Source organism: Pogonomyrmex barbatus, unplaced genomic scaffold (assembly GCF_055798465.1).
Source record: "Pogonomyrmex barbatus isolate J1 unplaced genomic scaffold, ASM5579846v1 scaffold1, whole genome shotgun sequence".
Classification (NCBI taxonomy): Eukaryota; Metazoa; Arthropoda; class Insecta; order Hymenoptera; family Formicidae; genus Pogonomyrmex; species Pogonomyrmex barbatus.
Window position 1 is genome coordinate 1004343 of NW_028297098.1, and position 288358 is coordinate 1292700.

Consider the following 288358-nt stretch of genomic DNA (forward strand, 5'->3'; position numbering starts at 1 on the left):
TAGAACGCGGCATATGATGTTACGTTCTGAAAGAACACGCGCCACGCTCGATCACGAGCCCAGTTAAAGAGCAATTGTTCTTTGGATTTGCAGAAAATCGATTGGGAGGCCGAACTAGCGATAGTGATCGGGAAGAAATGCAAAAGTCTCAGCAGTGACAACGTTGAGGATTGTATCTTCGGTTACACAGTAGCGCAAGATATAACGGCGCGCGACTGGCAGAAGCGGAATGGTGGTCAATTCCTGCTTGGCAAAGCGATGGATACGTTTTGTCCTCTCGGCCCAGCCGTGATCACTAAGGAGGCGATATGCGACATCAATAACTTGTCTGTGAGAACATGGGTGAACGGTAAATTAAAGCAGGACGGCAACACCAGCGAGCTCATCTTTAAACCACATGAAATAGTCGCTTATATTTCTCAGTTTGTATTTTTTTTTTTATATGATGATATATTGTTAATACGTATACAGACGCATATATGATATGTTAATTAAAAATTTCAGATTTATGACGTTGCTACCAGGTGATGTGATTCTCACTGGTACACCGGCTGGTGTAGGATTCACGCGTAATCCACCTGAATTTCTGCAGGTATTTTTTTTACATTTAATAAATTAATTAAATTATAGTATTTTTCATATATATGTACGACATACCATTTTGTACCTTGGCTGCATGTTTTAGCGTGGCGACGTACTTGAAACGGAAATCGAGAGTCTGGGACGTTTGAGAAACAAAGTGATCTGATTTAAAAGATAGAGCATACCTTTGGAAAGCGTTAACAGAACTTTGTGATCCTCACAAGACTGGACTTATGTTTCCCTCAGGAATCAACATCCGCGATATAACATTGAACTGTCCCAGAGTCTGTATTTTTGAGAACATATTCGGAATGAAACGTTGAATCGAATATGTTCTCAAGTTACAAGAATAAGTATTTATATTATACCAATAATTTTAGCGCAATTGCAAATGTTTATACTACAGATAGCGTCGCCCCTTTTCACTCAGGGGCACAAATAGGGGCATCAAATATACCTTTGATAACGCAGCAACGCTAATTTTTTATGTATCACATATTTTATGTATTTGTATAATTAAAACAAAGTCATTTCTATGTGTCTTTATTTGATTTCATTCTTTTCAGAATAAATGAATCCTTTCATATAACTTATTATAACTTTTATGATCTAAATTTATTGATTTACTTATAATAAATAGTATATGTTTTATATATTTATTATACAAATAACTTCTTTTACAAAATAATCTTATTGGAATATGTGGAATGGAAAACTCAATAATTTTTAAAATTTATTTCATTAACGTCTTATTTTAAAACAATTATTAATTTAATTCGTCACTTCTTCGCATAATAAATTTTCCAATAAAACACTGAATAAAGAGTTATATGTAAACAGAATATCCAAAAACCAAGTATTATCAAAGTAACATAAAACGGCACTGTTAGTAAGCCCATCATGTCAAGAATTTTGTTTGGTGAACGAAAGTGGCAATAAAGTTCCGAACACAATAGATTTTCTCGATCAAGATAAACTGCTTGCATTAATCCTTCAAATGCATATCTATAATAAAATTTTATACTTCTTAAATGCATCGACAATATAAATAAATTGAAAACATAAAAAAACATATTTTGAAAAGTACACGGAAACAAAAATCGCCGGTAGACAATCGATAATAAATTAATAAACAGTTTTCAAGAAAAACATTACCGATTAATAAAAAATAAAAACTGAAAGTCTTGAATTTTTAATTGTTATAGTATAAAATTGTCTGTACCTGTAATAGCTTAGAGTACCTAAAGGTTGCAAATATTCCGACATTTCTTCTATTTTCACAAAAAATCCGGCAAACAGTGCAAATGGTATATTAACTGATGGTATTAGAAACAAAGCTACCTGAATAAAATTATAGTTCATCTACATTAATTTTTCAAACTAAATAATAAAATTGAAATTTAAATGATACAAAGTTATCACTGACGGAAATTGTCTCATAATTGATTGATTTGTGTTTTTTATAACATTCCTTCAATATCATAAGTGTTAGAATAAAATAAAAAATAATATAAAAATTATCATTAAAATACCACAGGATGAAGAGCTGTGCCACCAAGTGATCCAATCATTTGTGCAAGAATCGTTAATAATATACTAATGCTCCATGCCTTTAGAATTCTATCATATACCATTGGTTGACCTGTCATATAATACGATATAAACAGGAAAGATGAAGAACAAATTATCTAAAAATTAAACAAAACAACAACAATTCTTAATCAATTTAAAGTATGACGACATAGTTGATTCATTTTATATTCAACGAGAATTTTATTTCTTTCGAAAATAACGAAATTGTAAAGCTATATTGAAACATACTTGCAATGGGAACTCCGTTAATATCTTTACGATGTAGTAGGATCTCAAAGAATACCAATTATTTAAATGTTCTTGTAGAAATACTGCCGCTTCCGTGGGAACTATAATCAGACGTGCTATATGCAACATAACTATATTTAAATTGCGAAATAGCTTTATTATAATTTTAAACACGATAAAGTGTCAAAAATCTTATCAAAGAATTTTGTTGATTTTTATAATTAAAAAAATTATAGTAATTATAAATATATAAACAGTAAAATCGAATTTATCAACAAAATTGTATAAATTATAATATAATATAGCATAAATATATTTATATATAATATATTTTTAGCAGTATATGAAATATGTCAAAAGAATTTATGTAACTTACACACGTGCACTGTCGACATGGCATTTGCAAAAAATATAAATATCATAATAAAGAATAAGTAAGATATATTGCTGAGCACTTTTTCCGCGTCATAGCCGAAATCATAGAAAACTAATCCTAATAAGTCCGATTATGATGTGTACAATAATTCTTAGTTTTGTCATGAGCTGAAGGAAACAAGATGATAGCATTTCTAAATACATCAAATATAAATTACAAAATATAATATTTTCTAAAGTTTATACTTACAATATCTCGTTTGATACAAATTAGACCTCTTAAAAATAAAATCTTTTGTTCCTGCCACATTGACTTTTTTTGTACTGTATTATTTATAGGTATAACTGTATCATCTATTTTGTATTTCTGCTTAAAGATAGTCGATAAATTTGATGCTATAAAAAAAATCTATTATTTATTGACAGTATGATGATTGAATAATTTGTATCTCATGCATTGTTTGCATTAGTGCTTGTATTTTTATTAATTTTGAATAATTTTTTATCACAAAAGAGGCACTCGATTCCTCTTACATTTCTGATTTTTTTTCTGTGTGTATTTACTGCAATGTAAATTTTATTTAAGTTACCATAAATACTGTAAATGATTGAGATAAAATATTCACACACTCATTATTTACTCATTGCAAAACAAAAGAGAAAATCATTGCTGTCATTAGTGTAAATTGAAATAATTGTTAATGGATTGAAAAAAAATAATAGGTGAGATAACTAAAAATAAAACATTCAGCATAAATTATACAGCATATTTACCTTCTTCATGATCTTTACATCCTGATTTAAACTTATCATATTCATCACGACAAATTTTGTATAAATTATTTAAATCACCACTTCTCTGTCCAGTTATCACCTCAAGCACTGTAATCAAATCAAGAGAAAGCAATATTACAAGTAGATTGTTCTGTTTTGCTTTTTCAATTAATAACACATATTTTTACTTGTTTATTCTAAATATTAATAAAATTATTGTGCATGTGTACAATCATAAAAAAAAAATAAAATAATGATTTCATATAAATAATGCTACATCAAGTTGGATAACAAAATTAAAAGCGAATATTTTTTTCAAATTACTATTGGAAACATAAATAGATAGATTTAGAACATTTAAAATTAATTCATGCTTCCGAATTCTTTCTTTTTTCTCATAATTCGTTAAATTATAATTTATTTATTAAATCGATAGAATTAATGTTACCGAATTCGGTTATGTTGTAAAAATTGGGACACATATATCCGGCGGTGTTGAATGTGTTTATGATTTCGCTCTTTGGACCGCAATATATACTTCTACCTTGATCAAGTATTATAATATTATCGAAGAGTGAGATCATCTGACTATTAGGCTGATGTATTATGCAAACTATCGTGCAATTCATTCTCGCTCTGCCATGCAGCATGTTAATGAGCTATTTTACAAACCATAATGTATTAATATATAATATATTAAGAATATTCTAACGACAGTTATAATAAGCCAATGTTGCTATGGAATGTTTTATGCTTTTATAATTATTGGTAAATATAAAAATCGATCTATGTCAATTAATATCAAATAATATTCTTTGTAGAACAATTGTCATTGAGACCGCATATATAACCGCAGTAATGATCTTTAATCTTTGATCTTTTGTTTCAATGCCAAATCTTTTTGTACCTGATTAGACGTCATACTATCGAGACCACTTGTCGGCTCGTCTAGTAAGAAAACGTGTGGCTTGGTGATCATCTCTTCCGCTCGCCGCCGCTTAATTTGTTTGCCATTTGTATCCAGACAATTCGACAAGTTGAGACTCTCCGCGATCTCGTTCACCTAAGAACAACAATGCAATGCGTCAATCCCATTACTTTGTTTGCCCCACACACAGCAATTTAATAAATTTATAATTATATATACATTTTATTAATAAATTTATATATACACAAGATTAATATAATTAATATGATTAATATGATTAAACAGTATCTAATAAAAGGCTACTTCTAGGCCGCTACTTTACAATTTATCAATGTTGAATAGTTACATATGTCGTAAACATAAATATACTTGAAATATTTCCGTTATATTTGCATTTGACTTACAATTAGATAGATCGCCTGTTTATTCTGATTAGCGTCGAGCTTAAATCTAGCCGCTATATAAAGAGTTTCTCTTGTTGTGAGTAATGGCAATAGTTGAAACTGTTGCGGCACATAGCACACCTGTTTGCGGAATGTCTCTCTGTTCCATTTGCCGTTATTCACAGTTACAGTGCCTTTAATATTAAATAACCGATTGCCTGTTATTATTTCTAATAAAGTAGTTTTTCCCGCACCGGAAGGGCCAATTATCACTGTGAGTTTCCCTGGTTCGAAATGGCCGGTCACATTGCGTAGGATTTTCTTAGTTCCTATGGTAAACGTTCCTTTTTATCAATATCTAGATGGTATTTCATTTAATATTAGCAATGCTCACAATCAGTTTGTTCTCCTTTAACATTCAGCGAATAACAGATAAAATGATTAAGGATGAGAATGTTAAATGAAACAGCCTAGACGATACGCAATATTTAAAGTGACGTATTTGCATGTATTAAAATCTATCGATGCACAAAGACTGTCTAGAAAAACACAAAGTGTTATATAAAATGTTACATAATTAATGCTTTTATAATGTAATAAAAATAATATGTGTAATAAAAATAAAATGCAATATATTATGTATATATATATATATATATATATATATATATATTAGTAATATTTAACGTCTTATGTTATAAACTGTAGGACTTGACTTATTTTATAAAATAAAATTAAAATTTTTAATCTTAAAATAAAACTTTTAAAATAAAATTTTTGTATATATTATATATGTCAGATATTGTGTTTTTGTGATAAACTACTTTTATTTCAAATGCTTTGTCATTATTTTTTATTTGAATTTATATAGATTAAGCTCTTTCTCGACTTATATAAAAAAAAATTTTTATAAATATTATAAAAAAATTATTAAGACTTTTCTAAGATCTAGTAGCATGCGCTAAGTTAGTCCTTTTTGGAAAATTAACATAAATTTATTATTTGTGTTATTAGAAATTCGATAATTAGTGTATGTTATTATGCTTAGTATGTTTTATATATAATATACATTTATTGGTCAAAATAATGACAGATTTGAATGCCAATATACTTAGTATTGTGATTTATTTATAATCTTCTTGAATTAAAACTTATTTAAATTAAATTAATTATGCCATTCTCTTGATTCGGACTAAAAAATAAACGATTAAGAACAGGTAAGCGATGTAAAGATGCTAAAAATTTTTAAATAAATAACTGAATTACATGTTATTTTCTTGCTGATTTGTAAATTGATAACAATTCATCTTTTCTTCAGGCTGTTGCATCGAGAGATATAATAAAATTGACGAAAGTCGCGCGCTGTTCAAGAATTCGCAATCTTGCATTTTCGGTATAGCGTAAACTCGTTGCTATGCCGAAATGCAAGATTTATTGTGGTAGCATTTAGGCTACAACAATGCATTTATTATGTTAAATTTCAATTTTAAAAATAATGAATTAATAATGTATATAGCACGTTTTAAAATATTATACGTATGATTAAAATGTTGTAATATAGATAATGTTCATGTTGAATGTTCAATGTTGTAATTTTTTTATTTTTAGATCATAAGCGTAAATTAAAAAATTTTTAACAAATCAAATAGCTAATTAATAGCTAATTTGCTAATTAAAAATGACTTCTTCGGCTAGCTTTTTCGGAATGTAAATGTTCTGAATCATTGATAAATGGATGTGTAAATCAAAATGCAAAACACAATGTATATACACAACATATATCGCGACATAGCATAGTCTATAATCGTGTCGCTGTTATTTTAATTAAGTGACGAGATATAATCTATTATATAGGCCTATTTAAGGCGATCTGAAGGTATCACGAAAATTAGAAGCAATATCACGATATCGAGAATGCTGTAATTGTAGTTTCGTGAATATGCGAATATGAATGATAATAAACTTGCCTTTGCGATTGCGAATCGAGTAACAGAGATCGTTAAATTCGATGCACATTTGTGAATTTCCAGTTTCCAGCAAATTTTCCGATTCCTGTAAATGGATTTTGCAGTCGTCATCCAGTATTCTTGCTGTCGTTGCGTTATTTTCATTATTTATTTCCAGCATTTTTCTAAACACTTCGTAGAACTGTCTATAATTAACTAAATAGACTGATGTTCACACTGCGCGTGCAAAATTGTATATAATAAAGACGTGTGATATATGCAGCGATTGTGAAATTTTATCAGTCGCAATTTTATTTATGGGAATCACATCAATTTTATTTAATCCTCTATCGTTATTGATAATAAACATGTGAGAAAGATGCTTTTTTATTTCTACGAAAGAAACAAATGTTATGCGCGCGAAGTATCACGCTCAAATTTTCCATTGCAACTACCGAACGGAGAACGGATATATGTTACGATACACTTGTTGATGAATACCTGATAATGACTCACCACCTCCTGCTACTATAAATGACTAAATCTTTTTTCTATCTTTTTTTTATTATAATTATCCCAAATAAGAAGGGAGGGTAGCGTCACGGCGGTGCCCAATCACGAATCAGTCATGAAAATTCGTAATTATTTTGCGAAAAATATCACCTCAGCCAGGAATCGAACCTGGATTTCCTGCTTACTGGGCAGGTATCTTATTCTTTCGAAAAGGCATATGATGATACTTGTACACTATGATGATATTTATCGCAATAACGTGAACAACACGTTAACAATACAATGATATATATATATATATATATATATATATATATATATATATTACAATATACATATATACATGTATATTCTTGAATCCCCACCACTGGTACTAATATAACCGGTTTTAACATTTACATAACAAACACAAACATTTACATAACAATCTTGACTGACTGATATTAAATTTCATTTCTTATTGCAAATTAAACATATGTATATACTTATATAAATATAAATATATATATATATATATATATATATATATATATATATATATAAGTATATACATATGTTTAATAAGAAATATATATATGTATATATTCATTTACTTCTAATAATTATATTATTAAATATATTGTAGAAAATATATCTTATAATAATAATACAAATATTCTTTTAAACGTTGATGAAATTATAAGTATTGGTAATTTATCAATATTTTAGTGCTGTCTCTAATGCATGGAAATGGAATTGGAAATGCTAACAATGCATTTCCAAAGTTCGACTATTTTCTCAACATCCTCTTATAATATACATTTATCACTTCACCTAGTTTGTTTTTAACAAGTTAAACTTATGTAGAAAAAAATTAAGTCATTATTTTACTATCAATGACATCATATACAAAATGATATGATATAACTGCATATGCACAGCATAGAATCATCTACATTAATGAGCATTCAGCAAAAGTAGACAAATTTAATTTCTTAATTATTTTAATTAAAAGCATCATTTATTATTTAAAGTATATTTAATATAAATAATTTGCAGAATATAGACAAAAAAAAATAGTTTTCAGTTTTGCAATTGGTAATTTTTACATTTAATCATCCAATAAAATTAAAGATGGCAAAGCAAACCCACGTATATTACACTATATAGTAAAGTATTTATGTACAGTAATATAATTACAAACATTCATTATTTATAAATAAATTTTGTTATATATAACAAAATGTATTTATTTTCTATCATGATACAATCTTTTCCTCTTAACAAATTAGTATAAATTATTTTGCATTGTATATTTAAGTCATTAACTTACATATACATTAATTTTAATTCAAAAATATAAAAAATCCTAATATATATTCATATATATTAAGATTCTAAGTAAATATTGTTATGTTAAAAATATTCGTTATATTGTTCTGGAATACCTTTAAACATTTTTATTTTGGCTCGTATTTGCTTCCAAGTTAATTGATAATAGTTCTTCTTGTCTCTCGACATTGCCTGTACAGATAGAGAATACATGGATAATGTTTCTTATGAACCATTTCTTGGATATAACAATGATTTTATCTGCTAAAAAATCTCACCTTGTAATCTTCATCATATTTTTTTATTAAATAAGTAAGAAATTCTGCTTGTGCCTTCGGTAATTTAAGAAGTCGCTCTCTAGGAGCTTTTGCCTCTGCTTCCAATTTTTTTGCTACATAATTTTTTGTTGCAATTATATTCATTTCTTTATTTTTGTGATTTGACGAATCTTCATTTCCTACTTTCTTTACTTTTTTTACGGCCTCCTCTAACATCTCGCGTTTCACGTTACGTATTTGCATTGTTTCGTTTGCATCGTACGCCAAACCCATATCTTTTAAATTGACACGAGTAGATCTTGTATTTTCCCATGCCTTCTTCACCTCATCACTAAAATTTAAATGTAATTAAATTAACAACAATCGATTAACAGTATATCAAAGCAAAACAATATATGTTAAGTGTAAATTACATGCATTTTAGATTAAAAAATTTACCATGGAATATTCGGCAGTTTCTGTAACTTATCTCGTAACCTTTTTCGATTCACATTCTGATTATATTTCTTCTTACGTTTCAATTTTCTGATTTTTTTAATTTTCATTTTACTGGAGATATTCTTTCAACGCACGTGTATACCTCGGCGATGTAAAATTCAACAATGCGTTCCCAAAGCTATCCAATGCAGCCGTACAGAACCATAGGGTCTGTTCTTTTTAACTGAACTGACTGCACTAGTTCAGAGTTTATCTTTTTTCTTCCAGTGTAAGAAAGAAAGATAAATTGTGAATTAGTACAACCAGTTTAGTCAAAAAGAACAGGCTTATAAACTTATACTTGTGAATCCTTATGCAGGATTCACAATATGGTCACGCAATCACGACAAAAATCTGAGAGGTCTTTTTCGTGAGATCGTCCAAAGCACAGTGGATGCTTTCCATTTATCTATCTTTCTTGGCTTTCAATGATTAACAAGGACAAAATGATACTTGTGTCGACTTGTGTCACTAAATGGAAAGCATTCAGTATACACTGTGACCGAATGTATTCCGTGCTTCTCGTAGTTGTTACCGCGTTCGATTTCGCACGAGAAACCGCACGAAAAAATATCTATTTTATATCTATTTTATTATTATCTATATGTTTTCTTTATTTTTGAGTTGAGGTAAAATAAAAGATGTCTACAGGCGCGGAACGTCCGGCTTCAATGCTCTTTCAGGACAGTCAGTACAATTGGACAGATGATCTTCCAGTTTGCAAGCAGTCTGGTGTGTATAACTTCATTACTTTCTTTTTTGTATTAAAGCAATAAAACATGGTATTGGTCACTTACTTATTTATATTTTGTACAATAACTTTGTTACTAATCAATATTTTAAATTGAAAACTTAACAATATCATATTCATCAAAGTGTTATTCAATATTCAATATTCTAGATTCAAAGAAATTCTTATGAAATATTTATTATATTGAATATTATCTATAAAAATGTAATGATACTGCATAATGGATCGAAGAAGAATAAGAATAAGAATATGGGTCACTACAAAAACAAATTTAAAAAATTGATTTTGTTTAGAAAAGCGTATTTTGTTATAAAATTATATATTTGTTTGTAAAATAAATTGTTTGTAAAATAAACTGTTAGAATTACAATATAACCACGAAGATCTAAAATAGATAGAGATAAATATTGATTTACTATGATTAGGAGGATAGATCACAAATTGAAAAAAATAATTTTTACAAAAGAAACTTTTAAACTTTTATATTTTTTAACCAAACTTAATTTATTATCGAAGAATTATTTGATATGAAAATCTTAAAAATAGCACTCTTTGAGAACTTTGTTAACAAAATGCTATGCTATTCTATGTTTGCATATCTTAGAATGTATAGCCATATGAAATATTAAATAACAAAAAATGCTCAAGTGTACATACATTCATGTGACACGATCAAGTTTAAAAAAAATGAGAAGGTATGTGTGTAATTGAATTCTAATATGTATCTTAGAAAAATTTAGAAATGCCCATAAAAATGCCTTATAACAAATGTCAGCTATTATGTATTAGTACTATTGCATAATCGTGAGTATTAAAGAAATTATTAAAGAAATGATTTTATAAATAATTATTAGAATTTGTCACCTATTAATAGATGTACAAATGACTATAATATCTATACAATCCATAATACCATCTTTTTTTTTAATGTTGCCAAGAAAATATATTTTTATTCTGTATAATAAATTGCAATATTTATTTACAAATAGCAAGATAAGAATAATAGTTTTTGTTAATAAATTTATGATTATAAATTTAAATTTAAATTATAAATTACAATACTTATACATATAATATTTGCCTCTAAGAGTTATTTGTAAAGTATGTTCTATGCTTTTAATTTTAATAAATAATCGATTTATTATTTTGTATTACATTAAGTATTATTTAATTAGTATAATGTATTAATAACAAATATTTTAATAGAATATGAAGATAACTTTTATGTGACATTCCAGGTGTAGGCTTTTCTACTAATCAAATCTATAGAGAAGATGGATATCGACAGGAAGAACATCCATTTGAAGATCGCAGTTTTCACTGTAGATATGACGATTCTACATTTCTTTACGCGGTATTTGATGGTCATGAAGGTACTAAAGCAGCCAATTTCGCTATGCAGAGAATGGCTGCAGAGATCCTACTTGGTCAATTGAATGGCAAATCAACCGATGAAGAAGTGAAAGAAGTTCTCCGGTAAGAATTTCATCGATAAAAAATCAAATTAAATAGAGTAAGAAACAATTTGATATAAAAATAATATGTATTTTATACTGAGTAAGCTAATGTTATAGTTGCGAATGAAGATTTTATTTCTGCAATAATAATAATAGATCTGGGAGGGGGGGGCAGTCCTCTTCTGAAGATCTGCCAATGATACTCAAATGGTCCATGTGTCTCTTCTACATGCAAAGTATTTGTTCTGCAGACAGGCATTCATAGCAGTTGAGAAAGGATACTTAGAATCAATTGGTGATCTATTAGCAGAACGAGCTAGTTTGCAGTTTGACATACCTGATGGATTGACTCCCTATGAAACCTATCAAAAGTTTCCAGATTTGGTTAGTTGTTTATTATTAAAATCGTGCTACTATTTTTATTTAGATGTGTAATTTGTATCTGCAGGTTGACAAACTAAATGCACTAAACTGTGAGTTGTCAGCTGGGACTGGTGCTGTTGTCGCCTTGGTTTACAGAGGAAGACTGTATGTCGCGAATGTCGGAGATAGCAGAGCGCTATTGTGTAAAACCGACAGCAATCAAGTTCTACGAGTTGTACAATTAAGCGTAGATCATGACTTGAGAAATGAAGACGAGCTTCTACGATTATCTCAATTGGGTTTAGATGTCGAATCGATCAGGCAAGGTAAACTCGACGTATATTTCATTTACGCGCCAAGTTGTTTTGATAAAAGAGAAATTCTGATAGATAGGAATGTACATTATAGGTTCTCATCTTGGAAATCAGGAAAACACGCGTTGTCTCGGCAACTATCTCGTCAAAGGAGGATACAAAGAATTCGAAGAGCTAGCAACTTCCTTGGCCGAACCGATCATTGCTGAACCAGAAATCCATGGTAGTATCGAATTGGATGAATCCTGTAGATTTCTTTTACTTATGTCACGCGGTCTATATAAATCATTGGAAGAAGCAACCGGAACCGATCAAGTCAACAAGGAATTGGCCTTAATAGCGGTCGAACAGGTAATTAATCTAAATAAATTTATAATCATCTCTTCAATTAAAATCTAATATATGTTTATTTTTAAATTAAATTTCTATCATATTTTAGTTTCGAGTACAGTCGACTTTAACCGGTGTCGCCCAGGCGGTAGTCGACAAGATCGTAAGAATTCACCATGACGTTAACATGAGCAATACACAAAACACCATGACTACTGGTAAGCGCGACGATATAACTCTCCTAGTACGAAACTTTAACTTCCCGCTGCCACACGCTCTGAAGAGTCCGACTAGTCAGTCTGTTAGATTCAATCCCGTGGTGCAGACCGCACCGATTAGCATAGTAGACAATGAGGATTTGTCGAGCATTAGCACCGGCATCACAGACGACAACGTCGATACGTCGACGACTGAAACGTCAACAACATCAGATTTGTATCCGCCTGGAGCTAGAATAGAAATCAGGAATCAGCGAAATGCTAGAATTAAGCCTTACGTAGATTTTTCAGAGTATTACGAGAATGTTGAGAAACGAAGGAAAGAGGGGACTCTACCGGAGGGCATAGATTTTTAACATTTTTTTTTATTTGACAAATGAAATATATTTAAATGTATATATGTATATATAATTGGTGTGCGCGCGCGCTTGTGTGCATATATATATGCAACACACACCAGTTATATATCTGTAATATATATGTGTGCATGTGCTTTGTGTGTGTGTGCGCGCGCGCTCTAAATATAATATATGCGAATGTTCCTATTATTGTATATATGTATTTTTGTCTTTTATCAGAATTGTATTTATTTATCTGAACATAAAATTGATAATGCAACATTTTTATATTTCTTGTTATCAAAATTTATTATCCGTACGAGACTTGGATTATCACATGATTTGTATTTACACATCATAAGTATTACAGATATTTTGTCGGGTTAGATTTCAAACGTTCAAATGCAGCCTTTTCGAGGCACTCCCTGTGATCGGGATGTGCAATTTGAATCAATGCATTCGCCCTTTGTCGTAAAGTTTTACCGAAAAGATTCGCTACTCCATGTTCTGTAACTATATAATGTGCGTGAGCTCTCGTAATCACCACTCCAGCTCCTACGTGAAAGAAAATGTTAATCGACGTCAAAATTATAAGTAATCAAATAATAAAATTTATCGCTGCGTTTATTCATCAAATTTGATCTTGTACCGAGTTTTAGCACTGGTTGTATTTTACTTTCCCCTCGACTAGTAACTGAGGGAAATGCTATGATGGCCTTTCCACGACCGTCCTGACTATTCGCTGCGCCTCGAGTGAAATCCAATTGACCGCCGAAACCAGAATACATCTTACAGCCCAAACTGTCTGAGCATATTTGACCAGTGAGGTCCATTTCGATACAAGAGTTGATGGCCGTCATCTTCGGCTGCATCGAGATCACTTGGCAATTATTCACATAATTAGCTGCCAGCATCTCTAACATAACAATAATTCTGATTATAAAATGATACGAGAACTTTAGCTCCTTTCTCAAAGCTATCAGAGTAAGCCAATTAGCCAATGACTATTACCAATGACTGGATTGTTATGCAGGAAATCATACAATTTTTTCGTTCCGATGGCGAAAGAGCTTACTATACGTCCTCTGTGCTTGAGCTTGCATTTGTTCGTAATATTGCCGTGCTGGACAAGATCAACTATTCCATCGGAAATAATTTCAGAATGTATGCCCAGATCTTTGTGATTAACTAGGGCGCAAAATATTGAATCAGGAATGCAGCCGATGCCGAGTTGCAGCGTCGCTCCGTCTTCGATCAGCCGCTGCGCAATGATCTTGCCGATCTCCTGCTCGAGATCGTTGGGCGGCAGACAACCCACGCAAGGCAGAGGACAATCATATCTCACTGCCCAGTCAAAGTGACTCGAATGGACCAGCGTATCTCCGAACGACCTCGGTATATGCTCGTTTACTTGCGCTAAAAAAAATATCTTCTTCATAACTTTTAAGATTATTTTAAAATATCAATATTACAATATAATAAAAAATAACAAATATTAATAGTTAACTGAGTTAGCTTTCCAGATTCACTGGTCATCACATAAATAATTTTATCTTGTTTTTACTGTTATGATTTTTATTAATATCAACATTATTGTTAATTCGGGACGAACCGATAAGGACTTTGGCAGTGCAAATTGCAGCGCGAGTGCAATCCGCGTTCACGCCGAGCGAGCAGAATCCACGTGCATCCGGCATGCTCACATGGATCAGGGCAATATCTGGAACAATTTGTTTCTCGTAGAACAATTTCGGTATTTCATGCATAAATACCGGAATGCAATCAGCTCGTCCTTCATTCACTGCTTCTCTGAGATTATACCCCACGTATAGACTGATGGATCTGAAGTGCTCTTAAACGTAACATTGTTGCAGAAAATTATTTATTTTTGCATTTATAAGGCATCATATTATCCATGAAAATTATTGAAAATACCGTACTCTCAAATTCCGGATTGGCGAACGGTGTATCACCCTCGAGGTTCAGGTGCAGCAATCTGACCCCACGCAAATTATTGCATATTCCGTGCTCAGTCATGGCACGCACAAGTTCCATCGGCGTACCTGCACCACCTTGTATGAAAACTAAATGCTCTAAAAAGGAAAAAATTTATTTACAAAAGAATTTATCTTACAGCAATATTTGTAATACGTAACAATTTATGTTCACGAAAATTTCTAGATACATGTATTTTTTAGAAAAATTCTATGTTCTGTTATTACGATTTAAAAATTAAAATAATTAAATTAACTTATAAATATGTACGCGAATTTAATGTTATTCAAGCTAAAATGTATGTAAAAAAGAATAATCATCTTTCATACACATAGTATAATAGTCTATCTAGAACGTGTAATACGGCTATAAATACCTGAATTTATGATTTTTACCGCATCTTCTACGCAAACCCATTTTGGACATCGTTTTAAAGGTTGAGAAGGTTCCCTCAAAGTTCCCAAGTATCGCTGTCTATATAAATGAAAAGGTTTCACGCGCTGAATTTTGCCAAATATCAATCCTAAATTTCGAAGCATTTTCTCATCGTTCCGAAATCGATAGAACTATAAGCTTTTGATAATACGATAATACGACAATAAATACACAATATTCTTATAAAAATTTGCACAATAATCTAAAAGATGTCACAGACCGTATACGTCATACGAAGTGAATCCATCGCAATTCTCGTAAACCGCTATTTGAACATCTGATTTGGCGGCGTTCGATTTTTTGACAGCACTCATAATCCGCGAACAAACTATCAATTCGAATCTTGAATTTCGAATACGTATTCAGAAGTATAACTTCTTTAGTTTGTTAATGCAAAAGATACGTACAGAATATAATAAAGTCAATAATTTAATGTTCTCATTTTATATATTTCTTCCTACTTTACTATTGTTTCTGTTATTACAATGGTAACATGAAAATTATACAAAGGAACGTTGACAAATTTAATATAAAAAATGTGTTTTTTCACATTTGTAATGACACCATTTTTTTGAGTCGTGTTCCAAGGCCGCAAACACGTCTCTTCTCACAATATAAAAGACATATGACTTAAATTAATATCTATGTATATGAAAATGATTTCGCATTACGGATTCTTATATATATATATATATATATATATATATATATATATATATATAATATTACAATTAGCGCATTAAATTTTCGATCTAGTGCGTGTTTTTTTTCTCTGACTTTCTCTCCCTTTTTCTTCCTTATTCTAGAAGACTGAATTGTCTTCTGACGAATTGTCTTCTGATAAGAGAGCATGTACAATATTGTACAAAAAGAAGACACTTCGCGACATTTTAATGATTGGTCGTTATGCGCGACTAAAGCACATGAGTGACCGATTGTGTAAAATGCTATTAAATATAATATGTTCTGTATCACGATTTTCGATTTATGGCGCGGGCATCACTTTTAAACGTTCAAACGCCGCCTTCTCGAGCATCTCTCTGTGATCAGGATGAGCTACCTGAATCAACTCGTACGCTCGTTGCTGAAGACTCTTGCCAAACAAGCTGGCGATTCCCTGCTCCGTCACAACGTATCGTGCAACTGCTCTGTTGGTGACTACTCCAGCACCTGTTAACATAGCGTAAAAAAAATTATTGATTATGAGATATTCACTTTATATGTTTACCAACATATTAAAATCAACATAAAAATCAATTGCTCCAAAAGTGATAAATTTATATTTTAATAAAAAAATTAAATATATTAGGAATGTGATTTAATTTGGAGGAATATGTTCTTGGGGATTCTTCTTTGTGAATCTTTCCCATGTAAATAACGTTTAATAACTGTCGTACGATCAACCTTAATGCTCTGGCAAGTTCTGAAGTAGATTGTGTTGGATTTTCATCCAATAATACAAATCTGCATTTTTCAGTTTTTTTAGTTGTCCCAAGCGATCTTTATCATTAACATTGAAATCACTACTTTTAAACCAATATTCACATTTTAATTGATGAAGTAACATCACCATAAGTTTCTATAAAAATTCTATGATCTTCAGCTGCCGTTTTCTTCTGATTAAGAAACAAAAGCAACGCATGTCGAAAATTTTTAGAAAGTTCTATTTTTAAGATAGTATTAACACGATGTTTATTGCCTATATTGTTAATAAATGACTAAACATGGACTAATATTAAAACATTAAGAAGTAATAGCTGTGATGTCTTTAACAACACTGACATTAGTGTTATCTCATGCAAAACCCCCAAAACTAAATTCTTAATATAATTCACATTTCTAATATAATCTTCTAGATATCGTATCTAAATCTCTTATAAAATTTTATATATTTTCGAAATAAAAAATATTCCATGCTTTTTAAAATAATATAAGTTTAAATAAAATCAACTTTCTTATTTCACTTCAAGATTTATAACATTTATATAAATATAAATGTAAAAATGTATAAATTTAAAAGTTTATATAAATAATATTTATATTATTATTTATATTATATTAATATTTATATAAATTTATATAAATAATTTCATTATGTACTTTATATTTTAATTTATCATTTACGAAAAAGAAAAAGATTTTTTGATAATTCCCACTTACCTGATGTTAAAACTGGTTGTATTTTGCTGTGACCTTTAGCGGTGACTGATTGAAGCGCTATGATCGGTTTTCCTTGACGATCTTCACTCATCGCGGCACCCATGATGAAATCTAGTTGTCCACCGAAACCAGAATACATTCTCGTTCCAATACTGTCCGAACAGATCTGACCGGTGATGTCCACCTCAATACACGAATTGATGGCTGTCATCTTCGGTTGTTTGGCAACTATTCTGGGATCATTGACGTAATCTACTACCAACATCTCTGTAAAAGATGAAAATTGTTGAATAAGTCATATTTCGAGACGATCATTGCCAACTAGTAATAATTTCAATCGAAAGGTAAAGACAGGCGAGCAGACCTATGAAAGGATTATTGTCCATGAAATCGTAGAGCTTCTCCGAGCCTACGCAAAACGAGCCGACAATTCGGCCCCGGTGCATCGTCTTCTGATTATTCGTAACGCAACCCTTGTTTACAAGATCCACCACGCCGTCACTAAACATCTCGCTGTGGATGCCCAGGTCCTTGTGATTACTCAGCAACGATAGTACAGCATCGGGTATACTGCCGATACCTAGCTGCAACGTGGCGCCGTCCACTACGAGATTCTCGGCGATATGCTTGCCGATCAGCTGCTCGGCCTTGGAAGGCGCCGTCACCGGATGAACCGGCAGCGGTACGTGGTGTTCCACGGCAAAGTCCAGATGGCTTTCGTGGATGATAGCGTCACCGAAGGTTCTAGGCATGTGCTTATTGACTAAGGCTGCGAGAATTTAAATTCCTTTTAGATTTTGTCCGCTGAGAGCAGAATAATCGTGCGAGATTTTTCGAGATTTACCTACGACACGTTTGGAATGACTCACAGCGGACCGAGCGCAGTCCACGCTGGTGCCGAAGGAGCAGTAACCCTTCTCATCCGGCGGGGACACGTGGATGAGCGCGATGTCAGGCTTTAGATAGCCTTCCTTGAAAAGACGAGGAATCTCGTGTAAGAAAATAGGAATGCAGTCGGCGATACCCGCGTTTACCGCGGGCCGCACATTGGAGCCGATGAACAAACTGATGGATCTAAAGTGTTCTGAAACAACAAACACATTGCATTCATAAGAATAAGTTTAGTAATCAAAAGATTCCGTTTGTTAAGTTTTCTAATTAACTTAAGTCTTCCTCGACTTAATGCTATTCTTTCTCGTAACTTCCTCACATTTAATTTAATCTTAGCGACAATGAAAAGTTAAAACAGAATATCTTTATAATTCAAAAGAAATTAAAGTTTTAGATACAGCAAACTTATATAATGAAAAATTATGCAAAACCGAGTTGAAAAGACACAAAAAGTGGCAGATGTGCAGAACCAGGTGTAAAAGAGCGCTAGGAACAAAACAATATGCTAAATAGCGAGTTGTTATTGAGATATTTAAAAGAAGATTATGTATATCCACGAATGCAACATACTTGCGTTTTCTGGCTTTGCGAATGGGGCCGCTCCCTCGAGATGCATGTGATATAAACGGACATTTCTTACATCGCAGCGCACCCCATAGTCGGTCATCGCTCTCAATAATTCAACGGGTGTCGCCGCCGCGGCCTGGACGTACACTGTCTGATCTGCAAATAAAAAAACAACAAAGAGTTGAAAAATATTTTTTCTGTGCGCAAATCGGCGTTTTAAGAAAAAATTGCAAAATTCGTTCGGAATTAAATCGTTATGGATTAAATCGAATTGTAAGACTTTGTTTTAAGTCTTTATTTTTAAAGCGTGAAATACACACTTCTCGATAATCTAAAATAACTTCTACATCATCAGTGCTTCTCCTAATTTTTCGACCTCATACTTCAACGCTATCTTAGAGCCCATAAAAATGTAATATTTACATAGATAGAACTTGCGGATCTTACGTAGCTAATTTTCATTACACGCGGTTTTAATCTTAATGCAATTTATACGAGCAACGAAAGTTTATTATGTCCGTATATATCTTTTCGCAGTAACATAAATTGTGCGAATCTTTTTTTATAAATAATCATCATATGCAGCATCGTATTGCATTATCGAACGTACAGATATATATAATTACATTCAATTACAAAGGTTAACAAAGAAAATTTTTTTATGCTATGCGTTGATAACAAACTAATACGTTCGAAGACTTTTGTACTTTGGATTTTACGTCAATATTATAGATTATAGCACATGTGGTCTAATGTTTACACAATTTAATCGTAAGAGTATCATATCTTTATCATTAGTAAATACTATCAATAAATTTTTTAAGTACATTAAATATTTGTTATTAAACCAAAGTACATCTGAAATATCGCTACCAATTTTCGTAGAGTAAACATTCATCCAGCCCGCAGAATAATTGATAATTTTACGTAATACGTAGAATTTTAATAATCCGATATATGAAATATTAGCATTATCTGCGAAAATGAGAAACTACTCTATTACCAAATTGACTTTGTTGATAATGAACAGATGTTCTTATTCATTTTATCGGAATTCTTATTAAACATAACAGTATAAATTTTTACGTTATTTCAGTTTCATTTATCTTATCTTATCAATGCGTTTGAAGAATTGTATTTTGTATATTTGATATATGTAATTTTCGTCTCAAGCTGAAAAAGTAAAAATTTAAAAAAAAAAAGTTTTAAATCCTGGAGATCCAATAACAAAGATATATTATTCTAAACGAGCAGTTTTAATTTTTCTGTGCAATAAATGGCACTTTTATCTCAAGTCTTATCAAATATACAAATCGCAATATGTTACACGATCATATATGACATTTCATCTCTCATATTTACATAATTCAATGACGGTAATTTTTTTTATCGCCAACAATTTCGAGGCTTTCAGACATTGAGGTAAATTTGAGATAAGTTCGTATCATACGCAGGTGTATTTTTTTTACATAAGCGAGCGTCACCGCACAGGAAGAGAAAAGCGGGAAGTTGTTTACACGCAAACAAGGGAGAGGATCTCTACCAAAAATAATTTAGTTTACTGTGGCACAAAACGCTTGTTAGCAAAACTTTGGCGGGCTATATTTAAGCAAGAGCTAGACTTTGATATTTACATATATACATAAACGCGTATATCTGCATATTTGCGTATGCGTGTCGAGGTCAATGTTGGAGATCCATTCCTTGGGTATCATCCACACAGCTGTCGGCGAATTTTTTTCTATTGGGCTGGGAGATGAGAAATATGTCACAAAACGAATAAACAAATAATTATTTGTAAATCTGAAGGTAAAAAATTAAAAAACTTAATTTAGTTTAAAAGAAATAAATTACATACGGAAAGAATAGTAAGAATATTTTACGACAGAATGACATCACTCAGATCGTACATTACGAGGATAAAAAAATCGGTAAACATGAGTTCAGAAGCAGCTCTACGCGACTTATATTTATATTATTCGCGTGATATTTTTATTGTTGCTCCGATACGCCTACAAATCGGATATATAAATAAATCGCAAACTACAAAAAAAAATAAAGAATACAATTTTTCAATATTTTACAATTGTAAACAATTGTGTACATTTTGAGTCGAGTTATTAGTCAACGAAAAGTTTACAGTTGCTTAACAACGTTTGCCGTCGATTTTCTTTATCAGCAGAAACAAACACGAATGCTTCGTTGCATTTCCATAATGAACATGAAGCGTCATAAATTAGATACGCGATGATCATTATGTGTCGAATCGATGTTATCGAACCATCAAATAATTTGGATTAAACACTCTATGTATTTGCAAATATTCTGCTCCAATTTTGATAAGATTCGATGCAATCTGAATATAGATATCTAACAATAAGATTTATATCATCAATTAAAAAGATATTAGAAGTATTTACATTTACGTATGATCATTAAATCTCTCTAATTAAATTTTATAATTAAATAGTTAAAAAGGATAATTTTACTTTGTTCATATAAGTTTACTCATTTTTATCATCGGTCTATATCTTTAAATGTTTATCAAACACGACTCAGGAAACTCTTCATCCACACAGTGCTTGTGCTTGGAAATAAGTTTTTTTACTGCGTTATCGAAGGCTAATTTGCAGACAAATACGAGACAAATAAACGTACATGATAAATATTAATCTTAAACCACGCTCTCCAATTTTCAAGAAATTAAAAAATTACAAAATATAAGAATATCAGATATAATGTCAAAAAAATTACACGAATTAAGTTCATATTCGGCCATGGACATGTGTATCAGTAAAGTAAATTGTCTAGGTCGTGCTGAAAATAATGCCGCGAATTCAAGGGGACTACTAAGTATATTTCGTGTCGGCAATCGATCATTTCACAAGTAGGGAAAATTGGACACGGCGCGAAATTTGGCTGAACGCAAATACGCGCGATATATCGAACGGCCAAATTTTGCGAAGATGATAAATGTATACCGAACGCACTCGCGCAAATATTGCGACGTGCCCAAGTCAGACCCGATTATTTATTCGCTCGATTATCAATTGGAAAATTTAATTAAATGCGTGCATTTTATAAAAGTTATCGTATGAAATGCAGTTACGAGTCTCATTTCTAGATCTATATAGCCATGTGAGGTATCCAATGGATGTTTTTAAAAATTATTCTAAGAAGAATCGTGATATTTGTTCTATTTGTAAGTGAATCTCTACAAACTCGATGCAAATATTTACAAAATAATTCCGTAAGCGCGGCACGTTGCTATTTCATGCATGCTTAATCCCATGCTTAATCCAATCGCGGGTGATAAGCCACTTCGTTAGGAAGGAAGTCCAATATATACGTAATGGATCGGTCATGCAAATTGACGATCGCAATAGCATTTCCGTTTAAAAGTTTTTCAACATTTCGATTGATCGTTCCAGACTGCGAGGTCTTGTATCTCGCTCCAGAGTATTCAGAAAGAACAATAGCATTGGCAAACAGTATAGAAGTTCGATATTACAGAAATAAATCCCACTGAAATGGTGGAAGAAATAGCTAATACGTATAGCTTAAATATCAAATAAATATAGACGTTTCATAGTGACCGCAGAGAATCGATTGCAGACGATTTCCAGAGATTGAAATATTTATAAGCCTGTAGGCAGATGATCAACGCAGATCTGTGAAGTCATTGGGATGTCATTGGGATCCGCGTTTAAATGTCTAGTTGCGCCGTACAATCTGTGCCGTATATGACCAATAAAGCAATTCGCTGTCTCCCTTTTTATAATGTCGCGTATGAGCTAGACAGAGAAAGAAAGTTGACATTGACATTAGCTTAAATTGTCGGTGGGGATTGACTGGTGATCTAACATCCGGCGAGGGATCATCGCGGTCATCGGCGATCTCTTTCAAGACTGATGATGAAAGAGATGATGTTCGAGGTTATCGATTACCTGAGTCGAGTTCAGCCTGTTCGATAGCTTCATCGGCGGTCTTCAACCAGCAGGGCTCCTTCCCGGGGATCGGCATCGAGGGCTCGTTCACATATGTGAAGAAAGTCTTCCTCGTGGCACGCTCGAGGCAGGGTCGCGTCGCGGATGTCATTGTCATGAGCGCCCGGGACAGGCTGGTGATTCGCTTAAGGGCCGCCATCGCTTGTCCGAGATCACGTCTTCTATATCAATTGTCACCAGTCGATATCGCTCTCGAGCACGCACTAAACTCGACTGACTGACTGACTGACTCGCTGTCTCGCAACCGCGCGTCAAAAACTCCACCCTATCTGATCACGTCCGTGGAAAACGCGACGATCCCCCACTGTTCCGCGCACTTGAATAAGCGTCAGTCGCATGAACGTATATGCGGTATATACGTAGTACCGCGTCGCGCCGCGAGTTCTCGCTAGCGACTTGCAGCCAACGTCGCGGTGGTCCTGGCTCATACACTTTTACCGCGTTAAAAGCAGGACAACTGGATACTACGACTTATTTGATCATTTCCATCAAAGTATATTAACTTTAATTCCAGTTTAATTTACTTTTTATCTTTTTTTAGAATTAGAAAAAATAAATTAAACCAAGTTATTCAACCAATTGATAAACGTTGATAGAAATAGACATTAGAAAGAGAAAAAAATGAGAGAAATAGAGTGTAGAAAGTATAATTACGACGGAGTTATCTCTCATGGTCATGATTATGAATAATAAATGCTATTAATGATTAAAAATAATATAAATGAATATGTGTGTGTGTGTGTGTGTGTGTGTGTGTGTGTGTGTGTGTGTGTGTGTGATTTAAAAAATTAAATTGAAAGTTAAAATGAATAGCGTTTTTTAGTGATCTTATAAGAATCTTTATATTTCGTGAGAGCTCTACGAATTGCTTTGCTAAAAATCGTTATGTAACATTCTGAAATAATGATCAATAAAAATACTTGAATTGTAACTACGAAAAATAATATTATATTATATAATATTATTAATATATAATACTACTGTAAACAAAAATAATTTTTTAGAAACTGATAATTTACATAAGTGATGTTTTTATTACATTGAAGAAACCGCCATCTTTCGTCACTCGTCACGATAAGGAGCCAGCTAAACCTCTTCGGCCATGAATCTCGCAAATAATTCTATCGACATTTCCCTTAATTTCTAAAATTTTTATTCGAAGGACCGAATATCGATCCTTCCTCCGAACTGTTCCGAACATTATACGAAAGGAACTTTTAACGATTCACCTAGTCCGAGCCACGTGATTGCACGTGCCTGTTTTCCGTCCTTCTCTCCCCCTCTCTTCGTTTTTCCTCTCTCTCAAAGTGAGATTTCTCATGTGTTTTTACCTTTCGCGATTTACATTGAGCAACGCGATTCATTCCAAAGTGCCGGAAATCGCCGGGAAAATTATTTCCGAGTTCTTTTCTCACGCTACACACAATTTCCGTGTGTTTTTTTTCAGTCTTTTTCTCTCTGCCGTCGCAGCAGTCCGTCTCTGTCTCTCTCCGTTTCCCTCTCTCTCTCTCTCTCTCTTCTCTCTTTCTCCATCGACGCAGCAGCGACGGAACAGTATCTTCTGCTGTTCGTCACAGCGAGCAGTGGTGGATAACGTGCGAACGTGAGACGTATTGGAGAGTTCGGCATCACCAAGATTCCAAAAACATGTATTCCAAAACCATGAGCAATCACCAGGCGAGTCAGGAGCACGTGCTTGCCGTGTCCCGGGACTTCATCGCACAACCTCGTCTCAGTAAGTAGCGCCTTTCGTCATTCCGGACGACAAGGAGACAGCCCCGAGAACACGGGGCATCCGCGATTGGGCGTAGCATCTGATCGATTTCCGACGCAGGGGGTCAGCTGATTCCACTTGAAACTCCGTGTCCGTGATCCGGTACTCGATGTGTCGAGAATCCTGAGGAAGCGAACACGATCCTCTTCTTCTGGCACGCGAATCCGCGAGACGGGAAGGGTGGACAATCCCTCCGCGGACGCTCGCAGATTCGCTGTTCTCGAGCCGCCAGCATCATGTGACTGCGGACGACTCGCGCTCGTCTCGAGCGGCCTTCGCAATCGCGCGTTTTTAACAAATTTTTGGAAGATTCGGAGGCAGCCCTTTAATCTTAGGACTTCACGAAAATAATTCTCTGAAATATAGCCTTTCTCAATTCGCGGCTATTTAAATATCTCGCGATGTTTTTACCCATGGGCGTAACCTGCCTTGCCGAAATTGTGACACAATACAATTTCGGGAAGAAATATAAATGACAAACGATACAAATGTTATGTAATTTGTACTGTTTCGAAGAAAATGAGTCAATAATGAAGTCTGGAATGTAGACAAAAATTCTTTTTAGAAAATACAAAATTTATTATAATAAAATTATATATATATATTTTTTTTTATTAATATAATTATAAATATAATATTTGTATTCGTCAATTTATATATCAATTTGATAGAAATAATCCAAAATAGAATGTAAAATTAGAAACATTTAGATGATACTTTCTTGATGGTAATTATTTAATGTAGTATATTACCTGAGATATAATTTTTCAACATTTCAATATTTTTAATTATATTTGAATTAAAAAAATATTTAAAAGAAATAATAGGAAACTTGAATAAGATTAAATTTTAGTAATTGGCTTGCTGTTATTCTGTTTCTTTCAGCTTATAAGACAGTTTCTGGAGTGAACGGCCCACTAGTGATATTAGATGAAGTAAAATTTCCAAAATTTGCCGAGATCGTACAATTGAAGCTCGCCGATGGCTCCTTACGTTCTGGCCAAGTTTTAGAAGTCTCCGGCTCCAAGGCGGTGGTTCAAGTTTTCGAGGGCACATCTGGCATTGATGCAAAAAATACTCATTGCGAATTCACTGGTGATATCCTGCGGACTCCGGTATCCGAGGACATGTTGGGCCGTGTATTTAATGGTTCGGGAAAACCAATTGACAAGGGACCACCAATTCTTGCAGAGGATTACTTGGACATACAAGGACAGCCTATCAATCCATGGTCTCGTATCTATCCAGAGGAAATGATTCAAACCGGAATATCAGCTATTGATGTTATGAATTCCATCGCCCGTGGTCAGAAGATTCCCATCTTCTCTGCTGCTGGACTGCCGCATAATGAGGTAAATTTTTTTGTTATTCTTTAAGAATTGAATTCCTTTAGATGAGTTTTACAATAAAAATATCTCTTTTAATATCATTAATTGAGATTTGATTTTTTGATTCACAGATTGCCGCGCAAATTTGTCGTCAAGCAGGTCTTGTAAAGGTGCCCGGCAAATCGGTTCTTGATTCGCACGAGGATAACTTCGCTATCGTGTTCGCAGCCATGGGTGTCAACATGGAAACGGCGCGTTTCTTCAAGCAAGACTTCGAGGAGAACGGCTCTATGGAGAACGTGTGCTTGTTTCTGAATCTGGCCAATGATCCGACGATCGAGAGAATCATCACACCTCGTCTCGCTTTGACAGCGGCCGAGTACCTAGCGTATCAGTGTGAGAAACACGTACTGGTTATTCTCACGGACATGTCTTCGTACGCTGAGGCGTTGCGTGAGGTATCAGCCGCTCGTGAAGAAGTACCGGGTAGACGTGGTTTCCCCGGTTATATGTACACCGATCTCGCCACGATCTACGAGCGTGCTGGACGTGTAGAAGGTCGCAACGGTTCCATCACACAAATCCCCATTCTTACTATGCCAAACGACGATATTACTCATCCGATTCCCGATCTTACTGGATATATTACTGAGGGTCAAATTTATGTTGACCGTCAACTGCACAACAGGCAGATTTATCCGCCCGTAAATGTGCTGCCGTCTCTGTCGCGTCTCATGAAGTCTGCCATTGGCGAGGGTATGACGCGAAAAGATCATTCCGATGTGTCCAATCAATTGGTGAGTTATCATAAATCACAAAAGAATTACAAAAAAGAATTACAAATATCTTCAACTTGTGAAATAAAATTGAAATTCTTTTACACATTTTTTCCTTTTCTGTAAATATTTCAGAAATATTTTTTGCAATTATCTTTTTATAATTACCTTCTTTTAGTATGCGTGTTATGCCATCGGAAAAGATGTTCAAGCGATGAAAGCTGTCGTGGGAGAGGAAGCTTTAACACCGGATGATCTGTTATACTTGGAATTCTTGTCGAAGTTCGAGAAGAATTTTATCTCGCAGGGCAGTTACGAAAACCGCACGGTCTTCGAATCGCTGGATATCGGCTGGCAGCTTCTGCGAATCTTTCCGAAGGAGATGCTTAAGAGAATCCCAGCTAGCACCCTCGCGGAATTCTATCCGAGAGATTCTCGTCATTAATCATCGTTTTATTCACGTATCTCGCCTTATGCGTAAGCTTACTGCAATAAAATTACGCGTACAAGTCCGATCTACCTTCTCAACAACATTAATTAAAATGACATAATGACAACACGCCTGTTATTTCCATGTACTCATAAGAAAGAATCAGAAAGACCAATGATTAAAGAGAATAGTATGAATGGCGTGATAAGAAAAAAAGGGGATGGAAAAGTAACGCGCCTTTGTTGCAGGCTTTTACAAAAAGATTATTAATGTTACAGGCTTACAGGATCATATATCGTTTTTTTGATGTTGTGCAATGAGAGTGTAAAATGAATAGCAATGATATTGATATATGTAAATTGATAATTTACGAAAGATTTATCCCAAGTGTACTTGCATATGGTAATGCAAGTTGTAGATTCGAGACTATATGTTATCATGAAAAAAATAAACATTGTGGATATATATTGTTTCAATATTTGACACATATGTCTCTCGTGCTTTAGAGTGGCGATGCACAACTTATACCAAGCGATTATTGTAAAGTGTAATATATTATTCAGTATTAATGTAGATGAAAATCATAGAAAAGGATAATCCACATCATGTATTTGGGCGGTTCTGACATTCCACTCGCGAAATTCACATATAAGATTTTCTGTGCGTTTGAGCCAATCCGAAGGAGAGATATTCGACACGATATGTACAGTTACCTCTAGAGAATATTCCGAATGAAATATCATCGTGTATTGTCTTACGAAAGACAAACTGTATATGTTAGAAATAGAGAATTAAAGAATTGTTGTCTTTAAAGCGTTTCGTTTATTTGAATAGTCGTTCGCTCCGTTCTGTTCAGATCGATTATTTTGTAATTTTGTTTATTATATTTTTACATAAATTTTAAATTTTCTTCTATCGTACTTTTGTAATTACGAGTGTCTGTGTTTCATAATAGAATTCTCTTTTTATTCATAGATTTTGTGACTGACTTTGAAAATGTTGGATTGAAAAAATTTTATTCGACAATGATTACAATTTAATACTTTTAATATGTTTCATTGATCTTTAAATATTCTAATATTGTTTCTTAAAGTCTGACAAATTTCTTTTGTTGTAATATTTTGATGCATTTTTTGGGTTGATATCGCGTGAATATTTAAATATTCCAAGAAACAAAATATAAGTTTCTTTTTATTTTATTGAAGTTTTTCTAATATGTCTCATTAATTAAAATCGAAAAAGTAGGACACTTGTTTGTTCATTGTTAATTTAGCCATTAATTGAACTTGTAGGGAGATGAAAGAGAGATGAATAGGGAGATCTTTACAGAAATGCTATCAAAAAAGAAGATTTTCAAGACTCTAGAAGTTCTCTATCGAATAGCCAATCAGAACGCCGGGAAATCTTGCCGTATAATAAATGAAATGTTAACCACTGTAATTTTATATCATAAACGGAATTTTTTTATTTCCATGTATTTTGATCGTAATTTTTTTCATGAATCACAGCGCGATCACGTATTTACATATATGAAAAGTTAAATCCTAATGTGATTTTAAATAAAATCAATTTATTAATATAATGAAAATTATATTCTTGAAAAAATGTCATAGTTATCGAAAAGTACGTCTAAATAATGAATAATTATCTTTTGATATTATTTTATTCTTAAGAAATTAATAATCTAGAAAATTTTTAACAATACCAAGTTTTTATTATCGCTTTAACAAAAAAAAGATGACATCTTTTTTAATTATTTTTTTTTTAATTATGTACTTAACATTGTTAACATTGTTTTAACTCATACAACAAAAATTTTGCAACTATATTGCAACAACATTGCTGAAGTTTATGCTGTATAGAAACTATGGAAATATATTTACATTATTAATATTATAGATATTAAAGATGACAATCTAAGATTGAAACATATTATTATACTTATGTGTAACATATTATTATAAATATTATATCAGCCCGTATACTCCAAGAGCTCATAATAAAAATTCTTGATTTATTAAATTTTATTTTAATTTTTTGAATTCTTTTCCTTATTTATTGTTATTTATATTTTAATAAACGATTATCAATGATCTAATAGCAATTGCTACTATACACACACACACACACACACACACACACACACACACACACACACATACACACATATATATATATATATATGAAAATAGATAGAAATATAATACAATTTTGTTATTTTAATTTCCTGTAATTATTTAACACATACAACACATGTAAAAAATATATTTTTCTTGTTATTATAGTAACGAGAATTATACCACTATTTCTTATTTTCTTAGATTTCTTTTTTTTGACAGCAAATTTTAAAGTACAAATATTCTTATGAAGAATTTCATATTTCGCGCGGAAACATCAATTCACATGAAACTTTTCATTTTGATCTTTTCGTTCTAAGCCTAGGGAAAAATTACATGAATGCTGTCCGTACTGAATTTGAAGGTGATTTTATTTACCGGTTTGCGCCACTTTTGTCGTTATTGGTGATCATTTGTAGAGTAGTCAAGCTGATTTTTACACATAATGAGTATTTGAACACGGAAATGGTAATAATTTATATTACTTTTACTTTTCTTTATGTTCTCGCTTTTATTGTTCCTGAAAATTCTTATTCAATACGCGAAATATAAGGTTAGGTAAATCATTTTGTATTTATTATTAATTAATAAAATCATTAATTTATACGATAAGAATCAGAGACAGAAAGAAAAAGAGATGGACAGAGTCTTCAATTAAATAGATCAAAATATATAATTGTTTTGAGTCATAAATCTATGTTTTTATAATGTTAACCCAATCACTAAGGTAATAATAGATTGTTATACTTGTATTTTAAACTTATATAATGTATTTCTTTTTTTATATTTGATACAGATTCGATCGCTCGCACCTAGTCAAAGAGGAAAACGGCCTCTGCTCTTGGATATACCAGAGGATATTATAGAATTAACACAGTCTGAAAATACACGAATTCATATACAAGATCCAAAAAGACGGGCTTCCAAGAATGTCAAAGATATACAGATACCAGAACGCAAAGCTATTCCTCTTTCTGATAATGGTGTCTACACGATGCAAAAAATAGTATCTGAACATGTAAGTTTATAAATTATTATTTTTGTTTTTTACATTTTATATTTGATATATAGTTCTGTAATATGGAATTAATTTATGATATTAATAGGAAGAAAGAGTGAGGAGACTTCTTAGTAAACCTTTTCAAATACCAGTACCTGGTTATCAATTGTCTGGAAGAATTCTTGGATTACGTTTATCAGGACCACGTAGGCCATTGCATGATCCTGATGAATCTAATGCATTAATCGTTTATTCACCACCAGAATTATCAGAACATGATAAGTTGAAAATAGATCCGTATGTGTAATCATTTACCCTTAATGCAGTTTGTGTTTAAAATGTTTTAAGTTCAAATTGCAATTATATGACTAAATATATGTATTCAATTTTTACAGATGTAAGCAGCTCGTACATGTAGTTGTAGATCCTATATTGTGCAATGTGTTAAGGCCTCATCAACGTGAAGGTGTGAAATTTATGTACGAATGTGTAACAGGCAAGCGTATAGAAGGTGCGTATGGATGCATTATGGCAGACGAAATGGGTCTTGGCAAAACATTGCAGTGTATAACTCTATTGTGGACATTGTTGAGGCAAGGTAAAATATTTAAAATTATGAAATAAAGAATTATAAAATAAGAAAAGATTATTATAATTGAAAATGATTATAAAGTGATTATAATTGAAATATTTGCACCATATGTAGGACCAGAAGCTAAACCATTAATAGACAAAGCAATTATTGTTGCACCTAGCTCTCTAGTGAAGAATTGGTATAATGAAATTAATAAATGGTTGAATAACAGGGTTAATGCTCTTGCTATTGATGGAGGAAAAAAAGCAGACATTGATATGAAACTCGTTCGTTTCATGAAGACTTACGGCGGTAGATGCGTTACCCCCGTTCTCATTATAAGTTACGAAACATTTCGTTTACATGCACATGTTCTGCATCAAGATGAAGTAGGTCTCGTATTATGTGACGAGGGCCATCGCTTAAAAAATTCCGAAAATCAAACCTATCAATCTCTTATGGGTTTGAAAGCAAAGAGAAGAGTGCTCCTTAGTGGAACACCAATACAGAATGATCTTTTAGAGTATTTTTCTCTCGTACACTTTGTTAATCAAGGATTATTGGGAACTGCACAGGTAAATATGCATACTAAAAAAAGTCGTTATTATAATTTTCTATTTACAATATATAATTTATATTGCTGAAAATATTCTTTCAGGAATTCCGAAGAAAGTACGAGACACCAATATTACGTGGCCAAGACGCAGCTGCTACTGATAAGGAACGTCAACTCGCCGAAGAACGTCTGTCTGACTTAGTGTCCATAGTTAATAAATGTCTCATCAGACGTACTAGTGCCTTACTTTCGAAATATTTACCATTAAAATATGAACTCGTAGTATGCATAAAACTAGGAGACCTGCAGACGCGTCTCTACAAGAATTTCATACAGAGTGATAGTATAAAGAAATCTGTGGAAGGTACGAAAATATTTTAAATTTTTAAACAATTTTTAAACAATCTTGAGATAAAAATTCATTTAACAATACAATGTAATAAAATATAGATGTGAAGAATAGATATAAAATATACTTTTTTATTATGTAGAGAATGATAATTCGAGAAAGGGTAGCAGTCTGTCTGCTTTAGCTGCTATAACTCTCTTAAAAAAATTATGCAATCATCCCGACTTGATATATGATAAAATCATGGAGAAGGCAGAAGGATTTGAGAAAGCTGCATCGTTGCTGCCGCCAAATTACTCGACAAGGTAAGTCTAACTTATTTCATAAAGTATCATTTAATAAACAATTTCTGAATTACTCAATTACTGAATTTTTATTTCAGAGAATTGCATCCAGAATTATCGGGTAAACTAATGGTTCTGGATTGTCTGTTAGCATCTATTAAAACCACAACAACTGATAAAATAGTATTAGTATCCAATTATACGCAAACTCTCGATTTGTTCGAGAAACTTTGTCATAAACGTTCCTATAATTATGTGAGGCTCGATGGTACGATGACGATTAAGAAAAGAGCGAAAGTAGTTGAGAATTTCAATAGCGACAGCAGTAATGATTTCATCTTCATGCTCAGCTCGAAAGCCGGTGGATGTGGCTTGAATCTCATAGGTGCGAATCGTCTCGTCATGTTCGATCCAGATTGGAATCCCGCAAATGATGACCAAGCGATGGCCAGAGTTTGGAGAGACGGTCAGAAGAAACCGTGCTTCGTTTATCGTTTTCTTTCTGTTAGTAATATAGTTAATAACAGTATTTTTTTCCAAATAAGTAATAAACATTTTTTTTAATATATACATGTATAAAAATTAAAATGTTTATTTTCGCATTTTCTAAAAAAATATTTATTATTTTATATAATTCATACGCTTTATATTTCCAGACTGGGACGATAGAAGAGAAAATATTTCAAAGACAAGCCCATAAGAAAGCGTTAAGTTCCACAGTGGTTGATCAAGAGGACGACGTAGCGAGACATTTTACTATAAATGATTTGCGCGATTTATTTAAATTGGAACAGAATACGGTTTCTGACACACATGCAAAGTAAGCATAAAATCGCGAAAACTGTTAATACATTTTAGAATTATTTTCACAGAACAAGAACATCAATATTAATATTTTTTTATTTAGATTCAAATGCACACGTTGTGTCAATGGCATCGAGGTGAAAGGTCCACCAGAGCAATCGGATTGCAATTCAGATCTATCCGATTGGCGGCATTCACATAATCCGCGGCATTTACCAGATATACCATTACGACAATGTTGGCCTAGCGGTATTTCGTTTGTTTTCCATCATCGTTCGCATGAACATGTAAAGTAACTTATCTAGAAACCTGTTAATATTTTGTTTCGAAATTTTGTATTTTTAAGAGTTACGTATTAATGACATTGATAAAAGATATATTCTAACTGCAAAAAACTAATGAAATTTTTTTTATGCAATAGTAAAATTTTTCTTGACAATTTTTGTATTAAAAAGTTGGTTTTCTTTGTATAAAAGATCATCATAAAGGATTTCGTTTAAAAATGCAGTTACAATTTTGATGTCATTACAAACGTGCCTTAAATTTGTATAAATAAATTACTTTACGTTTATATAAAAAAATTTATTTTTCATGCCATTTCCAGGTATGTAAATTTTATATATATATATATAATCCTATATACAATATTAAAAGATTAAAATAAAAATTTTTATTTAGATTTATATACAAATTAAATATATTTTAAATATATATTTATATTTTATCGTGTTAAATACAATTGCTTCTTTTCTTATCAGAATCATTTTTTTCACGTAGTCTTTTCTATCTAATCAAACAGAAGTTTATCATTGGAAAAACGCGTTTAACGATCTTTACGAAAGCAAAAAGTTCAAAGTCCACCTAAGTAAACAGCAAGCGACAATCAAGCGAACGTCAGAAAATGATTCTAATGCAATCCGCAGATTGTATGATCTTTCATTAGCATTTTCCGCGTTTGTCGACCAGTGATTGCACGCTCGGGGAAGATTCGCCGAGTCACGCACCTGTGTTCGCGCGCCATGCGATGTTTTCAGGTCGCGCAGTACACCGTGTCACGCCTTTCGCACGAATTCCGTATGCGGGGCAGCGGCGGTATTCAGGAATCCCGTTTCACGCGCGCGGAAAGATTGCGCACGGAATCGCAAGAGTATATGTAAAGGAGAGAAAAGGAGAGTGTACGAGCGCGACGGTGAAGGAGCGAAGCGGGACAGGCGGAGGATGACGGATTGGTAGATAAGGGCGGTGAGCGGACGGACGAGGGGCGGTCACGTGAGCGGTGAGCGCGGCGCGCGATTGGCCGAGCGCGCGTCGCTTTCCCTCCTGACCCGCTGCTCGCTTGTTCCGCCACCGTCATCCGTAGGTTTCCGCGACGGGCGTCTGGCTAAGAGGCTCAGAATAGTACCAGATGTGGCCATGTTTAGTTTCGATCTCCGAAGTTTTCGCTCATCGTCATATAAACCGCTACATTTTTATACTGACTGCTGAAAGAGTAAATAATACGCATCTGTCCGACCGATCTCGTACTCTTCGTCTTTGCCTGCGGCTCGTTTTATTCGCTGCATCCACATGCTGTTTTAACACGCCCTTGCTGAGAGATCCGAATCTCTGCTAACGACGCAGAGACGCGCGAGCGAACGAAAGACAAAGAGAGAGAGATAGAGACATATGTTTGTTGTCTGTCGCGTCAACGTCGCTCTGTCGATTCCGTCCTGACAGGACATCCACGGGGCCACGCGAATCCGTGACACTTCCGATCATCACTCAACTCACGGGAAATCACGAGAATTCATTCTCGATCGTTCGCTCGTTCCTCGATATTCTCTCGGCAAGAGTCGCGCGCATTGCAAAAGTCCGCTCAGTCGTTCCTCCCTATCTCCGTCGCTCTCAGAATACGGAAATACGTTCGTCGTTATTCGGAGAAAGAGAAAGAGAGATAAGAGAGCGAAGGAAAGAAAGAAAGCAAAAATCAAGTTGTCGAAAGATCGTGCCTTCGTACGGTTACAAAAATCGCAGAAGTGAAAGCATTGTTATTTTTAGCGAGGGGAAGGGCCGCGAAGGGGCAAAGGGGGTGAAAGAGAGTCGTAGAGGAAGAACAGCGTTCTTTTTCTCTTCCACCCTCCCCCCTTTCTTCTCTTTTTGTCTCATTTTCCGGCGGGTTCACGACGACGAGTACGCACGCGCGGGCGCGTTCCCATTTTCAGCGCGTCGCACTTCCGTTTCGGACACGACGAGCGAGTCGGGCGCGCACACGAGGTCGCACACGCAACGACGTCACACTCAGACACACAAACGGACGACGGCGGGGGGCAGGCGGACAGGCAGGCAGGCAAGCAAGCAAGTCAAACGGACAGGGTGGGTAGGTAAAAAGATAATCGTCACGAGAGACGCCCACGAAGCGCCGCTCGTCGTCTGGGTCAGCCGTATGCCACGTCAGCCAGAATGACGTCGTTCTCGCGACAGCGAGAAAAGGAGGATCGCGCGATCTGATCGTATTTTAATTTTCACGCGTGACCCATTGGGCCGCGAGAGATCCGCGTGAGATCGCTCGCTCGCGCGCGCGAGAGAGAGAAATCTTACGCGTTAGTGGAAAAAAAAAATTGCTCTGCCCTCGGCGAGGGAAAAAGAGAGAGAGAGAGAGGGACCGAGGATAGAAAAGCCAGCCGAGAAAAGTGTATAACCGATATATCCGCGTTTTCATTCAGTTTGTAAGAGAAAAGACTTCCGAAAAGGGCCTGTCCGTCTCCGAAACGAATCTATTGTTAGTCCGCAAAGATTCTTGTGAGAGAGAAAAATCGAATGTAACAATCGACCCCCGTAGAAAGAGAGAAAGAGGAACGCGTACGATCGTAAGTTTTCGGGACACAAAGAAAATTCGTTACTTTTCAGTAAAGAGACAGAAAGAGAAACGACGGAGAAAGGGAGAGAGAGAGAGAGAGAGAGAGAGAGAGAGAAAAAGACAAACTAAATCTTTTACAGTTACGTTCCATATGTGGAGCGCTCATTGAAGCTCTCACAAATGCTAGCATTCGGGCAGCGCGATTACTCCGCCAGAGCAAAGACCTGTCGAGTGTGGTCGGGCAAATCGATCGTATGATTCGCCGTCTCGGCCGATCGGACGGCCGCAGTGCTGATATAGAAAACTTCAATCCGGGTTACTACCGAGAGCGCATACGCACAGATCGAGACTCGATCTGCGGAACCAAAAGCGAAAATGGCAGTAGAGAGTGTTTCCGCGGCTGAAACTCTGATCCAAAGGTTTGCCTCCTAAACTAATATACTACATATTCTCTTTAATTCGACCGCCGAACGTGAGGCGATGGAAGGAAAATTTTCGCGAGTGACTAATACGTAGCATCGTGACGTACACTTTTACATTCAAACACACATTTACGTACATATACACACACACACACACACACACACACGCGCGCGCGCGCACACGTGCGCACACTTTACACGCGTCCTCTCCTCGCTTCCTCTCTGTCACTCCCCTTGATGACGCATTCTCCTCCCACCCTCCGTCTTTCTTCCCGCTTCGTTTGTTACGTTAGAATGCGACAGAAAAAAGCAATTTCGTTCGGTTTCGACATATCACACATTTTCTTTTTCATAAAGAACGCTTTGTATTATAATTTTCTGATTCCAAAAAAGGGCATCTGCCCACACAATCATTCCATTTTCTCTCAGGACATGTCGGATCGATCTCGATGTCCGAGAAAGGAAACTAAGTGGATAGGAGGTCAAGGTCATTCTTGTCGAAACGGTGCCTTGTCGATTATTCTCGAAAGTTGATCCCGCGGGTGTCCCGGTGAATTATTTTCGGAATTGGGTCGGGCTGCAGTTTTGGCAGGAAAAAGAAAAAAAAAGAGCGAGAGAGAGAGAGAGAGAGAGAGAGAAAACATGCGGGAAAAACATCGTCATAGCTCGTTTATTTATAGAATTCACCGGCGATTATGTAAAAGAATATCTCGGTTGTCTCGGATTCCGAGATCGTGAGTAATTTTATCGATTTTATCTAAAATTTTATTTTGAAAAAATTAGAAGTTTATATGCTGCGAATAAATGCTGCGTAATTAGTATGAAATCGAATCGACCTGATTTCACCGAATTCGTGAATGAATCGAGTGACGCGAGTCGAGACAGCAAACACTTCGAAATTACTGATCGATCGTTTCTGGGTCGTTTCCGGTCGATTGCCTCGGTCCTTCAGCTTTCTTCCCTCCTTACGAAAGATCGATTACACCAATGCATATAACGATGCATGTGTAAGTAGAACGGAAAATAGTCCGTTAATTCTTCCTCCTACGATTTATACATATACTAGGTGTCTCGGATGTATTGCGTTTCGCCTTCTCGCTATGAAATTCCGATAATTCGTCTAATTAAATTTCCTCAGTGAGACTATAGCATATCGATAATCTCGTTATGAATATTAAAATCGTTCGGCGATAAGGAAATTAGGTTCTGAGATGTGATGAGTCGAACACATCAGAATTTCGTTATTGACGGACGATGTTTATTTTATAGGAATTTACTATTTATAATTATTAATTGAACATTCAAAATTAATTTTTAATAGAAAGACGCTCGATCGTACAAAATTGGAAAAAAGAAAATGTCCGGTCGAAACGTGGGCGTGGTTTTGCGAGAATGGTTATTTCAGAATTCACGAATGAAAGGTTAATAGATCCAAGTCACTTTGTATACTTTCCAGAATAATAGGACGCTTTCGTCTGAAGACCTTTGGTCTTTACTCTTTTACACACGCACATACGCACGCAACAGGCGAAAAGAGCGAGAGAAAGAGCGACGGAAAGTTCTTCCTTCAATGAACGGAAATCGACACGCGAAGAGCTTTTGGGCATAATATCTCCTTTGGCATCATCGCCTTTAATATCGCCTTTAAATCGACTATGTTGCAACGACGACAATATTGAATGTGATAGTTCCTTCGACGTTATACTGCTATGATGATCATGACGATTCGTCATAATGATAATGATGATCATGATCTGATGATGACAATGATGATGATGATGATGATAATGATAATAATGATAATGATGAGTTGATGATAACCCCCGATGACAGCGGGTAAGGCAATTCCAATCTTTTATTTCTGTCTGAGAATCGCCGTCCCTCGCGACGATCAATTTATATATTAATTCGGTAATTGATCGATTTGCGGAAAGGATGATTTTACAAGTTGTTTGAGGGAACGATGTAATTCCCGATGAGTTCGATTTTTCTAGTACCGTACGGGCACCACGTGCCGGGCGACATATCCGCGAGTAAACTCAAGAGTCATTTTCAATCTATAGATATCTGCACATTCATAGAGTCCGTGGATCTACGACAGTCAATCCCAAAATTGAACGGTTCTGCCGTTGTGCCAGCTCTTTATGGCTTGTTACCTGAGACATTTCTATTCTCACGCTAATTTTGTGCAAATCGCTTCTCTTTCTCATCCATGTTGCAGGATTTGAAACCGATGAGATCTCGATATTTCGATTTTTTCTATCGATTTTTTTTTTTTTGCTATCGTGATCGAATCACGAGACTTTGTCGATCGATTATTTTCGTTATTAGCAAAAGTAGAACGATTTCGGAATATCGATACTTCAAATAGAGATCAATCATTTTTATGCCGTCGGAAATTAGACCCAGTTTCATCAATGTTATTTTGGCTTTAAGTGAAACTTAAACACGTATCTAAATAAAGACATATGTTTAAGTCTTATTTAAAGCCGAAACAACATTGGTGTAATCGGACCTTAGACTCCTATCTCGGATCGAATTAAGGATCGGCATGGAGACCTTTGTCTTAGATGAACTCCGGTTCACTCATATTACGGCTAAAATATTGAATTGCAATATTTATAATCAAGAAAATTATCTGCAGATCTCTATAAAGCGATTTGTTAAAAAAAAAAAGAAAATAACTAATTCTTTAACATGTCATTCGGTTTGCACTATTAGTGCAATAAGGTGCAGGTACTTTTATTTTTTGTAAATTTTTAAGAATTAAATTGCAAAATGCGGTTTTGTAGAAACTTTCGTAGCTTTATAATACGTAGAAAAAAGTCTCATGACAAAATACTTTTACGAGATGAAATATAGTTGAACTCAACAAATATCTGCGCTACAGATAATCATTCGTAATATTATAATTTAAGAGCTAAATTGTAAAATCTGACCTAGCTTTATAACTAATTACATAAAAAATATTAAAATGTTGCTTCTACATTGAGATGAAATATTTATGTAATAGTTGAGCTCAGATTAGTATCTGCATAAATAATTATCTATAGATAAGAAATAGATAATTTATTGGAGTTGGTTCCTGCCGGTCCTTAATATTATTATCAGTTCTTTCCGTATGTAATCGGAGTTGCGTGTATGCGCGCGTGTGCGTGTATGTTACGTGAGGACCGTGATTCTCAGCATCTTCGACAGCAGACACGCGCAACTGTACGGTTTCCCGCCGGATCTCGCTTCATCGATCGGTCGCCGGATGTGCAATTTCGTTTTCGCGCCATATAATGCCGTGCCTCCGGCCACTCTTGTCCCGCGTTGCGGATCGATGTTTCCGACACGGCTAGTAGCCTGCGGCGTCGCCACGTTACAGCCAGCTGGATTCACGCTTCCCCTCTCTCTCTCCTTCTCGAGAGAGAGAGAGAGAAGAGTTCTCCTCCGTGCGACGTATATAGTCCGCCGACCTGTTCAATGACTGCTTGCGCTATCAATTTGGCCTTGGCGACAATCGCGAGTCCGTCCTCATGAATTCACCTCGGCGTCATTTTTAGCTCGCTGCCGCGGCGCACGCACACACGCACGCATTCACGCGCGCACGCACGCACGCCGCACGCATACGCCATCGCGTACGCTTGTGATAGCCCGAGACTGGCTATTATGAGTTACGATGAGGTGATAATATAAATCGAGAGATGCATTCTTTATCTCGTAGAGATTCATGAGCAGGGTCCGTTGAGACTCGCGCGATGCGCCGCAACCGCTGAGCTGATTGATTTTCTAACGACCGGGAGAACGCGTTTCGCAAATGTGTTTCCGATATTGAGATGTATTCCTACAAGAAACGAACGTCATCAGATCTTGTTCATTCTTCGTATAGCAGTACAATGCATGAACGATATACTGACGAAATGAAAATGAGAAAGGAAAAATATCGTATCTGTTAAAGATTTTGCCAAATGTTGGTTAAATAATGCATTGGCATTAGGGAAGAGTATATATGTATATATGATACACACATATAATATATATATATATATATATATATATATATATTATATATATTTAGTATATATGTATATATACATAGCATTTCAATTATGTGATCCGTCATTTATATACATGTTTCATTATTTTATTTATAATGAGAGATAATGTTTTTTTTTTTTTTTTTTTAGAAATATTGAAAATGAAAATCTTTCTGAATATTTTTGTCATCGTTGCAGCATTAAATTAGAACGTGTCGTTAATTTAATGGGGAAATTCATAATTATATAAATTTATTACCCTTCACATACTAGATTCACATACTAGATTCACATACTAGAAAAATTGTTGCATATAAATGTTCTATTGACAAATAAATATGATATATAACATAGTAATGAGATAAAAAGTAATTCTTGAGGATAATTTACAAATATCTGTTGTTATATGCAATCTTCATAATATTTTTTTTTTTTATAAATGTGTAGCAGCAACGATAACGATTTGGAAGATGGAGAGATTCCATCAGACGAGGACGATGAGCCAGTCACCCGTGCAACGAATGATGCACCGGAGGTTGTCAAACCAACACCAAAGCCAGATTCTGCAAAGAATAAGAGTTTTGATGCAAAGTTCAACAAGAGTAAAAAGTCGCAATCTGCACAGGCAGCTAGTAAACATGATCGATTTTCGAAGTACAAAGGTCCAACTGAAGATTGGGCTGGAGATGTCGAGAAAGCTATTAAGGCTGCGATGGAAGAGGATGGAGGTAAAAATCAGGAATCGAAGACGAAGAGCAAGAACAACAGAAATAAAGCTAGAAAAAGAGCACGCGATGAACGAGAAGAGGATCGTAATAAAGATCAGAAGGTAAAAATGCAGAATTATAAATTTTATTTATATAGATAAATGTTATTTTTCTTGTATGAAGCATGCTTTTGAATCTGTAAGGTGTAAAAATTGTCTTTATCTTATAATTAAATTTTTATGGCATTATACAGAAACGAAAATTAAGCGACGAAGAAAATGCCAATGAGGACGAAGATGAAATGCTGTTCGTACGAGGGGCCTCACCTATTAGGAAGGATTCTCAAGAAAATAATTCTCCCAGACGTATAAACGAGCACGAGAATTTTGAGAACAATTCAGATTATGAGGAAAGGCCTAACATAAACCGACACAGAGAAAATGACAACAAACAACGTAACACCGGAGGACGTGGGGGTATAGAAATTTAATTTCTGTTTCTCTTAATTATATAATCATTAATTATAATATTATGTTAATTAAAATATTGTATACATTATTTTTCTCTCATGATTGATAAAATGTATTTAGATTTTATTAACTGTATTATATTATCTTTAATACTTTTGTTTATTTGTGATAGCCCGTCGTGGTGGCAAGAATGAACGTGGCAAGAACAAAAATCGACAAATTCGAAATGAACGAAATAGTCGTCGTGCGCAGAACAATGATCCAGATACAACGGATACGATTTGTGTATATTACATGCAAGGAAAATGTCATAGAGGAGATGATTGTCCATTTTCACACAACGCCTTGCCACCTAGAAAGATGGAATTATGCAAGTTTTATCTTATGGATTGTTGTGCGAAACGAGATAAATGTCTGTACATGCATCACGATTTTCCATGCAAGTTCTTCCATACCGGTTTAAAGTGCAATCAGGGTGATAATTGTAAATTTTCGCATCAACCTTTGAACGAACAGGTACATTATGATTTTACGACTTTCGTCGTTAAATAATTTACGTTAATTTTTACTTAATAATATAACTTTATAATATATTTCAAGTAAAAATTAGATGCTAATAAAAATGAAATAAGTTATATTAAATTTTTACTGAAAATATTCTTATTGGAATGATTTCTTGTGTTTCAGGTAAAAGGCATTCTTTTGAAACACTTGGAAACTGCACCAAAAGAAATTCTTGGTGATTTTCCAAGATTGAGTAGAGAAGGTGCTATGTTAATGATAAATAACACTGCACGTTCTCTAGCTCAAGGCCAAGATACGACGAATCAAAAGATTCCTAGTCTTTTCGAATTAAATTTATCAGCACCCGTAGAAAAGACTGAAGAAAAAGAAGAAAAAGGTAATTTTCTCTTTCAATAAATGGAAATTAACTAATTTTTATTAAAAATGTAATATTGCTTTGTTGTTTATTTGAATTTTTATACTAAAATTATAATTATTTCATGAAATAGAAGAAACAAATCAGCAAAAGACTAACGTGAGAGAGAGGAAACCTTCTGGAAAGAAGACGCGATGGGGTTCGGATGAGGATAGAGTTCCTTATGAGCAGATTATGCTACTGCAGTCTGCGAACGAACTCGGTCTTCAACTTCCAAATGCTGCGTTAGGTTTAGCCACCCAGCAACAAAAGCAGTTGCAAATTACACCATCTCTAGATTTTTATAGTGAAAGAAATACAGAATCAATTCATAAAGCGAATGTTGAAAAAACGAAAGAAGATTTTACAAAAGACATAGAAGAAGACACTGTAGATGAGGTATAATACAAATTTACATTGCAATAGATTAAAATTACAATAAAATTCAAATTAAAACTTGTAATATTAGCACAATTGTTATAATACTTTTATACTTATATTTGCAGTTGAGAAAGAGAAAAGATGTTGATTTGAGACAGATGCTGAATGCAAAGAAACCACCATCCGTTTACAGTATAGCTGATAAAGTAGCAAGTCTCACAAAAAATAAAGTCGATGACGAGAGCGATCAAGATGAAGAATCAGAACTTGTTATCGAAGTGCCAATTGAAGATGAAGACAAGGAAAAAGGAAAGCTTTTTGGAAGCGAACAAAGTAAGAACTATTTACTCTTTACATCGGAACTTTTTTTTCTTTATTTATATTTGATATTTATATATTATAAATTTTTTCATTAATATAATTTATCTAATAATTATTACAAGTAATAAAAAAATATATATAATATATGTGTTTAACAGATGAACAACCTCGCGACATTTCTTCCTTTATTGATGATCCTGAAGCAGTGCCAGCTCATTTACCAAAGAAGGCACAGGAGTTATTTATGCGAATACAACAGCAGCAACGTGCAGCTCAGGACAGTTTGAAAAACATGGACAATGATTCCGGTGCGCCTAATACCGATCAGATCGTCGATGATTGGTATTCGGACGATGAAGATGATGATGATGACGACGATGATGAGGGCGGTAATCTTACTATAGTGGATAGTTCGAAGGATGAAATCGAACCTATTGAAAAATCTCAGAATGTCATCATCAAGGAAGATTTTCAATCCACGTCATCCGCTTCCAACATACCTCAGCCGGCCGCTATCGTGGATAAATTAGGCGATTTGAGTAAAATTGATATCAGTGCCGAAGTGTCCAAGTTACTGTCCACTCTGAAAGCTCAAAGCTCTACGAACAACAAAACACAGCAAGCAGGAAATTCGAATCAAGATTTATCTAAGTCTAACTTAGTGCAAGATACAAGAACAGACAGTGAGATGTCGAGTCCGAGGCGATCCCCAAATTCAGTCGCTGTACCTGTATCCAGAGATCCACGAATGTCTCGAGATCCTAGGCAACGTCGAGAGATTGAGCAAAAGCCAAGTAGTCCTAGTACATCCGACGTGAAAAGAGAATTACAAAAGCCCCTCAGATTGGAAACGAGCATTTACAGTTCCGGCATCACCGCAGTGGACTCAAATATGGATACTGACCTTCGTACGAGAACTGATCAAGATCTCAGGCGACAGGATATGGATTTCCGGCAGCGTTTTCAGTCTGGCGACTTTGGCGACACAGATCTGCGCGTCAGATCTGACGTGGATCTGCGGCAAATTTTGAGCCTACCATTTAAACCGGCACCCTCACACATACCGTGCACCGAGATCGACGCAAGTATCGCATCGCATCCACCAATAGTGTACAAAGTCTATGTAGTCGACATACCCAGACCGGATTATACTGGTCTGAAGTTAACAAAGAACGACGCACAGGTTAAGTATGACCCACGGCTCCGCAAAATCTTCCGCATTACCAAACCCGAGCAACTTGCCGATTCGCCAATGTCGCCGCCACCACAGATCAAACAGGATACACCAAAATCACCGCCGCAATGTATTCGTTCGGATCCACGACGGAAAACTCTTGAAGCAGCGGCTTCTAATCAACAATCTTCGCAAAACGCAATTAATACTCCTATAATGTCTAAAGGGATGCAGCCAATGGAGGCGATGGGACCCAATATGAGCCTGAGTCCTGGCGCTATGCAAGTGAGACCTGGTATGTCAGGTGGCCCACCGCCTGGTAGCATGCCAGGTCCGCCTCAAGGAATGATGGGTCCGATGGGTCCAAACCATCCAATGAACATGAGCAGTATGGGTCCGATGAGGCCTATAATGAATGCTGGACCAATGCCACCGCAGAATATCCCGCCCATGGGTATGCCACATGGCCCCGCAATGGGTATGAACGGACCTGTTCCGATGCCACCTCAGAGTCAAATGAATTTCGATCCACGATTCAATGCACAGCGTAACAACGGAGCTGGATTGTTAGGCCCTGGGCCGAGTACCTTTGGACCAGAGAATTATGAAAGTGGACCGCCTTATCCTTGCGGCAGCAATTTTAACAATTTCACAGGACCTGGTGGCGGCGGCGGCGGCGGCGATCCGTTTGGTCCAAATGGATCGAATGGGCCGAATTTTGGCCCTCCGATGGGAAGCGACGATTGGGGCAGCAGACAGCGTGGCGGTCGTGTCCGCCGGAGAAATCGCAGCAGAACCAATATGGTGACCAACAATTAAAAGGCGTATTAGGAAAAATAGACTGTGAGCACCTGATGATAATTCTCATGATCGATAAATAAATTCGCGTGTGTATATATGCGTACATGCAACGCACTCATAACCATATTTTGAAGTCTTTCCAATTTCATTATTTATCGACATGTTAAGATACTTTCTTGTGTAGATCTACAGATTTATTCCTAGAAATCTATACAAATATTTATGTAAATATTTATATAAATATTCTTTACAAAAAGTTATCTTTATTATCTGTCTATATATATACCATATATATTTTGTTTAAAATTAATCTGTAGGATTTATTCAAGAAATGTTATAATTTGATAATATAATGTCAATTGTTCGATGATCAGTATGATCGACAGATTCGAAATTTACAAAACTAAAAATTATTGAACGACAGAGAACGATAAATTTAAGAATCATACTTTTTAAATCATTTTAATAAGTAACGAGAAGGTACATCATATATAATGCTCATATGTCGTGCAATTTCCCATTTGGAGAGTACCATGTGAAAGTCCAACATATTCCAACATTCAAAACATACCGAATATATTCATCACTTTAGTTCGTAACTCGTTGCATAATTCTCAAGAATACCAATTAGAAGTATAATTCATAACATAAGATATTTATACATAAATAATAACGAAAATGTGTATCCGCTCGTTACAATAAATAGATTCTATATGAATACTTAACACACGTAAGTCGCGCCGAAATAATCAGTTGGAAATAATATGTAAGCATGTGTAAGAAATCAAGCGGACGATGAGAAAGACGATTTAATCGACAATTTCGTTGTCTTCCACAAGAGTGACATGCGAATGTCTGCGATCTACAAAAGACAAATGTCTCTTGACGATTGGCATATTCGCGATTTGTAAATTGCCATATACAATTTTACGTTTTGCGAATGATTGTACGTAGAGATTCTGAGATAAGCTGCAATATTTTGTAAAGAGATAAATTAATGATTTTACGAAATAATGTAACAAAGTACTTTTCTACTTAAAAAAAGGAGTGCAAGTATGTGTGAATTCCAGTATCGCTTCGATTGATTTCGTCTTGGAAACATGCAAATCATAGTGCTCGAAGTAACGTGTAGTGCTCAGTGCTCACACATACCTCCGACATAAGTTACTTAGATCCTCCATTGATTTTTTTTTAGCAGGGCACACCTACGTGTCTGGATTTAAATAACAATGCTCTGTGACAAAGCAGAAATTTCTAGATGTACGTATCCTCTTTAAGATATATTTCTAGGAATAGATACGAGATATAAGATTTTCCGCTAAATTAGATATTCGATGTTAATTTACATAATTTTGTTTATTATAATATATTGCTACATTATATAGGTATAGAGTCAAATTATATTTGTAAACAGTAAAGTTTACTATATTATGTATAGCAAGATTTTTGTACAGACAAGAATTATTGATTCAAACGTAAAGTTTAGTTTGTTTCAATGATGTAAATACCGCTGTATTAACTCTGTGCACTTTTTAAAATACAATTATATGATAAACGTGTCTATATATGAGAAATGAAAGATTTTTGTACAATATACAACCTATATATTAAAAGTTGTAATTCTTTTTTGTTCTAATGCGCTCAATTGTTTTTATATGAAATTTGAACGAGAAAAAATAAGCGATGATTTAATCTACGCTTTCAAATACATCAATGTATAATAGAACTTAGAGGGTCAGCACGTATTGCTGATAGATCCAATCGCGCGTCCATCTCGTCGTCTAGCTCTCCTACTATCGCTCTGAAACGGAAAAATACATCGTGATTAAGTAATATATATTTTTTCACTAATATTTATGTTATTTATTTTCATATAAATGTTAATGCAAAGTGAAATCATTTTTCTATTATTTTTTTAGGATGAAACCGATATAATAATAAAAGGAACAATCATGATACGCTCATTAAAACTACTTTGTGTACAATTTATCTCAGGATGTTATACTGACACGTTATCTCCTCTAATAATGTGTAAACCTAAGACGACCTGCTCCACTCCTTGTGTTGTACTGTATACCCGCTCATGTGATTCATCCAGAATTATATTAATGGTCTGATCAAAACCTTTCAATGTGCCCTAAAACAAAACTCTTTTAAATCGTTCATATATAAAACAGCTTTTGCATAATTTTCAAGGATATATATATATATATATATATATATATATATATATATATAGCTTTTAATTAAAAATGCAATATGCAGATTGTCATCTGTAAATTAACTATTTAAAATATAAAACATTTATAAAACTTTATTGAAGAATTATATTTTTTAAATATGAATATTATCAGAGTTATCACAAAATTCAAATTCTTTTCTAATGTTCTACAAATAGTTCAAAAATTTAGCTACATAATCGCATTCAAATAAAATTTTAATTCAAATTTGCATTTTCAATAGGTATTCAAACAGAATACCCAAATTTTCAATAATCTTCATTTACGAAATAGTATAAAAGCAGTACAGTATTGTACTTAGCTATACTGTAAGTGAGGGAACAATTTTTTGCACATAAAACAATTGCGAGCTGTACACATATGTGAATTGATATTTTTGTAATTCTACGAATTCGTGTATGTACTTACAATAAAATTCCTACCGTCCGACGTAATAATGGAAACTGTATCTAGGCAAGGTTTAAGGTTAATACGATCATCGTGGTCGTCGCAATTCGATTAAACTGTAAATTAATGTACGAAAAGGATACGATTCACATAGCTCTCTAATCCTGACGCCATTATCTAGCTGTCTGTTGGAACGTTGGTGTAGAACTACATAAATACATCAGCGAGTCATCAGTTATCACGGTTAGAGGTTATGCAGAAATGGCGAAGCATTACAAACAAACCGGTTGACTTCCATGCCGACTATAGGCATACAAATAGAGAGCAGTGTGAAGTCAGCTGTCATACTAATATTTTCAACAATTTTAAAAACGCCATTGGATTGCTAGCGTTTGTTAATTTTTTGCATGCCTTTTTATGTTATTTGCATATTAACTTTTTTGAGCAAAAACTCGAAATTAAAATTTGGATAGATGTCCAACAGACATTTGAAACTTTCATCATGATTTTATGAACATTTTGGTGCTAAAATATCCATATATGCATATGCTATTCTAATTTTATCGACTATCCAATATTTTATTTATTAATAACTTGAAATTATCTAGTAATTTTAATACTAGTTACTTTTAGACACCTCGATGTGCATGCGCTAAAAAGACATACTAATAAATTAATAGTTAATAATAATTTATAATAATAATATATAATTTATTGCTTTTGCTTAAAATAATTAATATGCAAACAAAAAAGACGTGCAAAATTTAACAAACGATTAGCAATCCAATGGCGTTTTTAAATGTATTAAAAGAGTTAATACAGTTAACTTCATACTATTCAAATAGAATGAGTTCCTACAAGACTTTAGTAAGAAATATAAACTGAACGAAATTTAAAGATTTTCTGTTTCTCCCAGTTCTTTATCTAATTGTCTTTGTTAAAAAGAAATAACACGACCAAAAATATTTTTCCGAAAAAGATAAATCTAAAAGATCCTATTGGTAACTGTTCAATTTAATCCGCCAATCTTCAATTTTGATAAATTTAGATTCATTCGATATATTTTTGTGTAAAACTAAAGAGAAAAAGAAATGAGAGAAAAAGAAATCGTTTCTTTGTCTCGCAAAACGAGATATTAATCGTTATAGTTAACGACTATTCAAATTAAAAAACCTGTCATACCGACGAAATGTAACGATATGCGCATGCTCCGTAGTCACATGCTTTGTGGTCACATGCGCATGCAAAAAGTGCGCGAATTTGAAACATATGTATACTTATGATCATCTGATGATTTCAATGATAACTGAATATATCTATTAAATTTCCGGTAAATACATGTAATATCTCATTTCGCATTGATAAGTGTATTTATGGAGACAGTCTGTTCCATTCCCCCTCCCCTCCGGGGGAGCTCCATTACCGAAAAATTTAATCAAACGTCACACGTTTAATCTCGCATGCGTATATGGCCATCGAGCATGCTCATGTCGTTACATTTTGTCGGTACGATAGATTTGCTAACTAAATAGTGGTCAGCTTCAACGATTAATATCTGGGGGCTCGATTAATATTTCGCGAGGCAGAGCGACAATTTCTTTTTCTCAAACCTTTATTTTTACACGAAGATACGTCGATTAAGCATAATTTTATCAAAATTGAAGATGAACGGTTAAACTGCACATTTATCATTTTATCTTTCTAATACTGCGTTTTTTATTCTATTCTATGTACTTTTTATTTATGAGAAATAGAACTTCGTCGCATTTCTTTGATAATAGTGCCGCATACCACTCGTGGGTTAACGAAAAGTATGTTTTTTATGTTCTCTTAGTTATTTTTTTTATATATCTCTTAGATATCTTTGATATACTTTGATATATTGTACATACATACTCAATGAACAGAATGTCTAAAATTGATGTATAAGACAACTTTAAGATATCTTTAAAAATTCTTTAAGAAATATCTTTAAGATATCTCATAAAGAATTCTGAAAGATAAGATTGAAGTTATCTTATGCGTTAATTTTATTATATGCATTAATTCTATTCACTGGGACAGTCCACTGGAAAATTTCCAGCCGATGTGAGTCGACATGTCCAGTTGCAATGTAATCAAACGAAGGGTTTCCATGTATTTTAGGTTGATTTTACATTAATCGCGCAATCGCAAGAAATTGATTAATCACACTAGTTTCCATTATTTTCGATCGCAAGGAAAATAATTGACTGTGATCTGTGAATTTCTTGCGAGTTTGTAATTGTACAACTAATGTGGAACCAATCTTACGACTAATGTAGAATTTAGCCAGTGTGACGTTAAGGCCATTGCACGTGAACAAATTTTAGTTATAGTTGTAAAGTCGTAAGCAAATTGATCAATCAGAGTTCGCCTATTCTCCTCACGATTCAAAAATAATGGACTGAGAACAAAAATTCGAAATAAAGATTAAACGTTACGCACAATGGACACAAATAAGATGTAGTTATATCTTATAATTATATCCATTGTACATAACATTGTTTAATCTTTATTTCAAAATTTTCATTTTCAAAATTTAATATTTATTTCTGCTCCTAATATTTCCTCCACTGTACGCAGAATCTTAATTTCAGATTAACATTTTTATCATTTTTCTACGTTGATCTTGGTATAGTAGCGACGTGCAGATTTTGACTGTCCCGCAACGAGATGTCATCACCGTGAAGTTGCCGCGGTAGATGGCGGTGCATAAAGCGGTCAGCCAACGGTATTTGAAGTGTTCAAACGCGATCGACGCTTCGTCCGTCAGTTTCGTCGAATCGCCTGGGACGAGGCGGTAATTCTATTAATCCGACGGATTAAAAAACCGCATCGATCGCGCGCCCTCATCGCGATATTTATCGCGGCCGGTCGCCGGCGATCGGGGGCGGCGTTGGCATACGAACACCAATTCACGTCCGAATTCGCGGCCGCTTCGATGCGCGGAATATCGACTCGGCGCGCCGCGCCATGCGGGCTTTCATCAGCTTTCATCGCGGCCGCAGGTAAATTGTTTTCTTTTCATTTCGTATTGATGTTTTGGTGTTTGGCGAATGTGCCGGAATGCATCTCGATCGCTGCTCGCGGATCGATTGGATATAATCCAATTTCCATTCTGCGCCCCTTTTCCGCTCTCCCCCTCCCTACGCTCCGATGCGATTTGCTTTGTTGTTGCGCTAACCTTTCGAAGGATTTTTTTGTTACCGCGTAAACCTCGCGATCGGGTAAGATCGGATAAGATCCGCGTCCGCGAAAGTGGAATGAAGGAATGCAGACGCTAATAAAATACAGGGTGTAATTAAAATAAGGTAACAAATTTCGAGAACGAGCTCGCATCAAACATCAAAATAAAATATGAAAAAAATTTATATGAATATATTCGCAAGTCCATTGTCCACAGCTCAAAATGTTTATTAATGAACGGTTCGTTAGCGATCGACATCAGTGAGCAGAAGATAATCCGCACACATTACGTTTCATGTTAGACATCAGCAGCAATTCTAAATCAATGTATGGGCTGGCATTGTAGGTGATTTTCTGATCGGGCCTTGGTATTACCGCGACATCTTACGACATCTTAGGCGATGTTATAGAAATTTTATTTTATTAGTTATTACATATACTTCAAGCTTATTGGACAATGTTCCTTTGGCAACTAACATGTGGTTCACAACGGAGCTCATTTCTATCGACTTGCATGTATTTTACTTGATAATAATGGCCAGTTTATTACTCCGGCAGATGGATAGGTAAACCAATTGCATGGTTTCTACGATCCTTCAACCTTAATCATCTAAATTTTTACCTGTGGAGACATTTAAAGTCCTTAGTTTATGAAGTTTCAGTCGTCAATGAAGATATGCCGTGTCAACGCATTTGTAACGCTTGTGAAACTATTCGCAATCTCTTTAGGATCTTTGAAAAAGTGCGACAATCCATAATTCGCCGTGTTCATGCGAATATATTGAATCGCGTGGGAAATACTTTGAATATTTGTTGTAATTAAAAATAAATAATATTGAATAATAATAAACATTTGGAGCTATATCCCAGTAACAGTGAGCTTGCGTAACATATGAACTTTTTTTCATCTGTCGGTGTAGGAAACTCGTCTCTGAAGTTTATTACTTTTTATTTTAATTATACTCCGTTTAAACAGAGAAGAGTTTCATCTTGACTGATTGATATTTTATTCGTGAGAGTCAAAGGCACGCCTCTTATCGTGACGCGATCGCGCAAAAGGACGGCAAAAGGCGGACGCGAGAAAGTGCCATCCGCGAGAAATCCCGCTTTATTCCGCCGTGATTTACGATGAGATTTAAGCGCGACGCGATGATAGCCGCCGACTATATTGATTCCGCTAATGAAATCGGCGTTTCAAATGGATAACATTGACAACGTGGTAATTGGATGAATATCGTTATCGCCGAGGTATATACGACACAGCTCGACTAAATTATATCACGAAAAACACGTCTCGCCGGGCTTTATCTCGAACAATCAAGATCAATTACCATTGACAAAATGTAAATTCAGCCTGGATTCGATAAAACGGTTCGATACTGCAGTTTCTTCAATTTTATAATAATTTAATTTTTAAACGTAAAACGAACGATCGAACGATCGGCTATTAGATTAATTATTTAATAGATTATCGATACGTTATGTATAAATAGTACGTGTATTTTATTTTTAATAGACAGCCGTAATGTAAAGTCATTAAATCTTCCATTTTATTAATTTGCTAATGCTTTTTTAAATACTTATTTTTTTACACGCGTGTCATGAAAACAGGAAATAGTTTTTCCTGTCGTAAAGTATTTAACGAGTGTTTACAAACAAAAATACGTTCGTGGAATTTAGCAATATTGTAATGAGATTGTTTTAAAATATCATTTTTCGAAGAATAGAAAAAGGAAGGCACATCGGAAAATTATTCAGATTTTCAAGTAAGTATTTTTAGTATGTTGCAATTTTTAAGAGGATTATTACATACGATAATCAAAGTTACGGGTAATAATAATTAATGTATTACCAAGAAACAAATTTGTCGCTAATGGCTGGAATAAATCTGAATTTTCGAAAATGGCAATATTAATAATGCGCATAACAATTTTTGATAAAAGCGCTTCTGAATAATAGATTCGACAATTTCGCTCAATGATTTGGAAGTCTGGTGATAAATATTGGCAGTTAGCTATCCATAAATATGCAATGCATCCCGTAAATGTAAATTTTCTGCCAAATTAATGCTCCTATCCGAACTTTTTTTGTAATTCGCCAGGCACGATATTCATGTAAAAACAACGTATGAATGTGCAACGCGAAATGATCGTAAATACCCACGATACATTTTTATTTAATCAGAGTACAGGGATCTTCTTGTGTGCATTCTGAATTTACATATCTTATTTTAATCTCGATCTTAATAATTTTTTGTCTAAATTGCTGATATGCATGTTATGAGATTTTCTATTCAGGAAGTATCTTAATCTTGGCATCTATAGTATCTCTAGGCAAGCTTCGATATGTGATAAAATCTCGATAATATCCAGATTGATTTATTGGAAAAGCGGATCGGAAATTTGTGACGTAGAATGTACCATAGAAACCTAACAAGTATAAAAACATGTAAAACCGATGACCGAAACTGATACATAATGACTTTCATCATATAAAATGACTGATGTCAGTCATTTTTCACGATGGAGGTTATTATACATGAATAAATTCTTAGGATGGAAAGCATAGTGCATTAATGTATGTATTATCACTTTTCGGTCCTCAGTTTTACATGTTTTTATACTTTTGAGATTTCTGTGGAATAGAATAGAATTTGTGTTTACATTTCAACAATACAGCCAAGAAGGAGACTTGGTTTACAAAAAAAACCTATTTATTCCCGTTCAGGCTTTCGTACCTTGTTATCTAACTTTGCAAGATTCCTGGTACATTCTACGTAGCAAATTTCTGATCCGCTTTTCCAATCATGACTGATGTCATTTTACCCGAATGATACATGGTGGAGGCGCAAGAAAGTACTTGTGCATTTCATTAAAGATTTACAAGAATTCCAACATTTCAAAAATGACATTTATATCAATATTTATTATTCACTTCTAGTAAAATGTCAGCATTAACAACATGAATAAATTCTTAGGATGGAAAGCATAGTGCATTAATGTATGTATATGTTGTCCAATATATTATGTAGATTAAATTACGACGTAAAAGTCTAGAGGTGTATGAAAAATAAAATTTTGATACATATTCACAGCACACTGTGAATTAATTTTAATATGTCAAGCTGTAGCAAAATAAGCTTTCAAATTTGTAGCTTAAAAGAAATATATGCATATCTGTTTTACTAAGCAATTTTGGAAACGATCGATTCTTTTAAATATTTACATAAATTATTAACCGTTAAATTATAAATCTTTTAAATATTTACATAAATTATATTAAATTATATTAGAAAGAGAAATTAGAAATTAATTGATATTAAATTCTGAGATAATAATCGAGAGGAAGATTTTCTTCTCTTTTGATAGTGGAGGCAATCGATAAAAGCTTAGTGTTCCTAAGGTTCAATTTTCGAAAAGCCTTTTATTCGAATTGCTATTCTATCGAAATATAACAGATTGCACTTCTGCCTCGCTCCTCGACGAAGTTCGCCACGAAAACGTGGAGAAAGTTCTCAACGGGGATATTGTTGATGATAATCTGCAAAAAATTTCCCGGGGGTTCTTTATTCTCGTCGCGGGGTACGTTGATAGAGATTGAGTTCCCTCGCTCGAGACAGCTCTCTCTCTCTCTCTCTCTCTCTCTCTCTCTCTCTCTCTCTCTCTCTCTCTCTCTCTCTCTCTCTCTCTCCGTGAATCTGTGTATATCTTCTGCGGGAAGATTCGATCTCTCGTGCATGCGTGCGTGCGTGCATGTATTCGAATCGTGATTTAGACGGACGAAATAGAAGAGCGGGCGAAATTTCCTACGAGTATTTCTTCGAACGAGTTTTCCAACAAACTCGATCGCCGAGGAACAAGGAGACTGCCGTGCGGAGGTTACTGTGCGCATTATCCGCGAATGCGAACGGATTATTGCGGACACGTTCGAGAGCCCAACTTGACAAGCGCACCGCGTTTCTCTCTGTTTATCGATAGTTCTTCCATCGGAAAACATGCTCATTTCCGCCAAAGTGAAAAGATACCTTCGCGCCGACTCGACGGCTCCGTCTCGTGGACGATGCTGTTATTTAAAAATGGATGGAGTGATAATCACAAAGTGCTGCTCCAATTAATTACGACGTACTTTTTGCAGCTGGAAATTATTCAGCTGTTTTATGAAGCCAAATTATTTTTCTTCTGGCAGCGCGTGCCCATTTTGACGATTTTTAATATATATTTATTTGGAAACCTCCACAGTCTGTTTTATTATATGGCGAATGTGCTTTCTTGCGGCCATGCGATCAATTTCATATAAAAATATAAGTTGAATAAAATGAGAAAAGTGGAATTATGTATAAAGTATTGTAGTATTATTTTCAGATTTTGTCCAATTTTTTTATTAAACTTTCCATATCATTTTTGCTCGTCAATTATGAATATTTTATTATTATGCACTATAAAAGTGATAAAATTTTGATTAAGAGCGTTACGTCAATCAATAATTTTTAGATCGTGCATTGTCGATTGTGCATTTGTCGGTTAATTGTAGACAATTAATCTATTAGTTTACAATTTTCCAGCAGATAAATGATTAACAAAATTTGCAACTAATTGAAACTTCCAGCTCCATCTAATCTGCCTTTTCAAAAGTTTGTCGCGCGTCTGAATGAAGTAGATGGGATGTGGGAAGAGTGAGTGTTATGGAACAAGGACGTAGCTTTGCATAGCTCCGCCGAACATTGCTGGCGTGTAATTTTAATGAGTCGTATATTACGCTAATTCTCTAGAGACAGTCGTCATAATGCGTTTTATATTTCGGTATTCCCCATGATAGACTTTTGTTGCAACGACTTCTGAGTATTCTCACTCCAGTGCACACGATGCACGCAAAACTGCCTGAAGCGAGTTTGTGCGTTTTCTTTATCGGTTACGCAATCATCCCAATAAAATTATATTATAATTATAATTTTAGGAAGCGAGCTTCTTTATTGTTACCTGTAAATCTTCATTTTCTCTCCCAGTTTCGCATTATCTTTCGCATTCTCGTTCTATTTTATTTCTTTTTTTTTTTTCTTTTTATGCACTTGATTGTAATATATGTTGTTTACGTAGGCGTAACTTTTTTTTTTCTATTTTTCCGCGACTCGTTACCGTTTGGGCGCGCGAAAGCGACTCGCGTGGGTGTCTTGCTTTTCAAACGGACGAAGTGAAACCCGCAGCATCGAATGCAATTTATTTTCCGGGAGATAATGTCCGTATCAGACGTCTTTTTCCACGCGAGGGCAGGAGGGTGTGCGGCTGGAACAAAGTGACAAAGCAGCAGAACGAGAGAAGAGCCAAGAGATGAAGAGAAAGAATGATAGACAGAGAATTGAATTTTCTACACACGCAAGCAAAGGTTCTAAATAAACGGCATACTGAAAGCAATTTGAAACGCGAAGCCCAGGTTCTCATTTCGCTTCTTCAAAGAGATGGTTTAAAAGCACTTTTTTTCTTAACGTTTAAAGAGCAATGTGTATATATGCGATAGTCGACTTTGAAGTTCACGTCAACGAAGTATCGTAAGCCCACGACTGTTATTTTTAAATGAGATTTCCATTGAAATTCATCTGAATGGAGACGCGATCTCTGATCTCCGGTATTAATATGCTGCAAGGTGTACCTTTACTTCACCTCTTGTGTTGTTCGTAAAAAAGTGTACTTTGGGCATTTAAACATTAAATTTGTTTGGAAACTTTTTCATGGTTTTACATCGATAGTATAAAGATAAAACTCAGCGAAGAGATTTAGTTAACCAACTTCAAAATATATTCTCACTTATATAATATATAATACACTATAATTTAATGAATCTTTATGAACATTATTGAGTAATATCAGAGAATCTCTATCTCTTTTTAGAAATATATTATCTAAAATATTATTATTAATATAATAATATTTTGTTATGTTATGAATATTAATATTGTATTGTTACTATTGAATGGATACATTTCACTGCAAATCGTGCCACTTAGAGCACGAGCATTAGATTATTGATAAGAAATCTTGTTTTTTAATCCAATATATTTGACGGTTTGCACTTTTTGGTCCGAACTCTGCGAGCAGCCAGTGAAATTTATCGGTGACAGGAAAATAGATAAAGCGCCTCAAGAGAATTTTCCAATAAACCAATAGAAAAATATGAGAAAATATGATATTAACACAAAAATAGGAGTTTGACTAATTTGAACTCTCGTATCTGTTACTTACAAATTATTATAATAATAAACATCATTTTTCGATTTTCGACATGCGAATTATTTGATAAAAAATATGCAATGTCTTCCAGATATAGATATTTTTTTATATCTGGAATGTTTAGATTTTATTTTCGTAAATGGACGAATGCATAACATACTTTTGTAATCTTAATATTATTCTTGCTATATAACATTAAATTTGAAGACGAATCTTTAATGGAACGTTTAAAGAGCAATGATATTTTGGAAGCGGAAATAATAACTGTCCGCGGTTGTTCGCGTCGCAATTAGGGCGAATGTGATCTAACCGTAAAGATTAGTTGCATTATAAAGCGTCCGTGAGAGACACGCGTTATGTCCATTTAAAATTTTTGCACGGGATATGTAAATTTAAAATGAAATTGAATATAGCCGGGCTGTATCGCAGGTATTCGCTGATTAAATTTTTGACAAAGCGAATCTGGCATATTGAAGCCGTTATCTTTGTCTGTGCCACGAAATACCATGAATTATTCGTCGTTTTCTGAAAACTGTAAAATGCAGTTCGGAAGGCTATGGAAGGAGGCTATATGGGGGATGTACACGCTATATATTCATATGACGCGACGTATTCTCGTGATTTTTTGTGTATGTAATGCGAGTACACGTGTACAGGACGAGGACGAACCCGGTAGTCATGCGTGTATAACGTGGAATAATAAATGGAGAATCCCGAAGGGGATTTGTTTGACACGCCGCAAGGTACCGCACGGTCACCCCCGTAGTGCTATCCATAAATCATAATTCGCCCGACAAAGTATAAGGCTTGAGCATCGTTACCGCGGACAGTGATGGAGTTTTTATAGTGCTTTGCGCTACTTTTATTATCCGCGTAGTATCGCAAGATTATTCAATGTCTTCCGCTATCCTTCTAATTGTCGTCACGAGGAAGGAGAATAGAGTAAAAGCCATGGCGATCGAACGAAATGGCATCGTCCTATATGTTCGAGCCTCTTTTCGATCGATAGATTTGTAGAATCGTTACAGAGATAGATTAAGTGCACACCAACACACACACACACACACACACACACACACACACACACACACACACACACACGCGCGCGCTCGATTTTAGAAAAATATATAATATCGTGTAGCTATACGTGTGTAAATAAATTTTGCCGTTGCTTGATATTTTTCACGCAATAACAAAATGTCAGAAATGAAAATACACCAGACACGAAAGATAAATATATACGCGTAAATAAAATCGTGATAAAAACAAAATGTTATAAGTATACCTGACTGGATGACTGCATGACTGAAAACCATATTGTAATTTATAAGCGCGTCAGAGGAAACATCGCGCATAGAAAAAAATGTGATCAGTGGATTTATATAGCGGCTTAGCGGTAAAAATGGATATGGAACGTCATTGCACCTCAAAAATAGGACATTCGATCCGTTATCGGGTTCGCTGTTGCGTCATAGGGCCGAATATACGATAGATCGATTAACTCCGCGTGCAAACTTTCACAGAATGGAGATTACCTTCAATCACTAAAATATGTAACTTCCACGGAGAACTGAAAAGTTCCGGAGTGGACGGGAGTGATATCGAGGTGTACATCGCACCGATACCGTAATTCCTTTGAGAACAAAGTTTCGTTATCGACACGCGTCTCTCGCACGTGAAACGTGCGGGTCCGAGGAAAAGGAAAACAAACATAGAACGCGGAAACGTGGAATTCGGATTCCTCGGCCGCCATATCCGAGATGATCTCATAAGTATGCATGAGACATAACGAGTGTCGAACTGAGCCAATTACAGTCCATAATTACGGGATTGGCCATGCGGGGGCTGGCCGTGTCTCATTAGCCCGGTTCTTCCTTGCAACTAACTTGCCCGCTGGTCGTCTAATTTGGAAAGTTGTTTAACCGAAAGCGCTTACCCATGCACCCAGATTGGGGACACATCGCGCTCGCGCACGACGCTGGATACATACGCCGGAGGGCTCGGAATGGGGATATCCCTCGGGAGACCGCGTCTGATATTCAACGCTGTACGATCGGACTGCTTCGACTCGAGTTCACCGGGCAAACATTTATAATTTTGCTTACGCTCCATCTTTTCTCCCACCCTCTCTCTCTCTCTCTCTCTCTCTCTCTCTCTCTCTCTCTCTCTCTCTCTCTCTTTTTTCTTCTTCCACGACATCGCGCTGTTTCCCCGCACAGTTTGCCGTCTCATTATTCGAGAAATATTTGCTACTTAAATATTCGCCAAGTTTTTGATAAGGTATCACACTAAGAACGTTGCGCGTGTAAAACAAATGGGGGAATTTCCAGGATTCTGCAGTATTGTAATAAATGGTTGACAATATAATTTATCTCGTGCCCGTACATTATATCCACTACGTAAACTGCCTTTCAAACGCCGCATTGACCCATATCTTTGCTTCAAACGTCATATTCTTTTCCGCGATGCCACGCAATAATCGTGATGTTAAAAATCTAAAAAAGTATGACAGGCGTACGCGCGGGCTTCATATTTTCGAAATAAAGTTTGATCGCGTGACGAAAAAAAAAAAGAGAGAGCGAGAGAGGGAAAGAGAGAGAGAGAGAGAGAGAGAGAGAGAGAGAGAGAGAGAGAGAGAGAGAGAGAGAGAGAGAGAGAGAGAAGCACGAAACGTTTAACTAGTCGCGAATTTATCATAAAGGTCACATCGAGGCGAACAATGGCGCATCTATTTAACTTGCTTCTGTGCTTGCGCGGAAAATGGAAAGATAAGCGCGTAGGATTTATACGTCAGCGGCGTTTCAGCGATGACCGACGTGCACATGTGCGATCGTGATACCGCGACACGTCGTGCTGTCCGCCAAATTGACATGTTTCGATCGAACGTGTTGTTCCCCATCGTTTTCGAATTCGATCTTTTTTTTGTTTTTTTTTTGTCGTTCCATCGAAATAAGAATCTCCCTCGCGTTGCATATTGAAGCTATGGCGAACAGACGGGGGAGGAGGGCTCGCGATTAGTTACCGCGGCGTCGGCGAATTGCGCTGCGGTAAATAGTGCTTGCAGGCCATTCGATGGCACATTGCGGTCCCCATATGCAAATCAAAATAGGTCCGGAACCGCTTCCGAACGTAATTTACGGCAGCGAAACGCTCGACCGTGCCATCCGCCCGACTCCGCTGCCAGAAAATGCATTACGACTTGAATAGCACGATCGCTTGTTTTTTTGATGTCGCGCGTAATTCGTTAGTGGTTGAAGCAACATTAGGAGATTATTACAATGAAAACTGCAATTAGTCTGGAACGAACAGGGCCGCTGTGTTCTAGCGAGGGCGATAGACATTTTAATAGCGCATTTTTTATTTGTTTTTTGAATTGTTTTTTGAATTGTCTCATCGATACTTTATCGGCTTTTCGGTGTAATTATCTGTTTTCAATTTTATCAGATTTTAATTAAATCTATGTATATATATATATATATATATATATATATATATATATATATATAAAATTTATATTACATATATTATATACTTTGTGAAAAAAATATGTGTTCATAATTCGGAAGAACTTTGTTACAAATTTAGTAAATTCTGCTTCCTCCGCGATTATATGTAAAACGGCTAAAACTTTCGGCAATTCTGTCCATTATTGGACAATAAAGAATAGAAATCGATAATGGTGAGGCAGGTTATCACAATTTATTTCATGATATATCGTTGCGCCTATATCGTCTACGTTACGACGACCCACTTTACGAGAGATACGTAAATAATATCGCTTGACTTTTATTGTCATATTGTCTAGATAAATTTTCAATTAATTTCATTATACGCGCGGCGAGCACGTCGCGTGTTCAAAGAGACACGTAAATAAGTAGATTAAATTACGATACGACGCGGGCTTCGCACCCGCAAGTGCACGCGCGTAATTTTGCATATGAAATTATTCATTTATTAGAGTAAAAAAAAAAATTTCGAAGTGACGAGAAAAGTAACGAGAAATAACGGGACGCCATGGGAATTCGCTGGCTCGTGATGAATTTGTATGTATGCCGTCTAATTCATTTTTCGTCGCATAATAGACGAACCCTCGCGGGGATTATCGTCTCGCGCGACGTAAAAAGGCGCAGCCTATTACCGAGGCCGCCCTAATGGCAGCGTTTAATATTCGCGTCAATTATTCCTTTCGATCGAATGCGGTACGTCGAGCAGGTTCTCTCGGTTAGTTCGATTGTGGCAATATTGATTCTCGCGCCTGACACAAGAGTCGAGTCGCGGCGCGGCGCGGCGCGGTGTGGCGTGGCGTGGCGTGGCGTGGCGTTGCGTTGCGTTATATCGCCGTTTAAAACCACCGAGCGACGTTCCGATGAACCGACGGTAATATTTGTCGAACGCGTCAAATACCATCCATAGATTTATTTCTTCGGTAGCACCGATCTCGCGAATCACGCCAAATGAACCGAAGCCCGCCCGCCCACTCCTTTATCGTCCGCTCGTGCCATCTTGTCTCGGGATATCGATACGATATCAGCTTTAAATTGCTCCTTCGTCTACAAAATGCGCCACGTTGTGAGATGTTGCGACGATAAACGCAAATCGTTATTTATGGCACTGCCGCGCTACGGTGTTATACATCGTATGATTATTTATAGCAAATGCAGTACCGCGATCTGATAAGAGTGCGACACACGATGCAAAACCATATATATAGAGACCATGATTTTTACACCGATCGATCTTGTGTCGCTTAAAAACGTGTAACGTAAACGTTATTAGCAACGTTAATGCGTCACTATATTACGCAATATAGATGTTTGCTAAATTATGCAAATGATCGTTCTATATATGCCACAGCAATTCACGTACGTCTTCAGTAACCTCCCTTTTCATTCCTTCCTTTTAAAAATAAATCGAAGTTACGTGCCTATTACGTATATTACGTAATGAGAGTATTTTTCAAGATAAATAAAGACGTCAAGTGTACATATAACTTTTTTTGCGTTTATTAAGAACTAACGATATCAGAAAATTGCGTCAACTTCGAGCAAACTAAAAGAAAAATAATACTTGCTAATAAACTCAATTCTGTTACACATATTACTTTTTGATATTAAAAATTTTGATATAAAAAAGTAAAGTTATTAATGATGTGAAAATCATTTTAAAATTAATAATAAAAAACTTTACACACACACACACACACACACACACACACACACACACACATGCACATATATATAATATTTATAATGTAAAATTAAAATTTTATTTTTTAAATCAATTTTTTTACTCGATTATGATGTAGAAACAAATGGTGTCTCATAAAAAAATAATTGAGAAAAATATTCAATTTCAACGAAATATTATTCTGTTATATTTTATAAAAAAATATAAATGGTAATTTGCATTTTATAATATATTTTTTATTTACGGTAAAAAAATTACGGCTCGAACATTAAAAAAACATAAGCCACAATAAAAGCTAAATTTGGTTAATGAGAACGCTTTGAAAAACAAACGAATAAACTAAGCAAATATCCAAATATCCGTGCGATTATACCTCTTTACATATTTACGCGAAAGTATTGAGATATGAACTGCAATTTCACGTCAATGTTGCAATGAATATGCCTGCGGCGGCACTCATACATGTGGATGCTGTCGACCGAGCGAAATTCGTGAAATATTTCAAGTTCGATTTCCCACCAACATCGCGATTAGCAAATTGCGCTCTCTCTCTTTCTCTACTTATACGTCACAGCAATTCTATACAAATTACATATATCAAATTTTAGAGTATGTACATAAACGCGGAAATTTATTTTCTAAATTTTTATAATAACAATTTACTTTAGAATTTAAATAATGTAAGTTACGTATATCACGAGAGAACAAAATAAATTTTTCTCTGAGAAAAAGACTTTGCATCATATATTTATCAATCTTTCTTGTTTTATTCAAGTTTGTAGACGTAAAAGAACTCAAGTTTGTACACGGAAAGGATACTTTTATTGGCAAATCTAAAAATTTGGCTAGATACAGATCCAAAAATAATTTTATTGGACCTTCAAAATTATTATGTATGTTTAAATTGATCGCTAGAAGATCTAAAATTTTTGAAGTGTTATTATATTTAAATGTTTTAATAATAATATAATAATTTGGATGATCCAACAAAATTATTTTCAGATGTGTATCCGACCAAATTTTTAAATTTGCCAGCAAAACTTCTCTCAAGTATAGATTCTTAGGTATAGATTCTCAGGTATAGATTCTCTTAGATATAGATTTATCTTTCGAGCGATTTCTATGAACGGAGAATTTCGTGAAAATGAATGATGCTATGTTGCGACACATCATTAGCCTCATCCTTTGGTTTTGAGAAAATAAAATATTGTTAATAATAGCGTTCAAACATTTATGTGTCTGAAATACGAAATTCGTTCGCTTTCAGAAAGCTCTCCATTAATTATTATTTTTCATAATACAGTACATAATACAGTACATAATACATTTTTCATATCTCTTAAGGATGGATTGTTCCATTTTTCGATAAATCTCCGTTTACTTTTACATCTTTTTTTATTCACAGCTTTATTTACTAGATAAATTTATTTGAAAATGGAACAATCGAAACCCTAAGAAAGTTAAATTCTTTGTAACTTTGATTTCTTCATTGTTTTCTAATTCATTGCAGTGATAATCATAATATTATCGGAAACGCATTAAAGGAAACGTTAAACGAGGAATAAATAAAAACTAAAATTTATGCATAATCAAAATTTGAAGTCACGAAAAATATGCGGCGGATATCGATTGATTCATTTGACGGAAAATAAAATATACTTTTTAAGCGTCCGATTGTTTGTTGAATTCACGGCACATCGATGACGGGCGTTAAACGCCGTTATAACACCGATATATACATGAAATTGACAAAAAGGTTCTCTAGTACCTGACGACTGGGAGCAATTGCTGGCATGAGTGATTCGTGCAACGAATGTTAGGCTGTCGAAAATGATTGTCCGCCTGGCAGCTTTGGTAACTTTTTTTTCGTTTGATTTTTTTTTTTATCTTTCTCTGTTTTTATCGCACGGTAAACAGAGGCTTTCTGCTTACAGCCGAATATGCGGCGTTTTGCGGCGCATCTTGCGAACGATCGTTCGCGTTCACATTCGTGCGCGTGACGATGATTTAATAGACAGTTAAATGAAATTAATTATAATTCCGTGAGAATGCGGCAATTAACGGGCGCCAAAACGATATATCACGACTCGGTGCGCCGCACATTCTATTTAACGTGAAATTCAAGGCTATTACTTTTCACCCGGTGGAAGAGTTACGTTCTGCTTGTATGCGGTACGTGTAATCCGCTAATTCTCTCCTCCGAAAAAAACGCGCGTCTCCTTTATCAACGATGAAGCGTCCCGAAAGTTGTCCGTGAATCTGCGCTTTTAGTCGTTCCTTGCAATTTCAACCACGTTAAATAACGAGAAAATTTTCCGTGACATAAATAACGAGGTTCGCACAAATTACTCGGCTCCGAGAAAGAGAGTTCTGCTTTTCTGTTTTCATACCGGATATTTTTATTGTATTTAACCGATTAGAAGAAAATTACTTCTGTAGTTATGTGATTGTAGCAACAGGTAGACATTTCCTAAAAAAGAAACTCCTTGAAAAGTTTCCGGTAAGATAAGGCAGCCTTAAGCTTCTTATTCGATGAAACTTCTTTGTCACGTGACATTCAATTATGAAACGACCACTAGATTTCTATCTGCGTGATATATTATTCTCAGCATTACAACAAGTTTCTTACAGTGTTGTGTATTCTTTCGCATTCCACCGAGTATGGTGTAAACGCTATCAAGGAAAGTTATCACGTGTGTTTTCGTTTTGTGCAGCTGTTTTGTATCGTTGGCGATATAAGCGATAATCCATACTTTACCGATCGTTCTTTGGATTGTAAATACATGAAAGATGTGTCGTAACAATGAGCCGTATCGAATAAAAGCAGGTGTTCTAGAAGAATAATTAACGTGACGCATACGATCGACGAGTAGCGTATTGCATCGCGGTATACAAGTGTTGTACGATTATTAAAAGCTCCGAACGACCAACAACGAGTTTTGCTGTTATAATGATGATTAATGTCCCATGGAATTTTCAGCAATTGCCGAAATACTGTTATAAGCCAGTCGGTTTACTCGCCAGCCGATGCATTCGGGTGGGCTAAAATAAATTTGATTCGTACCGTTTGATTCAATTGGGGAATCTATTTAACACTTGTAATTTACGCAGCTTTTTTGTACGAATTTTATTTAAAGGAGAAAAGATTAACAATTATTCTTCATGAAAAGAATTATTACATATATACGTAATAAATAATCCGGCATTAATGTCTCATTGTCGTATCGTATTTGTTCTCTCTTGTTTTACCTTTTCCATTAGATAATTCATCTTATTTGCCAGCTGAGTCAAAGTAAATCTTAAGGAATTCTCTCGTGATCAACGCTTTTAATGAATTCGATTAAGGGCGCCGAGGGATCAATTAGACTACATCCAAAGAGATTCGGATGACCGTGGCTCTGAGATTCGGGACAACCGCAAGGGTCAATTGCATAATCTGACATTGTGGCAGTGCTTGATCCGCCCACGTCGCACTGCGACATAATTCTTAAAAGAGAGAGAGAGAGAGAGAGAGAGAGACGACGTCCGGGAGACGGAGAATCTAATTTCGTTACACGCCGTAAACATTTCCCGTTCGAGAAAATTATTCGCTTAAACTGGTCTTCGCCGGTTCTAATTGATCGCGAACGGATTGTTGAGAAGTTTAATTGGAGGGACACTGTACCGGGACTCCCTGCGAGGAAACGCGCGGAATTGAATTTCGCAGAGTGCCCCAGGGCCAGCTGTATTTTCTGTACCTTTAGCTCTCCGCGATCCTCCGCGATATCCCCTCCGAGTCGAGAGAGAAGCGAAAAACGAAAGAACGAGAGTGCCGGGCGAACTAATCTCTCTCTAATTCGGTAGAAAACCGCGATAATTAGGGCAATTCGTCGCGAATAAACGTGCACTGCATGCGACACCGAATGACCCTCAGGTATCATTAGTGGCAGTCCTCGTAAACGGGGGTGTGGGTGTCTTCTTAACAGAAACGTTGTGTATTATTAATGAGTGCAGTGCAGTGTTAACTTTTCCGCCCGAATCGACAATAATTTTTCGGATGGCCGGACTAGCGTAAGCGCTCCGTTAGATTAGAGTCCCCGACGTCAAAATCAATGTTAGTTTATTTATTAAATATATAAAACGATAAAATGTTTACGATTAACAGATAAAACTGGCGATAGTACAATGTCTCTTGCTCTAAGGCGCAAAGGATCAATTATCTTACTATTTACTTATCTTACTATTAATTATAATTTTTCTAAGTAAACGGCTGTAATTGAAAATCATTATTTTCGCTTACTAGGACGTATCACATTTATCTCACTGCAATAATCATCTCGATTAAACTTGCCCTCTACTCGCGCAGTCGCGTAATATTTGCACGTCTCTTGCAGTTCCATGTTTAATATATAATTTTCGTAGTAGACACACGTGTGTGTGTGTGTGTGTGTGTCTGTACGGTTGAATTTCGCAGGCTACATGACAGTTGAATCTGCAGTATATTACTTCCCATATAAGGGGTCTAACTGTAATTGAGATTCCGGGATACAAGTCTCGATACAAGTCACGAATTGACTTGCGAATAACGTTGGATAATTGTGGAGCGATCACGGAGATGCCCCTCTCTCTCTCTCTCTCTCTCTCTCTCTCTCTCTCGATCTACGATGGCGCATCGAGATACAGCGGACGAAGTAGCAGCAACAACAATACATCTCCTATACATTCATAATGGCAATCGAGCCAGGCGCGAAACAGCGTTTGGTCGATATTTAGAAGTGAAACAAAGCTGGTAGAATTATTAGAATTATAATTTCTTCCACTTTACAATGACATCAAGGATCGGCAGGACTACTTCTGTCTTAGATGAATTCCTGTTCGCCTCTATTACGGCTATAAAATATTAAGAGATTTGCGATATTTATAATCAAGAGAATTATCCTTGCAGGATGTTTTTGTGGAGTGATTTTTTTTTTTATGAATGAATATATAATTCCTTTTAATATGTCATTCGATTTGCACTAAGGTATTTAGATATTTTTATTTATTGTAAATTTTTAAGAACAAAATTGCAAACTCCAGTTCTCTGTAGTAACTTTTATAGCTTTATAACAAATACATAGAAAAAAGTTTTATAGTAAAATATTACTTCTACGATATGAAATATAATTGAGCAAACAAATATCTATCACTATAGATGAAGATAATCATTTAAAAATTATTTAAGAGCTAAATTGCAAAAATCTGGCATTGTAGCAAGCTTCCTAACTTTATAACAAACACATAAAAAAAGTTCCATGTCAAAATATTGCTTCTACGAGATGAAATATGATTAAACTTAAACATGTCTGCATAGATAATTATTCATATATAAGGAATACGTAATCTTATTGGAGTTGGTCCGTGCCACTCCTGCCATCCTTAATTTCTCCGCCAAGAAATGTAACGCGCATCTTAGGGTTGAAATGGAAGTAGTACAGAAGTTACACCGTTAAAATGAATATACGTACATTATGACGCATTTACGTAATGCTTAGCGAAATACACGACGGCTTATTACGCTGGCTGCATTTTTCCTGTTTTGTTATTAGAATAATTATGTGCGTTAACAAATTGCGAATGAGGATTTTAATTGCAAGCGATATGCGGAATACGAGATGCGTATGCTGCATTCATTTTCAATGCGTATAAAGCTAAGCTATACACATATTCATGTAATTATTGAAATGCAGTAATGTATGATCTATATTTCGTGTTTGTAGCTTGGAATATATGAAAATAAATTACTCTAGTGGCTTTTTTTTTTAAATATGAAAGTGTCATGTACGTATTTCTGTGAAACAACAAATTTTTCAAAGCCGCTGTAAATCGTACATGACGTGTGCAAAATGAAAGAATTCCAAATTACGTTGGTTATAAATTTATAAATGTAACATAAAATGCTTAACTAATAAGCAATGAGCTTATACATCGGTGTTTTCGAACAATTAAATTTTTAAAAGATTACCATGTTTATTTCAACATTTCACATTTTTTATTCGTTGCACATGTGTTTAAATACTTTTTTTATATATTCGGTATAGATCTCTTAGAAAAAAAATCTTTTTAGAAAAATTTTTACCTTTTTTATATCAATGAATTATCTTTTCAAAATCGATAATATGTATGTAGTATTAATTATAAATACTAATTTTAAAAACGTTGACTGAATATTTATTATTTTTACTTTATTCTTGCCATTTATTTTATTATTATATATTATATATTATTAAAAAAATGATTAGTAGTAACTGTAATTGTGAAACCATATTGCATTAAATTAAATTATTCACAAATCATACGAAATTATATTAAACTTATTTCACTTATTTTTATTACAATCATTGTTATTCAAAAAAAGAAAAACATGCAACACGTGCTCTTTGTTTTCTTTTCTAGATCGAAGAAGCGGGATCGGGATACGACGAGAGGATTCACATCCCTGGGCGAAGATCAACAAGTAGCATGGACTAGTGGGAGCGATCACTGTTTGTACGCCGGTGAGGAGGGGGGGGTTGGCGTCGCGGCCTGGCGCGGATAGAGTGAGGTGGGGGTACAAGGCACGATACGGTCGACGGGGAGGGGAGGGGGATTCCAGGCGGCAGCCAGCAAGCGAACGCGAGCGGGCAGGGCGAAGCGAGCGCGTCGCGTCCTCGTATCGTTCAGTCGAGTAGGCGCGTTTGCACGGTGTTGGTCTTCGGTAGATATCGCTGAAACGTCTCGACTGTGGCACCGGGAATAAAGATCATACGCGCGCGCGAGTGTGACGTGTGTGCTCGTTCTATCGTAACCGATTCTATCTCGCGCGTGGTCACGCGCGAGAGGAGAAAGGGAAAGGTCGAAGGGTTAAAACAGAGGTGAGAGACGATGAGAGGCGCGTGTGAAAATAGTGTATAGTGACCGTTGAAAAGCTGGTGACTGTTAGCGCGTGTTCCGAGGGAAGACTAGCGAGAACGGGACGCCGTTGACACAAAGAAGAGGACAGTAGGGCCACGTCGGTGGTGATTCTCGCCGTGAGGCCGCTTAGGACATGGTCGACCGTCATTGGAGCTGGTGGTGGATTCTGGGACCGTTGACAATGCCGAGAATATGCGTCGCACGGCCATCGCACTGGGCGAGGCCCCAGCGGTCTCTCGTCGCGATATCCACGTTCTTGTTCATCGGCCTGGTGGTCTGCTCTGGAACTCTCGGTGAGTGGATTGTATCTTTCTCGAGGTTACGCGCGTTCGCTACGCGATCGTGTCGAAGCATTTGAATCTGTGCGCATGCGCGAACCTGATCCCTCCCTCCCTTCACCTCGCACCGGTTGACCGGGAGTAGGAGGAGGAGGAGGGAGAGGGAAGGGGAGGGGGATGGATTCTCACAGCGGGGCCTGAGTCCGCATCCGTTGGGACTTACTTTATCCGAGCTGCCGCGCCACATCGTCGTGGCGATCCAACTCTCTTTCTCTCGTTAGAGGAAGGAAAGTCGCAACGTGTAAGAGAGACTCGGTGGTGCACCTCGTCCGTTCGTGAGGCGAGCGTAACGAACACCGTGAATGGCCCAATCGAGACGTGTACGGTCGCCAGTGACCTCGACTTTAGTTTCCGAAATAATAGAAAGAGGAAGGATACAATAGCGGGGGAAATTTGGTTTGTCCGGCACGACCGACGGCCCGACTGATGCTTTAAAATGGGATGCTCGAAAATGGGATAATGAATGGAGACGAGAGGCAAGCGAGATCCCAAAGAGAATCCCGTACGCAGGTTCATTCCTTCGGGCAGCCACCGTCAACTATTTTTATGATAACGGACTGACAAATGTTTTTTAAAACGACAAATTTATCTATTTTAAATTGAAATGTAACGAAATGCACGACTTCTCATTCCACGAACGCAAAAGTTCGTGGTTGAAGTTCGTTTCGGTTCCCGTGTCACGGAATGTCGGATAACGGAGAGTCGGATAATCGGGGCTCCGCTATATACAATATTTAGCCGGCGCATCTTTCGCAATTCTTAAATTACTGCCGGATGACAGAGATAAATTATAACTTTTTACAGGACAAAGTAATAGTACGAATGGGCGATTATTGTCTTGATTAACTCGCAGCGTCTGTCGAATAAATTAAGTTTAAAATTCAGAATCTCGGTCTATTGTCGGTCTGACAGTCGGCGTAATTAATTTTCTTCCGTTTCATCGGTCAGTTTCTTTTATAAATAACATCCAATGAATATTTTTAAGTAACATTTAAATTTTCAATATACGTCGCTCGACAAAATAAAAATACAATCTATCGTTTGTGTGTAACCAGATATTTTCCAAAAATTTAAACATTTAAAAATTCGATCGGTACAAATTTTGTGAGATTGTTAGTTGTCTCGAGAAAATTCTGTTATATCGAACATGAATTATTGCTACTTATATTTCCGAGCTACCATGGATGGTCGATCGCAAAAGCTGCAAACTTCCGCGTATGGCTAATAACTGTTTGCAATGCTTACGTAATCGCATACGCGATGTAGAGTTAACATTTAACCCAGATTTTCCAAACACGGCGCATGGATTTAAATTAGGTTTTAATAATAACGATAAATTTGTTAAGCGGGTTACCATTACAACCGCGATTCCGCGCTTCATTTTCAATATTTGTATGAATCACATTGCAGTTTTCGTAACTGAGACAGGCACGACTGGCGCTGCAAACGACATATACGGGAATAGTGGAGTTAGTAAAATTGCTAGAAAAATCAAGTCGCGCTATGACGCGAACTGGCTGGAAAGTTGAGAGAGAGAGAGAGAGAGAGAGAGAGAGAGAGAGAGAGAGAGAGAGAGAGAGAGAGAGAGAGAGGAAAAAAGAAGGATGCGAAAGAGGAACAAGACAGAAAAGTCGCCCGCCAGGCGATTTGCACTCAAAGAAGATGCACTCGAGCGAATAACGTTGTTTCGGTCGCACGTGACGTTAGAAATATAGGTTTGCGAAAAACTTTCCTGTCACGATTCCCGGGGAACGATCGATGAATGTCAGACGACAGTTACTAATTTTGGCTCCGCAATTCGGACTGCTAATCTATCTATTGTCTCGAGAACCGCCTAGTGTCGGTCCACAATAGGTGATTTAAGCTTTAAGAAGTAAGAAATTGACCAATTATAATCGAATATGAAAAGAATACTCGACTATGATTAGTCAATTTCTTACGGCTTAAAGATTAAATACTTATTGTGGACCGACACTTAAGGGGAAATCGGGCCGTTATTTCGATGAAACGTAAATAAAGCAATCGCGAATGCCCGTGAAATTGCGTGACTGCAAATCTTTTGCGATAATTACGTAATTATTGGGTGTCGGGCTTCCCAAGAAATATTTTTCATTCACTTTCAATCGCACAGCAGGCGCGTTAAACTTGTTTCAAACATAGCTGATGTAATATCAAATAAGCGGATTACATTCTATTGACGCCTTGTTTTATGAACAAAACTCTTTGGACTTGTGACATCGCGTAATATATCTCTCTTTGTAAGGAAACAAACGCAAAATTCTTTAGTGTAATTTCATTACATAATGTTTTTATTTAAAACGTTAAAAACAATTTCTATCAACTTCCCATCTACGCACATATATCGTTTTTTTGTTTGTTTATAAAATGTAACTTATTTCTTTTTTTTAATATACTGAAGAATTGTAAAAAAAGAAAAAACAAAAATTTAGGAAGCAATTTAGATATTGACGGACGGAGAATTATAGCTTCCTCCGATTATTCCTCGAAAGAGAAACCGTAAATTATTTACAAAACACTTTTTTTTTTTTGTTTAAACACGGGCAAAGGATAAATATCGTAGTTTTTCTTATACATTATAATGTCAAACGAATCCCCAATAGTAGACGTGACAAACGACCGAAACGAGTGAAAGCAATTCGGCGAGAAATTGACTCGCGGTTGGCGCTTTGTTTACCTGTAAGGAGGACGAACGAGCACAAAGGGTTTATACACAGAGGGGTTCTTCTCGATGACGTGCGCTTCTCGATGCTTCTCCTGCTCTAACAAGATGGTTTACCGCCGTATACCAGGTGACGCGATACGACTTATCGCGGCACGAATTCGTCGCAGGGCCGGCGAGGCAAAGAAGGGGGAGGCTACGGCTTGATTGTAGGCGCGTTGCGCCTTTCCTCGTTGAGATTCCCGAACGCAAAATTAGTTCAGCTGACACGATGCCTAACGTGCCCGATGTTTGCCGGGGAGGCATGGCATATTGATGCGAATCGCGATAACCCCGGTGAATTACAACGCGGCGTACAACGCGGCGTTAAGACAGTTCCCGACTTTCGTCGCTCGACGTCGAGATGACGGAGGTCGCGTTTTAAAACCGTTCCGCGCTGACTGATTAACAGCCCGAATAGTTACCTTTGCGTTTAAATCGGCCGAATATCGCGAACAAACTTGCGGAGGTCATTAATCGTTAAAATAATTCATGAAGTTTGTAAACGTAAATTATTGGGCGAGGCGAACCGGTAGATATCAATTTGGCAATCTTGCAAGTTGCTAAATTTGATCTTTCACATTGTGTTTGCGTTGCGCGATTCGGAACTTTGGACGACTTTGTCCCCGGAGAATTATTATTTGCTTATATTTATCTCCGTGATGGTTAATAATGGTTGTTATGAAAGAGACAACTGGCGGTGGCGTATCGATTAACAGCGAACAAATAATCGGAGAAGAGACTTGAGATTTAATTCGAAACGGGTGTATTTTTATTCTTGTTTTTTACGGCGACACGATCTTTCGATATCTAGACATTCCGACACCCTCGAAATGAACTCGTATTGTTTTTTTTTCGATCGCCAGGATTTCACCACGAATTTCGTATCCCTTGCAATAGAATCCGTCAATCCGTATTTCTAAAAATATATAAAAATATATTTGTAACGAAGTAATGAATAGAAAAATACCATAGCGATATATTGACATCTTATTAGCTCTCTGATGGCATTTTTGAATAGAATTTTGTGACGCATTAACGCAACATGTTAAAACCATGTTATCAATATTCCATGTTCACTCGCATCTTTTCTTTCACGTCTTTTCGCTTCCACGGAAAGACACACTGTGTTCAAATATGTTCAGTATGTAAAAAAATTCCACGTAAAGAATAGAGAGAGAATAGCCTTCCATAAATATTAAAAATTACATTTTTAAAATATTTTCGGCGAGAAACGCTCAGACCTTGGGCCATTAGATTTCACGTTTCTTTCTAATATAAGAACCTCTTCCTGGAATCTCTCGCCGGACACAAAGGGTTAAAAGGCCAAAGGCTATGAGCTACGAGAAGCGTATAATGGCAGGCGAGGAAATGAGAGTTGCGAACATTTATCGATCTCCGTAGCCGAGTTACCGCCGAGTTAGCGTCGATTCGGACCCAAGCGCCAATTTCGATCAATCACGTGCGTCGCACGTGTATCTCTCGGACGGAAATTTTGGGCGATGCGATTGGCAAAATTGATAATTGGATAAAAGTTAGGACGTGCCGGGTCGTAAAAGCCGCCAAAACGCTGCCTTTCTTTTGCCGCGACTGCCGGAAAGCATCGCATAAACGATTCGACGATTGCGGTCGAGGGGTAACGACGAAGAAGGGAGTGGAAGGGGGGGGATCTTCCTCATGCGACCTCGAGTACTGTGTCACGGTTTTATTACCCCCCGGGAGAAGGAAAGAGAGACAGAATGGGGACGAGGGAGAGCTCCGGTTGTATTCACGTTGTAATCCTTGAAAGGTATTCCGGTCGTCTTTGTCTTCATATGCGCGACTCCGATTTGTTGCGGCCATCCCACCGGAAAATATAAAGCGTATACACGACCCTTCGGATCATCCTTCATCCCTGGATTCCTTACTCAATCCCAAGTTCATTTTTCTTCATCGCAAATATCGAAGGAGATTATCATTTGTCGCTGCTCTTCATTTTTCAACGTTAAACGTTTTTGCAATTAATTTTTATACGGCAAATCTCTCGGCGGATCGATTTGAAACCGGATGAAGAATAAGCTTTTACTATCTCCGAAGCTTAAAATTTTTATTTCTTTTAACGCGAAAGAAACTGTTAATTTTTTGGTATTCTTCATAGAGATGAAAAATCGATTTTTACATCAAGGCGGATTAGTCGAGAGAAGAGGCAATTCGATAGGTCTGGAACGCTATGTACGTATCGTCTGACTATATGCGTACGTTTCGCCTATGATTTTCTGCTATAACGCGGAATGTATATATACTCCAGAAAATAGATTGTAACAACGTGTATCGCGATATCGAACTGTAATATTAATGCCGAGACCAGAGTGGCTATCAAGATAGATCAGCTAAAGTTATTCGGCCCGCAAGACGATTACCGTCAATTCGCCGGCTTCAATTGTCCTTATTTCATTTTTATCGATCGTATTAAGAGTTCAATAGCCCATTGTGCTTCGCGTTGCACGCTCGAAAAATTATCGGCTTTGTGTTTATTACACTCGACAAGCGAACTGAAAGTGATACATGCGGGATCATATTCGTTCGCACGCGCAGCCCTGCGAACGATCGCGATCCATGCCCGTCTGGGTCCGTGTTACTTTTATTGGTATTAATTGACGCGAGAGATCCGTCTGCGAGTGTCTGCATCCAGCCAATCGGGTCCGAGCTATTTTGCATCGGGATTTCGGCCCCGGGAGATCCTCGACGTGTTTTCAAGCATTGTCAGGTAATTTTCCGAGCGTCCCCTTGAAGCTCCGATTCCGCTCCGATTCCCGAGTTTTGTTCGAAAAACATGTCGCCGCATTTTTATTTATATATCTCTCTTTTTATTTATATATCTCTATTTTTTCATTGTAACGATGACGGCAATGAATTTCGTTGATTCGTATTTCGGAGCGTCGTGCGTCGAGTACAGGCAACGCCGATGTAAAATCTACGATTTCGGAAATGATGGAGAGATATTTCGTCCTTCCATCTAAAAAAGTAATAAAACTACGAATGTAAAAAAGAAGCGATTTTGCTAGCCATGTCGGCATAAAAAATAAGAAAAATACACGCATCGTGTTTTACACATAAGGACAGATTGTTACGCACAATTCATGTTACATTCCAGTTACATTATTCAAGTCATGTTACATAAAATGTAACTATCCTATGTCCTCGAATCAATACGACTGGGATAATTCTTGATGAAGACAATTCCAAATTACGAATTAAATATTTTTTCTTTAAAACAAAATCTGCACAAAATTTTTCGTTTTTTTTTTAATAAAAAAAAAAAAAATCACTCTTTTTAAGTCGTGCTATCATATTTGAAAATACGTATGTGTATTTTTATATAAAATGAAATTTATCTTTTTTTTTTTTTTTTTGGTGGAATGCAATATTGTGGAAAAAGATTCCCTTCTTTATAGATCACTGTCCTCGTTCCGCCGCGAACCGGCTGGAAATTGTAAATGTCGGTATGTGAGGGACGTAAACAAGTGTACAATCCAGCGGGGATTATGCAAACAGCGGGAAAACGCTCGGCCGATTCTAGAATTACGTTAGCCACGGTCGCCCGAGCTGACCTGCGTGTCGACTGGAAGAGGGGTGAATGAGGAGGAGGAGGAGGGGCGTGTACCTTTCGACCGATCTCACGGGGTCTCGGCCATATTTTAGGTTGCCCCCAAAGTCGCTTACTCCGTGAATCCCGGTGAACATAGAAATCGCGCGGTTGGAAGTTCGACCCGGCCACGAAAATGGTGCCGCGTAGATTCTCGCGAGGATGGATTCGCACATCCCGGGAATGGCATTCATATCCGTCAACCGTTTGTTCCGCGGGATAATTGAAACCGAAGCGCGATTTACCGCGCGAGATCAGAAATGCCGATGTAAATAGGTTTGTTACTTTCATCATATCAATGGATGTTCCACATTAGCCTAATTTGCGGGGAAGCTTTCGAAATTTTAATTATACGTCACGAATAATGGTGCATTATCGCGTCGGCTTGCCGACATGCTTCGCTCTAATTTGTTGGGATATGAAACAATTATTCATTGGAATACATCGGTGATGAAGTAATCGAGCTTAATTCCTCTCGCGAAATTACGTTGATGGCGACATTACGTTGATGATCTCGACGCGTGATGCGACGACGTCAGCCGGCAGGCGGAAAGTTTCATCTGTACGTCGCCGATTACTTTCTCGCACGCGGTTGGATATTCGCGCGTTGCGAAATCCTGCGACTGCACGCGTTTCGCTCGATGACGAGAGTAAACGCGACAACTGCCACTAAATTGCCGCTCTCGCGGTTAAATACATCCGCGGATTTGCGGCTCAAGATTCCTCGCAAGGACCTCAGCTCGGGCTTAATGCGCGGATATGTTGATTTAATTGCCCGGTCGGGGGATGAGAGGGTGAGGGCTGGTGCTGCGACGGCGGTGAGGGGAAACCGAAAGCTACGATTGTGCGCGAAATATTCTGCGAATTTAATGGGTTCCGTTTCTCGGGCATGCCTCTTGCCGATGAAACACCGCAAGATGGTTAGTCATGTCTCGCGTTGAATCATCGATATATCCCGACTTCGAAGCGGGGCTCGCCGGCGGTTGAAATAGTGTACGTAACATAAATCCGCGTCTTGTTCGCGGTTGGTATTTTAGTTTCGGGTAGTTAACTAAAATCACCGAACGCCAGTCCGAAAATTCAATTAAGCGCTTTAACCGTATCGTACGTCCGTCCTATTCGTTGGTCAACTACGAGCCGTCTGCGTTATTAACCGCCCTCGCAGTTGCTCTCGCACGCGAATTGACTTTCCAGAATATATTTCTCTTATGAAATAAGAGATAAATTTCATTTCGGTAGACCTCCATATCTATATTTTCCAATATATGAACATTGGGAATATTATTCGTGTTTCCTTTAGGCTCGTGTTTGCACTTCGCGTAATGAGATGTGTTCAGGTGTCGAGGGAACTCGATATTTCGATCATCGCACCGTTTTGTAAACTTTTAATGTTAAACGGACAAGAACAATAATATTTAATAATATCTAAAAATGTTATAATTAAATTTCTCTCCCTTTCCTTCTCCACTTACTTTCCTTCTTTTTGTCCTTATCCTTATCCTTATCCTTATCTTTATCTTTATTATTTCCACATTCATATTCTTGTCGATCATCGCGATGATATAGATTTCTAAGATATTTTATTTCGAGTTGATTGGTCTTCATTCTATTGGATATAGTCACTTTACAGCTTTTCACATTCTTTATACTTTTTTTTCTATTTATTTTTGTACATCGATTTTAAATTTTATTGCAACATTAATTTTTGTTATTATCTTTTGTTATTAAATATGTGTTTATGGCACATCTGATCCAGCCATTAAAAAACGATCAACTCTACTTGAGTTAGTATGTATGATTGTGATTCTCTTCTTATTAAATGAATTTTTAAATCTCGGACAATAAGGCGCTTTCAATTTATATCAACCAAATTTGACTGTTACAAGAACAACAGTGTTTTAATTTATTTCTAATTTTGTTTCTTATTTAATTGTTTTTCGCACTGAAGATGACTACACTGAAGATCAAAACATTTGCGTTGCGATTATGAATTTTTTAGAAACATTAACATTTGTTAAAATATTTAGCATTGTCATCTAGCTTGGTCTAACAAGTCTTTTGTTCACATTCTTGATTAAAAATGTTATCTTGAATCTCAAGTTGAATTCTCAAATCTCTTTCTATTTGTGGAAGAATCAGGGAATTTTTTAATGGAGATTTTTTTAATGGAGATTTCTCTCTTTTTTACGATTTTAATCTTCTCTTAAAAAGTAATGGAAAGACAGTTGATAATTGAAATAAATTATAATATAATTATATTAAATAGAGAAATATAACGACGATCTAAAATAGAGAATAATCGAAATGGCGTCGTTCTAATATTGAAGAATTCACGACGGAAACGATTTCGGTGTCGCTTTTTACCAAAATAGTCGATCTGAATGCGTTTTTAGCCTGGAATCTCGGCCCATTCCGTCGAACGAATCGTAGCGGCGCACGATGGTTGGAAGAAAATAGTGAGAGTGAGACGGGACAAAGGTAGGAAAGAGAGAGACGGCTGGCTCGAGTGGCGAGGGAGGGGCGAAGAGCAGTCGAGAAGACAAAGAGCGCCTGGGGTCGCCGGCCGTTTGTTGTAGGTGCAGTGTGTGCAAGACAGTGTTTCTCAACGATCTAATCGGCTGAGGACAGAGGTTCTCTTAAAATCCACGTAGAGAAGAAATGATACAAGTTCGCTCGAGCGATATATCATCTTCAGCCAGGTCGCGGAGAGAATCTCATTTTATGGAGAGAGTAAATTTAATTAGACTCCAAAAGTAGAGATGTAATTGACGTCGGTACGACGTCGATGTTGTAATATGTAACGTTCGCTATGAATGCAGTCCTGATTCACTTCGAATGTCGACCTCATACAAAGTGCAGCTTAGAAATCACGGATCCTTGCTCCGAACTTTACGTTTCGTTTGCGAGTAAAAATCGTGCCGGCCAACCGTCGTCAGCGGCTTACACGGCTACCTTCTACGCGTAGCTTTTCATTAACGAGGCGAATGTGTTTAATCTCGGGCACGAACGTACACGATGTACTCGCGCAAAAACCGGCACGATATACTCGCAAATGGAGCTGTACCCTTAGCTTTTCGCGCGTACGCCATGAGTGGCTTAAATACCCGACCTCCTCAGGAGGACCGACGCTTTACTCTTGACATCGCGGGATTGTGAAATTAATACCACGTATTACAAAACTTGTGAAATATTTCGCTTTTCCGGCGTTGCTGTACAGCTGGAGACGATCGTTATTTTTATGCAATCCTCCTTGCAGTTTTGATGAAAATTATACGAGAGTTGAAAATGTTTTTCTCACTCGCGTTCAGAAAATAATGTTTTTTCATTAAAAAAAAATTAAATTTACCAGATTAAATTCCTTCTGGTATATCATCTAATATATATACATTTTTGTCCCAATGATATCAAATATAGCTATTCTAGTTAAGCATTAACCAAGTTAATCTTTTCTCTAATTCTGATTTAATTTTATCTTTTCGAGAGCCGTTTTATCGAACGGCTGATAATTCTATTAGATTTAAAAATGAATCAGTTTGCGTTTTATCTTGATGATATTATCTTGGATCTATTAGGAATATGGATTTTGGAATATGAGACGATTCGCGTCGAGAAACACTGCTCTCAGAACGTGTAAGCTGCAGAACGATAGACTTCTCGACCGCAGGGCCGCCTCAAGTCGTCGCAAGAACCTACGGACGTATTCCGGTGTCCGTTCCCGTGGTATCGTTCTTAAAATGAGCGGTACTTATCTCTATGTTTCCGTCTGTGATTCCGTGTAATCTCTTAGATAAGCCGAAGTATCGATAGCGATATCCGCAGATAACGTGGGAGGAAGCTATGCGGGTTGTCGTCATCGTGTCAACAGTCACTCACATTTTTTTCTTCCCTTCTCCTCTTCCCGTTCTCGGATATAAAAATCGTTCCTCGCTGGGGGGATCTCGATATCGATCTCTTCGGGCCGGGAATACTCACGGTATATTAGCGCGGAGATACGTGATCGGCCACGTACTCGCGGTAAACATGCCTTTCGGCGAACGTACGAGGAAACTTCGCCGCCCATCTCGCCGCGCGGCGGGTAATGCGCGATGGAAAAAAAATGGCATCCGTCAAATTTTATACGCGGCAAAAGTTTACGGGGGGGAGGGGGGGATCTCCTCCGACCGCGGCGTAGCGAAGCCGTAATAGAATTTACCTACGGCGGAAGAATGTTACGGCGGGCGCGCGCGAATGATTTATAAGCCGGGTTCCCACTGTCTCGGGGAAACGCATATCCTCTTCGGGGTCGTTAAGATTGATTTTTTTACGAGGAAGATAGATCGCGCTATCTCTTTCAATTACAGCGAGTTTAGTTGTCCGACGTCCCGAATGACGCGACGGATGAACTCGCTCGCTCGCTCGCTCGCAGGGAAAAAACAAGTACTCGAGCGAAAAACTTGGCGGGAAAATAAAGAGGAAAAAAGAGGATTTTTTTTCTTCTTCTTTCTTGCCATCATTCCGGAACCAGGCACCTGCGCGAAGAAACTAAAAATGGACTAGAGTAGCTCGGCAAGTTTTTGCGGTGGTTCGAAGCACACGAGGCAAACATCGGGAAAAAAAGGCGAGGCATGGTTCCCGATTGTCGAGAATTTAGTTGGATGTTTCAGGTCACGGCATGAAATATTTATTCTTTTTTTCGTTTCCGTTTTCCTCCGCTTTCTACGTTTCCATCCCTTTTTCCTCTATCTCTCTCGTTTCAAGTGTCGCCAGAACGGTTTCTGAGATACCTGCGTAGGAAAAGCAAAGAAGAACGACAGAGAAGGGAGACTCGAATGACTCAGCCTGTGACGTATAACGTGTTCTCGTGACTACGTTTTGAATCAGACAGTGATGTAGTTGCGCATCTCGAGATCCCTGCTTGTAATGTAATTACCGTGGAGAAGTATTTCTAGAAAATACTTTTCCTCCCAAATGATACAAAGAGAAAAATTACTCACATCATTCATTTGTCATATTCATTTTTTATTTATAAAATGAAATAAGAGGAAGGCAAAAGAATCAAAATGAAAGCTAAGTTTTTTTAGAAAAAATTTTCTAGTCTCTACATTTTGAGTCTATATTTCATTGGGATTATGGAGAAATGATCGTCAAGGTGTTTGCTTTCCGTTATGATCACCTCGATGCCGGTCTGTTTTCAGGCTGGGTTTCGAGTTACAGTTCGTTGTCGTGAAACCTCGTATCGTCTCGTCGAATACTTGAGGGCATTACGTTTCATCATACGTTCGATGAAGCGTAACGCATATAAGCATACTCAACGAAAAAAGTCCATTAATGCCCGAATAAATCGCATTCCGAACGTGCCGGACGCGCCGCGCGGCAAATCGGCGTGGAAACCGTTCGTTTCGCGGCGCGCGAATATTCGTGACGCGATAATCAAAGCGGATATAATCAACGCGAGAAAAGCGTAACTGAAACTTCGCGTTTACGTCGAGTTAACGATTAACTACTCGGTGTACCGCACCTAGTTTATTCAGTTAACCGCGTTGATCTCCTCCCCGCCGTGAAAATTTACAGCGAGCGAGCCGGCGATCACCGGCGCGTTTTAATGTCACCGCGGATGTGTATCACGTCCTCCCCTCCTCTTGTTTTATCGATATTTCTGAAAATGCCGAGCCGTGTAATGAATGGCAGGGCGACGGCTATGTGTATCCTAATGCGCGCGAGCGATAAATCGATGGGGGTTGATTTCGGCGCGCCGAGACATTAGGAGAGGAGCGACCCTCGATCGCCGTGATGCGGCAGTAATTCATGTCGCGACCATTATCGTCGAATCCGTTCTAATTGGCTGGATTTAGCGGTCGCAGCGCGGAGTTTAGAAACCAGCGATCGTCCGTCAGAAATGACTGGGCCGAAAGCGCGGCTGATGCCCGTCCGATTGCGGCCGAAATACATTTGCAATTCGAAAATCGTCCCCGCCGCCGACTGTCAGTCGCTCTCATGATGGACGAAGCTGATGACACGCGTGGACAGAAGGGATGATTTACATGCAGATTTTCTGAATACGAGCCTGGCGCCGGTTTATAAGTACATTATCCTTAGACCCTTCGATTATCGACTCACGTCGGAGAAATATCTCCGCTGTGATTATCGATGAGATTGCAAATATCGAGCCAATATTCTCGATTGCAAAAAAATATATATATATCTGAAATCAGCGTATTAATTACGAGAGAAATAATTTCGTTGTGAATAATTTCTTTATTCTTTTTTTTTTTTTTCTACGATTTGGATGAATGTTAAAACATTAATAATAACAATTAATAATAACAATTCTTTGTGAAAATAAATCAAGAGTGAATAACCAGTGGATTATTCGAAGCGAGATATGTTTTAATAAATATTATAACGTTTACAAAACTTCATTACCGCAAACGCAAACGTTTCGACCTTCGATATGGTTATCTTTAGTGTGAAAATAATTATTAAAAAAACAAATTGAAATAAATAATAAAACAATATAAATTAAATAAAACGTTATTCCTCGTGCATATCAAATTCAATTGAAAAAAAATTCGAGACTTTTTACAATTATCCAAGACATAAAAGATAAGAAGATAGATAAGAAGAAAGATAAGAAGAAAGTCATATTTCCTTTCAAATCGAGTTGATAAAATTGTTTTTCATGAATTGGATTAGATGTGACTATACACATATCTGATAGAATAAAGATCAACAACCGAAAATAAAATATTTCAGGAACTGTTATTGTGAGATTTGACAAGGAGGTGAATGTATTGTTAAGTTATTTAAATTATTTCTACTTTGTTTTTTTAAATATAAGAAGTAAAAATAATAACTGTTTTTGTTACTAACTAAAGATAATAATTATATGGAAGGTCGAAATGTTTGCGTAGCGGTAATGAAGTTTGTAAGCATTAATCTTTATAATTAATATTTATAATTAATAACATGCGTGTTTTTTTATTCACGCTTTTTTATTTACTTTCGATCTAAATATCGATGCTTAATTAAGCATCGATATTTCATGTTAATACACAAATATACAAAAAAAAAATAAAATGGTTTTAAATCGACTATATGTTTTCATATGTAAACACGAATATTATAATCTTCGAAAAATTTTAGTCTTGATTCGATTGAATTTGTATTGATATAAATATTAGATATTTTCATATATAAGCAAGAATATTATAAATCTTCATATAGATGATTTGTAATCTTGAACTGTGTAAAAATAATACTTGCATCAATACAAAATCAGTCAAATCAAAATTAAAATTTTTAAGAAGATTATATTATTCGTTCTTATATATGAGAATATTTGTCTTAATTTAAGACTAATTAATTTTTTTCTGAGTACAATAGATGAGTATAAGGTATAAAAATGAAAAAAAAAAAAAACAATATAGGTTTAACGATTCTACTTTTGGCTCGATTAGTATTAAATAAAAAAGTGTATTCTTATATTCTGTATTCTTATATTCATTTAATCATCATTACATATTTATCATTACAATAGTTTTATGACTGCGATCCAGGTGTACATTCGTAGTATTCGATGTAAATTTGTTATCAGCGTGAAATAGAGAATCGATGCTTTAACGCCCATCGTTAGTCTTCATTAGCGTTCCTATGAGGCCGAAGACGACAGGATCGTGTTTTCTATGCAAAAACTCGAAATTGGCTCGTTCGTCGATGGACTAAGAAGCTAAACGACAAAGAGATATGTTGCAAAAAAATTGGACGTTTCGCATTAATTTCTTCTTTGAAAGTGTTTTCGCGTAATATTAATCCTTCACTCGAAACATCTTTAAAAATACTGCATTTGGAAATGCAGTTTTTGTGTATTTCTTTAGTATATTTTTTTTTTCATTTCTTTTTAAAATATACTTATTTAGAAAACAAATATTTTTATTAGTTTTAGATACTAATCGATAAATTGCTATTTTATATACGTTTTTCAGATTTATAAATTAGTTGAGTTTTTGCAAACCAATTTATTAATTTAAATATAAATATAGTCATAAATTTCGATAACTCCAATTAGCTATCAGCCAAAATATTTTAATGCGTGTCTTATACAAAGATACATTTGACACGACGTAATTGAGGGAAGCGGAAAAACGATCAACCGTAATACAATGAACGAATTGTATAAAGCAGGATCATTTATTTTGATTAGCTACGCCAAAATCATGGATGGCGTGATAAACATATATACATACGGCATAATTCATGCCGGCGAGCGAATACTGGGTCATGATAAAAAGCAATGATAGCAATAAAGTTTGATGTAAATTTTCGCATAGTCGCTCGTAAAAATTTCGCTGTTTGTCGCAAAGTGAATTTATAGAGAATGCAAAGACGATAATTATCGTCGGTAGTTCGGTCGCTATAGTTGCGGGCACGCACATGCTGCGTCGAGAATTTTATCGTTTTTCCACTCGCCGTCCCTCCCCCTCCTCTCCCCCCATTCCATTTTTATTTACACGTCGAGATAACTCAAGCGAGGGAAAAGAGAGTTTTACTTTAATTGCCGTTACGTGAGATCTTTGGTGACGATAATTGGAAAAAAATTGTAAATTGCTGCAAATGAGATAGTCACCTATGTACATTTCGACTCGCGGCTCACCGTGACGGATTTTTTTTTTTTTTTTTTTTAGCGAATTTTCTGCTCTCTTAACCGTCCGGTCGGCGCTCGCACAGAATTTATATGGTTAATCGGGATATTTGCATTTCACGAGTTAATCGATATTATCGTCGTTTTCCGAGGAAACATATCGGACGTTATGGTATCTTTCACCTCTTCGGCTTTCGGAAAATTAAAATAACGGGGACACTGACATTTCCGTCGAATTCTCATCGTCAGGGAAGGAAAGTTGGGCCGTAACGTCGTCGCGATGCACGCGCCGCGTCTGCATGCAATATGCACTCTTGCGCGTTCGCAGTTCTAATTACCTGCGACTACTGCGGGACACGGGAGAGAAGCGAAATTGCCTTTCCAGACTCTCTCGTCTGCCGGTACTTGAATTAGCAACTTATGAGGTACATCGTGCCACGTTTAATTTAAGCGTTCTTCGCCGGAATCCGGAGGCAGCGCGTAAATAGTTTTTCGATCGCGACGTTTTAATTACAAGATGCAGACGGAATATCTCCCTTGCCCTGTGAATGCAGGGCCTCGGTCGTTGTTTCTCAAAGGGAGGGGAAAAGGAAAAAAAGGAAGCAAAGGTAGAGAAGCGACGGGAGGAGGGGGAGGGGGGGGTGACTGGAGGAAGGACTTGTTGAAAGAAAGAAATTGCACAAACTTTTGTTCCATTTTGCATTTTTATAATAATAAAAGGGACTCTTCAAGAATGTACCGGAGAAATGAAAATATTCTCGAGTATTCAATGGTAAAAGATTCATCTTTACATTCATTATCTTTATTCATTGTGACATTTATTATAATATCAACGGTACACTTTGTTATTTTTGTCGTACATCACTTCTATTTTATAACTCATACAACATTTCTTACATTGCGGGATAATTATGAGACATATGATAGCTCATTACTTCTTTACTCCTATTAATATATCAACGAAATGAGTTCACTCGGGCGCGCTTATCGGTCCTTCAATTTTGCAACGATTTATCAAATCCCTAAGTTATAAATCGCACCTCGGGGTAATATTTCTCCCTCGGTGCGCCCACGCTGCGCCCCGGATTATAAACGCCACTGTGGGAAAGGCGCTTATGGTGACCTCGGTGTATCGAGACGCACACCGGAAATGCGACGATACCGCTCGTTTAATCGCGAGACGATGTCTGTCGGTCGCGTTGCGTAACACCGCACTTCCGTTCGGCTAATTCTAAAATGGAGGCCACGGCGCGATGCGGTCGAGCGGAGATAAAAGTCGTCGGTGTCGTAAAAATAAATACCCGTGTCCCGCGTAACGCGCGCGAGAGAGTCGTGCCGCTTCCCTCTTCCCTCTTCGGGTTTCTTTTTTTCCCCTTTCTCTTTTCCTCCCCCCCTTTTTTTTTTCTCTTCCTTCTTTCTGCTCTTTTCTTGCGACGCGCGGAAGTTGGCCGGCGAACAAAAGCAAATCGGTCCCGCTTCGCGCTCCACCAACGACGAAACGTGTATTTTGCTCGCGTTTACCGATCGCTTACCGCACGTTATTGCCTCGAGGGAGAAGCGATTTTCGCGTGCGTGTCCGTCCGACGCATTCCTCGCGCTTTCTTACTCCCCCCATCGTCCGCGGAATCGGGTCGGATCCGATCGATCTCGCGTTACTCTCGTGTCCGCTCGCTCGTTTCATTTCACATTCCCCGGCGACGCGGACTCGACTCTGTCGTCAGTGTTGCAAAAATGTTATCTGACGCATATCTATAATTTCTGGTCGTTTCTGGCCGTGCGGTACACGTTCGAGATCGCGGGGAGCCGTCATCGGACAGCCGCTCGTTCATTCCATTCATCTTTTTTGCCATACGTGCGTCTGAATGGGAATATCGACGGTTATATTTAGCCGCGACCAACGTCCCGCTACGACGTCGTCGTCTATCCGGAATAAACTTCGCAGGCTTATGAAGATGCCGTGCGCGCGCTGCGGACTATAACTTAATCGGAGTCTATATTTGTCTACGATAAGAAGAGAGCGAGAAGGAGAGAAAGAGGGAGAGAACAAGAGGCAAAGAACGTTACATATCGCGATCAAGGAGTAACAGTGGAGAGGAGATTTAAACGGGGTCAATTGATGGCGACCAACCGAAAATGAATTTCTCGCGGAAGGCAGCGTATGTAATCGGTCAGATAGAACAAGGAGGAAAGGAGAGATCTTTGTAACGAGCAACATCGACTTCGGCCTCTTGAAATTTCAGAACAGATCTCGAGTGGGTTCTATTTTCACCACGCTCGGCCGCCCTCTTTCAATTGGTATTAAGTTTCCAGCTCGCGAGGAGTACCTGGAGAAGAAGCTCGGAACGCGGATGGTGCTCGATGAAAAGTTTGAGGAAAATTCATTTTGCCGTATCGTTAAGCTATAAAGACGGCTCTCTAGAAATATGTTGGATCGTATCGAAGAGACCGGGGGAACCGCCGGTCGTTTCGTGTTCGAGGAACAAGCCGATCGGCGAGGAGAATTTCCGCGTGTATCACCAATTCGAGAGTTAGGTAACGATTGAATCACGGGATTATTCGCTTCGTCGGTCGGTGTCTAGCGATACATTCAGTCAGAATCCTCCGCTCCTCGTGTTAAATATCCCTGAAGGGGGGACTTAGCGCATTCGACAGTGAGACGTAAACGTGCGACATCAACATTATTAAAGCCCGGTGGAGCCTCGAGGAGCAGCTGCTACCTCGTCCATGTCGACGGCACCGAGAGCCATCTCGCTGGCGTATATCTCATCGCTAGACATGCGGAAAACGCAGGCGGATAGTCATTGTTCTGTATCTGGAGTGCGAAAAGAAAGTCGGATTTCTGTCCGGTTCATCGTGTCACGAAGTAGCCATTTTTACACTTACGAGCTTGAAAGCTTGGAGGGGGGACAGGGGGAGGGAGGGATTTACACGGAATCAAGGAAGAGACAACTAAGTAACGTCGAAGAGGAGAGGCTTTGGCCTTTTCGTCGGACATATCTAGGAATTTAAAAGTTCGCACGAAGGAAGGGAGGCACGTAGACGTTTTGTTCGTCTTCCCTTTGGAGTAGCTTTTAAACGAAAACTCCGAGCTGGCTCGGTTCTAACGAAAATCGAAAAACTCGTTACTTCACCTGTCGACCTTAAATCTCGCAGGCTCGCGGAAGTTTTATCTTCTCTGTTCCTCTGTCTCACAATAGAAAATCATCTCACGTTGCGATCGTTACGTTGTATTTACATCAATTTTTGTTACAAGTTTTATGTGAGTAATCGGGATACATCGCTACAGGAGGATAAACATAATACCATGATGTTCTGAATGGAATTTTATGATATAATGAATGACTGCATAGTGCTTCTTAAAAATTTTATATCTCTGTCGAGTAAAAGCGCTATTATGCTTGACAGTTTTGTATATGGAGAGGAAGAAACAGCTTTGCTGAAGGATTTAAAAATTTCATCAAATAGAGAATAATCTGAGAATAATTTTGTTGAGCCATCAAAATATGCAAATCGATTGATAGAATAAAAAAATTTTACAATATTGTTTAAGCGATCTACATAATTTTGATGATCCAATAAAATTATTTTCAGATTATATTTGCTCAAATCTTTAGATTATTTTAGTAAAATCATTTTTTCCATATATAGTTAATATTTAAGTTTATTATGTGAAACTTTGTTATCTCTCTTATCTCTTATTTGCATTTATCTGTATAAAAAAAATTAACATAATCATGCCTTATCTATTATATTTGACTGTACATTGATATTACAATCTAATTTTTATATATTGGAACTTAATAAAAATTTTTCAATATAATAATTAAATTTCTAATTTGCTCATGCGCGAACATATCCGATATACAAACATCTTTATATTTCAAACTGCAAACATTTATACCTTCTTAAATTTGTATTGCTTTCAGAATTTATATATATATATATATATATACACGGAATTATACAGTGTTACGAGAAATATCTAGTGTCATAAACAATATGATTTTATAGCGATGTCGAGTCGTACTCATCCCACATTTTCCGTATACCATATACATGACAGTAAAGTACGACACTTACACTTTTAGCTGTAATAACATATATATTTACATCTATTCCTAAAGCTAGATTTGTGCACATTTTAACGATGCAAACAAGCGCGTACATTAATATCCGGCGTTAAAGTTTAATTCGCGTAAATATCGGATCTTTCAATATCCGCGCGGAATTTATTATTCCCGCCGCGGAAGTAGAAATTATAAGTTATAAGTTTAAAAACTTACAGCTTTAAAGAGTCAAAATTATAATTTCAAATCGATGCGCTGTCCGTATCGTTCTTTTTCTTTCTTTCTTTCTTTCTTTTTTTTTTTTTTTATGCGTCAACGGGATAAAATCGCACTTGACGCGCTATGGCCCTTAACGATTCATTCACATCAGGAACGTTGAATCCGGTGTCGCGTTCGAGACCTGAACTTCTCGGGCGAGTTTCATTAGGCGGATTTCGCGAATTAATTTCGCAGAAAGCGACAGGTGGATAAAACCGGGTACTCGCGTACACCTCGCCTGTTCGCGTGTACCGGGAGCGACGAATGCGCTAGAGATTTCGCGCATTCGTGTACGGTGACCTCTTATAATCAAAGTTGGAAAAACTGGTCTTGAGGCGGTGTAACTGGATTACGCAGGTCGACTACCGGTCGGTCGGCTGGTTGCTCGGACATTCTATGATCGTGGCTCAGCATCAGGCAGTGCTCTCCCTCCCGGGCGACGAGACTCTCTCCTGATACAATCTCAAATATCGCTCGTCTTCGTGAATTTTCCTTACCTTCCGTTTCGCTCATCGCCGGCAGTGAGAAATTCAGGCGGCGGCGGTGGCGGCACCTTTCGTGAAAGGAAATAGGCCTCGTAATCGTGACCCCGAAGGATGAGTGGCGGCGGGGAAATATGATTAATTATGCTCGGAGATACTTAACGTCCGACAAAAGCTGCTTGGTGAATGACGAAGGAAATGGAGAGTAATTCGCATAGACGGCGCGCCGTAACGTCGCTGCGCGGTTTTGATAGATATAGGAAGGCTGCATAAAGAGAGCGGCCTGTTTTCCCTCTCTCTCTCTCTCTCTCTCTCTCTCTCTCTCTCTCTCTCTCTCTCTCTCTCTCTCTCTCTCTCTCTCTCTCTCTCTTCCGTTTTTCTTCGAGACGCGACGACGTCAATGTTATTTTCCAGAAGAAGGTGAGAAACGGCATTTCAATTCAGGGTTACACACCGCATAACAGCACTCCGGGTACGATTCAATTTCCCCTCGGAAGAGAGGAGGACACCTTGTGCCGCTTCCCTTTGTGCATTCGACGCCGCGAACTCATCTTTCGTTCACGACACTCGGCGCGCGGTACAGCCGAGTGCGTGAGCACAGCGGAGAGCGTTCTGTCCGCCGAGTAACGCCGAGTGTGTGGAAATGGAAGGTCAGCGAACAGAGATCCGCTCCGGGTAGTATGTACACGAATAACAGCCACTCCGGGGAGAATGGTTAAGTGGGAATATAGCTGACAGATACTCTCGGCGACGTTGCCCGCATCGGAGAGAGCCGGCGACCGCCTTGCACCATTGCCGGACACAACGGCGGCTACACACCTCGATGCGAGTTTACGCATATGTGTCTGTGTATGTGTACACATGGTGCTTGTCCACCACTCGCGCGTCATACTTTCCTGCCGTACACTTGGGAAAAATACAGTCGCGGCGACGAGAGAGGTGCCCTAGAATCTGTTGCTCACTCACGCCGGCTTTCAATGGCGCCGTCGAGACGCGGTTACGATTAATCGAATTACGCGTACAGTCAAAGTACATCGATAAAGAGATTTCCCGTCCGAGATTAAATAAGAGTTAGAAGGGGAGAGCGTATGTTACAAGTTAGCATAGCCACTTGACATATTAGCTAAGTAATAATATAATAAGTGTGTGTGTGTGTGTGTGTGTGTGTGTGTGTGTGTGTGTGTGTGTGTGTGTGTGTGTGTGTGTGTGTGTGTGTGTGTGTGTGTGTGGGTGTGGGTGTGGTGCGCGCGCGCGCGCGTGTGTGTATGTGTGTGTGTGAAATTGGCTTGCTGGCAATAGTTCTCTAGTTCTCTATCGAATAATCAAATAATTCTAAACGTTGAAATCCAAAAGCGCCTTCGGACAAAGGTTTACACACACACACACACACACACACACACACACACACACACAATAAATTGAAATAAATTTCAAACAACAGGATAATAGATAGCTTGGCAGACAGGATCTTAGGTGTCTTACAATTTTTCTTGATTGAATTCATATTTATAGATTTATAGATTTCGGAATAATTATTTATCGTGAATTACGTACCATTATTATTATTAACAATTTCCAATGCGTTAGTTTCAAATTCTATTTCCTAATCGATATCTTCCGAATCGATAGTCAAATCTGAAAATCGATCACGCCCCTTTTCCTCTCTACATAACATACTAATTTAAATTGCGGAAACGTACTAATTATTGTTTATTGAAAATTGTGTGCTTTGTAAAGCCTAAAATGTGTGCGACAACGTAGCGTATGCATGTTCGCGCACGTGTTACGAGTATAAATACATCGCGAATAGATTTTATTACTTCGTAAGGGTTTGGAGATGGGTATTGTGTACGCAACATATATATTGCGCGAAATGTACACCTCGCATAAAGTAGACTCGGGAGGAAGGATGAAGAAACGAAAGGAAGAGAAGCCGGTTGTGCAAGCCGGTTGCGACTCGCTTTCCAGATACGATCTTCGTGGACGTATTTACCCTCACAGGGATATTCACGGCCTTCGCCGCCAGCGTTGCGCTATATTTGCGACTTGACGCTCTTTTTCTGATTCCACCCGTTCCTCCTTTTTTTTTCCCCCCCCCCTCTCCCTTTTCTCCGTTAATTGCGGACGATTTGCGGCTTTCTGACCGGGAACGATTAGATCGCGAGCACGGAAGCTTCGCGGAGATGGAAACACCGCTCGTTTTTCACGAATACACCCGCGCGATCCTCGTAGGTGTAAACGCCCTGGGTTTCGCGAGCACGACAGTATTTCCGCGGCGTTTTTACATTCATAAATTCCGCCGCGGAATACGCCGCGGGAATACGCGCGCGTTATAAGTGATTTATCGCCGATGGAAATCTTAATATTCGATACAGATACATCCGCCATCCGCGATGCTCGCGGCATCGCGCCGTTTCACGTGTGCGGCCGCATATTCGGTATTAATTTTTCCAGCGGTAACGCCAGATCCTCCCCAACGATGTTAATTCCCAATGCAAACCCGAATGTAAACCCTCACGCACCCCGCCGATAAAAGTTTTTTTATGCGTGTGTTAAGGGCTAGGGCGATTCGACTGTAGAGCGCCCGACTTTCTCGCGAAATACAGGCAGCAATTTTATATATAATATTTTTAGTGCTCGTTGTTTATGCGTTCCCAGAAACTTTATGTATCTAGTTTATTCTGCGCAATTCTGCGTCATACATGATGTTTGCAATCAAATTTCTTATAATAAAAATAACGCTGTGTATCGTAATTTTTCAGTTTCGGAAGATGAATAATTTTGTAATTAAGTCTGCAATTGAAATTCTATTAAGAGATTCGCGAAGTATAAAATTTTTATTTGTAATACACTAAAGTTTTAATTGTCGTGCGAAAGATTTTATTTTAAATCCCCATGGTTTAATTCTTTCTTGTTAAAACAATCTTCATTTTTCAACATATTGGTATCTGATGTGATGGTATCTGTATCAATAAAATATATATGACAAGAATTTTATAGCGTGTTTTGTCATGAAAGTTTCAATTCGATTGTGCGATTCCATCTTTCTCTGTCTCTTTTTCTTGACTACTCTGTACTTCGCGTAACTCGTCATTCGTTTTTTAATCAAAGCCGCGTGTACGAAAGGACGGCGATTAGGGGGTCGAGGCTACAGAGGACAATGTACCTTTAGATCCGCCGCTTTTTATGTCGTCGTGTCAAATGAATCCCGTCTGTTCCTGGATGCAAGAGATTTCCGATTGCATCGCCATTCACAAAATGGGCGGACCCTTTATTGTCGCATATGCGCATGGCTCGATTTATAGAACAAGATATTATTACATCTGGCGATATTATTATACAGCGTGAAATTTTTAAATTTTATCACACTTCCCTTCGAGATATTTTCGATATCAAAGGGAGAGAGAGAGAGACGTATGTGTTTCCCTTTTACGATTTATACTTTCAGAATGTACATACATAATCGCGAACGAATTCCGGCAGAGATAAAACGAACAAACGTAGAATGAATTTGTGTTAAATCGACAGTTTCAATTACCACGTAGGGCAGATTATCACGCTGTGGTTGTGACGTCATCGAAAGCTACGGAACACAAATAGTAGTCGTAATCTTGAGATCACTCGTCTTATTGAAACGCTCGTATGGATGGATATCGCATGATCCGCTTAAGCGCAGGGGATGGATAAAGCTGTCAGTCAGTTCGAGAACGCGAGGGTGAGGGACGGGGCAGGGGGGGGGGCACCCTCTATGCATCGGGAATGCTCAATTAGCGATTCAAGGTAATTCTGAGTCGTGGCATGCGTATTATAGTATTTACTCCCTTGTACCCTTCATAGAGGCCGTATAAATGGATCAAGCTCGAATAAAATTCCCTTCCCCTAATAATACCTTTCTATGTACTTCTTATCTATGTACCTTCTTATTAATTATATCCTATTATTATTCGAGCTACCATCGTATCCGTCGTACCCTTCCAGAAGCTTCACGATGAGAAGTTTCGAGTTCGATAGACGGCGAAATTTAATAACGTATATTTTTTTCGCGTAATGCCCCATACCCGTGTAGCTTTAGTAGACCAAATGGTTGTGATATACTCGCCCTCGTAAGACATAAACATCGCTTTATGAGATTGGATCTGTTACACTGCCGCTGGTACACGCCATTAATCACTCTACGTCACGTCATTCTGTAGCCGGCAATAATTAGCGGAATTAGCCGAAGCTCGGGGAAACTTTTATGAAGCAGAATTTTAGTCAAGCGGTTTCGCAGAAAGCGGCCTTCGCTGCCATGCCAGTTTAGCTGCTATCGTAATCTCATTTTAAAATAACGTAATTACGCTGATATAAGTATATATAAGTGTTGCACGTGTTAATACATGATATAGAAATGTAGATTGTAAATGTAGATTGTTAAGTCTTAAAATTGTATTATCTCTAATTTCTAAAGAAAAATCAATGTGGACGAATTTGCATAATCTGAACGCGGCATGCGATACTTTAAATGAAATCATAACACAGTAACGTAAAAAAAAATCAGAATTTCATCCAGGCGGTAAATAAAACATCATACTGTGAGTTTTTTTTTTTTTTTACAGTGGGAAGTTTACGCGGAAACACCGCTGTTGCGAAACGAAATTGGTGGTCGCTCTCGCGTTCTCGCGTATATTTTTTTTCCTCCCTTGAACTTTTCGAAGATGTGAAAAATCTCATAGATTTCCGGATGAAGGAGCTTTTCTTCTTCCGTGCATCTTTACTTTAAGCCACCGTCGGTCGGTGCGCAGCTTGATAAGGTATTTACGCGCAATCAGGACTTCGCAAGAATGTTTTCTCGCGGCGGTAATCAGTGGCGCGGCCACTTTGTGCCATTAATGCAGGTGTCGTTGCAAACATCCCCCGGCGAGTCGCTTCCCAGCGGAACGCCGAGTTTACGGTGCGGCAGTACATTTTCCCGTCGTACGAGAAAAATCGTCTCTCGTCGCGCGCGATATTCTCCGTAATCTTTCGGACGCTCCAGTTTGCGCGCCAGGCATCACCTGCTTCTGCAATTTTGCAGACAGGTTTACGGTTTGTTAACGTTTTCCACGCTAGCTCTTGATTCTCGCGACTCGTCCTTTTCGCAGACCATCCGGACTGTGAAATCATCACATACGTTTCGCCCTCTTGGAAATGCAACGTATAAATGTTTATGATCTTCCCTCCCTCCCTCCCTTCTCTGGACACTTCTCTGATCCTTATTGTGCAGTTTATACAGATACACCTCTCTCGACCGATGCGCAAACGGCGAACTTTGTCGACTACGAGTTCATACCTCGGCAATAATTTACATTTCTTGTAAATTACCTTAGCGTCGCGACGACAGCGTTATAAACGGAATCCTTCTTATTTTATAAACAGGATTCTACGCCATACGCGACGCTCGGAGAATTCGTATTGTCAAAATGCTTTGACTGTGAAGCGATCCATAATGTCGGGCGGTGTCGCGAAATAAGAAGGCGACGGGAGAGAACTCGCGTCGGAAAAACGGAGCGATTTGTTTCTGCCTGCTTTTCAATTTTAGACATCGCCTGTCAAAGAGAGATATCGGAGATTTGTGAGGTTTCGAAAGTCGATCGAAGCCGAGAAACGGGGCCATATAGCCGGGCACCGCTTATATTCCGCCATTCTTCGTAGGGTTCACGTTACGCCACCCACTCCCGCCTTCTACCATTCAACATGGATACGTCATGATAGATGAGAGGATATTCAGAAGGACCGCTCTTGTCCGTGACAGTTAACTTTGTGTACGAATAGTTGCTTCCTAAAGGGATCCTTTTCCACAGACGGAAGTACTGTGTTTTGCGACGCCTTTGTGTTAATTCTCGCCTTTATCCGCGTGCCGTGGGAGGGGGGGAGGGTGGCGTGGAGGATTTACGAATAAATCCTGCACGCGCTGACAAAATTATACCGATAACGACGAGCTAAAAGCGGCTAAAAGTATCACCGATTTTAATCCCAGAATGGTTGATGGGAGTTATCGATGCAGATTTCAAATATGTGCTAATTTTTTGCGAATCAATATCGGTTCTTTGCAACGATTGTGAGCGTTATATCCGTACCAATTACTGATCATCAATATTGTTGTTTCTGTACATCGGTAGTATATAATCCTCTATGGCGCTACGTGTAAACTCATATTATTAATGTTAATAATATGATTAAATTGCTAATCATTCCGCGTCATTGCTCTCTAAACGCAATTAAATGGACGTCATTTATTCATCGTTCGGCGTAATCGCGGCGTAGAAGAGGAGCGCAGAAGTGGCCTCTCCGAGAGAATCGAGATAATTCTTTCGATTGACGTTCGAGTTAATGAACCTTCCGGCCGGTGGTGCGTTTACGTGAAAGGCAAAAACAGAAAAAGGGGGAAAGAAAAAGAAAAGACACGAGAGATCGCATCGCGCGCCATTACTTTCGAATCACGGGCGAGAGAAACATCGAGTCTTTACAAAGCCCGGTCAAAAGTGGCGGCGCTGGCCCTTCCTAAAGGAGCTCTCGACTCGGGATTTCAGCTCGCCGCCTGCCGTTTATCGTCCGCGAGAAACTGCCTTTTCGCCGTTAAGCCCGTGGCCCTCTCTTTGCCATTCACCCCTCGGTCGACTTCACCTTCGGCCTCGTCCTCGCTCTCGCCCTCGCCCTCGCTCCCGCCCCCGTCCTCGTCCTCGTCCTCGTTTCTTTTTCCCGCGGCACTTTTCCGTGCCCACCAAAGCGCAACGAATACATGAGACGGCTCTGCCTCGCCCTCTGCAATTCCAGCGGCGCAACCGGCGAGCGCTCCTAGACCTCTACGTGATGGCACGTCTCGCGTGTTTAGAACGCGAACGTGGCCCGCACACGTAATGAGCGCGAAAAGCGCGCGCGCGACAGTTAAAATATATTTTTTCATCTCGGCACACTCGGCACGGCTTCTTGTGCCGCGTGCCTTTTAATGCGGCACGTCGTTAGACCACCGTTGCCGCCGTTAAGATTCATCGTCTTCGTCGTGGTCGTTCCGTCGCTTAGTCGCACGTCGAAATGAAGAAGATATCCGCTTCGCGCCGTGACGACGACGGAATTCGTCGTCGTCAGCGCGAACGAGCGCGCTCGACGCGACATCCGTCGCACCGCCATTTGTTATTGTTATCGCTTATTATTACTTTTTTTTTGCTTATTACACGTGGCCGCCGTGGACGAGGCGTCGCGCATATTCGCCGATGACAGTTTTGCATTATGAATATTACGAGACCGGAGTGTTAATGCATGTTTCATCCAAAAAAAATCCAGTTTGTTTTACGACGTTGTGCATTCGCAACGATACTTTTATTGGGCTTTAAATCATTGATTCCGATTGCCGTGCTAATTTTTAAATCGAATCGCCGTGGAGATTTGGCGCGGAGATTTGGCGGTTAACAGCGTTTTCATAGAATTCGCATTGCGCATTAGGGCATGTAAATTGTAGTCCGTGCGATGCGCTCGTTAAAATATTATCGTATTATCACACACACACACACACACACACACACACACACACACACACACACACACACACACACACACACACACAAACCAAACACACGCACGCACATACACACACATACTCGTGCACGTGGGTCTCGGTTTTGCAAAAGTTTTAATAAATCAACGAGCGCATTGTCACGACCGCATTGTCCGAATCGCTAATTAGTGATAATGCGACTCTACATAAGTTTTTGCCCCATAAACGCATTTTCATTAGTCGGCGGCTTCATAAATTCGAATTCATTAACATGCGCCACCTAACCGGGCCGTAAATTTGGCTCAGTGTGGTAATCAGATATTTGTGATTAGTTTGTAATTATTCCGTAATGAAACTCGCGTTTTCCCGGTGTGCCGGCGGCATATATATATATATATATATATATATATATATATATATATTTGCTCATGTCGATAGAGTAATAATGAAATAACGCACAAGGAACGAGGGAGAGGGGGGGGGTGAGGGAGGGGATGGTAGGAGAGTTTACCCGGTGAATACCGGGAAAGAATAATAGAAAGTCCAATCATCGGAAGCCGCGCGGTTTTCTCGCCGGCGTAAAGGAATAAAAAGGAGAAACGGCGGAAAATGTTGCGCGATGATTATTTTTAGAACACGCGCGAAACAGTTTGTTGAAAGAAGAGCGGATACCCCGCCCCCTCCCTCCGAGCGAACTGCGGGCGGTACGCCGCGCGAAGTATAGTCCTTAGCCGCAATGCTAATCGTAAATCGATAACCACGGATATAGTTACGGCAAACAACTTTGCGCTTAAATTAGATTCGCCGGAAAATGGAGTCGATACGCGAGAGATAAGGGAAGGCGAGAGAGGAGCCGCGTTCCCTTAGAAGAGGGAAAAAAAGAGTACGTAGAATCGTAGGCAGGCTCTTGTACGTACGTAACATTTGATATCGCGATCGCGGGAAATTGCGACTTTATCGGGAGGAGCGCGCGATTGTTATAGCCACCGTGTTCAGCGACCGCGTTGCTCTCGCTCACATGAGAATATTTAATCTATTTAATTTTATCATATATTTAATCATACCGGATGTTAAATATCGCAACGTTGTGTTTGAATACGCTTCGTTTAATTTTCAATATTCGCTCGATATTCGGTAAATAATATTAATGATAATCACTCATGAAGTTATTAACTTGTAAACGAAGGGGGGAGGGGCGGAAAGTGGAAAAAAGAAGTTTCAATCTGGTGATCTGAAACGTGTCACGCTCGAACGATCGGCGCTTCAGTCGAGTCGATGCGCGACGTCAGTCAATAATTTCCTTGGCGGTCTCAAAGATCGCCCGTGGCAGTGGCGGCGGTGGCGGCGGTTCCTCCGCTTAATTATCGAGCGAAAGCTCTCTATTTGGCTCGGAATGAATCACAGGACCCACTCAGGCAAATCGGCCGTCTATCGAGGATAGCTCCGGTTCGCGCACAGTACTTATCGGGAGTGCGGCGTCCGACGTGCTATGGCCAATTCTCTCCTCTCGTTCGAGTACTCGGCGGATGTCAAGTACCCGGTGCTTGGCACGTGATAACTTCGTGCCTCTCTCACGCGCGTACGATGCCACGTACATTGTCATTCGGCGACTGTGCGTCACACGCGCAGTATTCGCTCATTGAATTTCCTTTGATGTCCCGCAAGAGCAAATGGAAAGGTGGTGAGCGGGATAGGGAAGGGGAGAAAGAGAGAGACGGAAGAGTCAATTTGGCTTTTTCATTTGAATCTTTTAACGCATCGCCGCTTCCACTCATTCCTTCTCACGTAGTGTATATTAATGGCACTTTTAAATACCGTCTCTTTCCCGATCTAGCGTTTGCGCAATGCGCGCACGTATGCCCTGCTTATGTCGGGGTTAGTTCATTTCGAAATGTACTTCTCGTCGTTTTACGCGGAGGTTTTTCGAAAGAGAATGAATCATAAAAGCGAGAGAGAGAGAGAGAGAGAGAGAGAGAGAGAGAGAGAGAGAGAGAGAGAGAGAGAGAGAGAGAGAGAGAGAGAGAGAGAGAGAGAGAGAGAGAGAGAGAGAGAGGAGGGGGGGTGGGGGTGAGTCACAAAAAATATAATAGCAAAGTGTCGATATCAAAGCGATATCTTATCTTAATGAACATATATCTCTAAGCGTCAAGATAAAGGTGTCAAAAATTAACACGTGAGGACGTGTTTTACTACAGGAGGCAGAGGAGCACGCGCACAGACCGCGCAAACCACGCGAAATGCGTGGTGTTCCACCCGTGGTCTCCTATTGTAATTAGGCGCGCCGGGTGCATGAAGCATCGGGGCTTCGCTCTTGCATACCGCGGGAGTTTTATGTTGCAAACGTGTGAAAATTGATTATCTCTCACGCTCTCGCGACTACCGCCCCGCCGTCATCCCGCGTCTCCGCATCCCGTCTCCCGTAATCGCGCGTCTACTTTAACTCACCTGCTCGCGCGCGCATTCTATACGACGGATGTGCTCGCACACCGATAAGCGTCCCCGTATACGTGTGGAATTTCCTTCGTGGAAGCGCCGAAGTTGACTCGCATCAGGTATATACCCCTCTACGGGTTGCGCGCGGTGAGTGTGCCACGGCGACTCCGATGACGTCAGCCGCATTCTTGACTCTCGTGTCACACGTTACGATCGTTAGTCAGGCTCTCTTGTACGAGTTCCTTCTCTGTCTCTTTCGCTTCTTCTCTCCTTCTCCTTCACCGACTGCGTTATGCATATGGATTCATATAGGTTAACGTCGCGGTGGGCTGTGCCCCGTTTCGCCGCGGGGATCGAATTTTCGTCACCCCTTTGACACACGTCCCGAAAGGAGTCACGATCCGGGCACGGTATCGAGCGCGCTTAATGACGAAGCCGTACCTCGAGATCCGCGACATTGATATCCATAACATGCAACATCTTTTTTGCCTCCTGTGTTTTCTTGCTGTGATTGCGAAAAGAGAAAGAAAGAGAGAACGAGAGAGATAGAGAGAAGCGAGAACGCATAACGTGATGGAACATTTATCACTCGGCGTCACGTACAGGACAGATTTGCCAAAGTAATAGTAATAAATGTTGCCTTAGAAATCGCAATTGATTTATTCGGGAACGTGATTGCTGATTAAATGCGGGCGTTTCTTCTTTGACTCGTCGCGCTCGTCATTGATAAGATACAGCGTGGGAATTAACGCGCGACTTCCTGCACGGTAGGCATAACGTCACTCCCACGAATTCTTTTATCGCTATCCCCAAGATGTGATATGACGAATCGTCTATTGTATAATGACGATTAGCTTCCAGCTACTCGTTCTTTAAACGTTACGATCGTTGCGCGTGACGAGTCGCGACGTCTTTCGCAAATTCGCAACGCGAACGTATTTTCGACGAAGGTGTCATTGATGTCTTTCTACTTGAAATTAGTTTTCTCCGAATAAATACGTCGCATTTAATTATCTGTTCTTCGTGATTGTCAGATTCGCTAATGTTATTCCAGAATTGCATGTAACGTATACACGGTGTAAAAAGAAAGTATTGCTGCTATAAATGATTACTGTTATGTATGAATGATACTAGTATTATTAATATTAAAATGTAATATCAAATTTAATATTACATATTAATATCAATATGATGTAATGCTAGAATTCTTACAAACATTTAATATTATTAGCATTATTATTAGCATGATGAAATGCTTGCTATTTTTTTTCTTATTTTGTTTAAATTTACATTTCTTTATTATTATATCATAGTTAAAAATATTTAGCAGCAGTTTATTAAATTATTTAAAATAATTGAAGTAATTTTAATTCTGAGGTATTGAATTTTATAACGTTTAGTATGAAATTATATTTTTAAAAATATATAAAAAAAAACTGAAATTTTTAAAAGTATATAATATATGTATAAAGATGCACAGAATTTATCATTTTTGAAAAACTATTTATTTACGATTGTATATTTGTTATTTATTATTTACAAAAATTGGTCTCTTCAGTCTAAATTTAAATAAAACTAAAATAAAAATAAATAATTATTGCAGAAAACAGGCCAATTTTATAATGTAATTAGTAATTCATCATAATGTTAGTAATATTAGATATTTTAAGGATTTTAGTATTACAGTTACATCAGTATTAATATGTAACATTTAATTTAACATTACATTTTAACATTAATAATACAAAATAATAATCAAATATACATTGTAGTAGTAATATAGTAAAGTATATAGTAAAGTATATAGTAAGTACTTTCTTTTTGACATTGTATACACGTTACAATATCCAACGTAACGTTTGGCGAATCCGACAATGACGCATATTTAAATGCGACGCGTCTGATCGGCGGAAGCTAATTTCAAATGAAAAGACATCGACGCCGCTTTCTGTAGTACATCATTCGAATTGAGCTGGCCGATCGAACCAAAGTGAAATTGTTTCCAAATCGTTTTTTGATATACCCGTCGATGTACCCCGCATAACAATGTACCCGTGACGCCGCGGCCACGCGAATCCGCAGGGAATTACGCTGCGGCTGTACAAACGCGCCGCCGTATTATTTATGGGGTCGCGTTCGGTTACGTGGGAACCGAATATCGCTATAAACGCTTTATACACGGTCAACCGTAGCTATACGCTACGTTGTCGCGTGACGGTTTCGAAGGCGAAAGATGACAAGGGCCGGAGACCGCGGTAACCTGCATAATGTAAGAGCCGAACGTTCTATAGAGGAGTCCTGCCACGAGACAGGCGCAACGGCGAAGTTTGTTACGGGAAACTTGTTGGAAACCAAATCTTGGGCGAGTTTCCGTAGCCGATACTAGCCCGTCGTCGTCGTCGTCGTCGTCGTCGTCGTCGTCGTCGTCGTCGTTGCTGCTGCTGCTTCTGCTGCTTCTGCTGTTGCCCGGCTCGTCTCACCGCGTTCATTTCGATAGTTGATCTCGGCAACAATACCGCCTTGGCAGGACTCTTCTCTGTATCGTGGGAGAGTACGCGAGCTATTGATTACTCGACTACTGTTTCATAATTAATGCCTCGCGCCTAAGAATTCATTAAATGATTATATTAAGAGTTCATCGAGACGATTTTTATTAGCGTACCGCAAGCGATCGCTTCAGGCGTGTCTCTTTGTGTTTTATGTCACGTACTCTGATCGTCGCAATTGTCGACTTGTCATTCGGTCGAACGTGTCGTTATTCCCGATTCGATTACACGCTCATTTGTTTTACTCTCGAAGAGTAACACATACTTGAATGCCAATCTTAATTATAGCGCGTTAATATTTTTTTCGATTTGGCGCGTTTAATATTTTCTGCCTGTAATTTATGAGCGTGTTTGCACAGTCTCAGAAAATCGTTCGGTTGCCATGGAATTTCTTGGAAAGAAATTTTACTTAAATAATTTACGAGCTTCGTGCAATTTGCCCGAATGATTAATGAAATTAAGAGAAGAAACTTCAATCATAACTATTTGTTGGTATCGCCCCCCACTTGCCGTACGGGATTTACGTGTCGTTCGTAGACGGGGCGAACAAGCCGCACCGTCTACGAACGGCGATCAAACAAAGGGGCGTTACCGTACTGTCATTTCTTAGTATGATAAATTACGACGGGCCGACGAGACGCGATCGGTCTAAGAGGGAGCCGTGCACGCGCACCTGTTACTACATCGGCTCGAATGTTATGAATGTAAAAGCCCTCCCCCTCCCCGGCGCGACGCATTAAAATTGAATGCGGTGTGGAAAAAGAGTCGCGAGCCTCGCGCACCCCTCGGTCCCACAACCGGAGGGAGGGCGCCGCGTTCCGCCCCCGTGCGGGGGCCGTCGCGCGCGCACTTCGGACGTACGATGGACGTGGGGGATTTCGCAGTTAATTGTCGTACGTCCCTCTCGCCATAACGTGAGAATGGCGAACAAAGGGCCGCTCGTGAGAATCGCATGGGATGCACTTCAGGTGCGGTCGTTGCCGGCGCTAGGGCCTCGTTACAAACGGCGAGCACACTCGGAGCATAAAATTGATCTAAGGCCGCCGTCGCAGTCATTTTAACGATCGCAATAATGTTCGCCCGAGTAGCAACGAATGGCGTTTTAAGAGAGAGAGAGAGAGAGAGAGAGAGAGAGAGAGAGAGAGAGAGAGAGAGAGAGAGAGAGAAAAGATGAGAGACTCGGCATTTTTCTTCCATAGATACTCTTTGCACGTTCTTAAATTCAACGCGAGAGCCTCGCCGACGTCTTGCACCATTATTATTATTATTAACAACGTTTACTCCTCGAAGGAGTCTATGAAGCGAAATCGCGCGGACGGAGGAAAAGACGCAATTTCGCGCGGGAATGTTTTCCCGAGTCGCATGATTGCGACAAGGCAAGGCAAGCGCAAAGGAAAGGAAAGGAAAGGAAAGGAAAAACGTCGGATTTCCGCGAAGCAAAAGATTAGATAATTTTCGGACTGTCGCGGGAGCGGAAAAGAGAGAGAGTCGGAAAGACGATACGTCGTCTTGGCGGGAGCTAATAATACGCCACAACGGGAGCAGTAATGAGCTAAAGTAATGGAGATTGGTGTACCGCGAGGTCATGCGCTGAAGTCACTCGTCCTACTACATGCAGGTTGAACACATCGCATGGTGGTGACACAAGTCCTTATATACACACAGACACCCCCTCGCATATACGCTATATACACATGCATATTCTCTCATGCATGTAACGGCATGCCGTACATACATATATGTATGCAGGTATATATATATATATATATATATATATATTTTATATACACGTTTATATGTCGCGCACACATTCACGTGTATAATGGAGCCCCATAACACCTGGCGTGACATAAGACGCGTACCGGGAGTCGCGCGCATTCGCGCGCGCGCGCGCGCGTACGACTTGCTCGTAGGTGACTAAGTTAACCACTAACTCATTAATGTAAGTAGCTGGAATAGCTTCCCCGCCGTTAGAGACAGTGTGTGACAGTGGTGGTACTAGATTGCGACGTTCTCCCGTCGGGCCCCAAGTAACCATTGTAAATTGTAAGATAACTCGATTAGCCGTTGAAGAACGCTTGCGCTCAAGAACGCGCGCGACTATGGCCGCGAAATATTTTTCTCTTTCTCTCCTTCTCCTCCCCCTCCCCCTCCCTCCCTCCTTCCTTCCTTCCTTCCTTCCTTCCTTCCTTCCTTCCTTCCTTCCTTCCTTCCTTCCTTCCTTCCTTTCTTTCCTTCTCCCTTCTCTCTTTTTCGGTCTTCTTTGTACTCACGATCTCGCGCGGAATAACTTGAAATCGCGGATACCGCGGAATCGCTCGCAAATTCGCGTCTACTTTGAAGTTATAAATCTGGTCTGAGAAGCGGAAATGCAGCCGATACGTTTCCGGAATATTCCATCGGATCGCGAGCGCAAAACGACCTACGGGATTCATCGCGCGTTAACGCGCGCCGGGGAATTTTCCTCCAGTCTTAATTGAATTTCGTCCAATCCGATTTCCAGGTGGCGCGTTCGCTCGGTACTAGTTCTTTTGTTTATTTAGTTCCGCCCAGCGAGCGCCGCGGAAGATGAAACGCACGCGCGCGACACAGTTTCATTCAGCTCGAGATTAAGTCTCTATTGGGTCGGGGGAGAGGGGCGGACAAGAGGGACGAAATAATGATTAAAATAAGCCTCGCGAGAGAGAAGCTCCCGGCGAGTGGCTGCAATAGCGATTCCCCGTAATACCCACCCTGCCCTGTCGAGAAACAATCCGCAAAATTTCGCGGCAGAGGTTGATATCTAGTTATCAACGACTTTTCTTGGAAATTTGCTAATTTCGTCTCGCGCGAATCAGTGATTTCTGAGACGATTCTTGCATTTTGGAGGCATTAAGTTAGGACGACTTTAGCGGCTGACTGGGTTACATTGATCCCTCTCCTCCACTTTCTCCCCTATTCCGCGCTTTCCCTGTGCCAGGAATTTCAAATGGGGGAAGGGGATGTAGTGGAATCGAGAACAAAGGCCGATGTCGGTGAGCTTCAAAGTGAGTGACGGAGCGCGAGAGGGACGGAGGGAGGGAGGGAGAAGGCAGCAAACGCTCTTATTTAAATATTTACTGTTAGTGATCGCTCTTGACACTTATCTCGAATAAAGGAACAGTCGTGATAGAGTTGACTGTGATGTGGCCGACATACTATTTCGCGACTCGCAGCTCCGCGTTTCAAAGCCATGTGTCGTATCCTCGACACGTCTCTCGCTTCGTGTCGATTGACGTGAGTCATGGAAATCGCACGTGGTTGACTGTACCGGCAACATCCGGATTTTATTTTTAGCCTATCGCGCATTTAAATTTGATGCACGATCAACGATATTATGTAATCGCCAAGGACGTTATCCATCTTTATTCGATTTCAAAGCTCATTCTCTAATATAAAAGATAAAATTATACGATAACATTATTTATAGGGAAAATAATATGACATATTTATATTACAATATTTATGTGGTCACGCGGTTTTTAATCATTTTTATTACTGCGAGAGAGAGAGAGAGAGAGAGAGAGAGAGAGAGAGAGAGAGAGAGAGAGAGAGAGAGAGAGAGAGAGAGAGAGAGAGAGAGACAGACGAACGTGGAGTAGGATGGAGGTTGTTATTGACATATATCAATCGGTCGTTTAATACGGCGGATTATCGGGATAGCTTGTTAAACTTATTAATCCTGTTATTATGGCCTTTCGATACCAACTAGGATGCACATCCGTCTCGTGAAAATTATTACATTACATCGAAATAGTATTCGACATCGCATGCCACGGCGATTATCCTGTGCCTGTTATATACCCGCACTATCTCGTAATACAGGTTACTAGATCATAATTATCATCGCATAAGCGCCGGCATGTTGCAGGCTTAATTAGTATGCTAATTTTCGTTCATTCCCGCGACTGCGCGATCTTTTGTAGTCGTAACCTCTATTTCGGATACATGTATATCCTTGTATTCACACCTGATTTTCACGGAAATTGGTTACATCGATCGTGGGATGCGCCATTCTATGAAAATATAATAAGATATATCATTATATATTTATTTATTTATGCATTAATTTATTGGCCAAATTAATCCTTTGATAGCAAAACGATGGTACGAAAAATAATTTTACAAGTGTCAGACACGACACACGTCTGTTAAAGATAAAAAGGTAAGAGAAAAAACATTCTGTAATTATAATGAGAGAGGAAAAAGATTAAATATTATGCAATACTAAATAAAATATTAGGTAGACATCTAGCGATTTATATTAGGAAAATTAATTTTAAATCGGGGTGAAAACGGGGTAAAACCGAACGTAACGAAACGATGAAGATTTAACAATAGATTAATTATTTGAGGAATATCTGAACAAATATTGCAGCGTTAATAAGCTTAATAATGAAGATGGCGAAGTTGTAACATATCACCGTTATAATTGAAATATTAAAGTTATGTTTAATATATTCTATTGTAGTGTCATCAAGTCTAATCTAAACTTGTGCTTTGGATTTTTATTTCTATATATAAAAAAAAGATTAAAATAAAAACTGGGTTAAGTGCCCAAATACAGAAAACTACTAGCCGGGAAAATACACGTCACGCGCAAAACATTTCATAGATGTTCTGATGTTATTGTTTCGCAGTATTTAACTGATTTTTATTTTAAATCTTTGAATTATTAAACTTTACGCGTAATTCAATCACAATTTTTCATTGTTGCGTGCGATGCATCAGGTACAGGTATTCAAAGTAAAAATCTGATTCAAAAATCCGTTTTTTTTTCCCCACACAATCGTCTCTGTATCTGTAAAATAAACAAAATTTTAGCCTACAGGATTCTACAGGAGTGTGCGTTAATATCAACTGGGTTCAAAGATCCAGTTGCAGGAATAACGTTGCGGGAAATGCGTACTGGCGCAAGGACTTCTTCTGCATTTTTTTTTGCGGCGAGATCAACTATTAGAATGATGGCGCGTGACATACAGTTAGATGTAACGGATTATCGTGAGTGTATGAAATGATACCGGTCTCTCTCTCTATCGGTCGCGCGGATTTTTATCGGGAGTGAACGAGCGATCGCGCCGGGCACGTACAATGCCGATAAAAACTTCACGCGGGTGTGAATCCTTTTCCAACGGCTCTCTGGGACAATTTCATATGCGGGAAAGAGAGAAAGAGAGCGAGCGAGCGAGCGAGAGAGAGAGAGAGAGAGAGAGAGAGAGAGAGAGAGAGAGAGAGAGAGAGAGAGCGCCTCCTCTCGCATTGGATAAATACAAGCGCGTTGGAGGAGAGTGACAACGGCGTGGTGGCCGGCGCTCATCGTTAGAGCGTCAATACCCGACCCGCCAAATTGCCTGTAAATCCCCCATTTTTTTCCCTCTCGCTTCGTAGATATTCGAGATTTATGCGGGACACCCTTTTAAGCGTTTTGAATACAAACCGGATTCGCAGATGGTGCGCACGCATACCAACGAGCCCGGTGCGTGCGAAACGCACGCGCACGCGCGCGCGCGCGCGTTGCGTCGTCCAAATCGCTCGCGCGCGGAGAGATTATTGAAAGGCGGCGCGCGTGGTGTTTGCTAAATATTGAAAGTTACCCGATTTGTGTGCGGGAACCTCGTTAAGCGCTCGTCACATCGTAAAAATACACGAGTAATACACGGGGGCCGCTCGCCGAGCTACGAAATAATTCGTCACGCACGCATTACGGAGAAGCGGCTGAATCAGCGTTAACGTGGGCTATTATATGTCTCATTAAGAGCTATTAAATCTTTTTTTTTTATCCTGTCGTCGTTGAAGCGCGCGTCTTTATTATCGCTTGGTGCGTCTTCGACGGCGCATATCCGTTTCCCATGCACGAAGGGGCGCGTGACGGCCGATCGAGTCGTTCCTTTGTTCGTGGTCGTGGTCGCGCACGATGACGAGAACGAACTTGCCTTTTGCGAAGGTACAGAAAGGAAATAGTGGTGAGGGAAGCGAGACGAGGGGCGGGATTATCAGAAACGGAAGACGTGCTTTTAAATATCTCGGAGCCATCAGGCTCTTCAGCTGCGCGATGTCTTGCATAAATAGGTCGAATATGAACGTTACATCTACATACAAACCTCACCCTACGACATTTTAAACAACAAAAAACGTTTAATATTTTTTTCAATATAAAATTATTTATATAATTGTCGATTCTTTCTATGAGAATAATCTTTTATATTGTAATGTGATTTACATATTTTATAATGTATCTAAATTATGTAAATTTTTCTTAAATAAAAATTTATTTGCTGGCGTTTATAATAAATAGATATATGTGTATACGAAAGTTAGTACTTACTAACGCATAATCAATATTTATTGTATATATTAACAATCGGATAATGAAAGAATAGTGAAAAATGTGTGGTAAATAATTATTCGAGACTACAACTACCAGTACATTCGATATAACATATTTACATAGAATAATAGCGCGTTTGTAAGAATATTTTACTCTCTCAAGAAAATCTCCGATTTCTTTTTAAAAATTATATATAGCGTCCAGTAGTCTTTTCATCGCTTTTATCATTTGAGTGATTTTCACACGTCGCATAGAAGACCGAGCGAAATATACATCCGCATGTAAAATTGTGGTATCTAACGGGCCGGTCGTGGACCAAATAAAAAAAAAATATAAAGCACAAAAAAAAAGGAGAGAAAAAAAGAAATAACAACACGAATGTGAGCAACGTTATCTACTGGAGAACATTTTTACAAAAATGTACGCGAGAACACGACAAACACGAATCCACGCCGAAATTGAATTGCGTCGGTCGGTGACGGTAGTGAAAAACCGAGCGGCGTCCGAGTCTTTTATTTTTTCGGAGATCGCTAGACCGAAAAGTTTGCGTGTGATTTTCAGCCTATCCCCGCCACCCCCTGTCCCTTTCCTTTTCCCTTTTTTCCTCACTCCCCCGTGATTCCTGAAGTCTTAATCGCTATTAGCGTAGTATCCGAGAGTATCTCTCCCCTCTCCCCTCCTCCCGGATCGTTCTCCGCATTAATATATTATCCCATACGTCTAATTATGTCCAGAAGCGGAACAGTAAACTCGGCAGGGATGACGACGTTTTTCCTGCGAGAGGGAGGTCCATCCTTCGCGACGTGGCCAAGCGCGCCAATACGGCGCAATTAACCCACCTCAAAATGAATTTGCGACGGCCGCTACTCAGGATAATTGGCTCGAAATATCCAGCGAATGCTTTTATTCCGGTTACGCGCCGGCTCTTTTCGTTTTTAGCCCACGGGGAATAATTACCGTCGCCAGCGGACAGAATTATTCGTCGGATAATCTAACGCGGGGGGGGGGGGAGAGAGAGAGAGAGAGCCCCCGCTCTTGCGAAAACTCGGGACTTCGATGCTACACCAAAGTAATTAAGTCGGCAGATAACAATAGTTGGTGGGCGGGAATATGCGCTTGTCATTTCGTTCCGTTCCGAAAGTCCATTCTGCGGCCCGATCCGATGAAGCGGCAATATGGTTTATTAAATGCACACGACGTCTCTTTTATATTACACCGAGTATTTTGCCTCCTCCATATGAGAGAGATTGCGGTAAATATTTATTACGTCTCGTTCTAATTGCATCGTCAAGTTGACGTTGTCTTCCGCGACAATTGCGCGTCCTCACTGCCATCCTCTTTTATACGGCAAATTTGTTAGCGAGTATCTGACAAGTATTGTTTGCCGATACGACGACGTACATTTATTCACGAAATTTCGAAAAAGTCTTCATCTTTATAATAAACAATATTTAGCTGGAAAGAGTGACAAGTATTGTCTTGCAGACAACGTGCAAATACGAGCTATTAATTTAGTCGTCACATAAATTGCGCAGCGGAGGACGAAACTATTGATTTTTCTGACCGTAATTCACGACGCCGGAGAGAGAGAGCGAGAGAGAGAGAGAAACGTCACGCGCTATATTATTAAAATATATTTTTTCAACGTTTTTAAAAGAGATCACGAAATTGCGGAGAGGGCGGGGAAAAGGGGGAGACGGACGGATTCGAATGGCCGAGGAGAGCGAGCAGCGCCGCACTCTTTATCGATAATCGCTAATTTAAATAACGCGACGGGTTGAAATATGCAAAAATTTCAAAAAGAAAGAAATAATTCAGACGCCATCATGATAGATAGGAATGAAAAGGGAGGAAAAACGTTTCCTAGGGATGGAGCGTACTCAAAATGCGCGGAACGCTCGGGAGGATCGATCGCGATTTGAAAAGTGGAACGAAGGGAACATCTTTTTTTCCGAATAATGGCATAAAAGTCAGAGCGCGGCGGCATTATGGATATCGCTTTCGTGCGTCGCGACACGTCGCGGCACAAAGACGAAGATGAAAACAGATTTAAAAGGCCGAAGTACAACGTCGGGCGGATTTTAACTGACGGAATGAATAATGCGCGTTCTCCAACGCAATTTATGTATACTTCGTTATAATATTCATGTCTCTGGCTTTTACAGCAATCTGATCGGCAGACACGCTATAACGCCGTGCAAACTTTGTTTACTTTAGGTAATCCAATTTTTACAGATTAGCAAACAGGGGGATCGTCATCGAGAGAATAATTTTATGACCCGCGATATGGTATATTTAACACGCTTTCATCAGTTTTGCCTCTGGCCCGGAGCGGATCTCGTGTATCTCGTAGCGTAAACGAGTCTGCAACAACGAAATTTTGCACGATATACTAGACGCATCAACATTTTAACGTTGGAATATATAAGGCAGTTCCGTGTTACAAAGTTTTATACCGACCGTGTCGGAGTTTCTCCCGGAGCATTGTTCGCGATGAATTGCTCCTTACGCGCCATGCTAACAATAAGAATCGAGTAATAAGTAACGTTGAAACCTCGCAAACAACAGTCCAATAAATATCGGCAAGCGGAGGGTGAATAGGCAGTTAAAACTATTGCAATTAAAGGCGAAAAAATAAATAATACAGCGAGTCGGTAAACGCCGAGTATCGTTTCCGCTTCGCGGAGCTACTTCAAAATTATTCGAAATTACTTCCTCTTTGGATAAATATTTAGCTAAACACGACGTTGATGAAACGTCGTGTTTTATCAGACGCGTCGTGTTGATTTTCGTCGTAAACTCGTTCGCCTACGGAGGGATCAAGATTTTCGTCGCCATGTATGGTATATCTAGGACAAGGGGACTATTTAGCGCCATGCAGCCGTGTCGTTTGCAGAAATTTTGGATTTACGTCCAACTACCTACAAACACGTGATCTTAATGGTTCTCCTACGGCAATTGGGGATGACCGTGCGACTGACGTCGGGGGGACCGTCATTCCTCTCTCGCTCTGCGAGCGAATAATCTAATGCCGCGTGTGTATCAAATATGTGAAACATATTGCATTCTCATGTCAAGAGTGATATAAGAACGAGTAATACAATACAGAAAATACGGAGAGAATAATTTTGCTGCAAAAATCTAAAAATTTGACCGGATACAAATCTGAAAATAATTTTATTGGATCGTCAAAATTATTATATAGGAGGATGCTTAAATATGATAATAGTGTTATAAACATTTTTGAGCAGTCAATAGTCTTCTACCAATCAACGTCGTATGTGTAATAATTTTAATGTTGACCTAACAAAACTATTTTCAGATCTATATCAGGCTAAAGAATGACAGCAAAATCGATGATTTTTTTAGTACTCTATTTTTTAGTGATCTATTTCTAGTGCTCTTGTATTTAACTGAATGAATTGTCAAATGATATGATGAAATATCAATCACAACATTTTCAAGTAGAGCGGCGTATTGGATTAAGAGATCAAAATAGTCAAAGTTCATTAAAGTGTCAGTCCATACATTTTGAGAGACGAATTTTTATGTCCGTCCGATAATTTAAAATTTCCGGAAGTTTTGCTGACTGCTGACAACGAATTTGAAGTCAGATTTTCAAAATTCAAAATGGCCGATTTCATATGGCGAATCATATATTTAAAAAATGTTTTAATTTCTATGAAAAATATTTAGAGGTTTCTTGAATAGCTGATTATAAATTTGAAGACCCAGAATGATAGACAAAAATTAAAAAATTTAACTTTTTTATTTTTATGAAGATTCGGTCTATTAAAATTGACTGACCAAATAATTTTATAAAATATTCTTCCACGGTTATGATACTGATGATATAATATCGCTTATAATTATATAATCAGCGAGACAACTCAGGAGACAACTAGATACTTTTCATAGAAATTAAAACATTTTTTTAAACATATAGTTTAAACCGTATAAAAATATGTAATATGAATTTCCGTGCATATCGCTTTTCTTTTACGGATCGAATCGTTTCCATCATTTGACGCCGAAGCTAAATGCAAAAAAATGCAATTTATGACTCGCGTCGAACTTTGTCGCGGTGATAGCGCAACGTTTCCCGTGCCATTGCGCGAAAGCCCGTCGATGGATATCTTTAAATCGCGTGCGATCAACGAACGAGCATTGCCGGGCATTTAGCTCGCTAAATGATTCTTTACGCGCGGGGGTCTTTCATCGCGTCCATATGGCGCAGCTGGAATTTCCCGGCGTTCCGATTGGAATAAAAGGAAACCGTCGCAGGAAATTGCGAAATCCGAATGAAACTGCGCGGAACATTCGAGCGCGTTCGTGGATGGCCGATATTGAAAGCGCGAAACCGATTGAGATAAATACGATTGCCACGCGAGCTCTCGCGACAAGCACGCTTTCGTTTTTACCGTGCCGCGCGCGTGTAGCCCAAGTTACGCGGAAATCGATTTCTCGGATTCATCCATCCCGCGGGAGGCGCTCGTGCGGGGCCTCTTCAGGGATTTCGATTCGCAGACGATTCGCCCTCGAAGGAGAGGCGGCGGATCCTTCTCGCTTCGAATTTGAATGAGTCGCTCGGGTGGTGCTTTTCGCTGAAAGGGACCCGCCCGCTGATCATATATATAGCCGCGGCGTAGTACACGTCTATAAATATCTCGTGGAAGGATTTCCCTTTTTTTTTTTTCTTTTCCCGCGTTTTAAACGCAGCTGACGTCGCGACGCGCGGCACACGAAGCGCCGGAGTGTAATTTATTTGTGCGTCCTGAGGCGTGCGCCCGCGAGCGAGAGTCTGAAACGAGTTCTTGGCACACCCGGACGCGTTACACGACCAGGGTAACTAGCCTGGGCCTTCTAATAGCATCTAAAAATAAATCCCGTGTGCAACGGGCACGAACCGAAGGCCGTCTCTTCGCGTCCCACTCGCGCCTACACGACGCGCTGCGGTGAGCAGGCTTGGTTGTGCATGTGTGCGTACGTGCGTGCGTGCGTGCGTGCGTGCGTGCGTGCGTGCGTGCGTGCGTGCGTGCGTGCGTGCGTGCGTGCGTGCGTGCGTGCGTGCGTGCGTGCGTGCGTGCGTGCGTGCGTGCGTGCATGTATGCATGCATGCGTGCTTGCCTTCTCGACGAAGTTGTCGAAGAACGTACGTTCTCACTCGCGACAACTTGGAAGTAAGAGGAAACGGTACCCCGCCATTCGCGAACGGAAGAAAGGGAACGTTACACGGCCATAGAATACCTTCTTCGTTTCTCTCGTTCTTTCAAGTCACGGAATTATATGGTTTATCTTGGATCGGGGATATTGATACTACCTGATCGAGGAACAATCACCAAGGTCTTATATCGCTGAGGTATTCTTAGAAATTTCCAAGACTCCGGTATGTGCCACATTTTTAACGAAGAAGTTTGAGTATCTTGATTAAGTTCCATTCTTCCCTTCTTTTCTTTTCTTCGTGCCTTCCACGAGGTATAAAATTCTTATCGACAGGATTGTTATTCGATCGTTTCTTTCTATTTGTCCAGCGTCGAGGAAAAAGAAAGAATAGCGTGACGCTGCAGAGGAAATTCTTGGAGTGATGCGTCATCTTGCATAGCTATTAGATACTCCCAAGGTTGTACGAGCGATTTGCTGAGACAAGAAAATTCCAAGTTGCAACGCGGTGCTGAATTTACTATGAAAATATGTTAAGAATGAGTTTATAACTTTATACACATACACCAAAATGTGGTGTGTGTGTGTGTGTGTGTGTGTGTGTGTGTGTGTGCGCGCGCGCGCGCGCGCGTGGTGTGTGTGTGGTGTGGTGTATTAGGTCATATGTCATTTTTCGAATTAAATTTTTTTTCATCTTTTAAAATTTCGGAGATTGGAAGTGTCGCATAAATATATCTACTAAGATTACTTATATTCTCTGTTTTCATTTCTTCTTTTTTTTTTTTTTTCGACGTAGGTTTTAAAATAATCGTAATTTCTCCCATGATAATTCTTATATAGTGAACAAAAGAAATGCCTTCCCCAATCTAAGTTTCTCGTTCCATCCTCGAACCGGGGGAAGTTTTATTATCCCGATAATATTGTACGACACGTTGGGAAACGTCCGCGGCAAGACTTCGCAAACTCGCGTCCATCGCGCCGGTCCGTCAATTTGAAATTCAAAAACGCAAAAACATTTGTCGCGCGAGTTTGAAACTGCGTTTGCATCAGAATAGATTTCTATCATTGCAATCTCGTGTGACTTAGCTTTTTAAAAAAGTCATAAACGCACGCTCATCTTCCGCTTTTTCCCCCCCCCCCCTACATTCCATTTACATTGCTCGACAAACTCCCGCGTGGGAGGATCGATAACGGGAGCACGAGCTTAAAGTTTGTTCTTTATGAAATATTAAATCTATCTTTCCGATTGTTGACTTAATTTGAGTCATCCAGGTAACTCTATCGAATTTTATTCCATCCGTAAATTCCGTTACGGCAGAAGGATCGATCGGATAGGCAAATCGTTACATCGTGATGTCGTTCTCTTGTTGCAGCGACGCGGCGCGGCGAGTTACATTCGAACGTTTTTCGCTCGCGTGCTTCCCAACGACGAGGAAAATTAGGCGAGCGCCCTGATACGCGGCGCGGATTCGAGACATCTGCCAGGGAAATACATGGCGCGTGGAAAATTCGTTTGTCAAGGGTGTAATCGCGGGGGTCGACTTTCCCATGGTCCCGCGCTCCCGACGAGCGCAATTCTTTCCCCTCGACGAGTAGCCGCGACGTCCGTTTCCCAGGTGTAGTACATTCTCGGTTCCTTTCCATCGACGCTCCGCTCTTTGAGCGGTAATCGATTATTTATATTGTACTTTCGTGAGACTCCGTCATCTGTGCGCGGCAGATAACGGCGAACGATGCGACAAGGCCGAAGTGACAAGGACGGAATTCTTCACGTCGCCACGCGTCATATTCCATCTCCGGTCGCGCAAACAATTCGAATTAAACAAGTTCGATTCAGCGATTCGCAGTCCTCTTTCAATTATAAGTCGCGGCATCAACGAGGAGAGGAGAGATTAACTTCATGAAAGTTCGCTCCGAGCGATTACGCCGGGCCAACTGCTCTTAATTCAATTATTATTATTCAAGACCCGGACGGACAAGGCCTTCTGTTCCCCCACCCTCCTCCCCTCCTTTCAATCCGTCATTACTCGCAATGCTGTCACGTCGAATTCAGTGCGAGAGTATTCCCGTTGTATCTTGCACGCATGCTGCAATAGACGGCCGCGGGTAGGGGAGAACAGAGGGGAAGGGCAGGGGGGAGACCAATGGAACAAAGTGGATTCTCGGTCTATGAGTCACCGTTGCGTACACTCGATACACGCGCGTGTGCACGCGTGTACGTTGCGTACCCCGGCGACTGAATGCCCCATCGACCAGCTAATGCAACAAGAAGGGACGTAGGAAGGGAGAGGTAGAGGGGAAGGGAAACGTCATTGTGAACGTATGTATGGCGGAGAGATGGATAGGAGAGCGGGTAGAAGCGAAAATAGGTAGGTTTCTCCACGAGGGAGACTCTCGTTCGGAGGGGGCGAGTCTTCTATGCGAGTTGGAAATAAGGACGACAGGAAAAGGGCCAAGTCCGTAGGGTGGCTTATCGATCTGTATTCGTTAACTGGGGCCCTTCGCGAGAGAGAAGCCTACCGCCTCTCGATCACGAAGCCGGACGGGACAAATCTACCCCTGTACAATTACGACGTTAATGATGTTTAGACGAACGGAAACGTGTGATTTTTTTTTTTATATCACCGATCACGTCTCGAGCGTGACTTTCGCGGTATAATTTCAGGGCGCGAATTAAACGGGATTCATCTTCGCGCAAAGTCCGATCGACTTTTTGCGACGATTTATTAAAAGATTCCTCGAGAATAACGTAAATTAATAAGACATGTATTCAATGAGCTACGATTAGCATAGCTGATTTGATTAAAATACGCGGATTTATAATTCTGAAAATATAACCGTGACTATTGAACCTTGCAGAAATAATTCTTTAATTAGATTTCGGCGCCGGTTAATTGGCCTGTTGTACGATCCCGGTTTAATGCTACGATCATCGAGCGGGGTTAATTCAATTTGATAAAGATGCAGGGACGTCTATCGCGACGCATTCGCGTCAATGGATGTTGCTCGCAGCGGAAACGACGGGCGATGGTTTTGTCAGGAGTGCCCGAAATCAACGTGGCATATCGCCCTTCATCGCGCTAACAGTGCATTCGCGAAGGGCTACCGGCGCAGCGGGTGGCCCTCTTCGTGGGGAGGAAGTTCCGCCGAGAAATGGAATATTTCTTGAAATCTTATTCAAATCATTTCAAACAGAAACTCCGTTCGTCCGTTCGTCCGTTCTTCTCCGCGCTAGGCGGGAGTGAAAAATTTGCGCGAAAACTTCCGCCATAAAATTTTTATGAGATCTATTCATTAAAAGTTCAAAGAGCTCGAAGAGTTTTCGATAGTCTTGCCAAGTTATCGGTATACAGTAAAATGTAAGTTTTCTTGAAAATCAGGTGTTACTCCGCCTCTATAAACGGGTATGGCCGTTTTTCTCAGTATTTTGAGATGCCTTGCCGATTGTACGAGAAAAAGGATGTTTTTGCGAATATCGGCGACACAGAAGTTAAAAATGTAAACAATATGCTTTTGCTGGTTATTTTGCAGGGAATATCGTTACTCTATTATCCACTTCTATTAAATTTAGTTCTCTTGATAAAACGCGCTACAATTGTTTTATTTATTGAAAATTTGCAGTGTTATTTAAAGTGCATGATTCTGTTTATTTTGTTACAGCGTCAAAGCTATTAACAAACAGATGGGATAGTATAAATTGCTTCGTAATTACGTGTTATTTGAAAACGTATTATTTCAAACAATTACACGCTATTTATTTATGCAGTTACCTGCGTTTTGTTATCCGCGAATTTACGCAAATCCTCCCCCCCCTTTCCCCCCCGGCTCCGGCTCGCCAGGACAAAGTTTCCCGCAAGTTTTATCCCCGACCAGTTTCTCCTCTATATTACAATAGATCCGCGTTTCTCATAAAACCAGAAACTGTCTTCCGTTCTCGCATAATTAACACTCGCTCGCGCGAGCGCAAGCTAGACGTTCGCCGCGCGAAGAAAACTAATTTTAAATATTAATTAATGCGACGCTGTGTGCCAGTGATCCGTGTCTCCGACGCGCCGTAAAAACGGAAGAAAAATTCTCCCGCGTCACCGCCGCCGCACGTCGGCCGCCGCGCAGCAGCCGCAACGCGCAGCGTTACGTCTACCGAATTTTAGGGTTGCGCCGAAAGCATCCCCAATGGCAACGTCATCAGCGTTACGACCGCGAACAAGCGGCCCGGCGTCATCATTCTTCATGACACGCACGTTCGTGGCGTGTAAACGAGCGAGTGTCAATTACGAGTTAGCCCGGGCTCCAACGGCGATTGTCAGCCCGGCGAACATCACGCCATTCGTTATCATTGGAACACGCGGTAGCTGGTAAAACTCACATGTTCGGAATAAAACATGCACGATGTTTCGTTTGCGTGTATATGTTTGTGCAGGAGCGCGCGCGTTTAATATCGGGGAAAGTCACTCGGATTGTATACCGCGTGCCGATTGGTCACGTGTGTTTTCTCTGTCCGGCATTCAAAGTAAATTCGAAATGAATTTTCGGGAACCAATCATCCACTCTCCGATATTCCCGCGATAAAATTGTTCGACTCGATCTGGAAAAGCTTAATATTTAATCGATGATACAAGAATATTTTAATATCGGTCTCCTTTTCATGACGAATATAACGCGTTCTATAGTATAAATTTTCAATGACATAAATTCTTGCGATATATACTGCTCGTTTTTTTTTTTTCCATTTTTTCTTTTCACTTTTCATTTGCAATCATCTTGTTGATGGCTTGCTTCAGCGAAATTTAAACATGTATTTCATACCTCTGTCACGACGTCGACATTTCGACGAATGCTTGGAGTATGATTATCGGGAAAGTCAATCTGATGCGTTGATGCTGCTGCAATTGCAATGGCAATGGACTCTAAAATTGCGTACGCATAATGACTCGGGTTTATGACTGTTGGTAAATTAAGTAATTTGCGTGTATGTGTGCGTGCATGCATGCGCTATCTAATTTTGAAACGGCTCGGCTGAACGCAGCTAAATTTCATTGGTGCGACAGTCGCGGATGTTGACGTAATTGATTCCCGCAGGTGGTTAATTCTGCGGAAACGGGATAAAGTAATTTTTTTAATTTTTAGTTAGAAATATTTGTCGCATATCGTGTATATTATATACGTATCAAGTATAGAACAACCCGTTAAAGAGAATTGGAACGGCTCGTCGAACAATTTCGTTGAATTTTCCCGAAAATTGTGTCGCGCGTTCGGTCAACTTTTACAACCGCAACGAGTATCTCGGTATCTTACAATTAAATTTGTATCGTAACGCGAGTGCGCCGTATTTCGTTTCGTTTAATGTAAGAATGTCGTGTAGAACGTCAGACGCCGATGGCGGGGCAAGAGGATATCGCGCGCGAGATCGCGCTGGGGAATTTTAATCCATTGCCAATTAAAATCCATCGCGTCTTGGGCGATGGTAATTTGGTGTTTTCGCGGCGAAGTCGGCAAGACACGACACGATATCCCATCGCCTTCCGCGATGCTCGAGTAGATTGTAACAACGGCCGTGTGGTGTATAAGTCGAAGCTTGAAGCTCGTGCAGGTCCCGATATCGCGTGTTCCGGCCGGCCCGGCACAGTTAGTGCCTCGAAACTCGAGCAGCTGCATGCGCACACGTACAGATATAGATGTATATATACGGATGTGTATGTGTGTACCGTATGTATACATACACATACACACGTATACATGGGAGTTCCGCACGTCCCAGCTCGATCGTAATTTTTGGCAGCGCGCGATAAAATGCTCCCGATACACTTTGCCATGGGCCTTTTTAATTTTGTTCTCCTCGCTCCCCGATCATTCATTGTTGACGTCACTGCCCTGGTTATCGTACGTGTTCAGACCTTTGCAATCACCGGCTAAATTATGAACACTCCCGACCACACAATAATCAGACCGCCTTCTTCATCTCTCGCCTCTGTTTCGTCGTCGTGCAACGTCCTGGCTTGGAGGGGAGAACGTTAGGAAAAGAGGTGTAATAACGGGATTTTTCAGTAAAAGTAATTTCAAATTACTTTTCCATTTCAACAAATCGTTAATCTGATTTCTGTGATCTCGTACGAATTTCTGTTATATACCTCTCCGTTTGATATAATTAAATTTCTACATAAGTCTCTTTGTTGAAATTAATTTACTTGAAATATTAATTAAAAGAATGAAAATTTATTTCCTAACTCTGCCCCCATTGTTAACTCATACTCATGAAGCAAACCACCCTTTTTACGGGTATAAATTAATAACGAAAGTGAAGAAAACTAAAGAGGAAAACGGGAAATGAAAGTTTGTAATTTGCGATTTCGAATAGATGTAGAATTAAATCTTGATATAGGAAAGATTGGATAAAGAACTTGAAGAGATAAAGTAAAAGTGTATTCCAGTACGCTTTTCCATTCATGTAAAGAGCACTTGGTTGGTTCGACGCGCTTATAAAAATGTTCTATTTTTAGGTAAGAGAACGTACGCGCGTAATCTTAGCAATTTCATAACTGTCGCTCGTCATCATCATTATCTCAGCCGATTGCCTGTCTCAAGTGATTTAATCGCATTTTACACTTACGTTATCGGAAGAGCCGATAATATGCAAATTAGAATACGGCGATAATCGTGATACGATAATATCGAAAAACCGCCAGGACGATCGTTTTCTTCATCTTCCGGCTCGGGGGGGGGGGAGTGAGAGAGGAGGGGGGAGGGAGGGGGCAGGTGTCGCATTTCTTCGGTGTGCGCGCATTTCTTCCGCTCTCTATCGTAATGATAATACAATTTGTCATTTAAACGTTTTCCGCGCCGGGTTATTGGATAGCGGCTCAAGCGGAAACTTCTAAGGTTAGACGATTAAGAGGGATTAAACGGTACAGGCAGTCGAACGAAGTTACCGTTGGAATTAAATTGCAGCCTGAAAGACGCGCGGAACGGGACGAAATGAAATGTCCTTCATAGTGCGAGGTGCATTTATGACCGGGAGAGTTACGAGCACCGCGGGAGACTACCGGCGCGCTTGACGAGAAAATTGTGACGATGTTTGACCGTAAAAAAAAAAAAAAGAGAGAGAGAGAGAACGGGATAAAACTATGTTTCTCGGCGTCTCGCATTCAAAGTGCGCAAAGATGAACAAATGACGATACTCGACGGTGATGTAACGGACTTTTAATTAACGGATTTTTTTTCCCCGGTACCCGTTCACGCGCGTGGTCCGATTTAATAACCCTTCCCCCCCCCCCTTTCAGCGGGTGCGCGAATAATTCTCTCATATCGTCTCTTTTTCTCACTTCATTTTCTATTCGCGTTACGTTTTACGCGCATGGCTGCAGTAATCGTTGGTTCTGCATAAGTATGCGCGGATCTCTCCTCGATTCGAGCCGAGACTCTCGGAATACAAAGCCGAAAGACGCTCGCGCGATTCCGCACGTACGTTTCACGAGTAACGAAGACGCGTGTCTGTATTTGCCCGTGCGATCCGCCGGCGGAGAAAATTTCATTCCTTCTCAATTTCAATTCTATGCGAATTCGCGATGCATACGGATACGTACGATGTTACGTTACATCGCGCTGAGACGAGACGAGACGAGACGAGACGAGACGAGACGAAACAAGACGAGACGAGACGAGACGAGACGACGGAGATACGTATATTTTCCTCCCGGCCTCTCGCGGAAGAAGAGCTTTTGGAAACGCGCGAGGTGTAACGGCGAAGAATAAACAAGCGGAACGGGATACGAGCGGCGTGATAGGGACGACAGATAGGATGTTTCTTTCGCATCGCGCGAGATAGCTGCGTGTGTGATCTCTGCTTTCCGCACGTAATACGCGCCCAATCGCACCCTGCTCGTCTCCCACGGCGAAGCCCATCCGAGAAATTGCGGCAGAATAAAACTTTATATTCCGCATGAAATACGCGAGGCGTCATCCGTCACGTCGCGCCACGCCGCGCCGCGCCGCGCCACGCCTATTCGACCGCGATCGTGACGCATCGCGTATATTTATGCTTTTCCCGCTTCTTCATCGCGGAATGTGTTCACATGCACGGACGAATCTTGATGCCGGCAGCCCGATCCCGAGGTGTGAGCCCCAACTTTCTTCCTTCAAGTCAAGTTTATAACTAAACTTCGGCCCTCCCGAGTATTCTCGACAACGAGAAAGACTCTTTCGCCCAGCCTAGCCTGGTCTAACCTCGCCTCTCCCTCCCTCCCCCCTCCCCCGCCTCCGCTTCTCCGAAGGCGAGAGGTCTTCCGGAATTTTTGGAGCGTGAAATCATCCCTCCCTCCGTCCGAAATCATCCCTGTTCGCGCGTGAGCGTGTATTGGTCCTCTCGTGGCGGCAGATGGATCGGAATGGCCGCGGTGAGATTCGACACGAGAGATGACGCGGGCCATACTCCAACGGGAAATTAGCCTGGAAAGCGGTGCTCGCAGCGGCGCTTCCGGTAATTCGTACGCTCGATAATAATTGACGTAACAAGGACGTCGGAGGCCGATCAATGGCACGATCGGTATACGGCACGGGCGTGCATATATTCCCGCGGGGCTGGATTATGGCGCAGTCCGGCCTGGAAATCGCTCGGGATCTGACGGTTGGCTTTGGGGAACGTCAAACCAGTAGAACGAATATTATGTCTATTTCTGTCTGTCGCTCTACCGCATAATGCTATAACGCGTAATCGATGTCTATGGTATGTCTATTACACGCTCGTCGATTTACCACGTAGTTTCTGTTGTAATAAAAATTGAATAAATACATGTAAATTGAATATCGAATTGTTCCGAATTTATAGATATAAATTCAGTAGAAAAAAAAAAAAAAAGAAAAATACTAGATATCCAAGATCCCGTTTGCCGAAAAATGCCACGTATTATTCCATTGTTTGAGCATTTTTTTTTATCATTAAGGTATTTATTATTGGTAATTTAACGTTGAAACATTTGCTAGGAAACGAAAGATGTATCTTTAATTCGTCAAGATCTATCTATATTTAAAAAGCCTATTGATTATACGGAAAGTTACATTGAAATTTTTCCGTATAGATATTCCGAGAATATTTTTGTCTTGAAGTTGAAGGTCTTAAAGTTGGGATTATTATTGTACGTCGCCGAAATATCTCGGTTCGGCCCGATGTATTCCCGACGGATGGATCAAGAAACGTTAGGTAGGACAGCAAGAGCATCTAGTCTTCCCTTTGCCGTCCATTGCGATTATATCGCACACCGGCTCTATCTCCATTAGTGCGAAGCAACTTCTGCAAGATATGAAGACCAAAGCGATTTTGTACGGAATGTTCTCGTAAACAATACATGTATATATATTTATAGTAATTTAAGGCTAGGTTAAATAAATTTTAATAACAGTTTAAATAAAAAAAGAATCTGTAAATGTACACAGAAAGAATATTTTTGCTGGCAAAGCTAAAGAAATTTGGTCAGATCTGAAAATAATTTTGTTGGATCAACATCAAAAATTAGAGTTACCATTTATACAGTATTATTATTATTTAACTATCCAACATAATAATTTTGATGGTTTAACAAAATTATTTTCAGATTTGGGCAAATTTCTAGATTTGCCAGCAAAAGTGTATTCTCTCCGTATATTTTATTCTATATGGCAACAAGTTCGCAGAAATTTAGTCTATAGATTCAATTCTCTCTCGATTAATCATTATTAAACAGAATTGATTGTTACAGGTGATGCTAATGAACCTGCGAAACAAAGTGCAAATATACGATAACTATTTATTTATCGAAATTAATTTAAAAATTAATTAAAAATGGAATATTCTGCATTTATTTCATAATATGTTGAACATTTCACGGCTTTAATGAAATTCAGCAAGCTTTTACCGTACGCAGCGTGTAATGAGAGTCGAAAAGTACTATATGTCGTCGCATTATATATTCAAAATAACTGTTTTAGACGTAGGCAAAAAAGGAACAAAAAAAGGGATTCGGAACAACATTTCGAACAATACAACTTCCACTACTCATGTCGCACTCAACTTCGGACTCTCTCTCTCTCTCTCTCTCTCTCTCTCTCTCTCTCTCTCTCTCTTACACACACTCACATGTGCGACACGCGTTTACATATGTGCGCGTAGATCATGGAAGGCCGGGCGCGTTATATACGTTATATCTATGGATGTGATTTATGAGACCACGCTTGACTTCTGCAACATGTTTGCCCGTGCTACAGCTAATCCGTCTCGCTTCGTCTCGACCACTTTTCCTTCGAGGAACAGTTGAACCGTTTCCGGCGATACGAGATGCAAATATTGTCCCGCCGGATGCGTCATCACTGCGATTCGTCGACATTCGTCTTTTCACGTATATTAATTTCTCCCCTCGTCTCTCATCGCTCCCTCCTTCTCGCTCGATTTTTCGTTGCAAAAGGGCTGCGTTTCGTTTCGCTGAAATGTGAATTCAACACTATCGCAGCACATCACGACTGTAAAACATTTAGAGAGTTCCGCTCGAACGTTGTACGTCGGACGTACAAAGAAGTCTACGGAGAGTTATCGTCGACGCATTTATCGTCTTCTTTTAACGATCGGGAGTGAAGAGAAAAGCGTGTAGATACATGGAGAATAAAAAGACCACGTGTGTGTCTGGTTTCTCATATCGGAAAATTTGTGTCAATTTCTGAGATGGTGACAAATGTGCATTTAAACGAATGCAGTGACAATTTATATAGCACAATTAGGCATATATCTTATTATATCTTAACGGTACACTTGATACACTTCATTCGCCACGACATTAGTAGCCATGATAAATCTTCATAATTCTATTTTTATCTTTCTTTCTTCAGGACTGTTTTATTTTTCTACGTGCTTTATATCATGTATCCGGCTCTCATTTAATCTGCGTCTATTTCCTCAGGTAGAACCATCTCGACATCTTCTTTGAGAACAATGTGGGGGGGGGGAGATAGGAGGGAGTAAGCACTCTTGTCGTGCTTACTTCCGAGAAGTTCGATGCTAGATGCTCTCGTAAACTTTATCTCGTTACCTCTATAGAGGGTGTTCCGAGCTTACCAGCAACAGAATTTTTTAACAGAATATCTCTGGTGTGTAACGGGATGGATACGCGTTAGTGTTTTTACCTTATTAATGCACAGCGAACAAAAAGGCAGGCGAGCTATTTCGCTGGTGATAAAACATTTCTTTGTCGTTTTTATCTGCGTTACAACGGAATGGCCTAGTTAGCCCGATCGCGCGCGCAATGGCTGCTGGCTGCAATATTTTATTACAATACCAATCTCTGTATATTTTAGATAAAGATCGAATCGTATAGGAATATCATGACACGCCGGTTTCGAAAGTGGAGCATATCTATACGATATGAATGCCGCTTGTAGCGGAACGTATATTGGCGTATGAAATAAATAAGAGTGAACTAAATTCGGAGTGTCAGCCTTCGTACGTTAAATGATTAGGAAGAAGCCTTCGCGGAGAGAGGAAAAAGAGTGAGAGGGGGGGGGGGAGGAAGAGTGCGAGCAGACGGTAGAAGCTTTATCGGAAAACCTTTAGACTAGTATATATAATGGTTGCAAATTATCCCTCGCCGCAGATTCCTTTAAGGATATTTCGGTTATTAATGAGGGTGCACGATATTGCCATGACCGTGCGCGAAATTAAAGTAACGAGCGACGGAAAGCCGCGGTCCTTTTGAGTTACCGCGACCTCCCGTAATTGCTCCCGTCTCACGTAATATCGGCGAAATTATTTCCATATCGGGTCGCGCGCATCCCAGGGAGTCGCATCATGTCGTCGTAGCCACGACGACATTTGCAGTTTCCGTATAACGCCCATACAATCGTCCGTAAAATCAACATTGACATAAGCTCCAGCACAAAGGCAACGGCATTAACGCGCCCCGGCGGGATGCGCGGGCGCAATTTTTCCAGCTGCCTCTCGAATGTGTGCAGAAGGGAGGAGGGGGCGAAATTGGATTACGGACGTTTACGTGTTGCCGTTCTTGCCGAGGGGAAGAGGGGGACGGAGTGTGGATGCATCCCCGGTTTTACACGACGTTGTGTAAAACCGCTATTTGCTGATAACGATACCGCCGCGAGTCGCGGAAGTGCGATGCCGCGGAAGTGCGATGCATCGCGCTCGGACGGAAAGTTTGCGGAAAAATATCTTTCTGAATGGCGAAACACTCCGTGAACTGGCCCCCATAATTGCTATCGAGAGTTTCGGATTATTCACCGTGCTTTATTAATTTGCAGAAATACAAAACTAATTAAATGAAATAAAATCGTCTAAATTATATATTCTTCGTACACGTTTAATTATATATCATTAAATATTCTATTTATATATAATGTTATAGAGATATTATATATAATGTCTATTAGGATGAAAACGTGAACGTTTATGTTAATGATGCGATTTGAAATTTCCTCCTTTTCCATATTCCGTTTATCGATCTACATGGCGGGAAATGCGATGTGCAATTTGAATAGACAAACTATCCGAAGATTTCTTTTTACGACAATCACCGCGAGTTAATTTTCTGAATCTTGATATATTCGCATCTTCATACAAATATTAATCTGTCAGGACAAATATTAATCTATCTAGGATCTAATGTGTGTACGTAGTAGCGTGCGATAGGATAATAGAGACGTAGACATTCCTTATGCGATGTGCGGCTCGACGTGCGGCCTGACGCTTTATTGATTGCGCGGTGTTTGCAGCGATTTGAGCCTTGTCCAAAAGAATTGATACTCCGCGCGCGGCTGTTGCCTCGGACAACAGTAATTTACGGAAGATTGATACGTGCGCTACAAGTAACACCGCGCGATGCCCCCGCGCGAAAATATCGGCGCCGTCAGCCACGAAACAGAGTGCATTGTTCCTCTCTTTCTCCCGCTCGGTGAGGCACGACGGAGAGATAACGAATTCCGCGCGAGAGAGCGGGAATAAAAGAAAAAAAAAAAAAGAAAAAAAGGCTAATTGATAGATATTTCATAAAACATCGACGCGGACGCGTATATTTCCGCGCGCAACACGCCGCCTCTCCTCAACGCTTCAGGCGGAATCTCCGATAATATTTGCTCATTATTTCGCGAGTAATTTCACCCCGTTAATTTAATTTCCGCGCCGCGCCGCACTCAGCCTCCGGCCTCTCTCTTTCTCTTTCGAATTTGTTCTTTCTGTGCTTTTCGATTCCTCGGTCCTCCCAACACGTTTCCTCTCCTCTCCAATGCTGGGGTGGGGGGGGGGGGTTCCTCTAATATCGCGCTAGTTACAACGTTTGAATTGTTTGCGCAGTAGATCGAACTAAATGGGACATCGGGTACAGGAGGTATGCGAGCGAGCAGGGTGGACGAGCGGATAGAGTATACCGACGACGAGGTATGGTGCGAACGAGGGGACGGCGGAAACGAGAGAAAAATAAGCCGGTAATAGGGAGATGGAAGTGGCGAGGAGAGCGTTCTGCTGAAACTTTCTACTTCGCCAGATTGAAATTGTTTTTCATCGCCTCTCCGACCGGAGCGGAATAGGCACTGGCACGATTGCGTGCCGGGGGTTGAATTCGACGTCCCTCGCCATTTTCTTCTCGCTCCGGAGCCGCCAGCCGCCGCCACTCTCCGCCCGTTACTCTCGATCGCTATTCGTCCTCTCTCGCCAACGTCTCTTCGAAATTATCAGCCGTTTTTTTAATCGCCTCGTCGACGGCCCTGTTATCCCGTCGCGGGGCGTTTCGCTTTCCCGAGACAGGCGCCCGCATCCGACCAACCCATTCGCCGGCAGCTTGGATTATAGACATGTCTATCGATCCCTCAGGAACCATATCACCTGAAAGGACATCGTTTCATTTACGTGGCCTTCCGAAATTATTACCTGCCCTTTTCTCCCGCGGGAATACCGTCCGGCGAATTAGGATGGCACTCGATGACCGTTTTAATCGTCGATACTCTCGCTTTAAAATTATTAGAGGGGGAGGGGAGGCATCGTGGCGACGGCTCCGCCAGCTGAGCGCATAATTCTGCACTGTCAAGTGGAAAATATTTTTCCCACGCGAAAACATTCGGTCGGCAATCGTACTTACTCCGTCGGAGTACTCGAATGCAAATAGTGATCAACGTCCGTAGTGTTCGATCGCCCGGTCAGAGTTCGTTAAGCTCCGTTTTATTTTCATTTCCCCATGAATTGCTCCGCATGTCCGCATGTGAGATTGTCAAGGGGACCAGCTGTAGCGACGCATGCGATTGTACCTCACGTGTTTTGCCCCGATAATCCTTTTACCGTTACCTTTACCTTTTACCTTAATGTATGTTCAGTTTTGTCCGGTAATTTCATTAATTTAATATTTAATCTAATTTAGACGTTACGAGAAAAAGTTATATTGCACATTTGAGCAAGCGTCATGGAAGCGTTTACGAATAAGTTTACTCGTCAGATAGATAATAATCGCGCTTTTAGCGCGTGCAAAATGCATCGCGCTGCGATCTGTAGCCATTTCCCGTAGCGAGAACAAACTGCGGCTGCAAGCGGAAGAGTTAAGTTCTGGAGGAACAGTGTCGAGAAATTACCCCGAATGGGGGTCGACGGGCTAAAAAGCTCCCTTACGCCGCGTGTCTTCTAGTCAGCGCGCAGCCACGGGATCCGCATAATTTTATACGGAGCAAGCAACGCTACACCATCGCGCTCGTTTCGTGCGCAACTATTTTTACATTAACGTACAAGCCGCTGAAGAAACAAACGAGGACCCGGGCGCTCATGAGAAATTTTACGATTATCATAAACACGCTGAGTGCGCTCGTAAATATAAGGGCGTATAAGTCGTAATGACGAGAAATTCCGACGCTCGCCAAACGACGATGATATGAGAAAGTACTGTGACGTCAATTATTATCGGCGAGCACCTCTCTTAGACGCTCATTGACCTCGATATGTAAATCTGAGCGTTTGATCTCCTCAAGCAAATTGTGCTTACAGGCGTATCCAGAATTTTTTTGGGAATGGAAGAGTTTATCAATTCTGTTAAGACACATACGGTAATTTTTTTGCGTTAATGAATTGCTTTTTTGAACATTTTAGAGCTTAAAGTATCTTCTCGTTTCTAATCTAGAATGAGAAAAATATTAGCTTCCGTAAATCATAATTTTTTTTTAATTTTGGAGGGTTGAACCCTCCAAGTCTCTCCGCTTGGCTGATTTAACTTAACGTAATTCCAAGCAATATTGACATGAATTCCTAATCAGATTGTTGACCATATGTTGGATTCACCAAGTAATATTGTTTATTGGTTTTTAAAGAAAACAGAATAGTCGCAGAAAAGAATTTATTATCTAAGAATATAGTGGCAATTGTTTGTAGCTTTCATTCATCAGGTGCATTTGTTTTTCTTCTGTGCGTCAGATTTTTAATGAAAATGTTTCAAATGAAAATCGATGAGTGCAGAAATATAGATGGGGTTTAACAATTGCGGATGTGAATCGTTCCTTCCGAAGAAAGTGCTCCAACGGGCGGAAGAGGCGATCCGAGGGAGAGCTACGTTAAGAAAATAAGGGAGACAGAGTGGAATCACCCGTGCCAAATCGCTAATTTTTTGTTGTGTTTGTTTCGCAACGTATAGGAAGATCGTGCTTTTTCCGTTGAGAAAAGCAGCATGTTTTCTTGATGAAAAGGAGAGTAAATCAAGTTGAACACAATAAAAGTTCCGTCGTTGAAGATCTAAGATCTCGAAACTGTAACACAGAGTTTTATACGCAAAAAAAAAAAAACGATATTTCAATGTCCCTGATGATATTACCTGTCAATCCGAGCGAACTGAATTTTGGGACACAAAAATCCTCTTTATCGATTTAAGGTACGAGTTATTGCTTTATTATGGCGATTATTGAATCAAAGGCTATTGCTTTTTAATTGTACGTTTTCAATTGGTTTTTAATTGAATTATAGATATATCCCAATGCGAAATCCCCTTTATTGCGCAAACCGTTATTACCTCTCCTTTGCATTTCTCTCTTTATTATTCCGGCTCGTTTACGTTGGAATAACGCGTATAAATTATGCCGCCATTCCGCGGTAAATTATCGATTTTACAGCATTCATGCCAACGTACATAATTACACGGATCGCAGCATTGTTATGTGGTTATTGCTGGCACGTAGTATTTGTCAATGGCGTAATCCGAGTCGGAAAAATGTTAAGGGATGAGGACTGTTATGAATCCTAAGGATACATCGACGGGTCGTGCGCGGAAACGCGAAGGGTGGGAATGAAAGCTGGACTACCAAGAGTTGGGGAGGATCATACGAACCCCACGTTCGATCGAAATGAAATTTATGTTACAATATTGACCGGTTGTTTCATCCTGCAGTCGTTCCGTTTCCTGCGTTCAAGATGCACGAACGTGCATGAGCGTCGCCACGTCTATCTGAAAAAGCTGCGGGAATAATAATAATCACGTTTTTGATAGCATTACAGGTCGGCATTTTTTATGCTCTAGCAATTAATTTATATTGCTCTGCTAATTTTTCAATATTACATGAACAATGCGTCCACGAGAATTCGCGAATTAATTTCGCAAAAATAAATTCCACGGTTGCATACAAGCTTTTATAATTTCAGTTATATTTAATACAGAGAGATCCGGGATAAACCACCGTTCCGATTACAACACGAGCGCGAATGTGTAAAATTTATATTTCGGCGGATATATATCTTTAGGTGAATATTTGAAATATATATTTCCAAAGTAATTAAGCTAAATTTCCGGGCGAGTTGATATATAATCAGAAATAAAGCTTTGATATGAGCTTTGAGAAACATAAAATGCATAATTTTACAGTTAATTTTACAATTTGATTTTATAATTAAAATATTTTAATTGAAAGCAAGAAGAGTATATTTGAGCCCCATCTTTATTTTCAGTATTAATGACAGTTGACGTTTATCGACTTGGATTATAATTTTCCAAGGTCTACGCCTATGCATCTTCGGGCACTCTGACTACAATCTATGTATGTACATGTGGTAGATACAATATGCGTTCATATCCGAGGGCGCGCATAGATGCAGGAGTAATCGGCACGTGACCAGGCCGAGAGAGAGAGAGAGAGAGAGAGAGAGAGAGAGAGAGAGAGAGAGAGAGAGAGAGAGGGGGGGGGGGAGGGAGGGAGGGAGGGAGGGGAGGATAGTTTCATTTCATGAGTTGAGCTTTGCTCGATAGTGGTGCGACCTCGAAGGGAACAACGCGCGTGACGGGGGTTCCCCTACCACTCGTGAAAACCAAAGTGAGATTCTGCGGGGTGTTACAGCCTGTTTTACGATATTAAATCACGCCGTGGCTTCCCCTCTTCCCCTATCGTCCGGTAAACTTGTTCCCGTCGACGAGGACACACACAAGCTGAAGCGCAGAGTAAGATACAATAAGTGGCTTGAGAGCGCCAGGGAGACGAGAGAAAAATAGAGTGTAAGAGAGAAGAGGAGAGAGAATGAGAGGGGTCGTGCCCCACGAAGTGACACCCTCGGCTCAGCAAATTGATTCCATTTGCATAGCGCGGGCCTATTGTGCACCTAGCGCGTCCCACGCGCATGCAGCCACCACGTGGACGTCAAAACGCACATGCATCATTCTCGAACGCGCTCGTGATAACGGTCGGCGTCGGATAACTTTAATTCCCGGAAGTCCCTGCGCGAAACAATGGAGTGACGACGGGAAGAAAGAGCGCTCTATTGTCGGTGCCTCTCTGTCACAGGATCGTATTAGCATATAAGCTAAACACAACCTGCGAGCGTCACATTGAAATAAATCTTGGAGCCCAGAGAGGGAGAGACAAAGGGGGGGGGGAGGGAGAGAGATGTCTTTAACGCTTAACTATTATTTGAACGAGGAAAGAAAGCATCCCATTCATATCTAAACTCGCCACACTGCCTTCTCCGTGTGTCTATCTCGTAATAAAATAAGCGTTCATTCAAATTCACAAAATGTCTCCTCGATGTCGCTTTCGCGACATAATAGCGCGATTCATCGTTTCCTCGCGTCTCCTCGTACGTTAAATATCGCTAAATATTGCCAGAACGCCAACAGAAAGTTCATTCTGCATTCTTTTCTTGAAGACTTTTCTTTATTTTTTTCTTCTTTGTTTCTTCTTTATTTTTTTCGCCTTTATTCCTTCTCTCTCTCCTTTTTTTTTTTTTTTTTCAACAGTAAAACAGTCGAGATCACAAGTTAACTTCCACGCCGTATCACGCAAGTTTCGAAATGTATGTTATACCACGGAGTTACGCGAGCGTGGACCATTGTGCTCCTCGTAATATTATACACGCTAAAATTATTTCAAACAATGCACTCCGAGTAAAATAATATTTTGAATAGTAAAATTAATACATCCAACAGACATATATTATCTGGAAAGTTTCATTTCACGATATAGCACACGTCTCCACTGCGACACGCGTCGCTCGATTTGAAATTGTATACGCGACAGGGCCTCGACGAACCCTTTGAGCTTTACATCGTCGCGTCGCGTCGCGATCTCACTCTCGCGTGAGAACGCGATCAAAATTGGTGTCCCATTGCGCGCTCGCGAAGGGAAGCGTCACATGCCTCCGTCCTATTAACTTCCGTCTCTAATATCCACCGCGACACGACGGCGTGTTCCGCGTGACGGAGATCAGCCGATCTCCTCCTCCGCGGCGTGTCGGAAAACGAGCGAGCGTGTGCCGCGGACTTTCCGCGTTTGCTTTTCCGCGCGGTCGGACGCACGACGCACGACACACGGCAAATTTCGCGATAATAAAACGTCGATCCATTATGCTTTTCTTTCTTTCTTTCTTTCTTTCTTTTTTTTTTTATCACACATGCGGAACTTGCGAGCGACGACGCGACGACGCGAGAAGTTACGCGGTTATCTGTCCGATCTCTGTCGAGTTACGTGCACGAAATGCACGTTTTACAACATGTCGATGTAGATACACACACACACACACACACACACACACACACACACACACATTTTGCGTTCTTTCGGCGCGATCGCTTTATGCGCGTGGGACCGACCGACCGACCGACCGACCGACCGACCGCGCGTCCGTCCGTGCCTTCGCCGCGGAAATGGAAATGGAATTTCGCTACGATTTTATGCGGCAATAACGCATGCACACCGGTGCGACATTCCCCCGGTCAGATTTAATCTGGCGCCGTAACAAACCCGATTGACATGCGGCAATTTGTTCCGCGCAGGATGAGCCGCGAAATGAAATTATTAAATTTGAGATTGCGCCGAGTGCTTTTTGCGGTGCTTATGCGATCGACGAGCGAACGCCGCGCGTTTGAATTACTGCGAAATCTGCTACGTGCGGTTATTAAATTCGGAAAATTCGCAACGTTTCCCCCGCTCGCGTCGTGCCGCGCCGCGCCGACACGCGGATTACACGATTGTGCTTTGCGATCGTGAATTAAAAAAAATTCCTTATTTGCAATTGCGATTATTTTAGCATGCTCGTTTGACAAACGAAAAGATAAAGATTACATACATTATATCCAGCGCGAGTGGAATTGGAAATCCGAATTTATTGCATAATACACTTTGTAGAGTTCTTCTAATACTGTCACTTGATGCACATTCTGCGATACATCGACATGAAAATATTAACGTCTCGTTGTTAAATCGGTTTTCCTTCTCGCTTCAAAGCCGAAGCTATAAAAATGTCCGTATGTCCATCTAGATTAGCCTCATTTATAATCCATTTTGTCGTTTCGCGCTCCACTTATATCTGCGTTCGAAATTCTCCTTGAGCATGTCGGGAGTTGAATTATGCCGAGCAATTCGGCATAATGCAGTAACCGACATCCTCCAGAAATAACGTTAACGGCATTAGCAAACGAGAGTCTAATATATGTAATTTATTTAATTTTTTTTCTGTCATGTGCACGTAATTTATTATAATCTATATATATCGTCCTCACTCTTTCATATTCTGTATTCTTTATGTATGAATTAATGAACGTTGAAACTATAAAATATTTTTATCATAAAAAACGATGATATTTTATCATGGAATATTTAGTTTAGAATTGATGCTTTTTCAAGCGGCGTGAAGAAGCGGATTAGAAATATCACTATCATTACAAAAATTAGGATTATAGCGTTGCCGCGCAATGTTTAGCCGTATTTGTAAATCATAGGAATTATTCATTGTTCAAAATATGAATTTACGCAAAAAGCTTCGTGATGTTTCTAGCGAGAGTACAAAACTTTTCCAGTAATTTTCGTACAGACGGACATACACCGAGGATGAATTGAATGCGCCGCGTTCACATTTTGGATTACGCTCGAACTTGGGATTTTCAACCTCATAGAAAATATATTTAAAAAGTATATGTGCGCATATAAAATATACGCGACATACATTACAAACATAAACATTTCCCAATTAAAGTTATATTTATTTCTATATTATTTCACGTATTTTATCAATTATTTTATTCAAGTCAATAAAGAAACAAAGTCAAAATAATATCGCAGAAATTCGATACACAATTCGCGATAAATAATAACTCATACACACATACGAGACCCATCAAATATCTCGGATAAGTTGAGCATTCAGCTTTTTGTTTTTCCCCTACACGATCAAATTTGAGATTTTTGTTTTGTTTCATTTTTTTTTTATTTTTCTAAAATGACAATAAACTCTACAGTAGAATTCAATTGTCCATTGGAAAGTGTGAATTTTTTTGAGTTCTTATATATCAATTTCATATCTCTCCTCATGCAGAATCCTCTCCTCTTAATTGGTTCCGTGACTGCTCGCATTAGCGTTTCGCGCTTAACGAGCCTCCGAATAGCTGCCTATTGAATTTTACGCGTCGCATAAAACCCCATCGTCTGCGAAGATTCACAAACTACTTTCCCCGTGAAAGTGGAAACGTTGAATGTTGCAAACAGCGTCGCGCCGATGTGGCAGGCGAGATAATTCCTCGATTTTTACGATGTGCGAAAATCCGATGGAACCGGTCGAGCCGAGCCGAGAGAGACAGAGAGAGAGAGAGAGAGAGAGAGAGAGAGAGAGAGAGAGAGAGAGAGAGAGAGAGAGAGAGAGAGAGAGAGAGAGAGAGAGACAGAGAGAGAGAGACAGAGAAAGAAAGAGAGAGGGTGTCTTTGACGATCAGTGTGCTATTTTGGAACAAAAGAGTCACTCGTGCGAAATTGCAAAGAAAAAATTCGATTCGAATCGAGCGCGCGGCATCAAGTCGAACCGATGTTGATATATAGGGTATCCAAAAACGACGGCCTCGCGAGCAGGAACCGACTACGAACAAATCCAATTCCTTTTCACTTTACGGTTTTCCACGACACAGTTTGATGCGATAAAGCAATGAAATACTCTCGGATTACGCAGGACGATGATTCCACTTTTCCGAGTTTAAAACTGATCCGCGAGACGGGCGCGAAACTGGCATTAACTTTCTCGCGAGCCGTAAGTTGCAAATCGGGGGGAGGGGGGGGGGCGTGCCTCTATCTCTCGTTCGTGATTAAATCATAATACCTCCGGGGATCCTTTTTCGCGAGTCACTTTTGATGGGATGACAAGAGGAACGCTATTGTATTGCGAGTATGACTTGAACGGCTTGTACAAGCTTCTAATTTCCAGTTTCATTATTTAAAATTTCTTTTTTTTACTTTTTCTCTCTCTCTCTCTCTCATGTTGTTTTTTTAGTTTTGTTATAGTACAGCATTATGCTGGATATGCGATGTATAATTTATATAGCTCGACGGAAATATGTACATACCGCAACGGCTTGCATTAATGATGTTTCTGTTTGCCATTAAGATCGATAAAATTTCATATATTCTTTTCTGGGAGAGAATATTGAACAAATTCTCCGAATAACATATCAATGACACTTCCTAGCCACATAACCATCCAGCAACAGCAGCGGAGAGAAATTCTCTACAAATATTGCAAACGTTAAATCTGCATTAGGCGGAATCTCAATTACGTTCCCGTCTTTGCGGTGTCATCCAATAAACATATTCACATTGACGAGATACTCCTTCAATCTTATGCCGCGCGTCGCGTAGCGAATTCGTTAATCGCGTCAGCCCCGCGTAAACCCTTTGTATTTCCTCATTCGATGTACCGAGCGGCACAATTCCATTTATCGGCACGACCTCCTCTCTCCCCCTCCACCCTCCATCCTCCACCCTCTTTTCGTTTCTCTACCGCGCGCGAATCTCTCTTTCGTCTCCCGACCCCCCCCCGTCGAAACCCTTCCCGAAATTAAATTCTACTCTTTCACGCTTCCCCTGCCTTGTTACGAGCCGCTCCACCCCGTCCCTCGCCCCTGTCTCCTCCCCTATCACGTGAATAAAAAATTGCCGGCGCTCCTTCATTCGCGAAATCTCTGATCAAATTATCTCGTTACGCGTTTATCCCTCTGTGAAATTGCCGCGAGTTAATTCTGATGACGTACATTCGCGCCCACGTATCTCACTTGCGTTGGGAAATTTTTGTATTTTTTTCATGTTCCGCATGTCTTCACCGCGGTCGGTTGGTTCGGAGAAGTACTTTGTAAATTAGAGTTTGCGTCACATTTATCTGCTCCTGTAATCATTTCTATATCGTGACCTGTGAGAGACGCGCTTTTGCTCAGATGAGTAATCGACCATCGCGAATATTTTTCTGTATATTATAGAAAAGCATTATCTTCCAATAACAAACGAAAATTTTCTTCATGACGAAAATGATGAACATTAATTCTATGTTTCTTCCATCTCCTCTAGATTAAACGTGTCGATCCGAAGAGTTTGTTTTTGCGAAAAATATTTGTATGTAACGTAACATAATTTTTAACGATGCACAAATTCTCTCCAGCTAATTATTTGTTTTATCTGTTTTTAGGTGAGTACAAACGATGGTAGCTTGGATCAATTTATTATTTACGACGAAATGGTTAATGTTGAAAACAGCTCCTGGCAAAATGGATGCGGTAATTAAAATATACGACAGTATAAGCACTGTATTTCGTAATGCAACTTTGAAACGGTACGTTTTTTTCTTTTCTCTTTATGTCTTATTCATTTTCTGTTGTTTTCTCTCGGAGCACCGCTCTCTGTGATTATATTGATCCTCCACAACAAGGCTCTTATTAATATGGAATGTAAACTTGTAACATTAATTATTTATAACGCGAGTTCGCTAAATCAACTAATCGAGATCGCGTCACGTGCGATTCATTATGAGCGCATGTTCATTACATGAATTGCGAGTCAGCCGTATTCCAGTAAGTTCGCGAGGCGAAAAGCGGCCCCGAGGGTATCATTTTATCGTCAATAAGCCGTCGCCATTGCTGCGATAATTTGCATTTTCCTGGATATCAAATTAATCGTTTGATCAACATGTGGTGAAGGCGACTAATTGTCGTCACGGCCACGAATAAACCACGACTAAATCGGTCTTATCTTATCAAGTCCGAAAGTCCGTCCAACGCTGTTTTTTTTTTTCGCCGTCGTGAAAAACAGTTGGATTTAACGAGCGTAAATTAATTCGCCCGTTTAGTCGTCGTTTCGCGCGCGTCTTATCAAAGCGAGCTTTTCTTCGCACATGTTGTACGAGCACGAGCATGCTAAACAGCCGGCGGCGATGGCGAGAACAAAGGGCGCGTAAAATGGGCGGTCGGAAATGAGGGGGTGTGTAAAAAAACCGGCGCGAATACGCTATTAAGGGGAGAGCGTAGATTTAAACAATTAACGGCAGGCCCATTAATTGAGATAATCTTTTTCCGATCCGCGGGCGCGCTAGTTAATTCTTCGCTTCGCGCGGATTTGCAATGTCGGCAAACGGAACTGAATTGTTCAGTTTTATAGAATGCCGTTCCCTAGTCCCTGGCGCTTCCTTCCTTTGTTATATGAGACAGCTGTTACAGGTGTATCCGGCGCGATCGATAAGTTGAAAAAGGAGCGTGTATAAAGGAGGATATATTCTATCGGAGCAATTTAACGACGCTCTCGCCGGCCGTCCGGCCTTTATAATAATAAGCGTCCTCTTAATAATGAGTGAACAGAGAAAATTGCCTCTCTATCGTTATCAACGAGAGCTCTCATCTCTTACGTGGACGCTCTTATTATAGTTCGATACGGGATCGTTAACGGTCAAAAATATTTTATGCAGCGTGTATGTGTGTGGTGTGGTGTGTGGTGTGTGTGTGGTGGTGCGCGCGCGCGCACACACACAAACACAAATGAAGAGATGGTTTTAATTTTTAATAAATTTTAATGAATATATCAAAGAAGAATATACTTATATCTAATGGCTCTTGGCTGTGCAAAATTATCGCATAAGTATTTAAATCGTAATATGATTGACGTATTGTTTCAATTAGCGTATTATTTCGGGGAAAATATTAAGACTTTGGACTTAACAATTTGAATTTTTAATGATTCTATAATTTTCAATGGATTAAACAGTCTATATTTATATTTGAATCTCGCTTAAAAAATATATTGGAGATCAGCGGTTAGAATTATGTCGCTGTGCAATAAAGCTTTCACGATTTGTTTCGCGATGACGCATACACGCGCACATACGTATTCTGTCTCTTGAAATTTTCAAACCTTTTCCGCGAGGCTTTATACATGATATTGCCCACGAAAATAGCCCCATATCTCGAGATGGTCTTAAATAAAGGATACGGTAACCGTGCTGACAAATCTACGGCAAGATTGTTGCTTTGTTGCTCGGTAAATTCTATAGAGCCAAGAGGGGATCAAGAGGAGCGACGATTTTCATATTGCTGGAAATTACCTAAATAGCGTGTCATTTAAGAGCACCATGCTTTGAAAATTTGTTCGCAAAGAGCCTCAAGCAGAAATGTATTTCGGTTAAAAAAAAACCGCAATGTGCATCTTTCATTTCATTATTCGCATTTTACTGATCTAGTTTACATCGAATGTTTGACATACATGTATCACCCCTCCCCATCCCTCGAATATTCATACTAAATTAGCGTAGTAAACGATAGCATAAACACCATTATACATTTGATATAGTTTTTTAATACGTATTGAACTAGTTAGCTATTGTTACACCATCGCTAAGTTAATTTAATACGAATATGTTATTTGGAACGTATATATTAAGCGAATAATGATGTAAATGAGATCAAATATCAAGCACATGCTCGTAATTATTGATCGAAAATCATAATAATGTATCGCCATTTTTTTTTCTTCTGAAAGAAAAATTTATTAGTTTTTCAAGTTTGTTATACGTTCGTTATATGTTTCGCGTTACATCTTTTTTCTTATTATCATATTCAAGCTCCGCTCGAACATAAGGTCGACCATGTTAATTCAAGTCAATCAGTTTTTCACTAGGATTTATCGTGAACTTTGGGCAGATAGAGTCTTTAACCTGGAAAGATCCGCTCTGATTTACTCGTTCGAGGGTCTTCCTTTCGCCTTCGAGGGAAATTTTCTCTACAACGACTTTGCTTCGTTTTAGATTTTCTTCATTCCTTCTTGCTTAACGATCTTCTCTTCCGTGTCGGCTTATTGCTCTCAGTCACGGCTCTTATTTCTCCTCCACAGTACGCACAATTAAATACGACTTTTCCGATTTTCTTTTCATCCACTCTCATTAATCGTATCCATTTTTCTCTTCCATTTTTTTCCCGCGCTTTAGACACATTCGCATATCGATCGAGGGATATCTCGAGGATATTACAACCGGGAAATTATATGCAAGTGTTTTAGTCGTCCTCGAAAGCGAGTAATTTTAACATCCTCGTGCTTCGCCTGACTTCATCCGAAGGTGGCAGCGGCGGCGGCGGCGGCGGTCTGCGAGCTTCACGCGAGGTGGATCCCGAAGCTATTATATCGCGTCTGATCCCGGTTTAAGCCCACGAATGTAATCGCGGGAAATGGGCAATGGCGGGGGTTTGATCTGATAATCGCGCCCGCGAATCCGTGCACGTCCAAGTCCAAGTCCGAGCGCTCGCTCGGGCTACACGTTTCGTCTACACATCCGCGCTCCTCCGTACGTGGCGGAAGTGCCGCCTCGCGAGTGCACGATAATTGCCACGTGGAAACGCCAGTTCGTTTCGGGGCGGGCGCTATTACGTGTACGGGGCGTATTTTTTCATCTCGCTCTCCGACGGCCTGGCCTGGTTTGAAGCGCGGAGCGCCGAGCGCCGAGCGGCGAGTGACTGCCCGAACGAGAAATTACAACGTGCTCGTCGCGCGCGTTGCAAACGAGATGTTCCGTGTTTGCGAAATAAAGTGTCCCGTCCCTATTGTACGATATGATGTTCCTTTGATCGCGCGGCAACTATTGCCAAAGGTACGATGAAGAGGAGGAGGAGGAGGAGGTCATTGTATCGCGCGCGCAGCGTGATTTTTCATCCATAAATAAAATTTGTCGGTATTCCGTTCGCGTCGCGCTCATGCAAATCATCTCGTGACAAAGGTAATGTCGTCCCTTTACGTTGGATCGGTCTTTTGCCGAATAAAAATCGCGTTCCACGCACGGCGCTCTCGATATGCAACTTCCGCGGAATGCAACAGTCGTCGGTGTTTTCGTGAACGCGCTGCGTCATCCTGCTTTCTCTCTTTCTCTCTTTCTCTCGCGAGAGAAATCCACTTTATTCGTCGATTCGTAATTTCCAATCGCGCCGAGTTTAATCGCGCGTTTATTATTGTTTCTGAAATTCCTCGAGCGGATTTCCGCCGCGGCACGTAAAGCCACAACGCCGCATTTGTGCGCTCCTTCCCCCCCCCCTCCTCTCCCTCTCCTGCATCATTCTTTTTCTGCACCGAGAGCAATATGGGCTTTTCGCAGCCAACCGCCGCTACAAATAACAACGTATTAATTTTGCAGCTTCGTGCCACCGCCGACACTCCCGTCGACGTCCGTAAAGAATGACGACGAATCTCGGTTTTCCCGCGATATCTCATCGTCCCACGTGGCTCGTAAGATAGAAAAAGAGTTATTGCAAAAACACTCTCTCTCTCTCTCTCTCTCTCTCTTTAAATCGCGTTTTCTACCACTTCTCGGTACCATGATTCCGCTCTTTATTTTTTACCTTTTCTTTTTTTAGAAAAGGTAAAAAAAAGCAAGACGCGGACAACAACAACAACAACAACAATACAAAAAGAGTAGCGCCCGCACGAGTACCAATGCGCGACAAAGTGCATCCCCTTTGCCTCTCTCCCCGCGTTCATTTTTCTCCGACAGGTACTTTTAGTGAACATACCCGGAATTATGTGCACGCGGGATGCAAATGTCGACTCTTGTCCAGCCGTGTGTCGCGCGATTCCGTACCCTGCCGTCACAATCCCTTCCTCCCCTCTCTCCTACATCCTCCCTCTCCTCCTTGTCGCTCGCATGAACACACACGTGCACGTGTTGCTCCGACATTCCTGGATATCACGCTTCCTTTCGTGGCGGGGAAATAAAAGTGACGCCGGCGGTTAAAACAGAAGCGATGCTGCTGCACGCGTGGCGTAAAAATAGGGGTGTCGCGCCGCGTCTGAAAGGGGCTGAAAGCTCTGACCCGTTAAGCCAGCCCAGGAGGTCACGGGGCGGTTATCTGCGTCTTAATGCTGCGCTATTTAAGTAATCCGCGAGATAACGATCTATCTCGCCAAGCTGGTTAATGTCAGACTGACGCTGGGTGTAACAGCGGTCTCAAATGGTTGCGGCAACCATCATCCTGATGCGAGAGTACACAGAGAAAAAGAGAGAAAAAACCTCGAGCACGCGAGATATTCCTTGATTTTCATTAAGTTTGCAGATTTTATATAATGCTTAAAGCGAAATGTATTTGTAGATTTGATCGATGTAAATATAACAGTCATTTTTAATTCTGCGTAAAAAAAAAAAATTTGAAAGAACATATTGATATTCATTAATGTTGCTATATCGAAATTATTGAAAAGCTACGGATTTTTTCTCGACACGCTTTTTATCGAAATAATAAATTGTATTAATATATGGGCACATGTTTGTTATTACGGAGTGAGTAAAAATAAAGAGGCCAGTATTTCTATATTTTATAAAATTATTTCATGGCGAAATTGAACGTAACTTTTTCGTGAGCCGCGCAAAAACGTGTGTGCAAATCATGCTGTACTTTAATAATGTTATCATAATGTATCGTATTCAAAGCGCTGCGAACTATAATTCTGCGAAAAGGTCCGTACGGTATATGTACGGTATATATTCACATCACATACAATACGAACAACATCGCAAATTTTGCAAAGAGATTTATTTGTGGCGTATTGCGATGTAAACTGGCTTGAACGCTTAATTTTCAGCGGATAATACGGCAATTTAGAATCGGTCTACATGGTATTTAGCTATCGATGTAAAATGGAAATGGGATCGAATACAGGACGGAGAGAGTGTCGCTGTAATAAACGATGCCGATAAGCGACACGGTTTTCAGGCGACATCGTGTCTTTTCCGTTCCACGGCCGTTACTTACGGCATCACATGTTTTAAATTTTCGAGTCTACGATCATAAAGAGAAGTCCGGTCGATGGAGGATTTATGCCAGAACTATATTTATGACTGCGCAACGTCGGTATTTGCGATTCGTTTCGAAAAAAAAAAAAAAAAAGAGTCGAGTTTTCGCGACGCGCGGAACGGCGAGGAAACGAGGAAATACCGGTCGTACCTACCGGTCGGACGGTATTTTTGTTTGACTCTCTTTTCACGTCGCGGTCGCACGAATATGCGTCGAGGGACGAAAAAACGCTTCGCGAAGTGCATACACACGCTCGCGTCGGTCGTTCGGTCTCGTCGTCGTCCCGGGGAAAAGCGTAAAATTATAATAAAGAGGGCAGGAATTAATTCGTGTTCCCGCCTGAATGTACCGTGATCCTCGGCGACGAGAGCGAGGGCGAATTGTAGAGGCGGACACCGGCACGGCGGTGGAAAGAGTTTAAAAAGAAAGAAGAGGTACGCGAGAGAGCTGCGAGGAAGCGCCGCCGCTCGCCCGAGATTCGATCGAGGGCCACGCTAAAGTTAGACGAGATGTGTGTACACACGTGTGGAACTAACGGGGAGACATTGGGAAGATTTCTTTGAGGCTATGATGAAACCCGAGATATAAGGCTATGAGGAAACCCGACCCGCATATATGCGCGCGTGTGCGCGTTATCAACCGAACGGTATCAAAAAGACGCGCGTGTTACCCCCCTCAGCGCTGACCATTCAACGTGACGTCTCTTGCAGGGGAGAAAAGAGACCGTTTCACGGGCGGTAGACGTTGTGACACGTAATTGGGTGGCGGTGGCGGCTCGATTGCACTCGACTGCGGGATTTCCATGGTGACGTTGGACCGGTTTAAATCAAGGAATATCGGAAAAAAAAGGTACAAAGGTATCTCTTCCGTTTGCGAGATTATGGAATCCCGACCGGCACGAACGAGGCATGGAAATGCCAGGGGTAACTGGGATCACAATCTTTTTCGCAATTATGCGGGAAGAGCAATGAGGCGAACGGTGTATCGACTGGTCTCTTTAGTTCTCGCAATTAACATAGAGAGAGGAAAGGGAGGGAGGAAGAGAGAGAGAGAGAGAGAGAGAGAGAGAGAGAGAGAGAGAGAGAGATGTCATGCGATGTAAAAGCGTGGTGGACAAATTACGAGAGGCGAGCGGTAAGCAGTTTGAGAGTTACGGGCGCATAGACACGCGCGGCCAGAAATGCTACGGATGATACTAAATATTAGAATAGAAAAGCGAGTGTTCCTTTGAGAGGGATGCGTCCTGATGAAACTCGACACGAAAAGCACGAATGCCCACCACAGTCAGTCCGTTCGTGTGTTTCGCTACCATTCTGGCCAAATCCCTCGTATTTGCCGCACCATGTTATAAGTCGTGTGCGCATGCATGCGCGCGCGCGCGCGTGCGTGTGTGTGTGTGTGTGTGTGTGTGTGTGTGTGTGTGTGTGTGTGTGTGTGTGTGCATGCGCGTGCGTGCATGCATGGTGCGTGCACATCGACCGCGCGTGTGCATCCACACGCGCTAAAGCGATCGCGCGTGTATCGTCGTGCAAAAGCGCGCGGCTGCTCTAGAATTTCTCTCGCAACGCGCGAGCAGCAAGCACACAGACTTGACTCGCAAAGCGCCGTTGCTTACGAATCGATTAACGTAACTTACCCCGTAACCTCGCCGGAATTCAGTTTGTTTGTCAGTTCATTTATTACACATGCAGGTTTGATACAATTGCGCCAAAAATATATATGTATTCCCTCTATTAGATTTCTGCCCGCGGTGCGCGATGAAAATTTCGGATTTCCCGGACGGATGAGTCGAGAGATCGTACCGTTGACGTGTTTTGTCAATTAACTCCCTTTCTGCCGACGTGTATGTCAAAGATAACGTCGGTGTCTCGAACGAAAGCGATCGAAAGCGACAGAGTATCGACGTTCGCCGATCCTCGATTGCCTCGCCTCGCCTCGTCTCGTTTCGCCTCGCCTCTCCTTGCCTCGCCTCGCATCGAATCTTACATATTCGATGCGTATCGTTCGCGTTTCGACGGGGAAATCTTATCGGTGGTATTTCGAGACTTATCAGCCCTGTACTATCTCCCGCGATTCTCGGTATATCTCGTATATCCGGTTCATGTACCTTTTCCCTGGGTTGGTGAAACCGCTCCCTCTTTGCGCGTAGTATCGGGAAAGTATAGGGCAACGTGCTAACGGCGGCCTGTAATTATAAGCTCACCCTCTCTCCCCCCCCTCTCTCTCTCTCTCTCTCTCTCTCTCTCTTTCTCTCTCTTTCCGCAACCTAGCTGGCAGCCCTTTCATTCGGTTAGCTTTTGTACTTTGACTACTACCTCCGGCATTACTACCCCCTACCCATACATCACCGTCGGTCATCGTTGGACGCCACCGCGCGCCGACCATTGACCATCGACCAGACCATCGGAGGCCTCTTTGCGGGCAACGTACAACCCGCGAAATAACACGATACCATACCCCGATTGTGAGAAATAGCGAGGCTAGGAGAAGCGAGGAGAGGCGAGACGAGGCGAGGCGAAGCCGGTCGGCGGGATGAAAATGCGTTACGGATGTGCTCGACCGACATGATGAAATGGCGCGCGGCACCGCTCACCGCGTTTCACATTTGAATATGAAAGAAATCCGTGACGATTACACGCCCATTAATCCGATCACGCTTTGCGGCTTTTCGGCTAAAACTCGTCGGGGCCAAAGATTTGGAAATAGTTTCCCCGCTCGGGGAAACGCGCATTTTCGTCGCGCGGACGGGTCACGTAACGCGATTCGTTTCTGGAATGTACGGTTTCGGCGCGCGAATAACATCCCTCGGGATGGACTTTTTAATCCCCGAGGTAAGAGGATCGTAAGAGTCCGCTACACAACGTTCTCGAAGTTGCGTCGCGCGAGCGTAACAGAAATCGATAATAATTACGATCCATTTGAAATTTCCTTTTGCAGTAGGATTGTAAAGAGTTAAACGCGTTTTGCTCCGTCTATAGAATAATTATCGTCGGATATCGGCGCTTAAATATGCTGTTATATGCTCTGGCAAATTGCATCGACGATTCTCTAAGCATAAGCTATATGCGCTCTTCAATTGTACAACTCGGATAAAAATTGCCGGTCCCTATAGCTTTTGCTTCTTTTTCCATTGTGCCTCCTCCTCCCCTCTCTCTTTTTCTCTCTGTCCATCACACAATCTCGTATGAATGGACAATGGCCGAGAGCGACAAAACGCAAAAGGAATCCACAATGATTGCGAGTTATTTAATCTCGTTATGAACGTTACATTTTTTACCTCTGCAGTTTTAAAGAGCAAATTGCACGTGTTGGTATTTTTCAAGAGCTCGCCCTGTTTATTTCCATTTCCCGTTAGTTGTAACATTCGCAACGTTTCGGTATGATGCGCGGCAGAGAGATGGAGAGGCGCGTCCAAGACCGCGATTGAAGTTCTGATTAACAGTGTAATCCGATCACTCTTAATGGACATTCGATACGGTAATAAATTCCTGATCGTTCAGCTTGATAATCGCTTTTGAAATTTTCATTATTTTATTCGTCGGCATGTAAATAAGCTCGTTACAGCCGTCACAAGTACAACGGGGTCGGGAACGGCGGCGCGACGCGCGCGGCAGCCATTCATAAAATATTGATGAAAATGCTACATTCAATATGTGTCCGGTCTGATCCGATCCAATGGGATCCGGGAGAATACAAAAGGAATCCGACCACGGGTGCTTTATCGAGGAGCTTTGTTACGAGCCATTACCCTTTCCTCTTTTATCGCAGCTACGTAAAATTACGTCTTACGCTCGTCCAGAAAAATTATCTGGCTTCCCGTTGCAGCAGCCCCCTCATGCACGACTTTTATTGTATAAAAGCGATTTTATCATCTGCCCTTCGCGCGCGTTACCGTGTCGCTCGAGGCACTATTTATCGAACTTTTATGTCAGTTCGTCCGGAATAATCATCATACTGGATATCTCAATGCGACGTTCTCTTTGTATCAACGTTGTAATGGACAGTCGGCCGCGGGCGAGGATTTATCAATGAAGATAACATCCGTCGCGATAAATCGAGCTGGGGGAAACGTCCGAGCGAAGGAAAAGCCGGGAAAGTGCGGCTTGAAGTTTAACGCGTTAATTTTCCACATCTCGTAATAATTGCTACGACATCGACGTTTTAATTAGAGCGAGCTTATCATAGATAGAACGGCGGGGCGTGGCGCTCGCAAGAAACCTAAGCCGCGAGCATCGTCGTTTTCCACATTCTCTCGACTTCTTGCCGTTTTCTCATGGCGACCCTTTTAATTAACCGCAATTCCGCGCGAGATCCGCGTTTAACGAGCCGAGCTGCAATTGTTGAAAACAATGCAATAGCAGCGCGACGATTTCGCGCGAGGAGGACGTCGCCTCCGACATAAAGCTGATCGAGCGAGTTAATGCGCGGCTTCAAGAGGAATGCGAGCGTGCATTCAGCTTCGTTAAGAGTCGCTCCCGCTTTTCTCGCGAAGTCTCCATCGTCTCGCGTCTCGCGTGCGTCGATCGCGCGTCGTCGATTCGTTCGAGACGAGAAGTGCACTCTCATCGGGCGTGATGGGATTCGCGTCGCGTTACTGGGAATACGTCGCGACCGCTCAAGTGGCACATCCATAACGATCATTGACACGAAGCGCCGCAGCGCTGGAGATAAGATAGGAGATAGGAGAGACGGGAATAGAATTAACGAATAGGATTTACGATTTTTGCGAACGGGCGTCGCCCGAGGTTTCGACGATCGACATCGCAAGTAATTTCTCGATGCGTTTCCCTAATTTAGATCGCCGCCTCATCGATCGTCCGCTATATATATATTTTCGCTTCGCTATTTGCGGAAGGTAAATACGATGATATTTATTTCGTCCATTATTTGTAACTTTGGTAGTTCGCGCTGTGTTTGAATTATTGCATATTCATTACGACTCGTGCTCTACCAATTTCTACGCGATAATTCGGCGAGTTATTAATTATTACGCGCGACTATTCTTCGGAGATAGCCGCGCGTTCACGCGCGCACATGAGAGGGAAAATAGAGAGAGAGAGAGAGAGAGAGAGAGAGGGGGGGGGGAAGGGAGGGAGGGGAGGGGGCAATACGGTATACGGCAACTTGAGAATTTCAATTACTACCCGCAGAACTTACAATTAGCCTCGCGACTATGGCCGCGCACGGTCGATCCGCGCGGTTCGTAAGTGGGATGTACCAAGCGCCTACGTATTCGTAACGATTATATGCGGCGCTCGCAGTCGATACGCTGCGGTTGTACACAGGGTGTTCTCTGGAACGAACCCTTGTTTCGCAAGTTTCCTCACATGTAAGAGGCTTCCGAATATCGCCCGAAAGCGGAGGAGGAGTCTCGTAATCCTAAAAATATTCCGAAAGTTCGGAAAATATTTTCTCAGACGTATCTTCAAGACATCTGAGGAAAAATAAGAAAATTTTTCTAGAGCACGAGATAGACGATGGATTGTGAAAAAATGCGTAAAGTGTCGCAAGAGGAAAAGGGGTATATATATATTATCAAAAAGTTCGCAAATCTTTTGAGTCGAAATTTTCGTGGTGCATTTCAAGTGATCCGTTATAGTCTCGAGTGGCTTATAACGCGATGGTAATCGTACGAGAAGTTTCGCTTGGTGGGCGTCTCGCTATAGAATAAAAGTTCCATACAAAGTTACTCGCGTAATCTTTGAGAACGGGCCCCCTTCGCCCCCGCTCTCGCTCGTTCGCTCGCTCACTCGCGTGCATTCATCCCTCGCGTTATTATTCGCGCATGCTTCATTCGAGAGCCGGTTATGTCACTGGGTTCAATCTGCCGAGTTTGCGTATCAATTCGGATGAGGGACGTTGCCTGCCGCTGAAGGATCTCTCGCGCAGCGTAATTTCGCGGACGAGCGAAGCGCGAGAGAGCGAGATCTCGGTAGGATAGCACGGTGGTTTACGAGTCGCCCGGTAGGTTTGTCCGCCTGCAGATATACCGGTTACGTAGGCCGACGTTATAAATGCCACGAGGACATAGCGCGCGCGAGCGAGGGATATAACCGTATATCATGTTGTTCCCTGAAACTTCCGGGCGCTCCCGGCACGTCCTGCCGCCATGATTTCAGAACGAGCATCTCGTCCACGTGTGTTTTACCTACGTGGACCCTACGTGAACGAGAATTCGGCCGAAGGTATCGCGATTAAAATGCACTTTTATGACGGCACGAATGAGCTTCGCGTGCCGCCCCTTCGTCGTCGTATCGGACAACGTTGGAAAACGAGAGAAAATAGACGCGCGCACATACGAAATGGAATGGAAATTTTTTTTGCTCTTCCGACATTCCTCTCCCCTCTTCCTCCCTCTCTCAATCCTCTACAGATGCCGTTCGGTTTCTTTCGTCATTGCTCGATAATCTCGAACGATTCTCACCGGAGGGTGTTTGTTACCCGCCGTCGCTCGTAATCTCCTTTCGTTATACGGTTGCAAAGCTCCAATGGGTCGTTAAGTCCTCCCATTGAAAGCCCCTCGGCCCGATAGTTTTAGCTACGTATAGAGAGAAGTCAGCTGCCGGTGACAATTAAAAGGCTCCTTTTGCGGCCGGACGCGGCCCGACACGTAGCTTTCAGTCGCGGGATTTCGTTTGTGTGTGTCGGAACGGCGCGAAAAAAAGCTTGCTGTAATTATCGAAACATTGGACGTGCCGCGCATAAAAGATGGTTTTCAATTACTCGCTAATTAGAAATCCGGTTTGTCGCGCGGCTCGTTCCAAAAACACAGGACACCGGCGCGGCGTTGGCCGCTTTGAACCGGAAACCGGGACGACGCCACAGAGAGGATATTCTTTTTGCCGTGTGGCGATACGGTCAAAGTGTTGCTATAGGAAGTGTGTCGCGTCGAATTTTCACGGAGAACCGACGACTTCGGAAATCTCGCGATCGGGGGATAACGAGAGGAGGTGTCGCGCACTTTGAATATGATACGCGTCGATTTCGCGATCGTCGAAAGGGAGGGAGGGAGGGAGTGGGGGGCGACGAGGGAAGGTGGATGAGGAAGAAAGCCTAAGCTTCTTATCCCGAGCTTAATTCCCCGCTCGTCGTAATCCCTCGCAACGGAGTCCGGACGTAAAGTCCGTTGCCAGCTTGCGAATGAACACGCGGATGGCGAAGTTTCTTCGTCCTTAAGATCCATCGAATGCGGCGCGCGCAAGTAATAGGTCCCGCGGTCGGATAATACGAGTTCGCGTCTTTCCTAATGGCACAGAGAGAAGGAAGGTACTACGGAAGGTACCCCTTCAGGACGCGCGCACGTTGTGCCCGCGAGTCTCTCTCTCTATTTTTAATTAGAACTCAAGGTTAAGCATATTAAAATGATCCGCCGTCGCGGTTCGTTTGATAAATTATAAATTTGGAGGCTTGGGAAAGGCAGAATTTCGCGCGTAGCAAAAAGTTCAATCATTAGATTATTTATCGCGAGCATTCGCGGGCAATTCGTGAATACGAAGGGACTCTTTGTTTGCGTCGTGAAATATCGATCGCTTTGACGTAGGCGCGATATCGATCGACCCGATATGTTCTCGCATTCCGAATATAACACGCGGTGGCCGTCACGTCAATACGCGGCGTCGCGCGAGAAAAGCGAGACCGAGAGATTTCGTTTCCTCCCTCCGGCTCCACATACGACGGCTCTTAAAATTATTCAAGCCGAATGGGGGGAGGAAGTGCTTTTCGCGTTCGCGAATCGCCTTTTATCTGCAGCCGGCGTAACGGCGGGACGCGACGTAAACTCGAAATAAATATCGCGGTTTCGATTCGTATTTTCACGCGGTATCCGGCAATGAAAACTCCCCGTGTTCGAACGTAATCTTTATAGCGCGATTCGCGTCCGGGCGATTGCGGGGAATAGTGTTTGGTCCTCGGACGGAAACCGCACGGCTCGATACGATCGGGATCGAACAATGCGAGCAGAAGAAGGAGGAGCGGAAGAATATCGGAAAACGAGCGTCATCGAGGTCGCGGGCACTTTTGTGTTTGTCGACGTGGGGTTTGTAGACGTGGAGCGAAATCGCGAGCACGCGCTCGGTCTTCCTTTCTGTACAGCGCACGAGAAAAGAGCGAGGTAAATCCTCGCGGAATTCTTTTTTGCGGCTTTCACGAGTATAATAAAACGGATAAGCGGAAAATATGGAATTAATTTAATGACGGTTTACAAACACGCGTTACGCGTTAAAACATGCGTGTAAATATGAATCTTAACGGTTCGTAGGGAACGAGACTTCGTCTTTGCGAAGTCTGTATTCTCAGTAGAGCGAAAAGTTTCTGATCCTCTCGCGATATCAGGTCAAAATGTAGATTAAAATAGATAATAGTAGTTAATGAGGTTTGATGAGGTTACTGAAGATAATAGCGTGTGTCGTTAAATAAAATACTCAGACAAAAGTGACGATATTTAGTAGAAGATATTTTTATTAAATCGAAATGGAATCTATATGAATAATTTATAAGATTCACGAGTACACACGAATGGAAAAAAAATTCGATTAATCGTTTATCAAACGAGTGGCTAATAAAAAGAGAGATAATCGAGATAAATCCCATGGTAGTCGACCATATCAGTTGTGGCGATGCTCCCGATTCTCAACGGTATCGAACTATCAGAAGAGCATCGATTTCGGAGGGTATGGATCTCCCGCTTTCCTCCCCTCCCCCAATCCCCCCTGAAAATATTATAAACCATAAGTTTCGTTGCTCCCGATATTCGGCTGTGTCGGCCAAAAACGGGGATAATCGATATACTTTATCATGCTGAATTATTCAAGCCTTACTCGGCTTACTTCACTTTTGGCATTGGCCAAACGGGGATGCTCTGGAAGAAAAGTTTGATGCCCGTGCGAATGTATCGCTCTCGGCCGATGGCGTGCGCGTGATCAGAAACAATACGTCATTTTCAGTACGGTAAAATAAAAATTTAATAATGTTCCCGTTCCTCTCTTATTCGCATCGCGCACGTCGATCATACGTCTTCTACATTTTTAGGCAAGTTTCGTGAAATATCGAGCAAACAGTTGCAGTTTTGATTTTACCTTAAAACATAGATAAACAAACGAATTAGTCCGGACTGTCGATTCGGATAAGATTTAAGATGTGTGTGCTCTAAATTGAAAGAATTATTCTTCTCGCCAAAAATATCCTGACTGACTGTTTTTCTCTGCTCTATCGAAAAACAGAAGGTTTTTAGAGAAGTATAAAGCTATCGTGGACTGTTTGTATTTCTTAGCAGCTATGATCCGCATAGCCGCGCCCCTGTTGATTTTGTAAGCAATTTTTATGCCGATCGATCTCTGGCGCGTCAAAGTGACTCACGGATTCAACCAGCGGACCCCCCCCCTCCCCCGCATCCTGCGCCAATTAACTTTTACCATGTTCCCAAAAAAAGAAAAACAAATAGCCGAAGTCAATTCCTGTCGCTGTCGTTTTCAGTTTCCTTTATGAAACTTATAACTCGCTAAAGTCTACTTTGGGACTTGCAGTAACGATTGAATAAAGAGGAGAGGTCGAGCGCCTGCTAAACTTGGAACATTTATTTCTATCTCCTATGAAGTTGATCAATTATATCTTATATCTTAAATATTGAAGAGAGAGAGAGAGAGAGAGAGAGAGAGAGAGAGAGAGAGAGAGAAAATTTCTTTAATATTTGTAAGTTGAACATCGCATCACTTAACAATGCGTTTTGTGATTTGTGTTCAGATTGTTTGATTATATAGTTTGCAAACAGTTTTAATAAAACCTAATCGTACAATTATTAATACTTTGTATATGCATGCGGAATTAGCATTTATTACTGGATTTTATTCGCAAATGTCGGAGGAGTCTCAAATGAAAATCGCATCATTAACAGAATAGTAGAATAACCACCCTTTTCTGCTGCTCGCCTCGTTTAAATGCTATTTGCTCGGATAAGCGCAATAAGGTAACACTTTTTGAAAAGAATGTACAGTCGTTTGAGGTAGAAATTATATCTACGCGATTTCACGCTAATTGCCATCCTCTACCGAGCTCTTCGCTTATTAAACCACCGGCGACGTCGCGCACCAGCGAGAGACCGCGTTGGATAATTCATGAGCGTTGAAAACGTAACCGTCTGATTTACGTACGTAAATTCACAAGGCCCGCAAGGACAATTTGGGATCGTAAATTCACAATTCGTGACAGCGTTAGAGGCGCTTCGACGAGGAACAATTTTTCTGGCCAACAAGACAAGACAGCTCGCGCGCGTACGCCATTATCGCGTTTTCGTATCTCTTCCGCTCCCCCTGGAGGGAAGGGGGGATGTGGAACCCTCTCTCCTGACGAGAGAGCGCGTGACTTCGGGAATTTTCGTCCCCCTGAGGAAACTACGACGGGACAGTCACTCTCGTCTCGTTCCCGTGCTCTCGGGACGATCGTTTGGCTGAATAAATGATCGACCGGGAAGTCATCTCGTTACTTACGATGTTTCTACTGAGGGCTCGAGAGGGATTGTCGGTGGTGGTTGCGTCTCTCGAACGAAAGGCCTCGTAATTCATCCCCTTCCGAACTTATTCTCGCCTCTTATATCCGCATTTTGTTCTTAATTCCCTGGCCGTTTCGAGCCTTTCCTCTCCCCTTTGAATCGATCGACCGAAGTTATTGTCCGTCTTTTGGTCGCCGCGCGCTTAGCGTTTCTCTCGCGGGCGAGCGGGAGGGACGATAAATTACTCGTTCTCGTGGGCCGCAGTGATAAATAACCGGACGCGCGGATGGCGCTGCGGTAAGAACAACGGTTCCCGGGGAACCGACTCGGGGCTTCGCGACTGTCATGAACACGCGTACGAGTTATCAGCGGTTAAAGTTGAAGTTCCCCGCGCTTCGTTAGAAAGTCCGACGATGGAGACGACGCGGACTCGCGCTGGACGTCAATCGCGCGGTTCGTCGTTGATTCCGCTCGCGAGATAGGACGGTCACCACCAATTTGTTATCCTTAATTTCCTCCTGCGTCGTTCTACAAATTGCAATCCTTCGCCACCATGCTGACTGCCGCCTGAGCACGCACTTTCGTGCGTGCGCGTTCGTTTGCTCGGAGAATGGAACTAATTTCCGGCTTCCCGGTCATTTTGTAGGGGCGTAGTCGTACAGCGATGGGGGTACAAGGAGGGAAAGGGATCGCGAGGGAATACGCGCGCAGAGATTGAAAAAATTGGTCGGGCGTTTTCCTCTTGTTCTTCCCGATAAAGAGAAAGAGGGAGAGATAATGACGAGGGAAGAGGGGAAGAGAGGAGAAGACGAGCGGGAGAGAATCGAGCCGCCGTCGTCGCTTAATCCTCGGCGAGAGTTCTTTTGTAGAACGACTGCTTCCGCCGGATGAGACGTTACTCGAAAGTAATCCGAGAAATGCAGTGGTGTGAGTGAGAGAACGCCGGAAGGGGGGGATCTTAAATACAGCTGCAGTCGCGTAATTGATGGATTAAACGCTATATCGCGAACTCGCTACCTTACAACGTCGAAGATGCCTTGTACATATTGAATTAGCTTACTCGCCGTTTTGTCATCTTCCGTTGAGAGACAAAGTTTCTTAATCACTTTCGATATCCGCAGAGAGGGGAGAGAGAGAGAGAGAGAGAGAGGGAGAGGGAGAGAGATTCATCGGATTACAACAACGGTGAGTTGGGAGCGTATTACGTGCTTAATAAACCACGGCGCGATTTATAGACGTTTTCTGGTAATTATCTGGCGGACGATATCGCTGGGGTTATAGTCCCTTTTAACGTCCGGTGTAAATCTCCTAAGCGTGGATACGCGATGTACGAGGGTCTGCGGGTTTACGAGGTACGAGCAGATGCAGGTATCCCGAATAGAATTAAAAATAAATTGAGTGGCTTCCTTCTGTCCGACTCTTACCGGCTCTCAAAATAGAGTTTTTGGAGCTGAAAAGCGTGATTGTAGATGTACACATCGAATCTCGACGAGAGCTGTCTTGATGAAATTTCTTCCCTATTTGTCTACGTCACGACTGGAGACGTAGACAAATAGGGAAAATATTTAAATATATTTGATTTGCATTTCTAAAGAATAGAAAATAAAACGACGAACGTTTTATAATTTTATCTACTTTTATTTTGCATTACATAAACATTTGATGAATTAACTGCGAATTAATAGCGAGATGATTAAACACTATTTGAATAGAGTGACATATTTAATTAAATAATTTTACCTATATAATTAATTAGTAAATTGATATGTATATTGTATTTGCGATTATATTTTGATCGTAGAATTCGAGCTAACGCGAGATTCAAACAAATGCAAGTATTTGTGCAATGCTGTAATTATCGTATTTATTTTTTTCTTCCCTTAGCAGATACTATAAAATAATATAATATGAGGAGATAGTTTTATTCGATTTAGGTAAAAAGAAGATAAGTGAAACGATTTAAAAAATTATCTGAAATATGGGATATGGGATCTATAAATATGGGATTTTAACCTATGCATACACCTATGCATTCACCGGTTTATATCACACTGTATTTTATTGATTAAAATACAAATGATTATCTAATTTTAATTTTATCCTATCTTTTTTTATTCTGTACTTAATTTTTTATTCGATTTTTTATACGTGGTAACAGAGATTTTAAAGAATATAATGTAATATGTCAAGTTAAATTTTCAAATAACAGAACAGAGAATGGAAAAGGCAATTGCTCGCAAACTCGATTTTAGTCCTCGAATTTAATCCTTTTTTTTTTTATTGAATTTATATTTTTATTTATATATATGATTTATTATATAAATAAATATATATAAATTTGGAATTAATTGCTTATATTACTATCATTATTATTGCCATTATTTTTAACAAATATTATTTTTAATTATTTTTACAATGTGGGAGTTCTATTTTAATTAAACCGATAATCAAATTTGAAATCGATTAATTCTTCTCTCTTGTCAGAAATTTTATTTCTATTTTTAATTTCATTTTCGCTTAAAATACGGTGTGTTATCGATAAATATCTTTGTACAGGCATGTACATTGGAGTGCCGTATACGTTGCCAAACACAGACGACAGATTCACGGAATCATGAAGCTATATAACTTATATAACCCTGGGTGGTAAAGCGACGTTTATTACCGCATCGCGTTTATGATTTTTATACCTACGAAGTATTCCGAGTCGGCTGACCGATGCCACGATAAAATCGAGAGAGAAAAAAAGCGAGAGACGGGGAAAAAGTGAGAAAGAACGCCGGTTCGCGATGCGATCTATAAACGGACCACGGTAATATTTCCCTTGCCATTGAACCGATTTTATTTCCTCCCCCCATGTGGATTTCTCTACTTTTACGCGTCACAAATTCTTTTAATATGCTTTTTCTTGCGAAGCGCGGCGGGCACGCGCTCGACTTGGGTGAAATTCGAAACTTCTTACTATATAAACGGAGTGCTGCTTAATATTTTTTATCGTAAAAGCATTTCCTAACACTCTATCGAGGCGAGCCATTTGGCAGTACGTGTTTTTCACGCGCTGCCTCCCGCACGTCCATTCGTTTTAAAAGTGTTTTGCATCGGGGAAAATGTTTATCTACCCATCCGCGTGATGATTATCTTGAAATGCGCTTGTTAATGCTACGTGATGTATTAAAAGCGCTTTCGAGTTATAAAGTAATTAAAATCTAGTCGGCTTTTGTTTATTCTATCGTAAATATCGAAGATAATCAGGACGAAAAAAAGGTATTAAAGCGAAAATATATATTTGTACCGGTTTTGTGTTCCGCGGTAACGGTTTGTACAACGTTAAGATTATAGTTAATCGCGACCACAATGAGCTCACAATGAGTCGTGTAATTATCGCGTAATATGGCGGGAACAGTTTCGGTCTGATTAAGAGTCCCGTGGAACTACAATGTTGGCCGTATGTTAAAATTAAGAGATATATGCGCGAGATGTGTAACACGTGAGTATAACTTTCTCGCGCTCTTCTTTTTTCGTGTTTTATCTTTGTTTACCTTTATTATTCGTTCTTTTTTTTTTTCCGGTAAAGCCATCACGTATACGTATGGATGGCAATTATCTCCCGGCAAATCTCACGTCACGGATGATTACATCTCGTAGACGACGTTACGTCACTTTTCCCCATACCGGCTTTTATATCCGCTACGTAATTCCTCTTCATCGCCGCGCGAGATGCGAGATCATTCTTTCATTTGCAAAGTACACCGCCCCCCCCCCTCTCTCTCTATCTCTCTCCGCATGGGCTGGCTTCTCGCGCGGGCTGTAACCGCTCGAACGAGCGGCTCGAAATTTACGGCCGTGTTTCCCTATTTCGCGAATCGCATTATGTTATCGTTTGGATTCGACGTGTACATGGTACGCGATTCGGGACTATTTTCTAACTAGCTCGCGGAGCCGACTGGAAGAGATGGGGAAAAAAGTTTAGCCCAGTTTCGGGAGATGGGTGTTTTGGCTCCGGGACAGAACGCAGTCCTCGTCCCCTTGATACTTCCTACTTCCGCAACTCTCCGAACCGCCGACGCGGAATAACTTTCCGTTGTTGCGGAGGTAGCGAGAACTTTGCGATTAACGATTTCGTGAAGTATCGTCAGAAGTGGACCGGAAGGCGGGAGGACAGACAGACGATCGAATTGAATTCGGCTGTCAAAAAAAAAATATTTCCTATTAACCGACGCGTCCCTCCACCCCTCCTCCTCCTGCAACTTTGTGCCGTCATTTTCTCTTCTTCCTTTTGTTTTTCTGCGGTTTATTGAAATCGTTACGATGTTGCGGAATAAAATTTTTTGCGGCTTCATTTTCATGAAATCACTGTAGGATTAATAATGCTCGAATAATTTCTTTCCCTTTTTAATAAATATCCGTTATTAACGTACGTGTAACAATCGATGCTTTTGTTCCGTATACGCTTTGTGAGAGATATTCTCGTATTTGCATCTCCCTTTTTGTTATTATTCTTGATTGTGCTTTGTTATGTATTTTTCCTGCCGTCATGAACCGTATTTGTCTTTAACGGCCTTTGTAATGGCAAAATTTCTTGGTGCGTATCTCTCGGACAATGTCTACAATTTGATTTCCGTTTGTAATTTGTAATTTTTTTTTTTTTTTTTTTTTTTTTGTAATTTCTCCTACATATGTTCCCAGTAGTAGTCTAGGTTACTTTTATCGCGAGGAGTGTAATTTTCCTTTCTCGTCGTGCTTACGTATATCTTCGGTTTGTGTGCTTTCTATTTGCAGCCGGCGTTATTCAGGAAGATTATACCAGAGGCAAGAATTGCACCTGGCCGCCTACGCGTCTCGATTCCTCAAGGCCAGGCTAAAGCTATGCACGACGCGGAATCTTATTTTAGCTCCCAGGGTCGCGATTTCACCCATAAATCCGGGGATGAGGAATCACGGCACGCGAGCCACCCTTGTCGATCTCCTCCGAGTTTGCGCTTCTACTTTCGTACGTCCGTTCTGTAACGAGATTTCAATCAAATTTCCAGTTTTCCTTTAAATCGGTTAATCCGATGATTAATGCCATTCGCTTATTAAGCCAAATTAGCTTATTATCATTATATATTTATATAATATCTTAATTCTATGTTACGTTATATGATATTTATTTTTGCAATCTTTTGATGCGAATGTGTGTCAAAGTTTTATATAAATTTTTTGAACAATCAATATATTAAGTTTTAGAAAATAGATGTAGATAAAATAGGTAGGATAAATAAATAATAAGGATAATAAATGTAGATTATTCGATAGATAGAATATTTTATGCATTTAATTGATATTGATTGATCTCTTACGATTTATATTTATAAATTCAGGACAATTGCTTGAATCGTGAATCACGTACCGCTATTTTTGGACGTATAATGTAACAGTTCTAAGAATTATTTCCGTAATAATAAATCAATAATTAGATTTAAAATCGATTACCTCTCTTTTTTAAATTTTAAAAGAACAATCGTTATGAAATTGTATCTACCGAGTAGTGCCATCCATTATCCTATTTATATATATGTTATCTGAAGTGGACGACATAAGCGAGATAGTGAATTTATTTTTGAAAAGTATAGTTCAAAGTATATCTCACATGAGTATTCTTTCCTATAGTACTTCCGTTCTCTATGTATCTTACTTTGTTAACACGCGGTAAAACCATCCGGAAAGCGGTGGTATAATCGAGACTTAATGGCCCGTGAAATCAAATTGATCGCGGCAGGTTGATGGTGGAGACGTGGGAACCGGTAATGATGCACTTGGACTTATCGAAAAATAGAAGTGTCGTGAAAGGTAAAAAAAAAAAGAAAACAAAAAAAAGGTAAGGCGGACGGAGATTCGCGGACGGAGCGTTGGTTTTATGATTACGAGCTCTTTTACGGAAAAGTACTGAGAAAGAAAGCGTCTCTGAGTGTTGTGTCTCTGATTGACGAGTGGATATAAAAGAACGTATCTCCCTGACCGAACGAGTAGTGGTCGCGCCCATCGGTTAAGGGTGGCTAGCATGGTTGGTTGTGGAAGGCAAAGGGATGAAAGAAAAAGAGAGAGAGAGAGAGAGAGAGAGAGAGGGGGGGGAAAGAGAGAGAGAGAGGAAAGGAGGCGGACAGCGGAGTATAATGGCGGGGTTAACGAATGGTCGCGAATGACCGCAATTGAGTTCTAAATTTAACTTGGCGGCAGAGGTGGATTCGCCATTTCTGCGATTTTGCGGGAGTGCCCGATCCGATTCAATCCGAACTCTGCTTCTCAGAAATCTCGTGGACCATCAAACTACTTGTTCCCCCATTTCGGCGTGGCGCACCGGCTCCCATTCACCGTTCAGACAATGATTTTGGCCGGCTCCGATCGATCTTATTATTCAGATTCGTGCCGTTCGGGCGAACGATTACTCACCCGAAGTATCGAGCGGTGACTTGTGTATTTTCGTGTCGTTCCTTAAGCAAGCGCACGTTAAAGTCTATCCCGGCCAAATTACTCGCGGGAAAGTTTTCGCGGACCCCGAGCAAACGCAGAGCAAACAATGTTTAAAGGATTGGCGCAACTTTTAAAGTCTCCGGAACTTTATGTTTCTACTGAACTCGAGGGTACTTGCGATATTCAAACGAAAAAGTTTACATAATTTATTTAAATATATGGAACGACGATTTTCCACTAGTCGCGCGGAAGCATTTAATTATATATTAGTGGATAATATAAAATTCTACGGGAATGAAAATGAAAACATATATATATATATATATATATATATATATATATATAAAATATTTGGATAAAAGTGGAGTACATATATGAGCATGCCTTAATATCTGCGAGCACAATGTTCCGCACATAAATATGTAGGTTTTACTTCAGGTTCCCCGTTGATTCTTTATGTACACGAAGTCGCGCGCGTTCGCAAATTAAGGCGCTAAACTTCCGCAAACTTTTCGACTTTTCGAAGACGAACTCGCCTCATATCTTCGGCACTAAAGCTGATATTTTCCCGACGGGAAGGTATATAAGTATGCATATACATATCGCTCGCGCGCGTATTGTACGCGACGGCTGACAATGAGAGCGCGTTCTGTATAACGGCGGGAAGCGATGCGAGAGTCACGTTTCTCTTTTCCTGCTCCTTTTCGATATAATAGGAATTGCATTCACGTTACGCAGTCACGGGAGGAAGTTGCATAGAGAAATGAAAAGGGGAGAGGCCGGGGGGAGGGGGGCGGGATATCCCGCGCCTCTCACGAAAACGAGCCACGTCAACGAAATCGCGCAAACATCCACGCCACGTACGACGCAGCGGTTCTGCTCTGCGACTGACACATTTTTGCCGAGCGTATCTCGCCGCGAAATTCGCGACGACCGTGCCTCGGTAACGACGTTACGACGACACAACATCGTACATTATTTCCGCTGGGAAAGCGATTGTCCGGCGCTTGACAGCGCCGTGGACCGGATCGATTTGGGCAGCGCACGATGAACACACAACATCTCTCAGGGCGAAATCTTTTTTATGCGATTTTAATTTCGTCGTCGGGACGCGTTCGTTTCGGAGCGAGAGAGAAAGAGAGGAAACCGGATATGATTTCATGGATATCGACACATACACATAGGCAAGCGCACAGTTCTCGCATCGAGGAGGAAGAATTCTGGGAAAGTAAAAGAAGATTCTTGCACTTCTCATCGGCCGCGAAAGGGCACAATAAAGCGCGATATTAACGCCGCGAGCCCTGCTGCTATCGGGTCGCAACTGCAGTCCTTTTGCCCCCCCCCCCTCCCCCCATCCGTGCCCTCGTCATCGCATAGCTTCCGCTTTTTTCATCTGCCGGCGACGCGCGCGTTGTTCGTCGTCTTTATTGCGAGCACGTTCCACAAAAATCCACGGCGCTTTTGATATTGAAGATCCAACCGACCGAGATCTATCGATATGTAATAAAATTATCCCTTACCGCAAAGTTGTTAAATAAAACAACGAATCCTAAAGCTGTTCGTGGAGTTATAATTTTGTCCTTCGCACTCGTAATTCATCGGCAGCTCACAATTATGTCTAATTCTAGTTTTAAATTCTGTAAAAGCGAGCTTTCTTCTTCGGGCAAGGGAGCGAAAGGACGAAATTAGTTTTTAATTAAATAAAAATATAATCGAATGACCTTGAACTCGATTTAAATTGGAGCACTTGAAAATGCGTTACGGATGAACTCGAGATGAACTATCGCTGTTCCAGCGACTATTTCGAGAGTTTCGAAAACTTTTATTTTAATCCTTTGCATCTCTCTTCCGGTTCGCATGCAAAATTCATCCGTTTTGGGCCGTACCGAGTATAATATCGATCATTACCTTCCACGTGGCCGACGAACGTGAAACCGGCATTTACGACAGGTAAAATGCGCTTTTGCGAACGCCCCCAACATCTTTCCGCACATTACAGTACATCGATTCTACTCTATTTCCACTCCCTCCCCCCCGTTCTTTTCTACTCCGTCGCGCTTTTCCCCCCATTTGCGCTCGCGCAAATACACTGAAAAAAGATCCCAACTCCCCCCCTCCCTCCGTTTCTTCTCGTTCATAAATTTCTGCTGGATGTAAGATCGACCTTATTTGTCAGCGGAACGGTCTCGTGACGCTCGACCTACCTACACGGCTTATCTCGTTGTTCGACGGCGCGTTTGCTTATCCCCTCGTTCGAGCGGGTCGGATAGGACGCGCGTTTGAAATAGACAATAAATATCTTCGGATAAGTCCGCATCGATAAGGCCAGGCACGGGATATTTATCGCGCGGCACACTCGGTTTGCATTCGCGCCGAGCATCGCCCTCTCTATCTTATTGCCGATTTCCGTGCGCCGGACGTCCGCTTTGTACGGCCGGTGCAATCGCGCATCCTATATGCTTTGGAAAGCGACTGCTAGGCGAAGCCGAGCGCAAGTAAATCACGGTTGCCAGTAAGGATTTTCCGCCGTGCAACTTGCTGATGCGCGCGAAACTGCGAAACGCTCGCTCGCTCGCTCGCGGAAGCCAGGTGGACGAGCCCTTGTCGTTGAAATACTCCGTCGCGAATGGAAAAGAGATGATTTTAGGGTTTTAGAGTTTTAGGGGATCGCTGCTTCGATCTATTAAAGAAAATAACCGTCGTCGTTTCTTCTTCGCGACTCGCGCTATCTTCCTTTGTCCCTTCCCTGGCTTTTCCTTTGCGCGCGATCGACCGACCGTTCGGCGAATGCTAAATTAGTGAGCGATCCCACTTCGGCGATAAACACTCTTGTTTCGTTCCGAGGAAACTTGATTGCTTAACGAGCGATATCAAAGAAGCTGCGTAGACTTAACGGATCGCACGTGAATATTCTCAGTTTAATACATACAATGAAAAATGCAACGTATTCAAATGTCGGGCACGTACCCGATTCGAGAATTATGCTCGTAAAATTCATACCGTATGTGGAGAGACAGAGAGAGAGAGAGACAGAGAGAGAGAGAGAGAGAGAGAGAGAGAGAGAGAGAGAGAGAGAGAGAGAGAGAGAGAGAGAGAGAGAGAGAGAGAGAGAGAGAGAGAAAGAGAAAGAGAGAGGGGCTTTCCGCGTCTCTCTTCGCGATTATTTTAGATATACGGTATATATTCGGTGGACGTATTTTTTCATATATCACACGCAAACTGGGCGTCTCTTCTCGTCGTGTTCTAATATATCTCGCGGACGCGGCCGGCGAGATATTAATTTCGATATCGAAATCAGATAATGCAGCCGTGGCGCAAAGTGCCGCGAGTTTCGACGGAGTTCGATTCGCAGCGCGGATCCATGGAAATGAGATTCGCCCAGTAATGCCGATACATCGGAGTATATACTCCGATACCGGAGTATATAACTCGCTTTCTGTGCCGATGTATAAACGCGGTAAGCAGCGACAGCATGTCGCACTCGAGTTGGATATTTCGCGGACTCCGGCGACAAAGTCGATATCAATTTTTCGTTACTCGAGGCAACTCTCGGATTCTGACGTGGGAAAGCAATCTTGATTTTCTTCGAAAGCAGTTTAATATCCGACACAGAACTTTTCCTCGGCTCCCATTAAAGGTGGCGTTTCAAATACTTCAAATGTGATTGCCGCGATAATACGACTTGCTAACTAGCAGTAACGACTTACGATATTTTAGATTCCACTTTAAAAATGTGTATACAGGGTGTTCCGTAAGTAGAGATCGATTATTCGCGCGATGAGTGGGGATCCAAAGATAAGAAAGAAAGTTGATATGACGTAGGTCCGAAAATGTATCGTCTTCCAGTTATCGCTATTTTTATGTTGAAATTTAAAGTTGCTTTGTTTTCGAATTTTTTTTTTTTTTGTCAAAATTGAAAGCAGAAATCATCCTTGAGTCTTATGTCATAATTAAAATCAAATAAAAGTTGCAGGTTGTTTACAGGCTAATTATAGAATTCTGATTTCTGCCAAGAGATGCTAAGCAGGCTGTATCTCTATATGATGCATTCTGATATATACATATGATATATTATAATAAAATTCTTATTTAAATTTTAATTATATTGTAAAATTTATAAAGACCATCTCTTCTTTTAATTTTGACAAAAAATTCGAAAACAAAGCAATTTGAAATTTCAATATAAAAATGACTAAATATAATGATAACTCGAAAACAACGCATTTCCGTCCATCTCTGTTTATACCAACTTTTTTGTTTTTGGATTTCCAGTCATCTCTCGAACGTTGACTTTCATTTTTTAAATATTCCGTCTAAGAATAACAGGTGCATCGTCAATGATTCATTTGTTTTTGACTAGATGACAAACGTCATCGACATCTAGCTCTTGGCTCGGTCATTCTTGGTCATACTCATTAATATTCCTTTATCATCAAGTAATCTGATGGATAATTGAAGCTGCCAAAATTGTCGGTTGTAACAATAACCAGTGCATATTATTGACCTCGTTCGCTTTTGTACCTGTCCGATCGGGCGCGAAAGACGATTATCATGGAAATTTCTGCATTGACGATTGACAATCGACGATATAATTGTCATGAAACCGATCGTATAACATCGACGAGACGTAATCGTCATTGACTACAGGCCATTAGTTATTCTCGGTAACGTCGCGATGAGAAAATCAAGGATCGCGGAGCTGATGGATTCCGTCGATGTAATCTTGTAGACACTCGCGTGACGCGGATGAAGAAGAAAAACGGACGTGGAACTGCCACAAAGTTGGACAGAGCCGGCAATTTGGCGGGCTTTCGTGATGACACGCAACGGGTGAACGGGCGAACTCCATCCCTCTGGTGGTCTTCACGCAAGAGATCGATAGACGGAGAGATTCTGAGAAGCGTATGAAATAATCGAGCGCGATCGCGAGCATTCGTCAGCCCTTTTTCCGACGGCTATTTCTCTTAGCAACAAGTGTCCCATTTCTCTTACGTCGTAAGAAAAATCTTGAATACCTCCGCACGTCGCGCGGAGAGAGAGAGATGATCGATCATTCGTCGCGGAATCGGGGCGGTGCATACCTCGTTAATTGTCAACAACGTGATTTTCGACATCTCGACGACCTTTTTCTCGGCGTACGGATTAAATCTGACGGCGTGGATTAATCCGGGGTGAATCTTAATCTCGTCCATTTAACTCTCGCACGGTGTGACCTTTATCATCGAATTTCAATGCGCTTCGATACGCTCGGCGTTTCTGTTCAGAAGCGTAATTTCGAACCGTTATTTCTTCGGCTTCGTGAGAAAATTCATCGTCGCCGAGTAGGATACTCTAATTGCGCTCTGCTTGTTCTTGTTTTCACAACGCTTATTTGTGCCGGCTCGCGAAACTCAAATCCGCTGTATCAATAATAGCCACGTCGCGTCGCAAAGGAGACAATTGTGTAACGAGTTTAGAAATCACGCAAACCGCGCGATCTTTCTCCGCTCGAGTCGGACAATAGCATGTCATTTTATCTTTGTCACTGCGACAAACGCGTCGCTACGACATGTAAAAGACTTTATCTACATTTTTATTAATCCCGTTGAGTGAACAAAAATCCTTAATAGAATTAGTTCTTTGTTACAGAGGTAAATATTAACGTTAATTGGACGAACTGAAAAGGATTCATTGGACTTCTTGAATGAATCATCTAAACTAATACAAATGACAGAAGAGATCTTGTTTGAAAATGAGTCTGATTAGCTATGAAATATATCACATAGCGAATTTAGTAATTTAATTTGGCAACAGGCAAAGAGTTATCTATCTCAATCATTTATTTAAAATTAAATGCCTAGATTATGTCTGGGTCTTTTTCGCGAAGTTAATAAATGTCTTTTATGTTATCAATTTAAATTCATATTTATGTGACTGAAAACTATCGATCTAGTACACTAGATAGAGATGAAGAGAGTTATGGGCGAGATTGCGGCAGCACACTATACAGACACTTCTGCTGACATTATTAATGTAACAGCGTGTCAAACTATAACGGGTCTTCTGTCGTTTGATCGAAAATCGATTAAACTGAAGGATCTAAATTTAACATTTCGCTATTCCATTTCCATCGAATATGTTGCCGCATTTTCCTACCGCAGCGTTTGTTGCGTGACCGATCATTTTAAATTATGTCATAATTTCTGCCCGAAACGTAATATCTCGTTTGTTTTACGAAAATTTGTGTACGCGCTGTGGAAAAAGAGCCTCTCTCGGAAACAGAATAGAATAAACACATCTTCGTAAAGATCATTATTGCATGCTGTCGATATTAATTAAACACTTAATTAGCTTAATCTAAAATCTGAAATTGAAATCTGTTAATTGCTAGAATTATTTGCTATATTTATAGCTATTTAATAGTTGATTACTACACTGATATATATATATATATATATATATATATATATAAAATAATTATCTATTATTATTTTATTGAATAATATGTTAGTAACGTGCGTTATTTCACTCTGGAGGAGTCTTGAATAAAAAAAGACAATTATCGATTATTTAATAAAAAAACAGCAACGTATGAGAAAAGAATACAGAATTCTTCTATTTTGCCCGCGGTGTCATTTTCACTCGATATCGCAGCGAGATATTTTGAATTTTCATTATTTAATTTTTCTTCTGTCACCGTTCTCCTCTAATATGTTAATTCTACACTTATTTAATGATAAATCTCCATGTCAAATTTTAGCCACTCATAAATTATCACTTCATAGATTTTAATTCTCCCCGTAATTTATGAAACAATAATTACGAATTAAAATTTGAGAATTAAAATTTATCAAAAATCATTACGATCATTCTGTAATAATTACGAAGAGAGTTTTGAAGGAAAGACGAGCACGAATTGTGTACGCTATGTGTCATTGGAAGCGGGCATTGTTGAAATACGAAGAATGCATAATGCATATTTAAGTATGAAACACGGGGATATGAGACTGATACAGCGACGGTCTCTCGCTTGACATTCCCATTCGCAAAATTCATTCCGAGACTATTACATTCCGTACGTGGAGTGCAGGCGCGACCTCGTATTGCGCCCCTCGAAGGGGGAGGGGGAGGGAGAGGGAGAGGGGCTTATCGTCAACAAATGAATAACAAACCTCCGTGATATCTCTCTAGCCGCGGAATAAAGACGCCTAACGCGATAACAATATTAAATATAGAATTAAATACATTACTGCGTCTCGTATCCGCGTTTACCTCGGTACGGAAGCGTATCGGCTTTTACGTTTTTAGCTAGATCTCATTTCACCGCGGCTATAAAATCTACACCGAACACGCGTATCGCATGCGTATGGCGATATAAACGTTGAATCAATGTCTATTTTGGAATAAGATAGCTCGAAGTCCAATGCGGCGTGCTCGAAACCTTATCGAATATCATGCGAACGATGCGGAAATACGATGCGGGGAAATTTTGTCCCGTTTCAGAAGGGGATATGCTTCCTTTTAAAAGTTAAAGGAGATATTAAACTCCACGATGTCGCCGTTAATTGATTGCCATCCGTTTATATAAACGAGGGTACAGCTTTTTAAAACAAAAAAAAAAAAAAAGAAAAAACAAATATGCATAGGAAAAAGTGAGGGAGCACGATATTCGATTACAAATCTATATATTTGCTGGTTGTAGAAATCAATATGACATTTCAGATATTTGCGCGAAATTGTTTGTTCCCAATCCATTGTATCGGGATTCAACTTTAAATGAAATCAACGAGGATTTAATCGAGATACGTAATCATCGGCATTGTTAATGCCGCAAATGAAATCGCTTCCGTGGATGTGAGCCATCGATAATTATCGTAATTAAAATCATACGTGCGAAATGATACGAGCCTGATATGATTAGTTCGTTGATGTAATCGTGACGAATTTTTATTTGTTCAATAATGATCCACACGCGTAAAATGATTTTTGCGATCGATTTTGCGATCCCGGCGGCGTGCAATTTTAATTCGTAAATAGCGATTTTACAATGTTTTCCTAAAATTAGTATTATCGTCCGTGTCTCGTAAACCGAAGGACTTAATAACGTTCCATTTATTGGACCGTAATTACGAGCGAAATAATTCGCAATTATTATTATGAATAAATTAAACGATCGCATTCCCGGCGAGCATTAATCGAGACGTCCGAAATCAGATTGTTCTCGAAAGGTAAGTCGGAAGGGGACACATTTGCGGCTAATCTTTCGGATCATCGCGAGATTTTAAAATACCCCCACGCCGCCTGATCATCCACCGTGTCTTATCAGACACGAAAATGTGCACCTTATCGCTTTTTCACTCTGCGCTCTTCCCTTCCTAAGTAACTTCCGTAAATGCTTGCAGTAATTCAAGCAGAATGTACCACGCTGGTCGAGTTTCTATAAATAGGTCTTGCTCGATAAAGGGAATACGAGACTTTGCTACGTTCGACGATGTCATCATTTAAGACTCGTGACAGATATCAAGAGCGATAGTAGATATGACATGATGATTTTAGTTACGAAAGGACACGAATAAAAAGTTGGTTTTCTTTTAATATAGAATTGTACGTTAATCTATAACGATGAGAGAAATACTTGACAACGGAAAAATGAAATGAAATTATCCTTTATATCGAGTATAGATTTAATTTCAGAATAAAATGAGATGATATTTGTAATAAGGAGCAAAATTATACTGGACATTTTTACATGACTAATAAACAGCGCGACACCGGACTTGTCAATAAAAGTAGAAAACGAAAAATCATTCGCAAATTTCCGATTCTAATCGGAACACTTTCGCATTGCTCACCTTAAATTGGAAGCGAAATTGACAAAAAAGAGAGAGAGAGAGAGAGGGAGAGAGAGAGAGAAAGAGAGAATGCGGTAGAACGTTGCCGGTTAGGAATCTCGCTTTTACGTAACTCGCAGAAGATTCGCGTGATTTACGTTCTTATCGTGAATGGCCGATAACTTAGGTGTAACTGCCGGCCATCACGGAATTAAGCGGCGCTTCCTCCCGATGCTGCTATCAGGGGCCTGATATCGAGCGAGAGGCGTCGAAAACGTGGATTTCTCGTACGACGAGGGGAGTCTTTACCCTAAGTGATTTCACGCCCGGAGATATATCGGCCCCGTGACGTCTGCCGCGGAAAAGGATGAACTCTCGTCGTAGAAAAGGCCATTCAACGTTAGTCCCGCTGTATTGGATTCGACGACGGCCAACAATGCCCGGCACAATAGACAATAGATCGCAGCCGGGACAACAATGCCCCCTTCCGTGGAATGTGTATCGCGCGAGCCGCGAATTCGCATACGTGTATAGCCCGATCGGAGCTCTGTACCCTTCCGTTTAGCGATTCGGCGCAATATTTCGGGTTCACGGACCGCTCCGCGACTCTGATTCCGGAAGTATCGCCTCGCGTACCAGCTCTCGGCCGGGAAGGAAACACGACGTGCGCGATTGAGTCGGGGAGAGAAAGCGAAAGAGAGACCGAAGAGAGAGAGAGAGAGAGAGAGAGAGAGAGAGAGAGAGAGAGAGAGAGAGAGAGAGAAATAATCGGCTACGAGATATTCCGCACGTTGATCCTTCTACCGGCACGAAAATGACAATGAGCTGCGACGGACAATAGATCCGGGGAAGAAAACAATGCCGGAAGAGGGATAGGATATATCGGGAGTGCGCGGGCGAGTCGTCCGACCCTCCCGTGTCTCTTTGTGCGGACAATCATTCGACGTACAATGCTCCGTTAATACGTTTCGAATGGAGTCGATGGGGTCTTTGCACTCACGCGATAACACGCAAACGCGGCCGCGTCGCGCCTCTCTCGCGTTCAGCTCCCGGTTATATCTAATTAATCGTACGGCTATCGGCGAAAGAACGAGCCTCTCTTGCCCGGCCTCTCCCGGCCCCGGTGAATGAGAACCTTTGTTCTTTGCGTAATACGTAAGCCGTACGCGTGACTATATTCCGGTGCGCGTTCCGCGCCGCGATCGAACCAAAGTGTTCCATCTCGCATCACGGAAATATCGAGGATTCTTCTGAAACCGAGAGACCATTCAAAGGAGGCACTGTGCGTGGAGGAACAGTCGCGACGCCGCGCAGCAAGGCAAATCTCTTCGCGCTATTACCTTCTAGCGAATTCTAAGTGGATTCTTCTAGAATAGAAAAGTTTCAGCACACAGAGTCACCGCGTGAAATCAGATTCTGCTATTCTAAACCTTCGTTCCCCGCGTGACAAAGTTCGCAGGTTCGCTGACGAGTTTTCGAATTTTTATTTTTCTCGCAACGAAACAACGACGGAGGGGGAGGGGGGGGAATCTTGATTCCAACTTGATTGGAAGATTAGTCAATCCTTCCCAATTTTTCCCAATCAATCAGCATCGGGGACACGAAGTCCGTAGGTTTCTCCCTCGGCGAGACGAGATGCGCCGGATTCAGATCGGAAAATCCGGATGAGAAATGCACGTCGAAGAACCGAAAGAGATTCCGTCGTAAAATTCCACGCGACTGACTCTCTGTGGCGGTGGCGTCATACGTAACCGGAAAATTTTCGCTTTCGCCATTTCCTACGTGGTCTCGTAGGTTTAAGTATTTATTGCCATTTCCGGCGAAGATCGAGCGTCCTCAGTCGCGCGATACTTTACCCCTGGGTTCGTCGTCGCATCCTCGTGGCCCGTATTCGAGAAATGTATAGGAGCTACACGGGACATCGCGCCTATGCCCGGGTGCTCGTGTGCATGATGTGTACATGTGTACGTGTGTGTGTGTGTGTGTGTGTGTGTGTGTGTGTGTGTGTGTGTGTGTGTGTGGTGCGTGCACGCGCGCGCGTGCGCGCGCGTGTACGCCGTTGATTATTCTATACACCGAGGTGTTCTATACTATACTCATTGTATACTATACTCATTCGAGCGGCGGGATGCGCAGCGCGACCGTTGATAACGATAACCGCACACGCGACGACGACAACGACGACGACATTGTCGGTAAAGGCGATGGCGGCGGTGCTCTACAATTTTTTACGACACACGAGAACACCAGATGGAGAGGATGACGTAGAAAAAGAAGAGCGACAGGTGAGAGGGAACGATGAGAGAGGTGGTTGTGGCCCGACACGACGGGTCACGCGAAGCTAAAATTTCATCCGACGACACAAAAGCGTTCCAGCCGTGATCTCCTTCGTCTTTCTTTCTCGCTCCACCATCTTTATGTCCACGTTCAAGCGGGTTGTTTTCGGGTATGCGGCGTTCCGACCGCCGGTCTGACATGTATTACGAAGCCCGGCCTCTTGAAGATGTTCTTTACAGAGAGATCCCACCGCGCGAGTCTTCTATTTTCAAAAGACGCTTTTCCTCTCCTTCGTCATATCGAGGACATTCCTCGATAGCATTTCGTAATTTTAGTACTAGTTTCTTTTTAATTTATGTATCGATGTGAAAATTAATTAAGAAGGGAGATGATAATCTATCGTCATCGTAATCGAATCTCAATAGTTCAACGATGTTTTCGACGAGGTGTCCCGTCTATTTGCGGCGCTCGTTCTCGAAATTAATACATGAGACTGGAGTCGTGGGAATAAGCAGCACTTTGCGGCGGCTGAAATGGACCCATCTTACGAGCGCCGTTATAGCCGTATATACTCACAACTGTCCTTTATTAGCTTATCGCGCCACGTCAACAAGAGAGAGAGAGAGAGAGAGAAAGAGAGAGTCTCTTCGCGTCCGGAGTGGGCACTTCTTAAAATTAGCCTAATAAAGTTATTCCTCTTTTTCCCAGCGTTTTTCTCCAGCGTGATACGCTCGACGGCGCTCGGTAACGGGTCAATCTCCGCTTTTGCAACGATCAATTTTTCCGTACGTTTGGTAATCCGTCACCACGGTCTCCATGTCGATCATCTCCACTGTGAAATGTCAATCAAATCGCTATGATGCTTTCATATCCACGCGCGCATGATTGCACGTATCTCTGGCGTGCCACGCGGTTTATTGAGGCTACAAAAGTGGCGACTCTAAATCTGCGTTTTATGAACGGGGAACCGCCGCGCGCGTTAATTCCGCAAACGCGCGGTAGTAATACACATATACTCGGCTCGTAAATGAGGCGCGGTCGACAACGTACGTGGATTGTAACAAATTATAAGCCTGGCAGTAATGCGCGGATATTACGACGCCACGAGCGTGCCCCATGATTTTCGACGCTTTGCCACCGCATGCGAATTGCCGGACGCATGTTTCAAACGTCGCCCGCTCTTTTATCCGTGCGCCGCCATTGCGGAATTCCGTGTTTTACACGAGTACGAAGCGACCGCGAGACACTCGTGCCGTTTGTCATCTGACGAGACTCACCTTATCATCCTTCGTCTCTAATCCCTCACAGCTAATTTGTAATTTTGTATTGTTTTAAATAAAATCACAGGCAAACGGAATATATGAAAATATATGGGACACACAAAAAAATCTATGTATCTAAAATTATCCAATATATTTGATATTTGTTTTAAAATAAATCAGTTAAAAGTGATAAAATCAGGTCAGAAATATAAAATGTAAATTTGATTACTAATTAACGTTCGTTCAATCCATAGAATTTAGATCTCGACACTCGCTCTCAAATTTGTAATAAAAAAAAAAAAAAAGAAAACTAGATGTTTCCGTAGATTCGCTAAATAACGAGTTCTTTAAACGCACGATATTGTTTCGCTGGCGTGCAGAAGAAGTTCCCGAGAAGAAGTTCCCGGTCTCTCCTCGGTTTACGCGCGGATGCACGCGAATGCGCACGTGCACCTTTTTTACGAGCGGCAAGATGTGTCGGCTGTCACCGGGACGAAGTGAACGACGGAGCGGATTTCGAGCTGCGCCTTCGAGAGAGCACCGAGCCAGCTCGTAAACTCCTAACGACCAGGCAGTTTTAGGGCGATGTCTCGCGCATCGTACTCGTTCCCTAAGACATGTGTGTTTCGCGCTATTACAACCCCGCGCGATTCACGCTGACAAGCACGACGGAGGGGGTGGTTCGCACGCGACGAGCCCATTCGCGGTAACTATTACACGGTGGCACTCGAAGGTGGTTTACGATGATAATTCCCGTTTCCGATTAGCGGACAAACCCCAGGAAATGTTCCAATGTGCTTCGCAATGTAGGCCGGATCTGAGATTTATCCCTGGTTCTGCGAACTATTGGGATATGTCATTTATGTGGTGATATCTCCGAAAGCTCTCGGCGCTATTTATAAAGTAAAATGAAATCCATAGAAGGACGTGGATGATTCTTCGCAATTTCAGGTCGAAGAAACCGGAATAAATTTTTGCCGCGCGATGCTTCGTTTTTCGAGAAAAATAATTTCAGAAAAATCACACGGTTATTTGGCTGACATTTGGTGTTATGCATTGCGAATATTTCATAGTTGTCCCTTATTTTAGAGAAAAAATATTTCAAATAAAAGTTTCACAGAGAAAAAATATGATGCGTGCAACGAATTTTTAATAACACGCGTTTTTTATTGCAATATGATATACAAATGCACACAATTTCCTAAATACAGATATGTATTTTTTTTGAATGCTAATTTAAAAAACTATTGCATTACTATTAAATAACGATAAGTAACGTCATCACATTTGTATCTGTATCTGAAATATTTTTGTTTCAAAATAGAGATAAACGATTGAATCTGAAGTGATATACATAAAACCAACGCATTACATATTCGGATATATCAGCTTTAAAAATCGGCTGCTGAACTCGGATGTTGAAACCATAATATTCGATATAAAGGCTTTGTCATATCGATATCATGTATCTACCGATGAGAAAGTTTTTGTGCGCAACATCGCACAAACTGATATTGCCTATCCGATATGTCGGTGGAAGCTGACGAATTAGGCGTCGTGTTATCGGGGGTTTCACTTAGATAGTATTTTGTAGAATAGCCTGAGAATGGACGCGTAACAGCGCGCAGGAAAGAAAAACCCGAGAATAGTCTTGAAAGGATGACGGAGCGCCAAGGATTGATTAAGTGGCTAAGGATTGACCTCGATATGCCGCGCGAGGGATATCAAGACCGTGCCAGGCCGACATATACGGTGGCGCAAGCGAGAACGCGAGAAGTGACTCGGGGTCTTACGAGGCCACGAGGCAAAGTAGTCGGCAAGTTGGTTTAATTGAGTTAGGTGCGGCGACAGTAATCCATAACATGCACACACAGGGGAACCGAGCGAGCGAGCGAGCGAGCGAACGAACGAACGAATGAACGAATGAACGAACGAACGAACGAACGAACGAACGAACGAACAAATGTGGGCGAGAGAGCGTTGGAGAGACGGCAATCATCGGCGCTGAGCTGCGGAGGACAGAGAAGGAAAGACGGAGAAGTAGCGCCGCAGTTTCTCTTTCTCGCGCGCGAGGCCTGGTTTAGCTTCGATTATCGATACGGAATGCACTTACGGTGTGTAATGCCTCATCTACGAGGCGGCACGTTCGTCAGGCAGTCAGGCGTATCCGGGTGTCCGCCAACAATCCGCCCGTTAGCCCCTTACGCAATATTTTACATCGCGTACATTACGTACATTGCTCTGCACCGTCTTTTTACTCATTTCGCGCGATTGACATCCGCTGTAATCATCCATCGTACTCGCGATTGAGGCACGAGGTCATATTAAGATTGGCGTGTATTGGCTTTCCTCTCTCCTTCTCTCTGTCCAGAGTTCTCCGTGAAATAAATGACACGATATATATATATATATATATATATATATATATTAATCTTTACAGAACGGGAGCACCGATATATTAACGATGTTTATTTTTCATATTGTAAGCATGTTGTAATTTTTGCCTGCTCTTATTAATACTTGTTCTGCCGGATTCCTAATATTCGAAATAATCGTTAGGTGGCTACTAGTTTCTCGATAAATAAAAACAATTCGTGAAGTAATCAACGATGCATTCTATATTATCATAAAATACAGCAAATTCTATCCTATAGCAAAATACATGAATATATTTATTTTTTTTCTTAGAATTTTCAAAATTTGATGTACACATACATACTATTTGAATTTAAAGTCAAAAACATTTATGAAAATTTATTTTTTTTTTTATCATAAAATCATCATATTAGATTTGCCATTTTGAATTTTAAATTTCAGATCATCAAATTTTAATTCAGCGAAGCCAAAAATTTCTTATAACACACATTTTTAGATAATTTGTCAATTTTTAAATATTATCGTAGAGGACAGAAAGCCAATATATTCAATTTCAAATAATGTCATGTTTTAAAGTAATGGTTACAATAAATGGTAAATATTATGAATTATGAATCTTATTTAAAACAAGCTCAGAAAAGTAAGACTTAAAAAATTAACTTACCGTCCTTTAAAATTCTCATCTATGTTCATATATGGATATATTTTTTTAAATAGTATCCTTATTATCCTCGATAATGTTTACCAGTGGACCAGTCTTATCTCGCGCGGGACGGAAATAGTTGTTTCCTACTTTAGAGACGTCGATAATTCACAGAATTTTTCAAACCTTCGCCGGTGCTCTTTTACGAAATCTCTTAATGCTGTGTGCGGATCTCTTCATTTATCTCGCAATCGGCGCTGATAATCGATTGCCTGAAAACCGTTCGGCCGATCAGGATGCGGCCAGCGTTATTTTTATCATAAATCGACCGAGGTTATTTTTCCACGCCAGTCGTGCATCGCGACGTTGTATGAATCGAGAAGGATGCGTGCGTGGAGTTTCGTACGCGTGTCACTGCGTTGTTACTTCCTGCCAGTCACGTTATACGTACGCCGGTACGTGCGCGCGATGACCTGGTTATCGATAATCCTCACGTTAGCTAAATCCCTTTGGAGGAACGGTAGGCATTTTACGCCGCGCCCATTTGCGGCAATCTTTCAACAACAAATTAACTCCTCGTGACGAGCGTGCGACAGCGACAGCGGGGATATCACATCGCGCAGAGCCGCGAGATTATGCGAGTCTTCTTTCCCGACCCTTTGAGGGGCAATGGATTTAGACATCCCCCTCCGAGAGTACGCAACCCTCTAAATTGGGTCGTGCGCGCGCGGAACGCGAGATGTCAAACGTATATTCGTGCGACGGGAATGCGTGCGCGGTGTAACTTGGAAAATTTGCATAATCCTTAAACCAAACTAGACGCGTATAAACATGTTTTCCCTTCCGGGTTACCCCCGTCGCGTGCGCGGCTTTGACCGTGTCTATCTCACGGGACTATTAGCTTCTATTAGTCTTTCGCTGCGTGTCCTCGCGAAGAAGCGCGAGAGGCTAATTTATTTCTCGGTATCGCGGTATATGCGTTGCTTCTTTCTCTTTAGCTTCAATTAAAAGCGATCGAATTCGGGCGTATTCTTGTCTCACATTATTGTATTAACCGTGCGTTTTAGAAATTACTCAATGTGGAAGAGCAATCGCCGACCGAGTCTAATTAGGCTCTCGCTCTCTACCTCTATCGCTTCCCTCTCCTGTGCCCTCCCCCCCTCCGTCGTGCATCTAACTTTGACAATAACCTGGCCATAATACTCTCCAGAAATCGGGGACAGCGACGTGTTTCTCGCTATCTCCTTGGATCTGGCTTTCAACCGGTCCGTTGTAATCTTCGTCGCTCGTAATTGATCCGATAATTACTCGGTTCTACACGGCAAACAATCAAGGTAGTGTCCAGATCGATCGCGCGGAAATTTGGTTTTCTGTGCTCGTTATAGCGCGACACGAGAGCTGTTTTTTCCACGACCATACGATTTTTAATTTTTTTATAAAATTTGCCGAGGGTGTCGGGTTGGCGCGTCCGCAACAAACGGCGCGCGCGATTACGCTGGGAAAAAAAAAGTGAGAATATAATTGGCTTCGTTTCTGGTAATGAGCGTTTGATACCATCGGGATAAATTTTGCGTTTCGCTTTCGTGTCCCCGGCGTGACGCGGCGCGCGATCGTCCAGAGATGTGTATCGGTCGCTTCAGGAAATATCGCCCGACGCGACTCCCAGCGAGATATGAAAAATGCGAAACGGCTCCCGAGCCGACGCGAATCCTTTTACAGTTGACGCTTTTCCGATGACGTCGCTGATAACGCCTATGTTGACGATAATACCGGAAATGGCATCTCTCGGGGTCGATCCCGTTGTCGCCGTTGCCACCGCCACCACCGCCACGACCGGCCAATCCACGCTCGCGAAAAAGTCCGCATTTTCATAAATTTCTTTCTTTTTTCTCTCCTCCTCCCCCCGCCCCCGCCATCCGCGAGTTCTCGATGGCGTGTACGTACGGCGCGAAACTGGCGCGAAATTATGGAACGCGATGGGCGTTGTTCGTACAATAAGCGTGAAAAAAAGCAATAAATTCGGAAAATGTTTTAACCCAATTAGATAAGTTAATGGCGCGTTTTATCGCGAGAGAGGCGCTTTTGCCGAGAGATAAATGCGCGCGCACGCCACGTGGATACGTGAAATTATAAAGATTATCCGTGCGTATATTACGTTTAGGCGACTTCTCGTTGAAACGCGATTTGGGTATTAGCGGAATAACCGGCGCGCGGCAGGTTGCCTAAGCGGCGCAAATACACACCTCCCCATCCCCATCCCGCCGAGCGGGGCACCAACGTGCACTTAGTGAAATGAGGATTAATAATTTCCGCAGTCCATACTACGAATACCGTCGCTCGTGCGCCGCGACGGTACTCGCGACGATGTCTCTCGCGAAAAAATTCGTCGCGGGAAAATAGCCGAGTGAATCGGTGTCAGCTACACTTTTCCCCGATTAAACTTATTATTTAATTTCATTCACGAGCCCTGTCCGTAGTTATCTCATTTGCAAAAGACGATACTCCGAGAATTATTACGACGAGCACCGCGCGAGTACCGCGCGATGATTTCTATAAATACGCCGAGTAGATATACCTTGGAGGAATTTGTTAACGTCGTTCATCGAGCGAATTAGTTATATTCCGAGTTTCCTACCGATGGCGTTCTGCAAAACGTGTGTTTCGCAGATTCACGAGCGTTAAATAAACTAGATGATGTTTCCATAATTTCCAAACTGACGCGGCGCGGGAGCGTGATCGATTATATATCGTTGAAAAGCAATTATCAGAGTGCGAGCGATCAACTTCTCATTTACTCGACATCAGGGTGTTGCGCGGGGCGTAAAAAAAAAAAAAGAACCCCGAACCGGGGTGACGAGATTGGACAGTATATACGAGGTGCTATGCACGTATACGAATCGAGAGTTTTTCGCTGCGGATTAGAGAGCGCGTTGCGCGTTGCCACCTCCGGAAAAAAAAGCGTGGTGGGGAGGGAGAGAGGGGAGGAGAGAGAAACGGTGCGGTCGAATTCAATAAATCTTGCTCGTCGATAGTTTCGATAAATGGTTTTGATACGGAACACGGCGGGCTCCATCCGTAATCCGCTATAACGTACCTGGTTTTCGGCTTGTGACATAAATGTCGCCGAGTCTCTTCGGGCACAAAATAGAATATAGGACGGCACGAATTCCTTCTAACGACGCGAGTACGTGAGATCTATTTCTCTTTCTATATATCTTTCTCAGCTCTTTTGCCCTCTTTCCGCGAAAATCTTTGCACAAGCGGCTGCATCTTATGTCGTCTATCTTGTATTATCTTAACGCGTTAAGTTCCTTAAAGGCGAGCGTTTCTTAATGATTTCAAATATTTTTTAATCCTCCGTGTTTCCTCCGTGTTTCCTCCGTCGATTAAATAATGATATATATTTTCCGCGGAGGTAAAAAGAATGATAAAATGTTTCTAAAACTCGTGATTTTATCGAATATTCACAGGTATTTGATATTTTAATATTGTGAACTGCGGAAGCAATAAAATAAGAAGTTACAAAATATATTACTTTTCATCGGGATGTGTTTAAAGTTGATAGGTCGAAAAAGTGAAATCGATAGAGAGCCGTCACTTTTGGTCACCGCTGCATTGTGGATGACAAACGTAATGAAAAATGGTAATCTTTACCCGAACACACCGTCGCAATATCTCTTTGACATTCGAGCGCGACGTACGGCCTCGTAAAAAAAAAAGAGAAAAAAAGGAGTGAACGTAACGTAACATTTTCACGTGTGTGCATATCATTCCATTTATCCGCGTCTATTTCCGGCGTTTCGAGTCGGCGCTCCATTCGCAAGTAGTCGCTGGATCAATCCTCTCGATGGAATCGCGGTGATGCGATCAATCGCATCAGCATTTTTCATAATTTTCCCGGTGGCGGAGTCGAGCCGCACCACTAGCTCGCTCCCCCTCGTCGAGAAACACAACGATAAAATACAACGTAAAATACAACGGGAAACTTGATAGAGAAATTTTGCCGCTAATATGCGGCTCTTCGCGGGCGAATGCAATATCGCGGGCGAAGTACTTAATGGATATCTCGCGCGAAAGAAACTGGGCTAAAAGAGATGCTTTCCTCCTCGTGGAAGATGTCTAAAGGTGCGCACACAACGAAGCGCCGATGGCGCTTAGCGCCGGTTAATATGCGGAAATACAAATAGCCCCCGCATGGTATACAGATGTTGCTCTTAACTGGGGCGGAACAAGATAATGGACGAAGTGTTAATTTGGATGTTCGCGAGAGGACGGATCGATTCGCGGCTACGAGTGTGAAGTGTGTGCTCGATTGAGTACGAATGATAATAAATTCGAGTGACGTCAACGATTTCAAATTGTTCCAAATGATTTTGACACAGGCGTACACATACACGGATTGGGAAGGGGGAGGAGGAGAGAATAATTTCCAATTCAATTATCGGGAGTTTCACCGGGGGATTCCCTCAATCGAGGAGTTATATGCGTATAATGATACTTATTATAAGCGTTGTATTTTAAGCAGCTTGAGCGACAATTGTTATCAGGTTTCCCGGAGAAACATAATTAATCTCGCCGCCATGAATAATCATTAACGTCAAATCAATTAGATTGTTAAACGTCACAGGTTTCACGGATCAACATTCACACGGGAAACAACCAAATAAAAAAAAGAGAAAGAAAGAGCGAGGAAGAAGGCAATACTCGATGCACTCGAATACAATGTTGGAAAAAAAAATCAGTGCAAGCGATTTATAGCCCAAGATCCCGCTTATTCTGTCGCGTGTTATTTATTTTGTCGTTTCACCATATTCCGCGGTGACGGGTTTCGAGCGCGTGAACGTTTGCGAGCCCGGCTGAATTTTATGCAATTCCGACGGTATCGCTTTTACGGCGGCACAAATTTACTTAAAATTCGGGACAGAGCCCGCATTAAGTGCGGATAAACCGCAATGTGGCTGGGGCCACGCAAGTTGCAGGAATGACAGCTCTTCGTCGCCGTCACGTATTGCGGTTGGAAAGAGCATTAACAAAAGAGTGTGACAGGGAATATTTTCGTCGGTACTCAAAAATACCGGCGACGAGTGTTTGACGAAATGAAAACGCTTTATTGACCCGCTTTCCTCCCGCTTCGCGCGTCCGCCCTTCTTTTTTCGCCGTAAACAAAATTATTATCCTGTCGTTATTATATTATAGTAATGATCTTGTTTAAAATTTACAGACGAATATCTTTTTCTCAACCCGCGACAGTTGCTAACAACAGTCTTTGTGAATAATTTTGCATACCTGAAACCTGTATTTTCTTCTACGCGCCTTTCGCTCCGTCTTTGTGCATTAACTTAAAGAGACTCTAATGCCGCATTAGCAATGCCTACTTTGCGTAACTTATGAATAGTTCTGAGATAGCGTTCCAAGTTGCTTTCTTCGCTCTTCGGTGTTGGTGAAGTAGACATTGTTGTGAATGATGCATAAAGATCGTTGCAGCTTGGTTCTGTCTCGAGATATATAATTTCTAATTCAGTTAGCATTCGGCACTTGGAAATTTAGTTAAGATTGTTCCATCGCAAGTTACAAAATTTTCCTCGTGAAATATTATTTCGCTTCCATTACATCGTTTTACGTGTAGACGAGAGTCCTCGTGATTGTGTGAAAGTTAACTCTCGCAAAAATGCGTATCGAGAGAATACTTGATATTTTAAATCGCGTGTAAAATATAAAACGAGCGCCGAGGAGAAAAATTATTTTATTGGCCAAAGTAGATGTGATAGAGAGATACGGGCTGAAATAATCATTAAGCGGATTATATCATTTAACAAAAGAGCAATGTTCATCTTAGATATTATAAATTCAACGTTTTATTCATATTTTATTAAATTTCATTTTTATCAGAACGTGCGCTATTTTCCCCGACTCCACTGAAGTATTCAGCGTATCGGTTATTCGAACTCATTTATAAGGGAGCTGTATAAAGATAATAATTTATGCGTGAATTTTCAGTATCGGAATTGTGTCGGTATTATCAGATGTATATTAGTTGCATTAATGAAACAATGGCGCCGTTTTATTGTGAATCGTGAATACTGTGGTACGATAAGGAAAGCTCACCCGTTCGTCTCGCTGTTAAAATCCTCGCCGTGCACGTGAAATGACGTCACGCTTAACGCGTTATCCTTAAACTTGAACGAGGCTCTTGGCGATTATCCGCGCCCTATCGGGCGCAATATCCTAAATGGGGCGATACCGTCATTCCCCGTTTCTTCTTTATGTTACAGCGTCTGCAACGAGATTGAGGCACTCGAGACACCTGGACGTGAGATCGCAGTTCCTGGGTGAGGGTGAATTACTGGTGAGTGCTTCTCAATTCGTTCTTGATTCGATTTCTCGTCCTCCTTCCACCGTTTCGTTTCCCCCGTGCCATTTACACTCCCTTCTGTCTCAGACATCAAGCTCGGTTCCTTTTACCACTCATGATTCCAGGGATGATCTATCCAGAACCCCCGTATAAACCGTCTTTCTAGTAACCCCGATAATGGATTTGTCTCTTTCTTCATCGTCTATCCGCCAAACTGTTTAAATATTTACTGCGCGCGTCGGCAGCCTTCTCTACGTGACATCAGCGAATGGGTCTGAATTTATTCATTGGGTATGTGTGGAGTGTACGAAAAGTCACGACCGAGGTAGCAAGTTTAAATGTAATGTTTTACCTTAAAGCAATATCTTAATTGTAAAAATTATATTACAAACAATTATGTTTATCGTTTAATATCTCAAATTGCTTTCATAAATTTGGAAATAAATGACGTAAAGATTGGTTTTTGTGAAAATTTAAATTTGATATAAATAATATGAATGAAAGTTGATATGAATTGAGAAATAGATTTTTTGCGGTATCTACAATAATTAAAGCATATATAATTATTCATAATATTTGCAAAAATATAACTTTTCAATATAATTTTTTATTTTTCTTTAGACTCTTCTCGAATATTGAATTAATTGATTAATTGAACTGAACTGTATGTCTTTTTATGTTTGATATAAAATTTACTAATGGTCAATTCAATAACCAACAATAAAGTAATCTCTGATAATCGAATCATGATTAATGCAAAAAATACAGATAATTTAATTTTTGGAGCTTCTCAAATGCGACTGATATTATGTACCAGAATTTTTACTCGATAAACCTTTTTATAGTGAAAAGACATACATGATTAAGTAACTAACTCGTGCTTAATTCAGGTAGATTTTTCCTTTATCGTTTCATATGTAACGTCTTCGAAAAGACATTTATAATCTAATGATTCTTGATCCAAAAACTTTGTATATTGCCAATCGAATATCATGATTTTCAAGTATTACCGATTCGTACTGACTTAATCTTTGTTTAAATCCAGAATTCGATTGTCACATAATTTGATTCTGCTTCAAATTAATCATATTTTCTCTTAAGTCAAAAGTGAAAAGATGTTATCCTCTTAATAATAGATAATTGATCAGTATTCCGGAATAAGCTTCTTTTCGGAACTCTCTTTAGAAATCCCAAAGATACGAAATAACAGATCAAACTTAATTCTTCATTTAATAAACACATTTCCCAGTTCTGTTGAAAGATTATCTACGAAAATGAGTGCTCTTCATCCGAGCGTTTCTTTTATTCATAATGAAAACGTGAGATCACGACAACGAAATGACTTGACATTTCCGGTCTGACGTTGAGATGAGACGTTTGAGATTTGTGGGCGCGACGCGCTCCGTGCGATCGTCGTTGCATAAATAATTTGCCGCGAAGATCAGTCACGATTCGATGAATAGCTGCGACACGCGGTGAGACACTTCGGTGAGAAGTGTGAGTGCTCGGTTGGCGAGCCCCCTGAGACTTGCTTACGAATCGCTCGTAAATCGTTGACGTTACGCTAAAGTTCTACGTAGGATATTTAGGGAGGGGGGGAGGGGCGCGAATTTGCGGACGAAGAACGATAGGGGCCATTTCATGCGCGCGATTCGTTAGATAGGACTTCGACAAATGGTACAATCTGACGAGAATTGCCGTTTTGCCAAATCCGTAATTGGACGCTGAAGTTGTTTGAGATCTAATCTCGTGAATCCCAGGTAGACATGGCAGAGAAGCTCCCTATAATTCAGATATGACCTGTGTAGACTTCATGTGGACGAGATGTTACTTAGACTTTCAACGTTTTAGTAATTAATTACCTCTTCGTGACCGAGCCGCGAAGGATATAATGTATATTTGCAACTTTGTTAATTAATTAAATATTATTTTCACCTCATTAAATATTGTCGACATTATAGAACAAATTTTTAATTATTTATTATACGCCTAAAGCAGAAAACGGGAGAAAAATATGATCACGCAATTTATATTAATAATTTATATTAATAATACATTTTTATTCAAATCATGTATAATAATTAACTTTGTATAATGAAAATTTATTTAAATTTATTTACATTTAGAACGACATTACGTGTACCCTCTTACTCATTTATAAGAGCTTAATTGATCACGATTTTTTAGTTTCAGATAAGATATATCTCGTCACCTTATTTCTAATTAAATTTTTTTTCCGAGGAAAAGTCAAACACAAAGAATAATACTTAAAAAAATAACAAGAATTCACTACACCGCAGTGTAGTGGCCTTTTTGATGACCGAATATAATGAAACATAATTTTTTTCACATTGACATTACATTAATGGAGCAAGATTTAACTTCAATTTCTCTACAAAATTTTCCTGCGCTTTCCTTTCCTCACGTTGCGAATCAGAGATGATGATCGCGGTGAAACCCGTCGGTCTTTTGCGCATATTAAACGTTTCGCAAAAACATCGCGAGCAATTCGCAACACACGAGAGCTTTCTCGTTTTCAATATTAAATTAACAGTCGTGTTATATCTCGTGACTGTGAACCGGTAGCTTAAAATTTGGTACAAAGTGCCTCGAGGGAGCAATAGTCGTTCATTCGAAATGTGCGCGTAAAGATGTCAGTTTCCTCGCTCGATTTACGCCACCGCTGTGAATTCGTTCAAGTATCATGTTAACGCCGACGTTAAGCAGAACGCCGGTAATTAACGCAACCGTGTATTTCGTCTTACTGTCTCGTCATCCCGACGAAGCAATTTTAACGACATGATGCTCGTGACGACCTATACTCTCGTTTCTGCTCTGAGGGCTTTTATTCTCGTTATTACGACATGCTTACAGCGATGGAAGCAATTACAAGGTATCTACTACTTGGAAAAACCTGAGAAACTTGGGATGCTCAGAGAATCCTTTCTGTGCCTTGAAAAATCAGGGAACTCTCGAAGAATTTTATCGAGACCTAGAATACTCGAAAGTATCTCTTCGAACGTTTTTTTTTTTTTTCGTTATTTTACAAGTGCAAGAGTATTTTTAATGTTATAACATTATGTAAATTTTAATTTATTTAAAAAATTTCTCCTCCGACATTTTAGACGTTGATATTTTCTTTTACGCTTATGATAAATTCTATTTTTTGTATTTTTTGCAACTAAAAGGATGAAAATGCAAAATATATTTCTCAAGCAGAAATTTTTTTATTTTGAATTTGCGTTTATAAATGTTCTGATTTTAACGTCTTTAAACGTTCGTTACAACGTTAAAACATGATGATAGAAGATCAGAAATTTTTTTCTTCAAGCAAACACCCCGAGCTACGAATTCTAATTGATGAAATTTTCTTTCGGCCAAGTCGGCAGGAATCAGCCGCGGATATAGCATAACGGGATTATATATGCTAAAACGCGGCTAACTTGTTTATCGTTAATGAGGCTGGAAAGTACGAGAGCGCGAGCGCCGGTACTATATCGGAGGTAACGCATGACGTCGGCGAAGTGCTGTGCGAAATTCTAAGCTGTCTGAAGGGGTTGGTTGCTAGATGCCGAGGCGTGTCCCGCCGTGTGAGCAAACACGGCGAGCACATGCGGATTATATTTCTTACCAAATGTTGTTTACCCGGGAATATCGTTATCCCGTGAAACAGAAAATAGTAATGAATATTAATGCCACGACCATTTAATTACATTGAAGATAAGCGGTCTAACGCTGAGCGCACTCGGGGAGAGCGAGGGAGGACTTAGCGTTATTACGAGCGTCACCTCTGCGTTTTTTTCGGCACGGGCGGGGTGTGCCGTGGTGTGGCATCGCGGATGGACGCAAAACTGATTTCTCGGCGGCGGCGTACACTCGTAAATTTTTTACACGTCGTTGTCGGTCGTTATCCGCGATGCGATACACGTCGTTCCTCCTACAGTTCGAGACTTAAACGCTCGGTCGGTCGGTCGGTCGGTCGATCGTGCACATTACGTACGTTAAACGCCACCGGATCGATCCTAATCGCGATGAAATGGTAACGCACGGGACTTACGAGGGCGGCCGCGGCCAATAATTTATGAGAAAATGACTCTTACCGAGACGCAACACAGAGACCGCGTGACATAGTGCAAAGCTGCGGGACTCGCGACTCAGCCTTGCCACGTGTTCCAGATCGTCGACGTGAACGATTATTACGGAGGCGTCCGAGCGCGCGATGCTCCATTTTTTCCGCACCCCCTCCTCCCCGCCTCCCCCTCTTTTACCGCGCGTTTCTATTCTCTCTCCCTCTTTGGACTGTTGGATCTTTTATGAGGGAAAACGCGACATAATAGACCGTCGGAGTCCGCGCTGTGATTAATGGCGCTTGGTTTATGAGGAGAGCTTTGATTTATCGAGCGCCTTGTTCTCCAAAGTCTTCCCCCTCAGCACTCCCCCCCTCCCTCCCTCCGTCCCCTCTCTCCTTGCCAAGTTTACCGATTAATCCCCCGGACGTCTTTCGTAGGGATGCCCCGCGCCGAGCGTAACAACCCCTAATAGCCATCCGTTTCTCTTGTGCTTTCAGGACGATGAAAATCACAACCACAAGCCGGTGTTCTCCGATTGCTCGAATTACGCGCCAACGGTGAAGGAAGAGGAACCGATTGGCACTGTGGTGTTCCAAGTGCATGCCGAGGATAGAGATCCACCGGAGGAAGGAGGTATTGTATAGCAGCGTGATATCAACACGCGTATACGTCGCGTGTGTCACGCGTAAAACGTCGCGATAAATTATGCACGTAATAAAAAAAGGAAAAGCTATATGGGCGAGCCGCTTTTTATGAACCCCCAAAGTTTTCCGACTTGACCCCGACTTGAAACAAACGGGGAAAAAGATTCGAGAGAGAGAGAGAGAGAGAGAGAGAGAGATGCTACACGTCTGAGCTTGTTTTTAATGATACGTAATGTCCCGGATATATTTTTGACTGTTCATTTATTATTTCTGACGCGAGTAACGTGCGACATGTAATAAAATATTTCTGACGCGAGTAACATGCGACATGTAATAAAATAATACGCGAATGTGCGAATGAGATAAAAAATTGCTATTATCTAGAAATAGATGCGTCAGGCGAATGGAAATATCTCGCTGTATTATTAACTGATAAAACGAAGATGTGTCTAATTTTCCCTCTCGTGCCAGTAAACTGCGATAGAACATATTTAACTAGAATATATTTAAAGTAATAATTAACTTATCGTACAAGACTAATTAAATATAAGAATAATTTTAAACGTTTGATTCCTGAATCATTTAAAAACTAAAAATATATGTATTTAAAATCTCGAAATTAAATATATATTATCGAAGTTAAATATATATTTGCTTTTTTACATGCTACTATTTTCATTTATTCTCTGTTTTACACGTATAAAAAAATAATTTTATTAATAAATATTTTAAATTTATTTCAGATATTGAAATTTTCCCTTTTAGGGAAAAAAATAACTTTTAATTATTTAAAACTTTTAAAACATTTAAAAACTTTCAACGTTTTTCAATACTTTTAAAAAGTTTCGGTTTCAAAGGATATTTTTGAGAGAATTTGTATTTTCATAGAATCAGTTTTGTAAAACCTTCGAACGATAGGTCTCAATTGTATTTGTATTATTACGGATTGTCTGATTTTGTATTTTTAGGTACTATCACGTATAGTCTTGTGACTGGTCCTGACGAGAGGATAAAATTTACAATCAACAATAGAACGGGTCTCATCAGGACGACCCAGTGGATCGACAGAGATGAACCCTCCAGAGAAAAGGAGTTTTACCTTACGGTACTCGCAACCGACAATGGAAGGCCGCAGTTGGATGCCGTATGCACATTTAAAGTCACTATTGAAGACATCAATGACAACGAGCCTGTATTCGACAAAGTGGTACGTTGCTAACTATCTAAGTTATTAACTCGTTACTAACTCCTTTACAATTTCGTATCTGCAAATACGAGTCTGGATGATACAAATACGCGCCTGCATTATGCGTACTCCGCAATAGATGTAATAGATTGGGTTGTGTTAGGAAAACAAGTACCAAGGCCAATATATATATATACGTAACAAAGTCAACATTTTTTTTCACTCCTATTAAAATTTCTCCGAAATATTCAAATATATAGATTAACAATTAAAATTCTTTTCTTCAGAATTAGTCTTATTACTTAATAGCTTCAATTTCAAGATTATTTTAAAGAAATTCATCTTTTCTCCGTATGAAATGACGTTTTTTATAATAATAGAATGATTCTTGATAAAATAAAAGATATAAAATATTTTTTGGAAAAAATATTTTTTGAAAAAAAAATAACGTGTTACCAAAAGAAAGATTAATTCTTCTTTAAAATTTTTATCCTTATATCTATCTTTAAAATATTTATCCTTATATCTATTCTTTATATATCCTATACTTGAATATTTAAAAGAAATTTTAATACGTAAAACATTTCAAAAATTTATAGAAATCGATAAAATTGAGGAGATTTATTTTGATAATATATTTATTTATGAATTAATTTTTTTCTTCATAAACTAACACACACAACAGGGTTGGGAAGTAACGCGTTACTTATAATGCCTATATGTCTACATTACCGTTATAGTTACCTTTCTTCTCTCTCTCTCTCTCTCTCTCTCTCTCTCTCTCTCTCTCTTCTTTTTTTTTTAATTGAAGTGAAAGAGTAGCGTTTTTTTTTCTTTTTCTTTTTTTTTTTAGTAACTATAACGGTAACGTAGTTATATTTTTAAGTAACGATAACGAATTTACTTTCATCGTTTTTATATTTATTTTATATAATTTTTATATTTTGAATCTGTTTATTATATAATTTCTATATATTCAATGTTTGGTCTTCAATCAATATTCGTAGTTTGTTGTTATATTTAAGACTCGTTTTAAGAATAATTTTTAGAATAATTTATCATAATTACAAGAATAGATTTTATAAATATCGTCTTTTACAAATTTGTAAACAGAGAATGGAGGATAAAAAAAAGTGTGAATTTGCTGCATTTATGAATTTGATAATGAAAATCACATCTTTTGTATTTCTATCTTGAATATTTTAAAATTTTCTTAAATTTTTTAGTCTTATGAATTTAAGATAAAGTTTAATTATTGTTACACTGATAGTTTAATAAAAAAATGAGAAAAATTTATTCTTTATTTAATCTGATCTCGTTTTAGTATTAAAAAGATACGAAAAAAATAATTAATCGTTCCTTTTTAAGTAATGATAACGATAATAAGTTACTATTCAGAATTAGTAACTAGTTACTTTTTTGACTCGATAACGAGTTATTTTTAAAAAGTAACTTCCCAATCCTGCAAACAGCTTCTATATTAACAAATATCGCTTGAATTTTTTGTTGCATTCCAATCTCAGGTCTTCCGTGGAGATGTGTGGAAGGTTGGTACTTGCAGCGTTAAATGTTGCTTGATATATAAATATAAAAAATGAAAATTTAAGTTGTGTTTCTTCTTTTTATGTACAGTTTTGCGTATTTCACGAAATAATTTCACTTGAAAATATTTTTCACTATATTGGATGGATTTTTGTGTACATTTTAAGCAATATTTTTAAATTTCGAGATATGAACAGATACACAGGTATAACAAGTAATTAATTTATTATAATTACTTTGATAACTGTCAAGACGTTTAATGTAATTAACTACGTTCACCATTTATTATTATTGAAGAAATAATAATACATAACAATTTTATTTTTTAAGCTATTGTTTTATTATGTTATTACAAATGAACAGATAAATTAGCATGCGTGCATATATGCATGTATATGCGTGTTGCGTGTTTTGCGCGCGCGCGCGCATGTATTTTTTACGAATAATTGTTGCACGTCATAAGCATGATTTATATGAAAACACTGCATAGAATGTATCACGTTTAAGTTCATTTTACATGCGCACGTCGTTTCTAATGCATTTTGACTTGTTGTACGCAGGCATATACGGAATCTGTGCCACAAGATTTACCTGTGGGTCGCGAGGTCATGCGCGTTTCTGCCACTGATATCGACGATGGCGACAATTCCATCGTACGGTATGGTCTAACAGCTAAGAAATCGGAGGATGCTGAATACTTTCGAATAGACCGCGACACCGGTGTCATATTCCTGGCCAAAGCTATAAAGGTAAGTAACGCGAGGGTGAAACGATGTTAAGAGGGTAGCGCCTAACGCAACTTCGCTTTACAATGTTACTTTTAAACTAGAGCACTTGTAACACTACATACTTTGATAGTTTGAGTAGCGATAGCTTCGTCATTTTATTATAAATTGTCGTTCAAATTTTCATCGATGAACTCTTTTTACGTGAACGTGTATTCGCCTCGGAAGTACTATTTTTAACTAAACTAAACACGTTTTACACATTGAATATACACGTTTGCGCATTGAATTATCAAGAGAAATATTCATGACTATATTTTCTCATGTTTTATTAAAAATAAAATATTCCTCGAGTCCTGATAAATAATGCAACGCATCGATTCATTTTTCTCGACAAGCTTGAGCTCTCGCAGTTTATTTAACAAATCACGTAAATGTCTTACATTGTGATCATTATGAATTTGTGCAGCGGAATCCAGATTATAAATTCAATATGATAGCTTCTGCCGAGGATACTGGCGAAATCCCAAAGAGCTATGTCATTGATCTTGACATACGAGTTGTGGAATCGCATAAGAAAGCGCCAACTTTTCTACCGCGGCCGTCCGAACCGATCAAACTTCAGGAAAATTTTAGCGACTTCGATGCCAGCATTGTCCATTTGAAAGCAATTAGCAACATTGATAATTCCAGTAATTATGACAATTCCTACTTAGTCTTTGAGCTTGTGACTGGCAGAACGGAACAGTCTAACAAGAAAAACACGTTCAGGTATCAGACGATTTACCATTTTTTTTTTTTTTTTTTTTTTTTTCATTTTATACAGCATGAAATGAAATAATTAACAAATGCGTTTTACATAAATATTTTATATTTATTATAGATTAGAATCTAATAAAGATGTAGCGGATATCAAGTTATCTCAGCATCTTGATTACGAAAGTAACAGGCAGTACTCGCTAATAGTAAGAGTACAAAACAAGTATCAGTTAGCAGCTGAAACACTTATCGATATCGAAATATTAGATGTAAACGACAACATTCCAGTCTTCCGCGATATCAAAAGAGGAAGTGTGTTAGAAAATGAGCCCCGAGGTGTTCCTGTAATGCAAGTGCAAGCTATTGACGCTGATGGAACTTCCGCTAATAATCAGGTATTATAATTACACAAATGTATAAAATGTAAATTTTGTGCTCTAAGAAAGTCTTTTATTACAACTACGCATCAAAGTTTCATTATGTTTTACACTTAATACAATATCTCGACTTTCGTTCTCAAAAGGTCACTTACCAGCTGGACAACTTTAAGGACCTCTTTGCCATCGACCCGCAAACCGGCAATATTACAACATTAGTAACATTCGACAGAGAAGTTGAAGATACCTATAATGTTAAAATAATAGCAATGGATAATTCGCCTAGTGCTTTGTTCAAAACCGGGGAACACAATAGAGGACAACAGGTGTTCCAAATTGAAATTGCTGATAAGAATGACAATCCTCCTCGGTTTACTCAGAAAGTGTACACCCATAATTCAGTTTACGAAAACGTAAATATTAACGCGCCTATAACTACAGTCGAAGCTATTGATTCCGATACGGCGAGTCCTGTCACGTACAGCATCATAGCAGGAAACACTGATAACAGCTTTTACATTGAAGCTACAACGGGAAAAATTCGCGTTAACAAGACACTTGATTATGAAAAAATCACCAAATACAATTTAACTGTAAAAGCGTTTGACGGTGTATTCAATGATACAGCACAAGTAGAGATTTTTGTCGAAAACGTTAACGATAATCCACCGGTCTTTGAAGAGTTCAATACAAGTCCGAACATAAACGAAGAAACATTGGTGGATGGTAAAATATTAAAAATTGAATTTTCTATCATTCAGAATATTCGATAATTTTGTAACAAAATTTCTGATTATTATTTCTTTAGGATGTATCACCACTGTGATAGCTTATGACCCAGATATCGAAGACAGAAATGCCGATCAACATATTGCCTATTTTATCGTCAAGGAAGATCAACAACTCTTGATAGGAATTGACAAGTATGGTTGTTTGAAATTGAAAAAGCCTTTAGATCGTGATCCGCCGAATGGGTATTCAACGTGGGCTGTAAGTTATATACTATATCAAATTGATATTTTGAGAAATTAATTTCGTTTTTTTCATTATTGTCTTTTCACCGTTTTTGTCAGGTTATTGTGATGGCGAGAGACGAGGATGGTTCGTCTACGGCTCTTTCAAGTTTGGTGTCGGTTAACATTACGCTCAACGATATAAATGACAATGCACCGTTTCTCGATATACCTTATCCTGTCATTTGGGGTGAGAACAAACCAGCTGGCAAGATAACCGAGTTGAAGGCACGGGATTACGACTCCGAAGAAAATGGCCCGCCATTTGAATTCAGAATTGCCGAAAACGCAGATGATGAAATCAAATCTAAATTTGACATACGTGAGACTAATTTATATACGCAGGTAGTGTTTGATCGCGAAGAGCGAAAAAGTTACGATATACCGATCGCGATCACGGACAGTGGTAAACCGTCTTTGACCGGTACTTCCACACTCACTGTGATCATAGGCGACGAGAATGACAATCGCATGCAAGAGGGCTCGAGTTCCATATTTGTTTACAATTATAAAGGAGAAGCTCCTGACATAGAAATAGGACGCGTTTACGTCAATGATCCGGATGATTGGGATTTGCCGGATAAATCTTTCGATTGGGCTTCTCCTCACGATGGTTTTCATTTGAATACCAGTACCGGCATGATCACTCTATTGTCAGGTATATCAAATAACACTTTTGTATTAAAATTCATCGTCACCGAGCAAGGACGTCTTATTGATTCACATCAAGTACACGCCTATGTGAATGTCACTATCAAGGAACTTCCTGAAGAGGCCGTAGATAGATCCGGTTCTATACGGTTTTATGGTATGACAGCAGAGCAATTTGTGGAACCTGACGAATCTGGCGTCAGTAAGAAGGAAATATTCCAAGAAAAATTGGCAACTATGCTGAATACATCAATCGAAAATGTCGACGTATTCACTGTGCTTCATTCGCCTCATCATAACAATAAAAGCTTGCTCGACATTCGATTTTCAGCGCACGGGAGTCCTTATTACGCTCCGGAGAAGTTGAACACGATTTTAGCGCAACATTCGAAAGAAATCGAACGGGAGATGAAGGCGGATATTTTGTTGGTGAACATCGATGAATGCCTAATCGAAAAACTTCATTGTAACGATTCAAATTGCCGTAATTTCTTGAATGTCAGCAACATTCCATATGGTGTTTATACTAATACCAGCTCGTTTGTTGGTGTTAGAGCGGTTGTAGATCCGCAATGCACTTGTCATGTAGCGGAGCCTATTGTCTGTTTAAACGGCGGTACTCCTTTGACAGCACGATGCGAGTGCCCACCTGGTCTAGAAGGTCCGAGGTGCGAACTATTGGGTATTGGCTTTCGCGGAGATGGCTGGGCTATAATGCCGCCGCCTGGTCAAGCTTGCGCCGATTCACATTTAGGTAGGTTTATTCATATTGGTCTCACTTCTAGCTTTTATTTTCACATTTTTATTAATGTATAATGTAGAATTTCGGAAAAATTAACAAAAGAATGATCAATGGAAATCATTGTAAGTGTCATAGTAAGTGTCTTTGTGACATTTACTGTATGACGACGACAGTTTCTTAAAATAACTATTTTCGAATTCCAACTAATTAGCTTTATAGCTTTTATATTCCTAAAATATTGTTATCACAGGATTGGAAATAACGCCACATACGGAGAATGGTCTTGTATTCTATTTCGGTCCCATGACTTACAGTCCTAAGCTTGGTATCCAAGATTTCATGTCTCTGGAACTTCAACAAGGTTTTGCTGTTTTATATGTAGATTACGGAACAGGGACTGTAAGACTAGATCACAAACAGATCAAATTAACAGATGGCAGGAACCACAGAATAGACATTTATTGGACGAAAACTGTAAGAAGTTTTATTATATGTTTATTGTTTTGTCCAAATCGAATATGCAAATTTTAATACGGTTCTTTTTTTTCAGTCAATAGAGATGATAGTTGATAAATGCAGCATCTCTGCTTGCATGAGTCTTACTGCACCATACGGCCGAAATGAATTTCTAAATGTTAACAGTCCAATGCAAGTAGGCGGTACAGTAACTAATTTAGCATATTTAGCATCGAAGTTAGGATGGAGTTATGAACCGACTGACAAAGGATTCGTTGGTTGTATACGTAATATGACAATCAATGGAAATGTAAGTAATGAAATCAGAAATAATGAAAAAATTGACATAAGGAGAGATTATGTTATATTTTTTTGTTTTAGACGTATAACTTGGGTATGCCATCATTATCCAGAAACGCAGATCCTGGCTGCGATCATAGCATGGCAAAAGCCATCTCGTTCGGAATTGATACGAACTTTATAGTAGCTATTTTGGTTTGTGTATTGATATTGCTAATATTGCTTGTGGCGGTAGTTGTGCATAGAAGAAAGACGGATGATCTATATAAGGATATGGATGATATCAGAGAAAATATTATTAATTATGAGGACGAAGGAGGCGGTGAAGTTGATACGGGTTACGATTTAAATGTCCTGAGAGCGATTTATGATGCACCACCTATCGACTCGAAAATAGCTCCAGTTGGCCTACAGGGTAGAGGTATGATAATGGCAAATGTCATCGAAATATTTACATTATAGATTTGTTGTACAAAAACTAGAAAGAGAAAATTTTTTTAAAGGGGCCGACGAAGTTCCAGACATTTGTGGCTTTCTAGATGGTAAGAAAGAAAGCTGCGATAAAGATCCCGACACAAATCCATTTGACGACGTAAGGCATTACGCTTACGAGGGAGAGGGCAATTCGGAAGGCGATTTATCGTCATTAGCTTCCTGTTAGTATTTTTACATCTTTTCTTTTTTAAAGTAAATTTACATTTTTTTATTTTTTATATTAATCTCATCGATTTTCGTTTTATTAACAGGTACTGACGATGGAGATCTCAAATTTAATTATCTATCTAACTTTGGACCAAGATTTAGGAAATTGGCAGATATGTATGGAGAAGATCCGAGTGACGAAGAAAGTGATGGCGTTGGTGAACGAGAAAGCGAAAGTTGGTGTTGAGTTTTCCTAAATGAGAACATCATAGATATAAAATTTTAACATAGGTAATTATTTTTTTCAGTCTTATTACAATTTTATAGTTCAGTACTCATATATTAGTGATCATTATTTTATTTTTTAGAAAAACGTATACAGCTTGCAGATTTGCTCCAGCTCCAGCTGTGGTTTATGTAATCATAATTAGGAGCATACGTATCGGAAATTTTACATTGTGCAGATTTGTGCGCTGTTGTAGCTTCCAATTCCAATTAATTGGAAAGAAACGAGGGAATTGGAAAGAAACATCTATTGTACTTAAATGATACGAAACGTGGTCTCATTTACCGATTACTCTAATTCAACAGATGAAGAGATGTATAAGAGACGCCATCTTATAGACGCATGTGTAATTAACGTGTGATTTATTAGTAGACGAAATAAACTTTATAATTATGAGTGACTATACAGACGCTATATGAATTTCGTTTACTCGTAAAAGTGATGCGTATCTTATACTGACCCTTAAAATGAATTTTTATATTGTGTCGATAAAACTTAGCGCATTTATGTTATACTTTTACACTAGAAGTGATATATGTGTATAAATGGATGACGAGAGAAAATAGTGCGTTCACTGTACGTTGCACGGATATGAACAGTAAAAGTTCTGGATTTTCGTGTTCTTGTATTTTCATCAAGTTGTTAAGGACAATCGACATTTCCATGCATATGTAAATTTTTTTTTTTAAATTTAATTATACTTAAATATAATTACATATTTCAACCAGATTATATAGTAAGCGATGCTCTATTAGTTAGAAGTACCAGCGGCATAAATGTTGTATTATGTAAACGGCTTAATACTTCGTCGATTATTTTGTTTGGAGATTACTTACTATTGGAGGAAATATGATAATATGAAGATATAATCAGAGGAAAAACTGAGAGATAGAGAAAGAGAAAAGAAGAGAAAAGAAGATAATATAAAATAGAAAGAAAAATGGAGGAGAGAAAAATTTTGTTAACATCTTTCAAAATAAAAATCAAAGAATCGTACATAAAAAAAAAATCAATAATATTTATATAAACCTGTTCCTTCGTTTTCTTTTAAATTTTTATCAGAAATATTTTTAGATAAATATATTATGTACAAAAATTACTCATTGGTCAAAATTTGTTATACGCTCTCTTCTTTCTTTAAATCAAAAAGAGATATTACTATATATTGGCAAAGTATTAAGCCAATCTTTTTTTAATTATTCATTCATCGAGTTAGAACTAGAGAAAAAACTACTGTCTATTTTGTTAATATTTTTTTATCATTGAGTAATAGCGACGAAATGCTATGTGACTGACTTTAGAACTCGCTGTCTAGGAAAACTTGAGTAACTTTATAAAGTCGTGACTGCCAGATTCAAGAAAAGCACTAGCTTGTGTACATGCATTGTTAGCTTTACAGCATTACATTCCAGTAACAAAGAGAGCTGAATAATTAAATATCAGTTCGTAAAACGTCAATAATATATATTACAATTTTCTAATAATCTACAACGAGGATATAGTTTTTGTCAATTGCTAATCTGCATTCTTGAGTTTGGCAATCGCCAAGTTACAAAGTTTCCAGACTATTTTTTATACATACATTATATAAAGAAAAAAGTATATATATATATATATATATATATATATATATATATTAAGATATATATAGATATGAAGAAAAACCGAATAATGTCAAACGGTCAATGAGGTAATTGTAAAAGAATATGGACAACATTCTTCTTATGAGAATAAAAGAAAAAGTAGTGACATTCTTCTATTTTTTTTTTTAATTTATATAGTATTTTAATAATTACATTACATGTGTGAATGAGAAAGAAGATGTATTATGCCACAGGAATATGTATAACGATATTATCTGTATTATCAGATAAATACGTACATTGCGAGAGCATATTGTTATATTTGATATATGTTCAACACAAATATGTATGCATGCGTGTGTGTGTGGTGTGTGTGTGTGTGTGTGTGTGTGTGTGTGTGTGTGTGTGTGTGTGTGTGTGTGTGTGTGTGTGTGTGTGTGTGTGTGTGTGCGCGCGTGTGCGTGTGCGGGAGGGGGTATGTATGTATGCATATATATATACATACTTACTCTCTTCTCAGTCCTATTGCCCATGTCCGAGCGTGGTGATTTTTCTCATATACCTGTGGTGCGCATGATGATTATACACAGGTATATGAGACAGTTTAATGCCAGTTCCGAAATTTTTGGCAAATTTTTGGTAGAGAGACGTCCACGGCAAAGTTACTCTCGGTGATTTGCCATTGCCTTCCGAGAGGAGCGTAAATATTTTTGACTTTGCCGGGAATCGAATCCGGAACCTCTAACATAAAAAAGTGCGTTGACTACTGTGCCACGCTCGATCGTCAAAATATACTCACACATGCATACAATATGTATATATACAGACACTTATATCCTTTATAATGTAAACTTCTTGCGAATGGATCGTTTTCATCGCAAGTTTGTCCGTAATGTTGTTCCGCTAGTAGGATTTTTATCATTATAAGCTGATTCGAGTATTCCACACTATTGCGACCGCGGATATAGACAAATAATAAAGAACCGATGCATGAAGATCAAGTGCCATAGCGCGCTTTGGACATCGACTTTCTCCTTGTTTTACCTAATAACTTGATAAAATCTGTATATTACGGCTCACAAATAATTCCAGGATGACTTAGCACATTCTCCATCGTGGAAATATTTGTTCTGCGCGTCTTTCATTAACTAGCCACTATTTCACAATACTAACATTCGTCATTTTCGCTACGTCTTCATGCGGTTAGTATTTGTATATGGATGTATACATGGATGCTCTTATTTTTAAGATTCTTACATACAATAAAGATGACATAGGTATTATTTACAAGTGATTACGTTGGGATATAATACTTTGATACAAATGTTTGATACAAACGTTTCTCGATTATTTGTTTGCTTTAAGATTCATTATTTTTTATAATTCATCCGTGAGGAGGTAAGTTTTGAAGAAGTGTTCATTGAATATATTTTGATATCTATCGTGAATACACATAATAGCAGTACGAATATTATGATTTAAAAGTGTCTTAAAAAATTCAAAAAAAATGTCTCGACAAAATCTGTACATATAATTATACTCAGTAATTTTTCAATAATTCATTCATTCTGCGCAGAGCTATACAAATAACCGAGAAACGTTATATCGTGTTCTTACATATATTTAAAATATAAAATTATCCTAGCTCTTATGCATAAAAGCAATTATCAAATATTATAACTTGAGATATCGGAAGCGACATCAATATTTGTTTTTTGTTGATGAGACGTTGGAAAGACCTCAACGTACTGCGCAGTCTTAATACATATCGTGAAATTGAATTCGTGTAGGTATGATATGCACGTATATGATAAGAAACATAACTTAAGCGGATATGTGTGATCTCAAGAGTGAAGGGGTGGATTTCAAACGTTCCTTTAGGAATGTCTATGAACTACTTAGGGGCTTGCCATTGAACAACGATTAAAACGAGAGATGGATAGAAATAAGAAATCCATGCAACAAGAATTATCTATGGTAAAAGTTAACTCTTGCGCACTGCCGTGCTGTCTATTTTCTTTTTATAATGAAGCGATACTTGGCAAGCGTTGTTCAAAGATGTTACTTTAATATAAAGTTTATACAATATAAAAGTTAGTTGATATAATAATTTAGAGTAATTTAGAGTACTTTAGAGTAATTTGTCAAAGCCGGGGACAATTAGTAATAAACATATTGCTCGCTTTGTTTTAATTATCTTATTTACGGAATTATACAGAGACATAAGAATTTTATCATTTCCCACGAAGAGACATTTTTCTTACTCACCTGTTAAAAGATTCTTAAGATGACTTGCCCATGAAACTTGTACAATGTGTCACTTTGTAGCATTGTAAAAAAAAAAAGATTAACATGATTGTTAAGTATTTCCTCATCAAGTTCATATGCCTGCAACTGTCATTTCTATTATTCACAGAGATTAACAATAGATTATAAAGTATAAAGAATTCATAAATGCTGTTGATAAATGTTTACTCAAACACTGCCTTTAAGTGATAGAGGGAAGGATTCTTTGATGCGATATCTTAATAATTAAAATCCTAATCGGGTCTTAACGTATTACTCTACACTTTAATAAAAACATATTGTAAAAAACTCAAATAATTAGATACGAAGATATAATGTATAAATATAATGCGCGTGCGTGTACACAAGCTTGTACATTATTTAGAAAAATAAGAACTATGGTGAACCATTTAATATGTGATAATTGACGGCAACGCATATGAGCGCACCATTATTCTTTATCTTTGATCCACCTTTAGCTCGAAAACATTATGTGTAATTTCTTTTTTGTAGCAATAAAGTGAAAATCGAATATATTTTCTTATCTTAATTATTGCCCGCTAATCCACGAAGGAAAAAGTTCTTTACTTTTTTTTTTTTAAGACTAATATCTTAATGTATTACGACATACGATCGTATGACGATATTGTCACGAGAATTCTATATACTTTGTTAAATATACGGTCATTCATCATTGATTGATGAAGCATTACCAATCGATGAGGCTTCACATCCTACTCTCTGTTTCTCGTTAGCAAATTAGTCAGAAGCCAACGAGTGTCATGGTCGCACACACTAATTTCATTTGGTAATAAGTGACGCAAATAATACTTTTTTCAATGTAATTACCACAATGATAACGTATGTGTACAAAAATAATTTTAAATGAAGATGAATGTTACTTTTATGAAAAAAAATAAGCATCAAGATTTGTATTGTTCTTCCGCTTGCTTCGTCTATTGTAAAGTTAAAACGTACATTATATAATTTGAAATGTTTTTTTCTTCATTTGCATGTATAGTAAAATTACAACAATTTTTGATAAACTTTGATAAGTTAAGAGAATTGTGAGATTGATTCTCGAATGTGATTAATTTTATTTTGATAATTCGTAATTTCTTCGTAATCTTGTAATTTTAATTAGGGACTATAAACAGCTGGCTTGAATTTCACTAAACTACATGCTTTGATTATATTAGATTCAAATATTCTGCAATGAGATTTAAAATGATCATTGATTTTCGGTAATCAGATTAATATATGAATAATATGTATAATAATAATATATATGAATAATATCATACATGTACACAAATCATTTTGATAAAATTTTTTTCTATCTTTTTTCTATTTTTCTTTTTAATAATATAAAAAAATTTTTATATGTTATTAAATCTTTTTAACCAAGGGGAAAAAATAATGAAGAAGAAATAGGTAGCAAATTTTGTGACACAGTTCTTTTTTTAATCTATGTCAAATAAAATATTTTTTATTCTGTTTAATAAATACTTATTTTCTCTCCGAATATACTGAATTTTCTTTCTCTCTTTCTCTCTCTCTCTCTCTCAAATTTCTACTTATTATTAATTTCCAATTTTTAGAACCAATTCTCTGTCTAAAATATTATATGAAAAAATTTCATCTTAATTTATTTTATTCTTGTTTTATATAAGAATATTATCTTTGCAATTATATTTAACATTTATGTAACAAGATTACAAAAACAAAATCTATATATAAATCTATATATAATTGTATAATTTGATATTTTAATATAACAAACGTAACAAATAAATATTCAGCGTTCAACGTTTGTTCTGCTGTGCATAATTTGTAATTTTATTGATCTTGTTTGTATCAGATACTTATACTAATTACGGTATATGCATGTATAGAAAGAAAACTGATGGCCTCGGAGTGAGGTGTAAGGTTACAATTATCCGGAGAGTTACAATATAAACGTAATTATATTTCTTAATTTATCTCTGTATAGATCACTCATGATTATTCATGAAATATCTCGGTTTCAACTTCTGTACTGAAATCATGCAAGGGACGAACTCCGGAGGGATCGTACAGCGAAACGCCTAACGCCGACGCAGAACTTTCATTATTCTCTTTCAGGGTAGTGATTGAATCTACTGGGATGTTGTAATGTGCGCGCGCGTTTGTAGCAAGGGGTCCGGTATAAAAACAGCAACCGCATCTTAGATCTGTGAACGACATCTTTTGCACATCGATATTGTGTGCGTTCTCTTTAGCAAAAAGATAAATCGGTCTTTAAAAAAAGTGTGTTACTATGTGAGTTCTTCTATCTTTTTCATCTTTTATTTTTATTTCCCGTGAAAATAGTGCAACTATTTATTCTAGCCCGAGTTGTCACATTAATTTCGACAAACTAGCGATCTAGTTTGATTTAAATAAATGCAAGTACTTAAAACGAATTCTTCGGTTCTTGATAAAACAACCGTAGGGAAAGAGAGAGATTGTTTAATTTTATCAGTAACTCAGTTTACGTGCAAAGTTTTGTGAATTGTTTAACAGCCTTTTGCAAATTTTTTTTTTCTATGTGATGATACAATTACTAAATGTATCATCTTTATTATTACAAATTTATACACAGCTATTATATACATACATAAACAAATTTTTGTTATGCTATGTTCCGAATTTCATTCATGAAATGCTTTTAATTTTAAACATATTTTACATATGCATATATTTTATACATATTCATAACACAATCATGATGTCAGATTATATAAATATTCAAATATATTATATTACGTTACAATATAAATATTTATTATTTAACATAAAGTCAGATTGTAAAATGAATATTTAAAAATATTGGTAATTTCCATCATAAATTTAATTTATTACAAGTTTTAGGAAACAGGATTTATTATATAGCAAATGTTTTTATATCAAAATGCAATAATTTTTAAAAATACTGAAAATAATAATAAGAATAAATTCGGCAATCATTTTTTTAATTTATAATCATTTAATATATATGTATTTTTTTTTTGTTCAAGGATCTGTAAGACGTCAATGAGCTTGCTCGCTATAGCATTTCTTTTCTTAATTCTTGTTTCGGATGGTGAAGCTCAGATAACTTTTTCTACCGGATGGGGAAAAAGAAATCAGGATATGCGAATTAGATCGAGTAACACAAATTGTTTGTCACAAGATGCATCGTTGGATCAATTGTTAAAATTATATTCATTCATTCAGGTACAAGATGTGAAGTTTAAACATTTAATAAATCATAAAAAGTTGTTATTGTAAAACATTTACAGTTATTGTGACATTTGAAGCTTATTTATTTATTACAAATATTATATATCAAATATTTATTGAAAGGATCATGAAACCGATACATATGTACATATCGTTTACGATTTATACTTACTTGTAGATCGAAGCTCGGAGGATTTTGGATTGTCAAATCTTGAACAAATAAACTCCAGGAAAATGTCATTGATCTTATCAACCGGACTTGTGTGCCAGACTATTGTTAATCTGAATTAAGAGAGAGTTAATATAATATATTATATTATATTTGGATAATAGGATCTCCACATATCTTATAATTCTCTTTCTAATACTCGAACGACACGTTTACAAATGCTACGCATTTTGTACGATATTCGAAATTTCTCTGTGAAAATATAAGAGTATTTGAAATTTAATTATTATTTTTATCTGCTTGCTTTATACATAAAATGTAGCGTGAGGTAATATTGAGAGTAACAATTGAATACTGAAGCTGGTCTTCTTCGAGAACATTCACTACTGTGGATTAGTTATGAATGTTGCATTCCTACAAATCAAACAGTAAACCATTAATTGTACCATTAATTGTATTCTGAGAATGGACTGATAATAAACTGATATTAAAACGTACTAGCTTTTATAAAGTTCCTTATCTATTTTCTGTTAAAAATGCAAGAATTATACAGTTATATGTTATTATTAACTTTTGAGACATTTGTTATATTTTAATTATATATATTTAGAACATCCTGACACGTTTAAAAATATAGTACTGCAGTTCATGACATAAATGATAAAATGTGAATGTTAGTGAAGTGTTAATTATTCCGACAATTTTTTTTTAAAGTATATAAATACTATATCAAATAACGCAATCTATCGACTGATAATATACGTAAAAGAATTCCTACATTTCTAACACTCTTATTACAACGATTGGATCGATTCATATAATTAGAAATACATTAATTTTCTTATTTTTTATAACGTAACTTACATTACAAAAATATCTCTAATAAATGTTTTAATTTGCATATTCAAAAAATAATATATAAATATGCTATTACTAGTAATTAGTAATAGCGTCAATTAGTCATTCTATAATATTATAATTTTCTGTAGGTAGATTTTAAAAATTTTATAATAAAACATCACAAATAAAAAAACACTTATCGTTACAAATCTTTAATAATACTGAAAATGTCTTTAACGATCCTTTTGATTTGATGCTAGAAACTATCGAGAATCAACAAACAGTGTTAACTTGAACGATATCATAATAAACATATAATACTTAAAAAATTCTTTTGCAATCATTTATAATATTTAATTAATCGATGAACACTAATGTCAATATAAAATGTATACAAAATGTAATTAAATTAAGTTACATTATTTGTGATTATATTATTGTTAATAAATTGCTATGCATTTACATAGCATAATCGTAATAGATACATATTCTTCTTTTTCAGTGTCTGCCATGTAATGTATTTCTATATTAAACATATAATAAAAATTATGAGGCAATTAAATTAATCAGATAGCAAACTTACGTTATTTGTTGTCATTTTGACATTAGATATCAAGATAATAATGTCAGCTTACTTTCTGGTTTGTAAGCATTATTATGTTTTGAAAATAATAATAATAATAATAATAATGTATTTTGCAAACATGAAATTATTTAAGAAAGGATGCATAGCTTACAAATTACACACAGAAAAAGCAATAGGTATTTAATAAATTTGAAAATCATTAGAATATTGAGAATTTTAAAATATCATTTTATTTGGTCTTACATGAATGAATTTTCTAAAACCGATATTCATATTCCATTTTTATATTTAGGATTGTTATTGGCTGTCATACTGATAGGCCCGTACAGACGGATGACGCTTTTTTAAAATCCGGAAATCAGCCCGCCACGTGATATGAGACGTCACACGATCACGAGGGTGGGTAGTCAGGTGCTTCGGAGTGCCTTCTGCTCTTAGTTTATCGTAGGATCGTTCTACTCGGTTTCGGAAATTTCGATCTCCAGGATGACGGGTGGCGAGAAAAAGTCGCGCTTAGTTCGCACGCCGTTTCTCATGTTGTTCGCGGTTTGTCAGTTTGCGCTTTCGTACGCCTGTACACCTGCCGTGATCTGGTGCCCGCACAACGAGTCGTCTGACTACGACGCGACATACAGAACGGCGCCGTCGAGTCCGCTGCAGAAGCTAACATCCGAGGAATTCGAGAGAAGTCTGTCGCAGTTCAATACGACCGAGTCGGCGATCGTCGCCGACGAATTGTGTGTCGAGGATCTACGAAATAGCAAGGTTAGTCCGCCGCCTCTCTGCCATCCTACTTCATATTCCCCTGCGTTTGCAAAAGGAACGCTTATCAGAATTTTGAAAAAAGAAGACCGTGTAAATAATTAATAGAAGATGAGACAAGAAATTCTGAAGCTCGCTAAATAAGTTGCACTTAGCATTCAAATTGTTATCGATATTGTCTTCATAAATTGTAGATCTGTTGCTTCCAGTATTTCTTACTTGTTTTTCCCTTTGAATATACTTTGAATATTCTGTCTTAACATGAATTTGTTCTGTTTTAAAGCCAGAATATAAGAAGAGAATGTATCCAAGATAAAAATGAATAATGTTTGATGCAGAATTATTTTATTTTATTAAGACCTATAAGTAGAAATGTATTTTGTGTCTTGTATATGTAAATTTAATGTGTCCTATGCAAATAATTAGAGTTCAAAATGAAATATGCAGAATAATGTTATATCAGTTACTTATTTGTAGAAAAATTATAAAATTGTATACAACTGTTGCAGGTGTTGTCAAATGCTATCAATGGATCAAAAATATTTTATTTCCCATGTGTCGTCACGCCAGATGCGATCTTCCGGAAAATCTATAAACAAGTAAAAACAATAGAGGATATAAACGACGATCATGAATTTAACATGATCTTGAAGGATGTTGATTCGAGTGGATGCACAGCACTTACAGGGAAACAATGCCGTTACAATTATGTTGAACGGATAAAGAGGGATACAGCTAATGATAATTCTACAGAATTTAAGATAAGAACAGAGAAAATTCTTTTTTACTCCGGTAAATCACTGTTGTTCAAGGTAAAGAAATATAAAACAAAAAAGAATATTTTTAATATTGATCAATGAACACAAAAATAAATGATATTAAAGTTTATGGATGAAATAAATATTATCCTTGCAGGCACCCGGCGAAAACTCAAAGGAAGTGACTCTCACTCAATCCAAAGTCTCTGAAGCAATAAGTCGTACAGATAAGGATAAGGAGGCAGTAATTTTAACTATTAAGTTCATAGATGTTGATGATATTGGCAGTTTAACGCTTGAATTTTTCTTTAACAAAAACGGCGGTTATTACACATGGAGCCAAATCAATTACGAGGCTGGAAACGTCATTCTACGTAGCAAACGGGACATTTCTTTTCCAAAAAATTTCTCTTACCATTGCTTCCCGAAAACTGTCTTTGCAAATGGCAATGCATATTTAAATATCACAGATATGCAGGTGCAAGTCGATTCTAAAAATGGAACTTTCAGCGACGCGTATGACTGTGTCGGTTTTACCAGCATACCAATTTGGACGGGGATATTCGTCACTACGATATTGGGATTGATTATGATATGGGCACTCACTATGATCATGGATATTCGTACAATGGATAGATTTGACGATCCTAAGGGGAAAACTATCACGATCTCCGCTGCGGAGTAAGATAATAAAAATTTGTTATGCAAGTGTAGGTATTACTTGTGCAAAATCTATTCAGATAATATTGCATTGGTTGTTCATGACGATATTATCATCTTAGACGTTTAATTCCTCCGTGTCACACGTTTCACAAAAACAGAGAGTATTGAGTACTAATGATAATGCTAGTCTCATTACGAAGAACTTTTACTCGATGTATAAATCATTCCTTTGTATCATATTCTTGTATCTTACTTTCGATATTTATATATTGTTCGCTATTGTGCGTTTTGTATATGATGATTGTATATGATGGACATCTTGTTTTATTATTTAGCCTTTATGCATAGGAAAGATATAAAATCTTTCGAATAAATAAAGATGTATACAGCATATATCATATTAAATAAAGATATGAGAGTAGGAAGTGTTCTTTTAAACAAAAAATATAATGTAATATGTGCATTAGAAAAGGAAAATTAGCTAAATGAATCTACGTGAAAATGGGTCAACTGCACACAGCATTGGCTGTTATTATTTGTACAGTGCAATGTGATATTTATCTTCTGATAAATAGCAACAAGTGCAAATCAAGAGCTGAAAACAGTTATTACACGCTAGATGAATATGTATTTGAAATATGAGAGGCACATACGTCTTGTAATGGTACTCATATCTATATAAGCTTCCTTGTTAATAAGAGTTTGTAAAAAACATGTAATATAAGCTATAATAAGCTATAATATAAATGTTTAATATAATGTATAAGAAAAACATATAATATAATCGTCGATATAAAATTAATTTGTCGCCCTTTTTTTTACGAGTTCACTCATGTCAAACAGACAGGAACTTCAACACCGTGAATTATCATAAACACCATAGAGTATGGTGGTAAAAATACAGGATTCATAGGATCCAATATCACAGGTCGAAATGGCGGCAAATCTCCATTTGGTTGCAGTCTTAGCGGTTCACTTTCGTCATTTAACTTTATTTCGCTGTAAAAATATGATTCAGATTTATTTATTCAGTTCGACATTAATAATAAAATTAGATTTTTTACTATTTGGATTTTAGATATTTACAATAATATATAATTTCTATATTATTAAAGAATTGATTGCTGTTCTTATACATACCTTGACTGCAAAGCATCGGCGGTTAGAGCATAATAGAATATCTTCATGATTTTACTAGGTTGTGTAAACAATTCCGGAATATCCACATGGGCGAAGGTCTTGCCCATGTTCATTCCATAAATTGTAACGGCTGGTACTCTGGCGATCAACGCTTTCTTTGCCGTGCAATGCGCGTACAATCGTACGTAACCAAAATTGTTGGGCGTGATCAATTTCAGGACTTTTTCTGACACGAATTGTTTGTAGAAAACACTGATCCACCAATCGGGATTTGGCATGAGATTTGTCGATACCATAGCATAATCCCCGCCGAATAACGATTGCCTCGTGACGACGTTCAATCCCGCTTTAGCGCTGTATCCCAATTTGTCCAACCACAGAAATCCGGCTACGAATCTATCGGATAATCCGGGAGCACCTCCGCCAAACGCAGTGCTGGTCTCTGCTATAAATTAGATTTTCTATGGAATTCAACTTTGTGCTATACAATAATATAGTCTCAAATGAGAAATCCATCCTAAAAAGATTGGATAAGTGATAAATATCATTTAAAAAAATACATTCAAAAATCAAGAAACCTGCAGTTTTTAAAAAAAGAGAGGAACCTATATATTTTTAATATATAAAAAATAGCATCATGAATAGCATAACATAGAAAGAGAAATAATTATTTGAAAATTAAAAGCAGAAAAGTGATTTGTCATGCAATATCCAATATTTTGATATTAATATACATACACAGCCACATAGAAACATTTTTCCCCGATTCGGCAATAAATTGTCTCATGGAATTAATTTGTGTCGGCAGCCAATTAAATGTGAAAGGATTCACGAAATCATCGATCTTAGCCACTCGACCATTTAAATAATATTGATGCCAAGTGACATAATTCACAGTGTCCTTCTGAGTACTTAAAAACGTTTTAGCATATTGTTCTCCCATTTGATTCAAATCTCCAACATGATTCACTTCTGGTCCAACGAGGATGCTATTCATATATCCTGCTCCATTTAGCAACTGCCTTAAATGATCATAATCCTTCGCAAGTTCAGTCGCAGAGATTGTTACATTGAACACGTGCCTAAAGGAATTGGGTTCTGAAAATGTTGCCAAAATAAATATTTAGAATTTATATGCTTGCATATCATATTATATATGTATTGGTTTGTGGTATAATTAATATTTGCTCATATTTACAATACTTATACTAATGTTATTTATAAAATTAAATTTTTTTTTAATTTGTATTTGCTATTTATATTTGTATTTGGTATTTATATATTAATCATACTATACAATCATATATATATATGTGTACTATCTCTACATTTATAGTTGTTTACCATTTCCTAATTGCCAATCCAACATCATGCCTTGATTCTTAGCGAATGCAATAATCTTTCGTGCATTGGTATCATTCCAAGATCCATCCGGATTTCTAATCAATACATTCAGATCAAAGATCATTCGTAATCCTGATTTCACTGCAAAGTCGTAGATATTGAGCAAATCTGTACCAGAAATAGTAAAGTTGCTAATATCTTGACCGTCCACTGGACTAAGAATCTTCTCAGAAGAGTTTTGTTCCATCTGAATCATCAAACATACATTAAAGCAATAAGACAAGCACAAATATCTAATGATTAACATGTTATATAATCACAAAATATAGAACATAAATAAATAAAAAAATAAATTCTGTATCATCATTGTATGATAATTCATAAAATTATTCTGTTGTCTAGAGAATGTCACAATTTGCAAACCAACCTGATCCTGAATAAATATCAGACAATCCGCAGAAGTTCCACCCACTCTAACATAAGCGGGGCTTAGGTAACTAGCCAGATTGATAAATTTCTTCTGTCCAACAGGTAATTCTTTCATTCTTCGAAGTAAAGACGTGTCGAGACCAAACGACAAGAACTTGTCAGAGACGACATGTAAGAGAGGTTGCTCTTTATCAAAGTGCAACACATAGGTGCGGATTTTAGGAACGTGAATATTGGAGCTCCATAATGTTAGTATCAGCAGCATTGAGCAAAGACCCAACGTGATGTAACAAAGTATAGAGCATATTGAGGGACCTGCAACAAGACATGTCAAAATTTCTTGATAATAAAGAAAATATATCAAATTCCAAAAAAATTATTTGTAACATTTACGTAATTTTTGAAACAATTATTTTAGTGATTTACACAGAATTTTACATTTTTATTTTCATAAAAGAGCAGAGAAACAAAGCAATAAAATAGATTCCTTTTTAAATAATATAACTAATCAATGACACAAAAAATAGACGCGAAATCGATACAAATCTGTGATATAATTTTAATAATAGATAAATGCAACGCGATAAATACTATATAATAAACAAAATAACTTTAAATGCAAGAAACAAATTTAAAAGAAGATTCAACTTAAAACTAGGATTTCGAACTTGAGGATTTTAACTCTAAATAAAGTTTACAATAATTATTTTAAATTTACAACAAAAGTTTCATAGTAAATATAACTCTTTTCAGAAATATATTTCCGCAAATATAAATAAAACTCGAGAACATTACCACGTGTTTCAAAATATGATCACGTGACGAGGGTTTCAGTAAATATGGCGGCTGGACGAACAACCGATTTTGTTAGCGGCTTGCCATTGATATATAATAAAGGAAGACAGGATGTGATATAAGATAATTGATATAGCGTTTCAGGAGGAATGATTCATCCGAGAGCTACCAAGAGCAAGACGAACAAGACAAATCTATATGAGTGAGCGTATCTCGTATTCGTTTTTCCAGCGAGATGAGTTTCAGGTTCACTTACCGCTTCGTAAGCGAGAGTCATTCAGATCTTGATACCGATTCTTTCCCCAGTTATTGATCACGAAGTAGCTCATCGTCGTCGAAGAGGTTTTCACAGCGTAGTCGCATCGACGTCGCAAATGTCACACGCGCGTTCGCCGGTCTTTATGCGCATCGGCGAACAATTGAACGCTTGAACTTCCGCCTTGCGCCGAAGAGAGCGAATTGAGGCGGGCACGACAAAAAGACAAGAACAGATTTGTTTCTGCGATGTCTCGTTTTTTTCCGATGTAAATTACTTTTTATTTTAGTAGGTATATAAATAACGAAGTAAAAATAGAACAGGACAAATTATAGAACACGTCATCGTGATGAATGGCTAATTCGCAGATGAATACTTGCGTTTTACTAAATAAAGAAAAATAAAGAACGGGAAAGAACGAAAAGTTTTACTCTCATTATTTCAACACTAAATTTTCTCTATTTGAATTAAATTCTCAAATCTATCAAAGACAGATTCTGCAAAATATCTACTACAAATTTTATCAATGGAATGCTAATTAAAATGTAATAAAATCTATTAACAAAATGTGACGGCAAATTGATTGTAAAAACCGAAAAACCTGACATTTCGTAATCATGCAAATAATGTCCAAGGTTAAAAACCGGGATATATATAAATTTATCAAAAGTATTATTAGACAAAAGATTTTGTGCGAATTTGTCCATACAACACAAATTTTACGGTATTACAATATTGCAGCAACATTGTTGCATTATTGTAACATATTAATATTGTTGCAACATAGCTGCAAAGTTTATACTGTATAAATGTTGACGAACTGTTAGCGTATCATTTTGCCTAATAAAGTTATAGATTAAGAATAAAATTTTAAATCTTTTGGTGAATAATTTATATATTCTATAAGATTTTAAATATTTTCTTTATATAGATAAGTAACAAAATGGCGCGCAGTAAAATATGTACATATACAATTTATCTTCCCTATAAAGAAATATCCTGAATGTAACGATTATTGAAATATTGCAAATTTTATTTAATTTTCTGTTTAGACTTAGATAGATCGCATGCTCTTTTCAATCGGACTTTCTTGACATCTCGTAACATGTTATTCGGTTGTTCATAACAATTTATGTGCGATAAGACTATTTTATGACCCTCGAGACGCGAGCCAGAAGTGGACACAGTTTGATGTTCGGAAGAAACTGCTTTATTTACTGTATAGATTTCTTCGTTACTTGTGCACGACGCTATTCCCGATTGTAATTTCTCTGTCTTAGATCTCAACCAACATCTTCGTATTCTGCGTACTATAAACAATTAATAATTACTTTAATTCGATTAAATCGAGTCAGTAATTCAATGTTACAAATAATTACATCGCGTATGAAAAATATTGTACTGTATATCTTGACTTAAATTTCCAACTGAAGATGTCGAGTACGACATTTAAAAAAGTACGAATGACAAAACATTTTGAAAATGAATTATTAATGCAAATATCTTATTTTCGAGATATTTATCATTGCAATTTTTAATGTTTTATCCCGTATAGAAATATATTGGAACTTTACTTTTAGGTGAGATTTCTGCGCGAGTCGAATCGGAGCTGGAATTTGAGGGACGCGGAACGCGGGATTGACTCTTGTTTGCGGCGCGATTCCTGTAGGAAACGCTATGCCGACGTTTCCTTCTCGTGATTAATCTCTGCCGTGATTCCGAGTTGCTCAGTTCGTCTTCCGCCCAGAATTGTCGATCAGTATCGTCCGAGATCGGTAGAGCCGGAGCAGATGGCTTTAGATGATTATGATAAAGGCATAATTCTATGACTCGCATAGAATCGTGTTATAATGCTACATATTTGTTTTCGTTACGCTTTGCTCACAGCTTCCCCGTGGATGTCCAAAGCGCGTCCTTTTCTCTTTTCTCCGATGTCAGAAACCAAATTTTCATAACCCTCCTCTTCCTCAGAGCTGGACATTATCTTTGCATCTCCCCAAGCACAATAGTAGCCCATCTTATTTTACGTATAAATCACACACTGATGCAATTAGAACGCGCGATATCAAATTTTACAATTATTGTTTTGACATACTAGTAAATTTTTATGATACTTAGATAACCAATCACGAGTTACACGAGGGCGAAATGTGTAGTGTTTTTTTCGTAATTTGCAATATTGCATCAAGTTATTACAATCGTTTTGTGTATTTAATTTTGAGAATGCTTTTATCTTTCAATAATTTTTTTATTTCACGTTTGCAGAAAACAGAAATTTCTCAACATTTTTGACGAGAAGAAATTTACTTATTTGCTTATCCTGTTAATATAATTTTATTATATTTAAAGATAAAGAGGAAAACAGAAAAGTTAAATTAAGCAGTTAAGTCAGAGCTGTCAGATACAAGTATCTTAGTTCTATAACTGGCCTTACAAAATACGAGAGAGCTAAATTAATTTTATACAACGATTATATCACACATAAACTTGTCTCGTAGACTTTGGCTTCATTTATACATTCACGCTTATACATAAGTTGTTAATGAAAAATATGTTTATTTTTCCCTTTCCCACATTCGTCTTTTTCAATCGCTTTAACTTATGAGCACATCTTTACATTGTATGTACAATTTGTTAACGCAGTTTAATCGTTTTCGGATTTTCTGCGTTTTTTTGAACGCGGACTGTCAGTATCATGAGGACTCGGAGTTATGTGACTTCGTTTCCGCTTCATACTAATCTCATTTGCCTCATTGTTACTGCTCGCGGCAGTTCTAGTCTCCCTTCGAAATGTTCCCTCTCCCGTTACTTGTACTAATATCTGAAATTAAATGACATCGGTGATACTTTACTACATATTTTACTTGTAAAGTATAATAAAATATACATTGAAAAAGAGTATAATAAAAAACAAAGTGCTCTAACATGTCTTAAAAAAAGAAATATCAATGCAAACAATATTGCTTTCCTCTAACCAGTTTAGTAAATGTTGAAAAATATTATTTTACCTGCATATGTTGCAAGCACTCTTCTTGCATTAAGACTGCCATTTTATATATAAACGTATCGTGCTTGTTATACATAATAGCATTTTGGAACATAAGCATAACATCTCTCTGAAAATGCATAGTTGACCTAATCGTGCCGTTATCGATGTTCTTCTTAATGGTCGACAGATCCATCGGCCGAAAGATCACAGAATGATATCCTGGAGCCTGGTCTTCCGTGATCGGTCGCAGAAACACTGACGCGTATTTGTGCGTGGCCAAACGATTGTAAACGAGCATGACTGCTTTCTTCCAAGCGCGGTAATCCGCGCCTTCTCCAGTACCCTCGTTCTCTGGTTCGCTATCCACAGCAACGTTCTGCTTTTTAGAATACGTCTTCATCGCCCGACCGCTGTTCAATTTGCTCAATGAAGATTCCTCTTCGTCCAATTCTACGGATTCTTCTCCAACCGTGGATTCTATTTCTTTTTTTATGTTTTGTTCACCTTCTGCGTTCTTCTTGATGTCTTCTTTTTCCTCTTTTTCCTCCTTCACTTCAACATTTTCCTTCTTGTCCTCCTCCGATGGATCATGAACCGAACTCTTTCTGTGAAAAGGATCAGTGACTTCTGATTCTGTTTCAGTTTTCGGTTCCTCGGATTTGACTTCCACATTTTCGGTTTTTTTAACATTCATTTCTGTATCAGTTGTCGCAATCTCGAGTGGCTCGCTCTTGATGCTTTTTACTTCTTCCATAGTTACTGTGTGCGTAATATTTTCGTTTCCATCAGTTGGTTCGTTGCCGACTTCCTCTTCTTTAATCTCTGCATCCTGCAAAATAGAACTCGCAGTGTCTTCCGAGGAGTCTTTGATTTCTTCCTTCTTAAACACATCCGTATATATCTCCAATGTTTCTTCATTAGCTCCTTCAGCTTCTGACTTTATCGAAGATTCCTCCTTTATTTCTACTATTGGTTTTTCTTTTATTGTCGATTCCTCTTTGAACGATTCCAAAGACTCAGTGCTCTCCACTGTGTTTTCGATTATCTGTTCCTCCGCTACCGCTTTCTTTTTATTCTCTGTGCTTTGATTGCTCTCATCGTCCTCCAGAATCAAACTGATATCCTGTGATTTTTCTGTGTCTTCGGCACTGGGTAGTTCGTTCGTCACCTCCGAAGAAACGCTGACGATCTCCGCGGATGGCACGTCCTGCTGATCCCCTGTAATTTTCGCCAAATATATTTCTAATTGATTTAATCCCGCATTATCTTTACCTTCCGTGTCTTCTGGAGACTCCTTCTGCTCTTTGATGCTACCGGGTGATTCTTTGTCATCGAGCGCGATCACTTCCGTTTCTTCTTCCTCTTCCTCGTCTTCTTCTTCTACCCCTTCGTCCACAGTTTCATTTACCATCTCCTTCGTTTTATCCGGGAGTTTCGATTCACTCTTCTCGGTCTCTACATTCGACGTAATGCTTACGGACTTCACCTCAACGTCCGATTGTTTCTCTTCTACTGCGACATCTTTATTGATTTCTTCATTATTAATTTCCACTTCCGAAACAAGCTTCTCTGTTAAAGTTGTCTTTTTATCGCAAGTATTTTCAGCCTTTACTTCTGATGTGTTACATACGGTATCAGTAATTTCTGTGACAATAATTTTGGGTTCCTGTGTCTCTATAGCAACGGTTCCAATAATCTCGGCAATGTTAGAAGTACTAGAGTCAATTTCCTCGATTGCCATTTCGCTCTGTGGTGAATCAGACAGTGAAACGGCTTCGTCCACATCTCTAGGCTGTGACCTTGGTTCTGTCACCGCTATCGGAACTTCTGTCGTTTGTTGAGGTACACCTGCGAGATTGCTGATAACTGTAGTCGTTGTCGTCGTCGTAGTTGTCGAACCGCTCGTGTCCAGAGTCTGCGGGCTAGCAGTTATCTCCTCCTTGATCAATTCTTCGATGTCATCGATGATATCGTTTATTTCATCTTTATCTATCACATCTGCCATTATATCTTTTCGTATTACATCTATGTGATCAATTATCTGCACCATGTTTTCCGTTACAGATACGTTCACTGGAGTGGTAGCAGTTGTTGGAACCGTTGCCGGTATCGTTGTTGCTGTCGTTACTTTGTTCTGAATAGCCACTTGTTGAACCTGGGTTTGCGATTGCGCTGCTTGCTGAAAGTTGTGTACTTCAGAGGTGACAGCCGTAGTTGTTTTCTGCTGTTGCACGTGAGATATAGTGGAGATTGTAGAGGTGGTTGTTGGTAGATTCGATAAGGGTCCTCTCTGTGTATTTGCTGGCATTTCCAGCAGCATAGAAAGCGTAGGTGCACCAACAGACGGTCGTTCTGACGTCGCATTCGCGCTGGCTATCGCCGTTGAGACTAAGTGCTGCAATTGTGGTGACACATTCTGCGCTAGCTGCGCATTCAATACTTTAGGACTAGATCCAAGTAAGCTGGTGATTGTTGGTGAACTTACTTGAACCGGTGTGGATGGAAAGGATTGTACAGTCTGAGTGGTTGGGCTAGGCGATTTCAATAAACTCGTCAGCAGTGGTGATCTGCCACCTCTATTGCTCTTCTTCTCCTCGTCGTTTTCCACCGACGATTCCATTGCAACAGGTTCCTGTACTATTTCCGTTATACCTTCTGTATGTTTGCGAGTGTTTTGACTCACGATTGGAGTCGAGACAGATGGCAAGTTCATCTCCTGTTTTTGTTGCTGCTGACGTTTTGCTAGCCAGGCCATATGAGTTCGTGTTTTTTGCTCAGCCTCGCGTTCTTCTTGTTGTATATCCAGCCACATCTTTTCCAACTTCTCGTCGCTTATTGCACCTGACTTAAGTAAATTTATATCTGATTTGAGCCTGAGGTATTCTTCCTTCTGAGAAGTCAGAGCCTGATTTAATTCTGTTATTCTTTCCTGCGTTAATTTTCTAACTATGGATTCACTAGTGGTTTCACCACTCTCTCGTTTCTTTCTCTTCGGTGTGTCGGCATTCTCCAGTAAATATGCATATTGAATAGCACATGATTTCTGGGAAAACCAATCTGCAGGCCTTAATGAGTCTTTTTCAACAAATTGTTTCAATGATCTAGATACACTCATCCAATTTTGATCTCCAGATTTCACTACGCTGGATGCAAGACATAATTGTTCCCGTGTAGACCATGTGTCACAGTTTATACGTTTGAGTTTCATTCCTGAAATCCATTTTCCTGATTAGATATTGTATCTTTTTTCATACGTTAAATAAAAAATTAAATGTATGATATACAAAAAAATTATAAAATTTATTAAACAAATTGAAAATATTAAAATATTAAATCTATTTCCAAAAAAGTTAATATATTTATAGCTATTGTCCGTGTCATTATACAGTGTTAAATAGTGTTTTATGAACATTGCAATTCATCAGGGCGAGGAGCAGCCATACACATATATATTAACTTTTTTGAAAGTAGTAACCGTGGAAGCCTTAAAAACATTGAGTCTATTTGTTTTATATAATACTTTGTTTTGCATTTTCTATTAACATTTTTTCTTAAATGCACATATCTTATTTTAAATATTATACAAAGCATAGTTAAAATAGTTAAAATAGTTAAAATATAAATAGATAGAAACATTTTATATTTTTTGTTTATACATATAGGTTAGCAAAATTTTGTTATTATAAACCAAGTATTTATTAGTTTTATCTTAAAGATAAAATTAGCGTAGCTTTAAAAAAATAATAAATTTCATAGAAACGATAAATATAGAATGCAATTTAAAATTTATTGAGTTAATGTGAAAGTATTCGTTGAACTTAATTATCTTAACCTATAAATTATTTCGTATCTCATTAAAAGTGTAAAACAAAACAAACTTACTATCCTGCATTGATGCCATGATGTGCCTTTTTCCAAATAGTTCTTCGCTGCTATTTATGATAAACGCATATAACTTCGAATTGTAAATAATTCGTCACTCGCAAGAGCACTTAATTTCACAACCCTTCAAAAAACTCTCAAACTAGAAACTAGGGGATCGCCACCATCTTCGATTTATCGGTCGATTAAATTTACAAATTGCCAACTGCAAAATTTAAAATTTCATCCTTAGTTTAATTTCTTAATTATTTTAATTAAAAATATTATATAATTATTATATAAAAATATTATTTAATAAATCATATTGTTCTCTCAAGATATTGCTCTATCAATTCGAATTTTAATTTGGGTAGAAGGCGTATCCAATGGCGTATCCATAACATCTGTGATTCAGGGCCACTTTCACCAATTCTGGTTAATTTAATAATTTGTTCACAAATTTAACAACAAATACGATTGACGCATTGCTATATAAAAAACAGACCCATTGTCACGCGCCATTGGAACGCGGAACCTGGAACAGGCAGACAGCTGATCGTAACGAAACGCAGGAACGCAGGAACATCGTGACGATGGTGACGGGAATTGACGGGAATGTCGTAATGGCGGAACGAGTGGAAGCTGTCAAAGTATGTTGCGTCGACATAGGTTGTGCTTCATCACCGTGAGTTGAAACAACGCGTGAAACGAACGACGAGTCACGCCTTATCGAGGGCTGTGCCTCAAGAAATTGTTCGTTTGTGAAATTTGTAGAATTTCTGTCGCAACACGATGATGAATAATCGCAGGCGGAGCAACTTCACGTACGTCAGCTCGTGCGTCAAGTACATGATCTTTATGCTGAATTTCGTTTTCTGGGTGAGCTATTTGTTCTAGGACCGTCTTTCTAAATCCTTTTCACTTTTTCTCGTTTACGCTACGTACATGCAAACGCAGTTTGAAATTGTTTTATGAAATAAAATATTTAACACACACACATATATATATATATATACATATATATATATATATATATATACATACATATATATATATACATATATATATACAAATTTGTGTCGTTTTCAAATCACTCAACTTCAATTGACAGAGCTTCATTGTGCTGAATCTTTGTCAATGAAAATAGAATAAGAATTAGAGATGTGGAAATAACAGACTATGTTCGAATAAGAAGATAGACAAATATAGATAAATAGACAAATATAATTTTCTTTATGCTTAGCTATTTGGTGGACTGCTAATCGGTGTAGGTCTCTACGCATTTGTGGATAAGTGGCAGGCAACTGGGTCTGTCAGGGTGGAAAATGTCTACGATGTAGTCTTGAACATTTCTCTAGTAATGCTGATAGCTGGCGGAGTTGTCTTCGTCGTTAGTTTTGCAGGATGCGTAGGAGCTCTTCGTGAAAACACATGTCTTCTTAAATTTGTTAGTTTTTTTATAGAATATATTTTTTCGAATAGTATAAAGCATATATAATTGACACTGACCAAATTATTTTTTTCAGTATTCGTTATGTCTTTTGGTATTTTTCCTTTTGGAGATGGGTGTGGCAATTGTTGGTTTTGTATTCCCACATACATTGCAATCTCTGTTGGAAGAATCTTTCACGGACAAAATAATTCAAACATACAGAGAAGATCCAGATCTGCAAAATTTCATTGATTTTGGTCAACAAGAAGTAAAAATATTGATTTATATTAATAATTATTACTAATAATTATTAATCAATAAAAAATATATATAAGTTATCTAATTTTATACATGACAAAATATTCATAGAACTTTGCATTATAGTTTAAATGTTGCGGCTTGAGTCAAGAGGGATATTTGGATTGGGGGAAAAATGAATACTTCAACTGCACTAGCCCTAGTGTAGAGCGTTGCGGCGTACCGTTCTCTTGTTGCATAAATGCTACGGATATATCTGTATGTATATTGTTACATTCGTAAAAAATAAAAGATAATTTTATCTTTGATATTTTTATCTGTGAGAGATAAAACATTTTATACTTTTTTACTGCTGATAAATGCAAATAAGGTTCAATTTTTAGAGTGGGCTTGTAAATATTATGTGCGGCTATAAAGTTCAGATGTTACCAGTGTCGGAAGCAAGTAAAAAGGTTTGGACCAGCGGATGCATCGAAATCGTGCGTAGCTGGGCAGAACGTAATCTGTACACGATAGCTGGTATCGCTCTGGGTATAGCGCTCAGCCAGCTCTTCGTGATCTACCTCGCGAAAACATTGGAGGGCCAGATCGAGCTGCAGAAGTCCCGCTGGCATTCCTGAGCTTGACTTCAGGCCACCTACCGTTACCAGATACATTCTCCGGCCAACAGGCAGGTGGCCAGTGGCGGGCGATCGCGCGGATCCCAAGACACAGAGACAAATATAAATGCGCGAATGGCATTGCTCGTCCTCTTTGCGATCTCTTTATACATACTGTGCATTTTGTCCCTCATCAAACTCGTCCTTTATTTCAAGAATTATTTTCATCTGTACGTGAGCAAAGGATAATACGCCACCGATGATCGACGAGCCCTTTTCATACATTAGATTACGTTCGTGATCGGAGGCATCAATAAAGATCTTGCATAGAGATTATGTACACACGTGAATGCAAAAATAGTGTCTCGTGCGTTTATAATCAGTGATAAAAATTCTTTTTAATATTACAGAAAACATTTCTTGCTTAGTTAATCGCATTATTCAACTGCTTTGCGCTTGACATAGGATGACTCATGTGTTATGTGTCATGCGATCATGTTTTTGTGAATACTGCACGGGACACGATTATTGCATTCGTCTGCAACATGACTGATAAAGTCAAATGCACTAAAGACAAAAGTGAGAGAGAGAGAGAGACATTTATGATAAATTCTGTAATATGTATTTCACATTAAGCATATTACATTGCGTTACATTAATCTAATGTAAAAAAAATTGTTAGTTTAGAAGTTTACGATTGTGTAACATCTCAAGCATTATATTTTCTAAACCAATTTGAACATTTCAAAATCCTTTTTTTCTTTTTATTTTATTGCAATGTATATTTTTATGCAATACTCAAAGATAATTTACTTAAATTAAGACATTCAGATCTGATATTATCAATTTTCTAACGCGAGAGATAGTTCATTGTAATATACAAAATCCATTATTTTTAGCACATTGACATCACGTTGTTTTAATGATTAATTATTGATGTATTATTAATAAGTGATATAAGAGCTTCTTTCATAGAAATTCAAATAACCATATGCACATTTTCAGATACATGACTTCCATTGAAATATGTAAGTTAAAACATTATGATTTGAACATTGAGATTAGAGATGAATGTCATCTTGTAAGTGAATCTTGAAAAATTTATTTGCTCTACTAAGATGACTACTAGATGTAAATTAAATTATCAGATTGTTTTGATTTTTTTCTATATTTAAATATTTTTGAGCGTTAAATACATTCAATATCATGTAATAACACATATATAAGCAATTTTTGCTTCTTATTCTTTTTTATAATTGATAATTACGATTATTCTATGAATAAGTGGAAGTATGTGCATTGTTGAACTTATGACTATTGCTAATTATTAATGGTAATTGTCATTCATTTTAATGTATGCAATGCTATATTTGTATTACAAAATCATGAATGAGCGCACATTTATTTAAGTATAATATTACTAATTTATATTTCTCGCTATATTAGCATTACTCATGTACATGAGACAAGAAACGTCCAGTGCCAAAGTCAGAAATCGTTGTTCTTTCGTTTTAAACAAATCTGACAATAATCTGATATAAATTATTTGTTTAATGCATTTAGGTCTCTTTGTCAAGAATATATGTAAAACTGATATAAAACCTTCTAGTTTGTAATAAACAAGTATTATTCTAAGAGCTATTCTTCCGTCATTACCGATAAATCAAATTTATGTTGATAAAATCAACATGAAATCTTATAAATCATAGATAGCATAAAAAAATCATTACACTGCTTAATTGCATAATTAATTGACTATGGTTACTTGCAAATATTTCATTATAACAAAGCAATATTTATACATACAATATTTATTTATACAAAGATGAATCTATTATATCATTAGGTACATTATCAGAATATTCCAAGATAACTCGCTCTCCGTCAAAAATAACAGAGTCTTCAAATAATTTTGTTAAAGGTGTATCCATTGTGTTGCATATCAGATTTCCGGTAGAATGACGAAAGAGTTTTAATTTGTTTGTGGTTGTTGTATTGTTATTGTTGGGTACTTTAAGTGTATCCGCCATTGAATCTATACATTTGCCAATCGTCCAATGCATGTTGACGAAAGCACCTTTCGATGTGCCGAAATGTTTATTTTTAATTGTAAGTGGCAAATGCACAAGGAAATAACTTCTCTCGCTTGTTGGTATATTTTTCGGACCAATCGCAGAACATTTCACACGCATGAGTTGTACCTGCGAGCAGAGGAAGATGTATATACAAATTTGTGTTAGTTAATATGTTAATATCTGTATGTAATAATAATTTTATATTAATAACTGTATTAATATTTTCAAATTAATAACTTTTATATTACAATGTTTTATATGTAATATGTACTTTATTTGCCAGTGTTGTATTTTTGGATTTCTTTAGACTGTCCTCTATTTGTTGATCAACTATAGCTTTTGCTTCTGCAAACTGTTTCTTTGGTATCTGCCATTTCTTTAGTTTCTGAGTCTTCTCCGTTTCACTCAATTCCAAGCATCCATGATGCCTATGTGTCACACAAAAATGTTGTTTACACTTGATACAAGGCATCTCAACTGGTGATACTTCTTTACAAGACTCCTTAGAGCATGGAAAGCTTGCCAATTGTTCTATAGCATTTTTTGTATTCTCTGTTTTTATACATTCGTGTGATATCATATTGAAGTGTTCTTTACAGAAAGTGACTTGACAATGTTCGCATACAAATGGCAAGAAGTCTAACAATTTGCAGTCCTTTACTGAACAGTGTTTGCCAGTCTCCGGAAATTCCATTGTAATGCAATACAAAAGTATGCAACAAAAGTATTAAAATTATAATTGAATTTGTCTATCAATAAATTGAAAATACTTGGCAAAAATGATAGAAACAGCGTTTAGTTATGTAGTGGTGTTGGAGAATGCAGATGATTATCACTAAGAGAACTTAAAGCCAGATTATTCCACTTCTGTTCCAATTCCTTCAATGTCATGTGAGAATCGCCGTTGTCACTCTCAGGATCTGGCAGCTCGGCAACTGGTGTCGAGATGTCGTCGATGGGTAAACGTTCTTTGCGCCAGCCTTCATCAATTACATCTATCAGTCTGCCATCTCCGCATACCTGACTGTCCATCCCGCAAACGACAGGCAACACACTTAAGCTTGAGAAAACATTGCTGTACTTACAATATTATCTCAATAAATTAAATCTTATTGCTTGAATATCTGCTTGAATATTACATATCTAAAACTATAATACATTTGGTGTTTCAATAAATTTTTTTCAATAATGTTTCAGTTAATCAATAAAGCACTTTGAAGCATTCATAAAACAAAATGAACTATTGTCTAGACTGTATAGAATAAATATAAATTGTATCCTGATATATTACCAGTATTGAAAATATAGTTTTTATTATAGGCATTATAGATTTTTAATAGTAATAATGTATATTTATAGTCATAATTACATCATTTCATAGAAGCAACTATTAAATGCCTATTTAAGCTTCTTAAAAGTAAAATTTAACTCCTTAACTTTTCTCTTGTACATCTTATAATTTTACTGGTAAGATGATTTATAATTTCATCAATTTTGATCGATTTAGCATTTGAGAAAAATATTTATCATAATCATATTACATTTATCATAATTTATCTATTTTGAAATTTGTCTATCTTAAAGTCGTTTTGTCTCTTTCTACAATTGATCAGATGATGAATAGATCATTTCTGAAGGAAAATTTTTTAAAGGAATTAAAAAGGAAAACATTCTCTTTAAAGAACAAAGAAAACTGATAGCAAAAATTAAAATTTTCAAGATTCAATAATACAATCGAATTATAACTTATAATTTTTTTCAACAACATTGAGATTTATTTAGTCAACAATTTCCTAACACTTACCAAAAAGAAAAATCTCTTAGATATTTAGTTTTTATATATTCGCAATTTAGTCTCGATTTCGAATAACTTTAGATCTCTTGAATACCTTATAAGATCAGAGGAATCAGTAAACGATCAGCAGAATCTGCAAAATCACACCTACGATGTATGAAATAATATAGTAATAGTCCTACCATACATATATACGCAAAATAAAATATAATACTAAAAGAAAGATAAAGATACTATCATGGTGAAAAGAAAATAAGGCTGAATCCTTATGCAAGCACCGGCGCTTTAATACCGAGCACTGATTGGTGATAAACGGATAATGAGGATTAGAGACCTTATAGTAAAACAGAGATGCGCCATGAGTCACGTGATCGTGATATTTCGCTGATTGGTCAGAATCTATCGCACTGCTTTCATGTTGAATTTGTTGTAAGCATTATACACGTGACGGTAAATTAGACTCTGATCAATCAACAAAATATTACGATTACGTGACTCATAGCGCATATCTGTTTTACTATAAGGTCTCTAGGAAATAAATGGGGGCAATATGGAAAAAACTAGATGGGGACAATATGGAAAAAATTATGTGAGGGCTAGATGAGAAAAATTAGATGGGGGCAATGTGAGAAAAACTAGATGGGGGGCAATGTGAGAAAAACTAGATGGGGGGCAATGTGAGAAAAACTAGATGAGGGGCAATATGGGAAAAACTATGTGGGCGCTATATGGGAAAAACTATGTGGGAACTAGATGGGAAAAGCTATGTGGGCGCTAGATGGGAAAAGCTATGTGGGCGCTAGATGGGAAAAACTATGTGGGAACTAGATGGGAAAAACTATATGGGCGTTAGATGGGAAAAATTAAATGGCGGCTATATAGGAAAAACTATGTGGACGCAAGATGGGAAAAACTAGATTGGGGTTATACAGGAAAAACTATGTGGGCGCTAAATGAGAAAAACTAGATGGGGACTATATGGAAAAAAATATATGAACGCTAGATGGGAAAAACTATGTGGGATCTAGATGGGAAAAATTATGTGGGCGTTGGATGAGAAAAATTATATGGGAACTAGATGGGAAAAATTAGACGGGGACTATATGAGAAAACCTATGTGGACGCTAAATGAGAAAAACTAGATGGGGACTATATGGGAACTAGATGGGAAAATGAGGTGGATGCTAAATGGGAAAAACTAGATGGGGGCTATATGGGAAAAACTATGTGGAAACTTGAACCTTTATGAACTTGAACTTCTTTGAATTTTTTTTCTGGACTTTGTAAATGATATACGTAGTCTTCACGTTGCTTCATAGAGTTCTGATTTCTTCTGTTTGCCTCCTCATATGGACACGTACAGAAATGATGTGGTATGGCATTTTTAGACAATTGTTTCTGTCCAGCGATAAACATCATATTCTTTAAATCAAAATGTACCTGAAATATAGAAAAATATTAGAACTAAGAACAGAACTGAGAATTAGGATAAATATGGAGATTAGAAACTAGCTGTTGAAAACTTTATTTCCTTTTATTGGGAATAATTAATGGAGATCAATTCCTATTTACTTATCTCAAATTCTTTGCAAAGCTGTGGGTTGTCAATCGGAACTCCTTCCAAGAGCGGCTATCCATTGTTTGCAAAGATCTGCATTCAATGGAAAATTAAATACTTCGTAGTCCTTATCGCTTTTATTAGTGCAGCGATATGCAGCGCAACAAGTTGACATGGTGAATATAAATACTGTGCGTAAAATATTAATATAATATAATGTAAAAATATAATATAAAAATAAATATAATATAAAAAATTAAATTATACAATATTAAAAGCAAAGCATGAAATAATCATCAATAAATAATCAAAAAATTAAAAAAAGATATATACTAACCTCTTTTCATACGAATTCACGCTTACAACAAATTCATCATGGAAGCAGTACGTGGCGGTAAATTAGACACGATAGACTCTGACTAATCAGTGAAATATCACGATCACGTGACTCATGGCGCATCTCTGTTTTACTATAAGGTTTCTAGTACGACCATTTAACTAACCAATCAAAACCAAGATCTTTATTTTTTTTTTTTAATTTTAATAGGAATCTATCCGTGAAGTAGGGGTTTTGGAACGTAGTTCTGTGATCTGTGATTTTTCGTAAGAGTTATAGCAGGTTACAACGGGGAGTCGAGACGACTGTTTTTCGTCGGATCAGCGCGAGCGAGCGCGAACATAATGGCGACGCCGACCAATAGCGGCGGTAACCTCATTGACGAATTTGAAGAATCATTTACGGTAAAATGCACATTTTACATTGCTCCATGTTATCGTTAATCGTATCGCGCGTTGTCAGCCGAAACGGCATTTCTTTCGTTCATGCAATTACATTTGCCCTTTCTCGCAAACATCCTCTCGGATGTAATATTTTAGTAAAGTCATGTCGTAAATGTTCCATTGTTAACGTCGTTCCATTGTTGATGTCGTTATTAATATTTCAGATGATCAATTTTTGATAGAAATTGCATTTGTCCTTTAACTGAAAATACAGTACAGTCCCATACAATACAGACTTACAAGGGATGTTCTAAATATGTCCTATGGATAAGAAAACGTTCCAAGGATGCTTCCAAGATATCCCTCAGATGAAGTGTGCTGTATGGGAATTAAATAATTTATTGTGTTAATAATGGAATATTATATAAGTTATCAATACTAAATAAATATCTTTTGAATATTTGATATAAAAAGTTTGTTTAATTTTATTATCTGACATTCGAAACTTGTTTTTGTTTGAATGTTAAAAAAAAAAATCATAACATAGTCAAAATATTTCAGAATGTCAGCATAGTTTACTGAATGTTAACTGTCATTTTCTAGCAATGTTTGAGTATATTGACAAAGGACGAAGCAACAGGCAAAAAAAGATCTGGCACAGCCGGGACAACTGGTACTTCTGGTACGCTTGCATCTGGTGTACCTGGGACGCCTGGTGCATCTGTTGTACCTGGAGTGTTGACAGCTGGTGGTTTGACAGTGGATAAAGTTGAAGGCTGTGCAGAAATGGAGCAAGCTACTATGAAATTCATAGATGTGGCTAGGCAGATGGAGGCTTTCTTTTTACAAAAGAGATTTCTGTTATCTGTACTGAAACCCGAGTTGTTGGTCAAGGAAGAAATCACTGAGTTGAGACTAGAATTGGCACGCAAAGAAGAGCTGATAAAAAAACATAACGAAAAGATTGCTATTTGGCAGAACATGCTGTCGGATTTACAAGGATGGGCACAATCACCTGCTCAAGGTCCAGCACCCAGTGGTAAGCAAAGTATTAGCCATTGAAATCAGACCCTCAATGATTTTATTAATGCTAATAGGTTTACCTAATGGAAATCAAAGTGGACAAAACCAACAGACTACAAATGGAGGTGGTAATGCTTCAATACAACAGCAACAGCAGTTATTGCAACATCAGCAACAACTGTTACAACAACAGCAACAACAACAGCAGCAGCAGCAGCAGCAGCAGCAGCATCCACAATTACAGCAACAATTACAGCAGCAAATGCAACATCCATTGCAACAACAGGTATTTAAGTGATGCTGTTATAACCGAAATTAAAATTTTCCCATTTTTGGGATATTTCATTGTTTAATTGTCGATAATGAATTTTTTTTTTTTTTTTTTATAAATTGAAAAGGAAAATGAAGAAGAAAAAGAGAAAGAGGAACAGAACTATTGTTATGATGATATTGAGGAAATTATGTATAATTTACAATAACTTTATCATAGATTTTCTTTTTTGTATAATCTTACCAATTCAAATTATTTGCAAAATTCATTTCAAATTTATCACCTTTTTGATAAAATTTTGGTTAATTTTTTTTTTGACTGCGTAGCAATATTTACAAGATTTTTTCTTATTGTATTCTATAGATTGATGGTGTGTGTGTGTGTGTGTGTGTGTGTGTGTGTGTGTGTGTGTGTGTGTGTGTGTGTGTGTGTGTGTGTGTGTGTGTGTGTGTGTGTGTGTGTGTGTGTGTGTGTGTGTGTGTGTGTGTGTGTGTGTGTGTGTGTGTGTGTGTGTGTGTGCCATATATGTTATATATAAAGTTATATATACAATCTTATAATTCGCGGATCATTTCTTGGTAAGCAAATACAGCGGATTAAACTGAGTAAAAAATTCTATTATTTTGCAATTTTCGCAAATATCAATGAAGAATTAATAAAAATCTGATTAAATGAATATTTATAGTGATAAAAATAAATACTATTAGTAAATAAAGGAAGAAACAGCTTAGGCGTTATTATTTTGCTGCATATGATTATTGTGCTGCGTGTGATTATTTTGCTGCCTACAGAATACATTTCTAATCATTTTCTTAACATGCTCATTCATTTTTATTTATTTTTTTATTAATTGCAAAAATTGTAAAATAGAAAACTTTTCTATTCGGTTCAATTTATAAAAAATGATCTGCGAATTATGAGACAATATATTAATTATAAATGTAATGATATATTGCGATGCTCCTCCTATTATTTGTTCGAATGTGTGACTGCTTTTACGTATGAATCTATATATGTATGTGAACCGCGTGTATAAAGTTTATATAAAAATCACGCATAATTATTACATGAACACTCTCGTTTTGAGGATTGAAATACTTCACTTTAGAACGCTAGAGAAAAATCGCTGAATTTTTCAAATGGTAGTCACTGAGGAGACAAATTAGTCTCGTCGCATACGCATAACAATTATAATGTTGCGTATAATATCAGTGCCTTATAATTTCCATACATAAACATACAAATGTATTATACAAAAGAGAATAGATTAAAATGCTTTTTTACGATCAACTGCGAAGTATAAATTTACATTAGAAAAATATCGAAAGATTAACTATATATGTTAATATTGTTGTAAAACGGTGCCAAAAAAACAATATGAAAATATGTACAAATACTTAGCCAAAAATTAAAAAAGAACGAAGAAATATGTAATAAATCTAATAATGGCAATAATAAAGCTTAATATTCATAGTTGAAATATATATATATACACTTCGTATAATAGGAGAACCTAGATCACCTTTTCATTTTACATAAGAAAGTTTATATAGAAACTTAACGAAACGACGAACACATATGGACGGTTTTTTATCCTATTTTTTTTAAATATTATTTCCTATGAGTGACGCGATTTTTTAGTATTATATCTCCGTATTCAAAAGGAAATATATATATACACAGATAAGATAGTCACTCTTCTGCATGTAGATATTGTATGCATGTGCATCAAGTAATGTTATACAAATTGCATTTTGATTACGAAAATCAAACTGTCAAGTTCCTTCTGCAAAGAGTTAAATATAAGTGTCCCGCGAATAAGCGGAAAGGCATATTTCTTTACGCTAGGTAATAAACATTATATGACATCTAAATCTTAAGCTCGTAATCCCCATAAGAGAAGCATTATAACCATTGGAAATACTGTTTCACTTATGTCGTCTTGAAAGTAGACGTTGCGGCAGAATAAATATCTTTGTTTATCGTAAAAAGGAGAAGAAAACAGCATTGTGCCTTCTTTTATTTCCCTCGCCTACTTCTCGTCGTCATTCCTAAAAAATCCGATAGACTTTGGTCATTCGGTTGCGCGTGTCTATCTTTCCCAACGTATGCATGCATGTGGAGTATATTGTTCGTAACTGTCTTGTGAGAGAGTATAACGAAGTTCGCGCTTGTTTTTCGCGAAGTTTTTCTTGTAAGATATCACATCAGAGATAGGGATATAAATATCGAATGGAAACTTATCGTTTTCGCTGTCTGTATCTTTCCGTTGCGTTCTCGGTGTATCACGTACACGTTCGTGAGAGGAAACATTCTCGTCGCGTCCCCGTCTTCACGATACAGCCTCACTTTGTGACTTTTCAGGTGCAACAGGGTTCTGGTGGCCCGCCGACGTCAGGTCTTCAAGGTGTCGGTGTGCCGGTCAGTCAACAGGGCATGTTCATGGCGCAAGGCGGTGTGGGTGGCAGGACCGCCGGGTTCCCAGTTGGCGGTATGGGCAGTAGTGCTCTGCAAGGGCCCTTGGCCTACCTGGAAAAGACAACGAGCAACATAGGGATGCCAGAGAGGCGGAGTTGACGCGGAAGGGGAAGGGGCCGGGGCCGGGGTCGTGGAAGAGGCCGAGGTAGAGGAAGAGGCGGCGGTGGCAGTGGCCTACCGCCGCCGCCACCGCTTCTCGATCCCTCAGACCCGTCGTCCTATGTTGCTGCTGCCGCAGTCGCAGCTGCTGCGGCGCCCCTTCCCTCTCCGCAACAGCAGCCTCCTCCGCCTTGCACATGAATGTAATATGTGCGGCACTCTTCTAAAGAAACAGAGACTATGTTTGTACTTCCTGAGATAGAATATACTTGGTTGTCATGAGTGTTATGTTTGACGTTAGATTGTTGACTTGAATACGTTGTATCAGTTGGTGACGATGGTGATAGTTGAAGCACAATTCTGATATATGTTATTGTTATATTGTGAAGAATAATGTGTACAAATACATTGTATAATTTACGAGCTTACCGAGGTCTGAATGGGAAACGTGTTTTAACAGTGCCAGTTTTATTGTGATCTTTTGGATTAACGTTACGACTATGTGAACATTTTTTCGTATTTCTTCTGAAATTATTCTGTATGTGAAAGATGGACTTTTTTTTTATTATTTATACTAGTCCCAAAAATTATAAAACGGGGGCGAGCTTACGCGGAACGCGTAAAATTGCGACATAGAGTAAGAAAAGTATGATAAATACTTCGTAATAGAAATGGCAATAAGAGAATTGTATATAAACGAGAGCATGTGTGAGCAACATGATACTACTTTTACTACACATAGGGATAAGGATATCTTCTTATTTCTTTATATTACATAGTTCATAATATTGATTCTCCAAAGTTGTCGACATTTTTGTAATAAACTGCGTTTATCGCTTTTGCAGTGCCTTTGGACTTCTATCAAATGTACTGTTTGTGCGATATCAATAAAATGTACATTATCTAGTGTACTGTGCAAAATCAGAATGTATATTATGCATATTGATCGTACTAATATAAGCATTCATGTTCTGGGGCATTTCCATGTAAAAAATTTTTATCCATATTTGTATAAATTTACAAATTTTTCAAAGAGAATATTATACAATGCACGTGTAACGTATATTTGTGCATTAGATAGGCATATTAATTATAATACATATAAAAAACGAGCAATCTCAAGATGCAATTAAAATTCTAAACTGGATTTTAAATTAAATGTTTTCTTATAATTTTATTAACATATTTTTAGTTTTTGATTATGCTATTATTTTTTATAATAGTATTAAACACTGAGATCAAAAATCAATTCAGTTTTTAATAATTCTTAATAACACATACTTTTAACAAATTCTTAGAATAGGTATTCAGAAACAAAGCAGTAAAGTAACTCGTTTTCTATGTAATATAATAACAAAAAGAAATATTTTATATATGAATATATTAAATTAATATTAATGACAGACAATCTATTTTTCATATTAATAGGCAATTTTTATATATTACCTTGAACCTTTAACCATAGAACAGGATGCTTATATTCGCTATTTTTTGGATCTGACATATACAATATATAACTTTCATCCTGTATACAATATTATATTGTATGCACTTTAGTATACACATAGTTGAAACAAATGTTAATTATATACATATACAGAGCACGCCTTATTCTTATTTTCACTATTTTGGTTAGTTTAAAATTCTGATTGTAATAATGTTCTTAAGAATATTTCCCCCCAAAAAATTCAACTTTACATATGAAGGTAATTCGACTGTACAAAATTGTAAAAAAAGTTATATAAAATTTATTTTCAAGATTGTTGTAATAGTGATAATCTTCTTTGATCAAACGTGATAGTATAACGCACGTATAAAGTGAGATTATCAGTTTAATTGATCTGTAATGAAAATTACATTTCACTTTTATATATAGGGGAACGGTTTAATAAGGGAAAGATTTTTTTATCGGATTTATTTTTTTTGGAAAATGGATACGGATCAACCGGATTGAAAAGTTTGATGCTAGGTTTACTGATAGAAATAATTTGATGACAAATTTTTCACACTCTTATGTGTTAAATGCAATGAATATGTAATTATTATATAATTAAATTTCATATTACAGGATGTATCTGGAAATGTCTTCGAGAAATGTGAAGATTATGTTGAAATAAGATGAGCAGTTTTCACATCTAAATGTTGTTAAGCATTCTATTTCAGACATCCTTTTACCGCATGTATACATTATTTTTACGGGTTATATATTTTAATCATACAAGAACTGGTAACTTAAAAAATGTAGGTACTGCCTAATATGGTGAGGTATAAAGATTTTAATTCTGGAGATCGTATGATCGCATGATTAAACAGGCTGTGAGAGAATCAAGCCTTAAAATATATATGTTTTGTATTATCCAGTTTATATTATCTTTAATCTTGGAACCTGATTTATGAATTATTATATAATAAGACATTAAAAATGCTGTTACTGGCCTATGTTAAATTATGTATGCTTTTTATCGTTGTATTGTATATTATCATTTGAAGTTTGATTGAATTGATCATCTAATTAATCCTCTCCATATTAAGCGCAATTCCCCTATATGTATGTATATCTCTATATACATATCCTTCTGTGTTTTACATATATGTATAGAAAATTACAAGAACCCGTTTGATGTGCGAGTTAGATAAGATGACCATCTGCAGATCGTTTAACAGACATCTACAAATCGTATAACCTGTAGGAATTGTATAAGCGTACGTGTCGGACGTCCGGTCATTCCAGCCGGGATATATGGCAATTCGTCATGGGCAGGACCCATAACACCAGCTATGTCCAGATGCATCCATGGCGTATCCTTAGCGACAAACTCTCTCAAGAAGGCAGCAGCTGTGCAAGAGCCACCGCCTTTGCACTTCGCAATGTTATTTATATCAGCACCCTTGACTTTTTCTGAAAATTATCGTGATAAAAATTTTTAAATCTTATGTAAGCGATGAACAATATGGATGTTATATTTTTTTTTTTAAATAACGGACTAGAACTACAACTTGGATATATAAAAGAATTTCTTAAATAATCCGAGTCAAAATTAAAATAGATAACGTAATCGCTTATGTAACTCCACTTACTTATCACTTCATCCGTGAAATGCTGCCATAACGGAAATCTCCATACTCGATCACCGGTTATCGTGCCAGCAGCTCTCAGAGCTTCATAAAAATGGCTATTATTGGTAAACACTCCAGTCGCGGAGTTTGACAAGGCAACTCTCATGGCACCAGTCAATGTAGCAATATCCAAGATCAATCTATTTAGATTGAAAACTTATCAGCTTAAAATTAATTGCGATAACTTATCTGTATATCTTTAATAAGATACAGTGTATAACACAATGATAGTACTGAGAATTTATAAAGGTATTTTGTTTGCATAAAAATATATTGCTAAACTAATAAAAGATATTAGGATATAGTTCTCTCTTAAAAGATATTAGGATATAGGTTTCTCTTATTATTGCTAATATATAAATCTTAGGTTAAGCACTAAATCTTATAGAACAAACCTTGGATTAAATTGCTGTGCATAACACAGCGCATCTGCGAGAATCAGCCTGCCTTCCGCATCAGTATTATCCACGATGATAGTTTTTCCATTCATCGCCTGTACCAGATCTCCCGGCTTTGTAGCATGTCCAGACGGTAAATTTTCCGTAAGTGGGATTAATCCGATGATATTTTTCTTCAATTTGAGCTCCGCCGTGGCTCGAATGGTGGCGGCCACGCAAGCGGCGCCACTCATATCAGCACGCATTTCGTCCATCTCCGATGACGGCTGCAAACAATCATTGCGATACCTTATTTGTATATCGATAATAAGATACAGTGTATAACACAATGATAATACTGAGCATTCACAAGGCATTATTCCCTTCTTAGTTTTATTTTCCCCTTATATCATTAATTTCTTAGAAATTAAAAGAGAGAAAGAGACTTACTTTAAGACTGATACCACCAGCATCGAAAGTGACTCCCTTGCCAACGAGTACCACTGGTGATTCATTCTCGTCGGCGCCTTTGTAATTGATCTCGAGAAACTTGGGCTCTTCGACGCTACCGCGCGAAACGCTGAGAAATGAGCCCATTTTTTTCTGCTGGGCCCAACTTTTGTCGTGTACCTGAACATCGATTCCGAGATTTGTTAGGACCTCAAAGACCCGTTGCGAAAATATCGTAGGTGTCATCAGGTTCGCAGGAGTGTCCGCGAGCTCGCGAGCCCAATTCTGTGCCTTGGCTTTGATAAGACCCTCTCGCCATTCCCTTTGGAACAATGATTTGTTAGTTTTGTGATTGTAAAAAGAAATTTAGATTTTTTTTTAAATTTTAATAGAAGTCTTTTTATGGACATAAAGAAATATTACTCACCTTTCTGCTTCTTCTCCTTCTCCGTAAAGCGAAATCTTTGGTAATTTCTTTTTCTTCTCTTCATTCTTATATCCTTGATAAAGCCATGTGGATAGACCAGCTCCCTCGGCGGCGGCTTGCGCATCTCCTAGTGTTTCTAATTTGATATCCTTAATCTCAACATCGTCCAATGCACGGCATCCCGCTAGAACAATAAAACTAATAGAATCTATAACGCTTTACAATGACACAACTTTCTTTTTTAATAGTTTTCATTTAACATCTATTTAGGAAAATAAATAAAAAGCATATCAATTCTTGAAAATAATTATAAATATGTAATATCTCATAATAATCTCATAGTGCATAAAGTGCCAATTAATTCTTTAATATAACATATTGAAATACAACAAAATTGTGTTCCAATATGTTACAACGTTAATTTCAAAATACGATTTAAAAGAGAAATTTAAATAATATAATAGAATGACTGTTTTTGCATAATACATAATTTGAACGAGGATTACCTGCTGCAGCAGCACGTACGTTTTCCTTTCCTTCATGGATTTCCTCAAGTTTGTTAATGCCAAGACCTTGCTTCCCTAATCCAACTACTGCAACTCCGGTGTAATCTGTTTCATCCAAACCCCAAAACACTCTAGTATGACCTTTAGGGATCTTTGGTCCTGCTCTGTAGCGTAAAGATTCGTTTGAAATTAGTGAAAGAACTTAATCGTGACAATTTGTGAGGAAGATACGCGACAGTAATGCACTTAATAGACAGATATTCAGACACAAATTCGTAAATTTATTAATTATAATAGGATCTAGGCATTCCTTTTGACATTCATCATGTTCGGTAGTGTAATTTGCAATTTTAAAATACATTCTAAAAATATACTATTCTTTATTCTAGAATATTCTTCTTTTCATTCAGTTACACATTATACATCGGTACATTTACAATTATTCTCCTCGGAGATTATAGCTACACATTGATTCACAACTGTTGTTCTCTGAGCTACAGTACCAGCGTGGATACATTACAGATAACTTTTTCACATTCAGTTTCTCACTAACAAGTTGAATTTTCGAGTATGTTACAACCTATTCAGCAGCTCAAATATAATATAGTGAAATATTTGTTGATAAACTTTATCATTAATTTCTGTCATATCCAACAACATTATAAGTAATAATGTGACTTTGTCATGGGGTTTAGTTGGCTTAGTTGTACAGTGAAATGAAATAATTAAAAAATACATTTTTATATAATATATATTCGTTCACAAACAACAAATAATAGAAGTCTTATTAATACTTGTGACAGAAATTCTAAGCAATTTCGTGAAAAAGAAATTAAAATGCACTCACTTTCTATTATTTTTACATTTCAAAAACCTATGCGAAAATGTTATTTTTGTCGCAATATATTTAATTTTTTATTTGCTTTTTGTACATTTTGGGGCACCTCGGAATTCTTTTTTTTACAACACTCGTATTGCTTAGAATAATAATTTATTTTGCTCTAATTGTCTTTTAATAATATTTCAATGTAATATAACAAATTTTTCAATAATATAATTAAAAATGACAATATAATTACATAAAAAAATTGACGTTGAAAAAAAATATTTCAATAAAAATTTCAACAAAAATCTGTGTTATCTATACAATTATCGGTGCAGAAAATATTTGTAAGTTATTGATTACACCTTATCATGTCTCTGTTTACCAGATTGTGCAATCATGGTACTATCAGTCAAGTTAAGCTAAAAATTTTTTCTGGTCGCAAAATATTAAAAAATTTTTTGAAATTTCTACTTTATTGCACAGTAGCGAAAATATCAGTATATGAAATATCGATATTGCAATAACTGATAACGACTGACTCTAAGAAAATACAGGTACGATTTGTATATAGTCGCCAAAATTACATGTATTCATTTTATATTATATTTTAATATGTGTATATTAGTTTTCATATTAGTTTCCATTCTGATATTGTATTCTGTTTTCCAATTTCTAAGTAACTTAAACAAATGTGTTTTACTGTGCAAATTTTGTCAAAAATATTGTTATCAAACATTTGTATCACTTTGAAATTTTTCGTTAGGAGCAGATATGATAGATTATATAAAATTATTGAAATAATCAACATTAGAATTTTAAGAAGCGTTATTAAAAAATTACTCTCGAACACACGCGATGCTGTAAATTTTTATAGACTCTAACGCTGTTACCAAACTATTGCATTTATCGCAGTAAATATCTCTCACACATACAGGCACACATATACACGCGTCAATCATGTTTAAAAATATATATATATATCTGCATAAAATACAGATTAACAAGCGTGCAATATAGTATCTCTGGCGAATGTTAAGTAACGTAAAATTATGAAAGATCATTTTTGTAAGTCACATATGAAGAAATCTTTTTTAAACGTGTTATAACAATGCAAAACTCTCTTTTATTATTACGATTCAGTCTGTTGAGATACAATTATATCTAAATTAGATTAAAAAATAGATTCGAGATACGAAAAACGTAATTAACGTACCGATTTTTCCTAATCATACTTACACAATAGTATACAATCCAGAGAGAACATTCTCTGGTACATTGAGCATGGATCAAAGATCTCCGCTTGCAATAATCATTCGCCAATAATATATTCAATTTCATTTCTATCTGATTTAAATTACGTTAACATTAGAAATTTTCACTATGTGTTATTATTATAAATAATTACATTATTTAGAATGATTCCATCGTTTCTCGTTGTTGTCCCTAAAATAATCACAAATACCATAAAATAAAAAGGGTCTAAGTGTATGCTAAAAATATTAATAAAAACACAAAACATATAGATACAATAGATATTTGTTAAATTCTTGTGAAATATAATCTTTGTCGTTACTCTTACAATATTTCTACTTAACTATCTTTTTTTTATTTAGACCCGTTTTAATTTATAGTAATCAAATACGCATTTCACTCATAATCGAGTTAGTTCGTTCAATTGGCTCTCTCTCTCTCTCTCTAATTGTCTCTTAAACCAGTTCTAATATTTTGATAATTCCTTGAGAATTAGCGGCTACCACAACATTAGACATTTGCCTCCAACATACCGCAGATACGAACTCGTTCAGATCTTCCTCTCTTCTATCCTGTACTTCCAATATGCTTCGAACAGCATCGAATTTGTACGAGAACAATTGTTTTGTCAGACCTTTGTAATACACATACAGTGCGTTATTTTCGGATCCACAGGCAACGTAATCGCCATCGGTAGCGAGTCCGACAAAATTCTTCTCATTCACATGCCCGACAAACGATCGAAGACAAAGTGGATTATTTATATTCCACATCTTTAACTGAGAATCCGTACTGGCCGAGACGATTTCCTCCTTGTTAATAAATTTAACATAAGACACAGCTTTGCGGTGGCCCTTGAATATACACAACGCTTCCTTCATATTACGTAGATCATAATAATGTACGCAATGATCCGCAGATCCGAATGCCAAATGACATGAACTGCGCGGATTGAATTTCACGCAGCATACATTTGCCTTCGCTTCTAACGACGCCACGGAATAATCGGTATTTAACGCCCATAATTTTACCCGAGCATCGTCAGAGCCGGACGCGATCAGTCTGGTATCCACGTCGTTGAAATCAACAGACCAGCACCGCTTTTCGTGTTCCTGGAACGCTTTTGTCCTCTGACCAGTCGTTGCATCCCATACCGTCACAGTACCTTCGTAATCCGAGGATGCCAACATGCCCTTATGGAAGGAGTTCCATGACACGCATGAAATTTTTGAACTAGACACCATTTCAACGCAGGGATAATGAATATCGACAGTGTCCCGTATAACGGCGCCATAATCAAATACTTTTATCCGCTTGGTGACACCAGCGATCGCAAAGAATTCATTATCTTTATCGAACTCAATACTTGATACGATAGTGGAATTGTTGAAAAGATCTGACGAATAATTGAGAGTGGCTAATGGACGCAGGGAATTGTATCTCGAGAATTTGACGAGATTTTCGCGAAAAATATCCAAACCGGAACTCGTGCTGTGCATGCCACCGTGCTGTTGTTGAGTTTCGCTCTGGGACTGCGATTTTTGACCGAGCAGTAGTTCCTTGCCACGAGAATCGAAGTAGCATTGAACGAAATCGTCAAAATGAGCATGCAGTCGTTTCCTGCGTATAGCCAAAGTCGATCCACTGGGTTGATTGATGTTCGGATTAATGAAATTATCCGCGCCGGCGGTCGCTTTGTCGCTAGGCTTCACCATATTCGAATCTATTATATCTATAAGGCCAAGCATCTCTCGTCTGATAGCTGAAACTTGCGCAGAGTCGTTTTCACTTGCCTTCTTGACGTCCTCCACTCGCGGACACTTGCTCTGAACATCCTTCAGGATGTTCTCCACTTCCTCCATGTCCTTCTTGATTAATGCTACCTCCTTCTGCAACTGATTCTTCTGTTCCTCCTTTTGCTGAAGCAGATGTTTAAGGAATTCATGCAGAAGTTTATTTTGTGCTGTGCAAGTTTCTGCCTCGAGTAGATGCTTTCGTTGAGTCAGCACCTCGAGCATCACATTCACATCGGGCAAAGTGAGATTGGCGCTCTCTGCTGCCACGATGCTCCTCAATCCATCAACTGCTGGCGCTGATGAATCACTACCCGTCGCTCTGTGCCTACTGTTGTCCGCGTAAGAGCCTAGCTGAGCGAGGCCCTTGGTTCTCGTTTTGTACTTGGAAACTAACTCATCCAAGAGAAAATTAGGGAAAATGTCTTGTTCGTGACACAACGTGAAACTGCATTTCGGACAACGATCCTTAATCTCTAAGCACTTTACGATACAATGATGACAGAACGTATGCCCGCAACGAGTGATGTACGCAGTATCGATAAGATCGAAGCAAATTGGACACATGTAATCATTGCTCTTATCTTCTAACATTCCGGTCATTCTCTGCAGCACATTCGTAGGTAGGTGATGCTTGTTAATTTTACTGCTACCTTCGCCTACTCCACCACTGCTCCCTGCGCTGCTATCATTCCCCATATTACCATCGCCAGGAGTCGACATTACTATTATTACTCTACTCGATTCCTGTCAGTCTTGAAGCAGTGATGGTTAATTAACTCAACGATTAACAGCTTAAAATCTCCTATTCGATTTGTCTGGCGTCGCGTCGAAAAGAATATGTCATAAATCAGACAGTATTATATTCTCATTAATAAAGCGCAGCGTGTTTCTAGGATATCCTTGTGCAGAGTAAGTTGCGCTTCATATCATGCGTATAATACCGTTTCTCTAGTCACTCCTGAAACAATGAAAATAATGCCAGTGAGCTCATGAGGCGCAAAACTATCATTGAAAAGTTCATCAAAAAATTTCGACAACAGAAAAAATACTTTATGTGAGAATTTTTAAGATAACAAAGGGAAAGCACTTTTGAATGTCAGATAAAGCTCAGGCAGCATTATAACGATTGTTTCAGGCTGGAAATGTGAATAAAATATTTAAACATATTGTTATATCGTATGATGAAACAAAAGTGAAACAACAATTTGACAAAGTGCAATGACCGTGTGTAGGGGCTTTCCTTGTACACGTCACAGTCCTGTATACGTTAGTGTACACACTTTGTTAAACAGATATGTGCTAAGAGAACATATATATGTATATAAGGGGACACAGATCAATTTCGTCAAGAGAAGAGAAAGGTTCAACATGGAGACAGAAAAAGATATTCTGATATATATATATCTCGAGTCAACATATGTATCCAAATAATCAAGGCAGAGTCTGGCAAGTATGTTCTACGACAGCACACAAGGGATACAGCCTTGTTAGATAAAAAAAACGATACTAACACAGATACGCGCTGCTGTGTGTATGGCGTCTCTAAAAATCGCGCGGATGCTCAAAAGAGATTACAGCAGTGTCGTGTAGTGGCAATAAGACTTACAACAAGATGTTTTTCAGCAGTTTGCCATTAACCAGCTCATTGTACTTGGCCGCTGTAGGAGTGAGCACGACGTTGTCCTCGTTCTCTGTTTCGTATACACCCAATACTAATCCCGTCTGTAGAGAAAAAAAAAAAGATAAATATGTGGAGAGAGTGGGTAACAGAAAATTTAATACGAGCGCGGAACAATCGACGAGCAAATTTAATTCTGAGAATTTGGGAATCGCGTCGACAACTGCCAACTTCAATCATTAAAATCACGAGGAACAGCTTAGATAACCCGTGTCCGCGCCTGAGGTGACCCGTAGGTGCACACGGCGACGGGTCACATCGTGTCGGATGTTCGTCGATTTTCCCGAATTCAACGACAATTCTGCGTCCTGTCGCATCGAGAACCACACGCCGCGTCAAAAGACATAAGAAACTCGCGCGATTACCTTCATGGTCGATACGTTGGCGAGAAAACGCAAGTGCAAATTTCCGTGCAGTAATGCCTTAGCCCTAATAAAAGACAATGCCATAATTCATTCCCGAGAGCATAGGTTGATGCATATATATATATATATATATATATATATATATATATATCATCACGAGCGCCACATACGACGGCAACGTGAACCGCCAGCGACGATTCTGATAGGCCGGTTTTTTTGATCCGTGATCGTTGGCACCGTGCGAAAAAACCGCGCGAATTACGAATGCAAGGATTCGTCCTTTCTCGCCGCTCGATTTTACGTCAATAATAAAAAATAATTATCGTTTTATTATTGTGTAAAAATCTTAGTATATTTTTCTTTTATACTTTATAAAACAAATATGAATATTTATATGTTTCACGTTTTAAAGAAAGAAAAATCTGATATCATAAAATAATTATGAATCATAATATATTGAAAATTGTAATGTATAAAAAAAATAATTTATAGACAGTATTTAATGTAAAAATATATTTTATCTTTACTTTTTTGTTTAATATAATTCTATCTAGTTCTCCTTTAATATTTAATAGATTTAATATTTAGCTAGAAATTGAGCTTTTCTTAGCAAAAATATTTAGATTATGTTTCGTAAATAAAATTTTACGTAAATTTGTCCAAATTGCTATGATTGTGCCAGACATCGACGGTGAATTTATAGGTTTCCTTGTATTATGCTTACATTTTCATATAACTCGGATGTAGTTATATTGCAGTAACATTTCTGCAATATTGTCACGATGTAATGTTGCAATATAGCTGTAAGGTTTGTTGTATGGGTTTCCTTCGCATTTCTTATTTTTTCTTCCTCTAATACCTCTATATATTCATCTCGCTTTAAATGCAAATATTAGAGAATGCAAGGTGAATTTTTAGCGTTTTAGATTGCTCCAAGAGGGACTATTGACGTCATAGTATATTTCTTGCACTTTAAGCAAGATGGAGGCGTTGGAAAAAAAAAGAAAAAGGCAAATACAGGAGATATATTATGATGTCATTACTCGAGATCAAATTCATTGCGAATCGAAAACGCTATTTGTCTCGCAAGAGAGAGAGATAAATCAATTGTAATATCGAAAAGTAGAAGTCACACGATGTAAATATTCCGTCATGAAAATCATTCATAAGTTGGCATCTCTCATTTCCACTTTTATGTTTTTAAAATGAGATAAATATGCATATATGCGTCGAAAAGAAAAAAAAATAGAATGTCCACTTATTTTAATTATATATTTTTTTTATTCTCTTTATTCTTTATGTTTAAAACAGAGTAGATATATACCCAGCTTTTAAAGAAAAGATGAGCGAAAAACAAAATGTAAGTAACAACAAAAGAAGTTTAATAAAAGCGTATAAAAAATAAGTTCAGAAAAATGTTAATCGTTAAAAATTTTATAAAATCGTAAAAAATAAATTAGAGAGTTTTATATTTTATATTAAATGGACCTCAGAATAATATTTTGTAACACAAAGTTATTAACATTTTATTAACATTGTCCAATTTTATTGTGATATTATTTTACTACTATTATTACGCTTATTTTTCGTTTTGTATAAATCTTGTTTTTCGGAATTCAGGATTTCGTTCGCGTAAAATCTAAATAAAATTTTGATTCTTCAAGTTTAATTCATCTGAGCCTCCAATGAGGCGCAGTGCTCTTCGCAATGCGTCTTTCATTTTGAGCCTACTAGAAGTCCCGGTTGTCGACTTGGAGAGGGGCTCGATTGTGGAGAGGGGGACGGTGTTGAGCAGTATTGGGATCCCATAAGTGTGTCGGGGACCTGTCATATGTCAGATTTTCCGTTCCACATTCGAAACGCGATCGCGCACGTTCCTCGACGATCGCACGAGCAATTCGACAAATTCCAGGGCACGCGTGACTATCGAGTGGACCCCGTTCTCCGCGGTCCGTCGATCTCCCGCGCGAGTGAAACGCACTCGGGCCCCACAGCTGCTTCAAGAGTTGGAATGCGGGATCAACATGGAGAAGGCGGATAGATCGATATTGCTCGGTGATGTCACGCACGGTCGCTGACTCTCCCGTCCGGCATCCCGTTGTGAGTTGTGAAATTTGCACGTCGAGCCGTAAACGGCGTAACGCCGTGCGTATGGACGTCGATAAGGCCCCACCCCATGCCGATAACAATTCGCGGCCTGTTAATAGCAGTGATGAAATTTTTTTTCAAAAGCGAATATCGCTTCGCGCGTGAAGATATTAATAAAACCATATGAAAGTTTAAGTTAGTCGAGAAACGTGGGCTTGTGACAGTTTTAATATTTGTCTCTATAAATTTAAAAAATAGTTCATTCGCGAATTATATACAAGTTAATAAAGCAAGTAAAATTCGAATTTTTAAAATATTGTTACTTGATATCAATTTAAAAACAATTCCCACTTGTCAATTTTGAATAATTCGATTATTAAATTAGAATTTGTCTCTAATTAATCGTATATTTTTTTAAACAAATTTAGATAAAAAAATATATTTTTAATTATAATTTTTATATTATTTATATTATACATAATTATCTTACTGAAAAATTTAAAATTTATTTTACTTATACTTGAAAAAAATAAAAATTTTGCGTTGTAGTATCTCTTCGAGATAATAAAAATAGTTTTCATCTCCATTTGAATGTGATTATATTGAAATAAATTCTGAATTGCAGAACGGAGCATGGAATGGAAGGATCATGCCCACTCCTCTTTCCCAGCTTCGGGGAGCAGAGCGGCTCTGAGCGAGGAGGGGGTTACTCATCGCAGAAAGTTTATCGACCAGGTGCAGATGCCATCGACTTGGGCTATCACACTCTTGACAATAATGCCTGCCGTACCACATCTTCATCGTCCTCGTCAACTCCAGGCGTATCTAGTATCACGCCGACTCGCCAACAGCAACAGCAACAGTTACCACAGTCCAAGCACCATCTGGTTCACCACATCGCGGTCAATGACCTCTGTCAACTCGATGACAATCTGCTGCTGAGGATCTTTAGTTGGCTCGATACTCGCGATCGCTGTTCCTTGGCGCAGACTTGCCGGCGCCTCTGGGAGATTGCGTGGCATCCAGCTCTCTGGCGAGAGGTCGAGGTGCGTTATCCGCAGAATGCCACAGCGGCATTGAACGCGTTAACACGACGTGGCTGTCACACATGCGTCCGTCGTCTGGTCCTGGAAGGTGCTACCGGATTACCCGGCATCTTTGCCCAATTACCATATCTTAATCTGACTTCCTTGGTGCTGCGACACTCACGTCGTGTCACTGATGCCAATGTCACCACTGTATTGGACAGCTGTGCTCATCTTAAAGAGCTTGACTTGACCGGCTGTCCTAATGTTACTCGTGCCTGCGGTCGTACCACTATTCTGCAGCTTCAGTCCCTCGATCTCAGTGACTGTCACAGTATCGAGGATTCCGGCCTGGTACTAAGTCTGTCGCGTATGCCACATCTGGGATGCCTTTATTTGCGTAGATGTGGCCGCATCACCGACGCCAGCCTGGTCGCCATTGCATCCTACTGCGCCAGCCTGCGTCAGCTATCGGTATCGGATTGCGTAAAAGTGACTGATTTTGGGGTACGCGAGCTGGCGGCTCGTCTCGGCCCATCGCTCCGTTACTTCTCCGTGGGAAAATGCGACCGCGTGTCCGATGCCGGTCTGCTGGTCGTCGCTCGTCATTGTTATAAGCTGCGCTATTTAAATGCTCGTGGTTGCGAGGCGCTCAGCGACAGCGCGACCATTGCTCTGGCGCGCGGTTGTCCGCGTATGCGCGCTCTGGACATAGGCAAATGCGACATCGGTGATGCAACCCTCGAAGCACTATCTACTGGATGCCCGAACCTGAAGAAGTTGTCCCTGTGCGGATGCGAAAGAATTACCGACGCCGGTCTTGAGGCATTGGCCTACTATGTCCGTGGCTTGCGACAACTCAACATTGGCGAGTGTCCTAGGGTCACATGGGTTGGCTATCGCGCGGTCAAACGCTATTGCCGACGTTGCGTCATAGAACATACTAATCCTGGGTTTTCTAGTTGATGTTATTACAACATCGTTTGTATTGGAAATCTCGAATAGCGTAAAGAGATATTTTCGACAGAAATATTTCCGAGAAAGAGAATATTCTGACGAAATTCTCTAAAAAAGGGACTTTAAAGTATATCCTGAGAATATTAAAATTAAGAATATATAGATGATATGTTGAGAATATTATAAAAATTATATATATATATATATATTCTTTAGCATAATTTAAAAAAATGAGACAATATTCTCAGGATATTCAATTATCTTGTATCACTAATCTCAAGTGCCAGAGTGTAATATAGAGAAAATTTATAGGAAAATTGTAAACCCAATTTTTTTTATTCGAGTTTATGCGACGATAAATGTTATCCTTTTTGATACGATGTCGAAAAGAAAACGATATAGGATGAATTGTCAATTTTCGAAATCAATAATTTGTATGCGATTTATTTATTAACAAGCACTCTATTTCATCGCTTGCATATTAATTTGTAAAAAGATTATTTCATGATTGGTTGTAAAAATATATGCGTATATTCTGTTTCAAAAGTCATGCTATTTATTGTCTTTTTATAATTTAATGCACTGCGTATAATAATAATGAATTGTTTGTATTCTTATAACAACGTTTGTAATTTATTGTAATAACAATATGATATTAAATCTTCTGATTTCTTGATGTTATTGGAATTAATACGTAGATTAATATAATACACGGCATGTACAGTATATATGGAAATATACATAGAAATATAAAATAAATATCCCTTGTTGAGCTGAGTTACTTTAAAGATACAAAATTTCGTGACTGATTTTGTATTTATGTCCATTAAAAAGTTATTATTGTTACAAAAGCAGATACATTTGAAATAAATCTCATAAAACAATTTTAAAAAATTCATCCTTAAATAAAGCAAGATAACAAGATCGCAGTTTTTTCAAAATCTTTTTTACTTTTCTTCTTGAATTTACAAAGAGTAAAATTTTGTTTAAAACTATTTTATTATTGTGAAACAAAAGTAACACAAACTATTATATATATATATATATATATATATATATATATACATATAAATTTAAAAAAAAATTTTATTAATTGCAAAATTTCGTTTTTTCATATTTGATTTCAATCATTCATATTCATATTTTTGAGTTGCAGTAGAATACATATAGAACATACATATAGAATACATATACATATACATCCGCCTTTAAGATGATCTCTTAATGGTGATCTGAGCATGCGCGTTTTTATCTGTGATCGACAAAATAATTTTAGAGATTAATAAAAATCGATTGTTATATAATGTATAACGATTCATGATTTATATTCTCTTTCTGCCTATTTAAAAATAAAACATATAATTTTTTTCTCCGAGAAAAATCGATACCTCAGTATCTCGATCTCCGGCGCTCTCCGGCTTGAAGTTCGCCGCGATCGCGAGATGCGCGAACTCGCGAGAAATGGCGCGCCTCCGCGTTTTCGCGTATCCTCGCGCGTTCGTTTGGATTTCACGTCCGACGTGAATTCGTGTCCGCGTCGTCCCGGCAAACGCCTGCGCGAATTTCCTTCGGGAATCCGCGATCTCTGGTAGGGGTAGCGCGGGATTCAGGGGCGAAATTGCACGATAGTTGAAAACCGCCGTTGTGTATCAGTCGTACGTAGGCGGTCACGCGGTTACAAGCAGGCTCTCAATTCCATGTCGCCGTCTCCCGTCCCGTTTCTGCGATACGGGCTTCTTCTGATCATCGCCTTCGGGAATGGTGAGTGCCGCTTTTCTTACAACTTTTACATATTGATAATTCATAAGCGCACAAGATAAACATAAATTCACGCCCGCGAACTATAATGCTTTTTGTTTCTCTTTTCATTGAAACGGCTGTTTCAACATCGAGGCAGCAATCTTCGCGAATCAATACAATGATTGAAAAGTGTCCTTGCAAATTAATTATTTAATATTTAAAATTGATAAGTAATGAAATCAATTTTTTGACAAATTTTAAATCTTTTTGCATGATTAAGTTTTGTTTTTATTACATATACTGTAACTTTAATTTTTGCGAAATTTATCTTTTTATAATATATATCTTAGGTTTAATTTATGGGCACAAGTAAATTTAATTTTAACAAGTAATTAAATTTTATTTATATAGTTTTATATATTAATATTAAATAATTGAATTATTTAATTTTTTTAAGTAAGACTTTTGTTAATAATGCATTTTCAATTAAAAAATTTTTTATTCTATGGTAATAAATTAATATGGATCTATAATAATATTTTTAAATTTATATAAGAGCTAATATTTTTAATTGTATCTTTTTTTTAATATAGTAATAAATTTAATTGTACGATTCACATATACGATATGTGTTTATATTTTGTAAAATTCAAAAAGTTCTTAAAAATTAAAACATTTTCGAGAGACAAATTCAAGAAGTATAATTGCTTAGCATATAGTGAACTCTTGTAAAAAGTAATTGTAATGAAAATTTTTTTTGTCCCATACTGAACGTGTATGCGATAGGAAATTTCATTGCATAATATATAAATTGTACAAGAAAAAAAAATTATTATTTTGTTTTATCAATTGATTTGTTAATGTTACCTGCCATCTTCGAGATGTCCTCTAAAATTTGATTACTCGCCCTTTTTCCTATAATGCTCAATAATCTCGGAAGCTGAGAAAGATGTAGGCCGTCGTCAATAAAGTTCCGAGATTCTCGCCTCGGTACCGAAGTACAGCGCGTTAGGAATTGTTTAGATATTGTCGAGCGTCACAAAGCTCGTCATAGCTTTTGCCCGTCAGGGCTACACAACCGCTGATATCAAAGACGTCTGAGATGTAAATTAGCGACGTGATCGAATCCCCAAGGCCGAAACGTCAACAAATTGCGGGCCATTTTTAGGAGAAATGTCCTCGACACGGATGAACAGTTCATGACCTTTATTATATCTTTTGGCCATGAAATTTTCAAGGATATACTTCGATAAATCGTCGCGGGATTCTCCTAGATATATAGGAGATATTCCGAGAGATTAATCGAATCAATATATTAAATAAATACTTATTTCAAATTTAGGTGAATCTTCGATCATCCAGATTCTGAATTCATCCTGACTCTGTAGAAAATTTTATTCGCGATGGCGCGAAAGTCAATTGCAAGAGCGCAACTGATGAACGAATTCAAATAGAATTCTGTGAGTTTACTTTTACCGGCATAATTTGCGCCAAATGAGAACAAGGCTCGTGGAACTTTTTAATGATGAATGTAGCTTCCAAGGACACAATGTTGCTTTCCAATCGAAGTTATATCGAAACACAATAAATGAATGTTGCTATTCTTTGAAATTCGAATTGTTTCTAATTTCAAATGAATTTCCTTTCCAATCGATAACATTGAGTCATTTATCTTCTCTAAAAAAATCATCTTAAAAATGTTTTTGTAATATAACGATTCGTATTTGTAAATAATTTAAGAACAACAAAAACAGGCCAATAAAACAACAAACATGGGATAACAACGTATTAAAATTAAATTTAATCGTACAATTAAAATTACAGTTATTTTTTTTAATTACTTTTTAAATACCTTTTGAGCTAAATAACATATTTAACTGTCTAAATTATATTTATGACAATAATATTTATTGCATAATTTAATTTATTTTGTAATCCGACGAAATTAATTCGACTTAATGGGTGGATTTAATTGTCAAATGAACCGATGAGACATGTAACGAGGGAGGAGGGAGAGATTTCACTTATTCCGCGATGTAGCTCTCGATCTTAACCGGACCTCCGTTACGATATGTTTGCGTCGCAGCTAACAGTGTAAACGTTTGCGAATCAATCGCATGAAGGGGTCATTCGACGCCTCCTCCATGCCATCAAATTCGATGATCGGTACACCGGCGGAATTTGCATATTCGTCGTCGTTAGAATCCGGGTCTGCGCATGCATTTAGCAAATCGGTTTACGTATCGAGGTTTTAACAATACCGGCCGTTACAAACGATTATTTCTTCGTCTTTTACAAATTTAGTCCGATTATTCACCGTTGATACGCGGCTGACCGGTGTGTGCGATGTTTTTATAAGATACAATAAAAAGGTCAAATCAAACGAGGGAAAGAAATGAAATGTGTATTATTGAAACAGTGATGTTTTACAACGTATCTTACTATTAAATTAACACTGATTATTTTTATTTAATTATTTAATTTATACACATCTGGTATTGAAGCAAATTTAACCAAGTATCAATAGGGCGTAAATAATGTAAAATTAAGATTAAAATAAATATGAAATTAATCTAGTTACGACCTTAAATTAGAAAAATTAATTTTTTTTGATAGATTTTGTTTATTTAAACATTTCGTCTCGCCGATTATTTGCGAATATCATTGAAATTTTACTCTTGCTCCAAGTGTTCGGTATAATCGAATATCTTCATATCCTGGGGAGTAATCTCCAGATGGAAACGGATGTCTTCGTGCGGTGAACTGTTCCGTCCGAAGAAATTCGACGTCAGTCGATGAGGATCCCGCGAGATATTCCGCAGTTCTCACAGTATCGACATCTGACATACGATCTCATTACAAATCCGCGAGATCTTTCGATTTACGTCCTAGCAACGGTGACAGACCGATATTTCTCGATCTGTGAAAATCTTTTGAGATCATTTCTCCATTCGAGAATGAAAGATTCGAATTACGCGAGAATCAAATGTCACGATATGTATATATCAAAATGATTTTTTCATTACTCTTAATAATAATCAAAGAGATAAAGACAACATGAAAATTTAATCGTATTGCATTTATCATTTCTACGTTCGTTAAAAAACATATTATTAAATTTTGTTTCTTAAATTTGCCCCTTTGAAAAGAAACAACACGAGATATTATAAAAAAAACTTATTATAAAATTTATTTTAGAAGAAATAAAAACTCTATTAGTAAACTTTACTAGTAGTAAATTTTGTGTACAATTCTCTGTTTTAATACTTTTGTCTATAAGAAATTTTATAATTTTATCATATATAATATAATATATAATAAGAAATAATATAATGTAATTTTATAATGAAGATGCTAAAAAAGATATTTCTTCAAAATACAGTTAAAATAACTGTAATATAGTTGCAATTAAAAATAATTTTGTAATCGCTCGATTGAAATATCTTATCGATCTCTTTTAGTATCACCAGTAAGTATCATAAATAATATTATTTGTAATGATATTTCTTTCTCATAAAATGTTTAAGCTATCATAAATCAAAATAATTTGCAAAGTATAAATTCAAATATCATTGCAAATAATATTAATGATACGATATTCAAAAAGCTAAATAATATTAATGATACGATATTCAAAAAGCTATTTTCCCTGAAAGAAATCAATAGGATATTTCAATCAAGCGGTTAGAAGAAATTATTTTTAACCAGGCAAAACTGTATTACTTATTTCAACTGTATTTTTTAAAGAACTTATTTAAATAAAAAAAAAATTGTCTCTACGTATTGATAGAAAGATTTATTTTCGAGAAATAATGCTATGAAAAATCTCGTGTATCAGTAAAATTACTGATAATTTCACTTTAGCGTCGTTCACTTTGAAGATGACACTCGCCGCCGTTTGAAGATATAGCTTTACAGTTCGATAAGACCGTAAGGACTCAATCTTCTAATTACGAGCGGTATTCTCGCGACGAGTATCACTTATCTTTTTTCATAGTAAACGACCTTCCTTACTTCGAGCTGAGATTAGCTCGGTCCTCTGACAGGTTTCACCACCGCTTCGCGGCACAATGGTCGCTTCAATGGGGGGAGGTGGACTGACGTTACTGATCATGTAGCTCCGATCGCTATAATGGACGAACATCCACGTAACGAAACGGATCAGAGCCATGATCAGAGAAAAGGGCCCAGCGAAAGGAATCTCTTAAGTCGTTTTTGCGGAGCCGCTTCCTTCCCAGGACCTTGCGCCGCTTCTCGCGTTCGGCCTTGCGCCATCATCTACTCTGAGCGATTCCCATCGCGTCTTACTCCTTTATGGATATGAACTTATCACTTGCTGATTAGACGGTGATTTTATTCTTTACGCTTTATTCTTTTCATGTGGTATCAAATTGAGAAAAGGAGGCGCAATATGAAATAAATTATTAATATAACTGCATTAACATACGAAATTATGAATTCATATCTCATTGTAATTATAAGACGTAAAAATTCAATTGAGTATATATATATATATTTAAAAAATTTTTAATTTAAATAACAATTTAAGAAATTGTTCACATTTTTGTTTTTCAGGTGTTTGCGACGAGCACGAATACAGGCTGACAAAACATCTACTGGACGGATATGACGCCGGCGTGAGGCCAGCTAAAAATTCATCTCAGCCTCTGGTCGTGGTTTTTGGACTATCTCTTCATCACATTATTGACGTCGTGAGTATTCGAGCGTGAATAATTTTAAAAATGAATATACGGTAATATAAGGAAACTTTACCGCCGTTTTTTACATTTTCTTACAGCACTCTTACTGATTTAAAAAAGTATTACACATCTCATATTCTCTAATTTTATTTTTGAAAGAATTTTTACTTTGAAAAAAAATTTATTTTTCCTTTAAATTTTTTATAGAATTTAGGTTATAAAAATTAATAATTTGTCATTTTGTATTTCTACTATATAAACAATAATCTCTACTATATAAATCTCTAAATAATAAATTTTGTTAAAGAAATTATACAGAAGTTATACATAATTTTAATGTGGCAAGAATAATAAATATAATTATATATAATCACCAAGTGTTTAATAAATTTTAAATAAATATATTTTATATATTTTTTGGACACATTTGATTCCAATTTTTTGTATAATGTTAAATTTCTATTAAATTATATATAGCTACATAAAATCATCGCAATATCACTTTATTGTGTACATATTCTTTGTAAAAAAATATTATTGATGGTTGTAAAATAGAAATATCAGAAATTTCGACATATTTTTTGAAATCTTTAAAGTTTTTATAGCAATTGAAATGTATTAAAGAAGCAAATTGTTAGCTGAACAAAATTCCTCCGTTAAAAACGAATCCAAGGGAAATCCGGGAATTGGAATTTCCTTAAAAATGTTTTCATATTTTTTCGTTTTCACTGTTGAGATTGAACATACATTCGGGGAATTCCACGGAGACATTATTTTTTATTAGCACATAAAAATAAGCATACGAAAAAATATCTCCTTGTCTAAATAAAATAACGGTGACGTAATCTCTCAATCAGAAAAAGGCGTTTTATCTCGATAGAGAGTTCGCGGAACAAAAAATTAAATACGAGAGGAAGAAAATATGAAAACCGGTGGTTGCTCTTTTAACGATACGTGCATTTATATCTATAGATTTTTTATTATCGACTTTTACCAGTGCTTTGGCATTCAAACAGAATCCTTAGTAAACGGATTTGATCTTTAATAAAATAAATTTCTGTTTGCGCGGCTAAAAAAAAATCCATCGAAACAGACAGGTAAAAATAATATTTGAATTTACCGTCGATGTTTGCGAGAATAAAAAAATTTCGATTAAATTTTTATTGGAATACTCACAAAATTGATATAATAACTTTATCCATCGCTCTTTCATGACAATATGCAGCATACAAATAAAACTTTATTTAATTCATATAAATTGTTAAATTAATAATTAGTTATTACTCAATTTCGTCAAATTTAAATAAATTCCTTTGTATCTGATTTATCTCCGTACTTTCTCTTTCGCAAGCTTTTTAAGTCTCCTCCAAAATTTGTCTCGGAAGAATAAGGCAAAATTGAGAAAAATACGTACCGTAACGAAAATGGAAACGCCGCGACCGTGACGGGATCCTAAGTGGTAATCGGAGATACGCGAGATAAATTGGCGTGAGAATAACTAAGGCGGTGGGAAAGTTTCAGACATTTGTTTCGCGTATAACGACGGTAACGAGAGCAACCTTTAGCGCAACACAACCGATCGCGGTCATCCCAGGGAGACTTGAGATCGTCTAATGAGAACTCGTTACATCTATCGTGCAATACGGTCGATCCGACTCGTCTCTTCTTCCCTCGTTTCTTTTCCGTCTGATATAATATTGATGATATGACATAATATTGCGCGGTCTTCCGATCGAGTTTTGTTGTAAAATTGCTAAATCTATCAAAAAAACCTTTGGAAATACTCTTCAAGAAGTAGAGAGTGAGATACTTGAATAATGATCAAATGAATCTTTATGCAAAGCCAATTTTTTTCAATCTAAAATGTTTGTTATGTTAAATTTAGGCTTTTTATTATAATTTGTATTTGTATAATTGCAAAACAAAAAGAGGATCGTACAAAAAGCGACTTCACATTGTAACATTATAAATTGTTCAAATTCAAATAAATATAATTATTTATGAAGCTGCAGTCAATGAGTTTATTTTACAATATCCGAGTGTTATATTTAAATTGATAAATGCAATTTTTGATAAATGCAAGATTTGTGATCATATCAGACGATAATCGATTACAAATACCGCTTTCTCAATTCTCAAATTCTCAACATACCTAGATCTTACACAATTGAAATATTGTACATAGTTTGACGATAATATCTTGCTTCTGAATCAACATTCTGTTGATTTTCTATAGTATCCGTTGCTGGTCTGGAGATGATACACAAAGATGGATGTCAAGCATTAGTAAGAGCAATATAACTCTTTCCACGTAGACTATATTAGTTTACATATCTATCTTCTTTTATCCATGGAAATAGCAATTTTAAACTAAATTGCTCATCGAGGAATTACTAGCCCTTGTTTTATTACGAATAAATAGAAAAATGTTAAAAGTTTGATAAAATTATCAGCAGACTGTTTATTTTATCAGTAAATTTATAAAAATTAAAAATATCATTTTTTTTCTTATATATATTTTTATATTTTATATATATATATATATATATATATATATATATTGTACAGATTTTTGAAAAATAAACAAAATATAATTATTATAATTAAAAGTTCTATAACAATAAATATAGTTTTAAGGTTATTTATCGAAACTGTTATTTTAACGAGCAATTTAAAAATACAATAAATACCTTAATTATTATGAGCATTATTCTAATTATCGAATTAAAAGAATTCAATTTTCAGATCAAGCGTAGGTGACTTTGCAAAGTAATTAAAACAAGTCAGATAACGGACTGAAAAAAAATAACGCGAGTAATAACAAACGCGAAAGTGTTGAATATTTATGTCTTGCGCGGATCTAATTATACAAAATAATTAGATCCAATTATAAAGAATTCTTGCATTGATCGGACGCAGCGTCATAATACATCAATCTTTGTCGAGATGACATTTATTATAGAATTTGTCAGGTTCCGCATAATTATAGGTGGCCAATTAAATGCCGCGAAATTGCTCATTATATACTTTGCAATTGGTATTAATTAAGTGCCGTACGCTGTCGGCAAAAATAAGTAAAAGTCTGTACACAAAAATAATGTTCGACGTCTCATTTTTCTCGCGGGAAGATACATTGGATTAATGTACCTGTCGAACAAATTGTGATATATATTTTCTTGAAATTTCAAGTCAGTTAATACAAGACAATTTATTTATAAAAGAAATTTACGTTAATATAATAATATAAATTAGATAATTTTAGTTTACATCAAGTCTGTTTGCAACTTTTGTCAATTTTTATTTATTATTAGCATATATAATAAAATATTGTTAATAAAAAGTAATTAATTTTCTATACCTGTACCTAGCTTGTCGTGAAACATTATATTCAAGATTTTTAAAATTAATGTTTTATTATTTTATATACACACACACACACACACACACACACACACACACACACACACACACATTTATTTATAGTTACTTTATGTATTTTTATTTGAAAATGCATACATTAAATTAATTAAAATTATTGTGGGAATAATATTATTGCACAACGTGGCTTTAAAATTGTTTTCGATTTCGTAAAGAATTGTTTATTTCTTTGTCAATAGAAAGAATGATATATTGCAAGTTGTTTGTCCATACTATCGACACTTCGTTTCATCGATATATATAAGTTCCAATTAATCAAACAGATTAGTTTCAACCATTTTTTTTTTAGAGAATAATATTTCGAAGCGTGACAAATTAAATGTTTTACGACAAGTTAGTTACAGTTATAGAAAACTAATAACTTTTTGTAACAATCTTTTATCATAAATTTATAATATGTATTATATGTGTGTGCTACTGATTAAATAAATAAATGTCTAATTTATTTCTGTAAATAAATCACATTCCGCAAAAAGATTTTATAAACGATCGAAAGAAGCGCATCATCGGAGAAATAACTTAAATTCCATGTTGAAACAGATTAATAAATACTGCAATCTGGCCACGGCATTCGTATTTATAACTGAATTTATATTAAAGATTGTCTTGTTTTATGTGTTTCTTTTATGTCTCACGGCTTATGTTATTATTTATTTCAGGATGAAAAGAACCAGATACTCACGACCAATTGTTGGGTTACGCAAGTTTGGACCGATCATCATTTGAAATGGAATGCCTCGGAATTTGCTGGAATTCGAGTAATTCGCGTTCCCTACAATCGTGTCTGGCGACCTGACACGATTTTGTATAACAAGTGAGTATACTCATCTCGAAAGTAGGCTTTGCAAGTTTTATAACGTATTGCAATTTAAAACTATGTACTGCAAGGAAGAAGCTTATATATTCAACGTGATTCCGGAATATTAAAAAAAATTTACAAATTGGTATGATGATTTATAGTTCTCTTGAGATCTCTACGTCTTGATTCTGCTATTCTTTCAAAACTTTTCCCGATTCCTTGCGGAATACTTTGCAGCAGTACGCATAAAGTAAGGATTGAAGATGATCCAGAATAAAATATGATTCAAAAGAAAAGAAATGCACGAGCGGTTTTGAAAAGTAACAATTTTCACAGTCAGTAGAATATTATTAAAAGATAAAGGATATTTAATAAATAACTTGAATATAGGGAAGAGAATTAGGAGAAATTTAAAATGTAAAATTTTCTAATAAGATTTTCTAGACTGCCCCAATAATATGATTCTTTAAATAACACAAAGTTCAAAAATATAAAGCCGGTTGGAATGATAAAAAAAGAGAGAGATTTATATATCTAGTTTCTGTTTCAATTTTCTGGTTACAGTGCGGACCCACAATATAGTTCAGCGGTCATCAATACAAACGTGATCGTCAGCCACACGGGCGAGGTAGTCTGGTTAAGCCACGGTATCTTTCGCAGCAGCTGTGATATAAATGTGGAGTTTTTCCCTTTCGATGAGCAACGGTGTGCCCTCAAATGGGCCTCTTGGACATACGACGGGTACCAAGTAAGTTTTACATTCTACGTTGCATTTTATCTCGCACATCTGATCTTTATCCGCTCAAATGCAAATTATCAAATGCAAATTATCAATTTATCAAAGTTTTAAGTTTGCATAATTGAATATCTGATTTTTAAAAGAACAGATCACTGCACTGCGTATCAAATTTTTCTTTTTAGAAAGACGATTAGTTTGAAGTTTGGTCCGTTAAACAAGTTATTCAGTAATGTAAATTGTTAAAATTTGCAAAATTTGCATCAATGCAAATGCGTTTAATATCATAATTGGTGCAAATATTTGGATAATATTCGTATCTAAGATTCACATCTTCAGTCATTAATCACATGTCAAAATGCATATCATACATGAGATATTTGGAATAAAATTTTATTTTGAGATAAGTTTGAGAGTCACATTTGAAGTAGAAATTAATTATAAGTGTTACGTTTGAATTATAAAATAAAACTATTCATAAGTCACAGTAATATCAAAATAATTAATATCTAAAGAAATAATTATTGTTTACATATATAATAATTATAAATAATTAATTTGAAAAAGCTAAACGAAAATAACAGTATATTCATCTTATTATTGTCTTACTGTTGTTTAATGCTTCAACAATTAATTTTATTCGATTGAAAGAATAGTTTGAAAATAGAATATTATAATGTAAATTTTAAAAATTCGGGGATAATATATTTTTTTAGATTTTAAATCACAAATTTTTATAGACCTGTTTTATATAAGTAACCATTTTCTTTCAAAAATGTTACATATAAAATCTAAAAAAAAATCTAAGAAAAACAGATATTTTCTTAAAAATAATTAGTAAGTTACGAAAAATAAAGTTTAATTTGTGTCTCAAGATAATTTTATCCAAAATTTCTGTACTGAATCGCAATATTAAATTGATATAATATATCAAATTGATATTTAAAATTTAATCGTATCATGATTCTAAAATTAATTTTAATTAATTTAAAATTAATTTTAATTATGAACCAAAGAGAGAGCAAGATATTAATATATTTTAAATAACTACATATTATATTAATCTGATATTTGTTATAATCTCAGAAATATGTTCCATTAAGTCGTTTTTTTATTAGTTCTCGTAAAATTTTAGACTCATTTAAAAATGCGACATAAATTTCTTCGAGGATTATTATTAGCCAACGTACGGCTGTTAATCTTACAGATTTCTTTTTAAATCGAATTAATTTTTTGCATTCAGCCATTCGTAATTTTTCTCGTGGTATTATATTCATCTTTATTTAAAACCACGGAATATTTTATGGTTTCGATGAAATCATTCAGCGGAAAGGCCGTATCGATTATCCGGGAACTGAGACATCTGTGTATATTGTATAGTTCACACGAAATATGAAACTAAATTAATTAGAATGATAAAGATAAAGACGCGAATAGATAAAATTTTATATTTAGATAACTCTAAAATTATGTTGAAATGGCTCCTAGGCGATCAATATCATTGCAATATTTGATAATATTTGATAATAATATACAAGATCATTGATCTGGAGCTATATTGCAGGTTTGTACAATACATTATATCAATCAAAAATTCTCATCGCGATTAATATTTGTGAAATATTGATCTATTTGTAGGTATTATCGTTTAAATTAACAAGATTCGATTTAACAAGAATCGAATGCAGAAGTACATTATGAATCAAAAAGATGTTAAAAGGTTATTCTGATAATATTATTTTATTAATCTTCTGATCTTTTGACTTAATAATTCTTAATTTGTTAATAAACTTTCAGAAATATGTATTTTTCGTTTTCTATATATTACTTTTGCATCTACTTTCTTCTCTCTTTTTTTTTTTTATTAAAAGATTAAAGCGATATAACAAAATACATTACAAACGCATTACTCAACTATTTGGAATTAATCGAATTATTACACAATTTGCTTGAGAGTTACACTGAATTGTCTGGAGGAAACATCAATAATATTGTAGAATACAATTTTACGACATCATTGATCGTTCTAGAGGCCCGCTTCAGGATCGCGGGCATTCCTACCATTGCGTATATTTTAAAAGCTAATTTTTTTTCGGTATTACATGGCAAAAAATATTTCGACGCAGGACGAATTTTGCGTGCGATAAGCGAGCGAAAGGAAAAAAAAAAAAAAAGAGAACGGTTGTTCGAAGCGAAGCCGATCGGTCTTTTGGAAGTTCGGGGAACGCTTAACATAGCTGTGGAATCGAAAACGCCTGCCTGTCAAGTCGTGAAAATGGTTCGGCCAGATCGAAGAGCTTAATCTCAGCATCGCGCGAGAAGAATTCAATACGAGAGTTCGGTTTGCCTCTGCGCAAACCGAGAGGCTCCCTGCCTATCTTTCACAGAGTTTTCCCATTTTCTATCTCTTCGCATTGAATACACTTTGCGTGCCGTCGTCGTCATCGCCGTTTCTCCTCGTCGCGCATAAAAGACGTCATCACATTAAAATACCTGTCCAAGAGAATCTTTTAAAGTTTTTCGTGCATTCATCATTCTCGTGTTTCGTGCGGCCGGATTTTCAATGTTGACAATTAATTTTCTAAGTAGAAACTTCGGCAAGAGGGTCTTTTCTCATAAAAGAATCGAACGTTTCTCGTCCTAATTGACAATTCTTTCTTTTAAACTGTCAATTAAGTAAACAACCAAATGACAAGGCAAATTATTTGCTGGGGAATCCATGATCTAAGAGAAGAGAAAAATTATAATAAAGAATGAAACAAAGATTATATTGAAATTCAATCAGGAGTGTCGTCCGATCCGTATAATATTCTATTCCAATTTGAAATCCTTGACTTTTATCCTTTAATTCTTTTCATCCGTACGAGCGATAATAAATGTTTCGATTATTAATAAAACACGTATCAGCTCGATAAAACGGAGTTATTACGCGATATACACATAAAACAATCTGGAATCGCGGCGAAAGACATTCGGCCTGTCAGCTGCCGGTTTAACTTTTAGTCGATAAACCGAACCGGCCCACGCTCGTTGATTTCCGTTCGTGTTTAGCGAGGACGACGGAACGTTCGATAAACTGCGCTCGGATGATCTTTTTATTGCTCGCAAATTCGCCGGCCTTTTATGGACAAAACGGCGGCGATTTGCATCGTCGGTCGTCGCGATCTCACACCGGGCGTAACTCACACCGAGGAAATTTTACGGGCATCAGCTCGAGCTGGAGCGACAGAGCGAGCAGGGGGATGTGAGCAATTATCAGGCGAATGGCGAATTCCATCTTCTGGACTTCGCCGCTCGCAAAAACGTCGAGTATTACTCCTGCTGCGAGGAACCGTATCCCGACATCACTTACGAAATTCGTCTACGACGTCGGCCGATGTTCTACGTCTTCAATCTGATCCTGCCCTGCATACTGATCAACGGCGTCGGTAAGTGGAGTACATAAATGTGTGTGTGTGTGTGTGTGTGTGTGTGTGTGTGTGTGTGTGTGTGTGTGTGTGTGTGTGTGTGTGTGTGTGTGTGTGTGTGTGTGTGTGTGTGTGTATACGTGACCAAAACGACGCGGAATGTTCTAAGTTGGAGACTTGCGATTAGACTGACGTTTCATATATCAAACAACATCAAGTGTAATATTTCAGTATTTGCACGTATTCAAAATTGCCATTACCGTACTCCCTGGAGATCCGACTTCGGAAGTTTTAATATTATAATTATTGTTGACGATGTCTTGTTAAAAAAATATTTAATAAAATTAGGCCAATTAATTTTTTATTAATAGCTTTTTGAAAAAAATTACGAAGAATTTATTATGAATGGTGTAACGTGTTTATGCAAATGATTTCTAGAAAATTGTATCATGATTTAACAGAGAAATAAATGAAATAATCAACATGTCATTTTTCTTGAAGAAGGCTTTCATTACAGAAAAAGTGCGCACACAAAACTTTTAAAAAAAATTTTTTTTTTACTTGGATTTAATTTAGCGAGTGAACTTTCACAGATTGCGAATTAATGATATGCGGTAACGCGATGTGCAAATCTCGAGGACCTCGTTTATTAATAAAGGAAGTAATAGTTCTTACCGTTAGTTACGAAGTAAATTTCATAAATAATCCTTGAGACTGCGAAGCACAGTAGCCCGTATGAGAAGTCATATACGAGATTAGATAGGTTCTCTCTTCTGATCTTTCCGCACTATGTGCACGATCTGCTTGCATAAGAAAATTGAGATTGTCCCTACTAACATGAGATGCGGATCTAATGAATTTGCATAATAATTTTCGTAATCCCAGAGAAAAAAACGGTGTCTTTATTAATAATTGTGCAAGCAATCAAATTTAACGTGTTAAGATTTATTGTTTGATAAGAAAAGCAAGATGCTTGATCATCGCTTTTCGCGTGCTCGAAAGATTCAGAATTTAAAAATAAAATTGTATATTTAAATAAAGACATGTCAAATAACATTTTAGAAACGAATTGCGTAATAAATTTAAGACGAATTTTTATATCTTGAGATTAAAAATTTCTTTTTTTAAATTTTTAATATTGAATATCTATATAATTATTATTTAAATAATAATTAAGGTGAAGTTTTTTGTGTTTATTTTTTGATTCGGGAAAGAATTCGGGAAAGAAGTCATAATTTTTTGCTTAACCGTACCTGTTATCTAAGACATTTATCGTGGTAATTATTCTATCTGGATACCAACTCTCAGTGCCGACGCAGTTAAGGAAAAAAATATATTGCAACGACTGCGTAAGTAGCACAAAAGAAAAAAATATAATTGCTAATTAAAATGCTAAAGTACGATAATGGTTTGTACATTATTAATTCTTTGCAAAAACATAGAAAAAACAATCAATGAAAAAATTATATGTAACTCTGCGCGAGAGGTAATGAGAGTTTCGAAAAATAATATCGACCAAGAAGTTTAATTGCGTTAGGATTTGTACGGGAAGAAAACAAATTAAGTTATCGTTTTTAAGGAAACGGCATAAACCGAAGCATTTCATTACATTTCTGCTGCCGTTTATCGATAATGAAAGAAATTTGCTGACTACTTGCTGGATATCAGAGCCAATCTTGTCGAACAGTAATTACCTATCGACTAAAATTTTTTTCTTTTTTTTTTTGAAAAAGAAGAAAGAAAAGTGGAACATGTAAATGTTTTAAATACATTTTGAAAATATATAAGTAATGATTAAACCGTCTAAATATCCTAAATATATTCTGAGAAAAATAAACGATATATGTAAATGTTCTGTTACATTTTGAGAATATACGAGTAATATGTGGAAAAAAATCATGTGGATATTTTAAATACATTCTGAAAAAATATGATAGATAATATACTATGTAAATATTTTGAATGCATCGTGAGACTATAATATATAGCTACAATACATAGAAAGAAGAAAAAGAATATTACAACGACAGAGAATATAAGATTGAATGGGACAATCGAGACTGTCGGATAAATGGGACAACGCAATGGCTTTCCGATGATGAAATTGATGGTTATTGTGAAACAGTAAAAAAATGGCAACTGTGAATTATATCGGAAAATTGTTGTGTGGTTTTATTTGGCTAAGGATTTACGTCAACCATTTTACACGACAATAACGCGGCAAAAATTTAAATACATTTCTATTATGTTTTTACAATAATATTTTCTTATATTTTTCACAAGTGAAACTTATTAGAGAATTACAATTATGAGAAATAGATATTCTTTAAAATGTAAAATTATTGTAATGTTATAGCAATAAATCGATATAGAATGTAGATATTAACATATTAAATATATGCATGCTTTTTATATAAATGAAAGATAAAGGAAAACTTGAGAGAATTTGAATTTATCGAAGTCTTAAGGAAAAGGTAATCCGAGACTGTTTTTATTCTTTTTTCTCGTCTTTTCCTGCCGCCTTGGTCGTTCTATTTTCGACTACTACTCTTGAGTTTGTCACGAGACTTCGAATCGAAGTCTTGTGGAATACTTCGGATTCAATACTTCGCGGTAAGAGTGAAACTTTCGCGGACGCTGTTCCTTTTGTTCCCCAGCCCTGCTGGTGTTCTACGTGCCCTCCGAGTCGGGGGAGAAAGTCACCCTTGGCATCTCGGCTCTTCTATCTATGACGGTGTTTCTGATGACCATCCGCGAAACTTTGCCGCCTACGGAAAAGACGCCGCTGATAAGTGAGTATCTTGTTAGTCGTTTGCGGATTTTTAATTAGAATTCAAGGAAAAATGTACATTTTTTTCATATTTATTTTTCACATCTATTTCACAAATGTTTTCACAAATTATTACAACGCACTAGCCTCTTTTGTACTATATTTGGTTAAATTATCGCAAATACCTCTGTATGAATATATCTTTGCATTTCAAAGTATAAAAGCCGCAACGCAGAACGTTATCGCGATTTCCGTTCGAGTACTTGCTCGTTACTCATTAAAAAACCGCGGGAAAATGCATCTGGGATTTTCTTGAGACGCGATTAGCCGTGCAAGACTGAACACCGTCTCATTTTTGCTAATGTAGTCTTCAAAGGGGGATTCCGAAGGAGTGTGTTCAAAGAATAGCGAGAAAACCGGATAAAAGTAGTTCTGAATTGTTATCCAAATGGAGAAAGAATTTTGTCTAATGAACACAATTGAACACAATTTCTGCAAGAAAATGTATCAGGTTATTTCTCTGACGATTTACAGAGGTAATATTTTTATCAAACTTAATAAATTTCTTTAAATAAAAGACAAATAATAAAAACAGTATTTACTATTTAAATAACAAATTGTATTATTTTTCTTCATATTTTTATTTGATTTTTTTAAATCCTGTTCAACGTGTTTTTTTGCAAGAGAGTTAAATATTTTACACTTATAAACTCTTACTTAAATTACTTTATGTGATTTTCATAAGAACGTCTCTTACTCAAGAGACATAAATTCAATTATCCATTCTAGCTATCTGTGCTGTTCCCCTCGGTGCTTTCAGGTCTTTATTATGGCGTCAGCATTTGCTTGGTGTCGTTCGCATCCGGCCTGGCGGTCGTGACATTGAATTTGCATCATCGTGGCGTGCGGGGCATACGCGTACCGAGTATCGTGAGATCGCTGGTCTTAGACAAATTAGCCAGGATAGTATTTCTCAATTTCCAAGAGGAGAATAGATCGGTAAAACGGATGCACGTAATGTACATGCAAATTTTCCTTTGTAATACGCAAGGCATTTTGTAAATCGCCATCCGGTCTCCAAAGTATTCGAATATAATAAAATTGAGCCAATATTCCGTGCACGCGTTTCTCAGAATGATCGATGATCGGATAATAATCTTGAGATTCGTGCAGTTTCCGGCAAATAATAGCGGAAACAGGATCGGCCTCAGGCATTTGTTTCAGCATATACGAGTCTAAAGGATGTAATATATATCTTCGACTTTGTATCAGAGAAATACGATAAATTTAATATAAAAGATGTATGATTGATTTAGACAAATATAAGAATCTTATAAAAGAAAAAGAATAATGTAAAAAGAAAAATATGAATTATATATATTAAAAATATATATATTGATATTAATAAATAGATTAATAGAATTAATAAGAAATAAATATTAATTATTAACGGAACAATTATGAAAAATAAATTGGCACGAGAGAAAAATAAACAAACTTTGTTTACTTATGTTTACGGATGTCTGTGGCCGATTTCAAGCGCAAACGAAAAATATGTTATATTTCACCAAGAGAAAATTTCGCGGTAATACAGTTTCTATGCGCGCCCGCTATCACTTCGTTTTCTATAGAAAAGTTACGGCACGATCATCAATACGGGATCACAGTGATTTGTTATATCAGCAGGAGTCGGCGGAACAATTTTCGAGAAGAAAGAACAATTGTCCGCTGCACTGTAAACCCGAGCTGCCGGAGCAGCACGTTTCCCCCAAATATGTCTCGACGAGGGACGATAGTAACAGTTCTAGTCCCAGCTTAGGTAAATCCATTGTATAGATAATTAATTTATTAAAAAACAGTGTCTTCATTCTTTCGTTAAATACAAACGTGTAACATGTTTTATTAGATAGATGTTTTTATTTTTATTTATACTTATATATAATATAAGTAATAATATAATAATCCATATAATATATGTTTATTGTATTTCTTATTTCGAATATATTTCTACATGATCGTTCAGCGGAGTCTTTCTAATTTGATCTGGTTTCTTTATCCGATTTGTATTGCGCGTGCAATGCATTATGAATCGTGTTAAATGATCGCACAGATCTCGGGAAAGAAGGTGGCCTCGAGGCGCATTGGTCCCGAGTCTTGGGAAGAGTGCACGCGACCATCGAGAGGAATGAACGACGTCTGGTCGAGCAGGATCGTCGAGAAAGGACAGAGTTAGATTGGAAACAGGTCGCTCTAGTCAGTGATCGTGCCCTGTTGTGCATTTTCTTCCTCACAACGATCGTCAGTACAGCAGTGATTTTATGCGGCTCGCCTCCGACTCCGGATGCGTCTAAGGATGGGTAATCCTTGGATTATTGATTCGATTAATGTTCGATGATTAATGAACAATGTTTTTCGAGGATCATCGATGATTTTTAATTCAGATGATTTCGTTCTACGTATTAGAAAAAAAATTAAATAATTTAGCAAGTCAGAAGAACAAACGAATATTTTTCCCGTTACCTGTTTTATAACAAATATGTTAATTCGTACAAGAAATAAGTGAATTTTGAGAAACTGATGAGAATGTCTATTTTTATTTGTATCGTTGAAAAAATAGGAATATCATTTTGAAAAATTCATTTTGAAACAAATCCAGTTTCTTTCTATTCGTATATTTCTTGGACGGAATAAATGTAAAGATATTTCATGTAATTTTAGATGTTATACTTAGAAAACGAAATATCTAACTTTTACTCAGAGATGAATTTAGGAAATAAAAATAGTTTTATTAGCACGAAAAAAATTAATAAAAAATTCATTTTTTTCTTCCTAAATGAATATTCGAGAATCTTTTGAAAATTTATGCGCAAATCTTGAAATTAACTTAAATTCACCTCTACTCTGTTGACGTTTTCTTTTTGATGTCGAATGGCTAAACTAATAATTCGATGTACTTGACCTGCATATGTGTATGTGTGTGTATATATATATATATATATATGTGCATCGAATTTGTCATAGAATTCATAAATTTAGCGGTGTAATAAATGTGTAAAAGCTCGCTAGTGAGCTAAAAATGTTTGTTGGCATAAAATATTAATATAAATGTAGAAATAAACATTCATTAATGAGAGATTTGTTTAAATCCGTATTAAAATAATATAATGTCAATATTGAGATGTATTTAAACAGGGTCAAACGTATAATTAAGACATAAAAGTGAATAAATAATGGAATAAATTTTATATTTATCCAATGACCATAGAAATCCCTCAACCACAGTTACAATGCTTTTAACAAGATGAATTTTTCATATTTATATAATAATATTTTTCTCTTTAATGCATTTTCATCCATAGAAGTGTATAAAAATATAAAATATATTACAAAATATATATAATTGATAAAATCTGAAGATTTTTAATAATAATCAGGTACAGGTGCACAAGCTATTTTCACAAAGTCTTCATATTTCACATGTCCATTTAGAGATACATTGGCCTCGCGGAAAATTTGCTCCACTGTAACAAAAAGCAATATGTCAAACGCAAAACTGCGATTAATTATTTATTTACTCTACCTTCTTTGCTGCTCAGTTGTTCTCCCCAATGAAGCAACATGTGGGCCAACTGCCGTGCTGGAACAGTGCCGCTATGAGACGTATCGGCAGCTTGAAAAGCTTTGATCACTTCTTTCGGCAGATCCTCTGCACGAGTCTGAAGATGCATGACTTCTAGAAAGTCAGCAAAAGACATTTTTCCACCTAGAATTAACGCAAGTACTATTTATGAAAAGTTTTTTCAGTGCAAGTCAGTACGGATGTTGTGTATGATATTCAATTACCTTTATCCTTCATATATTTGTTTAATTCTGCAATAGTCGGACTTAGTCCCAAAGATCTCATAATTATAGTAAGTTCGTCGAGTGTGCGAATCTGACCGCTTCGAGCAAAGAGATAGAAACATTCTCGGAATTCTGTAAAAATAACGAATTACTTGTATCCATTTCTAGCAATATAAATTAACTCCAATCTCGGTTTGTTCTTCATCTTTTTTTTAGAATTAAAAATTTTTAGAATCAGAAAAGAATAAAAATAAGTTGAACCGAGTTTAAAGTTAATTTCCGTTGATAGAAATAAATATTGTTCCATCTATTTCAGTACAATATGCAGTAATAATTCAACGATATCTTCGACATACCATCTATATCCTTTTCTCTGAAGTAACGCGCCTGCAAACATTACATATCACATGAAAATATAAAGGACAAAACAAAATATAAATTTTAAATAAATTACGCAAAAAAAAGAAACAAAGAAAACGAACGAACAAAATCGCATATAAAATTCGGAGGAAGTAGACCGAGTCTCAGAATTGAAATTCTAAATGGAGTTTGGAATTGTTGATGTAATTACAAAATGCGTATTGAAATTACCATGATCGCTCAAATTTGCGAAGATCACGTTCCGTCCTCAAATTTCGGTTTTGTCACAATTTTGACACAACAGGTGTTTGACGCTAACGTCAACTTGACATAACCTCACCTGAGTCTCTCCGTTGCTTATAAAAGAGCGACATCGTCCGTTGCGAGTGTTTACTAGAGGTTTCACTTGGTCGTACAACCTGTGCAAGGCAAAGTTGATCGGTCAATGTTCCTGTCGTCGAAATTAATTTTAGAACTTGTAATTTTTTAACGAGAGTTTGAAAAGGATAAATGCGGAAGAAATAATTCCGATAAATTCAAATTGGATGTGTCTAGAAGAATACTTAGAGGTTTTTCTTATTTATCTGAAAATTGTTTAAAAAGTTTGCTTTAATAAATTAATATTGACTGAAGTATATCTGATGTAAAATAGATAAATTGATATTGATAATATAAAATCTTATTTTTATAGACTTTTTTCTTGCATATTATGGAATTAATATTGCACGATCTTATCTTTCTCGCGATTATTTAGCTTTTGTCTACATTGCATTCTCGATTGCTTTTGACTTTTGAGAAAATTTTGATATAATTCAATTTTTATTAATTATATTTACGTGAAATATTTTATTCTAGGAATGATTTTGGATGTAGATTTTAAGAACTTATTGATCCAAGTTTTTGCAGTGGATTTGTGAAATAGATAAAACTGTTTTTTTTTTAAGTCTTTAAGAAATTAAGCTTTGAATGATAGACAGTTTCTATCAGATTTCTGAACGGAATATTTTTAATTTTACATGCCACATTTTGATATGTACGTGTATTTTAATATATATATATATATATATATATATATATATATTTTATATATGCGAATATTCTGCTTTTGGAATATATTCCTCGAATCATGTAACGTATAAAATTATGAAGTTCAATTTAATTTTGAAAACTTACTTTAGCTGGAAACTATAATTACTCTATTTGATATCAAGATTAAAAGAGTGTATTTATGATTTAACATCACGAAATATAATTTATAAAATACAAATTTATCTTTTGATTATCTTTGAATTGACTTTATAATAACGGAATTTCGTTGCGGGTTCGTTTATTTAATAAAAGATTTAATGTTAAAGAATAATTACGATATAAATTACATTCCAATTTAATAGTGTCAAAAATACATTGTTTTAAACTTGAATATATGTTATCTTTTATAATAACATTTTTATTATATATCTAACATACACAGTATAACCGGGAACATGATTCGCGGTGTAAAATAAGTTGAAATAATATTATTCTTTTAATACGATTCCAAATGTAACGATTGTTATTTAAAATTACAGGATAATGTTATCTCTACAATAATTTTATCTCGAATCATCGAATTTTTTTCGACTTTTCGATAATACGCGATAAGCGAAAATATATAATAAATAGTTACCTCTTCTCCAGATATTCCTACACAACAATTCAATCAAGTGATATAATCGAGACAAGGATGATTAATCAAATGAAGCGTTAGCAATTTTTCATAGAATAAATTCTGTGCTAATTGCGACTAATGCGATCGGGCCGTTATCGGATGGCGAAAAAAAGAGAAAGCCGCGCGGCGCCGCTTTGCGAAAAGAATAGCCGAACGGAACAATGATCCGGTAATCGTCTCCCTTTTCCGGCGGCAGTATTAGAATTTATTTCGAATATGCCTGGCGGCCGTGTGCCTGCCGGTGCTATTGATTAACGCTCCTCGCCCCCGCGTTTCGCTTAAAAAAGCTTTCGCCATCAATCTCGGCGCCTTTTATAAGGCCGACGATTACTCTTCTGTACGTCCCGATGTGGTCCAACCTCCCGAAGACGAAACAATATTTTCGCATCCCCAAGGATGACTCGACGACTCTCGACGTTACTCGCATTACTCCGTGACGTCAAAGGAAATACGACAGACGGAGAATATTGACTTTGCTCGCGGCGGGATTGCGAATTAACGCGATTTCGATTTTCGCGAGCAAAAATATATTGTGTATATCGACGGATTAAGAGATTTTCGCCCTTTTGTACTCGAAATTGCAAATGTTGTCGCTTTATCTCGATCTCAAGCTTATTTCCGACGGTCGAGTGTACCTCGGTAATTACACCCTAACGCAAATATTTGTGCAATTAAAGACTAAATTGAAATTGACAATAAGAGATTACCGCGTCCCGGTTTACTCGGATATTAGAATTTGATTTGTCTAAGGATATCCTTTGATCTCAAATATTACATATGACAAACGTTTTATTATCTAATTGTATCTAATTGGTCGAAACAACTAAAAAAGCTAGAAATCTGCCAGTCTTTTATAAAAATGTAATTCCCGTGTTATTCTGTAAACAAACGGAACGCGATCGTCGCGGCAGCGATCGTCAGTAGCATCCCTCGCGCGATAGTTACGAACAGTTAGCGTTCCTCTCGGAGTTAGCAATCGTTAAGAGCGAGCACGAACTCGTAGCAGTTCGTGGAAACTAATTGGATATCGCGGGCTCGTCCTTTGCAGCATACCGCTTCCATAATTAAATTGCTCGCGGCCTCGGCGCCGCCGCATGTCGATAATCAAACTAATCCACGGCGCAACATTCCCGGGGTAATGGTTTCGCGCCATCGAGGACGAGAGGAGAGGAGAAGGGAGGGGTGGGGGAGTGCGAGAGGACGAATTCCGGCCGTTTCCCTCCGCGTCGTCGCCCTTTTGTCAACGTTCCCGTCGCCTTCGCGCGTTTTCCTTTTGTTTCATTGATAGATCGCCCCCCTCCCCCCTTCTCCCGCCCCTTCCATAAGAAAGGTTCGTGCACTCGTCGTGCGTTTCGGTTATATCGGGGAGTAGAAGCAATATACCGAACGACAGATACGAAAATATATGGCGCGACAGAAAAGGGGACGGGAGAAGACGGGAGGGATACAAAATAGATGTAGATCTATGGGGTAGATGCAAAGGGGGATAGAGAAAGAGAGAAAGAAAAGAGACGGGAATTGAATGAGAGAGGCGCGGAATATCGGCGTAAGGACGCGAGCGAGCACGCGAGGAGGAGAAAGTTCGCGGAAGGACATGATCGCACGCGCGCCTGCGCGCGCGCGCGCACGAGTCTCCCCGTCCTGCCTGTGCTCCGTTGCTCCGCGATCTTCCTCCTCTTGCATACCAGTATGGAGGAGAGATAGGGTGGATGAGACGTTCGCCGACGGCCGAGAGATAGAACGGACGGCGGAGCGGGGGGATGCGCGAGGGGGTTGAATAAGTCCGTTTCGCTCGTGGTGAGAAGCGACTCGGCATGAGGGATGGCAGAGGATGCGGGAGGACGCAAGGAGAGAGAAAGAGAGAAATGTGTTTATTTCGCTCCGCGCGACGAGTATGGAAATATATTTTAATTGTTATATTTAATTTAATCGCACTTCACGTGCGATCGTTTTTGGATTCTTTTAATTACCTCTGATATTTATAATAATAAATACGTTATCGTACGTCGAAGAGGAAAAGAGGAGAGATAGCAACGGTGAGAGAACGAGAGAGCGAGAGAAAGAAGTAAGAGAGAGAGAGAGAGAGAGAGAGAGAGAGAGAGAGAGAGAGAGAGAGAGAGAGAGAGAGAGAGAGAGAGAGAGAGAGAGAGAGAGAGAGAGAGAGAGAGAGAGAGATCTGCGCCCAGCGGGGAACTGCACGACGACAGGAGGGGGAAGGTCGCGCGGGATTGGACGCGGGAGGGGATATACAGCTGGGTCGAACGCGCATGAGTGGTGGGGGGAGTCGTTGGCCTCGGGAGTCTTCGTCCGCGAGTAGTCTCGCCAGTGCGTTGCGGAACGCGTTCTCGTTGGTGTCTTTTCGTTGGCGTTCGTCCGTCCATCCGTCCGTGTATATGTGTGTGTGCGCGAGTGCGCGCTTGCGTTGCCTCCCGTTCTCGCGTCGTCGTGCTTCGCCCGGTCGCGCGACCGGATCGAAAAGCGACCGGTCAGAAAAGGACCGTCTCTCTTTCTCTCTACCTCTCCTTCGTGAACACGTGTGTGTGCGCGCGCGCGCGCGCGTGTGTGCCTGCCAGTGCGTGCACGCGTGTCTGTGCGTACGTATATGTGTACGCGGGCGGTGTCGTCACGCGGCGATGAGCGTTGATGACACACGGAGGGCTCCGAGCCAACTTCCTCTTCGGGTGGCGCGCGTCAGGCAGCCAGGACTCCTCGCGGTGGCGGCGTGCACGCCCGTGGTCTCAGGCTAGCGGCACCAGGACTCGCGGAGCGACGACGAGCTGCACCTCGGTAAGTGCTGGACGCGCAGGGCAGGCGCACTGCCTGTGTATATATTATGGCAAACGTGCGTGCACCGGGATATCCCGGTGGTGATACCGCATGTATCTTTCGACGAATGTCCTTCGGAGTAGTCGAGCAAATCGCGATCGTGTCTCGAGTGAAATTCAAAGAGAGATGGCGCCATTTTCCGCGACACGTTTGAATTTTTGTACGTCAAACATTTTGACATCCAACGTGTCGCGCGCGTCCAAGGGGTAGATTCTGTTCAAAATTAATAATCAAATTAACGGTAATTTAATTTCGTTAAATTGTCAATTTTTACCGAAGAACTTTCGCTGAAGAATATTTTGTGTAATGCGAAACATTCAGTTTATTTAGTACTTTGTGTTACTAAAGTCAGTTATATTTATTTCAAACACCTATTCGTTGTTCGTTACCATTTCTTTATATCTTGCATTACATAATACGAGCATTAAAAGATTTACTAATTTTTATTTTTTTTTATCTCTGTTTTAACAATTAAAGAATTAAAGCGTTTCATCGCGCTAGTTGCAATTTTGTTGGCTTTAAATTTGCAAAACACGTACGTTTCTCGTGGTTGCCTATTGAAATAACCGCCATTTTCATCGGCGCGAGCCGCTGTGTCTGATTGAAAGGATACGGGCTAATGACAGAGGATATCTTGTATATTTATGTTGCTAGTCTCCTGTATTTTCATCACATTCGAACGCCCGCCGCCTCTCTGCGTTCCGAACAGAATGGAAGGAACATGATTAGCGAGATGGGTTTCTGGCGGGGGGAGGGGAGGGGGAGGGGAGGGGGAGGGACGTGAACTTTGCCGCGTATGCGGCGTGCGATCGACGTGACGAATCTGGCTGTAACTTGTCGCGACGTGTTAGTTTCCTGTTTCCATCAAATCGGCGCGCAATCGTAATTTCCGATGTCGGGTAACGGCAAGAGAATTTGCATTAAACAGATAACAGGGGAATTTATTTGTATCGAATTGTGCTGAAAAGGGAGAGGAACAAAGAAAGATGACGTTCGGCGCTTGCTGCATAAAATTGCATTCTACATTCAAACTCCGGTATGATCGTTACATTACAATGGAGGGATTATACGAATGATCATAACGAACTGTATACAATGTTAGGATCAATTGTGAATCCCGCGATAAAATCGTTAATCGATCACGGATTCCAACACTCTATATATTTTATTACAAGGTTATTATTAGTTTTAAGTTAAATCAATTAACGAGCAACACGAAACCGTTTTAATTTAAAATAACATACATATAGTGACATATTTAAAACGTTTTGTATCTATGTATAGGAGAAACAAGAGAGAGTAAATCGTACAAAATATATAAAGATCATCTGTATATAATTCGACATATTTTAGTTCGACAGAATTATGAAATTAATTTAAGCATTTTTCATATGTGCGAGTGAAGTCAGTTGTAAAATGTTCACGACTTTTTATCCTTGTTTTTTTCATTGAAATTTTTATGACGATAAAAATATCCTTACAAAACTACCTTTATATCTAAATAAAGATCCTTTAAATTCTTTGCAATAAAAATACCTTCACAGACTGAAATAATTAAAAAGTCATAAAAAATCCTCCGCGAGCGTGGTGCTACGCAATCTCGCTCGTTGTTTGGATATACGTCGTTTTATGCCAAACAATTTGCATAAATTACACACGTCTTTTAAAGCTCTTTCGCGATGGCGAAGGACGAGCTAGTTCTGCCTCGTCCTTCGAGTTGAATCGGTGCATCGGAGAACGCGCCAAACGTAGGGAAATATTTGCGACAGAAATTGGTAACTCAAGGCTCGTCAAGACTCAAGGCAAAACTCGCAAACACGATTGCGAAGTCGAAGAGGAAACCCCCGTGCGCATACGTTGACATTCGTATTTTCCCGTATTTTCCGAGGCAGACTGTTTCATTACGTTATATGCCAAAAGAGCCATCGAGACGGATACTCGTTTCGTCGCGATGCGTGTATTATATATAGAAATAATAATCGTTAAAGTCACCATATACATCGTATACCCATCAGATATAACAACAGGACATTATCGTTACGTGGATACATCGAGGATTAAATTAAAACAGTCGCGGGAATTAAATCGCATTTAAAGGTAACAGCGGTTGGCAATTTGAATTCGTCCCAGAATTATGATACGTGTATCGGGAATGAAAAATAACATTTGCGATTTAAAACGCTTCTACGCGAGCTGGTTAATATACAGCGCGATTTTAGGGAACAATTTCGCTCCGTTTCGGGATAATTTTGTGCGATTCAGCGCGAAGATAGACCTAGCTTTCTTTCCGGGCCGGATCTTTCAGTTATAATTAGATGCGGTGCAGAATGCGGGGGTTGTCCCGAAATTTCTGACTTTGCTTCTCCGACTAAATGTGAAACTGGGCCAGAAATTCGTAATACATACTGAAATCCCAATGGTTAGCGCGGCACACGCGAATAACATTATGAACCTCAGCGCTATTATTTGAATAGTTTGATATGTCGGAAAAGATTGTCTGAATATCTATATCGAAAATTGTATATATATAGAAACGACGATCATTACAGACAGATCTTAGCTTGCAATAGATCATATAAAGGATTAACAAAAGAATTTTGAATTATACATACCGAGACTGTTCTCAATTGTAATAAACGTCTCTTATGAATAATGTAACGGATATTATTTAAATGTAATTCGTGTATCTCAGGCGCAAAGTATTCTTAATAAAAATCATCATCGCCGCGCAAGTTTTATAAATCTAGGAAATAAAATTTTAAAATTATTCACGAAAATTTCGATAAAATTATGACAAATATTTTTAGCATATTTCGAATTTCTTAGCTTTTTGTAAGTTTAATTTCTAGAAATTACAAAGATATTTCACAGAGTTAGTTAGACCATTTTTGCATAATTACATATAACATATCATTAAAATTACATCTTTCGGATTCACAGAAATAAATTTTCCGATATAAATTCAAAACAATTAACGACATGAATAATTTTATAAGGATATCTCAAATGAGAAAGACGTTTGTTAAGAAGTGAAATTGTAACATATTATCTGATTACTGTGAATTGCCAATTATACAGACAGTTTATAACACGAAAGATATCAATCAAGTCACTCAATGAATAAAAGATCGAAAGTACACGTAAAATATGAATCAATCTCATTTCGTAATATCTCTTGTCCCTTGGAAATTATACATATCGCGATACATTTTGGTATTTTCTCAGATGTTAATTTCGTATCTTTTCGTGAATGAAAAATTGAATTGGCTCGTTTCGATTCACGGGGTAAAAAAATAGGTTCTGAATTTTTTATGTACAACGTAATAGCGCGGTAACACGTACGGAAACACGTTCGGCGGGAACGGCGGTCGGATTTCAGGACGCGTAAAATTTATCGCGTTTCTAAAGAAGGTTCGATCGGCATCGGGCGGCGCGACGTGCCGCGTCGACTCCTTCGTAATTATTCCGTTCGTCCGGACTCTATCTCTCCCGCTTGTTGGACATTACGCAAAACGTGTTTCGCTGGCGCGCGCGTTGCGAGGTAACGGTTCAGCGAGGCGCGCTCGACGGAAAATTATCCGATCGCGTTCGCCGGCGAACGCGAACGACGCGCTTACGACACGCTAATCCCCTGGTGTGCCTGGTGTTCTCGATATTCCCCCGGATATCATGCTGGAATTTCGGTGACGTACACGATGACGAGATCTCCCCTTTCACCTTCCCCCGCTTACTCCGATCCTGATATATAATAAATAGAGTGTCAAGCGTGGCGTGTATAACAGATGACAAGCTGGGAGACTCGCGCTCGGGTGTTGGGCGGCCTCGTGAGATGTTCGTGTCGAGGTCGGATTTCATATTCTATTGTAGTGGTCGAGACTCATGAGAAAATTCTGAGTTTTGCGCATGCTAAGATTCATCTATTCTCTTAAGAAAAAAATACCTGGTCTCGTGCCCACGCGGATGAATCATTCGAAGTGAATGCAACGGGAATGGAACGGGTTTTCTTCGACTCAAGGCGAATTCATATCGGACTTGGTGATGGAAAAAAAAAAAAAAAAACTATAAGAAAAACGAAAGACTCCTTTCACAGAAGTAATCATCCGTATTTAGAAATGAGTGAGTTTGGCCATGCAGTATTTATTAGCTGCGGCAAATAAAATAATGGACTTTGAATGTAATCGTGTTTTGATAGGATTAATATGGGAGAATAGATGGCACCGTTCAGCTGATAGGATTTTAGATGTCTTATAATTTTTCATTTTTCTTAATTGAATTTGTATCTATATTAAATTTAGAGCAATTGCTTAATATCGCGAACTACATGTTGTTAACAAACTTCCAACAGTAGCAGTTGAAAGCTATATTCTCAAATCGATAATCAAATTAAAATCATCCTCTCCCCTTTCCATATATGAAATTTTTATTGCGAAAAATATCAGCTTAGCCAGAAATCGAAACTTGGATCATAATATATTTCTATAAATAGATATCACCTTTACTGTAATTAATATTTATATATTATTATTATTATTATTATTATTATTATTAATTTTACTACAACATTTCATGATGTAATAATTGAAACGTTCGACAATTTTATTAGTAAAATATATCCTAATATAATTATACATATCCTTCTCTCTATCATCTTTCGATACGAATGATTACTTTGCGGAAACAATCGTTGAAACAATGAGTTATTTCCTCCTCACTTGAGATGACTCGTTCTCCGGAATGATCATCAAATGCGAACCGTGTAAATTCACCGTTTCGTCGTGCCAGGGACTTGCGAAATGCGAGTAATGGCTTTCGCCGCGCCAGGTCATTCTTCCGCCTGCACGGACGAGGCGCGATAAAGCTCCTCCTCGTACGAACATCGCGTCGACATTCCATTTTCGGAATGTAGTGTCTATCCCATCCGGGGATGGGATCCGCCTCTACACAGTGTGTACCGGGAAAGTGTATCCGACCGCAGTGCTCTGCAGCGGTGCCCCGTGTAATTTATTTCGGCAACGAACTTTAGGAGTTTCCTTGAAATATTGCGTCCTACCTACCTAATTGTGAACTTTACATCGGGTCAAGAACGAACGTGCGATGCGAAAGAATGAAACGAGATCAAGATCCCATTTTTGACAAAGTTCGAGTTTCCCTCGGAGCTCCTCAGACTTCCCCCGAATCGGGTTAAAATAACGTTTGAATAAAGCCACCACCGACGGAACGTTGACATTTTCAAGTTTGCAAAGTTTGTGCAAATTTGCTTCTGCAACTCTTCTGGAGTTTAGCCGTGTACCCTTATTTCTTAATTATCATCATTACTTCATCATCATTTTATAAACGGTACGGCAAGATTGTATTACGAAGTAAAGTAAACAGACTTTCAATCCTCCACTTTATACCTGTCAGTTTCACCGCGTTATATTTTTTATTATTACGATATAGTTTTGAAATCTATGAATTCCGAATCTCATTTCTCGGTCTCTTCGTCATGTTTGCGATAATGATCCCAGGCGAAATACTTTAAAAGATCCGCTAGTGTCGTCCGTTGTTCATTGCTTACGAGCTTAAGCGTAAACATGATTTATTCGCGGATTATGCGTCGCGTCATCGTGGAAAAACGTATTATCGCCCCGGTGACGTCGGGCTTGCGCGCCGACGCGACGCCGCCGTCGCGATGCATGCAGTTTTATTTACCCATTAGAGCGTGCGTTTCTTGACGTTGCCACGGTACGCCAGTCGGGATATGCTAAAGTTTATATATTTTTAGTTTATATACATGTGTGCTTTCCCGGAAAATACGCCCTGCCTATTATTTTATTTTCTTCCCTCACGACTACAAGAATATACGAGGGCGAACGAATCTATGCGAACTCGTTTCCTCTCGACGTTGCCATGAGACGAATCTTTTATACGAGAAAGAAAATTAAATTATCCTTTATACGTTCGACACGAAGAGAATGGCTTTGTTGAAAAATTTAAAAATATGGTCTGATAATCTGAAAATGATTTTATTAGGGCGTTAAAATAATTATGTCTAAGACACTTGAGGTAATACTGAAAAAAATTTGTATATTCTAGCGATTACTTTAATGTCCTGGAATTTTTAGATATTTTAGCGAAATCTTTTTCCATGTACATTTAATAGAAGTCGAATCAACACAATACAACATATATTGAACAATGTTACATTTACGATTCTGTTATATTGTATTTACAATTTGTTTTGTCATTAAACTAGTTTTTCAATTATTATTTTTGTACTTCGTATCACCATTTCTATATTATAAAGTATAATGTTTCATATTTTCGAGGCTGCTTCGTTCTGAACATCATTATTATTCAACTTATGTACTGAATATTTTTTTTCTGATTTAGATCTCAGAACATAAAGTGGATAATAGTCAAATAGTCAAATAGTAACGTAAACGGTGTTTGTTGGTAATTGTGTTACGATAGGAACATCACTATTTCGAGAAAAATAAAGCAGTTTTATTGAAGTATTAACAATACGAAAGTCACTTTCGTGTTAGTCACGCATTTCATTTGCATATTTCAAAACTTTTTCAATGAAAAATGTAAACTGCTTGCACGCTGAAAAAAATTGTTATATTTCGCCAGCATTTTTAATCGTCGTTGCTTATTAATAATCTCTCCTGTCTGTGTTGTTATTTGTATCGAATCTCCGTTACAAGGTCTACAATAATACTGAGACATTTTATTAAATTAAATCATCACTATCGGGGATAATTTCAAATAATTGAACCATTTACTATTCAATGAGTAAATCAACTCATGAGATCTCGTAAATTAAAAAAAAAAAAGATTTGAATTGAATTTTTATATTTCGCGAATATAAAATATATAAACTGCAACTTTTTGCATACTAAATTATTAAATTATTATTTGAAGATTCTTTTCCTTTCATTTTAACGCAGAATTTTATGTGCAATTCCTTGCGCAGTGCCCGTTGCATAATGTATATATACCATTAACGCCACGTTATACAGCGCGCTCGCGCGAACAATTCTCCAGCCGCAATTGCCGAGTCGACGACGACACTCTACCTCGGCCTCTCTGCCCCCTCCGACTCAAACTTTTACGGTTTACAAGTTTACTTTTACGAAGTAAACGCTCGGCCACCCCTCTGTCACTTCCTCGTGCATGAAAAACGAGCGTGTAATTTCGCAGCGTGGCAAATTTCACGAGCGCGATCCTTTAATTTTTCTCAAGCTCTCTGATTTTGAGGACAAAAAACAGTGGTGGCATATTTTTGGCGTACTTTCGACTAATTTTTCATTGCGTGTTTTTGTCAACAGGATCGATCGGCGGACGGAGAGCAGCATTTGAAGGTGGTGAACTTTGTGGAGGAAAGAGGACAACGAGAAGGAGTCGATCCGCCGTCGAAGGTAAAGCGAGGTGGAACCGGCTGAAAAAGAGAAGAAGAAAAAAAGAGGAAGGCTGAAAACGAAGAGGAGACGCGGTGGTGGAGGAGACGGCGGAAGGGTCGAAAGGTTGAGCGACCTACGGACCACGACGAGGAGGAGGTGGCAGAGAGGAAGGGGTGGCGGCGAGAAAGCAGGAGAGGCAAGAGGAGGAGAAGGAGGGAGAGAACGACCGGAGGAGAAGGACGGAGAAATGATCTTGGTAGGTGACTGGCAAAGTGCTGTGGTGGTCGACTCCTCGACGAAAGGCAGATAGCGCCGCCATTAGTCGTTGCCGGGGCACGGAACATCGGGCCCATGCGCGTTGCGGCCCTGGCCGTGGGCGAAGAAGGGGAGGAGGAGGAGGAGGAAGAGGAAGAAGAGGAGGACGAGGGAGAGGCGGCGGAGGGCTGTGCGGGGCACCACCACGGGGCCCGCGGGCCCGCGATGCGCTCCGCGGCTGCCGTGACAGTGGGGGGCAGGAGTCAATGGTTCACCACAGCGTGTCCGATTTTCTTTGTGCTGCTGTTGCTGCTGCCCATCTGGATTCTGACGGTCGTCGACGCGTCTCCCCTTCATCCCGCACCTCCGCACAAAGGTGAGTCACATTTAACTAGCTATTTCTTTGTTAATTCGTTAAAGTAAAATTAATCCCGAAATCTATACGTTCGATCTGACAAGTGTTCTCGAATTCGAAATTAAGTTAGGAAAAAATCAAATTTTCGTATCCTAAATTTCCTCTTTTACACGTAATTATTTAATTTTTTAACATGACAAAAAGATTTGAGATTATTTTTTATAGAATTGTTAACGAAATTATGATAAAATGAAAAAAAGATTTATTAAAGCTACATGTTTTGTGAATTATTATTTTGATAATATTATTTTAATGATAGTGGTAGCGATTATTTAAAAAATTGCAGAAATAATATTTGATTTTGAATAATTGATTTCTTTATTTTTTCCATATATATTCTTCTTGAATCTTCTTTTATTCATTAAGTTCTCTTCTATTTCTTTTAATTTTTAATATTTTAAATATTAATTTTTAATATTTTAAATATTAATGTAAGTATTTAAGTATTTAAATTGATAACGTTTAATTCTTTTTATATTTCAATACCAATGTATCTTTACTTTAGATAAATTTAATTTTTAAAAGAAAGATTAATTCTTTGTATGTATTGTTTAATTTTATATTACGAGATCGTCAATAATAGTTCTACCCATTTATATAAAATGCCAAATATGATACGGATAAAAAAATATAAAATTTAATTTAGCAAAATTAAAAAAAATAAATTGATTTATCAGCCATTTATCGCTCGTGTTCATATGAGTCTCATGATATACAACGTATATTAAAATATCGCGCCATGTTCGATGTCCCGAAGGGGTCAGGCACTCGCTTCAGGCAGGGATGGTCTCAAAGTCCGATACTTGTCTTTGTCCAACGTGTTCCTTTTGTGTTCCGATCGCTCAATCGGTAGTATTTACGGAAACAATGGTACGCGACCCTAAACGGTGCTCTAATTGTGATCTGGGAGCACGTGACACAAACTGCACTTCGCGTCGCCCCATTGATCGTTCGGACCATTTAATCCGAAAGTCGCTTAAGTCACGTGTTCAACATCCGTTTGTTAAGATACAGATATATACGTATATCAGCTTCCTCAAATTCATCTGAAAAGTCGCAAACGAAAATTTACAGGGTTAAGGAAAGTAATGGCCGGCTACAGGTATATGAGATAAAAGAATAAAAAGTATGAGATAAGTCGAATTGATAAGTTGAATAACGAAGTTGTTCTTTATTTATTCAACTTTTGCTCTCTGGAGAAACAATAATTAGATATCTTAAGGCGAGAACAAAAATATCGGGTCGCGGGTAACTGGATCCGAACGTGACCGGATTGAATCTGAGAGCTTCCGCTTGCCAAATCACTGCTAAGCCACTCGATTCTTAATACTCTCTCATTTCGTCGATATATATCCAATAACGCTCTTACATTACGATTACAATTATTATAAAATTATATACCGAATAAATGAAATTTCTTTTTACGTTCCTGAAATATCCACTAAAATTTTTCCATCCGCAAATGTTTCTGATTGGAACATTATTGATTGTCATTTTTAAGCTCTTTTAACGTGTACCATTAAAATGTTTTCCGATATCGGCGAGCCATATATTCGCATCTACTATAAAAATATCGAGACACATATTAAATTCGGCATATGGGAAACCAGTGGCAGGATTGGTGTTTAATGTGTATGCATTCTCCGTGTAAAGTGGACGCGAAACAAGTGCACTTCGGCTGCTGCACTCGTCCGAGATCTGAAAACGCGTCTCTGAGGAGCTCTCTCGGCCGAGTGGCCGTGGTGAATGCTCGACCGTTCGTTTCCTCTTAAAATTTCCGTGATCCTTTCACCCTAAAATACTAAGTGAATTCCCGCAGAGCGAGTGTAACATTTCGCAGCGCGTACGTAATGCGCGCGAAAATAAATTAATTGATTTTGCAATGCTTCTGCGACGGCATTCGCTGCAGCGTGAATAGATTTAAATAGACAAGATGACTAGAAGAAGGCTCTTTGATATAAAATTATATTAGCGATTTCCAATGAGAGAAAGAGCAAATGTAATTATAGCTCCGTAAGTAGTTGAAATCATTGTAAGTATCGTCAATGATACAAAGAGCGCAAAATATTTTATTTCGATTCATCCGGAACTCTCTTCAATTATTAATAAATCAAGTTAAAAAGAAATTTAAGCCTTGTAATTTGCTCTTCTTGATCTTTTCTTTATAAAGGAGATCTAGATTGCATCCTTATAAAAAATATTGAATATTATTGCATTTCTGTGCTAAACGTGACTCTCTAATATCGGTTATTTGATTTGTAAATATGAATATCACACAGAATAGAGTTTATACTGTTTATTTGAGTGTATTAGAATACTATATTAGAATATTATATTTAGATGACATCTTTATAAAGAAGAATATTATTGCATATTCCATGTTAAATGTATCTATTTAATATTGGTTGTCTGATTTGTAAACACGAATATCACACAGAATTAGTTTATACTATTCATTTGAACATACTGAACAATATCAATATTAGAATATCAATATGAACCATTCGAATCAAAATAATAATTTTCTTATAACTACAAATAATTATAATATAATTATGAATTTTGTTATAATTTGTTATTTTGCTCGATTTTTTCGATGAATTTTTTGATGAGAAAAGACAAAAAAAATTTGCAATTATTATAGGCCCAAAAAATGGTATCGTGGTATATTTGCAGTTTTCTTCCATCATGAATAACAAATTCTATGCGTATTCCTTTACATTATGTAGAGTTCAGATAGAGTAATAAAAGAAGCTCCGGTATGTTGAAATACTACTTTGAGTCATTGTTCGACGTTGTATTATTAGTAAGCTTCCAATAATGATGTACGATCATTATTCTTAAACTATAACAGAATTTTTTTTAATATCTCGTGAAAAGAATTTTAAATATTTTTAAAATTTATTTTACACCATAAATAAATACAATTCTATATCATCCTCAAACGAGTTTCATGTTATATCTCTTTTTCTTTGTTCCACAAAAAAATTAACGGAATGATTTTTTTTTTTCTATTTACCCGAGGAAACATGAACGTTTATTCGCTTTTCCAATCACGCCAGCATCCAACACAGACGCATTTTTACGGCGCGACTCATCTTCGCGTGACTCGCGTTTTACGGTTTGCGCAACGCATTCTTTTCAAGACGGTCATTAATAGAACATCCGTTTTCTTTCCGTGTGCTTTTTCAGATATCACGCGCGGCTCGTACATCAGGTACTACGAGGCAGCCACGTATGACACCGCGGCCTTGAGACGACATCGCAATCGGATACGTCGCGACGTCATCGACTCCGAGCAACCCCTGATTCTGAATCTGAAGACGCTTGACAGGTGAGTGCGAGCCTCATAAGTAAACTCCCTCGTAACGCTTCTCTCGATCTCGGTACACATAACGGCTCTCTCTTTTTCTCGTTTCTTTTTTTCTCTTTTTCTCGTGTATTCCAAAGCAAAGACAGAGAAATCGATACGGAATCTGGACACCATGGAGGAGTCCATGAAAATTTCAGGATGATCGAACGCTCATTTCTAAATCTCTCGACGATACGACGAATGTTTTTGAAACTTGAGGAAAAAATTTGAAATTTCGATTTCTGCGAGTCTAGAACACGTTGAAGAATTTTGCATGATTTTTTGCACGGTACAGACGAAAGTTTCTCTGAGCAGGCTACCTCATAATACGATCTCTTACAAGTGGCATTTCGAAAATGGCGAATATACGTATCTCCTACACACCGCTCGTAAAGCGATCGGGGACAAAGTTGGCAGTGTGTGCCGCCCGCACGCTCTCGGTATGTCCTTGTTAGGTCAGTGGTACCAGGATCCGATTAAAGATGGTGGCCAAGACCAATTCATATGTGCGCTTATACAGCTCGTATAAATTACGCGTGTCACCTATTTCATTTCTTTAATTAATGCAACAATACATATTTCTTTTCTCTCTCTCTTTCTCTCTCGTTCTGTCCCTTTTCTTTCCCTAATGCATAACATTTCTTTCTCTTTTTCATTGAAATAAAAATTTACAAATGGAAAAAAACTACTATTTTATCAAAAAAGAAGATTGATTCTACGGTTTTCAGTATGTTTCCAGAAATACTTGATGCTCCGTTTTTATTTTTATCTTTGATAAAAAATTTCCTCTCATTCTACCATGCTCAATGAAGTATGTGAGAAATAATTGTTGAAATGTTTTCTACGGCGAGAAATTTTCATTGCGAGGCAACAATATAAACGTTTATAAACATGATGACTACAATTGAAAATTTGTAGAAGAATATCCTCTCTTTTTCCATGAATATCAATTTGTATTCGCATATCGAACTGAATTTACTATCCAGGATGGCAATCACAGAGTTTCACTCTCACGGTTATTTAATATAAGAGACATCGCAGAAAGTTCAATTTATGATAGCGCTCCAGTTCAGCTACGATACAAACCGCGCTCTAGTCAGTGTCTGTGTATTACGACGGAACCGTTTAAATATTGAATCGCGCTTTCACTCGAGACGTATTTTATAAACTTAGGAAATGGCCGTTAGATAACGGTCTGACTTCGTTTTGTCTTTCGAATAATAATGGTATAACGGCTACGGCTTTCTCAAATTCCTCTATTCATTTCTATATCGTGAGTGCATAATTAAGGTAATTACAAACTTCTCATTCCGTTAATGTAAATAAATGTCTTATAAATGTTTATTTAGCAATCGTTTTTTATGAATTGCAGAATTACATTATAAGAACTACATTATACTCTTGTTATTTTCATTTTTTATTACAAAAATTAGGAAAAGAATTAATAATAGAAAAATTGTATCTAATGACTTGAATCTGAAAAGACAGTTATATAATTCGCGTCTTCCATCAAATTTTCTCATTTTGTTGTTTAGGAATAGAATTGGATTAAATCGTACGAGAGTTTTTAATCATCGATATTTTATTAAGTGTAATTTGTCATGAATATTAAAATGTGATCACAAATATAAGTAGAAATTTAATTTTAGAATTGATTATTTACATGGAAATTTTGGAACTTATATAATTAAAAGCGTGAATTAAAAAGCATGAATTGAAAATGAGATAAATTTCTATTAATGTCTTACAATTTAATTAATTTTCTTTGTTCCTTTAATTCCTATCATATAATTCAATACTTCTTTTAGATTAAATCAAATCTGTTAACTTTTTCGTGTATAAAACACATACGTATTATTTCTTATATTTTGTTATTTTTATCTGGTATATTTACATTTTGTGTAACAGTAAAACAAACTATATTTCATTATCTTCTTTATTAATTACTAGCGTATATTACACTATATATAGAAAATGCAGAGTGAGCAACTCTTTCAATTACATTATGAGATAATCAAATTAATTTATAATAGGTCGAGTTTGATGAATTGTGTACCACATTAACTCACCTATCTAATCCGGTCTGTGCGAAAATTTCATCGAATACTGCACGGGGTGAGGGGAGGGGGGGGGATAGCATTAAACATTTGTTGAACTATACATTATGCAGGGGACCGTGACGACCACGTGTACCATGCAGATTGCAAAGTTACAAGAGAGAGAGAGAAGTCCAGCGTCTCGGCTGTGGCGAGGTGACCCAGTAGAAATAATTTGCGCACGAGCCCATCGCCGTTTCTCCTTTCTTCCCTCCCTCCCTCCCTCCCTCCCTCGTCCTCTCTCGGGAAAAGGAAAGAGAGACAAGTTCTCGAGGAAATTTCGCCCGTAATTCATAGACGTTAAGCTAATTAACTGGCGGGTACTTCTTGATCCGACAGTCTGGAGGATTTGCGGCACCCCGGAGGGATAGAGAGAGAGAGAGAGAGAGAGAGAGAGAGAGAGAGAGAGAGAGAGAGAGAGAGAGAGAGAGAGAGAGAGAGAGAGAGAGAGAGAGAGAGAGAGAGAGAGAGAGAGAGAGAGAGAGAGAGAGAGAGAGAGAGAGAGAGAGAGAGAGAGAGAGAGAGAGAGAGAGAGAGAGAGAGAGGGAGAGAGGGAGAGAGGGAGGGAAGAGTGAGCAATCCTCTCAAAGTCAACAAAGTCGAGGACTCAGCGAGCGAAGTTGAGTCTCGCGATTCTCGCATGCTGATTTGGTCGCGTGTAATTATCGCTAATTGCGACGATGACGACGACAATGACGATGTGCGCGATTACTTACGAAATTGTTGCTTCACGCTTCTTGTCCCTTTAAAATTGCGGAATTTAGGGCATTGGCTATTCCGTTAGCACGGGATCGGATTGTGTATTGGAACTAGTCATCTTCTCTGGACTGAAACATGTCCTGTTGGTATCTTTGTACTCTTTCTAAGAATGGACAGTGACGGAAATTAATGGAATTATCGAATCGGAATAATTTTTATTCCAGACTCTTGCAGGTAAATATTTTAAATAAATAAATAAATAAATAAATAAATAAATAAATATATATATACACTATTTCCGGAGTCAATTATGTATAATCATATAAACCACCGTCCGATTGTCGCAAGTTACTACTTATTTCATTGCGCTACGACTCGCGGTTATTATAGAACTGTGTATTCCGCTGGGCACACAATATCCGCTGCCCTTCTACGTTCCAACAATTCCGGAGCGTATCAGTCTCGAAAGAATTTCAGTTCACGAAGAATTTTCTACCTAAAGCTCCGAGGAATGTTAAATAAATGAGCGAAAGAGCCAACTAGAGGAGTGCGCGCGCGCGCGCGTGTGTGGTGTGTGTGAGAGACAGAGGGGGGAAGGAGAGAGAGAGGGAGAGAGACAAAGAGCAGAGAGATATGTATTGGCATTCGCGTTTCACACACATACACACACACACACACACCTCTCGCATCGCAAATTTCTCGTCTTGGGCGACAAACGGCACGCAGCTCCTCTCAAACTGGTAGGAAACACGAGAAACATCCCTCGATCTCCTCCCTCTTCCCCCCCTTCCGGTCGCTTTCACAGTCCGCCAATGTAACTACAGCGTTCGTCTCTTTATGTAAATCGGTCGAATCCACGTCGGGCAATAAAATGTAAAGCAGGAGTGCGCCGTGCGATTCCCTCCATCCTTCGTCTCCTTCGTTGTCGTCGTCATCGTCGTCGTCGTAGTCGTACCAAGCGCTCGCGCAACATCCCCCTGCCATCCCCTTTTGCTACCGTACGACGGTGGCGTTTCTACCCCGGTGCACCTGGTACAAACTGGCAAGATAATAGTTGAGGAGAGGAGAAAGAAGTTTCCGTGTGCTGCACACACGCTGTCCTCGTCGCAGCGCGGCTTCCACTTCGGTGGCCATTCCCGTCGAGTATCGTATTGTGCGATTTTCCTTCCCTTTCTCGGGTCGCCAGTGCGGCCAGGTGAATTTATTGGCCATATCGCGGCAAAGTCGCCGGTTTACTTCCATACTTCGCGAAAGAAATCCGCCGTCCGGCTTTTGCGAATTCTGTCGCGACGTTGTCCGTGAAATGCGTCCGCGATTATACCGCGATATATTTCGCCCAGATATTTTCATTTGCTTCGGATTTTATGGGACAGATTATAAAAATGGTTGCGTAGTGCGGAAAAAAAACACTCTGAAAGAATTTTCATTGTGTGTTTCAACTTATTATATATCAAAGTTCGGATAACAATTAGTTTTCAAAAAATTAAAATAGTATTTTTCAAAGAAATTAAGTTTTAGATATTAACAGAACAAAGATTCTCGATATGGCAATAATGAATAGTAATAAGAATCTAATAATGAGAATCAGCGTCGCAAACATTGCGCGATTATATGTTTAATTTTATATGTTTATTAACATAACTACGTTTATTAATAAAGTGTCAAACGTTTCGATTCGAATTTGAGTTATCTTTAGTGATACAAAAATATAATAAGGATATATCCCTGAGTCTAATCGTTGAACCCGTAATAACATTATCATTATTTTTTTATGGTTAAGCTCATCGATTGAACTCAGGGATATATCTTTATTGGACTCATCGACTCATTATCGTCCATTATTAAGTTTTCGATCTTTTGCGATAACATTTCATTCTCTAACACACATCAATCTGTCTTGTTTAAAAAAGAAAAAATATTTTACTTTTAAATATTTTACAATTGATATCATATTTGCACGTAGAAGAAGATAGACGTTTCTCTTAACAATATATCTCTCTCCTTTCTCATTATTTTTACTTTCTGGGAAATAATTATCCATCTCTCTCCAACGGTTCGCAACGGCTTTACCGGCTTTCCGTTTTGACTTTACCACGTGAATGAATGAAAGAATAAGCTTTCGCGTTATTTCCTCGGCTAGTTTCTCAGTATATACAGGCCGGGTCTTTGGGAAGCGGCGCGATTAAGCCGGGAATAGATACAGGCGACACCTTCTCACTTTTCTAGTCGACCTTCTCGCGCTTCTCGGTGAGAGACTTCGCGCATGAATAGGCTACGTACCCCCGGCGCACCTCTCCCGTAACGTTGCGGATCCAGTTTTCCCGTACGTGGGCACAGATTCAGCATTCAGCAGAGCCAACGCATCGTACCCGTCGTGCATATACGGGGCGTGTTATGGGCGGTTATATTACGAAGGGCTAAAGAGCGTACGGTCGGACCCGCGTTCGTACCCTATCTCATAGAGACATGCCACGTTTCGCTTCTTCGATGTGCAATAAAGTCTACTCTCGTTACAAAAAGCACGGCACCGTGGCAAAAATCGTGCGAGTTTACCCCGTGGCGCGGCGCACGCGACTCATAAAGAATATACATATCGCGCGCTTATAATCATTATGAAAATAAACATGTTCGCACAACGTTACGCGAAAGTTTCGCATAAGCAGTCTCGAGGAAAAACTGGGAAATTATTATGTGGAATCATTTTTCCGCTTCGCGGCACGAAATCCTTGTTGCCCGTAATCATTATGAGGAAGCGTTCAACGAATTATTAAACGGCAGATTCCTCGCGCGATTGCGTTAGTGCATCGGCCTGTTTATAACAGTTAGGCGGAGTTAGTATCATTAGATTAAATATTAGAGTTTCAATCTTTTAGCTGCCTTTGCTTGAAGCAATATTTGCGATATATCGGAGGCGCGGAGGTGTCTTACGGGCCATTGGCGAGGTCGATCTAAAAGCCGACTGTAAAATAGATCCGAGGAAGAAAATATGTCAATAGAAAAGTTCTACTTTCTGCCCAAAGGAATTTGGCGCCGTGCTTTCCGTGGAAGAAAATTTAATCTCTTGATGGCGCGATCCCATCAGAGACTTTTTTCATTTGAGATTGAATATATATTAGCTGAATTCCAAGTAGAACAAATTCATTCTTCTAGCGCAAATAAAAAGCCGAACCGAAATAAAAAGCTTTAATAATTTACCAGCGTCTTTTAACAGTTTTCTGTTTTTTTTTTTTTTATTATCTCTATTGGCTCTTTTACGTTATTTTTTTCACTTATCGGACGAGTGATACATAATAAGCGCTTTAATTTGTATGGGATTTTACGAGAGAGATTATGGCGGATGTAACGAGAGTTCGTCTTTTATAAACCAGCTTCTGGCGTTGAAAGCGGCACTTAAGCGGCACTTTTTCGCGATGCCGCAAAGATATGACACAACGAGCCTCCCAAGACAAAGCTGACGATTTAATGCGCGCGATTCGCGACGAAGGCGTAGCCGACGTTGGATTATGAAAATGATTGTCGCGGAAGTGGCAGTGTGTGCGGTATAAAGAGCCACGACTAATTGTTATGCTTCCCCTAATTCCTCGCGTAATGCGTCCCTCGTATCTTTATGGTAATCCAGCGTGTTAGCGTCTTTTTGCTAGGCATGCTAAAGTCATTTCTTCGCTCAGTGTCTTCGCACTGCCGTGATAATAAATGCCGCGAAAAGAATTACGATCGTCCCGACTGGTCTCTAAACAAAAGCGCGAACAGTCGTTCGTTGATGGGAGCTTTAAGAGTTCCATTACTTTACGGATATAATTATTTTTTTCGGAGCAAGTACGAGCGTACACTTTCCGAAAACGGAGTAATGGAAAACGAAATTAATTAACGTTGGAGGTAAAATTTAAAATATATACGTAATTATATTTCTTAAATGCTTTTTGCGATCGTGGAGTAAATATGCGGAGTAAATATTGAAAATAGATTTTTGCGTTTTTTTTAATAATATTTATATTTTTCTAATATATTTTATATTTATTTCTTTTTCCAAATTAGAAGTAATTTGCTAATTCAGAATTCCAATGGAATTGCCGCTAAGAGAGTTGAGAAGAATAATGCTTTGTCAGTGACGTTATAGTTTAGAAATACTTTGCATACTCGCATGCGTTATTTAAACGTGATTTGCTTTCGATTGGCTTTGTTTGACCTTCTATATAAATCCAGCGTCATTGCGGAACCGGATTTTAATGAGATATCCGGAAGTGTGCCATATATTTGCGCGTCATTGTGAAAGTCACATAAATTCTATAGCACCGGTTTTCTTGATAATCACGTCATTATTTCACCGCATTCTACAATGATCACCAGTTTCTCTGGTTGACTTTTGATTTGTAATCATGATTTGTAATCATGTGTCAGTCACCTATCATGACGATGGCTCTATCATGGCGATCGCTGTGCTGAAAAAGAAAATAATCCTTGAGTTAAATAAAAATTTGCGAGAGATAAAATGGCAAACGTAATTTACAAATTGACAATATGGTTAATCAGGGAAATCCTGTTTTCACTCATATTTCGCATATAAATATATCATTTTGTTATCGTATTTTGTTTCTCACTATTTGATAATCTTGACATAATCTTGGCTAAACATGTCGTGATACATTTCATTTATGTACATAAACCATATCCGTATAAAGCGCATTACATAACGTGGACGAATGCATTTCGGTTATAAATAAAATAATTAATATATATATATATATATATATATATATATATATATATATATATATATATGAAACATATTTATGAAGGCGCTAACGATTTTCTTTACATTTCAATTTATCATGCTCTAATATCATGTATATTTATAT

At 38.1% G+C, this 288358-nt stretch overlaps 25 protein-coding genes and 1 pseudogene across 44 annotated transcripts in view; 12 read left to right on the top strand and 14 right to left on the bottom strand.

Annotated features, from left to right (window-relative positions):
- LOC105430080 (oxaloacetate tautomerase Fahd2a, mitochondrial) overlaps positions 1 to 1118 on the top strand; it is a 6889-nt gene extending 5771 nt beyond the window's left edge. For both annotated transcript variants that reach the window (XM_011643422.3, XM_011643423.3), the window contains 3 exons: positions 94 to 422; positions 505 to 592; positions 686 to 1118. In XM_011643422.3, the coding sequence (XP_011641724.2) occupies positions 94 to 422; positions 505 to 592; positions 686 to 748 (480 nt within the window). In that variant the 3' untranslated portion in view covers positions 749 to 1118. The remainder of the gene's footprint in view (positions 1 to 93; positions 423 to 504; positions 593 to 685) is intronic.
- Positions 1119 to 1221: 103 nt separating this feature from the next.
- On the bottom strand, positions 1222 to 7807 carry LOC105430081 (ATP-binding cassette sub-family G member 1-like; annotated as a pseudogene). Its single transcript, XR_016140640.1, has 11 exons — positions 6831 to 7807; positions 4885 to 5192; positions 4460 to 4615; positions 4001 to 4211; positions 3553 to 3660; positions 3029 to 3174; positions 2780 to 2946; positions 2404 to 2504; positions 2115 to 2270; positions 1805 to 1923; positions 1222 to 1587 (listed from the first exon to the last, which is right to left on the bottom strand). The product of XR_016140640.1 is annotated as an ATP-binding cassette sub-family G member 1-like (transcript).
- Positions 7808 to 8458: 651 nt separating this feature from the next.
- LOC105430082 (nucleolar protein 16) lies at positions 8459 to 9536 on the bottom strand. Its single transcript, XM_011643425.3, has 3 exons — positions 9350 to 9536; positions 8912 to 9242; positions 8459 to 8825 (listed from the first exon to the last, which is right to left on the bottom strand). The coding sequence occupies exons 1-3, from the start codon at positions 9454 to 9456 to the stop codon at positions 8718 to 8720; spliced, it is 546 nt and encodes a 181-aa protein (XP_011641727.2). The 5' UTR covers positions 9457 to 9536; the 3' UTR covers positions 8459 to 8717.
- Positions 9537 to 9693: 157 nt separating this feature from the next.
- On the top strand, positions 9694 to 13439 carry LOC105430083 (TGF-beta-activated kinase 1 and MAP3K7-binding protein 1). 2 transcript variants are annotated; one of them, XM_089082487.1, is made up of 7 exons: positions 9695 to 10120; positions 11378 to 11461; positions 11542 to 11615; positions 11848 to 11980; positions 12045 to 12285; positions 12368 to 12624; positions 12713 to 13439. In XM_089082487.1, exons 2-7 carry the CDS (start codon positions 11414 to 11416, stop codon positions 13175 to 13177), a joined length of 1218 nt encoding a protein of 405 aa, XP_088938613.1. In that variant the 5' UTR covers positions 9695 to 10120; positions 11378 to 11413; the 3' UTR covers positions 13178 to 13439. The 2 variants fall into 2 exon arrangements, with proteins under 2 accessions (XP_011641728.2, XP_088938613.1); XM_011643426.3 differs by having other exon boundaries at positions 9694 to 10120; positions 11378 to 11615.
- Positions 13440 to 13441: 2 nt separating this feature from the next.
- On the bottom strand, positions 13442 to 15880 carry LOC105430085 (succinyl-CoA:acetate/propanoyl-CoA:succinate CoA transferase). Of its 2 annotated transcripts, XM_011643429.2 has the most exons (6): positions 15531 to 15880; positions 15100 to 15252; positions 14772 to 15011; positions 14171 to 14575; positions 13809 to 14075; positions 13442 to 13714 (listed from the first exon to the last, which is right to left on the bottom strand). In XM_011643429.2, the coding sequence occupies exons 1-6, from the start codon at positions 15691 to 15693 to the stop codon at positions 13524 to 13526; spliced, it is 1419 nt and encodes a 472-aa protein (XP_011641731.2). In that variant the 5' UTR covers positions 15694 to 15880; the 3' UTR covers positions 13442 to 13523. The 2 variants fall into 2 exon arrangements, with proteins under 2 accessions (XP_011641731.2, XP_088938616.1); XM_089082490.1 differs by lacking the exon at positions 14772 to 15011.
- A 137-nt stretch (positions 15881 to 16017) lies between these two features.
- LOC105430084 (succinyl-CoA:acetate/propanoyl-CoA:succinate CoA transferase) lies at positions 16018 to 23546 on the bottom strand. Its single transcript, XM_011643427.2, has 6 exons — positions 23155 to 23546; positions 19211 to 19363; positions 18594 to 18833; positions 18114 to 18518; positions 17750 to 18016; positions 16018 to 16759 (listed from the first exon to the last, which is right to left on the bottom strand). Exons 1-6 carry the CDS (start codon positions 23351 to 23353, stop codon positions 16575 to 16577), a joined length of 1449 nt encoding a protein of 482 aa, XP_011641729.1. The 5' UTR covers positions 23354 to 23546; the 3' UTR covers positions 16018 to 16574.
- A 990-nt stretch (positions 23547 to 24536) lies between these two features.
- On the top strand, positions 24537 to 28335 carry Vha55 (V-type proton ATPase subunit Vha55). Its single transcript, XM_011643431.3, has 4 exons — positions 24537 to 24949; positions 25874 to 26340; positions 26448 to 27113; positions 27271 to 28335. Exons 1-4 carry the CDS (start codon positions 24862 to 24864, stop codon positions 27535 to 27537), a joined length of 1488 nt encoding a protein of 495 aa, XP_011641733.1. The 5' UTR covers positions 24537 to 24861; the 3' UTR covers positions 27538 to 28335.
- Positions 28336 to 29950: 1615 nt separating this feature from the next.
- okr (DNA repair and recombination protein RAD54-like okr) lies at positions 29951 to 33787 on the top strand. The gene is made up of 10 exons (XM_011643432.2): positions 29951 to 30107; positions 30436 to 30657; positions 30746 to 30936; positions 31035 to 31237; positions 31346 to 31788; positions 31872 to 32133; positions 32261 to 32423; positions 32501 to 32906; positions 33059 to 33222; positions 33310 to 33787. The coding sequence occupies exons 1-10, from the start codon at positions 29976 to 29978 to the stop codon at positions 33500 to 33502; spliced, it is 2379 nt and encodes a 792-aa protein (XP_011641734.1). The 5' UTR covers positions 29951 to 29975; the 3' UTR covers positions 33503 to 33787.
- A 435-nt stretch (positions 33788 to 34222) lies between these two features.
- su(sable) (suppressor of sable) lies at positions 34223 to 46872 on the top strand. Of its 5 annotated transcripts, none has more exons than XM_089082362.1 (9): positions 34223 to 36461; positions 37921 to 38300; positions 40934 to 41315; positions 41447 to 41669; positions 41836 to 42179; positions 42351 to 42564; positions 42677 to 42981; positions 43089 to 43296; positions 43443 to 46872. In XM_089082362.1, the coding sequence occupies exons 2-9, from the start codon at positions 38278 to 38280 to the stop codon at positions 45275 to 45277; spliced, it is 3534 nt and encodes a 1177-aa protein (XP_088938488.1). In that variant the 5' UTR covers positions 34223 to 36461; positions 37921 to 38277; the 3' UTR covers positions 45278 to 46872. The 5 variants fall into 5 exon arrangements, with proteins under 5 accessions (XP_088938488.1, XP_088938483.1, XP_088938478.1 ...); XM_089082352.1 differs by lacking the exon at positions 37921 to 38300 and having other exon boundaries at positions 34225 to 34695; positions 36183 to 36461; XM_089082357.1 differs by lacking the exon at positions 37921 to 38300 and having other exon boundaries at positions 40937 to 41315.
- LOC105430089 (U6 snRNA-associated Sm-like protein LSm8) lies at positions 46597 to 48189 on the bottom strand. The gene is made up of 4 exons (XM_011643436.3): positions 48030 to 48189; positions 47908 to 47948; positions 47269 to 47396; positions 46597 to 47060 (listed from the first exon to the last, which is right to left on the bottom strand). Exons 1-4 carry the CDS (start codon positions 48058 to 48060, stop codon positions 46970 to 46972), a joined length of 291 nt encoding a protein of 96 aa, XP_011641738.1. The 5' UTR covers positions 48061 to 48189; the 3' UTR covers positions 46597 to 46969.
- Positions 48190 to 69134: 20945 nt separating this feature from the next.
- shg (DE-cadherin) lies at positions 69135 to 194103 on the top strand. 2 transcript variants are annotated; one of them, XM_011643437.2, is made up of 16 exons: positions 69135 to 69706; positions 180626 to 180699; positions 185273 to 185408; positions 186388 to 186626; positions 188129 to 188152; positions 188708 to 188896; positions 189342 to 189643; positions 189756 to 190026; positions 190155 to 190734; positions 190817 to 190998; positions 191082 to 192426; positions 192665 to 192888; positions 192965 to 193180; positions 193252 to 193591; positions 193674 to 193826; positions 193917 to 194103. In XM_011643437.2, exons 1-16 carry the CDS (start codon positions 69547 to 69549, stop codon positions 194057 to 194059), a joined length of 4578 nt encoding a protein of 1525 aa, XP_011641739.2. In that variant the 5' UTR covers positions 69135 to 69546; the 3' UTR covers positions 194060 to 194103. The 2 variants fall into 2 exon arrangements, with proteins under 2 accessions (XP_011641739.2, XP_011641740.2); XM_011643438.2 differs by lacking the exon at positions 188129 to 188152 and having other exon boundaries at positions 69136 to 69706.
- Positions 194104 to 203188: 9085 nt separating this feature from the next.
- LOC105430092 (V-type proton ATPase subunit S1) lies at positions 203189 to 205790 on the top strand. The gene is made up of 3 exons (XM_011643441.2): positions 203189 to 203570; positions 204077 to 204379; positions 204483 to 205790. Exons 1-3 carry the CDS (start codon positions 203292 to 203294, stop codon positions 205008 to 205010), a joined length of 1110 nt encoding a protein of 369 aa, XP_011641743.2. The 5' UTR covers positions 203189 to 203291; the 3' UTR covers positions 205011 to 205790.
- LOC105430094 (heparanase) lies at positions 205720 to 209131 on the bottom strand. Its single transcript, XM_011643444.3, has 6 exons — positions 208953 to 209131; positions 207900 to 208216; positions 207473 to 207719; positions 206867 to 207226; positions 206129 to 206573; positions 205720 to 205987 (listed from the first exon to the last, which is right to left on the bottom strand). The coding sequence occupies exons 1-6, from the start codon at positions 209023 to 209025 to the stop codon at positions 205819 to 205821; spliced, it is 1611 nt and encodes a 536-aa protein (XP_011641746.2). The 5' UTR covers positions 209026 to 209131; the 3' UTR covers positions 205720 to 205818.
- Positions 209132 to 209704: 573 nt separating this feature from the next.
- LOC148937941 (uncharacterized) lies at positions 209705 to 211036 on the bottom strand. The gene is made up of 3 exons (XM_089083882.1): positions 210838 to 211036; positions 210527 to 210746; positions 209705 to 210262 (listed from the first exon to the last, which is right to left on the bottom strand). Exons 1-3 carry the CDS (start codon positions 210967 to 210969, stop codon positions 209985 to 209987), a joined length of 630 nt encoding a protein of 209 aa, XP_088940008.1. The 5' UTR covers positions 210970 to 211036; the 3' UTR covers positions 209705 to 209984.
- Positions 211037 to 211179: 143 nt separating this feature from the next.
- On the bottom strand, positions 211180 to 216074 carry Brd8 (Bromodomain containing 8). 2 transcript variants are annotated; one of them, XM_011643443.3, is made up of 4 exons: positions 215824 to 216074; positions 213214 to 215151; positions 211961 to 213159; positions 211180 to 211773 (listed from the first exon to the last, which is right to left on the bottom strand). In XM_011643443.3, exons 1-4 carry the CDS (start codon positions 215840 to 215842, stop codon positions 211597 to 211599), a joined length of 3333 nt encoding a protein of 1110 aa, XP_011641745.2. In that variant the 5' UTR covers positions 215843 to 216074; the 3' UTR covers positions 211180 to 211596. The 2 variants fall into 2 exon arrangements, with proteins under 2 accessions (XP_011641745.2, XP_011641744.2); XM_011643442.3 differs by having other exon boundaries at positions 211961 to 215151.
- Positions 216075 to 216305: 231 nt separating this feature from the next.
- Positions 216306 to 221227, top strand: LOC105430138 (tetraspanin-33). Its single transcript, XM_089083846.1, has 6 exons — positions 216306 to 216487; positions 216577 to 216681; positions 217046 to 217249; positions 217329 to 217502; positions 217619 to 217750; positions 217876 to 221227. Exons 1-6 carry the CDS (start codon positions 216455 to 216457, stop codon positions 218110 to 218112), a joined length of 885 nt encoding a protein of 294 aa, XP_088939972.1. The 5' UTR covers positions 216306 to 216454; the 3' UTR covers positions 218113 to 221227.
- LOC105430099 (AN1-type zinc finger protein 1) lies at positions 219887 to 220860 on the bottom strand. Its single transcript, XM_011643454.3, has 2 exons — positions 220438 to 220860; positions 219887 to 220292 (listed from the first exon to the last, which is right to left on the bottom strand). The coding sequence occupies exons 1-2, from the start codon at positions 220858 to 220860 to the stop codon at positions 219903 to 219905; spliced, it is 813 nt and encodes a 270-aa protein (XP_011641756.1). The 3' UTR covers positions 219887 to 219902.
- On the bottom strand, positions 220962 to 221198 carry LOC148937942 (anaphase-promoting complex subunit 13). The gene has a single exon (XM_089083858.1). The coding sequence runs from the start codon at positions 221196 to 221198 to the stop codon at positions 220962 to 220964; it is 237 nt and encodes a 78-aa protein (XP_088939984.1).
- LOC105430098 (uncharacterized) lies at positions 221053 to 224009 on the bottom strand. Of its 3 annotated transcripts, none has more exons than XM_089083874.1 (5): positions 223857 to 224009; positions 223534 to 223708; positions 223203 to 223401; positions 221971 to 222094; positions 221053 to 221190 (listed from the first exon to the last, which is right to left on the bottom strand). In XM_089083874.1, the coding sequence occupies exons 3-4, from the start codon at positions 223378 to 223380 to the stop codon at positions 222057 to 222059; spliced, it is 216 nt and encodes a 71-aa protein (XP_088940000.1). In that variant the 5' UTR covers positions 223381 to 223401; positions 223534 to 223708; positions 223857 to 224009; the 3' UTR covers positions 221053 to 221190; positions 221971 to 222056. The 3 variants fall into 3 exon arrangements, with proteins under 3 accessions (XP_088940000.1, XP_088939991.1, XP_088939996.1); XM_089083865.1 differs by having other exon boundaries at positions 221089 to 221226; positions 223857 to 224005; XM_089083870.1 differs by having other exon boundaries at positions 221089 to 221226; positions 223534 to 223612; positions 223857 to 223996.
- Positions 224010 to 224050: 41 nt separating this feature from the next.
- Positions 224051 to 229037, top strand: MED28 (mediator complex subunit 28). 3 transcript variants are annotated; one of them, XM_011643450.3, is made up of 5 exons: positions 224124 to 224260; positions 224464 to 224619; positions 224843 to 225278; positions 225337 to 225548; positions 227898 to 229037. In XM_011643450.3, exons 2-5 carry the CDS (start codon positions 224563 to 224565, stop codon positions 228108 to 228110), a joined length of 918 nt encoding a protein of 305 aa, XP_011641752.2. In that variant the 5' UTR covers positions 224124 to 224260; positions 224464 to 224562; the 3' UTR covers positions 228111 to 229037. The 3 variants fall into 3 exon arrangements, with proteins under 3 accessions (XP_011641751.2, XP_011641753.2, XP_011641752.2); XM_011643449.3 differs by lacking the exon at positions 224464 to 224619 and having other exon boundaries at positions 224051 to 224260; XM_011643451.3 differs by lacking the exons at positions 224464 to 224619; positions 227898 to 229037 and adding an exon at positions 225661 to 227535 and having other exon boundaries at positions 224051 to 224260.
- Positions 229038 to 230236: 1199 nt separating this feature from the next.
- On the bottom strand, positions 230237 to 239054 carry LOC105430096 (cytosol aminopeptidase-like). Its single transcript, XM_011643447.3, has 8 exons — positions 238904 to 239054; positions 238467 to 238582; positions 232988 to 233151; positions 232482 to 232665; positions 232055 to 232376; positions 231623 to 231891; positions 231189 to 231367; positions 230237 to 231009 (listed from the first exon to the last, which is right to left on the bottom strand). Exons 1-8 carry the CDS (start codon positions 238985 to 238987, stop codon positions 230768 to 230770), a joined length of 1560 nt encoding a protein of 519 aa, XP_011641749.2. The 5' UTR covers positions 238988 to 239054; the 3' UTR covers positions 230237 to 230767.
- LOC105430095 (E3 ubiquitin-protein ligase COP1-like) lies at positions 233248 to 238929 on the bottom strand. The gene is made up of 3 exons (XM_089083791.1): positions 238904 to 238929; positions 238467 to 238582; positions 233248 to 237818 (listed from the first exon to the last, which is right to left on the bottom strand). Exon 3 carries the CDS (start codon positions 237578 to 237580, stop codon positions 235520 to 235522), a length of 2061 nt encoding a protein of 686 aa, XP_088939917.1. The 5' UTR covers positions 237581 to 237818; positions 238467 to 238582; positions 238904 to 238929; the 3' UTR covers positions 233248 to 235519.
- Positions 239055 to 240494: 1440 nt separating the features above from the next.
- Fbxl7 (F-box and leucine-rich repeat protein 7) lies at positions 240495 to 243649 on the top strand. 2 transcript variants are annotated; one of them, XM_089083826.1, is made up of 2 exons: positions 240495 to 241208; positions 241617 to 243649. In XM_089083826.1, the coding sequence occupies exon 2, from the start codon at positions 241630 to 241632 to the stop codon at positions 242980 to 242982; it is 1353 nt and encodes a 450-aa protein (XP_088939952.1). In that variant the 5' UTR covers positions 240495 to 241208; positions 241617 to 241629; the 3' UTR covers positions 242983 to 243649. The 2 variants fall into 2 exon arrangements, with proteins under 2 accessions (XP_088939952.1, XP_011641757.2); XM_011643455.3 differs by having other exon boundaries at positions 240496 to 241003.
- Positions 243650 to 244445: 796 nt separating this feature from the next.
- On the top strand, positions 244446 to 263791 carry LOC105430101 (neuronal acetylcholine receptor subunit alpha-7). Of its 5 annotated transcripts, none has more exons than XM_089085169.1 (9): positions 244446 to 244734; positions 249289 to 249425; positions 253511 to 253665; positions 254215 to 254398; positions 257598 to 257814; positions 260451 to 260585; positions 261384 to 261577; positions 262247 to 262382; positions 262674 to 263791. In XM_089085169.1, exons 1-9 carry the CDS (start codon positions 244671 to 244673, stop codon positions 262922 to 262924), a joined length of 1473 nt encoding a protein of 490 aa, XP_088941295.1. In that variant the 5' UTR covers positions 244446 to 244670; the 3' UTR covers positions 262925 to 263791. The 5 variants fall into 5 exon arrangements, with proteins under 5 accessions (XP_088941295.1, XP_088941296.1, XP_088941297.1 ...); XM_089085170.1 differs by having other exon boundaries at positions 244447 to 244734; positions 262250 to 262382; XM_089085171.1 differs by having other exon boundaries at positions 244448 to 244734; positions 261384 to 261562.
- LOC105430102 (calmodulin-like protein 4) lies at positions 263792 to 265154 on the bottom strand. Its single transcript, XM_011643460.3, has 5 exons — positions 264998 to 265154; positions 264763 to 264793; positions 264407 to 264538; positions 264144 to 264326; positions 263792 to 264084 (listed from the first exon to the last, which is right to left on the bottom strand). The coding sequence occupies exons 1-5, from the start codon at positions 264998 to 265000 to the stop codon at positions 263984 to 263986; spliced, it is 450 nt and encodes a 149-aa protein (XP_011641762.1). The 5' UTR covers positions 265001 to 265154; the 3' UTR covers positions 263792 to 263983.
- Positions 265155 to 268637: 3483 nt separating this feature from the next.
- LOC105430103 (disintegrin and metalloproteinase domain-containing protein 10) overlaps positions 268638 to 288358 on the top strand; it is a 61725-nt gene continuing 42004 nt past the window's right edge. The window contains exons 1-3 of the mRNA XM_011643461.2: positions 268638 to 269261; positions 276614 to 277316; positions 280548 to 280689. Coding sequence (XP_011641763.2) covers positions 277037 to 277316; positions 280548 to 280689 — 422 coding nt within the window. The 5' untranslated portion in view covers positions 268638 to 269261; positions 276614 to 277036. The remainder of the gene's footprint in view (positions 269262 to 276613; positions 277317 to 280547; positions 280690 to 288358) is intronic.

Bases quoted from the DNA above. Each gene is read 5' to 3' on its own strand.
- LOC148937941 (XM_089083882.1), bottom strand. From the start codon at position 210,969: ATGGGCTACTATTGTGCTTGGGGAGATGCAAAGATAATGTCCAGCTCT. The intron at 210,747-210,837 runs GTGAGCAAAGCG...AATCATCTAAAG, and splicing joins TGGACATCCACGGGGAAGCT to CCATCTGCTCCGGCTCTACC. The intron at 210,263-210,526 runs GTAAAGTTCCAA...AATTGTTTATAG, and splicing joins CGCAGAAATCTCACCTAAAA to TACGCAGAATACGAAGATGT.
- LOC105430084 (XM_011643427.2), bottom strand. From the start codon at position 23,353: ATGGCGGCCCTTAAGCGAATCACCAGCCTGTCCCGGGCGCTCATGACA. The intron at 18,834-19,210 runs GTATGTTGCATT...TTGTTGTTTCAG, and splicing joins CGCAAAGCCAGAAAACGCAA to AACACTTTAGATCCATCAGT. The intron at 16,760-17,749 runs GTAAGTGGGAAT...CTATGTTAACAG, and splicing joins ACAACCAGTTTTAACATCAG to GTGCTGGAGTAGTCACCAAC.
- Vha55 (XM_011643431.3), top strand. From the start codon at position 24,862: ATGTATTCCAAAACCATGAGCAATCACCAGGCGAGTCAGGAGCACGTG. The intron at 24,950-25,873 runs GTAAGTAGCGCC...TGTTTCTTTCAG, and splicing joins CATCGCACAACCTCGTCTCA to CTTATAAGACAGTTTCTGGA. The intron at 27,114-27,270 runs GTGAGTTATCAT...ACCTTCTTTTAG, and splicing joins CCGATGTGTCCAATCAATTG to TATGCGTGTTATGCCATCGG.
- LOC148937942 (XM_089083858.1), bottom strand. From the start codon at position 221,198: ATGGACAGTCAGGTATGCGGAGATGGCAGACTGATAGATGTAATTGAT.
- LOC105430096 (XM_011643447.3), bottom strand. From the start codon at position 238,987: ATGGCATTGTCTTTTATTAGGGCTAAGGCATTACTGCACGGAAATTTG. The intron at 232,377-232,481 runs GTGAGTAATATT...ATTGTTCCAAAG, and splicing joins GAAGGAGAAGAAGCAGAAAG to GGAATGGCGAGAGGGTCTTA. The intron at 231,368-231,622 runs GTTTGTTCTATA...CAATCTAAATAG, and splicing joins GCACAGCAATTTAATCCAAG to ATTGATCTTGGATATTGCTA.
- LOC105430094 (XM_011643444.3), bottom strand. From the start codon at position 209,025: ATGAGCTACTTCGTGATCAATAACTGGGGAAAGAATCGGTATCAAGAT. The intron at 208,217-208,952 runs GTAAGTGAACCT...GTCTTGTTGCAG, and splicing joins TGACTCTCGCTTACGAAGCG to GTCCCTCAATATGCTCTATA. The intron at 207,227-207,472 runs GTAAACAACTAT...CAACATTTTCAG, and splicing joins GGATTGGCAATTAGGAAATG to AACCCAATTCCTTTAGGCAC.
- LOC105430083 (XM_011643426.3), top strand. From the start codon at position 10,030: ATGTCTACAGGCGCGGAACGTCCGGCTTCAATGCTCTTTCAGGACAGT. The intron at 11,616-11,847 runs GTAAGAATTTCA...TTTGTTCTGCAG, and splicing joins GAAGTGAAAGAAGTTCTCCG to ACAGGCATTCATAGCAGTTG. The intron at 12,286-12,367 runs GTAAACTCGACG...TGTACATTATAG, and splicing joins TGTCGAATCGATCAGGCAAG to GTTCTCATCTTGGAAATCAG.
- LOC105430089 (XM_011643436.3), bottom strand. From the start codon at position 48,060: ATGGCGTCAGGATTAGAGAGCTATGTGAATC. The intron at 47,397-47,907 runs GTAAGTACATAC...GTTTTGTTTTAG, and splicing joins CGGACGGTAGGAATTTTATT to GGCACATTGAAAGGTTTTGA. The intron at 47,061-47,268 runs GTCAGTATAACA...TTTCCGTTTCAG, and splicing joins ATTATTAGAGGAGATAACGT to AGCGATAGTAGGAGAGCTAG.
- LOC105430082 (XM_011643425.3), bottom strand. From the start codon at position 9,456: ATGAAAATTAAAAAAATCAGAAAATTGAAACGTAAGAAGAAATATAAT. The intron at 9,243-9,349 runs GTAAATTTTTTA...TTTAAATTTTAG, and splicing joins AAACTGCCGAATATTCCATG to TGATGAGGTGAAGAAGGCAT. The intron at 8,826-8,911 runs GTGAGATTTTTT...CTATCTGTACAG, and splicing joins AATATGATGAAGATTACAAG to GCAATGTCGAGAGACAAGAA.
- MED28 (XM_011643449.3), top strand. From the start codon at position 224,201: ATGGCGACGCCGACCAATAGCGGCGGTAACCTCATTGACGAATTTGAA. The intron at 224,261-224,842 runs GTAAAATGCACA...GTCATTTTCTAG, and splicing joins AATTTGAAGAATCATTTACG to CAATGTTTGAGTATATTGAC. The intron at 225,279-225,336 runs GTAAGCAAAGTA...TAATGCTAATAG, and splicing joins TCAAGGTCCAGCACCCAGTG to GTTTACCTAATGGAAATCAA.
- shg (XM_011643437.2), top strand. From the start codon at position 69,547: ATGGTCGACCGTCATTGGAGCTGGTGGTGGATTCTGGGACCGTTGACA. The intron at 188,897-189,341 runs GTAAGTAACGCG...GAATTTGTGCAG, and splicing joins TCCTGGCCAAAGCTATAAAG to CGGAATCCAGATTATAAATT. The intron at 190,735-190,816 runs GTAAAATATTAA...TTATTTCTTTAG, and splicing joins CGAAGAAACATTGGTGGATG to GATGTATCACCACTGTGATA.
- Brd8 (XM_011643442.3), bottom strand. The intron at 211,774-211,960 runs GTAAAATAATAT...ATTTAATTTCAG, and splicing joins AGTGCTTGCAACATATGCAG to ATATTAGTACAAGTAACGGG.
- LOC105430098 (XM_089083874.1), bottom strand. From the start codon at position 223,380: ATGATGTTTATCGCTGGACAGAAACAATTGTCTAAAAATGCCATACCA. The intron at 222,095-223,202 runs GTTCAAGTTTCC...GTGATTTTGCAG, and splicing joins AGAAGTTCAAGTTCATAAAG to ATTCTGCTGATCGTTTACTG.
- LOC105430092 (XM_011643441.2), top strand. From the start codon at position 203,292: ATGACGGGTGGCGAGAAAAAGTCGCGCTTAGTTCGCACGCCGTTTCTC. The intron at 203,571-204,076 runs GTTAGTCCGCCG...CAACTGTTGCAG, and splicing joins AGGATCTACGAAATAGCAAG to GTGTTGTCAAATGCTATCAA. The intron at 204,380-204,482 runs GTAAAGAAATAT...TTATCCTTGCAG, and splicing joins GTAAATCACTGTTGTTCAAG to GCACCCGGCGAAAACTCAAA.
- LOC105430102 (XM_011643460.3), bottom strand. The intron at 264,539-264,762 runs GTATGTCGAAGA...TTATTTTTACAG, and splicing joins CAGAGAAAAGGATATAGATG to AATTCCGAGAATGTTTCTAT. The intron at 264,327-264,406 runs GTAATTGAATAT...CGTTAATTCTAG, and splicing joins CAAATATATGAAGGATAAAG to GTGGAAAAATGTCTTTTGCT.
- LOC105430095 (XM_089083791.1), bottom strand. From the start codon at position 237,580: ATGTCGACTCCTGGCGATGGTAATATGGGGAATGATAGCAGCGCAGGG.
- okr (XM_011643432.2), top strand. From the start codon at position 29,976: ATGAATGCTGTCCGTACTGAATTTGAAGGTGATTTTATTTACCGGTTT. The intron at 30,937-31,034 runs GTATGTGTAATC...CAATTTTTACAG, and splicing joins GATAAGTTGAAAATAGATCC to ATGTAAGCAGCTCGTACATG. The intron at 32,134-32,260 runs GTACGAAAATAT...TTTATTATGTAG, and splicing joins TATAAAGAAATCTGTGGAAG to AGAATGATAATTCGAGAAAG.
- LOC105430085 (XM_011643429.2), bottom strand. From the start codon at position 15,693: ATGCTTCGAAATTTAGGATTGATATTTGGCAAAATTCAGCGCGTGAAA. The intron at 14,076-14,170 runs GTAATAGTCATT...TTGTTATGTTAG, and splicing joins GCATAACAATCCAGTCATTG to AGATGCTGGCAGCTAATTAT. The intron at 13,715-13,808 runs GTACAAGATCAA...TCTTTCACGTAG, and splicing joins ACAACCAGTGCTAAAACTCG to GAGCTGGAGTGGTGATTACG.
- LOC105430101 (XM_089085169.1), top strand. From the start codon at position 244,671: ATGTCGCCGTCTCCCGTCCCGTTTCTGCGATACGGGCTTCTTCTGATC. The intron at 244,735-249,288 runs GTGAGTGCCGCT...TTTGTTTTTCAG, and splicing joins GATCATCGCCTTCGGGAATG to GTGTTTGCGACGAGCACGAA. The intron at 261,578-262,246 runs GTAATGTACATG...TTGTTATATCAG, and splicing joins GATCGGTAAAACGGATGCAC to CAGGAGTCGGCGGAACAATT.
- LOC105430138 (XM_089083846.1), top strand. From the start codon at position 216,455: ATGTTGCGTCGACATAGGTTGTGCTTCATCACC. The intron at 216,682-217,045 runs GTGAGCTATTTG...CTTTATGCTTAG, and splicing joins TGCTGAATTTCGTTTTCTGG to CTATTTGGTGGACTGCTAAT. The intron at 217,250-217,328 runs GTTAGTTTTTTT...TATTTTTTTCAG, and splicing joins ACACATGTCTTCTTAAATTT to TATTCGTTATGTCTTTTGGT.
- Fbxl7 (XM_089083826.1), top strand. From the start codon at position 241,630: ATGGAAGGATCATGCCCACTCCTCTTTCCCAGCTTCGGGGAGCAGAGC.
- LOC105430099 (XM_011643454.3), bottom strand. From the start codon at position 220,860: ATGGAATTTCCGGAGACTGGCAAACACTGTTCAGTAAAGGACTGCAAA. The intron at 220,293-220,437 runs GTACATATTACA...CTCTGCTCGCAG, and splicing joins ATACAACACTGGCAAATAAA to GTACAACTCATGCGTGTGAA.